The sequence below is a fragment of the Myotis nattereri genome (genome assembly GCF_964212035.1).
Source record: "Myotis nattereri genome assembly, chromosome: 8".
NCBI classification, from domain to species: domain Eukaryota; kingdom Metazoa; phylum Chordata; class Mammalia; order Chiroptera; family Vespertilionidae; genus Myotis; species Myotis nattereri.
The window spans coordinates 9,212,906-9,501,263 of record NC_138083.1 but is presented as its reverse complement, the minus strand read 5'-3'; the positions used below and the strand labels follow the sequence as shown (position 1 = coordinate 9,501,263).

Below are 288,358 nucleotides of genomic sequence, written 5' to 3'. Positions count from 1 at the left end.
TAACAGGGAGGCCGATTTTCCTGAAACAGAGTTTTCATGAAGAAAAGCTCTGGATGTGAAGAACAGAGTTATATCTTGAGGCAAGACCTTGTACTCAAGGCCTTACAGGCAATGGACTTTATTCCTGGAGGGATGGGAAGCCGATAGAAGATTTTGGGTTTTTAGTGGCTCAATCTGATTGATGGTTTAAAATACTGGTTCTGACATATTGTGAAGTGCTGGTAATATCCTACCCCTTGATTGCCATGGCAGTGATTATACGACTGTATGTTTGTCAAAACGCATAGAAATGTATACCTGGAAGGGGTAAATTTTACTGTATGTAAATTATAGCTCAATAAGCCTGACTTTAGAAATGCTCTCTATAAGTGCTGTGTAGTTTATCGAGGGGCCAGCCTGAAAGTAGAAAGACTAATTAGGCATCTGCTGGTTAGTTAGGTATAAACCAGGTGAAATACAATGGTGGTTTGATCTAGGTTGGCAGCAGAGATTTTGGCGAAATAGCTGGATGTTGGGTAAAATTTCAAAATAGAACCATTGTGATTTGTGATAAATGGCATGTAAATTCTCCTCTCATTCCCCACGCTTCCAGGTCTCAGCAAATGCAGCCGCATTCCCGAGTCCAGGATCGGGCAGTGCCTTGGACACTCCCTCTTCCTCATTCCCGTTGTCTAATCCATCCCTCACTTCTGCTGGCGCGTCCAAACCATGGCTTGAATGCTTCCGTTCTTATCCATCCTAACTACAGAGTCCAAATCCCATCATTTCTTGGCCAAACAACTGTGGTGGCCTATTTTCTCTTCTCCAGAATTATATTTCTTCTCCGTTGAAACCCATTCTCCATACAGAAGTCAAAGTAATCATGACGAAACTTTTATTTAACAAATGTTTACTGATTATTACTTGTTGCCTGGCTGATTTAGAGCCTAGAGATCTCTCAGGGAAGAAAGCCAAACAAAGCCTTTACAAGAGCCACTTAAGTGAGTTTAGGAATTAAAATATCTAGTTAAACTATTTTAATTCGTGAAAAAGTGAACCAGTGGCTTAAGGACATTCCTTCCAAGAACCATGGATTGAGGAGACTACCCATGCAAGCACAATAATATTTCAACAAAAATGTATGCACAATTGGTAGATGGGACCGGAAATTAAGCTTCATGATGTATTAAGTGGAGCCCATAATGCCCTTCTTATCTTTGGAATTGTTTCACACACGACAGGCATTAAACCAAGTAGTGAAATAAGTCAAACCTAGGATGAGACTTTGGCGGAATTGTTCTATGAAGTATAAAGCCAAGAGTTTCCAAAAGATTAAAGGCGACTCATTTACATGTGGCTTTCACCAAAGAATATTTACCCTTTATCTCACATTTTTATAATTTGTGCATTTTATAAATTACGTAATATGTTAGTATTATAAAACATGTATATAAATTATAAGTACAAATAGCTTTGTATTGGGGGTGCATGCTCAGATTTTTCTTATTGACGGTATACACAATCAAAAATGCTAATTTCAATCACTGGTGCTGTATCATTGTAATGCCACTTTCCCAAGTGTTTATTCTCCAAAAGAAAGAAGTTTTATTCTCTTTGCATTTTACACCGATAACCCATTCGCTGCCTCTACAGAGAGCTGGGGCGATCCAGCTTGCACGATGGGGCTCGGAACCCAGGAGCACCAGCCAGGCTACCTGTCAGCACCTGCAGGGTCTACATTGTTCCACATGCCAACGGAGTTGAATTCCCTTCATGCAACGCAGCAATTTCCCTCTCAGACACACGCTATAATTAGTGGGTTTCTTAATCACAGAGACATGAAGTATCGCGTGCTCGGGAGAGGCGGTGGCTAACATGCAGCTTCAGCTGCAGACTGTAGGTGAGCATTCAATTTATTTGAACCGCAGGTTCACTCCTAATGCATCACAGACACTTTTCAACAAAGAGGAGGCTCAATGGAAGGTGCCCTATTACTTCTTATTTAGAAACAAAAGAAAGGGCTTCATATCCTCCGGTGCATGATGGCTTAATCTGGCCTTAAAATCAGGTGTGAGGGCAAAGTAAGGGTTTGGTTTCCTTGGCGGGAAAAGTGAGTGCATTCTCCTGTCCCCCTCCCCGATCTGCTTGAGTCAGATATGAGACCATTTATCAAGTGTTTTCAGGAGCCCAGCTCACGCTGAGCCCTCCATGCACCAGTGCCTCTCGGACTGTGAGGCAGGCCTGCTCTCAGCTGCCTCTGCTCCAGGAGGAAGCTGAGATTCTGAGGGATTTTGTTACTTTAGTGACAGCATCAGGGCAAAGCCACCTGGTGGCTCTAGCACTCACGTGCTTAGCGGTGACTCTGAGTTGTCGCTGAGTAGTTTTGTGCCAGACTCCATTTGTGCTCGTGCTCTATATACAAGCTGAGGAACAGGGCTAACTTTTAAGGACAAGAGTAGGCCATTTTCAGAGATTGTGGCAAGGAGAAGGAGAAGATGTGATGTGCCTGGCAGTGGGATTGTAGGGACCTTGGGAGTCAGGATGACAGATAAATTCGATCAAATTTCCAACAAGTGCTGGGTGCAGTAAGTCCTCCTCCTCACCTCCCATGAGAGCTTCAATAAGATACTCCTCTCTAGTTAAACCCCTGTGACTTGACTCCCTTGGTGGAGATGTGTTTGTCTTGAGCAATGCTTCCACCTGGGCACGGGCAGAAATGCAAAGCTCCAGGCACTGCCTTGTGCACCTGCTCACACTGTCCTAGGGCAAGGTCTTTGAAGTTCTGGGACTCATTTGCTGGCTTAGGGTACCAGGGAGCTACTGCTCAGACTGCCTGGGTTTTAGAGGACCCTAAAGGAACCCTTGAGACGGTTTGTTTCTTCCAGAATCAAGATCCAGTCCCCAGGGTGAAGCATGTTCCTGTAACTTGGTCAAGGTTTGCAAAGAGAAACGCCCTGTCTCTCCCTGCATGCATTTCCATTGACCATCTGTGGAATTTATGTGTTTGGGAGGAAGGGTGGAGACGTGCAGTGAGAGGAAACTCATTAGTGGAATCACTCTCAGAGCTGAGCAGTCCCTGACCTTGAGGCACATCAATCTGGAAAATGGTCTCAGCGAGCCTCCAGTGCACTGATAAATAGATATGACATTCCGAGCCGAGATACAGCCCATGGAATCTCCTTCCTTGATGGGAGACCAGGCCATGCCTCTCCCCTATGCTCTCCAGGCTGTAGGAAAAAGCAATCAGTTCATTTGCGCGTCCCACTTGTTTGCAGCTTCCTCACTCAACCTTGCAATCTCAGCTACTGATGTCCTCCAAGCTAATTTTCAGAGTGTGGGCGAAAGAATTGGTATATAATGGATGAGCATCTTGCTCTTGGCCAGTGTGTTTCTAAATAGGAATATAGTGTCCATCCATTTGGAATGTCAAGAGTTTCATCTCCCAAGAACAGCCCTTTTCACCATAGTGTATAGCGTGAGAGTTCTGAATTAGGATGAGTGCTCTGCAGATATCAGAAAAAGAAACAGGAAAGACACACAATTATATTCACTCCTATAACTTTTGCCTGCCTTGAAGAAACCTAGCTCTTCACTCCTAAGATTGGATTTTGATATAGTAGCATTTGTAGGTTAACCAACACTGTTCCCCTGCCCCCTACCCTGACTTTCATTTTCTATAGAAGTCTATCATTTTGTGTCAAGAACTCTAAAAAGTCTGTTTTATTCAGTTTGCAAGATTTTATTCTGTTCACAAGCTAACAACTTAGTCTACCGCATGTTCTTGGATGCTGGCAGAAGACGCGAGACTCCTGGGTCAGAGACTAAGGACTTGATTCCTAACATGAGCCACGTTCACCTCAGTCTCCTTGCCACAAGTTCCATGGGCATGACGGGAAGGAGGCCAAGTGGATGCTGCTCATTTGGGGATTTGCATTTCAGCTGAGGAACCAATCCTGTGCTTGGGAAACCCCGATCTTTTAAAGGGGGCTGCTAGCAAATCTAGCCCACCTTTGCCTGGAGGGAGAAATTATGTTGAGTATACTGGTCAGGAAACACATCAGCCCTCTGCCCCCAGGAGCGACTATCTCTGTCTTCAAAGACCTCTTGCTATACAAGCATCCTTGGGAAGATAGTCTGGAACAAAAGCTGGGCAGAAACTCAGAAAGCTCAGCAGATGCAGGGAAGAATTTGGTGAGACTGGCTTACTCATATTACTCAATACATACCTCCATTTTGAATGGGAAATGCTGACAGTTATTTCTGAATAAAAACAAATGTAAAAACATCTTCAGTTGGTTCAAATATTAAAATAAACAACAAAGAGTAGCATGAAATGTTGCTTGAAGAGTATGATCTGGAATAATATCCTGTCATTATCTTTAGCATTCCTTCCATTAAAATGCCAATTAAAATACGATTTACTTCAAGTAAATGTCCTATTTGCTTTTAATTACAGTATACTCTGTTAGTCACTGTATTTGTATTGGAAACAAGTCTATGAAAAGATTATTTGTCTTGTACATTGTTAAACAAGGCCAGGCCCCCAACTCACAATTCCCTCTAATTTTAGAGGAAGTAGAAGAAAATAAAAGAATGAATACAGGGTATTTTAATCTTCTAAAAAGTGGAGGTTTATCTAAAATATGGCGACTCGAATTGCTCTCTCATTTTTGTGAACTACTGTTTCATTTTTACAAAAGAAAAAGAAGCATTTCATGAAAAGATTACTAAAAGGCCCCACTTCACGATCTTCCCACGTAAGATTTATCTCACGCCTCTTTCTGTATTGGATGTTGTAATTATACGGGCTTTCAGACTGATCAGTGTAGCGTGAAGGGAGCACCAGGTCTCCCAAATATCTCTAGAACTTCATTCATGGGACTGTGATTCTCTTGTTTTCTTTTAAAAATGTCTTTCTTTGCATGGCTGTAAATTAATTTCAGTAACAGTGCTTATTGGTGGGTCCATCGCATATATCGTCATAGTCACCTTTGCAAAAATTTAAGTTTTCAAAAATTTATGCAACTTAACAAACCTCAAGCTTATGTTGCCAGCATTCTGTATCTTTTGGAAGGATTAGTGGATTGCTGCATAGGATCCTTTGAAGCATGGACCAACGAGGGTTTTTTTCTGTCCTGAATATCATCCACAAATAGTTTTCCAGCAGTTTTTTTTTTCCTCCTTGATATTTTATTTTTCTCTATGGGGATTTCAGAGAAAAAAGGTCCTTGGAAAGTACATTGTGGTTTTCTTTTCAATATATATTTGAAAAGATGTTTGGTGCTGATACAATAGCTAAATCCACCTGACAGTATTTGTTCAGGCTAAATCTCCTCTGAATCAAAATACTATGTGGCTCTAGGACCCCTGGAGGGGCCCACCGCCAGCAAGATGTCAGGCAAGATCCCCAGTACTGGGCTCCAAAATGTATCATTCAGGCAGCTGCAAACCTGCCCCGGTTCTGCTTTCTATATAGTTTTTATTCACTGAACAATGCAATTGAGAATTCTGGATGAGCCAAAGCACCAACCCTATCAACTCAAGACTGAGTGATTATTAACATGATTATCACTGTCATTAGGCTCCTATTGTAGAGAAAGTAATTGTCACACATTTCTACTATTTTCCACCAACCTGATTACTTTCTGGAGAATCTCTCTCTCTCTCTCTCTCTCTCTCTCTCTCTCTCTCTCTCTCTCTCTCTCTCCTTCCCTCCCTCCCTCCCTCCCTGAGGAGTGAAGATTTCAGGTTCACTTGCTTCAGGACTTATAAAGAGCAATTACTTTGATGTTTTGTAAAGGTATCACTTCTTGGTTCCTCCCCTCCTATACTTACTGGGCAGAGGACTCTAAAATGGCACTAGCAAAGGTCCCAGGGGACTAGACAAGCTGTCCCCCCTGGCAGTGGTCAGGCCATCTTGCCTAGACTAAGGCGATGAGTTACATTCATGTCTGCTCATTTTGTCTGCTTGTCTGGGAGACGGCCTTCCAGGGAGAAACAACCCTTCCCACCAGGACTGGATCCTCTGTAGTTCATGGTGGCTGGTGGGACCATGGCCTCAGCTTCATGGCCCACAAGCTGGATGGGAAAACAATATCAAAAAAGACAGTCCTGTCCCTGTGAGTCATTTTCCTGATTGATTTAATTTACCTTGAAGGTTAATGTATTCTAAACGAATTCCGAAATTAATAACCACTTAAAGATATATGAAAGACATTTAGCTTTCTGTGGACACTGTGTCATAACCTCGTTTATTGCCTCTTCAATGACTTTGAGAGTTATGGGATGAGATTTAAGGGGAAATTTGATTGTCGGATATGGAGAGTGACAGGTGCAATGCATAAAGGCCTTTGGAACTTCTTGTTAATAATAAAAACGGGCGTGTAATTTGATTTTCAGTAATAGGATCTTAAGAAGCAAATATTTATTTTCAAGGTGGAAATCATTTTTGTCTATTGAGTGAGGTAATTGAATATGCTGTTTTGCTAAAAGGGAAAGATTGCTTTTAGGATAAAAAGTGACACATGGGTTTTCATTTCACCTCATTTAATTTATTTAACCAGTTGCCCAACGATCCCTGCATGTGGGCATCTTAAATAGAGGTTCACAAAGTGTTTTCTCTCCTTGTTTTCAATCAATTGAAATGCATTCACTAGTATTATGTGGTAGAACACTTCGTGCATGCTTAGACGTGAGGTCTCCAACCCAACGAATGGCAAGATCATACCAACAAGCCTCTTTTTCTTTCCTTCTACTATGTTTACCTCAGCTTTTATTTACCTTTTTTTTTATTGTTATTCTCCTTTTTCATTTTTTCTAGTTCTGCTCCCAGTTCCCAAGTTCAAAGTGAACACTGACATGTAGTAAATGAGATTGCACTACTATTCATAAGTTTAGCATGTACTCAGAAAAGTGAACATGGAATTGAATATGAGATTGAGGTTTTACATTGTAATGGACTATATTTTAGTAGCCAAAGTGACCAAGAGTTTTTGAATCTTTGAAAAAGTGTGAAGAGACTCAGAAGGATGGTTTCAGTGATTCAGAGGAAAAGAGCGATTGTGGGAGAAAATAGTTTCCTGTTTATAGCCCCTTTAAAGAGTTGATTCCACCATAAATTGTAAAATGCTGTACATATGTAAAGACTGTTTACCTCTCCACCGTAGGGTGTCATTTATTGGCTGTCAATATGTGCCAGGCAGTCTTCCAAGTGTCTCTTTGATCCAGTACACTGTGGGGAAGCACGGGACTTGGTTGGAAGGTCTGTAAGGAGGAATCTCTGAAAGGTCAGAGGCCTCTGGGGGACCTCACTGAAGGTGGCAGCCCCTGCCTTGACTTTTCCAAACAAGTCTGACCCCCCCCGCCCCGGGTGTTTTACTAGAATCTTTATGTTTAGACTTCAAAACGTCCTTGTTTGAAAGAGACACCACAGACGCAGGTGCTTTCTCAAGGATGCTTACCGTGCTGATTGTATCTAGAGGTTAATTTTAGTTCAACTTGTTGTGACAATAAAAGCCTAAGGAGGCAGGTGAACAGGGCTTTTAGATCCTAAAGTAAAACAGCCCCTTAGCCTCTCTTTCACAGAAACATGTGTCAGAGTAATCTATTCATCCGTCACTCAGGGTCTGCCAGTCAGCCCTCACAATACACAAGATAACATATATGCAAAGTATACTTGAATTATGAAGCATAGTAATAAAATGGACAAGCTTGACCTTGCCATCCCACTTAAGAAGTATAGTACAGCCTGTATCATGAAACTCCTTGTAGGTTTCTCTTTTGGTCTCTTTTCCTTTGCCTACTTTATTTGCCATCCTGATTTTGGGGGCTTGTTATTCTCTTGATTTAAAAAAAGCAGTTTTACTAGCTTAGGTGGCTGAGGACAAGGGACTCCAGTTGATAAATCTGTTCCAGGACTGAAAGGCTCTCTTACTCGTCTATCAGCTTCATTCCACCTGGAACATAAGTTGTTATCTGCCTTGTTCACTGTCCCCACCATCTAGCTTGTTGCCTGGCCCAGGCTTGGTACACAGAGCGATATACTGGTATGATGAGTATCCAAACGTGAGATGCTGATGGTTATGGGACCATGACCATGACTGCCTTCATGGAGCATATTCTATGGTCTGTCTGTCTTTTTCTCTTTTTTCTAATCCTCACAAATAGCCCGTAAGGTAGTTTATATTGATACTGTTTTACATCTAAAGACACCAAATCAAAGAGAACTGTAGTCATTTACTGAAGCTGCTCACAGCTAGTAAATGGCTGGACCGGAATTGAAGCCAGCTCTCTTGGCAACAGGCTTACACCACCCTAATTTAACCGCCCATGTCTCAGTGTCTCACAGGGTCAGGGCAAGGGCTGTGACATCAGTGATGTCCAGAGACATGCGGCTCCTGGCACCGCCTTCCTGGTGCATCCAGGGCTCTCTTGCTGTCTTTGCATGGGCAGGACTTGGATCTTTAATTGGTAACTTCTAAAAAATGATTTAAAGAAAAAGTTGCTTCCTGAGCTTGAAACTGCTCATTTATTTGCAGCCTATGTTGCATCAACATCGAATGTACAATGGGTGTTGTGTTAGGAAAATGATTCATCTCTCAGTGATTGATTCTCTCATGAGTCAGAGATGGTGGAACTGAGCGGAGCTGAGAGGGACTCGTGGAGAGGTATCAGGAAAGACTAGAAATAAGAGGTCTCCACGCTTGCGCCCATTTTATGTGCCTTCTTGCCACATGGAGTCCAGATCAATTTCACAATCAAATCAATTACCTGATGGGGGCACCGTGCCTCAGCCCACTGCTTAGAAAGGCAGGTTTCATCCTCAACAAGAATAATTGACCATTGATAAGATCCTTAGAATTTTACTTGTTGCCCAAAAAGTGTTCTTTAAAAAGGCCACGAGGTTTCCTATCTCTTCTTTCACAATGAATTACGAGATCGATTCCTTTTAGCTTGAGCCTTTTTAATTGGAAATTACTATTGGAGGAGTTTTAACATTTCTAGGGAATTCTAATATCTTGATTCACCTCCTTGAGTTTTTGCTGATTATATATATATGTATATGTATATGTATATGTTTATACATATATACTTATATATTATATTTGTATGAATTGTGGGAATTTTATTTTGCTGCTTGTTTTTATTACAGTTACTAGAAACCTGGTGCACAAATTTCATGCATGGGGAGGGGGTGGTCCCTAAGCCCGGCCTGCACCATCTCCAATCCAGGACCCCTCAAGGGATGTTTGATTGCCTCTCATAATCTGGGACCGCTGGCTCCTTACCGTTCGCCTGCCTGCCTGATTGCTCCTAACCACCTCTGCCTGCCTGCCTGATCGCCCCTAACCACCTCTGCCTGCCTGCCTGATCACTCCCAACTGCTCCCCTACCAGCCTGATCGCTCCTAACTGCTCTCTTGCTGGCCTGACTGCCCCTAATTGCCTCTGCTTCACCCTGCACCCAGGACCCAGGATTCCCTCCCTCTGGCCAGCCACAGGCACCCAGGACCTGGGCCGGCTTCACCTGGGCTGGCCACAGCCACAGGGGACCGTGGGTGGGTAGCTTCGCCTGGGCCTCAGCTGCAGGCAGCTGGGACCATGTGGCGGGTGGCTTGTCCCTCTCCTGAGCCGCAGCCCCAGGTGCTGGCACCTGGAACTGTGGGGCAGGTGGCTTATCCCTCTCCTGGGTCGCAGGTGCAGACGTAGCCGCTGGTGCCCGGGATCATGGGGCAGGCGGCTTGTTCCTCTCCCGGGCCACAGTCTGGCTGGTCCCCATTCCTCTCTCCCCAGTGTTAATGCCTGAGCCATTATGGTGTGACAGCATGAGGGTGTGACAGCCATTTGCATATTAGCTCTTTATTATATAGGATTGGTTGATTAAAGGTTCAGTTGGGGTGAATTATTTAAGGGAAAAGCAGTCTTGTCCCATGGAAACTGGTTACATTCCTTTTAAGGAGGTGTTTTAGAATAGTTTTGGAGTTTCAGTGCCCACATTTATTAGCCATGTGACAAAACTTCACATCTCTCAGTCTCAGTTTGCTCAACAATGAAACGAAATAATTATTCCTCATAGAGGGTTTCTATGACCAAATTCACCAGGGCTAGCGCATGGCATGGCACAGGGTTTGGCCAATAGTGAGCGCTCATCTGCTGACAGCTGCCTGTCCTGGTTTGGCCTGTGAGCCTAGGCTACTTCCTGAGCATCAGTCGACCTTGGGGACATGGGCTCTAGTTCATCAGGGAAGTTCCCCTTCACATTCTGAATCGGTTACTAAGAGGATGGTACGGAAGAGGCTGGAAAATAATCCTGTGGTACAAATTCTCTGGCCACCGGCCTGCAAATAGCCGGGGCCGACCACCCAAACGGTGAGTGGACTTGGGAACAGTTTCTCTGGTCCCGTTTGAGTCTTGAGGTAACCATTTGACAATTTGACAATTTGACAACCACCTTGTGGGAGACCCAAAACCAGAACCCCCAGCTAAGCTGCTTGTGGGTTCTGAATTCTCAAGAACTGTGGGGAGTAATGTGTGCTTATTACATAAGTAGCTGAGTTTGGGGGTAATTTGTTATGAAACACTAGATCAGTGATGGCGAACCTATGACATGCGTGTCAGAGGTGACACGCGAACTCATTTTTTTGGTTGATTTTTCTTTAATAAATAGCATTTAAATATATAAAATAAATATCAAAAATATAAATCTTTGTTTTACTATGGTTGCAAATATAAAAAAATTTCTATATGTGACACGGGACCAGAGTTAAGTTAGGGTTTTTCAAACTGCTGACACGCCGAACTCAAAAGGTTCGCCATCACTGCTCTAGATAGCTTGCTACCCAAACTGCTCCCCTGCCTTTGCCCTCAATGTTCCTTCACTGCCTTCTCTGCCTCTCATTTTATAGCACTCGACACCTTCTACCATTTATTCATTAATAGTGTTTATTGTCTACATTTTTCCTTCTAAAATGTAAGTTTTACAAAGGTAGAGGTTTTGATCTGTGTTGTTACCTGCCGTATCCTTAGTGTCTGGTAAATAGGAACTCAATAAACATCTGTTGAAAGAATCAATAAATGAACTTGAGAGAGTACAATGGTATTGCTCTATTATGGTTTAAAGGGAACTTTTAGGTTCAGCTTTTTGGTTTAGTTTTGTCTGGGTCTCAGCTCAGGTCTACTGTAAACTTGGGACATTTCAGAAGATTGGGTTCAGAGAGCTGAGAGGTAAAATTCCTGCCATTTGAAGAATTTTTTTTTAACATCACTAAAAATCTGACTCTTTTTCTAGCTGATTATAAACTTTAGTAAATTTGCCTGCTGGGAAAAGACGGGAGAAATAAACGGCCTTCTGCTCAGATGACTTTTACCTGAATTTAATTGCAGCCATGCGTAGCTGCAGTATGAAGTTGCTTTAGGATTCCCTCGATAAGAAGCGATGAAGAAAAAAGGGTAGCGATCACAACAGGGCTTGGAGGGGGCCCAGAAAGCCTTGGCCTGCCCTTGGATTTTGTCTTTATTGGTTTCAGGCGGTTGTCCCCTCTGCATGTCCGACGAGAGGCTGAAATGTCCATCCCTCTTGGACACACGGAGTGTGCTCCAGTTGTCCTGTCCGCCTTACCACGAGAAATGTGCAATTCCTGTGATTAAATATGCAGTGAAGACTTGAAGCACAGGGCATTCTGCAATTAGGATGAAGCTGCAACCTTGGTGTCAGATTTAAATGTCAACCCCTCCAATCAGGATCAGAAGTGAGATTTTCCTCTTTCCGTTGGAGTCTGGCAAACCTTCTGTGACATGGCACTAACCAGCATCAGTGGGAACGGGAACTCGGTATCCTGACAGCGCTTCCTTTCAGGCCTATAATGGGCTCACCCGGGGTCGTTGGGGAATAATCTGTAGCCGCCAGTGCACATGTGACGCAGTGCAGATGGTATTATTTTAGCTTCTCTCCTCACTGGGCCCATTGCATGGTAAATTCGATGTCCAAGGGGAACTCGCTGAGCTCCCCCAGGTGCCTGGGGTGCAGTAGGGTTATGTGAATACACACTCCTTCATCACCGTCTCCGCAGAGGATCCAAGGTGGCTGTATTTTTTTTCAATCACGGTCTGTGTACCTAATCATATGGACAATGTTCAGCAAGAAAAAGGTCTCTTCCTCTCTCCCCCATTAGCACCATTCTTTCAGTCTGAAGAAATATAAATATTGGAGCATGCTCATGAAAATGCCAGCCAATGCTGATCTATTCACGCTCAAAAAGTGTGATTAAGGACGCTGTTAATGAACTCTGTTTGCCAGAATAACTGTAAATGCGGCCTCATATTTTAGAGTTATTTGAACTGCCAGGAAAAGGTTAGTAGACGGGCCTGAGAGAGTTAGAGGGCAGACATCATTAGGTTAATGAAATTCTATCAATATAACAAAAACAGAGTTGAGCCTTCAGTTTTGCAGAGGCTCCCAACAGAGAGACTGCAGTAGTTACATAGCAGCCAGGAGCCATGAGAGCCCAGTGTTCTAACCCACAGCCCTCCCGTCTCCAGGGCACTTGCCATCATTACCATCAATGAGCCATGCAGCAGGTGTTACCAGAGCACATTCTAGGTTCTGGAGACCCAGCAATGAGGAACACTTTAAAGGCCCCTCCTCACAGGGCACTTACCTGCTGGTGTGGGGACAGACTATAAAACAATAAACAGGATGACTGTGGGTGGTGATAAATGCTATGAAGGAAAAGAGGCAGGTGCTGAGATAAAGAGAGTGTAGGAGGTGTGGGAATAAACTTTAGATTGGGTGGTTGAATGCCCACTCTCTGAGGAGGTGACATTTAAGCTGAGGTCCAAAGCATGAGCTGAATGAACGGCGTGGCCGGGATGGAGTGAGAAAGGGCCTGGGCTGTGGACAGGATCCAGGTTTGAGGAAGAGAAAGATCAGGCCTGAGACTGGAGCCTGTTGACAAGGGTGGGTGTTGAAAGATGAAGGGGGCTGGTTAGCAGGAGTCTGGGCAGGGAGACGATGGTGAAGAATTTTGATTTTGTTCTAGGGAAATGGGAAGCCCTTCCAGGGGAACAACAAGACTTGGTTTCTATTATTTAAGTTGACTTTGGTGCTGGTGTTTGGGGGATGGATGTAGAGCATCAAGAGGCAAAGTGGGAGGACCATCTAAGAAGCTAATGCATTATCACAATAATAAAAGACTCAGTTCCCCGCTCCCGCCCTCCATATGGGAATGGCTGCCTGCAGGCTGAGTGTGGTTATAGCAGATTCACCTCATTATGGCCTGAGGCCCTTCACGGTAGGACCCCTACCTGCTTGTCCAGACTTGTTTTCTGCTACTTCTTATCATTAGTCAATGAAGGCCACGCAGCACTCCCTGGGCCTCCACGTGCATTTTTATCTCTCACCTTTGCTCAGGTTATTGGTCCTGCCTGAAATAGTCCGCCTACCCATTACCTAGGTCATTCCCGCCCTTCCAGTTGGAGTTGGGCACTGCTTCCCCCATTAAACCCCAAGCAACCAGGCAAACCTCTCACCTCAGATCTGAATCTGGATCAACAATCAAATTTCAAACCCTTTTCAACCAAAGCCCTGGGGTGCTCGCTCAGATTGTCCATTTCTGCGGCTCACTCATCATCTGTCCAGCCAAGTATTGGGCAGGGATTAGGGATTCATCAGTGAGGTACCCCAGGTGATTCAGACAGCCACTCGCTCCAGAATACATGATGTCATACATCTTGTCTGCTGTCTGCAGCACTGGCTGTCACTGATGTCTGCCTGGGACACGTGGCTTCTTAGTGTTTCTATCTCTGGGTTTGTATCTCTGCTCTGTGTGATGTCAGGCAAGTCAGTGTCTCTGAGTAGGGCTAAAACCCTCCTCCCATGGTTAAGATGAAACGAAATGGTGCATGTGAAGTAACTGTCACTGAGTATGTCATAGCAACAACAACAACAACACTAAATAATAAGTACATACTATGTGCGGGCCGACAATATTCTAGGCAACATGTTAATTGCTTTATATGGAGGAAATATTTAGCTCTCTCCATGACCCTACGAGGCCAACTCTATTGCTAGCTATATCCATTTTGCTGAGAAGGAAACTGAGGCACAGTGAAGTCAAGTAACTGGCCCAATGGCACATAGCCAGTCAATAAACTGTGCATACCAATAACTAACAGCCCGTGTGCTCAGCTTCCTACGTTAGCCTGCCTTCTAGGGCAACAGAAGCTTGCTGAGAGATTTGTTTACTTGTTTACTTGCAGCTTTTAATTAAGGTGGAGGAGCTATTATGTTATGTACACAGCACACGGTAACTCTAGTTGTATCTCTTATGAATCCCTTTCCTCTTCTTTCCCCTTCTTATCCTATCCATGAAGTTCCATCTTCCAAAGCCTTTCTTTTCCAAAGCAACTTAGATGGTCATCGTCCTCATGATATGGAGTCAGCAGTACTCATTAAAAAAGAGGGTCTGAATGTACCTAAGGCACAATGCAGAGCCTGAGATGGGAAAGGCCCTCAATAAATCATTCCCAAGTGAGGGAGGGAAATTATCCTCTCTACCTCTCTTTACCCTGTTCTTCTTTAGGGTTGTTTTATCTCTGACCTTGGTACCATTGTCTGTGTAATCAATAGAAATTAACTGGACCTTGCATTGAATTTAACACACACACACACACACACACACACACACACACACGAACATGTTATCTGTCCCCAAGTCTTTCATTTGCTCAACTCAAGCATCCAAATACCAGCATGTGTTTTGGGAAGTGACAGGCCTGTAGGGCAGTAGATTTTTATGAAGGCACAAAGATAGTTTTAATTCTCTCTCACACTGGCTGTATCTCCCAAGAAGAATTAATTTGGGTTGCTATGAAATTCTGAAATCCTGCCTAAAACATACAGCCTCTAGCAGATGGTGTCTGCTCTTTCCCTATAAAGAGAAATGGAATGCCGCTGACATACAGATGTATTTAATAGGAAATAATAGGACTGAGATTTCCAACAGCTTGGGCATCTCTTTGTTTGTAAAGGACAGAAAGCTATTATAAATCAGCTTGAGCAAAATCTATAATAATAAAGATGTAATATGCTAATAAGACTGGACATCCTTCTGGACGTCCTTCCTTCTGGACAAAGCCACAACAGGCGGGGGCCAGGGCCAAGGCCCTTGCACGAATTTCATGCATTGGCCTTTAATAATGAAATAAAAGGAATTTATCATAAGGATTCTGAGGTATCTCACACAAAATCAGGACAGGGATGTGGCCATCCTCTGGGGTAACTGGACCTGGAGACCCACACAGCATGGACATTATTATCTTGCTCTTCTGTCCTGCTTCTCTCTGTAATTCTGGTTCATTTACTTTCGTCTCATCTTCCCTTTCCCAGCTGGCCTCGGGAAGCTCCCCTGGGCTGGGCTGGGCAGCGTCTGTTCTAGAGCAAGTCCCCACTTCTCTTTCTCATTTCTAGTCTCTTTCCCAAGGAGGCGCCTTGCAGGTGCAGTCTGGATCAGGAGCCCTCCCCTGACTGATGGACCGGGGTATGGGATACTGTGGCCCCGTTGTGCCTGCCACCATCATACAGATGGTTGGCAGGAGAAATGGCTTTGGAAAGGGGCAGAGGGTCAGCCTGCAGATGGAGGCCATAGCTGAAGGGTGACATCAGGCACATTAAACAGTTAAGTGTTTACCAAAAATGCACCAGAAAGACCTAATTTGTACTGCCATAGGGTCCAGAGTCATACCAAAATGTTTGCCTCTGGCAGGAGAGGGCTGTTGTTTTTTCTATCAAGAGAAATGAAATGCTACTGTGCTCCAGAGGCATTATATGGGAGCGTCAGGACTGAAGCTTTAGATGGCTAGAATGCCCAGATGCATTCTTTAGCTTGTTTCATGCAATACAGAGCCATCTTGATAATAAATTTTTTCTGGATATAACAAAAAAATGTGAGCAGAGTGCTGATTATTTTATTTAATCCCTTCAACAGTCTGATAGAGTAATTTTTATTATGATTCCTATTCTACAGATGAGGAAACCGAGGCTCAGAGAGGTTAAGTTGCTCAGGGCAGGGAATAGAGGAGTCAGGATTCAAAACTCAAATCTCTATCAGAACTTTCCAGCCAGTGTCCTGTGGAAGAGGGATGCTCTTGTGGCCTTGGAAAGGTCTGGTGTAGCCAGAGCTCGTGGGTTGGTCAGCTTCAGCCACAGTAGCCTCAGGAGGACTCTAAATCCCCTCTGGTTTACCCATGTGCCACACACAGATTATCATCTTCCATGTGTGCCACGTTGTGAGGAGGTTGGGAAAGACTTTCCGTATATTTTTTAATGTAAAAAAATGTCATTAAAACAAAAGAATTTTCAGGTGCTAGGATTTAAATCTTTAAATGTAGCTTTGTTTTGTGCTCGCCCAGTTCAGGGTATGCAGGACTGCAGTTACTCACATCCAACTGTGATGATGAATGCCAAGTGCTGACAATTGCATTTGGTTTTTCACATTCTTGCCTCCTCTAATAAACTCTCTAATGAAAATTAGGAGCATGAGAAAATACACAACCAAAAATGACAGTCAGCGATTCCATGTAATGATAGAACTGACATGTGAGGAAATAGACATAATGGCTTGATTCCATAGGGCTTATTAACATAAGTGTGTTTGAAAACCATCCAAGAAGTTAAGGAGGGAATAACCCATTTAAAATGAGAGAGAAGTGTCAGGCACTTTCCTTTTTTCATTAGTAATGAAATCCCCTTTGATTCTGTGCTTAGCATGGGGAAATAAACCAAGCCTTGGAAATTGGTTCTCTTCTGTCTGTGGTAGGTTGAGATGTCACAGAACACTAGGCTTGGCATGCAAGGTAAAAAGGCTTCTGAAAAACACTCTCCTTCCTGGAACAAGGAAAAAGAAATGTGAGGCGAGTCCAATCCTTGTCCACTCTTACAGGCTACTTTGAACTTGGTCATTTGAGGGTTTGAAGCTTAGAGTTGTAGCAGCCACTTGTATGGATGAATGAAAGCCCAAGGTGAAAATCCCCAATGCTGAGGACAGAAAGGAGGGAGAGAGGCTGGGTGCTTGAAGGTATTTTTAGTCCACCCCCTACCCCCACAAACCCCAGAACCAGCTAGCTGCAAATTGCTTGTCATGTAAATAGATGATAGATGGAGAGGAGGAATGGAAGGTTTCCATTTAAGAAAACTATGCTCTTAGACACAGACAACAGAAGGGTGGGTACCAGACAGGAGGGGGAAGGGAGAGGACAAAGAGGGCAAAGGGCGTCAAACACCTGATGGAAGGCAACTAGTGAGCGCACAGTAGAGTAGACAGATGTATTGTAAAGCTGTGCACCTCAAAATCTTATGAGGTCATTAGCCAGTGTTACCCCAATACATTTAATTTAAAAAAGAAACTAGGAAAGGAGTGAAACAAAATTGCTGCCTTAAAAAAAAGAAAGAAACCATTTGTGGGTATTTGCTATTTGGTGAAAGCATCATAGCTAAAACAAGTGGACTATTAAATAATAAAAGGCTGATATTTTAAAGATTATTGAAAATACAACTATTGAAACAAAAATACATAAGTGTCATATGAAATTCAAATACTGCTAAGATGAATAATGCAAAATGTGTTAGTTCCCTGTAAATCATTTCTGAAGGAAATTATCATTAATAGTTTGGTACATATGCTTTCTCCCCCCCCCCCCCACTATTATTACTATCAACTTTTAAATTTCTTCCAATACTTGTAACATACTATTCATAATGTTTTATGATGCCCTTTTCCACTTAATAGTATGTCTTTGTACAAACTGTGGGTCTCACTCAATCTTTTTAATGGCTATGCAATATTCTGTAGTACATACAACCTTCCGGGATAGCATTTGGCAGGAGTTGTTAAAACTAAAATGCTCAACATTAGTATCTTCGGGAGTTATCTTATAAAATATGCCCCCAAAGCAAAACTGTCTGTAGCCTAGAATATTCATCGTAGCTTTGTGTTGCCTATAACAATGAAAACAAGTTAAGGACATTGAATATGACTCTATTTTAGTTCTTGATCTCATCTTTTAATTATGTGTTAATATTTTCCTGATTGCAATAACATACAAATAGTTACTAACTTGAGTCTGCTTTTAAACTTTCCTTTAAAGCAATTATTCTGCTGCTGTATTTGTGGAATTTTTTGTCACTTTGAAAGCAAAATGCTTTCACCAAGAAAGTGAGATAAAATACTGATTCATCTAGACCTCCCTGGGTTTGTACTCTGTGATTATTGATGGGCTAATGGGCTGTACAGTTTTAATGAGTAGAACATAAATGCAGAGATAGAAAAAGATAGGAGCTTTCTCCTCAGAGTGATATGCCTTAATTTTACCTAACTCCTCAGGTTATTAGCTGCATAACTACCTGTGAAGAATCTATCATCATTCTCATAAAACTAATAAATTTGCTTTTACAGATTGAATATAATTTTATCACTTACTTCAGAGAAAAAAAAATGATTGAATTTGAAAATTATAAATTCATGTCATTTATTCAAGTATTAGAGCCCTTGTCACATTATTCAGTAAGTATTTATTGAATGCTTTGTGCCAGGCACTGTTCTAGGTGCTGGGGTTATAGCAGGAAAGAGAATAGATAAGATCCTTATCCTAAAGCAAATTGCACTCTAGTGACAGGAGTTAAATGAAAATTCTATGTGGATTGCCCTAGCTGAAACTTAGGGGAAAAGGGAAAGTGGCTGCCTGGCACCAACCTGGACATGACTAAATACTTTATATTTTTATTGAAATGAGCATTCTTTCTTAAATAACTGAGAAGAATTAGTTACAAAATAAAAATTCATAACTATTAGTTGAGTGTTCAATTAGATATTTAGTAATAGATGAGTATTTGAAACTTCCAGTGAGATGTGTAGAATTTGTAGTGAGGATATATTGAAATTTACTTAACATCTACTTTTTATCAGTTATCAACTTAGTGGCTTCAAACAGCAATCCATATTCTGTGGGCTAGCGATTACTGCTGGACTCAGCTGGCACGGCTCTTCTCTCTCCCATATGGTGTTGGCTTGGCTCATTCAGGCATCGGCATTGAGTTGGCAGGTCACTTGGGGGCAGCTTGCTCCCAGTTGGCCTCATTCACATTCTGGCTGGGGCTCCTCCATCTCGTCCATGTTCCCTCTCCAACAGGCTGTCTTGGGCTTGTTCAATAGCAACCGTGTTCCAGGAAAATGAGAGAAGAGGCAAGCCATTCATTACATGTCGGCTGTATTTGTTGATTAAAGTAAGTCATGAAGCTAGCCAGCCAGATTCAAGAAGGAAAGAGACTCCATGGCTTGATGAGAGGATTTGCAAAGAATGCGTGGCCATTTTTAATCTACCACATTTTGTTATTCTGTTGTTTGGTTACCAAACAGGTAGGAACTAAATATAAAATAGAACCTACATGTGATGATGTTTTGATCATAATTTGGTATGGTTACATTTGTCCGACAGCCGAATTAGAGTTCTCCCACTTAGACTTCACTGCCATGGCACAGGGAATCAATTCTCCGGTCTCTTCATAGCCAGTTAACCACAACTTATCGTTTCTAATAAACTACACTCTCATTCTTCCTAGGTGAGTTCTGCTAGTCTGTTCTTGTCAGAAAGACACATGAACAGCAGATCACCAGGTGGCTAGGTTAATTTTTAATTGTCATGTTTATTCCAGTGAAAAATAGATTTGCCTGTTGAGCTGAGAAAAATGGAGATAAGGTGAAAAACGGTGGCTTGAATTTGCTGGAATTCAATTTACTCTCATGGAGGTTGGGCAATTGTCATGTCAATGAGGGATTGCAAAGCAGGTGGTCTTATACCGTGGTGGTGGGACTATAAATTGACACCTCATTTTTAGGGCACCTTGGATGTTTCTATGACAGCTAACCATGTATCATATTTTAATAGTCCTAACCTGTTTCCTCTTATTGGGCACAGTGAAGGATCATTTCGCAAAATGTGTTCCAAAGAACACTCATTCCAGTAGAAGAAAGTGAACCAGCAGCTCCAACAGAAGGTTCTCATGTCCAACCTAGTCTGAAAATACTTGATACCTTGGTCCTTCTTTGAGATTTGCACAATATTATCCTTTGAAAGGCCCTGGGGAGTTGAGCAGTAGAACAATCCATGTATCTGTGCGTCACAAAGCTTTCCCAACTTAAGTATAAGGTCTTCTCCTTCGGTCTTCCCAATCCACACACCCCATACATAACACAATTACTCACTTCCCACGCCCAACCTCCTAAAGTGCTGATCTGGGAAACTGTAGAGGAATTTATGCATCAAAATAATGACTGGACTACAAGACCTCTATAGGTCTATGATTCTGTTGCCTTAGCCAGAGTTAGAATTTTGAAATGTTTTCTCCTTAGCGTCTACCTCTTAAGTAACTAATTTTGGTCATATGTTTTAGTGACTAAATTGTTATAGTTTGTAAATTCCAGGACAGTATAAATTGGTATTTGTGTTGGCAAACATTTCTTATTTTCAATGTAAATACTGAGGTTGATTCATTACAGTTGGACCATGCAGATCTCATCTAAAATCTTGTATGAGGACAGTATTTACTAGTAGCTGTCCCCATCTGCTTCAGTTTGTGTCTAAATAGTTAATATGGTTACAAATGTGCTTGAGCTGGGTAATTTGTCACCTAGTTAGGCATTTTAAAATACTAATTACGAAATCTAATGACTGTGTCTAATGATGGGATACTTAATAGGAAACACTACTGAGCAATGTCTGGGAAGGTTGAGAGCCTCCTGAATATTTGTTGTTCTTGTTCTAGTCTTGGGAGATCAATGATCTAGACACACATGACTCCTATGAGCCACAGTTGGTGTGTGCATTCTCTCTCCTTTCTCTTCCCCTCACTTCATATTTCCCAAAATAAGAATTTTTTTTTTCTGGGGTCTCTGCAAGAAGCTGGCTTGATCAGATTTGGGAAGTGGGATAAAAATTCAGAGAATACATGGGTATAGATCCTTTCCTGCACTCCTTCCAATCTACCATTTTTACCTCAATGCCAAGAAAAAATGGAATCAGTATAGATATAGATGTAATCTGTGAGTATGTATGTATCCACTCACATCAATCTTTTTTTTCTTCCATAGGTAGCCAGCAAGAGTGAACACTATAAATGGTTGTCAGGGGCAATGTGCCTTTCCCAGATTTTGTTCTGTGAGTTGAAATCAATCTTGATGCTATAAATACATCACTATGATCAGCCTGATTAGCCTGGTGGTTATGATTCCTACTCGGAGCCAAATACCTCCTAGCCAAGACCTCATAAACTTGCCAATTTTTTTCACCTCATTTATTGTGAGAAGTCATTGGGTCTCCTTCCACTGTTGTGCTTTCCTATGATATTTTAGGTATATTAACCATAAATTGAGTATTGTTAATCTACAAAAAATTGAAGTCAGGAAGTCATGGAACAGTCATTCATCATGGGCTTTGGCTCAGTGACTTGGAAGTATAAGAACAATAAAAGAATGGCTGTGTAGCTAAATGCCTGGAGGTTGAGTGAAACTGAATCAGAGAAAAAAGAACTTTTAGCTAATCTGTGAGGAACTTCAGTATTTGATTTACCAAAAGATGCCTCTTCTCCATCAACATTTCTATTTTGGAAAATAAGTTATAGATGCTTTTTTTGGTCTGATAATCTGCTAAATTATGTTCATTTAACATTCATGAGACAGTGTTTGATGACATTAAGACAATTGCTTTCTCTGTCAGAGTTACTTTGATTTATGAGGATTCAATAAATGTGTTCTAATATTAGTATTTGGAGTTCTGGAGTGGGGTTATTAAAATAGTGGGTAAGATATAAACCTGGAACTTCTGACAAAGTTATTATTTCTAGACAGAAAGAGTCTTCTTGAGAATGAAGCTAATATAGGTGAGACTAGATGATGTAACTTAAGCCTCTGGATATAGCCATGGCTGGAGCTTACTGTTGCTTACTGCATGAGCCAACATATTCCAGTTTTTGCTTGGGTCATTTTGAACCAGATTTCTCTTTCTTGCCCTCAAGTGTTCTTATTGGTACATTTTCCCAGCACATAACCTGCTCCAGTAATTTTAAACACATCAGTTATCTAATTCAGTTTGAAAAGTAAAATTTCCAGGAAAAAAGTGTTGTATATGTGCTGCTGGAATGTATATTTTTACCATTAAAAAAATCCACCTGAGCCTGGCCGGTGTGCTCAGTGGTTGAGTGCTGATCTATGAACCAGGAGGTCATGGTTCACTTCCCAGTCAGGGAACATGCCTGCGTTGTGGGCTCCATCCCCAGTAGGGGGTGTGCAGGAGGCAGCCCATCAATGATTCTCTCGCATTGTCAATGTTTCTATCTCTCCCTTTTCCTTTCTCTCTCTGAAATCAATAAAAAAATATATTTTAAAAAATCCACCTGAAATTTTAATTTAAATAATAGAAAAAATCTTTCATTTATATTTAAAATACTGTAATATTATAGGCTTTGCAGGATTATGTAATGCAAGCAAAATGAAGGTTATTACTTAACCTTGTGAATTTGTCAGTTTAAAAAATATTTTAACTCCCTCCCTCCCTGTTTTCCTTAGACGTTGTCATATTACAGAAAAGATTCAAGGTATAAGGGTGAACAAAAATAGAAGATAGCAAAACCTAAAAGTCTGTGGTGAAGGCTAAGCCAAGAAAAAAAGAAGCAAAAGATCGTAGAACATACTGATCTATACACTTATTCAATTATTATTGATCTGTACATTTATTCAAACTTGTCGCTGAGGTACACATTTGGCTTGGAGCTTCCAGCAGGTAATGAGAAAATGGAAACAAATTACTTACCTTAAAATAAAAATTACCCAATACTCAGGAATTTTTACATCTCTTTTATAGGAAGAGAATACAGAAAATTTCATGTAAATACCAGTAGTTCTTATAAAACAAGAGACTATGACATCATAAATCCAATTCAGTATAGCAATTTGGGGTTGGGGTAGAGGTCAAGGGAGGAAACAATTGAAGGAGGTGACATCACACTACAGGAACCTATGGTGACATGATTCAGGAGAAAGTCTTAAAGATTTTCCTGAGGACCCAGGAGAGCAGATGGACCAACTGTGATTCATGCTTTTTCTGGCTGAATATCTATATATATAAAAGCCAAGTGACTGGAATGACGGAACGACCAGAATGACCAGTCGCTATGGCAAGCACTGTGGTGGCCAACCAACCTGATCGGGGCCCCAACTGGACCCCCCACAACCTCCTGCTTCCCCTCCCCCTGGTCAGCCTCACCCCTGATCAGGGTGGGGGGCAATCGTGGGTGGGATCAGCCAGCTGACCTTCCATGGCACCTCCCCAAGGCCAATCGACCCCCATCAGAGCGGGCTGGCCAGACCCCACCCATGCATGAATTCATGCACCAGGCCTCTAGTTTTTAATAAATAGGTTTATTTTTAATAAATTGGTTTGCAAATGAACTATAAGCTACTTTATTTTTTGTTGTTAATCATCACCTAAGGACATTTTTCTATTGATTTTTAGAGAAAATGGAAGGGAGAGGGGGAGACAGAGAAAAATATCAATGTGAGAGAGACACATCAATTGGTTGCCTCCTGCACATATTCTGGCAGGGCCAGGGAACCTGCAACCAAGGTACGTGCTCTTGACCAGAAACGAACCTGGGACCCTTCAGTCCATGGGCCAACGCTCTATCCACTGAGCCAAACCAGCTAGAGCTAACCTACTATCTTCAGAAATTCTAGCAAAGACACTGTACTTGCAAAACACGTTAAAAAGTTACATGGGAGCCCAGCCATAGTGGCTCAGTGGTTGAGCATTGACGTATGAACCAGGAGGTGATGGTTAGACTCCTGGTCAGAGCATATGCCCAGGTTGTTGGCTCGATCCCCAGTAGGGGCATGCAAGAGACAGCCAATCCATGATTCTCTCTCATCACTGATGTTTCTATCTCTCTCTCTCCCTCTCCCTTCCTTTCTGAAATAAAAAAAAATATTTTAAAAGAAGTTACCATGGGAATTTTAATGTCTCTGGGGGCTAAGCCAACATCTGCTGCATGTCTAGGTGCCTCTGAAGTCATCTCTAAAAAGGTAAGACTTGAAATCATAATCCTTGCTGAGAAGGGTAATTTACATTTTGCAGATGCTGTTCAGGGGTGGCTGCCAAGCAGAGATACAAGGTCAGGTGATGACAAAACTGAGAGGTGGAATCTAATTATCAACATGTACTAAGCATATTTTATTCATCTTTTTTCCTTCTGAAAAGTAAGAAAAGAAAACGAGTGTTTGTAAACAACTTCTACACGACTCTCTCCCACCTACCTTCTGGTAGATGTAGGTATGCGTTTCCCTTAGGAGAGAGAGGGGGGAAAGGAGGGTGCCGTGTGGTCTCCGGTGTAGGTTGTGAGACATGACGAAGTGTGGTACGTAGGCATAAACGTTTTCTGTAAAGAGAACGCTGTAGAACGGTGGTGCCTTAGTTCTGTAATTTATGCTTAACAAATAGCAGATTAGCAATTGCTGTCTGGGTTGTTGGTGTGCTGGGTTATAGGATCAGCTATGTGGCTGTGGTGATTGGTGGAATTAACTCGAAAAGGTGGAAGTTGAAATTGGGTGACAGGCTGAATGTTTGTTTGGTAGCATATGATCCTATCGTGGAGGGTGTTTATGCGGTTAAAGAATAATGTTTTGAAAAGACAAAAATCTTCATTTTCATACAAGGAAAAAATGAAGATGGACAAATGTTTTATTGCTCTTATTAATTAATGATGGAACAAAGACATTACCACTCATTCAAAGGAGAATCCAAAGAATGGACAACTATATATCCCATCAGAAATGCTGAAATGAAATTGCTTGATAGATACAGAAGTGATCAGTATCCACAGGGCAGTTATGATTGCATGCCACCAGACACCATGGACATTTCTGTGGGCAAGAATCATTTACATTACTTTCAATGTTTAGCTCAAAGACAACAAAAGATGGCGATAACCCACATACTGTAGACTGTTCGTTTTGGTTTCTACTTTAAAATCTTGCACTTTTCTTGACAATGCCTCAGCATAACATGCAAGGTTTATGGAAACATTTGGCTTGCTGTCAGACTCAGAATAAATGCTAACGCCTTAGCCTGGCCACCAAATCCTTATGATGTGCATCCTTCCTATCTCCCTGACCTTATTTCTAGCACCTTCCCTCTTCTTACTCTGCCCCAGCCCACCACTCACTTCTTTTTCTTGAATTTGTCAGAAAACTCCCAAAGTAAAGCATTTGTGTTCCCACTGTCATTGAGATATGATTGACGTATAAACTTGTGTAAATATAAGGTATACAACATGATGATTTGACACATGTATTGCTAACTAATTACCACAATAGAAATAGTTAACATCTCCATCACTTCACATAATGATCGTGGTGTGTATGTGTGTGTGTGTGTGTCTGTGTGTATGTGCTGAGAACAGTTAAGATCTGCTCACTTAGCAGCTTTCAAATATATACTACAGCATTGCTAACTATAGTCACCATGCTGTACGTTATATCCCCAGAACTCAGTCATCTTATAAGTGGGAGTTTGACCAACATCTATTCATTTTCCCTACCCCAAGCCCCTGGCAACCGCCATTTTACTCTGTTTCTATGAGTTTGGCTTTTTAAGATTCCTATAAGTGCTATCCTACAGTATTTGTCTTTCTCTGTCTGATTTATTTCACTTAGCATAATGCCCTCAAAGTCCATCCCTACTGTTGCAAATGGCAGGATTTCCCCTTTATACCCCTCATGGCTAAATAATATTTCATTATTTACACATATACATATACATATCCCCACAGCTTTATCCATTTATCTGTTGGCCGGCTTAGATTGTTTCCATATCTTGGCTATTGTGAATAATGCTTCAAAGAATAGAGGAGTGCAGCTATCTCTTCGGAATCCTGATTTGGTTACATTTCCTTTGGATATATACCCAGATATACACTGGTTTTCATAGTGGCTGTAAAATGTGACATTCCCACCGGCAGTGCCCAAGGGTTCCCGTTTCTCCACATCCTCGTCAACACTTGTTATCCCTTGTCCTTTTGATAACAGCCACTTCAACAGACTTGAGGTGACATCTCATTGTGGTTTTAGTTTGCATTTCCCCACTGAGCAGAGATGTTGAGCATCTTTTCATGTGCTTGTTGGCTGTTTGTGTGCATTCTTTGAAAAATGTCTCTCCAGGTGCTCTGCCCATTTTAAAATTGCATTGTTTGCTTTTTTTTTTTTTTTTTTTGCTACTCAGTTGGATAAGCTCCTTATGTATTTAAGATATTAACCCCTTATCCCTGCACATATTTTTTCCCACTCCACAGTTGCTTTTTTCATTTTGTTGATTGTTGCTTGTGCTGTGCAGAAGCTTTTCAGTTTGGTGTTGTCCCACTTGTTTATTTTTGCTTTTGTTGCTTGTGCTTTTGATGTCATATTAAAAAAACGTTGCCAATACCAATGTCAAGGAGCTTATTTTTCCTGTGTTTTCTTCTAGAAGTTCTATGCTTCAGGTCTATGTTTGAGTCTTTATTTCATTTTGAGTATATTTTTGTGAGTGGTGTAAGATATGGGTCCAATTTCATTTTTCTACATGAAATTATACAGTTTTCCCAACACCATCATTTATTAGAGAGATACCCTTGCCCCATTGAATGTTCTTGGTTCCCTTGTCAAATATTAGTTGATTGTATATGTGTGAGTTTATTTCTGAGCCCTTGATTCAATCCTATTGGCCTATGTGTCAGTTTTTATGCCACCACCGTACTGTATTGATTACTATAGTTTTGTAATATAGTTTGAAATCAGAACTTGTGATGCCCCCAGCCTTGTTCTTTTTTCTTAGGATTGTTTTTGGTATTTGGGGTCTTTTGTAGTTCCATAGGAATTTTAGGATTTTTTTTTCTATTTCTGTGGAAATGCTTTGGGACTATTGATAAGAATTTTAATAAATCTACAGATGGCTTTGAGTAGTATGGACACTGAAACAATATTAATTTTTTAAATCCATGAACACAGGATATTTTTCCATTTGTGACTTCTTCAATTTTTTAATTAAACTCTTATAGTTATCAGTGTATAGCTCTTTTACCTTGTTGGTTAAATTTATTTTTAAATATTTTATTTTTTAGGCTATTGGAAATAGAATTGTTTTATTTATTTTTTTAGACATTTCATTGTTTGTATAGAAACACATCTGATTTCTATATTTTGATTTTGTATCTTGCAACTTTACTAAATTTTTCTATTAGCTTTATCAGTTTTTGCTGGAAAGTTTAAAATATTCTGTATATAAGATGTTATCTGCAAACAGACAATTTTATTTATTTATTTATTTATTTATTTATTTATAGATTGGTTGCCTCTTTTTTCCTTCTTTTTCTTGCCTAATTGTGTCAGGCATTATACTGGGCCCAGGGACACAGTTGTGAACAAATACATCTTTTTCAGAATTATAGCTTTTGAGTATTAGGATACATTGTTTTGGACAATAATAGTTATCAAAAGGTTTCTAAAAGGGGTTACACTTTGTTGAAAACTCAAAGGGGATATGGGACAAGGGATAGGAATTTCATATTTGGGAACAATATTTCCAGGCCAACCCTAAACAAAGGATTTGAAAAGAGAGCATAAAAGAAGAGAATTTGAAAGCAGAAATTAATTGCATTAAAACAAGGCTTGGCTCTAAAAGCTGAAATTAAATATAATATTTTTAAAAAGATGTTTTGGGAATGGTAAATTTTTAGATTTAAAATATCTGAATTATATAATTTTCCCTGTTTGTAGACTCTTGACTTCATTATATATTAAATTTGATGGGATGCAAATGCACATTTTAACTTACATGAAGTTGATTTTATAGACACAAGTTTTATTAGATTTTTCTGAGAATGATGACAGTTGAATTTCTGCTTTTGATTTTTAACACCTGTTTAGACAGACATAAATAAAGAATTTGTCAAAAGGAACATATTAACCCAATTAATTTCTAGTTCTGTAGCACATTTTTCCCCCAAGAGAAAATGCATATATCCATCAACACAGATCCACTCTGACAAATTAGCTTTGATCCTTTGTTCACAGCTAAGAAAATGTAATCAGGTATGAACCATGCTTGTTCTTCCAATAGAGTATAATTTTAATGTCTTACAATTTGAAGACTTAAAAAAGGAATCACACCAAAGAAAATTATTCCTTTCAGAATCCAAGAATAGAACTGCCACAAAGGTCAAAGTTATCTAGGAAAAAGAGAGCTAATTCATGTGTGTAAATGAAAGTGGACTCTGGGTTAACATTTAGGCTTAGTGAAACATTGACTTTTGGCTTCTAGGTTTTTATAGATTATTAAATAAACCAGCCCAGAGAATGATTTATTTTATTCAAACTATGCTTGGGAAGCAACACAGCAGCAAAGCCAAGCTCAACTTTCAACTGTTGGTCAAGCCTATAGTTTTTGGTTTGGCTGTCTTGAAATGCTGAAAAAAATCTGCATAAAGACTGTGGGGATTGTAGCTACTTTGTACTTAGCAACAAGAATGTGGCCCATGTCAAATAGGGAGTGACGGCATGTGCCTCTTTTTTAAGATTCTTACTGGGTATTGGTTATCTACTGCTACCTAAAAATTTCTCCAAAGCTGTAGCTGAAAACAGCAACAAACGTTTTTTATCTCACATGGTCTCTTGACTCAGGAATTCAGGAGCGGCTGGACTGGGGGATCTAGCTCAGGGTCTCTGTTGAGGTTGCACTCAAGATATCAGCTGGGGCTGTGTCATCGGAAGGCTCGACTGGGGCTGGGGATCCACTTCCCAGAAGGCTTCTTCACGTATTGCCGGTTGTTGGCAGGAGGCCCCAGTTCCTCAACAAGAGGAGCTCTCTACAGGCTACTTACCTTTTCTTGTGATATTACAGCTGGCTTCCCCCAGAGCAAGTGATCCAAGAAAGTAAAATGGTAGTCATGACATTTCTCATGACTTAGCTTGGGACTTCACTGTTTTTGTTTTTTGTCCACACAATGTTTTTATTTTTATTCAACTATAAGAAAACAGCAGAATTAACACAACATTTAGCAACTCCAGACTGGCTTTTGTTACTCCAATGAGGAGTGATAAATTTAACAGGCACAGACTAACACATTTCAGAGAGCCTCTCACCCAGCCCTGCAGCTCAACAGCAAAGGGACTCTCCAGACCCGGTTGTTATTCTTATATCAACAAGCTGATGACTACATCATAGTACTGAAATAGGCCCCAAAATGGAGTTTAAATTTGATCAACACAAATCCAGGGTGTGTGACCCTGTACAATGATAAAGGACAGGCAGAAGGAAAAGTCACCCTACACCTCTGTCTGCTCAGGTCTCGCCTGTGAGAGTGGGAACAGGGAAGGGGGGAAATCAACATGCATCACTGACCTTGAGAACACTCCTTGGGCCCCCCGGGGCCATGTCTGTCTCCTGGTTTTCCCCTACTTCCCAGCCAGCTGCTCATAGAGTCATTCCGTTCCGCCTGGTAACACGTGCCGGCCACTGGGGACCTGAGGTCGTACTTCTTTGGGGAAAGATGCCATCTTGAGTTTGCCACGGTGGTCTCCAGATGGGCTGCTGAGAATGGGCTTGTCCCATTTGGTGGCTTGGCCTGCCCGAACCAGCCAGACATAGCGGTGAAGGCCCTTAGGAGGCCCCAAGTCCACACAGTCAGAGAGGATGGTGCCACTGCTGATATCGTTGCCCTTCATGTTGACCACCAGGAAATGGTGCCATTCCCTACATTTGGGGTCCTTTCTGCGTGGAGCATCTGGGTCTGTCAAGACCAGGGTGTAGAGTTTACTTGGATCCAGGCCGTCCCATGAAATACCATTGGGCCAGTTCTTAACCTGGGTGGGCGTCAGCACTTTGCCCAGCTCATCGACCTCCGCCCCAGAGTATTTGACCTGCAGCGGGTGCTTTGGCCTCTCGTCCACTTCCTGCAGGCTCAAGGGCCAGGACCACTGGCTGAGGTCCACCAGCATTGTGGGGCTGAGCAGGAGGACAACCGGAGAGATGCGGCGGAACCAGGGGCAGGTCAACAGCCCTGACTGAAGTCCGTCACTGTCTTTTCTGAAGCATCCTACTCAGCCCTATTTAAGGTCAGAGGGTGTGACACACTAGAAAGCGGGGACCACTGAGGACCGTATTGGAGGCTAGCCACCACAAGTTTTCTGGAAAGTGGATGATAAGGCAGATCACAATTTTGAGGAATTTTATATTGGTTATAAAGAAACAAAGAAATGAATGCAACCCAGAAGAAATATAGCATTGAGGTATTTAAGAGTAAACTGGTTATTACCACCAGATAAGTTTTTAATTGACCTTGAGATGCACCAACCTTAGACCTCATAGAAACAGTGACCAGTTCTAAATAATTAATGTGCTGGCTCAGAAAAAACGAATATCTCATTCTGGCAGGAGAGTAAAAGAGAAAACAGTCCCTCAGTCTTCTCTGGAATGCGTTGGCAAATGTGTACTTTTCCCTGTTCTCAAACTGTAAGCATCTAAGAAACTATTCCATTTTCTAGAAAGATGGTAGATTACTCTTGGAGACCAGTACCCTACACTGCTGTACGTGACTGGACTGTCACAAAATGTTCCTACATTTAACGTTTGAAAATATATTTGCTGAAGCATTTACTATGCAGTTTGTTGAATTGTCTGCAGATAATTTGTGCAATCTGTACATGGAACTAAGAGGTGTGGATATGCGCAAAAGGTGCAATTATTTACGGACCATTAATCTTTCCATTTACCTTAGATTAATTAAACCTAGAGTCGTAAGGCTGTTTCAAATTACATGATCTTGGACAAATCATTTAAACCTCTCCGGGTCTGTTTTCCCATAGGTGATATTCATTCACTCATAGGCAGTTCACAATTATTTATCTGTGTCTATGTGCCTCCTACTCTTCTGGAAGGTAGGGACACAGAAAGGATCACGAGAGACATGGCCCTTATGTTCTAGTGGGAGACACATGAGATAAAGACAGACATGCTCCCAAGCAGATGTGAGAGTGCTCTGAGACGACAGATCGGCAGGGTCACAGGAGTTCAATGGAGATCAGAAGTTAGGGAGGGCCGCCCTGGTCTGCAGGAAGAGATCTGCAGGAAGGCAGGGGTGGGGCCAGGCACAGAACGGCAGGAAGAGTGTTTAGGCAAAGGCATCGTAGGTGCCAGCTCCTGAGGCAGGAGTGTCCTCGATGTGTTTGGGGACAAAGTGTGCCTTGAATTGAGTGAGCAATGGGAGGGAGATGGAAAGGGAACTGGGGTGAGCTCATGAGGGCCTGTTGTGTCTCACCATAAGGCTTTTGTGTTTGATTAAGAGTGACGCGAGAAGCCACTGGAGGATTTTGAGCAGAGAAGTGAGAGCAGAGAAGTGACTTAATCTGACATAAGACTTAAAAGGATCCCTGAGGATGCTTAGTGAAAAATGGGTAGTAGGGACTCAAGCAGGGATGGATTCAGCCCACCAGTACATGCAACAATACTCTGGTGTTCATTGGCCCAGGAGAAAGATGATGGTGGGTGGCCGGTGGGGAGGAAGGTTCCCAAGTGGAAACCTTTGAAGATATGCCTGCTTGTCTTCTAGACCCGCCCCGACCATTGAAGAAGGTCAGGTGTGTAAGCCCACCCCTTGCGATGTGCTGCCAAGGAGAGCCATCTCCTGTCCTATTTACTTGACTGCTGCCTCAACCCACATCATGCTCATTTAGTCTTTACAGAACGAGTTTATGAACTATTGATATGTATTCAAGTGAACTTTAACCTGAGTGTGCACCCCTGGTTGACAAGCAAACACTATCATTTCCACCCCTTCCTTATTTGCCCCAGGGATCTTCTAGCTACCCTATAGGTGAAAGAATGCAGACAGCTGCAACAGGCCCTCTTGCTCTTTGAGCCAAAGAATTACTATATGAGGAAGAGTGTGTGTCTTACAGGTGATTTAATGGACAATTTAGGGATATTTTTCTGTGCTTTAGATCAGTACTTTCAAAGTGAATATAATGCAAGACCCCTTCAATTTTATTAGACATACTAAAAAAGTAAAAAGAGTCCAATCTTCTTCCATCACCATATATTTGACCCCCTTTTTTCCTTTACCACCCCTCCAACCCCTTTCCCTCTGGTAACCACAACGCTGTTGTCTGTGTCCATGAGTTTTTGTATACTTGGTTTTCTTGTTTGTTCATTTGTTGCTTTCAGTTTTATATCCCACATGTGAGTGAAATCATATGGTTCTTATTTTTTTCGTCTTATTAACCAATGCACCCTAATATATTTAATTAAAAAGAAAGTCTTTTTTTTTACTAAAAAACAAAAATAAAATAGTAAAAAGAAGTAAGTGTTGTTAATGACCTATTTTATTTAACCCAATATATTCAGAGTATAATTTCAACATGTAACACTATAAATATTATTAATGTGCTAGTGTACATTCCTTTTATGCATATGAAGCATATAGGGTTTGCTTGTATGTATTTTACAGTTACAGCGCTTGCTTCTCAGGTTAGACTAGGCACATGGTGGACTCCAGGTTAGACTAGGCACACCGTGGATAGTGCATTGGAAGACTTTAGCTGTAACCTCAGTTTATGAGAAAGGAAGGTTTTAGGCAAAGGTTCTCCACAATCATGTGAAGCTCATCTGGGAAAAATTTTTTAATCCTCGCCTGAGGATATTTCTTTATTGTTTATTAAGGAGAGAGAAAGAGGGAGGGAGGGAGGGAGAGAGAGAGAGAGAGAGAGAGAGAGAGAGAGAGAGAGAGAGAAACATCAGTTATCTCCTGTACTCACCCCAACTGGGAATCAAACCCAAAACCTGGCCATGTGCCCTGATCAGGAATCAAACCCATGACCCTTTGGTGTATGGGACGATGTTCCAACCAACTGAGCCACACTGGTCAGGTCTCTGGGAAATGTTTTATACCAAAGCGTGGGCCTCGCTCCTCATCTTTGGTGCTAGTGGGGGCCAGACAGCAATGCTTTAATTTCTCCAGGGGTTTGATGGAGGCAGACAGTGTTGAGAAACCTTCCCAAAGAATGAGGTCACTTAAAGGAAAAGGCCCAAGTGGGGGCTCCACAAGCAGTCTGTATGCATGGCTCACTTTCAGAGAATCTTTGTCAAGAACCTCAACTTTCATTTGTTCTTCCTGCAGCTGAGCACGTGCCTTGATTAGAGATCATGCTTCTCTTTTATAAATTGCCTTCTTCCCAGTTACCTGAGAAAGGCCTGCCTCATCCAGCATCGTACTCTTGTGTATTTCCCTGAAGAATAACATTTCCAGATTTTTTTAAAAAAGCAAACAAAAAGGAACAAAGAAGAAATTGAAGAGAAGCAGCCTGTAATTGAGTCAGGGCAAGCCATCCTCGCCCTGCCCTCAGCCATCCGTCTCATTAAGGAGAAGCCTGGTAATGAATTTCCTGCTAACCTTTGCCAGACATGTATGTTGTTTTGCTCAGTCGTGTGCTAATAGTAAGTGTAATTACAAATCAACCGAGTGCAACATCTTTATGCTGAGGGCTTATGGTCATAGGAAATCTAAACAAAAGTTTCACATTTTAGTTTCCCTACATATTTTTGTTGCAAAGGAGGTTGATCAATAGTGCATTTTAAAGCAGCGGTTGCCAGCCTCATGGACCACCAGTGGTCTGAGGACCACCTGCTGGTGACCGCTGTTTTAAAGCACAAAAAATATCTTCTTTTAAAGTAAGATTCTGTGATGGATGTGGAATAGCTGAACAATTTCAGGAAAAGAGGAAACTGTGTGAAATATCTGACTGCCGACAGAGCATTCTTGTTCTTGAGTGGTCTTTGAAATGGGTGATGGTGGATGTCAAATTGGGATGATAGTTATATTCCTTCCAATGAATATAAAAGATTGACATAACTTTCTTAAAAAGTCAATACAGTACTTTCAATAATACAGAAATGACGTTCTTTTTAACTTATGATGAAAAGATGTAGTTGTCAACTTAATGTGTCAAGGTATATAAAGATTTAAAAAAAATTTTTTTAGAGGATTAGGGAACAAAAAGCAATTGCAGACCAAGATTTGGTATACCTGCCAACCAGCATTTGAGTCAAGTTATTTCATTTCCTACTTAAATGCCCTTTGCCAAGTTGTTTATCCTCTTTAAACCTCAGTTTCTTTATCTGTAAAAAGGGAATAACAATACCCACTTTCATTAAGCTGAGATGGGATGAAATGTGATATAGTAAATTGACATATAATTAAGTACTGAAAGTTGGTATCCCTCATTATCAATTGGCAGAAGAAGTGGAAGAAGTGATGCTGATTGTAGCAGTAAAACCCATGAGAAACTCAAGCAAGCTTCCCAGGAGAAGTCCCTGGCCCCTCCAGCCTTAGGCAGGGTGGTGTATAATAAGTGTCTGAAAGAACAAGTTGGATTGACGAGGATGAGAGATAACTTGTCATAACTATTAATTCAACTGAAGAGCAGTCCACCATTGACTGTCCCTATCTCTTCTCCACACTCATAATCTCCTATGTGGTTTGCAAATCTGGATAATTCTGATCACACACACACACACACACACACACACACACTGCAACGGTCAGATCAGAGTTTCTTTTTTTAAATTAAATTTATTGAGATAACATTGGTTATTAGCAGAATACAAATTTCAGGTGTACAACTTTATCATATGAACTCTGTGTACTCTGTTGTGTGCTCACCACCCAAAGTCTAGTCTCCTCCTGTCCCCATAGATTTGACCCCTTTCACCCTCTACGTCCTCTCCCCACCTCCCTTCCCCTCTGGTAACCACCATTCTGTCGTCTGTATCTATGAGTTTGTGTCTTTTGCTTGTTGCTTTCTGTTTTATATCCCGTGTGTGAGTGAAATTATATGATTCTTGCTCTTTTCCATCTGACTTACTGCACTTGGCAATGATACCCTTGAGATCCACCCATGCTGTCGAAAATGGCAGTACTTCCCTTTTTCATGGCGGAGTACTATGCCACTGCCTATATGGACCACATCTTCTTTCTCCAGTCATGTGTTGAAGGGCACTTAGGTTGTTCTCATGTCTTGGCTATTGTAAATGATGCAGCAGTGAGCGTGCGGGTGCACACACCTTTATGGATAAGTGTTCTGACAGATACAGGAGGTGTTGCTCCCGTTGGTCCCGAGGAGAGAGTCACGGAGCCTCCAGGTGTCTGTTTCTGGCTGAGCTGTGGGTTTCTTCCTGGTGATTGAATTTTAGCTGGACTGTGGGTCACTTCTCACTTCTTTGAATGTCTTGTAATTTGTAAAATGATGTTTAGGTTATGGGACCTGGAGGAAGAGTGGAGGGTGGAAGGGAGGGCTCTCTCCTTTTTCAGCCACATAATGTGAGTGTTTATCCATTTGAGCTGATCAGGGTTGGGAAGGGCTCTGGCTTTAAGCATCGAGCAGCTCCTGAGATTCCAGCACCTGAAATCAAAGTACATTTACTTTTTTAAAAAATTGTGGTGAAATATACATAACGTACAATTTACCATCTTAACCTTTTTTTTTAAAATCCTCACTGGAGGATATTTTTTTCCATTGATTTTTAGAGAGTGGAAGGGAGGGAGGGCGAGAGAGAGAGAGAGAGAGAGAGGAGAGAGAGAGAAGTAAGAGAGACATATCGATTGGTTGCCTCCTACATGTGCTCCAACCAGGCCCAGGGATTGAACTTACAACAAAGGTATGTACTCTTGACCAGGAATTGAACCCGTGACCCTTCATTCTGCAGGCCAATGCTGTAACCACTGAACTAAACTGGCCAGAATCATGGTAACCATCTTTAAGTGTGCAGGTCAGTAGTATTAAGAACATTCACCTTGTTGTGCAGCCTATCTCCAGAACTCTTCATCTTGCAAAACTGAAGCTCTGTCCCCATTAAGCAATGACTCCCCAGACCCCAGTAACCATCACTGTACCTTCTGCCTCTATGGATGTGACTGTTCCAGGTTCCTCCTTTAAGTGCAATCGTACGGTATTTGTCTTTCTGTGACTGGATTATTTCACTGAGCATAGCGTCCTGCAGGTTATCCACATTGTTGCAAATGGCAAGATTTCCTTCTTTTTAAGGATGAATAATATTCCATGGTATATATTACACCAAATTTTATCAATTTATAAGTAGATGGATGCTTACATGAATTCATCTTTAGGCTGTTATGAATAATGTTTCTATGGGGAAGTGCAAATATCTTTCCAAGTCCCTGCTTTCAGCTCTTTTGGAGATATAGCCAGAAGAGGAATTGCTGGATTACATAGTCATTTCATTTTGAATTTTTTGAGAAAACGCCATACTGCTTTCCACGGTGGTTGTACCATTTTACATTTCCACCAACGTTGCACAAGATTTCCAATTTCTTCACATCCGTGCTGATATTTATTATTTTCTGGTGTTTTGTTTGTTTGTTTGTTTTTATATTAACCATCCCAGCAGGTGTGGAAGTGTCTCCTTTGCTTTTGAGCCTAAGACTCAACTTCCTGGGCAACTCGAGTGCCAATATCTTTGATCTTGTCAGAAGTTGAGTAAGACTCAGTTTTTATTGGGGTTCAAACACGTTAGCTGAGGCTGGGCACCTCTCTCCGGAGAGCACAGACCAAACGGCGCAGGACTTCTGCACCGCGATCCTGGCAGCTGTCAAAACCACTAGACGTTCTGATGAGACCGCAGACGGTAGGACAGTGGATCCCTGAGTCTGCCACACTGCGAGGCTGTGAGAGTGTGCAGTCTGTGAGACCACAGGGCTGCAAGCTCCTGACGCTAGAGCTATTCCTGTTTCGAGGTGCAAGAGACCCCAGGGCAAGAGCAGGAAGTTTCTTCTTGAGTCCAGCCCTCTGTTGGCCTGTTTACTCAGCAACATTCCCAAGAGAATTACTGGGTGAAAGGGTCATCTGCAGTTGTGCTTCCTCCAGATTCAAATCCAAAGCCCCAGCCCTCAAGTTCATCCAAAGTTTCGCTGCTTTTTGTTGGTTCAAGAAACACGTGTCCACCTCCGGCATGATCGCTCTCCTCCCTGGCTGCCTGCGCCCGCGGCACCTGGCCCCGGTGTGGTGTGGAAACACGCTTGTCCTCTCACAAGGAGCGTATCCTCGGGATTTTTTTCCTTCTGGTTTTCTTTGTAACCACATCTCTTTGATGGCGTTCAATAAAAACCTGAGTTTTTTCCTTTGTGTATTCATCGGCTGCTTTTTGATTGGCATGAAAGTCTTCCTGTCTTTCTCTGTTTTGATTGTCTTGTTTGTTTGAAAATAACAGAAATCCTTGCAAATTTTCTGGGGGCGGGGGTGGGGGGAGGCTGTGAATTTGTTATAAGTGCACCCAGTTGTCTCAGGCTTCAAGGGAAAAGGTAAAACCAGGTCTCCTGAGGAGCAAGACTCAGAAAATTATCAGGAAGCAAAGAGGAGGCTTGTTATTATCTTGTCTCTTATTATTTTTATTGAATGTCCAAGAGAGTTAATTTTTGCTTTATTCCCCATCCCCCCTCCCCTTCCAGTTTCCTCTGCTTCTCTTTGCACAAAGAACAATGGCCTCCCTTGCCTGCGAGTGAAATCATTTCCAGGCTCTTGCCCTGAAATTAACCAACACCCCAGTGCTGCACTTCAGGTCCCCGGCATGGAGAGTGCGGTCAGCGGCTTTGGTGAGGGTGCACTCCTGGACCCAGCGGCTCATGCCAGGAGGTCAGGACCTTTTACTGTAAACATTGCCACAGTGACTCCCTCCAGTGCTCAGATGGCTCTTCTCAGAGAGGAAGGATGAACATGTGCCAAAAGGTGAATTAAAAATAGAGCCCTCTGCTTCCCTTAGCTCCAGCCACTTACCCCCTAGAAAGGGCCTTACAGTCTTATTTGGACATTGTGTTACAGAAAATAATGGCAAGTGCCTATGAAATGTCTGACATTAATTAGCGTTCATATTAAATGTCAATCTTGTTTTCAAAAACGAATTCAGGGCTGTCTAACCAACCTTTTCTTCAAAAACTAATTTGGGGACTAACCACTTATCTCTCCCAATAGCAAAAACACCAAAAGCCCTCTTACTAACTGCATTGAATAATCAAAAAGCAATTCCCATTTACTGCCTAATGGCTAGATAATTAGACACAAGGAGCAGTAGTCTCTTCCTGTGTGTGCTTGTTGAGGTTCATAATCTTTTTCACTGATTGATTTTTAATCAACAGAAATGTGGAAGGTCTATATTAAATGATTATTATGGGCACCTTCTTAGGACCCCAGGGGCAGAGAACAGAGTGGAGTGAGTGGGGTGTGACTGAGTGATGTCCCTTCCAAGTCCCCACTTAAGTTTTAAGTTTGGAAGGACCCATTAAGAATGCCAAGAGATGAAAAGAGACTCTGTCACAGGGAGAGGGCACCTGCATCTACTTGTGCCTGAAGCCACATATAGTTCCATAGGCCGATAAATCCCTTTTGTGGCTTAAAAAAGAACTTATAAATAATTTTGCCTAGATGTGGCTTTCACCCTTAGCTTATTCAATGGCACTGTGCATAGGTATGAGACAGAAGGCCCTGTCTTCTCAGTGTTTTCAACATGAATTACTCACCTGTTTATCTTCTCTCAGATACTTGGCAACATGGAGTCTTTGGGGCAGTCACTAGCTTAATGGCACCCGAATAAACTCCGGCGGGAGGGTAGAGATTTATGCCTACTCATGTTAGCAGCAACATAATGTGTCCATTCAGGGAAATCCTTCTGGAACTGGGCAGTTTCCACCTGGAATCTAGGGGCCCGTAAATCAACACAAGGTCCTAAGTACTGAGGTCACGACAGAATTATTGGAAAACATGGAGATTGACTAAAACGAAACACAGGCCACATGCGTGTCCATGAAAGGAAGCCCCATCGTTCAGCCTTTACAAGCCCTGAATGCAATCTACTCGATGACAATTTTCAAGATGAAGAGCTGTGTAACTCAACGACGCACTAAATGTGTGGAAGATTTAGTGCCATCTGTAGTCCACTGTGGTCCTTTGATTACTCACTTATGTCAGCACCGCGCATGACTTATGTGTCTGTGTGCTCCTCATGAACATAAATCCCAGGCTCCCAGGTTTAGTTATATGTAGTTAGATCATTTACCTGATGACATTCCCCATGCGCCGGAGGGAAAAGAGAGACACTTTACAGTGTTGAAAAAACACGAACAGTATTCTGGCACGGAGAAAAGCATCAAGGGCCCAGAAAAACAGGACGTATCGTCCAACTCCTGCTAACATACAGTGTGTCAACTTAAACCCTAACAGTAATCTTATTTCAGATCACATTTGCCTGCCCTGCTTCTCATCTTCGGCATCATCTCTTGCTAAATGTGGTGAGGGATGAGGCTGGTAGTTAAGATAGTTCACTGAGTCTTTATTTGGAGTACCCTAGCTTATTGGTGTAGATCATTTGGGCTTAAAAATTAATTATTTGGTTTTCCTTTGCTACCTTTTAGAAATGGTATTAGTAAGAATCTGTATCAGTCAGTGTTTGCCAGAGGAACAGGACTAATAGGAGCAGATTATAGATAAATGATAGATAGATAGATAGATAGATAGATACTTATTTCAAGATATGAACTTACATGCTTATGAGGGCTGGCAAGTCTGAAATCTGTAGAGCAGGCCAGCAGGCTGGGAATCCTGGGGCTGATGTCTTGAGGTTTGAGGCAAAATTTCTCCTTCTTCAGGGAAATCTCAGTGTTTCTCATAAGACATTTCAACTAACTGATTGGATGAAGTCAACCCAGATGATCAAAGATAACCTCCTTACTGGAAGTCAACTGATTGGAAATGTTGACCTCATCTACAAAATATTTTCACTGGAACACTTAGGTGAATGTTTTATTGAATAACTGGAAACTATCGCATGCCCAAATTGACACATAAAATGAACCATCCCAGGATCTTTGGTTGTAGCAAGACAACGAATAAAACTGGCTTCAGAATGATGGTTAACAAGCACTGAGGGTTAGCTCTCTGGCTGGCATTGCTCTGACACTTCACCTGTGTCATTTCATCCTAATGTCTCCAGCTAAAAATGGCAAAGGTTGGTCTTTGAACTTCTATGCTTTATTGACTGCAAGTATTTCAAAGAAAACTTGTTGACATGTATTTGGATAGTCAAGGAGTACTCCAGCTTTAGGCCTGTTGGATCCAGAGCTCAGAAGCTATGGTTAGAACTTTTTCTCTTTCTCTATCTGCTTGAGCTTCATCTCAGGAAGGTCCTCTTTAAGGGACCATGTCAGGTTTATATTGTCTCAGCTTAATAACCCAGAGGGAAGAGGGAAAAGAGAGCTTCCCTTTCTGGATGACTGCAACAGAAGTCCTGGATTGACTCTGAGATGCTTGCTCGAGCCACTCACTCATCCCTTAGTCTATCCTCTTGTCAAAACTGATGAACTGGCGGATCTGGCGTGGGTCCCTGCTCTACCTCTGAGGTGAGCAGCAGCGCTCTGACACCCTCTGAATCCCTTAAGTCCTAAGGCTTAGGATGAGTGTGGGAAGAGCTGGTTCCTCAAGAAAAATCATAGCAGCAAGATTGGAAGAGAAAACAGCGTTGAGCAGGCAAGGAAAACAGATGTCCCCTATAGTTTTGGCCACTGCAGATTAAAAATGTCTTACTTTTATGTTTTTACATTTCTTAGCTGGTCTGAAAGGATTCTTCTCAATCTGAGCCCCATCTTGCCTTGGCCTTCTTGCCTCCCCTTCACTGGCGCTGTCAATGTGACTCCCTTCTTGTCCCTCCCTGTGTCTTTTTGCAGCCTCATCTTTGCTCAGACGTCTCCCCTGCCAGGATTGCTTTTCCCAGACACACCGTCTTCTTTCCGCAAACATGGCCTGGCATTTCAGATCTTTTGTGAAGTCTACACCATGCTTACACTTACTAATTGATTCATCCCTTCACTAACTCACTCATGAGCACTATTACATTCCAGGTACTGTGAAGTGTTGAGGAAATTGGCCAGGACAGGTCCTTTCCTCATGAACCTCACCTTCTCTCATGGCCTTGGTCATGCCTGGCCCATCTTTGTATCTCTAGAACATGCTATATAGCCCCAAAGGAAAGGTGAGAGAATGGGGTCATGGGTCAGGCAGACTGGGTTCCAGTCCAGTTGTACTCTCTGAACTTTGGGGAATTTCTGAACTTGTCTGTCCTTCCATGTCTTCATCTCCACAGTGGGGATAATAATTCCTGTCTTGTTAGATGGTTTTGAATATTAAATAAGTAAATGTATCTAGAGTGCCATTGTATCTATCATACCATACACACTCAATAAAATAGTAGACAACTATCTATACTAATAAAAGGGTAATATGCTAATTAGACAGGACATTTCCCAGACATCTTCCAGAGAAAGCCAAGGTGGTGGGGGCTGAGGCAGAGATGGTTAGGGGCGATCAGGCTGACAGGGGAGGGCAGTTAGGGGCAATCAGTCCAGCAGGGGAGGGCAATTAGGGGATGATCACACCACTAGGCAGAGGTGGTTAGGAGCGATCAGGCCAGCAGGGGAGCAGTTAAGAGCATCAGGCTGGCAGGCAGACCTGGTTAGGGGCCATCAGGCAGGCAGGCAGGTGAGCGGTTAGGATCCAGCAGTCCTGGATTGAGAGAGGGATTTCCGACTGCCAGTTTAGGCCCGATGCAGGGATCAGGCCTAAACCAGCAGTTGGACATACCCCAAGGGGTCCTGGATTGGAGAGGGTGCAGGCTGGGCTGAGGGACCCCTTCGCCCCTTCACGAATTTCATGCACCAGGCCTCTAGTTATTATAATAAATGATCAATATACGCTTGAATGAACACCAGATTGAATTAACCATTCAAGTGTCATGGTGCCACTTCTGAGGGGGAGACATGGGGGGAGGGCATGACAATTGAATTTTAACACAAAGATTAAAAAACACCCACAATCCTTGAAATGATGTGCTAACACTATAGTTTAGAAGCATGAACTCTTATCTCCATAAAAAAACTTTTTAAACAGAAGGTGGTTGCTGCTGAGGTGAGTTTGCTGGGGAATCTCACAATTCTTCACAATCCAGACTCTCCTTTGAACAAGTTTTCCTTCCTCGCTGGAGTCAGGATCCGTGACTCCTTTTAAGGCTACGTAAAGAAGCAAAGTTGATATTTTTCTCCCTCAGGCAACGCAATGATTAATGGAATGTTTAACTGCCTTCTCAGATTATCAACCAACTTACCCGAGGACTCAGTACCCGCCTTTTAGTATAATTTCCGGCTAAATGATGCATGCCGCCCAACATCTGGAGACTTGGATTCAAATCTGAGCTGCAGGTAGGAGTAAAAGTGGATTTAATTGTCTCTAGTTGCCCACATCAGCAAATCCATCCCGGAGTCCACACTGTCCCTGGGGAGGGCTGAGGTCCTCCCAGTTAAGGCCAGAGGGAAGGTTGTGAGCTGAGCTGGGGAGTGAGAAGGAGCAAGTTGCTTGTGCACCTGGAGACAAACACAGAGATGTTCATGGCGGCCATTTATCATAGCTGGACAGTGACACAGCCTAATTTTCTGTCAACAGGGAACTGGTGAATAAACTGCAGCTTTTTCATGTGGTGGATTATGCTCCAGCAGGTCTGCGTGGGCTCCACATTTATAACAGAGATACATGTCAACTGCGTAATGCTGAACAAAAGCATGGTTACCATTTATCTGCACTTTCAAAGAACAGACAACCATACTACACATTGCCTAAGGGTATACATACACATGTATCTATGTATCTGTGTATTGGTATGTATGTATCTATGTATCTATATATGTATGTGTGTACTGATATATATATATATATATATATATATATATATATATATATATATATATCAGTCTAAAATTTGTACAGTAATTATCTCTGGGGAAGGAAGGAGGGAAAAGGTTTGAGAAATAAGGCTTAAGTCAAATCTAGAATTTATTTTCTTGAAAAGAGAAAGATAAAAAGAGAGCTAAAGAAAAGATAAAAGTGACTGACTACTTCTAAATCTTGGTGAAGTATATATGGTTGAAAAATTATTTTCTGTATGCTTAACATTTTTATAACTATAACCTGTAAGAGAAACAGAAATTTTGCAAAGAATTTTGCACACACATGAATTTTGTGACTGTTGGAAAACTACCACATGTTATTATTTTAGAACTTCTGGAAAGTAGACAATTTAGTCCCCAACTCAATAATGATTGTAGTCATTGCATTTACATCAGCCATAAAAATAATTCCTGGCCCAGCAGGAATTAGAAATGGGGAGTCACCATGAAGAAAAGCAGCTGGTGGTTCTAAAATCTCTCATCTTTCCCATGTTTCAGTAGAAGGCTTTGTCTGGTGGTGGAAGTCTTTAAGTTACAGAGTTCTGTTGGCCACCTCTCTCCTTTTCACCCTCCTCTCTCTGTCTGACTGTCTGAGTCAGGACATCGGTCTTCTCCTGCCTTTGAAGTCAGAGTGACTGGAATGTGTACCATTGGCTCCTGGGCCCCTGGCTTGTGCCTGCAGAGAGGGGGCCTCTCAGCTTCCATGGTTGTGTGAGCCAACCCCTTATTTTATATATATGTGTGTATATATATATATATATATATATATATATATATATATATATAAAATGTATATGTATTGTATAGGTATACACATATGTATAGACATATCTATATATACATATGTGTGCATATATATTATTCCTTAATACTCAGACTAATACACCTTCCATCCTGCAATGTTACCATGAAAATAATTTCTAAAATATTGTTTTTGCAAATAAGCATATTTATTGTTTAAAATTAGAAAATGTTGAAAAGCAATAGAGAAAATAAAAGTTATATTTTCAACTTCACAAAATAAATGCATTAACATTTTAGAGTGTGCCCGCCTAAATACTTTTTTAATCTGCCCACCCACCCACCCACCTACCCACCTACCTACCTACCTGTAGTGGGTTGAGTAGTGTTCCCCCATACTAGTATTTACGTCACTGGAAACTCAGATTGTGATCTTTTTGGAAATTGTCTTTGCAGATGACTCAGTTACTGTGGATGAGGTGGTACGTGGTTAAGTCATTCCTAAGTTCCATGACTAATGTCTTTATAAGAACAAGAGAAGGCCCACAGAGACACACAGAGGAAAGAATAGCATGTCAAATGGGGGCAGGAGCGCCAAGGATGGCTGGCAGCCACCAAGCGCTGGGACAGGGGTGAGGGGCAGAGTCCTCTTAGAGCCTCCAAGGGAACCAACCCAGCACTTTGCATTTCCGGCCGCCAAGACTGTGAAAGGATACATTTCTATTGTTTAAGCCACCACCTCTGTAGTCATTTGTTAGGGCAGCCCTGGGAAATTATCCATACATACAGATTTAAAAATGAGAATGAGTTTGTATTGTATAGGGCATACCCTTTTGTAGCTAGTTTTTAGTTAAGATGTTTGAACCACTTTTCTATGTCATTTAATATTCTGTAATTTTTAATGTCACAATATTTTGTTTTATGGGTAGAAATTATTATTTTTTGTCACTGTTCTGTTATAGCTTTGGACTTTTAGGTTTTCCCTAGTTTTTTTTATTATAAATATACTGCCATGGTGGATGCTCTCCTAGCTAAACATTTGAGCTGAATATTAACAAAGTTTTCCTTAGGGTAAAGTCTTAGATGGTAGATTTCCATAAGAGCCGACTATGCAGAGATCTTGTCTATCTTGCCTCCTGCTGTAGCTATCAAATAGTGTTGGGCCCATAATAGGAAAATCGTTCATTTGCTTCGGCCTGCTGGGTAAAGTAAAAAGTAAAACTGAAAGTCTATGTACACTTTAATAGCTTTGGGAATATAGTGTCAAACTGTATATCAGATAATTTTTCAGGTGTCAAACTAAGGGAATAATTTTTTTCCTGTGTGAACTCATGCAATCTAACTCTAGCAACTAGATATTTTTTTGGCCCAAAGTCCTCTCCTATTCAATAATTACTTTATCAGTCCGGAAGTAGTTTGATATGCAAGCCTCCTGACTCAGTTGTTTTAGGCTACCCATGACGTCACCGATTTTTGGTGTTGTATCCTCTCTGGTACAAATTGTACCTCATACATTCAATTAGCTCAGATTTAGAGTCTGGGCACAGAAATGAGATATTACTCAACAGCCTGGCCCTTGTTTTGATTTGAGTCATACTTACATTTTAAAAGTAATAAGGATCATGATTCAGTGAATATTTCTGTATGTTATCAGAAGTATTAGTAAAAGAAGAAAGCAAATGGGTAGTTACAAGGATGAATTCATCACCAACTACTGAAAACCATTTTCATCCCTCCTCCACCCAAATAGCAGATGGCTTCATTCTTTCAACCAACTGCTGAGACAAGAAATATATTTGAATGATAAGAGACATAAAATTAAGTTCGCCCTGTAACATGTACACAAGAAAGTCTTAGCAAAAGCCTCAGTCTGGACAAAATTCTTTGTATAATTTTTTCAGTGGTTGTTCTAGAAATTGCAACCTACATATATATATCTTTTAACAATCTACTTGGAATAAATTTTTACCACTTCATATGGAATGTAGAATTTTGACAACCCTATAGGTCCCTGCACTCTCTCCATTTTATGTGTTAGGTGCCTTACATATACCATTTATATACATTGGAAACGCCATCAGACAGTATTATAATTTTACTCTCATCATTCAAACATATTTTAAAGAGTCTTAGAGGAAAAGAATGGTGAGTTATATTTACCATTTCTTTTCCTCTTTCTATAAAAATCCACTTGAACTAAATGTTAGAAAAGAGTTAATAGCATTGCCCCTTAAGTGACCTAGAACAAGTATTAAGAGCTTTTATTACTCAGGATTTTCAATTGCAAGTAACAGAAATGATCACTTACTTGTTTTAACAGAAAAGGAGTTACTAGGAGATACCGGGTAGCTCACAGCCTCCCTGGGAGGGTGTAGCTTATGCAGTTGGAAGCAGTGCCCCAAACCAGTCCTTTGGAGACACAGCTGCCATAGCTGCTTGGGCAGGGACACCACCATTTGTCCCACTAATGCCACCAGCAATGGCCCTGGGATGCTGCTGCTAAAACCACTATTTGCTGCCCATAGAGAATGTATGTAACTACTGCTCTTCAGCTCACTTGTCTCCCAGGTGTTACTAATTTGTTCCTTACCTTCCTATTTCTATTCAAAATCTGGGTGTGCCTGATGGCATGTCTTAGCTGCAACAGAATCTAGCAAAGGAAGTATTCGGCATTTTCCATTTTTATGGTAAAATACAGTTTTTTAAGGACAGTTTTGGAACTCCAAATTAACCATTCATGGAACTGCCCTACATCCAGACTTCTTGTCCAATGAAATAATACATTCCTTGTTGTTTTTGCCCTTTATTTAGTGAGATTTTCTTTTACTTGCAGCCGAATGCATCCCAAGTGATTCCCTAATTTCCCAGCTCTCCTTGCTTCATGGCCTACCTTCCAGGAGAGCATCTACCTACCTGCTATTTTTCTAGCTCTTCAGCATGTTCTGGCTTCTGGGCCTTTTCTCATGTAGCTTCCTCTGCCTGGAATTCTGCCTTCTTTCTTCCCATTGCACATGGCAAGGGTCTCGACAAACTCAACTTAGAAGTCACCTCAGGAGCCTTTCAGGATGCAGGCTAGGGACCCCAATTTTACCCATGCAGTCCTCACCTCTGCTTCACCATATTGGCTGTGGTTTTCTGTTTGGGAACCAATTATTCTCACTGGACTCTGCACCTTGAAGAATGATGTCCCAAGATTCCCATGATATCGTGGACAGAGTCAGTTACTGGAAATATTTAACCAAAATACATCTTCCAAAGACCAGCACTAAGAGCTTGGTATTGGGAGCCTGAGTTCCAATCCTGATTCTGTTGTTTGAGTGATGTTACATGAGGCACTGTAAGTCTTAGTTCATCTGGAAAATGGGTACAATAATCATATTCACCTCTTACCTCTGCAAATGATCTAATGATGCACATAAATGGCCTAGTTCATGATAAATTCTGTCATCATCCCTAATTCATTAGCTTCCCCCCAGGTGTTTAGGTGTGTACCCAGAGATATGACAATTCTATACATTTAAAAATCTTCTATTTATCTCTGCATCTGGGTCTTGGTGAGAGAATTAGAATCCCATAGCCCAATGAAATTGTATTTCAGAACTTGAATCTCAGTTCAGTACATGTCTATATTTGAGAAATATGCTTTACTTGGTTTCTAGGCCACAAATACATATTTGTGTGTTTAAAATGAAGAACAAATGTTTATGATAGTAGATGCATAATTTAGCCTTTTCATCATTTCATATGAAGTCTAAATTAACCTGAGAGCACTATATTAACATGAGGTAAAAGTTTTGACCTTTAATGATGCTTTGGTATCTTGACATTCTTTATTCATTCTGAAACCTTTGCTAATTTTAAGTTACTCTCTTTGATGATATATGTTTGAGTGTTTATTGAAGCAATGTTTGAAAGGGCAAAAAGAAGGAAAAGAAAGAATAGGAAGGAAGGAAAGAAGAAAGGCAGGAAGGAAGGAAGGAAGGAAGGAAGGAAGGAAGGAAGGGGAAAAGAAAGAGGAATGAAGGAAAGAAGGAAAAAAATTAAATCTTTATTAGTAAGTGAAAGGATATTTGACTAAATCATATGTTATCTTTATATCTGGAATATTATGCAAGCATTTAAAAGAATAGATTTGCTTGAAGGTATGTCCATGATGTAGTAAATTATAAATGGCCATTGCAGAGAGGTATGCATAAGATGTGCATATATATTTGTTCTTATTTGTATGAGATAAAAAAAAATTGTATGGACAGAGGGACACTACATCATATAATAACATTGGTTACCCCAAGGAGAAGGACACAAAGACATTTAATGTTTTTACACTATTTGACTTGTTGCAATAAACACAGATATATGTTTTGTTTGTTTGTTTTTTGTTAACCCTCAAAGGAGGATATTTTTTCCATTGAGTTTTAGAGAGAGTGGAAGGGAGGGAGGGGGGAGAGAAAATCTTGGATGTGAGAGAGACACATCGGTTGGTTGCCTCCCATATACAGCCCGACTAGGCCCTGGGATTGAACCTGCAACTTAGGTATGTGCCTTTGACCTGGAATCGGACCTGCAACCCTTCAGTATGTATGCTCACGCTCTAACTATTGAGCAACACCAGCCAGGGCTGAACACAAAAAACACTATTGAGATATTTACCATAAAATTCATCCACAGAAGGGTACAATTAAACAAACACATTTTAGTAAATTTACCAAATTAAACAATCATCACCACAATCCAGTTCATCAACCAATAAAAACTCTCATCTTCAAGTACAATTAATCCCCATTCCCACCCTCAGCCCCTAGCTAATCTACTTTCTGTCTCTCTGCATTTGCCTTTTCTGGACACTTTATATAAATGGGATCAGACAACTATGTGGCCTTGTGTCTGGCTTCTATCACTGAGCAGCATGTGTTTGAGGTCCATCTATATTGCAGCAGCTTGATCAGAACTTCGTTCTTTTTCGTGGCTCAGTAGTATTCCACTGTATTTATATACCACAATTTGTTTACTCATTCACCAGTTAATGGACACTTGGGTAGTCCATTAAGTACAGATTGCCCCACTTAATTTGTCCCAAATAATTTGGGACATACATATGCTAGAAAAGGCTCACTGTGTATCTGAAATTCAAACGTAACCCGATAGCTTGTGTCTTTATTTACTACATTTAGTAACTTTACATTCAGCATTTCCACTTCTTGCCTATGGTGGATAACTCTGCTGTGAGCATCCTATCTAATAGAGAGGGAATATGCTAATTGACTGCCCTGCCCTCAAAGATAGCGGCACCCACATCCACAAGATGGCCGGCAGGGGAGCAGTTAGGCATCGACCAGGCTGGCAGGGGAGTGGTTAGGAGGTGATCAGGCTGGCAGGCAGAAGCAGTTAGGGGCAATCAGGCAGACAGGCAGGCGAGCGGTTGGGAGCCAGCAGTCCCAGATTGTGAGAGGGATGTAGGCTGGGCTGAGGGACACCCCCCTCCAGTGTGTGAATTTTGTGCACCAGGCCTCTAGTTCACATATAAGTGTTTGTGTGGATGTGTACTCATTTTAGTAATTTGGAGAAAGGCCTAACAATTAAAAAACACACCCTCCTTTTCTGTATGGATGCCAATAGCACCAGAAATGTAAAAGTCAGTAAAGTAGCCTAAGATGTTGTTTATGAATCTGTTGCAGAAAAAAAACACATAAATATTGGGTTCTGCTTTAATGATATGCCCACATTTAATACTATGGCGACTTCCTGCTGCTTGTGTTGTTTTATTACTTGCTGGGTTCCTGTGGTTATTTAAGAGGATCATAAACCTCAGATACCAGACCTGCTTGACATCTAAATAATCGAAGTCCAGCTCATTAAAAGCTGAGATCAATAGCTCGGTGAATGCTTTAACACAGATTTCTTGGTTTTAGTTCATGAACAGTTTGGGTTTCAGGAGAGGATGTGCTATTGTGCTGTCAGGATTATTGAATGAAGCCAAATTCAGCCAGCACAGTCCCAGCGCCTGCCTGTGCCCTGTGAGGTCCTGGACGGGGACACGACTGCCTCATGATGGCATGACTCACCCTCTCCTTTCCTTCGATTCATGTTCAGTAGCCCTCATCAGAGAGGCCTCCCCAAACCGCCCTGATTGAAAGAACGTCCTCCTCCCCAGAACTTTGCCCCTGGCCTTACTTCATAACTAGGGTCGATAGATTTAGCAAATAAAATCCAAGAGGCCCAGTTAAATTTGAATGTCAGATAAAGAACAAATACTTTGACTAAAAGATTATTTGTTGCTCATCTGACATTCCAATTTAACTGGTTGTTCTGAATCTTATTTGGCAGTCCTATTCCTAACACTTAATACAACATTATATTATATATTTATCTGCTTGTTTATTTTATCCTGGGCCTCATCCTAAGGGAACGTGGCTGCATTAAATCCACTGGGTTATCCCTACAAATGACTGCGAATTTGTCAGTTTAAAACAGCAGAAATTTGCTCTCTCCCAGTTTGGAGCTCAGACGTCTGCCCTCCAGAAGTCTTCCTTGCCTTTTCCAGCTTCTAGTGGCTCTTGGCATTCCATGGTTTGTGGCCAAATCGCCCAATCTCTGCCTCCATTTCACTGCCTCCTTCCCTTCACTCTGTCTTTGCTCTTTTCTGTCTCTTTTAAGGACGCCTGTCATTGGATATAAGGTCCCCCCTAATCCAGGCTGATGTCATCCTGAGATCTTCATCTTAATTCCACCTGCAAAGACCCTTCTTCCAAATAAGGTCACATTCACAGGTTTGGGGGGACGTATCTTTGCAGGAACCACTATTCACCCCACTATTGTGGAACACAGGACTTTGACAATATATATTGAATGGATGAGTGGGGCTCAATTCTATTCCACAGACACCAACTGAGAACCTGATGTGGACTGAGGAGGAGGGAGCTGGGTAGATATTTCTGATTTAAGCTTCCGGCGGGACATTCAGGTAGGGATGTCTAAGAGCTGAGAAATAGACTTTAAGGCTGTACCTGGACACCAGCAGCGTATGGATGACAGTTGACGCACCTGAGCCAGTACATGAGGAAACTTCTAGAAAGGGGAGCAGAAAGTTCTAGAAAGGGGAGCTGAGGCTGGCACCCCAGTGAGCGGCAACCATGCAGAGTCTGTGCCTCCGACCTCGCACAGGCAGGTCTCAACAGCTGAGCGCTGGCCCTGGAGCCAGACGGCCGCTGTCAGGACGTGCCGCCTTGTGGTGGGGAAACTTGCTATGACACCTGTTCAGACCTGAAGAGCCCATAATCCCACTGTCCTGCTCCCTCATGCAAACTGGAAGCCAAATGGAATTTGCAGGAGCCTCATGACCGAGAGATCGCTGTCCCTAACATCCCCGCTGAGTTGCCAGCGTGGCCCGGGCTGAGCAGGAACACGTGCAGCGTGTTGTTAGAGGGCTGCTTGCTGGATCTTCCACGGACACTCCCAAATGAATGTAAGCACCATCCTTCCGACTTAACCCCTGTGAAGGGGATATTCCTATTCCCAGGGCTGACTTCGCGGGAGTGTGAGGGGCAGTCTCACTGAGCCTGTGCTCAGAAGGGCCTGGGACACATGAAGGCTTCATGTTCAATGCTCTGTTGTCGCTTCTTCAAATATCTAATACTTCATAACCAGGGACACCATATTTTCATTTTGTGCCGGGACTCACAAGTTATATTGTCATTTCTGCTTTCAACAATGTGGGGTTCGTTCAAAATTATTTTGGTTTTCTCTCAGGCACTTGCCTTTTGGGGAGGGAATGAGCTAGGAGGCTTGTCCATCTAAGCACATGGATGTTGGGCCAGTGGATCTGACCATGACCCCAGCATGCCTGCCTCCAGCAGCCTTCCTTCTTAGGCCCGTTTCCTCACCTATGGAATGGAATCGGTAAAATCTACCCCCTGGGGTGGTTGCGAAGATGGAAAACAGGCATACAAACAGGACAAGCCCCGTTCTGTGCCTGACGGAGTTGGGGTTCCATACAGGGGTGTTGCTCTCAGAAAACCTGAGTTAGGGGTGTGAGCATCCAGCCCGTATTGAGCAAGTGCTCATTGCTCGCCTGCCATAGCCCAGATGAACAAACAGACCCAATGCCTGGCCCTCCAGCGCTTTCCTTACAGGGGTGGGGAGAAGGCAACGGAAAGAGGGTGCAAGTAAGTAAGTAACAGCATTGCAGGCAGTAATCAACGTGAGAAAGGAAACGGAATCGCTTAGGGATAAAGTAGACCTGGGGCAGAGCTGGGCGGCGGTGGCTCTTCTGGACGCTGGGTTTAGGGCCAGCCTTTTCATAGAGATGCCTCCTGGTGCGATGGGAAGCCCAGCATGTCTCCGCATGGGCAGCCAGGGTGAAGGGGTGAAAGCGGAAGCAAATTTGGAAAATTGGGGTAGCTCTCACTCATAATCGTAGCCAGAATGACTGCAGCAAAGTATGTTCCTGGGTTGACTTCATAAATGTCGCCTGTGACCCCTTACAATGCACAACAGACCATGCTGAGGGGGTGGGGAGGGGGATATGGAAATGACCCCGGCATAGTCCATTCAAGGAGCTGGCAGAATAATTGAGGAGACAAACCTATGTAAATAATTGCAGTGAATGAAAGAAGGAGTGCTTGGGGAGAGTGAAATAAGGTATCTATTAATGTCAGGGTTTCAGATACAAATGTTGTTCTCATGGGTTGAAAAGGGTCACTTTTAAATTATTTCCTGGGATGACGCTGATGAGTTCCTCAAGGATTTGGGGTTAAAAAACTGGGTAGAGAAAATTCTTTAAAAATGCTGTCTGCTAAAGCGTGGGTGGAAAGAAACAAAAGATGAATGCATTCCAAAAATAGAAATGCAAATATGTATAACCCAGGAGTCAGTGCAACTCACTCTGTTTCTCAAGACACAGCTAAGATGGGCATTACACCCCGTGTGATCTTTCTGTGCCCGCAGTGTCCAGGGTTGCTGCAGTATTTCTGTAAGTGTGTGTGTGTGTGTGTGTGTGTGTGTGTGTGTGTGTTGTGGGGGAGGGGGGGAGGGTCTTATGTTCCACGCTCACATATGCACATGACTTCTTTTTCTCGTAAAGTTCCCAGCAGGACCTCCTGTTTTCAATACCTGTATCAGTCAGCAGTCTCCCAAGAAATAGAACTAATAGGAGCCATTTCTACTCGAACCAGTTTTTATAAGATAGTTCCCAAATCCTGTAAATTCCCCCCCTCTCTCTTTATGCATCTTCCTATTTAGAATTTGTCACTCATTCTTCATAAGAGAATAGCCAGCATTGTTTTTAAAACCAGGGTGTTTGTGTTGATGATTTTTATAAACTTACATAATGTATTTAAAAATACAAACATATTTATATATCTGCACATTTATTCATATATTGATTTATCTTGCATTTTTTATGTTTGGTGATCTGATGGCTTTTAGGTTTTTTTATTTATTGAAAGCTTTGAATCATCTCAAGATTAAATTTTGTATTTTCTTCTTGTTGGTGAAACAAACAATGAAAATGCATTACTTATTGGCCTGCAGATATAAGTCTCAACTCCTGTAAGATCCTGGAATTGAAGATCTATTTCAGAGATGTTTTTGCTCCAATAACCTTTTTCTGGAGTTGCTATATACACATTTCTCCTCACCACTGATTCAAAACAAATACTGCTCCAAGAAATAAATAGGCTATTTTTTAATAAAAATAAGATATAACCCCAGTAGTCAATAAGATTAACAAAGGAGTTTAGTTATTTCCTCAGAAAATTAACCAGAATGACTTGGCATTACTACACAGAACCTTCCAATTTATAGAATTTAGAATCATTTTCAAGTAAATACAATTTAGCATTATTCCTTAGACACACATTTTCTTTTGTTTTAAAGTAGAAGTTGCACCCACTGGTGTGGTTGTGGTTGAGCGTTGACCTGTGCACCAGGAGGTCATGGGTCAATTTCTGGTCAGGGCACATGCCCAGGTTGTGGGCTCAGTCCCTAGTGTGGGGTGTGCAGGAGGCAGCCGATCGATGATCCTCTCTCTTCATTGATGTTTCTATCTCTCTCCCTCTCCCTTTTTCTCAAATAAATAAAAATATATTAAAAAAATAAAGTAGCAGTTGCTCAGTACAATATTTATATATATGTTTACTGCTGAAAAAGCCTTAACACCTTGTCTAATAACCTTTTATTTAAGGAAATTACATCATTATAATTCAAATCCTCCATCTCACTCCAAAATGTACCAGCATGGTAAGATCGATGTGTAGCAAACATTTCTTTGACAACTCCTATATTGACTTTATCATAAAATTATATAGTACATGTTTCTGAATATTTGCTACAATTTGTGATGATAAGGTAGTTGTTAGATGTAGTGAGACAGTTAAGAGTTCTAGTCACCTGAATTTCATGAAGAGGGACCATGTTTATAAGTGAGAAAACTCATTATTCTAAGTATGCTCATTCCCCCAAATTAATCTATAAATGGGCATTTTAGCTGGAATCACCGGGATTTCTCAGTGGACCTAAAGCATGTATTATGAAATTCATTGGGAAGAATAAGAAAAGGTGTAAAACTATTAAAAAAACACAAGATATCAATACTTATTTCAATGTATAGTCATTAAACAGTTTAACCTAATGGCTTAATAAACTTAAAGAGTTCTTGCATCAGAGTTTGCCTTAGATGCTGAAGGAACAGAGAGAGAGAGAGAGAGGAGGAATTGAGGACTGGGGAGAGCAGGAAATATTTGGAGGCAGTGGGCAGGAGGCATGTGCTACCTCTTCTCTTGTCCTGGGCATTAGTTCGGGATGTAGCCTGAGCTTGCCAGGGCCCAGGTGGTGCTGATTCAATGAGATTTGCCAAGAGGCGGAGGGGTGGGCAAAGATGCTTTGTTGCCTCCATTGGTGATGATTCTCGGTTGTGAACAGGTAGGGCTGTCCTTGTGCAAATGCTTAGGCTAGTCCTCCCTAGATCGTTATCAATAGCAAATGAGCCTTAAGAGGCATCAGAGCGGTTTTCTTTTCCGGAGGAGGGAGCCCTCCCCAGAGGCGTGCCCGGAGCTCAGGCCGCTGCGCTCTGTGTCTGGAACAGGCCCAGCCCGCAGCTGCCCAGCCGGGGCAGCCTGTGAGTCGGGCTGCCAGTCCTGATGAGAAGTGTGACGCAGAACGCAATCCAGCCTGCTCCTGCGGGTTTATTGGCTCTGCAGTTTCTACAATAAACTCTTAAAGATGTTTTGTCAGGAAAAGAAGCCGACACGCAGGAAACAGATAATTCTGTAATGAGGCATTATTTCCCATCGTCCAATAAACATGACCTGTTTTAAGTATTACACATTATAATGTCAATAAAGCCTTGGTCCTTTATTATCTATTTCTCAAATCTTCCCCTTTCAGTACCCGTACTGGGAAAGGTCACAGCCGCTGTCAGAGCCCGTGACAGAGAGCAGCAACATGGCAGTTCTCGCAGCGTCAGGGACCGTAAACTCTCTAAATTGAATTGTAAAAGTTTATAACTAATAAAGAAACTCTTTTAGGTGATTTTAATGTTCTTTAGTCCTTTGAGATATTTCACAGATGGAAACAGATGGGAAGGTCATGAGGCGGGTGAGCATTCGCATCGTAAAATGCAAACACGTTTTTCTCTGCCTTAGAGATGCAGAAGGTAGTCACGCTAACGTTATAGGTCACCATCTAATTCCTAAGAAGATCAGACACTTTAGCAAGACAATCTACATAAAGGGGCTGAGGCTTCTGTTCTCAGAGAAGGGGAGGAGAACAGCCAACGCATCTCCTTTTGGTAAAATAAAGGTGTAATTCTCATTTTCTCCTTCACCTGACCTTGACCAGTTCCATTCTTGTGATGGGTCAGGCAGGGTTTACCCAAGAAAAGGATGGAAATTCATTATTAGCAAAGAGTAATTTTAAAAAGAAAATTGAGTTCTAGATGACAAAAATTCTTCTCAATATATTTTTATTAAATTATTGAGGTGACATTGGTTAATTAAATTATAGGTTTCAAGTTTACCAGTTTATAATATGCCATCCGTATATTATAGTGTGTGTTTACCATCCAAAGTCTAATCTTCCGTCACCATATATTTGGCCCCCTTTATCTTTTTCTGCGTTCCTCCCAACCCCATTCCTCTGGTAACCATCACATTGTTGTCTGTATCTATGAGTTTTTGTGTTTTTGTTGTTGCTTTCAGTTTTATACCCCACATATGAGTGAAGTCATATGGTTCTTGGTCTATCCATACCATGGAATACCAATCAGCCATAAGAAAAGATGAATTACTGTCACTTGTGACAACATGGATGGATCTTGAAATATCATGCTAAGTGAAAAAAAATCAGATGGAAGAGTTTAGAGGCAGTGTTTTCTAGAAAGATCTTTCCTATATCAGAATCTCCCAAAGGGCAGAACTGGACTTAGAGTTCTCTGGTATGACATCCAGGATGATAAGAGAGTAGTAGGTGCCTAGAGCTATAAAGCAAAATAAATTTCACTACATTTGGCCTAGAAAGCTTTCTTTGTACTCACATGGGCTCCTTCTTGGGGTTTTGCTTCTTACTGTAAATTTGGTCTCCCTTTCCAATGCGGTGGTCACTGTGCTGGCCAGATCTCACTTTATTCCTCAGGTAATTAAAAAACCTAGCACCCTCATCAGTGGGGGAAAATAGAGACTATTAGAATCTCTCCCTTTCATTTATGTATTTACAAGCCCACTTTATAATGCAAATGTTAGAATCACATTTCGTAAAGTTTAAAACCAAGTTATCTGAAGGTACACATAGTTATGGCCCAAGTACTTGATTTTATTAATTCCAATGGAGTGTTAATCGGTTTGGGCTATGGTTATGAAGTTGCTATTTAATTTTTACTGAATTAAAAAAAGAAGACAAAAACGTGAGGTCTGGGCCTGGATTTTAGTCACATTCCTCTAACGCAGTGGTTCTCAACCTTCTGGCCCTTTAAATACAGTTCCTCATGTTGTGACCCAACCATAAAATTATTTTCATTGCTACTTCATAACTGTAATGTTGCTACTGTTATGAATCGTCATGTAAATATCTGATATGCAGGATGGTCTTAGGCGACCCCTGTGAAAGGGTCGTTTGACCGCCAAAGGGGTCGCGACCCACAGGTTGAGAACCGCTGCAAAGCAACTGGTGGAAGCTTGAGACTGTGAGCTCCTGGAGTCCTGCAGGTGTGGGCATCCTACTCCAACACCACGTGTCTTCCCACGTATGAAGTATGTATTAAAGGAGACCCGATGTGGGCAAGCCTGGCAGAGGACACAGAGTAGCCATTAAACACATGTAAGTTCCCTCTTCGTGCCCCTTTTAGGAGGCTCTGCTAGGCACAAGCAGAAAGCAAGGTATTTGTGAGCTGCCCTAACCGGTTTGGCTCAGTGGATAGAGCGTCGGCCTGCGAACTGAAGGGTCCCAGGTTTGATTCCGGTCAAGGGCATGTACCTGGGTTGCGGGCACATTCCCAGTAGGGAGTGTGCAGGAGGCAGCTGATCGATGTTTCTCTCTCATCGATGTTTCTAACTCTCTATCCCTCTTCCTTCCTCTCTGTAAGAAGTCAATAAAATATATTTTTTAAAAAAAGATATTTGCGAGCTTATGATTTAAACCAAGACCTGAATCCAAATCTGCCACATCCTAGCTAACGTGACGACAGGCAATTTGCTGAAATTCCCAGAGCCCTGGTTTCTCCATCCATAAAACAGGGTTGAACATATCTATTTCTCACTGTTATCATAAGGATCAGATGAGATACTTGATGTGTCTATTTCTGTCACATGGTAAGTACGCAGTAAATTGTTAACTGTTGTGATTTGGCAACTAACATGTTTACATGACTCTGACTTATTTATGTTCATGAGAGCAAATACCCAGCAACATGTTTAAAGCAGCTTAAGAATTCTGTCTGTTTCATCTGTCTACATCTAACTATTTGGTTCATAAGAACACAATAGTTGCAATCTCAAACGAGAGCAAATCACATAGCCCACAAATTCCTAAAATGTCTCAAGAGCACCGCCCCCCCCCCCCGTAAGATGTAGTAACAAAGTGGGTCACCAGGAAAGTGTTTTGTGTCCAGACGGGATTGGGAAAATCTTGATGAACAAAAGTCAAGTTCCTGTGTTTATTTATTGCAGGACTTTTCCTAGACTTGAATATACAAGCATGCACTGTGATTTTCCAGAGGCAAATAGCGGAGGCAGAGTCTTCTAACTCATTTGACCAGTGAACACATTGCCATGGGGTGAGGGTTATTCAGAAAACGTGTGGGAAAAGGGTGGCATAGCTGGTTTGCCACCCACTTGCCAAGTGGCGTAAAGTGTGCTCACAGCAGACAGTCCAGCTTGCCCAGGGCAGCCATTAGGAGCCATCCCCTTGCTCTTGAAAGCTGGATGTCCCATCCCCTTGCTCTTGAAAGCTCCCCCCCGCACGCCCCCAAATTGAATTGCAGCCTGTGAGGGAGAAATAAATCGCCTCCCCACTGTTCACACGTCTGCTCGGTCTGCAAATGCTAGGAAATGCTGTAAAAAGAAATGTGAATTCCTGCAGTAATAAATATGCAAATACACATTTCTCCAAATGTGGCTGGGCATCACTTCCCCCTTTTACCACCTCAGAGTCACCTAACCAGGCTGGAATCTGTTGACAAAGCATGCCCAAGCCTCTAGCTGACTTCTTTGGCACGTGAGCAGTCTGTTAGCATGCATTCCCAGGGGCTCAGATGAGGAACTCTCTATCTCCAGACACATGCTCTTTCTCCCTCCTCTCTCCTCCCCTGCCCCTGCTCCCTCTTTCTCTTTCCTTTCCCCCATTTCTCATTCGCTGGCAGTTTTGCGACTGGATGGGCAAATTGAAACTCACAGAGTCATCTGCTTTCCACACACCAGAACCCTGTCAATCCCATTCTGCGCCATTGGCTGAGCAATGACTTGAAATTTGTTATCCACAATTTAACCCTTTGTCCCCAGCCTACCATTGACATCAGAGGAGGTTCGCCTGCAGCGGAGTGAGGCCCTGTTCTTTATGTAGGAAATGCCCCAGTTTGCTCCAGACTGCGCGCCTGAGTGCGTCCCAGGAGAGAACGGTGCCATGTGGCCATCACCAGGTAGAAGCACCGTGATGTTGCGATCCGAAGCTGAATGGAGGAGAAGTACTTCGGGAGTACAGACAAGCCTATTGCTTACACTTAAGGTCAACGAGGACCGTTTTTCAAGGTTTGCGTGATGCTACCTGGGCAACATTTTCTTCAGCTTCTCGTGCACTCATTATATTTAATAATATGCACACTGTCAGGATCCTAATGCTGGCGGCAATTAAGCAAGATACAGTCGTGTCTTCAAACTGATGGGCACAATTTGAGCTTTGCAGAGCTGAGGCCGAGTTGGGGGCAACGAAGACGGGGAGATGATAGAAAAGCAGGTCCTCGCATGGTGCCAGCTTCCCACTGTGCTGCCCACCCATGCATGCGCAGGGCCTGGGACAGTAGCTGGAACACAGTGGGTGCCTGGTAACTGCTTGTTTAAGGCACAAATAGAGACCTTCAAAGAGGCTGCTTCAGCCTGGACACGTGCCCCTCTGCTGACCCCTGGAGCCGCATGCCACGGCTAAGCGATGCCGTGACTGGGTACCATAGCGGAATAGTTAGCACCGGCCTTGGAATCAAAGAGTCTTGAGGGTTAGGCCAGGGGCAGCCTGTCTCATCTGTGTGGCTTTGTGCAGGGTACTGAGTCTCCATGCCCCGCACTGAAGACAATGATAGCTAAGTCAGACTCTCTATGCAGTGGTTGAGCGAGGCAACATATGTGTAACACCTTTGCATAGGGCCCGGCAATGGTGAGCATTCAGGACTTATGAATACGGCTATAAACTGTGTATTGAATTGGTTTAAGTTGGATGCATTCCAGGAAGAGCAGTACATAATAGGATGCTATGTCATTCAGATGCTGTATAAAGTCTATGAGTGCAGGGGTGAGGCCCAAAATGAAAACGTGGCACTGCTTTATATGTCATCGATAAAGCACTGTCCCCCACCCCACCCCACCCCACCAGCATCAGGGCAGGGGTCGATAGCCTATCTCATGGAACGCCTTATAGATCATTATTTCAGTGTGTGGCTCTCAGCCAGGGACAGCTCCCCTCGTTCCCACGGCCCCTGGACATTCAGCAATCCTGGAGTGGTTTGGTTGTCAATATTGGGTGGTGTTGCGGGGGGTGGGGGTGAGGGGGTGCTACCGGCTTTTACAGGCAGAGGCCAGGGATGCTGCTAAAGACTCCACAGTGCCGGGAGGGCCCACACTGAACGGTTATGGTGCCCACATTGAGAAAACCAGCTCTGGAGTTTTGGTTTTAAACATAACTTTTTAAAGACTGTCAGAGTCAACAATTCTCCCAGATAAGTGATAATGAAATTATTTTCAGAATTTGAATAAGGGTTAAGTCACGTGGCTCAGTTTGGCTGTGAGCACTGGGCACCAAGGTCATTCTGGGGAGCCCCAAACCCGTTTCTCTGCCTGCAGTGCCTCTGCCAGACAGGGCTGCAGGGTCAGGGCGGGGAGTAGCAGTCCCAGGAAAACGCCTCGGGCAAGTGTCCCTCTTTCCAATGCCTTTAATGAGTCCTTTTCAAAAACGCCAATGACTGGCTAGTGACTAAGATCCTAATTAACCCAGATTCCACTAAAAATAGGAAGTGTTCATTGAATTATGCAATTTTTTTTCATTAGCTGGTAAAATACCCCTGCAAGGTAGGCAGAGAAAATGAATTCTGAGTAATGGTAATAACTAGTGTTTAGTGAGCATGAGTACTGTGTTAAGTACCGCTGTCGAGCAAAATGAAGCAGAGTTAGGGTTGATTTTTAGTAGGAACAAAAATGGTGTTTTACCATGAATACATAAAAGTGAACCTGCAACTATTAAGGTATGGTTACTTTGGTCTTTATCAGTTTTAAAAACTCCTATTTTCAATCCAGCTCATACAACATACATATACAGGGTGTCCCCCCAAAAAGATATACACTTTCAATAATTATTAAGTCCTATGGGTTAAATCTGAAAAAAAAAATCAATTAAGCTATCAGTTGTTAACGTGTGTATACATTTTTGGGGACACCCTATATAATATAGGATAGTGTCACATGTATGTAATACACAGTAAATGGTTATACATCTACTGAAACACGTGTTCAAAATGTTTTAACTGAGAGAAGTGCATGGATTTTTTAATGGATTGGGCTAGGTGACCAGTGACATTGTAATTACACCTGGAGAAGGGTCAAGGTGAAAAATAAAAATTCTTGTGGGGCAGAGAAGACAGGATTTAGTATTTCCCAAATGTCCCCTAGGAGGCCTCTTCCTTTGAAGGGTGTACAAGCTCGAGGCATCCCCTTCCCAGGGCCTGGGCCGGCAGAGGATGCCAGCAGTGCCGTTGCTCAGACAGCTGCAGCCCTTGGACTGCCTTCCCCAGGCCTGTCTGTGTTGCCGTATTTCTCAGACCCACCTCCACCCATCCCACCTACAGGGACCCCCCTGACCCCTTCCGGTGGAAGTGATTCTGCTTCTCTGAAGTTCCAGAGCGGGTCTTGGGCTGGGGCAGGTCGAGATGTCTCACGGTGATCCTGTAGCTCCTTACAGATATGGTTTCCTGGTCTTCCCTCAGAGGGTGAGACTCCGTGCGGCTAGGCAAGGGGCGGCGTTGGGCAATGCTTGGGCCTCCTTCCTGGAGCTCTCTGGGGGATTCCTATGAAAAGTCATGCGCAGAAATCAGCACCCAAGACATGTTGTTCATCGGATATTTAGCACATGCCCCTGTGTGGTGCCCTTTCTTTTCAGAAATGATGTCTTTTCTAATTAGCTTGTAAATAACTCAGAGTAGGGATTATGATTGCTGCTGTTTCACCAGAGCAGGTCATCAAGAAATCATTTAGCCATCGTAAGGATTGAAAGATGGGTGGGTCTTCATGCACTGAATTCTTTTGGAGGGACAAGTCCCTGAGCGAAGAAGGCTCTTGGCTTCGCGCAGGAAAGAATTCAAGACATGAGCCTGACAAGATCTTACCATGGAAAAGCAGGTCTTATTGAGCAGAGGACAAGCAGGGAAAGCCACTCCACGGACAGCGTGGCAGACTCCCCTCACGAGAGGAGGAGGAAAGACCTCAGTCATGTCTAGAGATGGAGCTTATGTTTGTAGCCTCTATGGGAAATTGCCCGTATGGGGAACATAGAGAGTGGAAAAGCATTGGGATTCGCTTTAGCCTTTACAAGGTATATTGTGTGGCCTTGTGTTTTCCTTTATTATCTGGGTAAAGGGCAGGTCTGGGTGAGGAGCTGTTAATCAATCTTGGCAAGAATTTGTCCGGAGGCTCCTCCTGGTCCACTTGCCTTTCGGGCCAGCCCAGCTCCTTGTCAGGCAGCAGGCAGCTGACCCTCTACTTAACTTTGTTTGACGTTAGTGAATCTATATAGTTCTCCTGTCCCTCTCCCTCATTATTTCTCCCATATAAAATACTAATAATGGAGTCCTCAGGAAAAAGTAGGTAACAGCAGTAATTGAAATAATTTGCATGCCAATAGGAAGGTTTTTATTTTCATTCCTGAATTTTTATTTTAAAAATGAATGTTCTGAAATGCTTCCACGTGTTTCTTTTAATCAAAGTAAACGATCTTTTAAAAAACTTAAACTATTTCTACAAATTTCTTTCAAGTTATCTCTAGCCAAGTAACGTTCAAAGGGTTTTCTTTTTAATGAGTGGAGCTGTGAATTGGAAAACAAATATGCGGAAACCTATTAACAGGCCAGTAAATGAGAATAAAAAGAAAGACATTTTGTGCTCCTAAAAGAAGGCTCTAATTTACATGCAAATGTGTGGAGGAGAAAAATGTATGCCGGAATTTATTTTTAATGGAGAGCAGATCTGGAGAAGAGACAAGAGGGACAAATGGATGGCCTTTCAAACCCACTGCCGGTTAGAACTGCAGAGAAATGGGCCAGTGTCCTTAAGGATGAACTATTTTAATAATAATCTTGCCACATGAGAAAAATTATTAATTCACCCAATTAACATTAGTATGTAAATTATTCAGGAGCACAACTATCAGAGTAAAATGAGAATTTCTAGGAACTTGTCCATGGTTCTGTCGCTCACAGTGTGAGAGATGCTGTATTTTGGAAGAACAGCAACTACTTTAGTGAAATATAATTACAGATGGCATAGGAAAATGCGGGCATTGAGTGTAATTATAAATTTTCTCTTAGCAAGCAATTATGGTTAGTTATTTTGGCCTTAGTAGAAGGCTAGGCCTATTGACGATCTGTGATTTTGAAAAGCTTCCCTAGTGCATAGAGAGAAGCTGGTGATTTGGATAGTGTACTAATAAATTCGGAAATTTTTTTTGGTCCCATAAATGGAACACCACTTGTCCTCCTTCCCTAAAAACACAAGATCCAGGGTTCATTGTGGCAACCAAGTAAGCCACGTGGGTGGAGTCAAGAGATTTCCCACTCTGCTCTTTCTTAGTTTGGCTCCACCCCTTCCTCTTTATCCACACCTTCATGTTTTGCTGTCAGTCTAGTAAGACGTGCTTTGGCAGGCAGTATTCACAAGCCTGCACCGCTCAAACCAGGAGTAATTATTGTCACTGGAAACCTTTTGCTTCAAAGCAGGTTCAGTTCTTGTGGTGTGGAAAATTATACACCCTCCCCTCCCCCACCATTTTTCATTCTGATTCTCTCAAACTAACAAATCCATTTGTGGTTTTTTTTTTTTTGAAAAGCTAAACAAAACTCTTGTTTGGACAAAAGAAGTTTAATACGTGCACAATATATATGATATACATATGCAGACACATATATAATATCTATACATTATATATGCATTTGATGTGCTTTATATGCCTTAGGTTCTTCAGCTTGGATTCTCAGCTCATGCTGTTCTTCTAGTCAGAACTAGTCACAACATCTTATCCCTTTGAGAATCCAAAGTCTGCACCATGGCCTAAAAGGCCTTAAAAGAGGTTTTCTTCTTTATCTCTCAAATCCAGTGACCCTACTTCAGCCACAGTGGCCTGGTTTCTTTTCCTTGAAGTCATCCAACTTTTCCTGTCAGTATTTTCACTATTTGGCTCCTCTGCCTGGCATGGTCTCCCTCCTGAACTGTTCATGGCCGCCACCACCCCTTGCCTTATTTTAAAATCCAGCTCTCAACTCAAATATTACCTCCTGAGAGATCTTCGCTGGTCTCTCCAAGGAGCGGCCTGGAGCTCTCTATCTCAAAGGTCTCAAACCCCAGACAGGTCACAGTCACCTGGAGGGCTCGGTGGAGACTGCAGGGCCCATGCCCAGAGTTTCTGATTCAGGAGGTCTGCAGGGGGCACAAGAATTAGCATTTCTAAAGGTTCCCCGGGATATTGACTGATCTGGAGACCTCTCTCTCTGAGAACCACAGCTCTAGCCCCTTGTCTGGTTTTAATTCTCGGCAGGACATATCACTCTCTGGTATTTTTTTCTTGCTCATTTAAGTATTTGTCTGTGTTTTTTGTCCTCCCCACTAGAATGTACGCTCTATGAGACCAGGAGACCTATTTCTTTTGTTCATTACTATATCCTCAGTGCCTACAATGATGCCTAACACATAATGGGTCCTCAATAAGCACTCATTGACTCATTCATTCAACAAGCCATCATTTTGCATCTCCATTCTGTGCCAGGTGCGAGGTGAGGAGCCAATGAAGAATGGTAGCAATCACCTCAGGTATAAACTGTAGTTTAACTCTAACCCTGCTGTTTGGCTTAACAATAGAAAAGTTATTTTGATTTTCTGAATTGTATAAATCATCCCATTTGATTGAATGCCTTATTGATTGTAATGTGAATATCCCATTGAATGTGATCTTACTGGTTTTAGAAAGCAAATTCTTCTGTACCTGGGAACCAGGACAGACTCTAAATTGCCTCCATGGCTCTAGATAATGTGTTCCTGTCGACTCAGTGATCTGGAGACCCAAAACTATAATTAACATGCTTAATTCTGCTTCTGTAAACTGCTTTTTTGCGAACCAGGTTCCTCATTCCAAACCCTGGGATGTAATCAATACCTTTGTGATTTTTGCCTATATAAACCTGGTGTTGCGGCCATCTTATCACTTCGAGATTTGGGAGAGCGAAATGCCCCCTCGGAGCCCCGGATTGCAATAAATGTGACTCTTTAATTCGACTTCTTGAGGCATCCTTCTGTGATTCGTGGGGTACATTATAACACCAGGGGGACCAGAGTTCATGAACGTGGAGCTTCCTAGGAAGGGCTCATGAACTGTTGAGGAATGCCGCCCCCAACATACACACCATCTCGGATACAGTGTGATAGTGGCCATAACAGATCCACTGCCACCTGACAACACAGGATTCTGATGAAAGTATGGTTTTCCAGCTTTTGGATGGAAATGAATGAGTTTTCGGAAGCACGACCTGAGTTGGTGGTTTCATAACCTTTCCCACTTACGTGCCTCAGGACACAAACGTGGCCCAGAAACTGGGAAGTGCTAAAGTGTGCCTTGGTGGGCAGTCTCCCAACAGAGATTTTTAGACACAATAAAGATAGACTATCTAGTTGGCTCTGTTTCCTCTATTTCAAGGGAGAAATGTAAATGCTGGGTGAAATCCATTTTGCCCCTTTTCTTAAAGATCAACTGAAACTTGGCCACCGGGCTCATCGTGTAGGACAGGTTCTCAACCTAGAGCAGCGGTTCTCAACCTGTGGGTCGCGACCCCTTTGGCAGTTGAATGACCCTTTCACAGTGGTCGCCTAAGACCATCCTGCATATCAGATATTTACATTACGATTCATAACAGTAGCAACATTACAGTTATGAAGTAGCAATGAAAATAATGTTATGGTTGGGTCACAAGATGAGGAACTGTATTTAAAGGGCCAGAAGGTTGAGAACCACTGTGAGAGGTTACCTGCCTCCCTTCAGCCTGTGAGGAGCATTCATTTGCTGCTGAAGGAAGGAAGACAACAGGTCATTCTGTAAACAAGCCAAAAGAAGTCGGATTCTCCAGTTCCCAAATGAAGACTCTGCTTATCATTCATTTTCATAAAAATAAACAAGTTTTAATGTTTTGAGTGCATTGCAGGTAAATAAGACCAAACCGAATTACAAAATAAATCGGAGGGAGGATGCCTTTGTATTTCACAGCAATTAGCGGCATGATTGGTTATTGCTTTGCCTTGTTCACATTGGAAAATCAAATTTGAAAATTAGGTTGGGAATAATACAAGGCATTTGCTACACTTATGACCAATTACCTTTTTGAAGGCTGTAGTTATGCATAAGACAATTTGATTTTCAATGTCATGAGCAAAATTCTTGATGTGGAAAGTTCCATTTGAAATTCTAACCTGAGAAAGAAATTCCTTCGGTGACTATTACCTTATGACTTTGGGCTGTTGTAATGAGAAACTGACATTAAAAATTATTTGTTGAGCAATTGCTTCTCAAGGCCTTTGGTGTTTACAAAGCGTAAAAGATGCATATGTTTATGCAAGATGGTTGGTTGGAGATCAATTTGGGTACTCATATATTCATAGCCTCTGTGTTTTGGAAATGCTAATTGCCAGCACCAAATTAAAGTCATCACTGTTTTTAAAAATGTCCGTACGTTTCATTATTGCCATGTTCTGCACATTGGGTTATAAATATTTATATACCTAAGTGGAATTACATATCTTAGTGGCTCCAGGAGGTAGATCTATAGAAAAGAAAACTGTTTTATAGCAAAGCAAACAAACATGCAAATCAAAAACTCAACAACAACCAAAAGCATTATCAGGAAAGAGTCCTTTGCACTGTTTTTGCTTATAGCATTTCTTTGTACAGCTCCAGGAAATCTGGTGGGGGGCGGGGGGGGCGGGGGGGGGGGAAGTGGACAAAAGAAATTGTAAGAAAGCAGTGAAGTGCTCTGCCATGGCTTTGCTCGGTGATACCTTGTGGGTGGTGTTCTGGAGATCTCATCTGAAGATCAACTTTCAGAAACATCAAAAGGACTGTGATGCTTTCTCTGTAATTCGTGGCCTAACACGCCCACTTCTATCCTGATTATTGCTTTTGAATATTGCATGTTAATGATATGACTTGATCCACTCCTTTAATCAAATACCTCAGAAAGCTGCAGATTTCCACTTCAGTTTGGGCCAAATCAATCCATTTTGGGCAAACACATGTAGGTGATGTGTTTCTTGGGGGTGAGGGTACGGAATTCAATACTCCACGTGCCCTTCCTCAGCTGTGGTCATTGGGGAACACGTTTTGACATTTCCTGATGCTACCTGGATAGAGTTGCCTTTTTATTTGAAATTTTCTGAGAAGTTATGCTCAGTCCCAGGAAATTGCTGCCTGATCCTAAATTGATTGGGTCAAAGGGAATTCAGTTTTTTGGCTGGATCAGCCCACTTCATTGAGAAAATTTTGTGTGTCTAGAATGTCAGGAGAACACACAGAACCAGCACCTGATGCTACTCTAGTCCATGCTTGAGTGACATGTTGTGGCCAGCACCTATTTCAACCCCTCCTCTTCAGAGGGTAAGGAAGCTAAGTCCCTACATTCACAGCCTCACCTACAGCTGGCTGGCACCCTGGGGTGCTGTCTGGCCTGTACAGCCTACCCTGAAGTCTTTCTGGGTGGATTCTAGAACAGCTGTTACTTTACCAATAACACTGATAGCTTCGTCTGGCTGTTCGCACTGCTTGCTGTGAGTGCGGGTGTAATTGCTGGAGCCGTGGCAGCTGGGCTTTGACTCTGAGGGAAAAGTCTACAGACCTCATGTGGAGTCACTGAAATTATAACAGCAGCTGTCTACTTCCGGACTTCCTGTTACCTGAGAACAATAAACTTCAAATCAGGCTTTCTGTTCCTCATACTGGAATGTAACCTCAATGGACATTTACATATATCCCTCCTCCCTCCCCTGCCCAAAAAAAAGAGAAAAAAACATGTCACAGAAGGCAGGTAATGGCATAGTGAGAATTCTAGAGGTCAGAGAAAGAAAATCCAGATAGGTTAGTTAGCTGTCTTCCTAGCAAGTGTGTACTTCATCATAGTTTATCATAATTGATCACCATTATATTTGGTGATGTATTACAAGATGCTCCCAAAATTGTGTTAGCTGAATTAATAAAAGTAATGCAGAATTAAGGACGAAGCCCAGGTCACTGTGATTCCTTGCTTGGAAACCCATCTTGCCGACATGAATGCCTGGCTTCCTATCAGAGGCCCATTCCTAATTCTCTTTTTGCAGGAAAGGGGGGGCGGTTATTTCTTGGGGGGAGGGGGGAAATACCTCTTAGGAAAACTCTATTCTACAAAGACTCTCTGAAAATTACAGAAGCCACCACCAAACATGAGGCTGTTCTAATTAGCAGCTTCCTCCTGGCGTTGTGCAAACAGCCAAAGGAATGAGAACAGCCAGAGATGTTTAGAAAATTTTCCTCGGGGAAGGGGTTGGGGAGGAGGAGGAATCTCAGGCTGCTAATTAAAAGAATGAACCTGAGCTAAAGAGCTGTGTGGGACTGTTGTCGTAGTAACGCCAGCCAAGTAAGAAAGCATTTCTTGGAGTTGCTATTCAGAAAGAAACCTCTTGGTCGAGAAAATGTGGCTTGTGATGCAAGATGCCAAGTTCTCAAGCCTCAACTTGGAAGATTCTGAAGCACTTATGTCATGTCAGTCACACTAATCTCCTCCAGATACAAGGAAGATTGCTTATTATGTTATGCAAATAGCCAGCAGGGAGAAAAACACCAGATAGTTTCCAAGCATCATGTGTTAATGTTATTAAATGTCATCGAAAAGAAAATAATTGGGAAGATTCATTCTAGCTGTCATACTTCTCTCGTTTCTTTTGAGTAGCTAAGAAAACTTTAGATTTAACTAATTATGTCATATTAAAAATCATTATGCTAGAATGCATGCACTGCTATCAGTTATATTGCATATCTAGCATGTTAGCTATTGCTGTGGACTCCCCTCCCCCAAATGCATTGGCTCAATTGCATTGGTTAGAGTCTGTGGATCAGGTGGGTGGTCCATGCGGGATTGGGCTGATGGTAGCTGAGCTAACTGCTGTGTCAACTCCAGACCAAGTGGGTGGCTTTGCGGATTAAATGGGCTTTGTCAGATGTATAGGAGTTTGTTGGCAGTACATTGGTCCAGAATGGCCTTGTCTGGAACGATTGAGCTCTACCTCGTGTGATCTGACATCTGTCACAGTTTGGTACAGGCTTGTTCATGTGATGGAGGCAGGGCTCTAGGAAGAGTAGAGGGATACAGGGGTCTCTGTAGTCCCTGTCTCAGAATTCACACACCATAAATTATTGTTGGTGCTCTTGTTACAGCATCAAGGAGGTTCAGGAATCTGGAGAAGGCTGTGCGTAGATGTTAAATAGGAATCCAGAGACTAATAAAGAGTCTGGAGATGAGATATAATTTTGAAAGGCATTTGGGGGTCAGAGGAGCTTAGCTAAAGGAGCTAAGATCTGAGGCAGCGGTTCTCAACCTGTGGGTCGCGACCCCTTTGGGGGTCGAACGACCTTTGCACAGGGGTCGCCTAAGACCATCGGAAACCACATATATCATTACATATTGTTTTTGTGATTAATCACTATGCTTTAATTATGTTCAATTTGTAACAATGAAATTGGGGGTCACCACAACATCAGGAACTGTATTAAAGGGTCGTGGCATAAGGAAGGTTGAGAACCACTGATAAGGTCTAAAGTCTAAGGCAGGGGTGGGCAAACTTTTTGCCACAATGGGCTCTTAAACTGGACCGGGAGGGCCAGAACAAAAGCATGGATGGAGGGTTTGTGTGAACTAATATAAATTCAAAGTAAACATCATTACATAAAAGGGTATGGGGGGTTTAGTTTTAGTTTGCCCAGGAGGCCTTAGGTTCTCCTGGTCCCCAGGACCCCATGCTTTTTATTAACACAACTTGTCCTGAGGCGAGGCAGGGATATACACTTCAAAGGGTCAGGGTTTGGTACAGAGTCCATTGTCAGATGGAGGAATTAGCCTAGGGCTGTTCAGGTGTTTAGCCAGTAGGAGGCAATAACATGTAGATTAAGATGCCTCTTAGCTGTCTGGCAGCAAACAATTTAATGTATCCTATTCAGGTTTGGGGAAATGCCTTCAGCCATTCCCAGATGCAGCCCTGCTGTCCTGCTGGAATTGGTCTCCGGCAACAAATACCCTGCATTCTGTTGACCAAAGATGGTTAAGAGTAGGACAGAGTCACAGGCGGAGAAGGAGACACCATGTCTTGTAAGGTGAATTACAAATCATGTGGAAATGAGGAGGGTTGAAGAATTGGGGACTTTAAAAAAAAATCACCCTGCTTCCTAGGATGCTCTATTTCTTTCTCAAATTGAAAATGATTTATTGTTTTTCATCACACACAATAATAAGCTGTTCCTGCACTGGAAACCATAGTACCACATCAGATGAAAAACTAGATTCTTGTTATAAGAACATACCTTGCAGTTGGGGCAAGGTTTAAATTAACTTGAGTCAATATGCAGTTGTAGAGTACTGCTCTGTGCTCAGCACTGAGTTAGGCCCAGAGGCTGCCATGGACAGTGAGTTAGGGGAGCCTGGCTGGTGTGGCTGGGTTGGTGGGGCATCATCCTGTGCACTGTAAGGTTGCCACTTCGATTCTGGTCAGGGCACATGCCCAGGGTGCAGGTTTGATCTCTGGTTGGGGTGAGTGCAGGAGATCGCTGATTGATGTGTCTCTCTCACATCGGTGTTTCTCTCTCTCCCTCTCCCTTCTTCTCTTTCTAAAAATCAATAAAATATTTTTTAAAAAGAAAGTGAAATAGTCCACATATATGGTATTTCTTTGGGGGTAACTGATATATAAAATATCACATATAGATGAAACATATCAGGCAAACCTGATATATTGACAAAAAGATATGCTAAAACAGGGTCATGTAACATGAGATATACTTTAAATATTTATCATCTACAAATTAACTTACATCACAAAAGTACAATGCAATATACTGTGCTTGCTACAAGATACTTATAGGAGACAATTTAAAATTCCAACTCGTGATGCAGTACAATCTGGTCGTAATTCAGGTTCCCTGACTTGTTCCTCCTGTTGTATCTCATTTTCTCTTCATCTCACCCAGTAGTTTATTTATTTCAGAAGTTCCATTTGGGTTTTCTTTCTTATAGCTCATTTGTTTCCACGTTATGTTCATCGTGGTTTTAATATCTTATCAGCAGATTCTCTCTTTTCTATCATTTCTGATTCTGTTCACATTGACCTATTTTTCTCCTGATTATGAGCCACATCTGCCTGCTTCCTGGCCTAGTAATATTCGGTTGAGTTCAGGACATTGTGACTTTCCCATTGTTGAATGCCTGGTTTTGTGGTCTTCTGTTAGAGAGTGTTAAGCTTGGTAGTGACAAGCAATTAAGGACACTGCAGCCCTGGCTGGTGTGGCTGAGTGGTTGAGCATTGTCCACTGCCCTGAGAGGTCACCTGTTCAATTCCCTATCAAGGCACATGCCAGGGTTGCTGGCTTGATCCCCAGAGGGGGTGTTCAGGGGACAGCCAATGGATGTTTCTCCCTCACTGATGTTTGTATCTTTCTATCTCTCTCTCCCTCTCCCTTCCTGTCTCTCTAAAATCAATAAAAACATATTAAAACAAGGAAACGGCTGATCAGCTGATATATTCAAGTCTTTTTAAAAGCTTCAATATTATGGGTGTAGGACAGGTTGACGCATGGCTCTTCTGGGGACTGCTCCATGTTCTGAGGAGTGAACAAAGGCTGCCTGTGGTTGGTGGGTACTTGGATGCGCCCCAGTCTCTCTCAGCTTTTAACATTGTTCATCTTACAGCTTCCAGTCATTCCCTCGGAGGGTGTGGGTCTATACTTTCCCGGCTAATTTTATTATTCAGAAGAGACCCCAGTGCAGATGGCTATCTGGAGTTCTTTTTCTCCATAGCTCTGTTTTCCAGAACTCTACCCTGTTTCTTCCAGCAGCCTCAGCCTCCGTGAACTCCAATCTCGACCTTCTCAGCTCAGGGAGACCACCTGCCCCTCTGCCTTCCCCGGTCTTGACCACAGGCTGCAGGGGTGGGCAAACTTTTTGACTCGAGGGCCACAATGGGTTCTTAAATTGGACCGGAGGGCCGGAACAAAAGCATGGATGGAGTGTTTGTGTGAACTAATACATGTTAACACTGCTGCTGGTGAAGGAGCGGAGGGGAGAGCAAGAGAACCCTCTGCTCTTTCGGCTCCGCGGGCCAGATAGAACAGCCGAACGGGCCGGATCCAGCCCGCGGGCCGTAGTTTGCCCATGGCTGGGCTAGAGCGTGACTGTAAGCGTAGACTTGAGACATCGCGGGCCCACTCTCTTCGTGTTCTTTAGGAATCACAGTCCTTCACTGACTGTCTGTGTCTGAAACAGTTTTCCCTGTATTTTGTCCAGTTTCCAGTTGAGGGTAATCCAGTGTCAGTTACTCCCCATATGACCAGGGTTAGATGCCATATTGAGCCAAAGTCTCACTTAATAAAATATCTACGATGAGTATCTTCTTCCGGGATGTTTTCAACCAGAATGCTCTTTAGCATCCCTTCCAAGCAACTAGTCATATTATAGCAGAAAAAGGATGCCCATTTTAATAGCTTATTAAGCATTTTAAATAACTAAAACTATATTACAAAAAGAAACCTGACTGATATCTTGAACCGAGTCCAGCATGGCCAGTGGTAAACTTGAGGAGGGGTGGTAAAGGATTAAAGAAAACAGACAAGAGAGTATAGTTGTGGCCAGGTGGATCACTGCACCTGGATGAGGACACAGTGACACAGCCTGTAAGCCGAGGCTTTATTTTATAGTCAGCTCATACAAAGCAAAACAAGAACAAGACATTTACAATGTTCTTGCAAGTTTCAAATCTGCTTCTTTCCTGTTGTTGCCATTCTCTGAACTCTATCAAGCTTTGTTTTGGCAGCACTTGCTGCACCTCCCACAGCCCACATCCCTCAGCTACCTAGGACTGCAGAGTCAGACTATAAGGTCAAGCTTACATACAACCATAGCTTTTGGCTCTAAGTGTGCTGGGAGGGCTTTGCCCTCCAAGCTGGGACTTGTATGTGGCTCTACCACAAGAGGACTGTGCCATCTCGTCAGTCCGAGGCTTGATCCTGTCTGAATGCTGTAGCCGCTCTCCACAAAATCTAATGTCTATAAAAATCATGACATTCTATTATGTTTTGAATCACAATATTCTCACTGCTCCTATTGGCAGAGATTATTGAGATGTAATTCTTTTCCGTAAAATCCTGGTTTTGAGTCCCATAATCCCTCATTTCTGCATCACTGACAAGCTGTTCAAATGCACAGCATCTTAAAAAGTCAGAGATTGCCGAAACCGGTTTGGCTCAGTGGTAGAGCATCGGCCTGTGGACTGAAAGGTTCCAGGTTCGATTCCGATCAAGGGCATGTACCTGGGTTGCGGGCACATCCCCAGTAGGAGATGTGCAGGAGGCAGCTGATCGATGTTTCTCTCTCATCGATGTTTCTAGCTCTCTATCTCTCTCCCTTCCTCTCTGTAAAAAATCAATAAAATATATTTTAAAAAAAAAGTCAGAGATCACAATGTAGAAACAAACATGTAACTTACTGTTATTATCATCATTATTTTTATCATATTTCAATAAGGAAACTGGTTTACCTTTCACATTTTTTTCCCGTATGAATCTTTTTGCACTTAGATTAGAAATATAGTTAAGTTTGACATTTCTTCTGGTGCAGACATATCCCTGCAAATTTCTTCTTTGTTGTCATGTCTGTTACGGATTATGCCACTGAGACATTCAATAATAGTGTGGCGATGATCGTTTTTTTGTCTCATAACTCCTAAAAGAACATCACACACACAAATAAAAAAAATGGGAGGGTGAGTAAACAGTGCCTGTGTTTCTTAATTTTATATTTAGGTTAAGTCTTTAATAAAGTCCTTATTAATAAAGTTCTTAATAGAAGTAGCATATTTAATAACATGTTTGATTTTTTTCCCTTCACTTACAGTGGATTTTAAAACAATGTTTATGACCCCAGGCTCAATTTTTATGAGCATTTTTCAATTCTTGGTCCATTGTAACTGAAATATAAATCATTTACCACATCAGTGCACTAATGAAATGTTACATCACTAAATTGCTGGGCAACAGCCCCATGCTGATTCATGGACCATTACACACACACACACACACACACACACACACTCACACTCATAACCTGCACATTGAGGCAGACCGAATCCAGTCATCTTTCCCCATTCTGAAGAAGATATCTTGGTTCCTATGGACAAACAAAGCGAGTGACAGTTGTTGTGAGGGTAGCAATTTCAGATTAATGGCCTACTCGAGTGTGAAGACTAAAAGAAATGATAGCCAGTTAGAAGTATTCATCATTTCTTGACAGCCTGCCCTAATAGCACCATTTTTATGGCTCAGTGGTAAATTCTGTTTTCAGACAAAAATCATCCAGTTATATATCATCCGTGTCTGTAACAGCTCTCCTGGTTTCCCATGCAAAGCCCAGAATCAGGAAGGTGCTCGGGAGATAGGAGGCATGGGTGATGCATTTTCAGAGGACCGGGAGCTTTGTGTCAGCTTTGATTTTGAGTTGAATGCAAACATGACGATATTAATAGCATAACCAAAGAGCACTGCCTTTAAGCCACAGATAAAAAGCACATGCAAAATAAGCGATGAGCGCCCTTTCTTGTCGATAACTCATTCTCAGTGCCATGCAATATAAATACAAATGGGAGTGTTGCCCTGTAGCTTTTGATCTAGTGATTTGTTTCTTGATAGCACGCGGTTATTTTAAACACTGTGATAATGGGTTGAAATCATAAGGGCTCATTGATCACTAGTGGAAATTGCAAATATGTATTTGGGATTACAGATGGTAATTCCAAGCACAACAACCTTAATTAAAAATATAGTAGCCCCGGTCGGGTGGCTCAGTTGGTTGGAGCATCATCCAATACACCAAAAGGTTGTGGGTTTGATTCCTAGATGCATATGGGAGGCAACTAATCGATGTTTCTCTCTTCCTCTCTCTCTAAAAATCAATAAAAACATATCCTGAGATGAGGATAAAGATTTTTTAACACATAGTTAATATTTTTTGTACAAGCCTCTGTGCTTCAGTCCCCTCCTTCAGCCCTTGTCCCCTGGTCCTCACTCTCAACACAAAAGGCAGAGTCGCTCTGCCCACCTCGGTCCGGTCCTGCGGCTCTGCTCACAGCCTCCCCTTCCTCCCTGTGCGGAGTAATTGCCTATGTCAGGGGCTGGCCAGCTGTGACCCGAGAGCCAAATCTGGCCCGCTGTCGGTTTTTTTTTATGGCCAGTGACCTTTAAAAAAAAGGTGGTATTTTTTTACATTTTTAAAGGGTTGAAAAAAATATAAAGAGTAATACTTCGTGGCATGTGAAAATTGTATGAAATTCCAATGTTAATTAATGTTCAGGACTAAAGACTTACTTGAACACAGCCACGCCCATTGGTTTAACATAGTTTCCGTGGCAGCTTTTGTGATACGAGATGGAAATGTGCCGGCCCTGGTCCTACATCCTCCAGGTGCCACTCAGCTGTTGCAGGTCTTGTCCCCAACAACCACGCAGCGTCAGCCACGTTCCCTTGTTGCTGGTCTTTGAACACGTGGCCTTTGCGTTACTCTTTCCTGGGCTTAAAATGTGTTTTTCCCTGCAGACATCGCCATAGCCTCCCTGCTTGCTTGCTTCAGTGCTCTGTTCAGATATTGCTTCTCGCTAAAGCTTTCAGACCATCTGAATCCGTCCCCTTCCTGGCCCTTCGGTCCCCACCTTAACATCACTTCCTCCAGGAAACCTTTCCTGAAACCTGACCCCCCCACTGCTGGTCTGGGTCAGGTTCCATTCCCACAGACCCTGTTTCCTTTCTTTTCTTTTTAAAAATATATTTTTATTGATTTCAGAGAGGAAGGGAGAGGGAGAGAGCGACAGACAGGAACATCAGTGATGAGAGGGAATCATTGATTGGCTGCCTCCTGCACGCCCCACACTGGGGATCGAGTCCACAACCCAGGCATGTGCCCTGATGGGGAATTTAACCGTGACCTCCTGGTTCATAGGTCGACGCTCAACCACTGAGCCAGGTCGGCTGGGCAACCCTGTTCCTTTTCTACATGACATTTTTCTCACTTTAATGCCAAACTTTCCTTCCGGTGGTTATCCGATGACTGCCTCTGTTCTTCCTAAACAGCAAGCTGCCATCATCATCTTGTCATTAACCATCGTTTCCACTTTCCCATCCTGGCAGACGCCCAGCCTCATCCCCGTTTCTCTGCCACAAGTCTCTCAACAGAGCCAACACCACCCCAACCGTCAGCATGTCTCCACACAGATTTTTCAGTGCATTTTAGAGCGCCCGGGGGTGTTCATGCCCAGCCCACGTAAGGTTTGTGGGAAGTTCTTGTTGTTTTTCAGGGAGATATTTCCTCCCTCCGCAGAGCTGAGCTAATGTGCTTGATCACGGCCCCAACTGCACCCGTCAATGACTAAGTGAAGATCTCACAGACTTGCATCTTCCAATTCTCTTTTTAATTCCTACAGGGAGAAGGCATTTAATGAAACAGGCAAATAAAAGTCACTTATCCTTCAAAGAGGAATATGTGTTTGGGGAGGCGTAGTGATTGGATTCACCTTCAGAATTGTACATCATGCATTTAACTTCTCACAGAACAAAATACACATTGAAAAGCAATTCAGCCTTCCTTGCGGGACCTGACACTGTCACAAGGTGAATAGTTTTCATCAAGGCTTTCCATGACTTTATTAAAATAAGAGCTGTATCAGTCAAGATGGGCTGTGTTATGCTGCAATAACAAATACTCCTCATCCCAAATCTCAGGGACTTAGCACAGTACAGGTTGATGTGTTACTCACATCCCAGTCAAATGCCAGTCAGGCAGGCTTCCTCCACGTGACCCTGGAGTATCTGAGGTTTCTGAGGCAGAGAGAGGCACACTGGCTCTGGACCGCACTGGCCTGGAAGCTGTATACCTCCCTTCTACTTTTGTCCCAACTCAAAGACTCATGTCTTAGGTTTTAACAGGATCATGCCTGTTGCTGTGGGGCAAGGAGGGGAGTAGGGCGACTGGCTAGGAAGCATTTGCTATCCTTAAGGGAGATGTGATGGCGGTAGAGACTTGATCTGCAACCAGTGCCCCAGACGTCTCCTTGGTTGGTTGATTTCCTTTACCAGGGACATCAGTCTCCCTTCTGACTGAGATAATACTCGTTGCCCTTCTCTCTTGGCCTCATCCCCAGCCCGACTCCCAACATACAGCTTGGGCTGTGTATTAGAGCCTCCACTCACCATTTCCAGAACAGGCCTTATATTAAATCTGCCGAAAGGACTTTGAGTAGCTGTCCTGTATTTACATTTATTGCCCCAGGATAATCTCTGTGATGAATCCATTGCATAATGGGATGGGTTATACTGAACACGTACACTGTCATTCCCGAGCCTGTGTTCGCACATCATGAGTGAAGTCAAGCTGTTATCGTCATTGTTAGAGCTCACAGTGATCTGCCATTGACTTGGTCACCCGGATGTTTCTGGTAATAAAACTGTTTTGAAACCCTGCAGCATTTCTGTGTCATCCACAAAGTCCTGCCGTGGCCCGCGGGGCCCTGCGAATGAGAGAGGCTTGTTTCTCTGTGTCCGTTCTGCTCCGGGCCGAGAGCACTGCCTTGAGCTGCACGCCTCCAGAGTCCTGCTTTGGTTTGTGCTGAGAGCTCAATCGATAGTTAGAACCAGTGATTTCATATGTGGAGACACCAATCCCGGGTCAGTTCATTCAAGAGGGAGCCCTAGGGAAGGCAGCTTAAGAATCATACAAAGACAGCATTAGTCTGGGAGTAAAGAGGCCGGACGCTAGTTCTTGCTGTGCTGCTCAGGGGCTCTGCAACGATTCTCTGCTCCTTTCCTTTCGCCTCTGTGTTATACGGCATCCATTGGGTGAATCCTGAGGCCTCTCTCATCACTGAAACTCTGCGGTTGTATACTGTTTACAAACACATTGGGAGGCTATGCATTCGAGTCTTTTGAATGCACCCTGAAACAAGTAGAGGGAATCACCTTTGATGAACTATTGTGCAGCCATGGAAATTGGTGTTTTCGTTTTGTTTTGTTTGTTTTGTTTTGTTTTGTTTTGTTGTTAATCTTCATCTGAGGATATTTTTTCCATTGAATTTTTAGAGAGAGTAGAAAGGGGGGTGGAAAGAGAGAAAGTGAGAAAGAGAGAGAAAGAAAGAGAGAGAGACATCAATATGAGAGAGACACATCAATTGGTTGCCTCCTGCACACGTCCTGACTGGGTCTGGGGATCAAACCTGCAAACCAGGTATGTGCCCTTGACCGGGAATTGAACCCATGACCCTTTGGTGTGAGGGCTAAAGCTCTGACCATTGAGCAACACTGGCCAGGGTGAAATGGGTGTTTAAAAAATAGTGATGTGGGTCAACATGTAGGAAAGAATTCCTAAGACAATACAATCCCAACTTTTTATTTTTTATTTTTAAAGAGAATATATGCAGATATGAAAAAAGGGACAAAAAAATCGAATAGTGCTTATTTCTGAATGATTAACTTATGGATGATTCTTGTTTTAATCCTAATATTTTTTCTGTATTTTTCAGAATTTTTCAAATATTCCTTTCATCCCTTCCCATGCCTCTTATATTTGAACCTTTGTCAAATATTCAAAGTTTGATTTCAACCACGAAGATACTAGCCCTGTCCCAGCTTTTTGAAGAAATATTTGTAAAATCCCCATAATTATTATTGCATAAAATTCATAAATAATATAATCTAAATATAATGTAGGACAGATATAATACTATCACTATAATAACAAGGAAATAAAAGCAAGTTATGACAGAATAATATGCATTTAAAAATATGAATGGTTGAACCTAACTACATTAGATGCAACAATGAAATCTCTTGACCTTCCTACCCTAGATGGAAGCATGGATTCAGCAGCTTCCAGTACAGGCTGATGCAGGTGTGTGGACAGAAATTGAAACACCATGATCTGCATGGATGTCAGGGATTTTGTAAAAGAGGAAAAGTTGGTAAAGTTCTGGCAAAACAAAGCACAGGTTCTCTTGATTTACAAAATGGTTTCCTAATTGTGAAAGTCTTCGCCTATTAAGAATCCTACATTGTGTTCCTACTCAATGGGCATTAGGTTTTAATCACTGCTCATTGGAAGCAGGTTTTTTGCTTGTGAATGGCGTCTGAAAGTTAGGCTGAAGGTGAGGCAGTTCTTCGGGCAGGACCATCGGATGCCTTGCAAGATATTTGCATCTTAAGCTATGTCTTAGGACCCCACACTAGGACAACCAAGAAATCCCCCATGCGTTTCCACAGTTCCTCTCCGGGAAGCACCACCACGTGTCAGGATGCCCTGTGTAGCCAGTTCTGCATTTGTGGCCTCCCTCTCACCGGTGCCCACCAATCCCTTCCATCATCCCTGCGCCTGGAGTACATGCCAACTCCTGCCTCTGTGCTTGTGAACACACCGATTCGTCTACCTGGGGTGCCCCACCTTCTTAGCTTCCTGCCTGAATGTCATCACACTTCATCAAATCTGAGACGCCTTTGACGTCTGTTACTTATGTGCCACCAGGAGAGAAAATGTGCTGTCAATAAACCTATGGCATGTCATTGAGTGTAAGATGCACCCCGATTTCTGAGATATAAAATCTCAGCAAAAAGTGTATTTAGAATCAGTGGAATTGGTCTCGGCCCTTCAGCATCAGGCTGCCTTAGGGAGGCTGTGGTCCTAGTAAACCTGGATCCAATCTCTGAGCCAGTGGCCTCGCTCACACACTGGCTCCAGCACTTGGAGCAGAGGTGCCTCCCTTTGCTTTACTCTTCAATTGGGGATAAGGATTAGCTTCTTGGAGATTTAAACAAGGTGATTCATATAAAGCGCCCAGATCTCTGTCTGGCACAATTATAAGCCCTTAGTGATTGTTGTCATTTATTACTAGAGGCCCGGTGCACGAAATTCATGCACAGGTAGGGTCCCTAGGCCTAGCTGGCAATCAGGGTCAACCAGGGCCTTCCAGCTGCCAGCTGGGGCCTTCCTTCCTTCTGCACCACCCACTGGTGGTCAGCACACACCATAGCGAGTGATATAACTCCCGGTCTTCCAGTTGAACTCCCGAGGGGACACTTTGCATATTAGCCTTTTATATATATAGATTATTAATAATGGGCAATTTTAATGTCACCTCCACTGTCAATTTGTCCCTGATTCTCTCAATCAGAAGTCGCCCTTTCCTTTGTGTGATATCTTGGGAGCCTCACACCCACATGCACCATCCCCCCAACCTCGCTCATCATCAAGATGTTCAACAGGGTTCCCAGAGTCTTCTTTGGAAAATAGTATTGACATTTGTGTGCACATGCACGCCCTGAGAGGAGAAGCAACATGCTCACTTTCTGGAAATAGTGGCTAGCATTTTGTTGACTCTCGGCCAGGCTCCGTGCAAGCAAGCACTTCCCCGGCATGGACTTCCTTAATCTTTGTGAAATTCCTGTGAGGTGGGCATGGCGTATTCTAAATCCACAGACAGAGAAGCTACAGTTTAGCTAACACAGCTAATGGGACAGAGCTGGGCTATGACCAAGGGTCTCGGGCCCCAGAGCCCCCAATCTGAACCAATGGCATATCTTCGGTTCACTAACTCATGTCAGAACCACATCTGTAACCAGCCAGCTTGTCTTTCAAGTTCAGGCGTCTTTTCTGCCATTTCCCTACCAAGGAGGTTTATTTAATGACCCCTCACATTTAGGGGTTGGATACAATAATATTTGATCATTTCTAGCAGCTTCTTAGTACTGAGCCAAACTGTTAGAAAGAGAAGACCCTTGAATCTATCATTTCAATCCCAAATAGTGAGCCGGGTAAAGTAGAGAGAGGGGAGCAGGTGGGGTTTTATTAAAGCATCCAGCCCGGCTCTGTATCGGGATGGATTTCTGACGAGAAGAGCGGACCAGCACTCTGATGAAGCGAGCATCATTCCGGTAGACATGTGGCTCCTCAGATAAACAACCTCACTCTGTCTGCTTCCTCTCCGGGGAGTGATACAGTACGGCAGCCTTACCTTTGATGGCTTGAAGTCGGGAAACCAAACGCTAGATTTTTGTTGGGGCTTTGTGGATTCAGCCCCTTTCTTCTCTTCTCTCCCCAGTGATTCATGGGCCTGAAAACAGCAAAGATGATGAAAATTGTAACCAACAGCTTAGTAAATATGCAGGTCATTTTTTCTTCTTATTTTCTTTGAAAAGATGGCATTGCAAATTGCCAACTCTTCCCCCCAAGGCAGTGAAGGCGGAACTGTTAAGAAATGTGTGGAGCTGCCAGAATCCCACTGAGCAGCCCCCAACATCTGGAATTCAAACTGTTGCAGACACTGGGAGTGAGAAATCTAGGCTCCTGCTGTTGCCAGCAGCAGATAGAGTCATGCTCATTAGGGCTCAGAGTGATGTCCAGGGATTCCTCTGACCATTAGAATGCTGATCATCTTGTGGAAGTCTTGCCTCCTGTTGCTGAAATCTCAGAAAAGAGCACGAAGTGCTGTCTACAATAGGGAATGTTTTCCGCTGTACATAATTTCTCAATTAAAGGTACTTTTATTTAAGCACACAGACATCTGCTATACCAGAAAGATCTGCTTACTCAGAACTCAACCAAACCAAATGTTTAGTTGGTCAACAATGGTCATAATGATGAGCCTGTTTGTGTTATAATATCTTTAAGTATCTTTTCAGTCATCAAAGAAAGATTAAATTCTGTTAAGTGAATTTTTAGTCTTTTGAACTTGTATTTGAATTATTAATCATATAAAGTGCCCAGCTCGCTGTCTGGCACAATGGCATAAGTTTTAACTATTTCAGTCCAGGATGGCAAATGCTACCTTCAAGCAGACCTGCCAGGTACCCATGGCGGCCACCCTTGACTGATGAAGGAGCTTTCTTCCAGACCACCTGGCCTTATCCTACAAACCACTAAAATCCAGGTCACACTCATGCGAAAATATGGAAAAAATACCTATTTCCATTAGGTTAACTGATAAGATTTTGTAAAAAGATTATTTAGTTATGAGCTAGATAAATAGGATTTTGTTGATCTTGTGGATTGCAATTCAATATGCTATTAATATGTCTTTTATCTACTTGTAGGTGTTTTCTTCAATTTGGGTAAAACTGAGCAAAACTCTGTACTAGTAGGCGACCGGTGACCTTAGGTAATATCAGTAATAGAAAGTCAAACACATATTTTAAAGGGTTAAAATGGGATTAAATTAACTTGGTATACAGGGTGTCCCCCAAAATGTATATACACTTTGACAGTTGATAGCTCAATTTTGAAAATGAAATGTATTTTAATAAACACTGCCTTTATAATAATTTAAAGTGTGTATATACATTTTTGGGACACCCTACATTATAACGAAATTTATAGTATGCATTATATATATATATACACATTAGCAAGAGACTGCACCATAATTAATAGCAGTAGCTAACACAGAAGAAGTATGTGCTACATTTATAGAACTTCATGTGTTATTTTTTAATGAACTGTACATATTATGAAATGCACACTTTAAATTTCAATACATACATTCATATAACCCACAGGCCTGTCAACTTCTCAAGATATGAACTAGTTCCATCATCTCATGAAGTTCCCGTGTGCCCCCTTCCCTGCCAATCACGGCCCACCCCCCCACCCCCGTCTTCCAAGAGCGTCTGCTGCCTGACTTCTGGCACTGAGATGGGTTTTGCCGGCTCTAGAACTTTGTGTCAATGGGGTCCCACAATGTGAGCTTTTGTATCTGGATTTTACTACTCAACAGAAAAAAAGTATTTTTAGATTCATACATATGATTACATGTAACATTAGTTTGTTTCTTTTTAATTGCTGATTAGTATTCTATTACATGAATTGGTTTACCTATTTTCCTACCAATATATATTTAGATTGTTTTCAATTTAGAATTATTATAAACAAAGTTGTGATGTGAACATTGATACAAGCCTTTATGTGAATATTAGTAGCCCTGTGCACGAATCTGTGTGCCAGTAGCTCGCCAGTAGCTCGCTGCCACCCTCCTGTAGCTCCCCCCACCCCCCCCCACACCCCCCTCATAGCTTGCTGCCCTGCCCCCTCCTGTAGCTCTCCGCTGCCCGCTTGTAGCTCACTGCTCCACCCTCCTGCTGATCCATGACCTGGTCGTTACGTGGTTGGTCATTACACTTCACGGCATGAGGACCATTTACATATTACATCTTTATTATATAGGATATGTTTTCATTTTTTCTTGGGTAAGTACGGAGCAGTAAAATTACTAGGACATTTAAAAATTATATTTTGTTTACCTAATAATCCTGTAAAATAAGATCAGGAATGCTCATTTCTTTAAAAGTCGAAGGTACAGAAAAATGACTGGAGCAAAACAACTTTGCAGATCAGAATTTACTAATTTATTTGCATGTGGCTTAACTTCTAAAAAAAGAACACAGATCACTACCAAAGTCTATAAATTTAGGCTTCAAAGAATGAAAACCGCTAATCATTCGAGAGATGCAAATCAAAATGACAACACTGTACCATCTCACACCTGTCAGAATGGCTATCATCAACAAATCAACAAATGATGAGTGCTGGCGAGGATGTGAAGAAAAAGGAACCCTCGTGCACTGCTGGTGGGAATGCAGACTGGTGCAGCCACTGTGGAGAACAGTATGGAGTTTCCTCAAAAAACTAAATGGAACTCCCATTTGACCCAGTGATCCCACTTCTAGGAATATATCCCAAGAAACTAGAAACACCAATTAGAAAGGATATATGCACCCCTATGTTCATAGCAGCACAATTCACCATAGCTAAGATTTGGAAACAGCCTAAGTGCTCATCAGCAGATGAGTGGATTAAAAAACTGTGGTACATCTATACAATGGAATACTACGCTATGGTAAAAAATAAGGAGTTCTTACCATTTGCAACAGCATGGATGGAACTGGAGAGCATTATGCTAAGTGAAATAAGCCAGTCAGAGAAAGATAACTATCACATGATCTCACTCATTTATGGAATATAATGAACAACATAAACTGATGAACAAAAACAAATCCAGAGACAGAGAAGCATCCATGAGACCATCAAACCTCAGAGGGGCCAAAGCCGGTTTGGCTCAGTGGATGGAGCGTCGGCCTGCGGACTGGAGGGTCCCAGGTTCGATTCCGGTCAAGGGCATGTGCCTGGGTTGCGGGCACATCCCCAGTGGGGGATGTGCGGGAGGCAGTTGATTGATGTTTCTCTCTCGTCGATGTTTCTAGATCTCTATCTCTCTCCCTTCCTCTCTGTGGAAAATCAATAAAATATATATATATATATATAAAATAAAAAAAAAACAAAAAACCTCAGAGGGAAGGTAGGGGAGGGTGGGGCTAAGGGGGAGAGATCAACCAAAGGACTTATATGCAAGCATATAGGCCTAACCAATAGACACAGACAACAGGGAGGTGAGGGCATGAGTGGGGGGAGTGGGGGGTAATGTGGGGATAAGGACACATATGTAATAACTTAATCAATAAAAAATTTTAAAAAATTAAAAATAAAAATAAATAAATAAAAAATAAAATTCATGCCCAAGTCTAAAAAAAACAAATGAAAACCAATTTTAAGGTTATCCACATTTATAATAGGAAAAGGAAAAGAAGTACAGTTTATAAATATTAGAATATAGAAGACAAAATTGTAATTATTTTCAGATTCATTCTTTCTCTTACTAAAAATCCAAGTGAAAAAAGAAAGGAATTTACAATAAGTTCAGAAAGATGGCCAGGTATAAATTTGCAAAAAATCAGTAGCTTTTCCATGTGTTAAAGATAGCCAGTTAAAAAAATATGGTGTAACATAAGATCCTATTCACAGGAATAACATAAAAAAATACACTAATAACTGGCAGTAAAATTTTTAAAAATGCAGGGCCAAATTTAAAGAAAAAAGCAGAATTTCAGAGGTTCACACTAGGAATAAAGGGGAGTCATGGTTATTGAAATAATGCCAATTAAACTGGGAGATACCCTGTGGAAGAGGCAATATAGCAACTCCTAGTCATTAAAACTGTAGCTCCCATTTGCTTAGTTATCAGTGGCCATTCAGTCAGCAGAATCCTAGGTAATGAGACATAGTGCCAGCAAGTCCATTAATAAGAATGAGGAGAGAAGAAATCTGAAGTAGGGAGTACCATAGGGGTGTTACCCATGAGGCATGCTAACCTTTACTGTAAGGCTCTCCAGGTGGACAGCTTTCTTAATGGATTCAGACTTTAGGGATTAAGCATTTTTTTCCCCATGAAAACACATGAAAAAATATGAAAAACTGTAACTCTGTTAGATTATTTTAAAGATATATTTTCATGTTCACCAGTTACAAATACCAATATGGCACCCAGCAGCCTCACTGGTGGTTGTTGCTGTTGCTATAGTGAGTCATTCTCATTATTGTATCAGTTTGTTAAATTTTCCTAATTGCACTATTGGAGGAAACTTCAATAAGCAAAAGTGTGAGTAGTATTCCATTGTATTTATGCACCACATCTTTTTTTTTTTTTTAATTTTCGTCACACTAGGAAGTTGTTAGCAAAGGAGCCAGTTACTTTTCTTTTTTTTTAGTAATTCTACTGGTGTCAGAGAGGAAGGAAGAGGGAAAGAGAGATAGAAACGTCAATAATGAGAGAGAATCACTGATTGGCTCCTGCACACTCCCTACAGGGGATCGAGCCCACAATCCAGGCATGTGCCCTGACTAGGAATTGAACCCTGACCTCCTGGTTTATGGGTGGATGCTCAACCACTGAGCCACAAAGGCGGGCCTATACCACCCCTTCTTTATCCAGTCATCTAACTCAGCCATCAGAGAGGATCCATTTCTGACAACATGGATGGGTCTTGAGACTGTCATGCTAAGTGCGATAAGTCAGACGGAAAAAAGTCCGGATGATTTCACTCAAGTGGAGTATAAAACTGAAAGCGACAAATGAACAAACAAACAAACAAACAAACAAACAGAAACTCATGGACACAGACAACAGCGTGGTGGTTACCGAGGGAAAGGGGTTGGTAGGTAGAAAAGGGTAAAGGGGACTAAATATATGTGATGGAAGGAGACTTGACTTTGGCTGGTGAACACAATACGATACACAGATGATGTGCTATAGAATTATATACTTGTAACCTATATAATTTTATTAACCAATGTCACCCCGAGAAATTTAATAGCGTTTTTTTAGGAAGTGGGAATGGGAACATGCCCTCTACTCACACAGCAGATCTCTGAGAGAGGCAGCCGCCGCACATACTAACAGCCTTACTGTCTAGCTGCCTTTGAATGGGAGCTTGTGATATTTTTAAACCTAAAGTGAGAGCATGGAACTCTAGCTATGATTCAAACAATAGGCACCTATGGCTCTTACAGCCTTTGCTAGTCTAAGAAAGACAAAAGACAGTTTCTTTGATTTAACGATTTCTGACATTATTTTTCACAAAGTTATATCTGCTGTAAACAGCCCACTGACTCTTTGAGGACTAACTGTACCCACAGGGCAAATGAGGGCAGGGTTCGGCACACTCTCTATAAAGAGCCAGAGCTAATATTTTAGGCTTTGCTGGCCACACGGTCTCTACCTCAACTCCTCAAATCTGCCAGGTATCAGAAAAGCAGCCACCCACAATAAGTAAACAGATGAGGATGGCTGTGTTCCAACAAAACTTTATTTAAAGTTAATTGCATGTAATGAAATTAAATTCCAATTGCATGTAATTTACATACTATGTTCTTCTTTTGATTTTCTCCCCAAACAATTTAAAATGTAAAAGCCATGCTTAGCTCCTGAGCTGTGTTAGGTGGTAACCCAGATTTGGACAAGGGCCCATCGTTTGCCAATCCCAAGATGATGACATTCATTGATTATTAAGACCCTTTTGACAAAAACTCTCAAGGAGGCTGGGTGTTACATAGCATCGTGGTCAGGAGTCAGGCACTGGTGTCAGACCAGCATTATTGCTTTGCTGTGCTTCTTAGAGTTCTGTGACCTTAAGTCAATTATTTAACCCACCTAACCTCAATCTCCTCACCTGTAAAATGGGGTGTTAATAGCACCTACTCATGGGATTGTTGTAAAGATTCAGTAAGTGGCTGGCGCATTGGCAATGTTCATGACATGGAAGCACCGGCTGTATGTTGATATTGAACTTGTGTGGGAAGACGGCCTAGTAGAGCTCTTAGGTGGTGGGCACCTCCTACCCTGGTGTCCCTGCTTCATAATCGCACTCCAGTTCAACCCTCGTAAACACGAGGGGCAGACTCTGGACTTGCCTTCCCTATGATCACCACAGCCACACCTACAGATTAACCGACAGGCCAGTAGGACTGCCTGGGAGCTCACCCCCCCACTCCTCTCTGGACACTGCCACTCCCACAGGAGACAGGAGGAGTTCCTCCTGCTCGAGGCTCTGGGTCCAAATAATTGCCATGAAATTGACTAAAATTATTTTTTAACTTTTTCTCCTAGTTTGGAGCAGGCTGCCCATTCAGAAAATTGGATTTTTGGTGAATTAATTTTTAGTGTATTGACGTATCGGTGTCCCCTGTTCTCACTTCGGGCACGTGGCCTTTCCTTTGTCACTCCAGGTGCTGTTCCTCCTGTTAAAACTCTTCTTTCCATGTTGCTAGCCTCAGAGGTCTTTTCCCGCCCACCCAGAAGTCACCACCTGAAAGCAGGGAAGAGTCCCTTTCCACATCATACCCTGGTGATGAGCATCTGAGTAATTCCTCCAGGAGCGGTCTGTGCTTGCAAGTGTTGTGCACTAGCCACAGCTCCTTGAAACATGCACAGCCCGAGGTGAGTTTACTGACTTGCCCGGTCCTTTTGAGACCTGGCTTTTGCCACCCTGGCATGTTGTTTTAGACAGATATAATGACGTTGACCTACATTTCCTCCTAGAGAAGCACCCCAGACCCAAAGGCATTCTCCACTTATTCCTGTTTGCAGATCGACTTATTTTCCTCCCACCATCATGATACAGGTATGTATCTGCGACTAAAGAAGCCGACCTGTACAGGTACACGTGAGTCAGATGACATTAACTAGAGGCAAGAGTGAACACGTGTGGATGCTGTGTGAAGGGCAGAAGGCGGACCCAGGGCAAGGTACTATTTTAAACCAGGGCTTGAAGTATTTCACAGAAATTGAATTTTGTAGCTATTTCCATTTCATTAAATCAATACATCAACAAACTTTTCAGGAAAGAGCCAGACTTCGCAGTCCGCATGGTTTCTGTCCTAATAACTCTACTTTCCCATTGCCACAGGGAAACAACCATACATGGCATGTCAAAGAAGACCCTAGGTGCTGTTCCAATAAAACTTTATTTACAAAAACAGGTGCAAGATCAGATTGATCCAAGGGCCATACTTTGCTGATGCCTGAACTGATCTATTTGATATCATATTAAGCAGATGATACATATTTTTTAATCTCTACCTAGTCTTAAGTTTGATCAGTAGCCGGTGCCATCTTTGTGTCTTTAAATATTATCTTTTGAAGTAACTCAGCAGGTTGTACTGTTTTGAAATGGCCAAGTGTGCTTTGATTTTCCCAGGTATGCAGCCCTTTCATAATACTGAGAACTGCCGACATCTCTAAGATGAATATTTAATGAAGACATCAATCATAAAATAGTTACTAAATTCTCACTTGGAAAAATGCTTCAGTGCACTAAGGAAACTTAGATTAAAACCTTAATTGCAGCAATGATAATGGATAATGGTCTTATTTATTTAGCACTTATGTGATTGGCACTGCTAAACCTTTGTGCCTTAAAGGAGATGGATGTTATGATCCCTATTATAATTTTGAGGGACCTTAATCCCAGTGGTTTTAAATGATGTGTGTAGTCTCCAAATATGTCAGAACTCAACATGGGTTGGTTATGGGGTTGGCTTTGGGCATCTGTAACAAGCAAATCAACAACTCCGAACCTCACTTTCTAAAGGGGTAAGGAAGGGGTTGGTTTCACTGAGCTTTAACATCCCTTCAAATATACTTATTTGAAATAATATTCAGCTCCCAAACAATAGCTTGAGTATGTGTCAGACACTGCTAAATTCTGATGACAGCTATTTTTCCATGGAATTTGCTTTCTAGAAATAAAAGCTGTATTTCTCATAGAACACAGGATATATTTTACAACTCTGAAGAAAAGAGCAATTTCCCTAAGGACAAAGCTGTTCTTATTAAAACATAGTATGGGCCACAAGGTTTAAATATAATACTTACAGCTTGTATGCAGTAGTGTAACTAATGAAGAAAATAAATCCCCTAAAATTTAAGTGGGGGCTTTTATTTAAAAGGAAAAAGCTATGAAGGAACTGAAAATATTTCATTTAAATGTGAGTTGGAAACAAAGTCCCAGCTAATGACAACAAATGAACTTGAGTAGGAAACAATAAAAAAGAGTTATTTGTGCTGGAGCCAATCTGTGCAGAAGTTTTAAGGTTGCAAGCAACAGAAACCATATATGGCAAATATAGACCAAAGCAAATTTATTAGAACAGTATGGGGCCATAGAGTCGGAAGACTAACATAATTAAAGGGAAATTGGTACGCCAGATTTGGGAATACCCAGAACAAAGGATTCATCGAGGTTGGCAATCATCTTCTATCTGGAACAATCTGGTTCAAGATGCCAGAAACATTTTCTTCTCTCCTTTTATCAGTTGTTAAAATTAAAAACCTGGGAAGGAGCACCTGATGTTGGGGGTTTATTCACAACCAACTCCCTTTCCCATGCTAAGAAAAGAAAGTACTTTTCCCACATTAGCTTTCCTAAGAGAAGATAACACCTAGGATTATCCTATTATCAACACTACGCACAAATGGAAAGAGAGGATCCCTATAAGGAGACGGAATAGAATGGGCAAGCAAAGGAAAAAGTGTCCCTATTAAGAATATTATCTCGCCGTAACCGGTTTGGCTCAGTGGATAGAGCGTCGGCTTGCGGACTGAAAGGTCCCAGGTTCGATTCCGGTCAAGGGCATGTACCTGGGTTGCGAGCACCTCCCCAGTGGGAGATGTGCAGGAGGCAGCTGATCAATGTTTCTCTCTCATCGATGTTTCTAACTCTCTATCTCTCTCCCTTCCTCTCTGTAAAAAATCAATAAAATATATTAAAAAAAAAGAATATTATCTCAAAACAATCAATTGATAAATGAGTTCACACCCAAATTTTTGATTTATTCAGATAAATTCCAGAGTTCAGTGTCAAATGATACCAGTTTATTCCATTTGGCCAAATCTGATCTTAGATAATTAGCTTTCATGTTTCCGAATTATTCCTAAAATGCAAATTGGATTCCTAATTTCCTTATCCTGAACAGTAGTAAGATATAATTATGTGCTATTAAACACCTGCTAAATTAAAATGAGGTGGGTGGGGGAACAAGGATTATGGAGTAATTGAATATTGCTGTTGTGGGAAGTGAAATTGATTTTCACCAGAGGAAAATGCCAGCCAGAGGTGCTGTCTATGCCTTTGTTTCAGGACAGCTCGCACTTGGGCGGGTGTGATGTAGCGCCAGGTAATTTTAGCCTCTTCACTGCATGAGCCTCTCTAATTGAGCTCAGGAAGCTCAGTGCGTTGCAAGTGAAGTAACAGTTGACGATGAATGAAGACCTTCCTTGACTTCTCCTACCTCCTGGAAGAAATCTCCTATCCATTCAACATTTTCTGAGTGCCTACTGTGTGCCAGTAAGCTAGGCTAACCTTGGAGTGTTCCAGGAATGAAATACTCATGGTTTCAATACGAGGGAAGAGTTCAGTCTAGTTGGGGAAGCAGGCAAGGATGCTAATATGATGATGGAAACAGAAGCAAAATGCACATTAGGTGCTATGGGAGCATAGACTAGGCTCATATCCAACTTGAGGTTCTAACAAAGAATCCCTGCAAGGTGAGGCATCCTTCTCTCTTACTGGGAATATAGCACAGTGGTTCCCCAAATACTGTCCCCTGACTGGCAACAGAAGCCTCACTTAGGAACTTGCTATAAATGCAAAGTCTGGGGTCTCTCTCCAGATTTCCTGAAGCAGAAACTCTGTCCTAATAAGCCCTTCAGGTGAGTAATTTGGATATGCCTCAAGTGTAGGAGCCACTGACATCAAAATGGTCAAGAGTACAGACTTTCCTATCAGATCAATAGTTCTTGATTCCAACTATGTGTGAATCACATGGGGATTTTTAAAGGTCCTGATGCTCAGACAAAATTATCTAAATAAATTCTCCAGGATTGGGGCATGGGCCCCTCTCTATATCTGTACACACATAAATATGTATTTAATTTTTCCAACTGATTTGAATGCTAGATTAAAGTTGGCTAAATTCAACCTTCAATTGTTGAAGGCCTTCTAGGTGACAAAGCAGTAGGTTGAGGGCAGATGTGAACAAGAAAAAGAAAGAAGAGCAATAACATCTTTTTTGTTTTCAATATTGCAGACCAGATACTGAACAAAGAGCTAGAAATGCAAAGAAAGAATAAAAATAAATGATGAAGGAAAGGAAAGGGAAAGAGGAGGATAAGAGAAAATAGAGCTAGTGAGCTATTAGTCACTCTACAAACATTACCTCATTCGGTTCTCATGACAGTCCTTCCAAGAGGTTGATATTAGACTCATTTTAAAGATGAGAAAACTGAGACTTGAAAATAATAGTAATTTATCAAGACTATGAGACTAGTAAGTAGCAGAGTCAATAATTGAACCAAAGGTTGTCTACCTCTGGATACTAGGCCCTTTCTTTGCTTACTGAAAGGCTGTGTAACACAGTGGAGGGCACGTGGGCTCAACCAGACTCCTCACCATCAAACCCTGGCTCCTTTACCTTTGAACTCTGTAACTGTCAGCAAATTACTTAGCCTCTGCCACTGTAAACTGGAGACATTAATGGCACATAGATCGTTGTAAGGTCAGGCGAGTTGATGGAAATAAAGCTTTAGAACATCTGGGCCGTAGTTAAGTGCTGATGCATTTGCTATCATATTAAACATAATTTTAAAAATCACAGGACTATTACAACAGGCCCCTATTATCATAAAAATCTTATATAATAAAAGCCTAATATGCTAAGTGTCCAGTCGCCCAACCAATCAAAGAATAATATGCTAATGATATGCTAAGGCCACTCAACTGCTCACTATGATGTGCACTGACCAGCAGGGGGCAGACACTCCAACTGGGAGGTTAGCTTGCTGCGGGGGACAGGCTGATTGAGACTGAGTGAGATGGGCTGGAAATGCCCTGGAGCCCTCCTGCAGTCCCCCCGCCCCCTGCTGGTCAACTTCCTGTGTCCTCCCCAGCCCCAATTATGCACCAGTGGGGTCCCTGAGCCTGGCCTGCATCCTATCACAATCTAGGACCCCTCGGGGAATGTCAGAGAGCCAGTTTCAGCCCAATCCCACAGGCCAGGCTGAGGGACCCCACTGGTGCACGAATTTTTGCACCGGGCCTCTAGTCATTCAATGAAAGGAGGCATTCAAATCAGTTGATTACAATGTGACCATTTTAATGAAAGTACAAAAGGCTTCAGATGAAGTTGCAATTGACTACACTAATATTAAAATGGAAAGTATACTCTTGCCCTGGAAATCCCACTTTTGTGAATCTTTTCTATAGTAGTGGGAAAATTTCAGTGGAAATGTAAGTATGAATGCATTTGTTGCACCATCAGAAACAGATGAGGAGGACATGAGAAGGTGATGGAGAAAAGAGGAGAAAAAACACTGGAAGCAAAACACACACACACACAAATGTCTATCAATATAATGTATGGTATATCTGTAAATAGAATATTATACAGTTGTTTGAAAAGTTGTATTTCCCCATATATACTTAAAGGGATAGCTATTTTATTTTTAAACAACAACAACAAAAAGCAAGTTGCAGTGTATATAATGTTGTGTGGTTCCATTTAGAAAATGAACAAAAGGCCTACATAGGTTTGTACAAATTTATGCAAGCATAAAAAAATAGCAGGGATAGTTTCATACCAATTTTGTTCCAATTATTGCTTTAGGCTTTAGAATTAGAGGAATAGATGGGGGTTGCTAGCTTCTTATTCATTTTGTTGTTATTTTTGTTTATTTGATAAGTGAAGAAGAAATAATGTTTGAGACAGTAACAAAACTTTTAGGACACCTTTAGTACACCTTTCACTCTCTGACTCTCCCATAAAATTAAGAGTTTCTGGAGGTCAGGAGTCCCCTTATGTTCATCTCTCAACCTCCAGGGGTAGCACAGATGAAGGCATATGGATACTGAGAAATCCTGTGTGTTGTGCTGAGCTGCACTGTTGAGAAATCTCTGAGCAAAGTGTTGACATGGGGCATGAAGGAAAAGGGGTTGCTTGGGAATGGCCCCTACAACCAATAGGATTAGCTTCATTTTCTACTTCAGGGTCTTTGAGACCCAGTGGTGAGGGAGAAAATCAATATAGTTTTGATAATTTAGATTTGGTGTGTGAGTACCCTGGGGCCAATGAATTCAACTTTATTCCTTCGAGGTCTTCATTTGCAAAGCAGGATGGTTTGGGTCAGGTTTGCCAATGAATCCTGTCTATTCTCCACCCTGAGAAATTACGGAGATAAATGAAGTTTAAAAACATGAATGTTCTTGGCTTCCTTAGAAATAAGCACATGCAAATTACACAGGTTGCAAATAAGGTGCTGTGATTGAATAAATCAAATGTTGTTATTTGACTGAAATCAGAGTTCAGGAACATCCAGCTGTGCATTTCCTTGAATCTTCCTGCTGTGAAAACAGTTTGCAATGCATATGCTTTGGAGAGAAAAATATGTGCTTCTGGTCTCCATCATGGTCACCTGATGATTTGATCGGTAATCAACTAGAGTGCAGATGATGTGAAGAACTTATTACAGGGCAATGAAGCATGCTTAGAATTTATTGTTTCATGTCCTAGCAAGTGTGAAATATAGGCAAGCTCATTCTGTAGCACCTTGAAGTCATTTCAGAGGTAATAGATTAATTAGTCAGCTTCACTTAGCAAGCAAGCAGTGTTGATCATTTGTCATTTGTAGATGGATTTTTTTTTCTTCCCTTTTCCTCTTTGTCCCAAGAATGTGGGTGATTTAAGGAGAGAGGAGCTTCTGGATTTATTTTCACCCTCACAGACTCTGTACCTTGCCCACAATGGAGATCCAGATGATTTTGTGCAAAGCAATCCGATTCCATTTGCCACAGAGTACCTTGGCCTGACCGGCAAAATGTGGGCCCTCCGATCTGTGCGCTAAATCAATAGTCCAACCTCGTCTTCAGGCAAACTCGACTTGAACCTGCAACAGAACTTTGGCCAAAAGATGCAAAGAAAATAAATAGAATTGAATATGGACTGGATCCACTGAAAACTACTACTTCTAGACTTACATTTCTCTTTTGAAAGCCTACTAAGAATGTCAAACAGAAAGAAAATGGACAACATCTTTTTAGATCTTTCTTATAAGATCAGAATTTTCTAAAAGGATTCAGTTCTTAATGAATCTTCCTGGGAAATCCCCTGGCTCTGGATGCACACCATGAAAAACTTTGTTTAGATCAAGCACTTAATGTGAGAATTGCCTGGCCTATTCCAGGATTCTCAAATTTGGGCCAGTGATAATCAGACAAGCATGTTTATTTTTGTCCAGATGCTGGCAGTTCCAAAAATAAAAAATGTGACTCAAACTGTCTTCAGTAATAATTTATTGGCTGTTGTAACAGAAAAGTTCAGAGTAATCTTCAGGCGTGGCTAAATTCAGGTGCTCAGACTTCGTCATTAGGGATCTCTCTGTATCTCTCCTCTTTGCTATCTTCTGTATTGGCTTTAGTCAGGTTCTTGATTTGTTGTAACAAAATGGCCTCCAGCAGTTAGTTCTAAATATACATCCTGGTAGAATAGCAACAGCATTATAAAGAGAATTCATTTTCATAATAATTTCATCAAAATCTGAAGGTTGTGTCTTACCAATCCGGCTTGTGTACATTTCTGAACCAAGGCATTAGGGGTGAGTTAATTAAGTGTTTGACCAGACATAGCAAGCTAATACTTAGGTTGAAAATTTTGTATGGTCCTCAAATGATGTTATAAATACCCAAATGGCCCTTGGCAGAAAAAAGCTCCCCCACCCCTGGTTTAGTCATATGGCTACTGCTGGAGTCAAGTCAGTAGATTCAATCCTACACAACTGTGTGGACTAAATTAAGGAGGGTTTCTTTTCAACAGACAAAAGATAGGCTATTACTGAAGAACAGGGAATGGATGATGTGCAGTAAAAAGGAACCAACCCACACAAAAATGTCCATCACTTGGAGACAGAGAAGGGAAGTCAAAGATGGCTCACATCCCCAGCGTTTGCTTCAGTGGGGTCTCTAGTAGAATAATTAGACTATGATTCTACTAGAACTGTCAGGCTGTGGCAAAGAACATTGTTGAGTAATTGGCTTATCCTCACCATCTCCTATTGATGGTTCCCTCCATGCCCCCAGAAAAGGTTCATACAACTCAACTGAGTGTCTTACATTGAAAATCATTACAAGGTCCTTGCATTTTTATCTTTTAAAAATATATATATATTTATTGATTTCACAGAGGAAGGGAGAGGAGAGAGATAGAAACACCAATGATGAGAGAGAATCACTGATTGGCTGCCTCATACAAGCCCCACACTTGGGACTGAGCCCGCAACCAGGCATGTGCCCTGACTGGGAATCAAACCATAACCTCCTGGTTCATAGGTCGACACTCAACCACTGAGCCACGCCAGCTGGGCTCATTTTTATTCTTGCTGACAAAATTTAAATGCACCAGTGACCTCAATATTCTAAAGGGAAAAAGAAGTTCCAAGGTTCATGTAAAGTACTTTGAGACTGGAAAGGATTGTTTAAGGAGAGTCTGACTGTATGAATGCTTACATTTTTAAACAGCAAATTGAAAAGAGCAGAAATGCTAGTATTAAATTTTAATGTTAGGGAAATGAGCTCTATCGGGAGGCGTAAGGCAGCAGAGCTTGTAAAGTAATGTGCGTGCATTCAGATTTTAAATTCGTCCTAAATGCCATAGGGGCCATCTTTCATGACTCATATCTCAATGAGAGAGGAGACAGTTGAAGTCTCAGGAGGAAAACTGTAGCTAGAAGTCACGCTTCCCCCACCCCCATGTGGACTCTATGTTATGCTGTGAACCTCAGGAACCAAAGGGTTTATTCTAAAGTCCAACGACCTGTGCCCATGCCAGAGCTGGAAGTTTAATCCTCTCTCTTGGAAGATGAATAAAAACGCAAGAGGTTTGAGAGAGATGAAAAGACCAATGTAGTATCAAAGAAGAAGGTGACCCTAAACTTTAATACCATGGCTCATCTTCTAATTAAATAAGGAACCAGATATATGTCTGTTGTCAGACATTTCAGAGAGAGATGCTTCTCCCTTAAAGAGGGTAGATTTAAAAAGATATAGTCTCTATACTCTAGGTTTTGCAGTTTCTTTCATGGTCTTAAAGGAGGACTTACATGAAAATGAGCCCTTCCGTGTTCTCATAGCACTGTGTCCAGGCCCCTATCATAGAACTGCATTCATTTATTCACTCACTCACTTGTTTAAGAGATATTTATTGGGTATCAGCTATGTTTCAGGCACTATGGACTCATCAAGGAACAAAACAGACAAAGCCAGTGGTTCCTGGAGCTGATAGCCCAAGACTCAAATAAAAACTAGCTAACAAGCAAATATCTATAATAATAAAAGCATAATATGCTAATTAGACCAGACGTCCTTCCAGCGGACCTTCTGGATGAAGCCACAGCTGGAGGGAAGCCTGGGTCCGAGGTGCCAGAGGGAAGCCAGTGCGGGCAGCCGGGGGAAGGAAGGCCTACTCTTGCATGAATTTTGTGCATCTGGTCTCTAGTACTAAATAATTATGCAACAACTGACCCAATCTCTTTGATGTTATTTTATAAAGGATAAGGGAGTGGGGTCCTTTCTAGATTTAAAGGGATATAATTAAATGCAAATTGTGGAGCTTGATTTGATTCAGGTTTTAACATATCAATTGAAAAGATGACTTTGAAGCAACTGGGGAATTTTGTACACGAAAGTGGCCATGGATAACACATATGTAAACAAATAAGCATGGCTGCGTTCCAATAAAATTTTATAAGGGTGGACTTTGAAATTATACAGAGGAAGGAACTTCACTTCCCTCTTGAGTATTCAGTATCTAACAAAGAAATAGTTTATTAGGAAGCACCCAGTTATGTTGAGGTTATATATTCCTGCATCTCTAGCTTTTTATTTGAAATGTTACTGGAGTGGTCTGTTCTGAAGTTCATGTCCAAGTACTATGGTCACAGCAATAAGTGGAGGTCATTCTGGTATGTCCAGTAATATTTTCTTTTAGAAAAAGTACAGAAGTATAACATAATTTTTAAGAGCATAGTTTTGAGGGTCATAGCAGCCTAGGTTTGAATCCCTTCCTTTCTACCTACTCTCTGAAACCCAGTTTCATCAACTGTAAAATGGGTTGATTGTTGTAACTGACTCAAAGTTTTTGAGAGAATTAAATAAAATAAGAAATGCTGAGAAAGCGATAAGCATTCAATGAACGTTAATTGTTATTACTCTTAATACCATTCTTGGCAAGGTTCATATTACTGCATTTAATTTTATCAATAATTTCCAAATGTATCACTATTCTCAGAGGTTTTGCTAAATGCAAGGTGCTCTCCAACATACAGTAGAAAGTAGATGCATGAAAAGCAGGCTCTGTCTTCAAGGGCCTAGGTGGAGTGACAAGGAATTCACAGGGATGGGAATATATAAGCATTGTGTGCTAAGTTGGAAATAGGAAATGGGCTGAGATAGTCAAGGCAGGCTGCATGTAGGGGGCGAGCCTTGGTGTACACCTTTGATGTAGAGTTGGGAGTTTGGTACAAAATAGAATTGTGTATTAAGTGTAGGGGAAAGAGAATCTCAAAGAAATGGATTAATGTACATGTTGTACACTTTTCTTAACAACAACTCTGGTGTTGAATACCAACAGAACACCTGATAGGTATGCAGCGTAATTGTGGAATGAGTGACTTCTTGAAGAAAGATGATATCCTTGGACTATACCTTTTCTTTATAAGAGCTCTATAATTTATTTGGCAAAAACACTTTCCTCGATAAATTATTAAATCCAGCTATAGTCAAAAGCTAATATTAAATGCCCATGCTAGAAAAAAATTGAATAATTAAGTTGGTATTTTCAAGATGGATTACAATGAGTCTCAAACCAAAATTCATCTACATAAAGGTCCTCGTTTCATAAGAAGGCTTTGCATATTGGCTCTCTTCACTCTTTTAATTCTAAATCATTTTTGAAATGAACCAGGGCATAAGTAATTAAAATATTCCATGCAACAAAGCTTTCTTGGGTAACTATGTGTCAAATACTCTGTTAAGATCTGGTGATTTAAAAAAAAGATAAGAAATAACTCCCATACAAATTTTCATTATTTTAACACATTTTTAATTTCTGTGGCCACATCTACCAAAACTATCCTTCTACCCACATTGGAGAGCATCAGTGTCTTTCTCTGACAGTGCGTGGCATCAGTCCCTCAGAGGAGCTGTCTACTTTGGGGTTCTTAGTTTTTAGGCTCTGTTGGTTGGGCAGAGAGTCTGTGTGACTCAGCTTCCATTGTCCAGCTATGCGAGATCCCTCCATTAACAAAGTCCAGAGGTTTGTTTATGCCTAGCACTCTACAAGGAGGACTGAGGTCAACCCAAGGAGAGAGGGAGGGAGTCACAGGTCTGCTGTTTCCCTTCTCATTATCTCAGTGACTTTATCTAATGTTCATCTTATGAGTCGAAGTTGAGCTCCTTTGCTTATGTTTAAAGTATATTTGCATGTTCTCCTCTGGACTGTCTGTTCATATTCATTGCTAAAAGGAGTGTGGGACTCTTTTCCTTCAACGCTCTTTATGTTTTAGGATTATTAATCTTTTGGTATGAATGCAAATGTTTGTTTCCCCATTTTGTAATTTACATTTTTACATTGCTTATGGTGCTTATCTTTAAGAGGTCAGATTCACCAGTCTTTTTCTTTTTTGCATCTGGATTTTGAATTATATTTAGAAAAGCTTTCTGCATATTTCAGTTACAGAGGGATTTAGCATTTTTTTCTAATATTTGTATTATTTCATTTTATTATTTGCATCTAAAAATCTTTGACTATTTGGAAATCATTGTGTACAGTGTGAGGATTATACCCAATTTTATCTTTTTCCGTATAGCAGTCCAGTTATTCGAACATTGCTTATTAAAATGTCCATCTTTACCCAATTGATTTTCAATTCAGAATTTATTGCATACTAAATTTATATATACGATTGTATCAATCTCTAGATTTCCTTTTTGATTCATTGTTCTCTATGTCCATTCATGCATCAATAGCACCATTTTAATTTGAGAGGCTTTAAATGTGTATTATTATTTGGTAGGGTTAGTTTTTCGCCACTCCACTTTTATTCTTCCTTTTTAGGGGTTTCCTGACTTTTTTGCCTTTTGTTCTGCCAAATAAACTTTATAATAAATGCTTTTGTATTTTTACTGGGATAATTTTGAATGTATATATTAAGTTGCAGAGGACTGACATTTTTATGGTTATCACATCCTCTTATAATGCTGTGTCTTTCCTTTGGTTGATGTTAGTTTTGTGTCCCTCAGGAGTACTTTATAGTTTTCATTACAGCTCTTGAGCATTGCTCATAATGTTTACACCTAGGTATTTTGTCCATTCATTCATTTGTATAAGAACTTACATGCATGCATGCATAGCTCATGAATACAGACAATAGTGTGCAGAAGGCCTTGGGTGGGGTGGGGGCTGTAAGGATGGAGCAAAAGGGGGGTAATGGGAGCAACCTGTAATACTCTTAACAATAAAAAATATATTCAAAATTAAAATAAGGGTATTTCTGTTTTTAAGCAAAGTTTAACACCTGAGTTCATTTCACGCCCAACATTTGGGAAACACAGATGAGTCTATAGTTTAGGCAGAAGTGCTCTCTTCACCATGTCAGGTCCTCGCCATGGTTATTTGTAAAGACCTCTTGAGTAGATTTCATAATCACTCTTAGTTACAACTTGAATATAAACTCTATAAAGGTGGGACCTTTGGTCTTATCCACTGCTCCAGAAATATGTGTGCAACTAATGGATGAATTCAGCGCTTTGCTCTCTTCCTTCATGCCATGCTCTGGGTGCAGTGGGAATTGTCACACAAGGTTTGCTGCTGTGGTTTATGGTTAGTGTGCATTCTGTGAAAGAAATGGCAGAATTGGGGACTCTGTGTCACTTCTAGAAAATTCACTAAAAAGTAATGAACCCTGTCCCTCGGGTTAGTTGGTTATGATACCAGGCCTTGTCCTCATTCCCATTTCCCCTTGCTTCTGGGAGTTTCCCTGTAGATTGTTTTTGAGTCCTGAGGTTTTAGACTTTCGCTGAGGGTAGTGCTGATGCTGTCACAATATAATTAGAAATGTGGGAATGTGGGATAAAATCCAGCTCACATATGTTTGGTTTTAGTCAGAGCTGGAAGCTCATGTAAGCAGCGATAACACAGTCCCCAATGCTAAGCGTTGCCTGTAATTAGAAAGGCCCACTTTTATACTTGATGGTTAAAATTTCATAACTGGTGCTTAATGGGCTTCCTTTAGGTACTCTTATCATCAGGAATGTGTAGGCAGCCTGTTTATGCCTTTCAAAGGGAGAGTCGCAAAAATTGCCCCTTAAAAAAATAAGGTCACTTTCTAAAGCATGATTGTCTCATGTTCCACTTTGCTAAATGACATAGTTTGTAAGTTTTTGAAGTGCCATCTGCATTCTATAATTAGAGCAGTATATTTTTCTTCCAAACATTTGACAAATTAAGGATCCCAAGGTTTCAAACATAACTTTTCACAGCATGTGCATAATGCTGGAAGCTTCTGTATATATCAATTCAAGACAAGGATGGGCCATTAGCAGGAAAAACAAGATTAAAAGGGAAAAAAAAGAACATGGCTTGGGGTAAAGATATGTGAGTTAAAGCCATGGCTCAGCCATTCGCAAGCTGGGGGAATTCTCTGAACTCCTCTGGGCCTGTCTCTCACCTGAAAAACTGGGATGATAGGGGAGGTAGGAGAGAGGTCTGAACGAGAGGAGCACTCAGTTCAACAAATATTGTCCCAAGTCTCCATCACATGTTAGGTCCTTCCTAAGTGTATGTAAAACTAAAAAATAAGATGAACTGCCTTTAGGGAGTTGGTACTCTTCTGCAAGACAGGAAAAGAGACGATTACATTATCATATATACAGAGAGTGTTAAAATAAGTGTGGGTGAGTGAACAAAATGTCATTCATTCATTCATTCATTCATTCATTCATTCATTCTTCATTCAACAAGTATTGACTCTGGACTTCTTATGTGCCAAAGACTAAAGACAATGGATTTTCACCATCAAAGAAAACAAAAATGTCCCTACTTTCATGGACACATACAATTGCATGCCTGACATAAGTGTGGTATGAGGGCTAGAGGAGGAACAGAGTGGAGGTGGGAAGTAGAGAATGAGATCAGGTAGGAGCCCCATGACTATTTTAGATGTGTTGGTTGGAGATGGTTTCTGTGATAAGGTGATGCTTAATCCAGCACCTGCAGGCAGACGGAAGTGTGACTTATAAGCCCTGAGGTCATAGTGTACTTGGAGACTAGCAAGAAATGAGAATGGAGCACAAATAGTGTAAAGGTTTGTAGGTCATGGGAAGGATTTCAGATTTTAGTCTGTGTGTATTAGGGATGACTAGGTGATTTTAGGCAAAGAATGGCATCTGGCTGCTCTATGAGGCAAGGGTGTCAGCAGAGAGAGAAGGTGAGGAAGTTGGACAGACAGCAAGATACTATGATGCCCAAAGGAGAGGCTATTTTCACACCAGGATGTAATGCAATGGCCAAGGAGAGGCAATAAGAACTCGGAGAATGCTGAGCCATCCCTTCCCGCTGGAAACTGGGGCAGGGAAGACAGTGTGGCTCCCCTTCAGTGGTCCACAGAAAGCAGGGAGCTTAGAGGAGCATGGGAGCGCGGTGGACACCAAGGACTGAGCATGATGAAGAGGAGGTAGGTTGAGGAACTCATTGGACACCCATGTATGTGGTTTCCCAAGGCTGTGGAAGTTGGAGGTGGAGAAACGCAGAGCAGTATGTGGAGGAGAAATGTTTGCAGGAGGAGAGCTGGCCAGGGGGCTTCCACTTTCCAGTACTGACATGTACATTTGGGAAGAAAACAGCCAATGGTTAGAAAGTGAGGGTCAGGTTCCCACACAGCCAATCACATTCTCACAGGATGCTGAGGGAGGGAGCTGGCAAAGGCCACTTCTGAGTGAATGCTAGTGGAAAATGACTTGTTTATAATTGTCCTACTATATATAAAAATCCTTCAATGTGACAATCCCCCTTATAGAAATTTATTACCTCAAATAGCTAAGGATATATGTAAGTAGCTAACTATACACATATATAATGCAGCATTAATAATAATAATTTAAATTTTAGGAGGCTAAGTGTCCAGTAGTATATACTGATAGATATAGTGTGTCCTCACAATAGAGTATTATATGTGCATTTGCAAGGATGTTGCACAAGCATAGTTAATGATATGGGAAGTATTCCTGATACATTATTAATGAACAATGCAAGTTAAAAAGAATAATTTCTTGCCGAAGCCGGTTTGGCTCAGTGGATAGAGCGTCGGCCTGCGGACTGAAGGGTCCTGGGTTCGATTCTGGTCGGGGGCATGTGCCTGGGTTTTGGGCATATCCCCAGTGGGGGATGTGCAGGAGGCAGCTGATCAATGTTTCTCTCTCATCGATGTTTCTAGCTCTCTGTCTCTCTCCCTTCCTCTCTGTAGAGAATCAATAAAATATATTTTAAAAGAAAAAGAATAATTTCTTATTAACCCATGTATGTGTGAGGGTCTTCATTATCTGAACCTTGTGGTTTGGGAAAAAGTAAAAGTTATCTATAATAATAAAAACATAATATGCTAATTAGACTGGGCAGCCGAACACCTTCTGGACGTCCTTCCTGACAAAGCCTGGGCTGTGAGGGCCGAGCCCCTTGCAAGAATTTCGTGCATCAGGCCTCTAGTAATAATATAAAAGTATCGATTAATAAACTATTTCAAAAGTTATAATATCAAAGTGTTGAGTAATAGACTACTTTAAATTAATACAAAGTAGTTCTTGCTTAAATACCCCTCCCTGCTCAACACCAATATCCATCTTGGCAGTTGATTCGGGGATGTTATAAATATCTAAAAATGATCAGAAAAGGGAGCCAATCTGTTTACTAGTCACAGCAGCCATAAAAGAGAATGCTTCTATTCCCCACCTTTAGCCCCAGAACAAGCGTCTCTGTCCACGCTGTGTCTCATGATGTGTGTGGTTTTGACGAAGACATTAATAAAGGTCCCTCCTGGACCTGGCTCGTCCGCAGGCTTCCTATTGTTCCAGAATCAGAGGCTGCAAGGAAGGAGGGACAGGGCTTCTGGTGAGGGCAGACCAAGGTGGACATGATGGTAGCCTTGCATTCTGATGAGGGTGCAGTCTGGGGAGTGGGCTGCCCTTACAGTGAGCTGCAAGCAACCCCGCTTCCTCTCTGGGGGAGGTGTTACTTCATCCCTCAAAGTTCCTGGCTGTGAACAGAGTCCTGAGAAGTGGCCGAAGAGCTGTGGAGGCACTGTGTTTTTGGCACACACAGAAGAGCTATGCAGGAAAGCTCAGGGCCCATGGCAACTGCCTGCCACCCCTTCCCCACCACGCACCCCCGGCCTACAGCTTCCCCCGGGGAAACAGCCACTGCCTCAGGAAAGGTGTCCCAGATGTACCTCTCACACTGTTTCAGAAAAAGGCAAAGTGCCGCCTAAGAAATCAGAGACCTGGCGTAAGAGTTTTGAATGCTTGTGGCTGCAAGGAAGGGAATATTCACTTTCTAGGGCCTTAAAGGAGGGTTTCATTCCCACATAGAATAAAGGGGGGTTTTCTGCCAAGGGCCTGGGCAGCACTCCTGCAGGCCCCCAAACTCCCCACTCATAGTGACCAGAGGGGCCTGCTCTTCTGAGCAGGACGCTCTTATCCCAAATTCCCAAAGCGAGGGGAGCGGTGCAGAGCGTTCCTTCTCCAATGCCTTCCTTTGGGGGGGAGGGGCAACTCACTTTCTCAGGTGCCACCAGGGGATTTTTGTTTAGATCTTTTTGGCCAAAGCTGGGTCACATGGCCAAAGCTGGCTCCTAGATTGGCATCTTCTTCTCTTTGTCCAAAAGGACCTGTGCAAGATATTTAAATAAAGCCGAGGCCCTGTGACTTGAGGAAGGGGGGTGGATGGCTTCTGGGCGCTGCTTCCCTGGCTCCTTTCTGGCATCCAGACCAGGGCACTGGACAAGCAGGATGGGCCGGATCCCATCATCACCCAAGCAAGTAGTGGCTTGGTCGTAGTGTTAGGGGCAGAAATAGAATATTGGGGACCAGCTACAATGATAAGAAATATGAATCGTGCTCTGTTAACCATGATGGTTCTGTTCTGATTAGAGAAAGCACATTCTCACCTGGCTGGGAGTTGTGCGCCCTGGGACATGGGAGCTCACATCGAATGCAGCCCATCCTCCTTCCCAGAACTGCCTGTCATTATGGAAAGATTTACAACCTCGTGGCACCCAGAGGCACCTGATCTTGACAGCCCCCAGCCCCTATTACCTGTAATCTGGTCCCAGGGTGCCCAGAGGCACCTGCCCTCTGTGACTTCCCCTCCGCCCACATGACGTGTAACCTGTCATGCTTATCCCGTGCCCACTTTCCCATGCCGGCAAGTCCTACTTTCCCATGTCATCTTTGTCCTTCTACCCAATATAGGCGGCTGGCTCATGGTGGGGGCCAGAGCAGATTTTCATGGGTGACCTGCTGCTCTCCCATGCTGCCGGCAGCAGTGGAATAAATGCTCAGATATGATTCAACCCTGTCTCTGCTTATTTGGCTGAAGTAGTGACAGGCAGCCCGGACCCCTGGGTTGTCTGGTTAATGTAGGGCCTTTCTCGGGGGTGACAATGAGCCTGGTTTGGTGAAGAATACAGAGCCTGCCAATTAGTTTGGCAAAGAACTCCACTTCCGTGAACTTTAAATAAAGAGCACAAGAGAGGGCGAAGGGGAATTACTCTGTAATCTGAGTCAAGCCTTGTGTGTTCCCAGCCACTGAGCCCAGAGCCAGGAGAAGGTCTTCGTGGCATATGCTGCCAACCGCCGGGCAGAGGGAGCGGGGGAGCTGTTCTCAGGCCTGGAACCTGTCACAAAAATGCCAACGGGGCACAATGAATGCCCCGGTTCTCAGTGGGCAGCACAGCCCAGGACTCAGCACCGTCTGTTTGCTCTCGGGTTTAGTCAGCATTCTTTCCCTCCTTTTAATAATATTCACCACATTGACAGTAATTTGCAGGTTTTTAAGTTCTGCATATGCTCCCACAGAAAAATTTGTTTGTTTTTTTTTTTTTTTTTGCTTCCCTGAGACCTTGTTCAAGAAACACCTGAGGCAAGCAAAAACTTAATTAATTAAAAAAAATGTGACTGTTGTGCATAATCAGAAAGCTTATTTGGAAATTTCTCCCGATGTTTGCCCATCAAGTACACCTATTGGAGTGACAACGGCAACATGAGGACATTTAAGGTATGAATTAGATTCATAATCATAGAATATTTTCCACTGAGAATTATTTTCCACTATTAGGTCTGTAATTTATTTTTTAAAGATTAAAAAAATAATTTCTTTTTTTTTCTTTACTTGACAAACAGCACATTTATCACACACAAATTCTATTGCAATGTATTAGTGGTCTCAAGTGTACCTAGAGCTATGAATGCGTTTTATATGCATAGCTGTGTGTGTATCTATATATAGGAAATCTTAAAGAGCCATCAGGGATGGACCCCAAAGGCAACTGGTTCAAATATTGACCCCAATAATCATCTATTTTCAGCCAGAGACTTACCACTGTAGATCTGGTGGAATCTGGTTGTTCAAAGTGTGGCCCTGAAGCCTCCAGGGTACAAGTCTCACCTTGTCATCTGACCTGGGAAAGTTACCTGATTTCTCTGAGCCTCAGCTTCCTCACTTATTGACCGAGTTAACAAATACAAGAGTAACATTAATAGCAGTGATAATGATAATGATGGCGATGGTAGGTAGTAGTTACTGAGAGAGAAGGACTGCTCTAAGTACTCATGTGTTCACTCACTCGCTGTTATTAATATTGATAGAGGATTTTGTGAAGATAAGATGCAATGTTATGTCCCGAACACAGTGCTTCATATGTTGTAAATATTTTAAAACATGTAGTAGCCAAGATCATATTAATTGAATGCATGAACTGGGAAAGTCAAAATGGAACAGACCAATTGTGTGTCTAGACCCCGCCAAGGAGCCCCAGGCTGCGTTAGTGATTGAATTTCAGAGGCATTGCCAAGGTGATCCGGGCACAGGAGTTTCCAAGTGTGTGCTACCCTGCCAGAATTCACAAAACACATCGACAACAAAGAGCCTTCATCTTTTCAATGAGAGCCTGAAAGATTTCTACACGTTTGCATGAAGATTTGGGTGTCTCTAGCTAGAACCTCAAGAGTTTAATTAAATATTTGCACACAGACTTTTCCCCCGGAATGTTCGCAGAGGACAGTTATGCCACCTGCTACGACTTCAGATCGGCTCGCCACTTGGTTGGCATCTTTCCTTTTCAGGGTCTGGCACACAGTGCCACGGAGCAACAGCCAAGGACATGGCACTCGCCACAGGAAAGGTTCTGACGGGCTTTCTGTGCCTATGCTTCAGCAGAGGCGTTAAGCCCCCCCGCCCCCGCTGACTTTTTAATAATGAACCCAGAAAACTGGAGACTGCCATTCATTCATTCACTCTGTCCATTTCCAAGAGCACCAGGGTGGTCTATGAAGAAAGTGAACCAGATCACAAACACTCTTAAACGTTTAAAATCTTCAGCACTTTCTCATGCGTTCTGGAGAAGAAGCTTGTCCCCTTTAGTCCACAAGACCTGGCATGGTCCCCATCTCGCCTGGCTCTGTCTTCATTTAGCATCACACTCTGGGTCTGGCTGCTTCGGCCACGTTGTCATTGAAGGAGTCAAACTCACCCAGCGTTCCTCTTCACAGCATGCTTTCCTCCACCTTCCCCGTGACGGGCTCAGCTCCAGTACGTGCACCCCACGGAGCCTTTCATAGCAATCCTATTTAAAGTAAGCACTCCTTCTCCAGTGCTTGGAACGGCGCCTGGAACCGTACCGCACACATCATAGGTGCTAGTAGTTGATTCATTTAAATCACATGAATAATGCATCTCCTATGTGCAAATTGTTCTCTTTGAAAGCAAGCATTTAGTTGTGAATGAAACCAGGAGTCCTGAAGGGATTTCAGTGATCCCTTAGAGAGGGAGTGATAGCTAGGGCTCATAGGTAGAATGGTGTACCGAGCAGGTAAACAGTGTTGGAAATCAACCTAATTTTATTTTATTTTATTTTATTTTTTATTTTTTAAATATCTTTTATTGATATTTTACAGAGAGGAAGGAAGAGAGACAGAGAGTCAGAAACATCGATGAGAGAGAAACATCGATCAGCTGCCTCCTGCACATCTCCCACTGGAGATGTGCCCGCAACCCAGGTACATGCCCTTGACCGGAATCGAACCCGGGACCTTTCAGTCCTCAAGTCCTCAAGTCCTCAGTGGCTCTATCCACTGAGCCAAACCGGTTTTGGCGCTAATTTTAAAGAAAGGACCAAGGGTTAGATCCGAGGCCCAACTGGAGAGCGATGCCCCACCTAAAAGAATGCAAATTCAATTAAAAAACAAAAACTGTAGCCTTTGCCACTGAGTCACGGGCTGGTTTCTCATCCTTGCCCGGCCAAGAGCTTTCCTATGCACTTTCCTTTAACACCCGCAGTTGCCCGGTGAAGGAGTTCCTGTTATGGATTCATGTATATGTGAGGTACTTGGGATTCATAGAGCAGGGCAGACTTTTTCCGCAGAGGGCCAGAGGGTAAATGTTGGAGGACTGGTTGGCTCTATCTGGTCTCTGTTGCAGATACAGTGCTCGGTTGACCTTGTAGCTCAAAAGCAGCCACAGCCATGATACATGTAAATGGGTGTGGCTGTGCTCCAATAACGTTGTTTACCAACACAAGCTGCAGGCTGCATTTAGCTGGCTACAGTTTGCCAACCTCTGTTATAGAGGGGAGGTAATTTGCCTGCATTTAAATAGCTGTTAAGTGGCAGCTAGGGTTTGAACTTAGCTTGTCCTGATTGCTGAATGCTAGATTTTAATGTTCATTTCTGTGCCGCCTTGCCTTCCCGCTGGCCCATCCAATAGGCCGGGGCCACCACAGCTTTTAATAACTATAATGAACATTAATTGACTGCTTCCTACACACCAGGCTGTGCCTAAGGGATCTATGTATACGGGGTGGGGCAAAGGTAGGTTTACAGTTGTTCATATGAAAATAATGCAACAATTAATCAGTAATAATATGAGAATAAACTGTATTTTGTGTACTCAGAACCGTAGACCTACTTTTGCCCCACCCTGAGTGCAATGATTTAATCCTCACAGTGTTGAAGGAAGAAGCCACCACTCCACATCTGAAATAAAGAGTGGAATTTCTCGTTTGCTAGGAAGGGAGAACTGTTTTGGTTAAGTCTCTCTGAACAAGCAGAGAGAGAGAGCTGACCTTTTCACAGTTTGGGCAAGTACGGAGTTCAAGGGTTGGTGGCTTCCAGAGCTGAGCGTTGACGGAGGGCTACCTTTAGTTCAGAGGTCTGATTAGTTTCCTGAGGCTGCTGTGGGTGCCCTGCTAGAAGGGTGGTGCTCAGTGAGTTGTCACTGGTAGGTTGGGATGGATTTAAACCAATTCTGGTGATTACTTGTTCTGGGCATGGACTCTTGAATGTTTTATCTTGAATTTGGATCCTATGATCTTTTGTTCCTTACAACATTCCTAGAAGGGACAAACTCTCATGACCCACACTTGAAGTCTGAGGAAATAGAAGCATTTAGAGGTTATGTGGCTTGCCCTAGATCTGAAAGCTGGTAGATGGTAGGGCCAGGATTTTAAAATGGAAAGTGGGATCCATACTCTGAGCTCTTAACAATGACCCACTCTACCTCCCATGTCACATGTTTGCTTTCAGTGAGAATCACAGATTGATCACGTACAGGCATTCAAATGAATTCCTCACTTGAATCCATATATTTTATTAATTTTAAGTCATCATTTGTCCTCATCCCTGCTCCCTCTTTTAGGAAACAAATGACCACTTAGAAAAGAATACCCACAAGGTCAGGTTCCTTGATGTGAAATGCAGTGCCATTTAAGGTAATTGTTCTTAATATTTAGCTTCTAACCAAAAAGTCAGGCTTGCTTTTGCTGAAAGGTTAATAAGCAGAAATCTTGACTTCACAGTACGTCAGTACTGATAAATGACTACATGAAAGATAATGCAAAATTATAGTCTAGTTTAACCCCACTGGGCTTGTTCTTGACTTTTCAGCCAACCTTGCAAAAGGTTAAATGGAAAATTAAGGGAAAGACAAGTTTCTTTCTCTGAAAATTCATGGTTCACCTTCTACAACTTACAGGACTTAGTAGTCACGGCCAACATTAATGGCAGAACTAGGAGAATTCTAACTAAAGAGTTATAACTGTCTCCGACTTGACGACAGATGGACTCAGGGGACAGAAGACTTGGACCTACTTCTATTTTCACCAGTAACTTAGATGCGAAATCCTGGGAAATGGGTTGAATCTATCCATATGTATTAGTATTCTAGGGTTGCTATAACAAAGTACCGTAAAGTGGGTATTGTAACAGAAATATTTGTCTTGTAGTTCTCAAGACCAGAAGTCTGGATTCAAGGTGCTGGCAGGACCATATTCTTTCTGAAGACTCTAGGGGAGAATACCTCCTTGCCTCTACCAGCTTCTGCTGTTTGTCAGCCATCTTTAGCATCTCTTGGCTTATAGATGCATCACTCCAATCTCTATCTCTGTCGTACCATAGCTTTATCTCCTGTATGTCTCTATCTCCAAATCTCTTCTCTTCTTATAAGGATACCAGTTATACTGGGTTAAAAGCCCACTCTTCTTACTTTGACTAATCTCACTAATTACACCTACAATGACCTTATTTCCAAATAAGTTCACATTCTAAGGTCCCAGGGGCTAGGACTTCAACATATATTTTGGGGGGACACAATTCAACCATTACAGCCGGATTTCATGTTCCCATTTGTTTTATGATGATAAGATTGCCTTCTTCATAGGAATGCTGAGGGAAGATAATAAGATTAAAGATATCACTGTCTGAGGAAGCCAAAAGATGAGGGTGTATTCATGGGCAGCCTTCATAAAGAGAATTCTTTTATTATAGACTCAGCCAACTTCCTTTCTACAGGAGCCGAGCTCCCCAATGTGTATTTTTGCCCAAATAATAAGTAACTTCAAAATAAGTGAAATGTACACAAAAGGATGATCATCTCTGCCCTAGAGGTGATTCTGCAATAAGTCTTAGAAATTGCTTCCTTTATATATAGACTGGACATTTCTGAAGAGAAACCCGGTTTCTCCCCAGACATGCGAAGGAGTGTTTCTTCTGTTTGTTCTGGAAGAAGAGGACGTTTTCATCACCGCAGACTGTCCACATTTGGCTTTTTCACTGAACTTGTAGAAAATAATGTCAATACACATAGAATTTCGTGGAGGATGCAGGGTACTCTGGGGCCTCTCAAGAAGCAGGGCTTGAGTGAAATGGAAAAAACAAACAAACAAACAAAAACACTACCTCATCATCTTGTTCTGGGATTTGTTGCTCATTCACTCATTTATTCAACAAATACAGAGCCCACTAGATGTCAGACAGAGCCACCAGAGGCACAAAGATGTATAAGACGCGTACCTTACCCTCACATAACCCACTGGTGAGTGGGGAAAACAGGTAGAGAAATAGCCATAATATGTTACGTTACACTGAAGAGGTGTTTGCAAAATGCTGTGGACACAAGTGATGCCATTGAAAGAAATCAGGGAAGGTTTCCTTGAGGCAGAAACAACAAAGCTAAGGAATGTAATGCTACAAAAGCCGAGGGGCATAGATTCTTTATTGTTTCTCTGTGAGGCTGGAGGGTAGGCAGTAAGGCAAGCATGTCAAACTCGTGGCCCCCGGGCCTCATGTGGCCCACATCAAATATTTTTGTGGCCCAGCCAATATAACGCTATGTAAGAAACATTTAAATAAAAATTTCATAACTTAATTTTTATAATATCCTGTTATACATAATCCTATATAATAAAAGGGTAATATGCAAATAAAAACGGCAGAACAAGCGAACAACCAATCAAAGCATAATATGCACTGACCACCATGGGGCACGTTCAGAACATGGCAGCCCTCGGCAGCAGAGCACAGAACACGGTGGGCATGGGGCACTCTGTGATGGTGGAGCAGGTTGGGGCCGGAGCACCAGTCCAAGGCTGGCTGCTGGTGGCTGTCATCAGGGCGAGCCTCTGGTGGTTACTGCAAATTCTTTGCTACCGTGCACCATGGTTCCGCCCGGCATTCACACCTGTTGCCAGAGCCAGCCCCACACCCGCTGCAGTCACCCCGCGCCTGCCATTTCTAGCTGTAGAATTCATTCAGTCTTGATGCATTTCAACTCATCATGTGATTCACAGAAATAAAACAAATGGCTTTCTTTTTTATGAAGGGGGATGTTAAGTGACAAATGAAAGAAAATGTTGATGAGGAAAAATGGCAGGTTTTAAACAGTGCATTTATTTTCCAAATATAAGTGTTTCTCGTTATTTAAACTTACAGTCTGAGCATGCTGAACATGCAATACGTTAATCCTGAGATTTCCATAAACTGCATCATTGCAAGACACATAAACTTGGTTGTCAGTATTACAGCCATCTCACAGAATCTGTCTGAAGAATACATCTTAGGTAAAAATAACACCATAGGCCACACTAGAGTTTTTAAATTTTATTCTTGAAATTTAAGATCATAAGAATATCATTAGAATGGATCAAAATAGGTCCAATAGGTATGAAATAAAGCAACTGACAGGAATGCGGGCTTGTACAATTCTCTCAGGCTTGGTCTACCTCTGAGATGATTATGTCTTTTAATGTGAAAAATCAGTCGTTTGTTGAAATGTCAACAATATTTAATAACATCCACAAATTCCACTGACCCAGAGTTCACAAACAGTTAAGATGAACACAATGGTTTTTATTTTGCCTTGTCTTAAATTAGAGGTTGTTGACTATACTTCTTAATTCACCATTCATCTATGATGACAGTTTATATCTTCAAGGATGAAGAAAAAGAGCTTAAGTTTTCTAGAGGAAACAATCAAGTTCTCTCTAAGGAAACAAAGTCAAGCTAGTGCCAACCTTCCCTGTGGGAGAGAGGAAATTACGTAGCCCCAGCCACTGGGGAAAGATAATTTCCAGTAAGAGGTGAAATCATGACTCACATCCAGATATCAAAGTGAATATGATTTTATTTTACTCATGTGAGAGGTCCAGGCTGGCGTTATAACTGGTTCAAAGGAAAAGTCAAAACAGCCCACATTTATCTGGAATAAAGAAATGTTGAGAGGAATTGCAAGCGGAGACAAAATGGTTTATGGTGGAGGGCCGGAGTGAGGACAGTTTGAACCTCTACCAGGGAAGACATACTTTGCACATGTCCGTTATCTGTGATTTCCAGAATTGCAACAGAGCTCAAAGTCAAGGACCAGAGCTAGACTCTGGCTGCTCCGAGCGTGTGCCACAGCACATTCTTGCGCGGGAGACACTTGTGTGTGCCCTGATGACAGTTCTCCTCTCTCTGCCCTGCTACCTCCTGTGTCCCATTGTGCCAGTCTGCTGCAAATCCAAAACTCACAATTAAGTAAGATGAAGTCTATAGTTTTAGGAGAAAAAGAAAGATTTAAAAAAAGCAAGAATGTAGGCTCAAATAATCACTGTTACTGTTCAAGCGCGATGGACAGACACTTTCCCACTGCCAGGTCAGTTCCATTAACCAAGGAACTTCAGCTGTTTGGTCCACTTCTAATAACAGATCCTGGTTTTTGAGGTCTGAAACTTTTACAATTATTAGAGCCATCTTTAAAAAAGGAAATGTATGTAAAATTGTGACTACAGGATTAGGTACAGACCAAATATTTACTTAGAATGATAAAATAAGTAATGAAATATACAGTAAATCATTAAAAAACCATAAACCACAAATGACTTTAAAGATAATAAAAACCACATATGTGACGAGTTGCGAAAAATAGCACAGTGCTTATTTTTTGTTAACCAATTCACACCTCGATGGTTCCTTTTTCCCTACACATTTTCTGTGGACACATATTTTGATCATTATTTCGTGTGACAATGATTTCATAATATTGTTTTCTAGAGGGAGAATTGAAAGATAATTCAGTCCTCCTACTGTGGCTGATTATTTCTGTTTTGAGAGCTGTTTTTGTGTGTGTTTTGTCTCAATCCACAAGACTTCGTCAGGACAAGGTGGGCCAGATGAGCTGAGATGTGATATAATGATCTGCTACTCAATTTTTGTCCTGTACATGATAAATTCGAGATTTCTGAAATTCTGTTATTCATAATGCCCATCAAAAGAGGAACAGGCATGCATGGTGTACTTATTGATACTTATGCTATATGACCCAATATATTCTCAGTGATCGAGATCTTTGGTGTCGGGTTTTTCCACAGACTGTCATCTGACTTGGAACATTCCAAGCATTGTTTCTCCTCCCCAGGGCCACACCCTTGCGAGGTCAGGAGAGTGGCTCTGTTGTGATACCACGTCTGTCCTTGCCTCTGGTGTCAGGACACCTAGCGAGTCAACCCTGTAAGCACCAGACAGTCTCTTAGGAAGCAATCCCTGCACCAGATCAGTCAGCAACAATTTAACTGAAACACGTCAAGGCCTATGAATCACATACATACATCCTACTAAACCCAAATCAGTGTACCCTACATTCATTTCTCTTTTAGCCAGATTTTAAAAATGGCCACAACCACTTTAGTACCATTTGATAACAGGGAAATGGAGCAAGCAAGAAGTTAGTGAGAAAGGAAGCAGCATTTTAGTTCAATTGTGCTTGAACCTCTCACTGTTACAAAATTCACAAAAATATAAAAATCTGTGTCTGTGTGAACATATTGTTAGTAAACCTCTTCCGTTTCTCAATATCTCCCCAATGTCTTCAACATTATGTGGATTATAATAGACACATAAAAAAATCTCTGTTTCAGGATTAAATAAATGCTTGATGAAGCAACATGAATAAAAGAATATAGTTATGTGAGGGTTTTTTGTGCCCTCACAAGATGGTTGTCCATAGAGAAAATACTATTCAGAAGGTTTTCAAACAATTAATATTCAATGTATTAAAGTTCCAATTGTAAGAGAAAACAACTACCATTTTCTGAGGCTTTCAGTGTAGTTCACAAGTCTATTATTCTATTTTTAAATTCAGCAAGTATTAGCAGTCACTTTTAAGGGATCTTTGACAAAAAATAAAGAAAAATTTCCTTTAAAAGCTTAAACTCCTCAAATATTTTAAACATCTTTTATAAATTTAATGTATTTTCTTTATATGGTACTCCAAGAGACTAAATTAATAAAAAACAATTTTCCTGACTATTTATCAAGTCTTTTTCATTTACTAATGTTATAAAAATTTGAAGTTTTCATTTTCTTTAAATGTTTCAAATGCATAAAAAGTGCATCCAACTCATGGTTTTGTTACTCTCAAAATTCTTGTACTTATTTTTAAGTTTAAGAAATGTGTTCACATTTAAGGAATATAGTTGTCATTCCAATTCAGTGGATTTATTCATGACCCCAAGTTTCAGCCACAAGATTTTTGGTGACCAGCTGCTGGGACAGATTGAGGTCTATTTTAGTTTCCTTATCATGTCTTCATAATTCAAAGATATGGTCAATTAGCCTATACCCCAAAATTCAAGTTATACACATTCACTAACCTATAGGGCTAGTTATAGATTCTGTAGCTCGCGCCCACGTTGATTACTTGATTTAATTTTGTTTGGCTCTCCCACCCCCATCTTAAAGCACATTGCATTGATCCTTCCTAATCAGACTTACTAATTTGATGGAGTTTTGAAGACATAGAAATATAATTTCTACCCAAGGATAAAGACTTGCCAGTTTTATGACCTCATTTTAAAAAATATGTACAACTGGTAGAGATATTTACAATGTTGAATTTTGTAGACTTCATCTGATTTGCATTTAAATTCAGTCATTCTACTGGAAGGAACAGTTAAGCACTCTTTCTAAAAATAAAATCAAAGATACCTTCCTGCTATTCATAAAAATATATCAAAGAATTTCAGAGAAGGAAAATGACAGTATAAAACATGGGCAGTGATCAAGAGAAGTGGGATTTAATAGTGGGGTTTCATTAATGTGATAGCAATGGAAACACAAATTTCAAAAAGAATTCTTGAACGAGAAGACACAGAAAACAATCCTATATAATAAAGAGCTAATATGCTAATTAGACCGAAAGGCAGATTAATCTTCCTGAACAACATTCTGGAATGACCAGTGGGTGGGGGGCAGGGCCGCAGGGCCTCAAGGCAGCCGGGGCTGTGGGGGCAAAGGCCGCTGGGTCTGCGAGGGCCTACTCTTGTATGCATTTTGTGCATCGGGCCTTTAGTAAATAATAAATTTATGGATTACAAATATCAGATTGTATATACATGTGAGGGTTTTTGTGTGTGTGTGTGTGTGCCTTCACTGGATGTATATAATAGATACTAGAAGAGGGAGAGTGGAGCTCACATAAAACAGTACTCAATTTCCCATCATAGATACTTATCTACACTAATAAAAGAGAAACATGGTAATTGGCGTACGACCACTACCCTTTTCATTGGCTAATCAGCGAGATATGCAAATTAACTGTCAGCAAAGATGGTGGCCGGCAGCCAGGCAGCTTGAAACTAACATGAGGCTTGCTTGCCTCAGTGACGGAGGAAACCAACGTTCCCCGCCTGCGGCTGCAGGCCTCTGAGCCTGCAGTTTCAAACATTGTAACAGATACCTCCAGACTTCAGCCAGCAGATTCGCAACATTGTATGCAAAGGCCAGAAACCTACTTTCAGCCAAGCCTCAAGCTAAAGCTGGCCCAGAATAAAAAAAGAAAAAAAAGAAAAGAAGGAGCGGTTGGGAACTTCAGTCACTCCCAGCCTGAAAACAGCCCTCAGCCCCTCACCCAGACTGGCCAGGCACCCCAGTGGGGACCCCCACCCTGAAGGGTGTGTGACCAGCTGCAAACAGCCATCATCCCCTCACCCAGGCTGGCCAGGCACCCCAGTGGGGACCCTCACCCTGATCCAGGACACCCTTCAGGGCAAACCAGCCGGCCCCACCCATGCACCAGGCCTCTACCCTATATAGTAAAAGGGTAATATGCCTCCCGGCACCAGGATCAGCGTGACAGGGGGCAGCGCCCAAACCCCCTGATCGCCCTGCGGCTCTGTGTGTGACAGGGGGCGGGGCCACAACCTCCCTATCCATCCTGCTCTGTTCGTGACAGGGGAAGGCGCTCCAACCCCCTGAGCAGCCCTGCTCTGTGCCTGATAGGGGGGAATTTCCCCGCCCCCCCACGGGCCCTGCTCTGTGTGTGACAGGTAGAGCCATAACCTCCCCATCGGCCCTGCCCTGAGTGTGAGAGTGGCGGCGCCCCAACCCCCTGATGGGCCCTGCTCTGTGGGTGATAGGGTACAGAGCCCCAATCCCCCTGATGGGCCCTGCTCTGTGGGTGACAGGGTACAGAGCCCCAATCCCCCTGATGGGCCCTGCTCTGTGAGTGACAGGGGGCAGTGCCCCAACCCCCTGATGGGCCCTGCTCTGTGCATGACGGGGCGGTGCCCCAACTCCCCAATCGGCCCTGCTCTGAGCCCGACCAGGGGCTGCACCTAGGGATTGGGCCTGCTCTCTGCCACCCTGGAGCAGGCCTAAGCCAGCAGGTCATTACCTCCTGAGGGGTCCCAGACTGCGAGAGGGCACAGGCCGGGCTGAGGGACCCCCCCTCCCCCCCCGCGAGTGCACAAATTTTTGTGCACCGGGCCTCTAGTATCCTTATAAAACCTAACACAGGTGTCAGAAACCATTATTGAAAGAGCAAGGTGATGTAAAACATCACCATCTGTATCATTATAATCCCCTACCATCATAGCAACAAAAGCTAAGAAAGGGGTAGGGCCACAGGGAACTAAAATTGCTTGTTTGTTTTTTATGTTCTACAAAAAGTTAGACTTTAAAAATATTTGACATAACATTAAAAATAGATTTAAATGTATTCATAAAGTTATGAAATTAACTGCCTGGGGAATATAAATAGAATGGTGCTGTTGGCTGACTCCCCAAAAAGATCATCAAAGGAACCTGCAGATCAAAGCCAAGGTTATTGTTTACTGCAGGACGGGAGGGTGGGGTGTCAGGAGCATCTCCAAAGGGGAGAGCCAACAGGGCCTATCAATGAGGTTTCTGTGTCCTGATTTAAGGTGGGTCTTTCAACGCAGGAGCCTCACTGGGATTTGGCAAAGGTTGCAATAGAGGTTTGATGGATGTGGAGAGGCAAAGATTTTGAAGTGAGTCTTTAAAGAACAAACCATAGTTTGATGAATCCACTGGAGAAACCTCTTGTTTAATAGGAAGAAGGGGCTATTGTTCCATGTACTGAAGAGAGCCAGGTGAATAGTCTATTGTTCAAATAAATGGATTTTCAGCAAGTTCCTGCAACTAGCAATCAAGTTACCGGCAACTTTATTTTTCTGGGCAAGCATTTCCCGGCATAACAGTCATGTTCATGTAGGAGCAGGTTGTGTTGATTAGATGGTAACAGTTGTCAACAATGTTTATTTAAACACTAGAATTGCTAAAAATTAAAAAGAAAACAGCATGTATAGGGAAAAGGGGGAACATCAAGCATAAAATCAGAAAACAAAACTGAAGAGGACAGGAAGACCAAACATACCAATAAATGTTAAAAATGAAAATGGATTAAACTACTCAGTGAAGACATACATTTAATAACATACTAATCAAAGGTTAGCATACTTTACAATGATATCTGGAGATTAAAAGCAAAGAATGTGCAGTGATGTCCCAGACCATCACAAAAACATTAACAGAGAATGTTATACTAATATAAGAAATTAGAATTCAAAGCAAAAATTATTAATGTTGTAAAGAAAATTCATTATCATAGTTTTTTACTATTTGTTCAACATCTCAGGATGCATGTAATAGCAAATAATAGCCTGCAGGCACTGTCTGTGTTGCTTTAATTTCATTCACTCATTCATTCACTCACTCATTCATTCATTCATTCATTCATTCATTCAGCAGTCATCATTCAGCAGTGGTGAGCACTGTGCCAGGCCCTGAGGCTGTGGTGGACAAGTCAGAAAGATCCCTACTGGAGCTTAGGCTAAAGCAGTGGTTCTCAACCTGTGGGTCGCGACCCCTTTGGCGGTCAAATGACCCTTTCACAGGGGTCGCCTAAGACCATCCTGCATATCAGATATTTACATTATGATTCATAACAGTAGCAACATTACAGTTATGAAGTAGCAACGAAAATAATTTTATGGTTGGGTCACAACATGAGGAGCTGTATTTAAAGAGCCAGAAGGTTGAGAACCACTGGTAAAGGGAGGTGGGGAAGAAACAGGAAACATGTTAACACATGATTAAACCACACAATTTCTATTTGTGATAAGTGTTTTGAAGAAAAGAAAAGTTTTATGAGGGCAAGTGACTTGGTTGGAAGGAGGTTACTCTTTGGATTCAGAGGCCAAGACAGGCTTCTCAGAGGAAGTGGCATACGCTGAGACCTAAATGACAAGTAGAAGTCAGTCATGTGAAAATCTGAAGGCAGTGTGTGTGCAAGATAGGAATGAGCAAATGCTAAAACACAGAGGAGGGAGGAGTGTGGTGTTTTTTAGGGCCAGAAAGAAGGTGGGGGGTGCAGGGGCAAGCGATAGATGATGTCAGAGAGGTGGATGGGGATTTCTGGTTATGTCTGACCTTGAGGCCAAAGAAGGGTGTGGATTTTATTCTAAGTGTAAATGAAACACAATCTTGTCCGCATTCCTTCAGAAGACCAAATGCTATCTTTCTTTGAGCTAAAATACTAATGCAATGTCCTATATGATCTTGTTTCTATCATTCATAGTTATATGTTTGCAGTTATTTCAATAGACTGATGTGAGAGTTAATTTTGAAGCTTACAAGGGAAATCTAAGAAATATTTAAAATATATTAGTTTAGTTTTTAGTCTCCCTGCAGAGTTTCCACAAAGCAGACATTTTTATTGCACAGAATCCTTAGAAATTCTCTTGAGTTATTTGATTTTATTTTAAAAAGCCCATGAGCACTTACATTCTTTAAAAATCTGATATTGTCAATGACTGACAGTGATTTTAGATATTTTGTAGAAAGATATTATTACAGTGATGCTCTTATTTCATATTTTAGGCATAACAATTTAATGTCTATTGCTTGTAATAGGATAAAATGGAAATAATTTTAATTTCCACCAGTGGAGGAAGGTGAAATAAAATGTGTTATTGATATACTAGAGGCCTGGATTTTGAAATGCGTGCACTTGCATGGTGGGGGAGTCCCCTCAGCCTGGCCTGCGCCCTCTCGCAGTCCAGGAGCTCTCAGGGGATGTCCCACTGATGGCTTAGGTAGTCAGTGCGCATCATAGCGACCAGTTGTTCTGCTGTTCAGTCAATTTGCATATTAGCCTTTTACTTTATAGGATGATGGAATGATTCAGCAATTTAATGGACTAGATCAACGCGTATCAGCCTGCACAGGCCTCCACAAGACAAGGAGGGCGGAAATAGAAAAAAATACAACTTTCCCCCCAAGATTTAGGGGATACAAGAGCTGATTTGAGACACTGGTATATTGCACAATAGTTGCTGCCACAACCTGGTGGCCTGAGCTTGCAGGGGCATGAGAAAACTTCCAGGGCAATGGGCATGCTCATTACCTGGGTTATGGTGGTGATTTCACGGGTATATCTGTGTCAGAACTTAGGAAGTTTTACATTTTATTTTGTGAAGTTTGTTGGATGTCCGTTTACCTCAAAAAGCTATTTAAGTGACTATGGTTGGCCATTGACTGGAAAAGTGCAGTTGGTAGTAATTTTTCTTCCTTACTAGTGTATAAAATGGTAGTGCCCCCTGAAGTTAATGGCGTCTTAGATGTCAAAAACTACCGCGATAAATGCCTCTGATCTGAGAGTCTGGTGACTGAGCTTTATGCTATTTTCAGCTAAAAGCATTCTTACTGATATGGTAGGAAATGCTAAGGGGGATGATGTGGGGAAGACTATGAATTTCCTTCCAGCCACAGTAAGGTTGGGATGTGGTTGTTAGCGGCTGCTAGCTGTCCCCCAGCAGCTTTCTAACTGGTCACTCCACCCTTCTAGGTCCTCTCTGGCAGGTTCCCCAGCCTTTGCCATAGACTCCTGGCTGCCTACAGGACTCCCCTCCCCATCTCTCTGGGAAGCCAAGGTCCTGTGACTAAGCTCTGGCCAATGAGATGAAAGCGAAGTTGACATGTTCAGCTAATTATAGTCACCAGTCTAAGAAAGGTGTCCCTACAATTGCAGATGGGTCTGCCTGTCGTATTTTATTGTAAATGTGTCTGATTTTTTCCCCACCTTATAATTCATTGACATGGAAACTGTTTTCAACGTGAACACCCTCCAGACGAGATTTAGTTGTGTCAGTGGCGTTTCAGTGCTTCCTCTTTGGATGCCACACCCCATTCTGCAGCAGCTCCTCATCATTGGTCTTTCTGCTGCAGGCCCCTGGGCTGTGAAACGTGGATAAGGATCCAAGGCTTGGGGCCGCTGCGAGAATTAATTAACCTCGGCAGAGCACTTTGAACATAGCATTCGCCCTCTTCACACATTTCACCCAGAGACTTGGACAGACTGTGCCAGTCAGGCTAGAGCTAGACCCACTTATCTGCTTCCCAGATCAACTTATGGGGCAGGAGAATGAATGGCTTGCCCAGAGTCACTCAGTAAACCGGAGACCGGCCCTGAGGAGGCTTCTGGAATATTGACTTCTACTCTTGTTGCAGCAACCGCTGCACATGCTCTGTTTTGAAGCAGGGCTCCGTCCACACCAGCTGCCTTTGTCTGTAGCTGCTCTCCTCGGTCTTTCTCTCGTGCATGGGCTAAGATCTCCCTGGGGTGGTTTCACTGACCTCCAAAGCCCAGAGATTCTTCATCAGAAAAGCAACTCCAATGTCTGGGCGAGACAGTGAGCCCCTGACTCTAAAACCTGCACTCCAGGCAAATTCACTGGAGGCGACGTTTGCTTTTGTGTCTCTGGTTATAAAGCTGAAGACATGAGTGCACCCATGCAGAAAGAAAAGTCTTTCTATTTTTTAAGATTGCGTTGGGAATTTATATATTTTTTTATAAAGCGCACAGGACAAAATTAACATTTCCAATATTCCTGCCAACAGCTAACAACCACTGCTAATATTTTAGCTTTAGACATATTCAATCTGGGTTTTTAAAAAATATGTATAAGAAAACTCCTTTTTTAAAAAACTGGACCACACTGCAGAGATCAGTGATCACATGCTGATCTGTGCTGCAGAAACCCGTTTATTCTCCCTGGCCTCCTCCCCCACTAGCGTCTCCCTGCTCTCCAAATTCCAGTCACCTGACCTTTCTGTTCTCACTGTAACCTATGCTGTCCTGCCTGGGACATTCATGCTGTCTCTCTCCCTTCCCCTACATAATAGCACCTTCACCCTAATTTCTTCATTTGCCCTCTTCCGAAGGGGGCAGGTCCTCTACCCTTGTCCCAACTTCCCAGAACTTTCCTTTATGCATCCTTTCACACTTCGTGGGGTATTTTATTAATGCCTTGCACCTCCAGGGGGGACAGCATGAGGGCAGAGTCTCTCTTTCTATCTGCCCCATTGGCCCCTCACTGCCTAGCAAGCCTGGCTCAAATAATATCTGTTGAATGAACAAATGAGAAGTGACATCTTTTCCATCTGCTTTAATGGTTCTGATATGGATGTGTAACAGAATGGTAAGTGTGACTCTCCCTGTTGATTCCATCCCAGCAGAAGGCTCCAGAGCCCAGGGCGGGAAAACATTTAGAAAACATTGTAAAGCAAGGTGCTGGGCCATCTGTGCAGAAACCGCAGAAAGTCATTCAGAACTATTTTCCTGCATTCCTGGATCATGCAGCTCCAGCCTGAATATGAGACGGTGATTCAAGAGATTAAAGAAGAATGGTTTTTGGCAGAGAATTGTTCTCCCCACGAGGCAGGGAGGGGCAAGTTACCCATTACCTACAGCAAGGGAGTGGTATTTAACAAAATTAGAAAGAAGATATGAGTTCCTGCAAGTGTCAGGGTCACAGGGATTGGTGCCTGACCCACCGCTCTGTGGCCTCAAGGCGGAGGCCTGGGGTTGACCAGTTGCCTTGACTCATCGCAGCTGACCATTCATTGATGGGGGCAACACTGAGTGAGCTTTTCCTCTGGCCAGTTGGGCACTCAGAAGGGAGAGGTAGGGGCTCTCTTAGAGTAGATCCACCAATAGGACCACCTGAAAAGGGAAAGAATGAATATTTATACACCTGCTGTCCAGAGGGCATCCTCTTCCAGGCAAAACATGGAGCAAGCAAACTCTTCTGACCTCCAGCCCTGAGGTTTCAGATCCTGTAGCTAGTATGTGGAAGAGGAGGCAGAGCAGAACACAGCAAAGAAGCCACTCCCAACCCCCACTGTACTCCCACACCTACACCGGGGCCTGGGGTTAAGTGCAAATGAGTGATATTCCATGTTATATGGCGATTGAACTAGAATGAACTCTGTTACCTACTCATTGCCAAAAAGGCCAGGACTTTATGGAGATTTCATTCTGGTTTAGAGAAGACAAAGCTTAATGGGGAACGATTACACCCAATTGATCGCAACTCCTTTGGATATTTGGTTGCATGTATGTACACACTGCCATGTGAAAAAATATGTTTAGAGGTATATATTATGTGAAGAGGCATATGTGATATTAAGGTATAAGTATTATATTAAATATACATATCATCCTAAACACACTGCAGTGAATATTCTTGTCACTGAATAGTTGTGCCTTTAGACACATTCTCAGAGTGGGACTTGTTGATGAGCAATTATCAAAGTTTTTGATGTTTAATAGATTTCATCACTTATGCTTCAAAACAGTTATATCCATCGATATAAACTTACATCCTCATCAGAAGCCTCATTTCTCTTTCCTTAAAGATTTTGAGTGAGGTCTTTAGAAGCAGATTTTTACCTGGTCGCATCGTTTCCAGTCCAGTTCCTTCTAATCTATTTTTAATTCGTCAGACAGAATCATATTTTGAAAATATCCATCAGATGTCCCTGCTTGCTGGACTGCTTTAGAGTAGAATGCAGTCCCCTCGCTGTGGGCGGCTGCTCGGCCATGGGTAACACTGTCCCATTCCACCTCTAGGGTTGCCCTCCATACCTCTCCCTCCGCTGGGCTAAGACACACTGCCCTTTCCTTGAACTTGAACTGGCCAAGCTCTTTCCTGCACCTCAATTTTTTCAAGCGTTCTTGCTCCAGCTGGAATGCACTGGCCCGAGGTTTCACATAGCTTCTCATTTTCCCATCTGAGCTCAGATGTCACCTCTTCAGAGAGGTCTTCCCTGACTTGGCTGCTTGTTACTTCCTACGCCACACATGGCTCACTTCCTTTCCGCCATCTGTAGCTATATAAATTGTTTATGTGCTTGTTTACTTTTCCTGGCTCCATGGGGACAGGTTATGTGGACAGTCTCTACCCAGAGCAGGTGCTCCATCGATATTTGTTGACGGCAGGAAGGAAGGCAGTGAGCCATGAGTAACCAAAGCAGGCCCGTTCCCAGGTCCTGCCCACCTGGCTTCGGGCCGCCTCCCAAGTCATCCTTCTTCAGCTGGGTGAGGTCGGTGGGGGACACCCGCTGCAGAGCACACCGCCCCTCCCCAGCCAGGCCCCATGGTTTTCGCTTTCATTAGCCCCAGCTCACCTCGTGGGAGGAGAGGCTGCGTATGTTTCTGGGACTCTCCCACTGAGAGCAGCGGGCCACGGGGCCAAAGATCAAGTTATTTTTGGTAAAGATACTGGCCAAGTGCCATTGCAGCCTCAGCCTGGTGCTTTGTGCTATTTGGTGAAAATACAACCTCCTTTGGTGAAGTTTGGGAGCCCATCACCTGCTCTAGGAAAGTGCAGAATCTTCTGGATTTCTGCACATAGTTTTCTGTCTCCAAGAGCTGAATAATAACAATAATAACCGTAGTAGTAATAATAACAATAGGCTGAATGAAGTGCATAGGGAAAGGCATGAAGTTTTCATCTCTCAGTTGGAGTGGATTTCTGCTTGGAATACATCAGAGGAGGTGACTGTTGAGTTAATTTCTGTTTCAATGCAGGACATAGTTTTGTTTCATGTCAACAAGAGGCCAAGTAGGAGTATGACTATATGGATTCCTTTGAACTCACACTGATTTCATTTCAACTAGCGCATCTTTAGTGAAGGCAGCATCGTGGGCTGAGTGCTGAAGGCCTGCCCGGAGATGTGATGATAGTTCGAGGCGGGGCCTTTGGGAGGTGATTCGGTGAGGGTGGAGGAGGCCATGAAGGTGGGATCTGAGTGATGGGATTAGTGCTCTTCTAATAAGAGGAAGAGTAACCAGAACCTGCCCCTTCCCTCCCCACCCACCCCCCCCACCCCCCCCCCACCCCTCCCATCCTCGCCATGTGAACACACACCGAGCAGGGGGCTGTCTGCAAGCAGGGAAGAGGGATCTGCTGGCATCTTCATCTTAGACTTCTCAGCTGCCAGAATTGTAAGGCAGAAAGCCATGTGGTATTCGGTTATAGCAGCCCACACTGATAAAGACAGGCGGGATCAGGGTCAGGACCGGGTGAGGCACTTAGGGTGCAGGATGGTGTGAAGAAGCTGAGGAAGCACTCCCGGTCAGGGTTGTGCAGATGGAGGCTCAGCACTCAATTCGCCCTCAGTGTGGGCGCCTCCTACACTGTGCGCCCAAGCGCCTCCCCTGTCTCACACTAGTCCCAGCCGTGGGGAGTGCGCTCTATAACCCAAGTGAAATGGGCTCAAATAGACAAGACAAAAAGCAAACAGATTGTGTCACCGAGAAGGGGATGGTTCTATTTCTAGCTCCCTCTCCAGTCCCACTTTCTCCTTTCTTGGCTTTGTTCTCAGCTAGGTTCTCATTTTGGAAACAAGATGGCCATGGGCAGCTGTGTGTCTCAGTGTTTTCATCTACTTACCCCAGGGAAGATTTTGATTGGGTCTCCTAGATCACATCTTCATTGCTGTGCAATCCCTGCGTCCAAGGGTGGCCTGTGCTGATTGGCCAGACTTGATCAGGTGTCCAGGCCTGTGGTGGGCAAGGTAATGGCCCATCCCCATCCACTCCACCAGAATCACTCAGTTAGAAGAGCAGTAAATCACAAATGACAAGACTGGGCCCACTGGCCAAGGTCACTTTTTCTTTTGTCACTGGTAGTTTCATGGCAAAATGCCATAGAATTTTCTCAAGTAATCTGGGGCTTTTAGGTATATCTATCTAGAATGTAGTTGTAGATGCCTGAGGCTTCAACTCACAGAACAATGGTGCCTTAGACAGGACTCTTTTGGTTGCAATGAACAGAATACCTCAGTCTGAGCTGGTTTAAGCAAAAAAGGAATTTTTTTAGCTTGTGCAATTAAATCACTTAACAATGGCACTGGGGAGGCAGAAAGTGCCAATTGACCTGTCCAACACCAATTCTGATTTGTTCTTTCAGAAATCCATCCATGCCTGAATGGAGACTGCATTCCCCATGCTCCCTTGGAGAGAGGTGTGGCCATGTGACAAAATACTAGTCAGTGGGATTCGAGCGGAAGAGGGATTTGAAACATCTGGGGCCACTTTTACTCGGAGGCTGCTTTCCCTCCGCGCTCTCTCCCGCTCCCTGGGAAGGGCAGTGACTACACCCAGCAGGTGCGGGCTGAGCTTCTATCTCCCCAGGCCAGGCTCCCACCTGGACGTTTCATGGTTTCATGAGAGGTAAGGAAACTCATATTCGACTGAAGTCATTGCATTTTGGAGTCTGATTGTGATACCAGCCTCACATGTGCTTAAATAATGTAATAGGTTCGTGGGGTGCAGGATAAGGGGGTTGGAACGGTGTCATTGGGATTTGGTTTGCTTCTCTTTATCTCTTGTTTCTGCTGCTTCTCTGTGGCCTCCACTCTCACAGCTCCTGGGACCCATCTAGACTGCATCTCAGCCACAGTGAGTCTTTGTCCCAGGATTCAGTAAAAGGAACACAATGAACCCTAATCAGACAGTGTAGGTCACATGCCCAGGTCTGCACCAATCGGTGAGGCCAGAGGAAGGCAGTGTGCTAGGCTACGCACCTGTCGGGGAGCTGTGGGTAGCGAGGAACGCTGACCCTATTGGAAAAGGGGGGCCTGGACGCCGAGGAAGCTAACAGAAATGGATACTAAAATAAGAAGTTCTAAGTGGTGAAAACGGAGTTAAAATGGGCGTTGGCATAATGATGTTTTGTGTCTCACTTATCTCCAGTGAACCCGCAGCGTGCGGGAGGGACTGCGCCCGGTTGGCAGGTGTGGTGGTGGAGCCAGGCAGCTCTGTGAGCTCTGCGTACACTGAGCATCTCTGAGAACCATTCCTTCCCCTCCTGCCACGTGTGCCCTGCACATTCCGGGGAAGTGTCAGTGGCCGTCCAGCCCATGAATAATAGAGCACAGTCTGTGCATCTTGCATGCGTATCAGCCTGACTTCTCCCAAAACAAGTAAAACCATCTACTGAATTCAACTTGGCAATTAAAAAAAAAATCCCTCTGAGCCCTGACCAATCAAGTCAGAGTGAGGGGCAGGGCAGACCCACGTCAGGAAAGAAAACGCAAACAACTTCCCATTTGGTGTGCTTTGCCCATGATTTTCAGCCATTAACTGCGCCCTTCTGCAGAAGTAAATTTGTCTTGCCGATAAAACAAGCAAACCACAAAAAAACAAAACAAAAACCTGCCCTGGCTGGTGTTCTCAGTGGTTAGAGTGTCAACCCTATTTCCATTCTTGGTCAAGGGCATCTGCCTGGGTTGCAGGTTCTATCCCTGGCCCTGGTTGGGGCGTGTGTGTGTGGGAAGCAACCAATCAAAGTGTCTCACATGGATGTTTCTCTTTCTCCCCCCCCCCCCGCCCCCCCCCCCGTCCCCACCCTTTCACTCTAAAAAAAAAAAAAAAAAATCAATGGAAAAAATATCCTCAGATAAGGATTAACAAACAAACAAAAAAATCCCTGTCTCTTCACATCTAATTTGCTGTTTTCTACAATTTCCTCACTTCTAGCTTAATTATTTATGGATGTTGATTATTCTCAACATTAACTACCAAGGGCGAGATTTCTGTCTCAGTGTTTTCAGTAATTATTTCTATCTGGAGCCATTCGCTTCAAGCTCCTCCTGTCTATATCCCTCACTGTTTCTAATATACTGTGGGTTCAGCCTCCAAATGATGTGTTGGACCAATGCCTTCCATGAACAGGTCTTTTTCGTGGCAACCATGGACAGTGTGTTGTGTGTGTGTGTGTGTGTGTGAGTGTGTGTGAGTGTGTGTGTGTGTGCGCGCGCGTGTGTGTGTTTAAATTCTAAGCCTTCAATGAGAATTCTCTAAATGATGTTATCATTTCCTCCTCTTTTAGTGAGAGGTTTAAAGGTAAAACATCATTTCCATCCAATGACGACATGCTGACAGCTGACGGTTGGTTACTCCCGAGCAGAAAGAGTTTCCCTGCCACAGTACTTGCCTTTGGCTTGTCCCAATTTGGTCTCAGTTCCCCTATGACACATTCTTGGGTTTTTCTCTTCTTTAACTGACACCCATGGAACCCGGGTGACTAAAAGCTGGTGCTCCCAGGGAGAAAAGAGAGACTCGTATAGTACATCAGCTGGTCAAAGAGTCACTAAACATGGATTTTTCTTCTCAAGAGGTCTGACCAGAGGTCCCCCAGCCTCGGTTTGTCACCTGCAGTGAACAAGAATTGGCACTTTTCTGATGCCATATTTGCCTGTGTGGATAGTGCAAACGATTAGCAAGGCCTCCTCAGCCACTGACTATGACACCTGCTCTTCAGAAGGGGCACAGGGCAGTGTTTCCCCGCCGAGCCCGTGCGACCCGGGGCAATCCCTTCATTCTTCTGAGCTTCAGTTTCCCCAAAATGTGGGTGCTAGTATCGTCCTCATTATCCCTTTAGCAGGATCAGCACCCCGTGCAGCCCCCGGAGCCCCAAAGATGTTAGCGGCTATCATCAGCTCACGCCACTTCAGGAAGGAAGGCCAGTAGGGTGAGCGCCAAGCCTGGCCCCCCCTTAATGTCATTCTCTAGGCAGGAACCCATGATGGTCATGAGCGGAACTCTATTGCCAGGTTCTGGGGGCCAACTCTGGACCTGCTATTTAATCAAGGGGGGACCCACCTCCCAAAGTCCAGGGTGGGGTTAAAGGGCTTAGGACGGAGCCTGGGACTAAGGATTTATCGAGCACCTGCTCTGGGCCAGCCTTGGGGGGGTACACGTGACACCAAGTCTTAGCCCCTGGGCAGCATATTCCCGTGGGAAAAACGGGCTCACACAATAAAAATGTGGCACCCGATGTCACCAGGGCTGGGTCCAGGACGCCAAGAGACCCGACGGAGCGCGCAGCTTCAGCCCTGGCAGTATCCCTGCCCTCATATGCAAGGTCAAGGCAAACCATAGCAACACCACCTCCCCAGATGCACACACAGCAGAGGTAAGAGTCAGCCCTCCTGGGGAAGAGATGGGGCTGGAGGGAGAGGCGGGGTAGGTGGCGGCTGGGAAGAAGTGAAATTTCCTCTCCTCCTAAAATAAGCCACTGGAGTGAGAAGAGAGGGAGCGATGTCTCCTCGGGCTGACGGCAAGGTGCGGGGTCGGGCGGGGCGTTCTCGGGCCGGGAGGAGGGGCGCAATCGCTTGGGGAAGCGGGACGGCCAGGTGGGCGGGGGCCCGAGAGCGCGCGTTCCAGTGTGTCGGCCAGCGGGTGGCCACGGCGGGGCGCAGGGACTCACGCGGCTCCTCCCCTCCGACCCCCTTCCTTCCTCCGCCTCCTTCCTCCTCCTGCACCTCCTCCTCCTCCTCGGATCCCGAGCCGCCGCCGCTCCTCCTCCTGGCGGGCTGGCTGATGAGTCAGCTGACGCCGGAGCTCCAGCCGCCTCGCCGCCGCGCTCTGCGCTCCCCCAAAGTGGCTGCGAGCCGGCCGCCCACTTTCACGGTCTGGGGGGACAGACTGATGTGCGTCTTCTAGAGCCACGCGGAGCCGCAGCCCAGGCAGCTTCCCCTCTCCAACTTTCTCCCCGCCCCCACGCCCCCTCGGACCCTGCCCTCCACCCTCCCCAAAGCCGCTCCGGGTGCGTGCGCTGGGGTGAGCGGGTCGCCGGCTGGCCGTCCGGGATGGCTTCCAATTTTAATGACATAGTGAAGCAAGGGTACGTGAGGATCCGGAGCAGGCGCCTGGGGGTGAGTACCGGTCCTCCTTGCCCCTGTTCGCTGCTTCAATTGTCTTCCTCCGGAGCCAGCATCTCGGAGGGAGGAAGATCCCGGCCGCGCCGGTGGGTTGCGCGCTGCTCGCCCCGCCGGCACCCACGCCTCTGGGGCGGCCGCTGCAGGGCCAGGTCTGGGCGTGTCGTGGGTCTATCTTTATCCCTCCGATGACTTGGCTTTCGGATGGTGGCCGCGTGTTCGGCTCCAGTAGCCGCTGGAGCCCATCTACTCGAAATAAATATTTCTCGGTAGCCATGGGAGTTAGAGCTGGGAGCGGGCGGGTGCGGAGCCCGCCGGGTGCCCGGTGCCCCTCTTCCCACTCGCCGCCGCCTCAACTTTTCCCGGGGAGGGATCCGCTGGCGGAGAAAGCGGGCAGGCGCCCGCGGTGCGGACCAGGTCGGCGACCCTCTGACCCCAGGGAGAGGTTGCGGCCCCGTGAAAGGTCTCCTTGGACTTGGGGTCCTGGACTGTGACCCACCTCTGTCCCAGGTGTGGGCAGAGGCGGCGTGGGCGGCCTCTGGCCAGCCGTCTAGGGGACGGGGCCGGAGCCTGAATTTTCCCCAGTCCTTAGCCCGGGTGGTGGATTTCTGCTGGGTGGAACCTGTTCCCCGCACAGAGGGAGCGTTCCCTAAATTGGTGCTGAAGGAAAGAATGAATGAATCGGAGAGCACTCACAGCGGACAGAGGAGGCACAGGGATGGCTCCTCTCCTCCCCCCTTTTCTCTGCGTTGATGGGACTTCAGAGAGAACTCATTCTGCTCCCCTTTGGGCTTGAGTGACCACAAGGATGCTGGAGGGAGGGGAAGGAAACTGGAATGATTTTTTTTCATTTCAAACTACCTCATTTCTCTTTGCCTCGCGTCAGGTGCGGTGGCTGTCTTTGTTTATTGTGTGCGTTTGGGGAGAGGTGGGGGAAGGAAAGTTAACTGAATAATGTCTGAAATCATAATTAATGGCAATGGTGATGTGGACTGGCCCCACTGGGAAGAGAGTTATAGTGAAGTCTCTCTACAAATATGTGTCATTGGCACCTTGGCACTTTTCTTTATGTGCCTGATGATTTCACTGTGGTAAATGGCTTGGAAAGAAAACCTGGTGATGAGAAACATTTGTAATAAAAACGCTTGCTTGGTTTGTTTTGGTCCCTCTCTTCCTCCTCCTCCTCCGCCTCCTCCTCCTCTTCCTCCTCTTCCTCCTCCTCCTCCTCCTCCTCCTCCTTCTCCCCCTTCTCCCCCCCTACCCCCATCCCTTCCCATCACCATGTTTTGCTTTAGCATTTATGCCCTGTGCTATTGTGCATAGATAATTAGGGAGAGATGTCACAGAACTGACCAATCCCCACCAGCACTCCCTGGGTTCCCTTGATCCACTTTTGCTCTGCAGATAGTCTCAGCAGCTGGAGCAACTACTGTTGGGCACCTAACTGAGCGACTCTCATGCAAAGGGCAGGAAATGATAGGAATGATATAATATTTTTTATAATCTTATGGGCAAGCCAGAGTGTTACAGTAGTAAAGGCAGCATTAAAAAGACTCCTTTCTAAGTTTAGACTTACTCCATCATGTCAATTGAGGAAATTGCTCAGAGACAGCCATTCTGCGTTAGGGAGCATTCCAATAGGAAGAGGACATGCATTATTAATGCAGAAAATGTGAATTATTCATCAGGATCGGAGTTTATGCCAAATTGTGACACATGGTGATTTATTTGAAAGACTAGTTACCATAACTTTCTAGCTTATGGTAATTGAGATTATTTTTCTATATTACTGTAACTGACACAATATAGTCTTATGTGTGTGCCAATGTTTATGGACAGATATTTGGAGCAGAAGGAAAGGAAATGTAGTTTGCATTCATTTTATATCTTAGAGTATTTTGGATGCCAGCGAGCAGTAGACTTTCTCAGGATTTATTCATTTAGACTGTGTTAACACTCACATCGATTTTAGAATATCTGTTAGATGATGGTTATTGCTCATGGAGAGAAAGGGTAAAAAATATGATCAAAGGAATCTGGTCTTCTTTGTTAACATTGGTTTTGTCACCAGTAAATTTTTAAAAAGTGTTCTCATTATATAACTTATTCACATAGTTGTCAGACGGCAGTGCAAACTAGAGTTTTGAATGAAGACTGCAAGTAATGGTGGAAAATGTTTCGGGGAAACGGTATAGGGAGCCTCTGTCCAAATTGGGCCCTGGTAACGGTGCTCGTCTAGGCTGCAGATCTGGAACCGCAGGCAACAGGTGTAAGTCTGAGGGAGGCAGGCCAGAGTGTCTGGCACAGAGTGGGTGCCCAGCCAGTGCCCCTTGAACTTTACAGAGTGAACACATAACTGCAATTCATGAGCCTCTTTAGGAACTAATATGACAGTGGTTTTATTAATGGAATCCAGACAAGTGTCAGTGGATTAGAACCGTGTTTGGGAGGGTTTATAATTAAACAAGAAAACAGCATTTCATGGAAAGCAGCTGTTGGGCCAAGAGATGCTCCCACGGGTTTGGAAAAAGAGAACAAATTCTGCTTCTATGACTCATTAGCTCTATGACCCTTGACCTTTCTTGGGCTCAGTTTTGAAGTGTATACAATGCACATTAGCTGTGTTGGGAGCATTAAATCAGATAATACTCGTAAAAATGCAGTGAAAGCATACAGCATTGATTCTGACGGTATGATTTCTTTAGTAAAATCAAAGATGAGTTGGAATCAGTGGAAGGATATAGGGATTATTGGTTTCTTTATTTTTATATTTTCAAGTGCCCAGAGGCATAAATGTTTATGCAGCTGGAGGCATTCTCACGGGATGAAGCTTTTACAAATTATATACATGTAAGTGATTTTTTTTTTAATGTGACAGGAAACATTCTAAGACTGTCCCCACAAATGGATAGTGGACAAGTGCTCATCTTTAGTTGAGATCCTAACCAGTTTAAGTGATTAAGTAATCACATACATATTGACTTTTCTTTAAACATAGAAAAGCTTAATGAAATTCAACTCCTATTACTCAAAAGTCCCGGTATCTTCACATCTTCATTCTCCAGCCTGCTCTCCGCGGGCTCATGGAGGCCTCAAGCTGTGCCCTGGGCAGTATTTGTTCAGGAATGTCCATGTTACTATTTGGGGGGCTGTGGGGTCAGCAGGGGAGCAGCTGTCTACAATTCTTTGGCTAACCCCCAAAAGGCCCTAAAAATGTATCCTTGGATGAGTGGTGAATCAGACAGTTTGCATATCATTAACCTGAGTGTGTGGCTTGCATGGAACAGTTTAACGGTTGGAACAGTTTAACGGTCCTCACTTGGTTTCTTCTTTTGCTACCGAGAGGATATCCCAATCAATATTTGCTTTGGCTTGTCCACAATCCAGACCTCAGAGTTTAAACTCACATTTAGTGTTTTCATCTACATCCCTCCCCTCGATTGCTCACTTTTAAATAATGCCTCTGGGCTCTTGTCTACCAAGGCCTATCTTTCCTGTCTAGCCCACATCTCTCCCCGGACCTCTGACAGCTGCCTCAGACTTAAAGCACCCTAACCCTGATGGCTTTATCCACACCAGCCTCTGCTGGAAGCTGCAGCTCAGCCAGGAGAGGGCCCAGCATTTTAGTTGCCCTGGTAAATGTCAAACAAGCAAGCAGCAATCAAACCTCATTCCTCTCTCCTTCTCTTAGCTCTCACTCCCAGACCAACTATCGGGAGATTCTGTGGGTCCTATCTTTGAAATGCACCGAGAATCCGACTGTCCCTCTAACCATTCACAGTTACCACCCTGGGCTGAGCCCTCCCACCCCCAGGTCCTCCCTGTAATATTGCAATGACCTCCTGATCTGGCTCCCTGGCTGCTTGAACCACCCATGTCTTTCCATGCAATTCAGAGTAAAAGCTTTACAATGGGCTCTGAGTTTCTGGCCCTTTTCTACTGCAGTTCCCTCTGCTTGGGATGCTGTTCCCCCGACTGCCTCCCTCACCTCCTTCAGCCTTTCCTCAAATGCCCCCTCCTCATTGAAGCCTTCCAGACACCCTATTTTATTATTTCTTCCCTCCTCTTCCCCCTGTATCCCTTCCCTTTTTTCTCTCTAGGCTTATCACCTGCCTCACATATTGGTCTGTAGAGTTTAGTTATTGATTGCCTGTATCCCCCAGATAGCATGTGAGGCTCAGTGAAGGCTGGGAATTCTCTATCTTTTATTTACATTACTAGAGGTCCGGTGCACAGATTCGTGCACTGGTCGGGGGCATAGCCTGCAGGGATTGGCCTGCTGTGGGAGTGCTGCTCATCCCAGCCAGCTGAGTGGCACTCCCATTGTGGGAGTGCACCGACCACCAGGGGGCAGCTCCTGCATGGAGAGTCTGCCCCCTGGTGGTCAGTGCATGTCATAATGACTGGTCGACCAGTTGTTCTGGTTGTTCCACTGTTCAGTTGCTGGGCTTTTATATATATAAATAAGTGAAGCCACGTGCCTGGAACAGTGCCCAGCATGGAGTGGGCATGTGATGAAGATGTCTTGAATGAATGCATGGAACGATCACTATGGACTATTTTAAAAGCACATTCTCTGACATGAGGCTGTGTTGAAATCCATTCAGCAACCAGTTATGTGACTTTGGATGAGTTGTTTAACATTTGTAAGCCCTAGTCTTCTGTAAAAATAGGGAGACTCATCATACACACCTAGGAGATGATCCTCGTAAAAGGGCTTAACACAGTGGTGGGCAAACTTTTTGACTCGAGGGCCACAATGGGTTCTTAAACTGGACCGGAGGGCCGGAACAAAAGCATGGATGGAGTGTTTGTGTGAACTAATATAAATTCAAAGTAAACATCATTACATAAAAGGGTACGGTCTTTTTGTTTTAGTTTTATTCATTTCAAACGGGCTGGATCCGGCCCGCGGGCCGTAGTTTGCCCACGGCTGGCTTAACACAATGCTTGGTCCAGTGGGAACCCAGCTAATGTTGCTTACTGCTCTCACTCTTCCTCCCCTGCCCTTGGAGGACGAGGACGCTTAGGTGGCTACTATTTCCACTGCTTCTGCGGCAGTAGCTCTCACCCTCAAGGAACTTGCTGGTTAGATAGGAAAACAAACTTCACATGTCTGAAATAATGAACATGTGAGCACAAAGGCTGCCTGGCACCGATGCTGGGCACAGAAGGAACCTCTGCCATTGCAAGACTGTCCATGATGCTTAGAAAAAAGGCAGTGGCATCAACACCAGGACAAAACCATCCCCATTGACTTTGCTTGGAGGGAGCTCATCCGACCAGCAGGTATTTCTGTCTACTTGGGGGTCTTCCTGGGGGGCAGAGAATGGATTTGAAAAATTGGTTTGGTAAATGGCCAGATTTTAGGAAGATCTATTTTCTTCCCCTTGGTTTCTGTTTCACCTGACCCAGTGTGCCAAAGAGGCATTCATAGTTCAGTGAGGGTTTTTGGATTTAGGGATGTTTAGGAATCTGCATTTTTTTTATGATACCATGACAAAGTCACAATCATAATATGAAAATCACAGAAACAGAATAATTTTATCAGATACTGTTGGTACATAAGACACACACAACTGTTCAGTAAAATGTATGAGTGTGGCTTTTCTTCCTTAAAAGAAAGAGACTTTGGGGATAACTTTACCAGTCAGGAAATGTATGGCCCGATAGACGGAAGTCACGGGCCCAAGTCAAGAGCACACAGCATTTTGGCCCCATTGGAATCAGCTTCCCGGGTTCCCATGTCCGCCGTGCTTCCCTGCTGGCGTTTCAGGCATCGGCATTCAGTGGCCCGCGTGGATGACAGGATTAATTATGCATAAAGTCAGCCTTTAATCATCGTCCCCAAAACCGATTTACCCAAGAATGGCCAATTTAGCGACTTTTGTGTGTGGACATTAACAAAATTACTGTTGTGATGCTTTCCTGTCCATCTGCCAGTGTAGAAGATGAGAAAAATTTATTTTTAAGCAGTTTGGTAGTTTTTGTCAGGGAATCATTATCTTTGGTATTTGAAGAGTTTAGTTTTCATTTGGGATATATTTGCTTTCATTTTATCATTCATCAAATATTTATTGAGTGCCTACTAGTGTTAAGCTCAAGATAAACCGCCTTAAATTAGATAGGCACAGTCAACATCCTTGCGGAATTAACAGGCTGCTTTTGGACTTGTATTGTGAACTTGAGATTAGTATATTCGAGATAGTTTAGGGGGAACTAGTCTCAGTACAAGGTCAATGGTCGGGTGGAAGATACCTTCAGATCTCTCCCTGTCCCGGGGTTGGGGCATGAGAAAGGGCGCATGATTTTCCTCTCTCTCCGCATTGCTCCCAGCTGGGTGGCAGTAAACCTTTGGAGATTTAAAGCCAGGACGAATTCTGCTGCCTCCCTCCCTCCAGCCCCCATTTTGGAGAATTTCAAAGTGCAATTGTGAGTTAAGAAATGCCACAGATACTTGTGAATGTCGAAGTTAAAATAGTTTCTTTCTAGAATGCAGACGGCTAAATTTGGGTTGAGTATCTGCACGCAGAACTGTGCGGAGCAGGTGGGGACTGCCTTTATTTCTCTAGTTTTCTAAGCCTCTGTTCATGGCCTGGATCCCAGAGATCGTAACTTGAGCTGTGTGGATTATGTTCTTTTTGTTTTGTTTTTGTTATTGTTATTTATTTTTTAAAATTCTTTATTGTTTAACGTATTACATATCATATTACTTATGTCTCCTTTTCCCCTCATTGACCTCTCCCCGGCCACCCCTCCCCCCCAGCACATGCCCTCACCCCGCCCAGTGTCTGTGTCCATTAGTTTTGCTTATATGCATGCATACAAGTTCTTTGGTTGATCTCTTACCCTGCTCCCCCCCCCCCCCCCACCTTCCCTCTGAGGTTTGACAGTCTGTTCAATGCTTCTGTGTCTCTGGATCTATTTTTGTTCATCAGTATATGTTGTTCATTATATTCCACAAATGAGTGAGATCATGTGATATTTATCTTTCTCTGACTGGCTTATTTCGCTTAGCATAATGCTCTTCAGGTCCATCCATGCTGTTGTGAATGGTAAGAGCTCTCTCTTTTTTACAGCAGCGTAGTATTCCATTGTGTAGATGTACCACAGTTTTTAATCCACTCATCTGCTGATGGGCTCTTCAGCTTTTTCCAAAACCCAAAGTGAAAAGTTTCTGCACAGCAAACGAAACCATCAACAAAACAACAAGAAAGCCCACTGCATGGGAGAACATATTTGCCGACATTATCTCCAATAAGGGTTTAATCTCCAAAATTTATAGGGAATTCATACATCTTTAAAAAAAGGAAGATAAACAATCCCATAAAAAATGGGCAAAGGACTTAGACACTTTTTGAAAGTGGACATACAGAAGGTCAAGAGATATATGAAAACATGCTCAACGTCACTAATCACCCGAGAGATGCAAATCAAAACGACAACACGGTACCATCTCACACCTGTCAGAATGGCTATCATCAACAAATCAACAAATGATAAGTGCTGGTGAGGATGTGGAGAAAAAGGAACCCTCGTGCACTGCTGGTGGAAATGCAGACTGGTGCAGCCACTGTGGAGAACAGTATGGAGTTTCCTCAAAAAATTAAAAATAGAACTCCCATTTGACCCAGTAATCCCACTTGTAGGAATATATCCCAAGAAATCAGAAACACCAATCAGAAAGGATATATGTATACCTATGTTCACAGCAGCACAATTTACAATAGCTAAGATTTGGAAACAGCCAAAGTGGATTATGATCTTGAGCCGAGTCGTCCTCAAACAGGCTCCAGGGAGAGAATGCAGGTGATTTTTCTCAGGTGATGCTTCATAGTTTCTGTCAGATTCTTACAGATCTCCCAGGCCCTCTCACCACACACTCTCTACATCTTCCAAAAAGTTAAGAACCACAGTCTCATTTTAAAAAATTACTTAGATAACGGTAGGGTCACATGCAGTTGTGAAAATAATACAAAGAGATATCCTGTGTCCTTTACCCAGTTTCCCGCAATGGTAACATCTTTCAGATCCATCGCACAACATCACAGCCAGGATGCTGACATTGCTCCCGTCAGATACAGAACATTCCGTCACCATCACCGCAAGGTCCTTCCTCCCGCCCTTTCCCTCTCCCACAGCCCGAAGTCCCTGGCAACCACTAATCTGTTTTTCGTTTCTACAATTTTAAGAATAGTATGTAACCTTTCCAGAATTATCATTGTACCCATGGTCAATTCCTTTTTCATTGCTAAGTAATATTCCACAGTCAGGATGTGCCATAACGTGTTTAGTCATTCATCTGTTGAAGGACATTTGGGGTGGTTTCCAGTTTGGGGCTGTTATGAGTAAAGCTGATGTAAACATTGTGCACTTGTTTCTGAGTGAATGGAAGGGTTCATACCTCTGTAGGAGGCCACCTGCCAGAGAGTGATAGGGGGCCTGGATCCGAGCGCAGAGCCAGAATAGCAGCACACTGTTTCCCCTTCCACAGGCTAAGAATGCTTTCAACCTCAGAAAAGATGCCATCCGTTAAGGGAAAGTCCCTAAAATCGTGCTTGCGCAGTAGCTCTTAAGGCTGTCCTTTTGGTGACCTTTGCTCATTATAATAGTAAAAAACACACCCCTGGGTGGAGATTTAAAATGCTAATGAGACATGCATAGTATGTTGGAGCATGTAGCCCTCCTATACTTGTGCCAGCTGGTACCAGCTCACCAGAAGAGGGACCTGGAAGATGAACCAGGAACCAGGACTCACCAGCACCATATGAATGCAGCCTGGTGAAGGCTCCGGAGCCATAGCCACTCTCCCTGTGCGCTCCCTGATGCATCAAGCTGTGGTCTCTTCCCTCTAAAGCTTAGTAAACCTTTTGTGTTCTAACTATGGCCTCCTCCCACTATTTCTCTCCAGGGAAAGACAAGAACATACCCTGTATTCGGTAACACCTCTAGGTAAATGCCCAGGAGAGCAGTGGGTGGGTTACATTGGTAATTCTTGTTTGTTTTGTTGAGAAACTGCCAAACTGCTTTCCACAGTGGAAACTGTTGTTCACACTCACCCAGCAGAGTGTGGGTGACCCAGCTTCTCTGCACCCTCGCCAGAATTCCCTGTCACCAGCGTTTGATGTGGTTACTATTCTTTATATTTCACATGTTCTGTGTGTGTGTGTGTTGATGAAAATGCCTATTCATGTTTTGTGCCCATTTTCTATTGCCTTGTTTGTTTTTTAACCATTGAGTTTTGAGAGTTTTAAAAAAATGTGTATTCTCTTTATCTACACTAATAAAAGAGAAAAATGGTAATTGGCGTACGGCGATACCGTTTTCATTGGCTAATCAGGGCTATATGCAAATTAACTGCCAACTAAGATTGGCAGTTAACTGCCAACTAAGATTGGCAGTTAACTGCCAACAAGATAGCGGCTAATTTGCATACGTAGGCACAATGCAGGGAGGCAAAAGGGAAAGCAGGAAGAAGCCCCCTGCCACTGACAGTAATCGGAAACCCAGGGGGGAGCTCAGAGCTGGGGGGCAGGGCAAAGGCGGCCCTGGGGCCGCCTTTGCCCTGCCCCCCAGCCATGATGGGAGAATCAGGTGCCTTTGCCGCCCTGGCCAGTGATAGCAGGAAGTAGGGGTGGAGCCTGCGATGGGAGCTGGGCACGGTTGAAGCTGGCAGTCCCAGGAGCTAGGGGTCCCTTGCCTGGGCCCAAAGCGAAGCCCACGATCGCGGCGCCCCCTGCTGCCACTGCAGGTCCCCGCTGCCTGGGCCAGACGCCTAGGCCAGAGGCGTTAGGCCTGGGCAGGGGCAGAGCCTGCAGCCGCGGGGAGCTGGGGGTCCCCCGCCCAGGCCTGACACCTCTGCCGGAGGCCTCAGGCCTGGTCAAGGGGCCGATCCGGTGATTGGTGATCAGAGGGTGATGAGGGTCAACTCCTCTGGCTGAGGCATCAGGCCTGGGTGGGGGGCGGAGCCGGGGATTGGGGGGATATGATGGTCCCCTTGCCCAGGCCTGAAGCCTGGGTCAGAGGCATCAGGCTTGGGCGGGGGGTGGAGCAAGCAATCAGAGGGAGATGGGGGTCCCCTGCCCAGGCATGATTCCTGGGCCAGAGGCCTCAGGCCTGGGCGGGGGCCAGAGCCAGTGATTCGGGGGGAGATGGGGGCCCCCTGTCCAAGCCTGACACCTCTGGCGGAGGCGTCAGGCCTGGACAAGGGGCCGATCAAGCGATTGGAGGGTGATGGGGGTCAACACCTGAGGGCTCCCAGTATGTGAGAGGGGGCAGGCTGGGCTGAGGGACACCCCCCCCACCCACCCAGTGCACGAATTTCATGCACTGGGCCCCTAGTATATTCATAAATGGATATTAATATTTTTCAGACATATGGGTCTTAAAGGAAAAAAAAGCCCATGTATTCAATAGCATCCTCTTAAGGAACTTCCATCTGATATTACGATAGGTGCATATGTCACTTCTCACCCCCCAGAACCCAGGAACTTAACTCACATTTGCCTAAGCCTTCCCCACTCCTTCCCCCACTCTTGCCTCAGCCTTTATTTTTCCTTCATTCGTATATACAATGAATGCTTTAGTGGTTAATAGAGAAATTAGCCAGTCTTATGAATGGACTAATTTAATTTAAATTAAAACACTGCTTTGAATTCAAAGCTTTTACTTAACATAAGTCTCACTGTTTAGGAAAGCAATTAAATTCTTAAAATGCATTTTATCATCTTAACACCACATATTAACTCAATAAAAGAAATCTATTTAAAAAAACCCCTAAGAAATCCTACCTCCGAGAATCCCCTAGCAAAATGGACTCTTCAAATGAACCATTTCTTCAGGTTTCCAGGTTTCTTTCTGCCAACATGCAGTTCTTTGGCTCATTTGCATAGGAACCGCTTTAGAGCCTGGGCTGTAATTCAGCACCAGAGGCCCCAAATCTAGATGTTATGAAGCCAGTCTGGTCTTCGACATCTATTGATTCAGATACAAATGTGGTGGTTAGTGAGGGTGGACAGGAACAGTTCTCTGGAGAGTGTGCTGCTGGGAGCTTAGTCCTTTGAATCCGCCTTCTTTCTGATTTTCTCCTGGCTGGGAGCTTCCTGTTGGTATCCAGGGCTGAGCTTTTACTTCCCGCCTCAAATGCCCGGCCCTGCCCACCACGGCTAAAGACTCCCGCATCCCTCTGGGATTCCGCTCTCACGTGGGTATACATAGGACTTTTAAAGGTGAATTTTCTTATTTTTGTGCTGGATATATTCTTCTTAAATGATTTTGTTGTTTATGGTTTTTTCCCACTAGGATGTAAGTTCTATGAGACAAATGACCCTGGCTGTGTTGTTCAGTGCCACGTCCCCAGCGTTCAGCCCACAGTAAATACTCAGCATTTGCTGATTGAAGGAATGCAGGTCTGAATAATAGAGTGGGATATTCCAGGGTAAGAAGACAAGTAGAAGACTACGGGTCCCAGCTGATTTTGTTGTAGATGCTACTCTTGAGTAGTAGAATGTTCTAGAATTTCTCATTGGCATGTAATTACTGTTGGTATGTAACCTGCAAATTCAGTATCGGGGAATACAGCACTTAATGCTGGAGGTTTGGATTGACCTCCTTCAAATTAAATTTTGTTGGATGTTTTTGGGAATAGGAAATACGTACAGTTGGTATGAACGTTGAAGGTTCAGGGCTTATGCATTGAATGGTAAGATTTCTTTTCATCTTTGTCCACAGGAATCACCTCGTTTCGTTCCCCAAAAACAACCACCATGAAGAGTTTCTTCCAGAATAGTCTATGTACCAGAAGTTTTGTGTATATGTGTCTCATGTGCATGATCTATAATTTCCCTGTTTCATGGTTTTCTTGTTTAGCAACCTACCATGCTTTTGAATGATAAGATAGGATTCCAGTGTATGGGTACATCCAAACTCATGTAGTTATTTGCTTATTTATTCATGCTTCCTCCTTTCCTTCCTTTCTTTGTATTGTTATTAAATATGTGCATGAAGTATTTTAATGAGCATCTGACAGATCCTGAAACGGAGTTACTAAGATTCTCGTCCAAGTCACACAGCTGGTACGTGGCAGAACCTGAATTTGAATTCAAGCTGCGACTGTGTTGTGCAGTATTTGTGTAGTTCTCCCTCTCCCCCGCCCCTTCTGTTACAAATGGGACCGCAGACCACTCAGCGTCTCACCCAGCGGGGGAGCACATTGGTGAATCAATTCCCACAAGTGGGACTTGTTGCCCGAAGTGTATTCGCCTGTCCAGCGGATGCTCCCCAGCCCCTCTGAGCGCGCCGCCTCCTCTCCTCTGGCAGGAGTGTGTCTGCGAGCTCTGGAAAGGGCTTGCTAATCTAAAATGAGAAACAGACCCTCTGTACACAGGCTTCTCAAGCACGACACCGAGTTCTTGGCAATTTTGTAATTAGAATCTTTCCAGTTTGCAGTCCTTTCTCTTTTGAGAATGATATTTACTGAACTTAAAAAGTAGTTATTAAGTAAGGGTTTGGAAACACACAAAAGGTTATTCACTTTCTTAAAAAAAAAAAAAAAACCCACCTTCCTGGGAAATGCTCTGTAGAAATCTTTGGTCTAGGAAATATGCTAAATCATGGTAACTGTGACTGTTTGTTACTTTTATTCTAAAAACAAAGTTATAATATTGAAAATTTGATCAACACATGTTAGGTAAAAAATAAAAAGATTTATGTGTTGACTCAAATAAGTACATATTGCCTAATGTAACCCAAACAATATTTTTATTAGCTTGGCCAGCCTTGTAATATGCTTCAGGTAGGTCTAGCCCTGGCGGGGGTGGAGGGAGGGTATTCATCTTTTCACGGCTGGCTAGATGCAAGTCCTGAATATTCCACTTATGTTCTTCCAACATATTAAGAACCGTGAGGCCTTGCCTCCTTCGGAGTCTCCAGCCTCTTTCCCGTTCCCTCCAAGCTCCAGCCACTCTGGCTCCTTTCTGGTCTTCACAGGACAGTCTTGTTCATTCACGTCCTTTGCACTCAGATTCTTCCCTTTATCTATGACGCTCCCCCATGTCTGGCTCTTAGCTCAGTTATCAGCTCAAAAGCCACCCTTGCAGACAGTGTTTGACCCTCCCATTCCAGGTGGCCTCCCTTGGGGATTCTCTGTCTCACCACCCTTTTTGTTTCCTTCAGTCAGCCCTCGCACCTGCAATGTTACTTTTTAAATCTTCATCTCTTTATTGTTTTTTTTTTTCCTACTTGTCTCTGAGAATTGAGAGGGTGATATCTTTTTCTGTTTGTTTGTTGTTTTTGTTTTTGTTGTTCACAGCTGAGTTCTCAGTGCCTGGCACACAGGAAGTGCTCAATAAACATTTAAGTAGATAAATGAAGCCCCGAGACAGCATTTTGCATATTAAATTATGAAACAGACACTAACCCTAGCATATCATGTGCATATTCAGAAATCCCAAGAAATTCCGAGAGTTCGGGGGAATTCCTTTGTGTGGTTTGTTGTTAGCCCTTCTGCATTATTCCAGCCACAGTCCTCGGAGGAGAGAAACCTGGCTGGAATGACAAGGGCCTGATTGGTACCCGGGCCTGCTGCTGGCCATCTGCTGTGACCAGAGCTGTCCCTGAACTTCTTGCACCTCAGCCTCCTGGTGGCAGGGTGGAGATAGACAGGTCTCACCTCGCTCCCTCCCCACCTGCCGCCTCAAGCAGGATGGCGGATGTGAAAAGCATGCTAAGCACACATCGCCTCTGTAGGCCCCGTGCGTCTCCTCCCTGCCCTCCATTGGCCTCCCGAGTGGAGAATGGCAGAGACAACTTTGGATTCCACTCTGATGCTGTGACTGTGCCAGACCCCAAACAAGGACAGGTAGCTTTCTACATTTATTACTTTAGGTTTCAAAAGGCAGCATTGAATTTCTGGAAAAAAAGAAACAGGGAAAAAAAGGCCAACTCTACCTGTAACGAAACATGGCTACACACACACACACACACACACACACCCCATCCACATCATCCCCTCCCCCACACACCACATTACGCATACCACACGTAGCCCACCATACCACACCCCACACACATACACATGATACCACACACACACACACACACTACCCACACCATACTCACATCATGCGACACACACAAACATACACACATCCCATACCACACACACATGCCACACCACACATACACACACACCACACTACACTCATCACACACACACACACACACACGACACCATCCATATCATACTCACCATACCAACCCACACACACACACCACACCACACACACAAACACACACACACCCCTTACCACACCCATACATGTCACACACACACACACACACACACACCACACCACACACACATACCATCCATATCACACGCCCCCACACATAGCACGCCATACCACACCCCCCACACATACCACACTCACCATACACACACACACCATATACATCACAGCCCCCCACACACATACCACACATAGCATGCCATACCACACCCCACACACATACACACTTTACTAGACACACATATACACACACACACACACCACACTACCCATACCATACCCACACCACACCATACACACAAACACACACACATACTATACCACATACACCCATGCCACACCACACATATACACACACCACACCACCCACACCATACCACACCCACACACACACACCACACACACACATCCCATATCACACACACATGCCACACTGCACACACACACACACCACACCATACCACATACACACACCAATTCTTTTTAATAACTTTTTTGAATTACATGCACAAGGTGAAGAAATTTAAAAATGCCAAAAACCCCCGCAAACAACCCCAAACAACAACAACAACAAAACCCAGGAAGCACTGAGGAGGAGATTTCCCTCCTACCCCAGACCTGTCACACTCCCAGGCACAGCCGTTCGAGCAGGTTCTTGGACATTTGTGTGCAGACGCTATGTGTAAGTACCCGGGAAAGTGCGTGTGTGGAGGGCGCACACGGGGTTCCTTTTATTTGATGTTTTATACTCCGCCCTCTCCTTTTACCTTGTGTTGGAGCACTTTTCAAGCATCTCTGTGTTCACTCATCTCCTGCTCCACAATTTCTAAACTTAGTTCAGGCGACTAATGGACATTTCAAGGTGATTTCTCGTCTTTGCTGACTACACCATGAAGCAGTAGCATCTTGGGAACACAGGATGCCATTTTCTAGGATGAATCCTGAAAAGGAAGCTGCTCTTGCGAAGGGGTGGCCATTCACAGCTGTGTGCACAGAGCCAGGCCGCTTCTCTCTTTCTTCAGAGCGGCTGTCCCAGTCTGCTCCACGCAGAGGGCTTGTCCCTGCCGTCCATCTGGGCATGTTTCACTGTGTGACCTTTCGGGGTGTTCTCCTGCCTCTGCTCCTTGGCTCAATCCCCACCCCCCTCCAGATCTGTTCTGTTTATGGCGAACTGATCACCTGGAAAACTCAACCTAACCCTGTCCTCCCTCTACTTTCAGACACTTCAATGCCTTCCCCTTACACATAGACACCCTGCATGTCCTTGAGATGCTCTGATCTGGACCCTGCCATGTCTCAGACCACATCATTGATCAAACCAATGAAGCGCCAAAGCAGTGCTCCAGTCACGGTACCTGCTGATGAGTGCTCAAGCCAGCATGCTCCCTTCAGTTCCTCTGTGGCCCAGCTCTTTGCTTTCTTATTCCATTCCACATGCTTTTTCATTGATTAGGGAAATTCTTCCTTTTTCTTCTGCTTCCTCCTCATCCAGCAAATTCCAGCTGTGCTGTCATTGTCTTGGAGATGCTTTCTCAACACCATCCCCTCTCTAACTGGTGGGAGAAGCCACTTGCCCCGTGTAGACCTTTATATTTAAAAGAGAGGTCTGGTGCATGAAAATTCATGCACTGGAGGTGGGTCCCTCAGCCCTGCCTGCCCCCTCTCACAGTCCAGGAGCCCTCAGGGGCGGGAGGCAACCCAGCAATTAAGGGAAGGCAATGCCCCCATCACACCTCTGCTGCTGCCACTGCTGGCAGTGCAAGTTTTGGCCAGCCCTGGTTACCTGCACCTCGGGCGGCCCTGGGCGGCTGGGGGTCTTTGGGGACTGGGGGCTCCAGAGGCAGGTGTGTGGCAAGGCTGGTGGGGTTGAGGGGACTGGGCGCTGCCATCTTGTGGCTGTGGGCGCCACCATATTTGAGGGCGTGACAGTCAATTAGCATATTCCCTCATTGGCTGTAGGTGCTGCCATCTTTGAGGGCAGGGCATCAATTAACATATTCCATCCTTATTGGCTGTAGGTGCTGCCATCTTTGCTATGGTGTGAGGGTCAATTAGCATATTCTCTCTTTATTACATAGGGCTAGGGGCCCAGTGCATGAATTTGTGCACCTTGAAAGGAACTGTTGGCTGCAAGGCTGCAGTGGGCACAGGGGTGGGTCTCAGCCTATCCTCTTCACCCCCGCCCACCCCTCCCACCACAGCCCCCATCCCCTCTCTGCTGGCAGCCCTGCTCCTGCTGCCGAAGCTCCCACACACTGACAGCGCCACCCCCACTCGCACCCGCTAATGGTGTGGAGCCATTGGGGCTGGCGCCAGCAGCTGGTGTGAGCAGGGCCAGTACTGTCAGCCAGTGTGAGCGGCGGCTGTTGCCCTGATAACCCCTCAGGAGCAGGGGGAGGTGAAGAAGCCCTCAGGGGCGATTGGGACCTGCAACCGCCACTTGCACCCACTGACAGTGCCGAGCGATTGGGACCAGCGCCGGGTGCCGGCAGCAGGTGGAAATGTCAGCTCCGGTGCCGGCTGTGGATACGAGCAGTGGGTGTGAGCACCAGGTGGGACCGCGGTGCACGGGAGCAAAAATTTTCAGTAACCACCAGAGGCTCGCTCCCGATGACAGCCTTGGTCTGGTGCCCCCACTCACCTGCTCCACCATCCCACCGTGGCCGACGCCCGCCATGTTCTGTGCTCTGCTGCCTGCTGCCGGCACCAGCTATGCTCTATGCGCACCTCTGGTGATCAGCACACATCATAGCGACCTGTTGTTAAGTTGTTCGGGTGTTGGGTTGTTCTGCTGTTTGGTTTATTTGCATATTAGGGTTTTATATGTATAGATTGATTAAAATGAAATAAAATACAAAAAATACCATTCCCCAGTCACACTGGCCATATTTCCAGTGCTCAAGAGCCATACTTGTTAGTAACTCCCGTCTGGGCAGCACAGAGTAGAATATTTCCTCAGTGTAGAGCATTCTGCTGGACAGGGTCTTTATGACACTCATGGCTGTTTCAAATGGTAGGCTTTGAGGGTAAAGTTTTTTTAAAAATATATTTTTTATTGATTTCAGAGAGGAAGGGAGAGGGAGAGGGAGAGAGAGATAGAAACATTAATGATGAGAGAGAATCATTGATCGGCTGCCTCCTGCATGTCCCACACTGGGGCTCAGAATTGAGCCACTGAACCTATATCTCCTGGTTTATAGGTCTATGCTCAACCACTGAGCCACACTGGCCAGGCTGAGGGTAAAGTTTTGATGCTGTTACCCTCCCTAGTCTGTGAGCTCCACAAGGGATCCAGCTGTCCTCACCCTGCTGCTTGCTTTCCCCATATAATGGGGGCTCAATAACTCTGCTGAGTGAATGAATGAATTCCTCCCAGCTCTTAGCTTTATTGTTGTGCCTCATTGATCAGCAGACCTTCTGGGAAAGGAGGGGCTGGACAGTCCATGCTCTCACCCAAGTCCCATCAACATTCCCGTCGGATACCTTAGCAGTTCCCTAAGTCACCACCATCTGGGACTCTTTAACCTTTCCCACTGGGCTTGACCCCTCAGCATCCATTGCCTCCCTGTGGAAAGGTCGACTGGGATTGGACTGGACCTGTGTGGTGGGCTCTGGAGCCTTCCAGGCCTGCACCACCCCTTTCCTCTGGTGGAGTTGGGGGAGGGGGATTGACTTACATCTTGCAGCTGAGCCCCCTGCTGCTGCTGAAGAAAGCGGCCTGGCCTGAAGCCAAGCTTGTCCTGGGGAACCGCTGCACTCAGTGACTCCCCCAGTTTGGGACAACTCTGTGAGCGTCCAAGTTCCTGCCTGGGGTGGGGGCCTTCAGAGAGCATTGCTGAGAGGGTCTCACAGCTGACCTGTCCCCTGGACTCTGCCCTAGGGGTAGCAACCCAGATCTCCCCACTAAACTCACATCGAATGCACATCTCCTTATACAGGGGTGGGCAAACTTTTTGACTCGAGGGCCACAATGGGTGCTTAAACTGGACCGGAGGGCCGGACCAAAAGCATGGATGGAGTGTTTGTGTGAACCAATATAAATTCAAAGTAAACATCATTACATAAAAGGGTATGGTCTTTTTTTTTTTTTTTTAGTTTTATTCATTTCAAACGGGCTGGATCAGGCCCGCAGGGCCGTAGTTTGCCCACGGCTGCCTTAGAACCTACTTCCTGGTAAGCTCAACTCCCAACAGCCGGATTTGTAATTGAAAATCGGCAGCTTTAGTCTTTTGCAGGAAGAGGTTTTTTATTTTGATTTGTTGGTCCAGGGTTTCCCCTGAATTTTACCCCATGTTCTCAAAGCTGAGATGGCTCTTTAGTTTAATTTTCATAAAATGAAAGTTTGGTGACTTATTTCATTCACTATATTGTTCCAATGCTCCATTCTCTCCAATAGATCCATCTCATGAATGAATGAAGAGAATACCTTCACTGGTTCATTATTTTGAACTTGTACTTGGTAAAGTATTAGTTTCAACCACGTTTTTCTCTCGGTAAACAGTAGGCGAGACTTACGTGCTATTACTTTAGCTCGTGCTTTGCTTGAAAGGCCCGATTTCAGCTCTTTTCCCTGTGGTTGTCTGCTTACACAGACCTGGGAAGGCTTCAGCCGGGGGCGAGGAAGATGCTTTCAGCTCTGGGTTTCATCCCCTTGAATGAATCCCAAACAGGGCGCTGGGCCATCAGGTCGCCTACATCACTGAGAGGAAACCATTTTTCCCCCAGAACTGTCAATTTCAGTGGGTGACTGTGAATTTCTGGGGAACATTTGTAAAATAAATGGAGTTTACAGAAGGTACATATACTGACTGGCAGATGTTTCGAGAATGATTAAAGATTTAGAAAGAAGTACATTTCCCCGGGGCTGCTGGACTTCCTTTTAATGAGATTGACAGTTTTACATATGGGACTGAAAAAGTTCTTTGTCATACAGAAATACATTTCTAAAGTTAAATCCATCAGAGAGAGATGGATACAGTATAAAGTAGATAAAGTGTGTGTGGAGATTGGACATTTTACTGGTGTTTAACTGTGAAGCTTATTTTTCGGAGATAGATGAAGTTGAATATCTCAGAGATGAAAAAACTCCTTTTGTTAGACTAATTATTCTAATGCTCATTCACATAATGGGCCAGTTTCTGCAAGTCAAGGTCATTCATCCTGGGGAGTTTGTAATTGTGATTTGAGATGGGCATTAGGTTTATGGAGTTAGAAGTGAGCAATTCTTCATTTTTCTCTTCTCAAGATGAAAACTGAGCAAATGATTGGCATATAAGTTGGGGAAAGGACTAACGGGAGAATATAAGGGTTATTAAAAATATTTCTTGCCCTGGCTGGCATGCTCAGTGGTTAGAACATCAGCCTGTGCACCGGAGGGTCACGGGTTCGATTCCTGGTCAAGGGTGCATACCTGGGTTTCAGGTTCTGTCCCCGCCCCTTTTGGGGGCGCTTATGGGAGGCAACCTATCGATGTGTCTCTCTCACATCAATGTTTCTCACTCTCCCCTCCTCCCCCTCCCTTAAGAAACTATTTCTAACTATCCTTTGACATAGAGAGGCATGCAAGTGAAGGTTACATTAAATTTAAGGAATAACATAAAAAAGAATAATATCTGTTCAAGTTTGAAACCAGAAAAGAGAGACTAGTGCCAGAATAAATAAATACTCAGAGTGCATAGAGATTTGATAATAACTCATCTGATCCCTGTATGTTACTGCTGGGGAAACTGAGGCCATGAGAGATTTCATGACATCTCCAAGGCTTGGCCCCTTAGAAATTCTGTTTTTAAGCTGTGAGGACTGAGCGCATTGAGCTGAGAGGTGGCAGGCAGGTCTCCCATGCCAGTGACCTTCTGCCGTTTGGCCAGGTCACTCCCTCTTCCTGCTCTGTTTGCCCAGGTCAGTGGGTGTCAGTAACCATGGATCTGTCTCAGGGGGAGGCTGGGAAACTGGAATAAAAGAATTGACAGTGCATGTCCTGGTCTGTAGGTGACCCCTGCGGCTGGAGCCCAGGGCTGGTGGTGTTCCCCTGGCTTCTTAAGCCAAGAACGCCACCAGGAGCACAGGGACCTGGACGAGTCAGTGAGCAAACACCACAAACCAAGAGGTGGGGAAACTGCCCCATGGATGACCGAGGCTACACTTGTCAGTTTAAAGTATCAGTTTAGGCCCTGCCTGGGTAGCTCAGTAGGTAGGGTGTCGTCCTCATATGCCAAGGTTGCAGGTTCAATCCCTGGTCAAAACACATACAAGAATCAACCAATGAATACATAAATAAGTGAGACAACAAATCGATGTTTCTCTCTCTCTAAAAATCAATTTAAAAAAATACACAGGAAGGAGTGGAAGGTTGAAAGGTGTTCTAGTCTGTTGTAAGGTGAAAAATCACCCCCAGTGAGGGCGAAGCCTTTAGGTTTGGTTTCCTCTACCTTACTCCTGTGCTGTACCTTCCTGAAACTAGTCCTGATGTATTGTGAAGTGTGAGAAAAGCAAGGGACATAAAGAGGAGGGATTTGGGCATGAATGTGTGCACGTTTATATTTCTGCACAGGTACGAAAAATGAAAAAAATGAAGATTGCTGGTAGTAACTATTGTAAGTAACTACTTTCTTCTAAGAAGTAGGATTGATGGAGGGGTGAGGGGCAAGGTCATTTGCTTTTTTATGTGCTTTTGTATCTATCTATCTGTTTATTTATTTTACCATGATCATTCCTATATTTTGTAAAACAATAAAAAAAGTATAACCCTAATTGGCCAGAGACAAAGAACAGCAATTGAGAGATAAGACTTGCTAATGAATTCATTATATTTAAAAAATACTGAAAATCTATTATCTGTATGATAAAGGTAATACTTGTATATTGTGTTACTCTGAAAAACCTGGTCCAATAATATCACCGATCTTTTCTCTTACGTATCTGTTGGCACTTAGGAGAGCAGCAGGTCACATTCATCCACATGTAAACTCATTCGTCATTTTCATGACATAGTTTCCTTTGCAGGAGAGGTAGCTAGGCATGTGGCTGTGCACCTTAGCGTAATTATTCTCAAAAACATTGTTAAGACATCCTCACAATTAGAATGAAATATATTTCCCTTTAGTGACCATTACTGACGTTTGAGGAAGAGCATCGATAGCTCAGGTTGTCAGCAGCATGTCTCTCCTTGTTGTAAATTAGAAGACAAAGAGGTCACTACGAATCATCATAAGTTTATCAAGGAAGCAGCAGCAGCTGCAGTTTGTCAAGAGAGAAGAATGGAGTTTGGATTCAGAGGCTCAAATGCTTAAACATGGCAATTTCAGCAATGAGAGACAGTGGTCATTTGGGGCCCTCGTGGACACCTAGGGCCGGTCTGCTGGTGCTGCGGGACTGTGGCACTGGGAGCCGGTGCTAGTGGAATGATGGCCAGGTGGCCGTCACCACTGACATGGTCTCTTTGGCCAATTTAAAGGGACCTCTGTCTACATTAGTACAATGAAGACACAGAGAGATTAAGTAATTCACTAAGGGCACACAAACAAGACACCCACATCTGTTTCTGTGGTTAACCGCATCACTTGACTAAGTGGCCATGTAGCATAATGGTAAATCTGGGTTTGAATTCAGTCTTAGCCCCTTATGATGTCCTGTCATTGCCCTTATTTTATAGATGAAGGAGTTGGGGCTTAGAGGAGATGCATGACTTACTCATGGCCCAGCGACAAACAGGAGCAGCTACGGGTGCTGATCACGCCTTTCTCTATTGTAATCATGCAGGCCTCTACATCCAATCCTTGTCATTTTCATGTTAGTAACAGGGCTAACTGGATACCTTGAATTCCTATTGTAGGCTTGCTTTCAGAAAATAGACTAATAGCATAACACTAGGTTCTATAAATAGAATCTTTAGACCAAGATTTAATTTAATTGTAATCTAATAGCCAAGATTACTTCATTGAATACAATCAACTGAATTTGAACAGAGGACACAGAATACGGAAGACCATGCTGATGTCAATAATATTTATTATAGTATATCTCTTTCCACTTTCCCCTACCTATCTGACATTTTGCATGTTTGCAGTTATTACATATTTACAGCTTTGCAGAAGTTACATGGACTTTGCCCGGGTCCAAATCACGATTTCTATGAAATTAATCATGCGCAGCTTACTTAACCTCTATAATCCTGTCTTTGTTTATAAAATAGATACATTAACTCTATTTTTATAATGCATCTAAATGATCAATAAACATAAGCTTAGTATAAAAGGTGCTATAAAAGCAATCATTTGTTTCACAAATATTTGTTGAGTATTGTGATGTGCCAGGATCTTGGATGGCATAGTATGAATAAGACAGATAAATACCCAGCCTTCAATGAGATCCTGAATGCCTGAGGTAGGGAATGAATTTTAAATGAATAAAAATAGTAGGTTGAGCTAAGAATTCTATGGAAAATGAAATATATTCTATAGCTACTCTGTCCAATAGAAATTGAATGTGAGCTGCACTTGTGAGCCATGTACGCAATTTTAAATTTTCTGGCAGGCACATTAAAAAATTAAAATGAAATTAACAATCGTATATTTTATTTAATCCGATCTATCCAAGATGTTATCATTTAAACATATAAAAATTATTAATAAGACATTTTGCATTCTTTTTTCCACCAAGTCTTTAAAATCTGGTGTTTTATTTATTACAGCATATTTCACTTCAGGCTAGCCACCTTTCAAGGGCTCGAAAGCTACTGTGGCTGATGGCCACCATATTGAACATCTCAGGTCTAGAGTTTCTGGAGTCTGCTTGACATTGAGTGGTCAGAAAGAGCTGACACCTTACGTCCAGAAGGCCTCAGCCCTGCAGACTTGTGGGAAGCCCTGTTTGTAGAAGATCCTGTGGCAACTGAGAACAACCCAATCAGGCCAGTTGGTCCAAAGGACAAAGGGGATCGTCGGATGAGGTTGGAGAGCTCCCCGGGCCAGATCCTGTAGGAATTTAGCTCTCATAACCAGGAGGGTGGGTGAATCCTAAGTGTGTTGGGAATCAGTGGGAGGGTTAGTAGGAAGTGGTCTGATTAAGCTGACACAGAGTGATGTGATCATTCTGTGATGAGAGAAGAATGCTAAGAGGCAAGCATGGGAGCAGAAAGCCCTTGGTGATACATTAGTCCAGCTTTGTAGGGTCCAGCTCAGAGGAAGTTGTCATAAAGAGAACTTACCCAGGCACAGGTGGGTTGAGATGGTAAGACACAGAGGGTGTTTAGACCCGTAGTCTTCCAACTTTTCTGATTACATAAGTCATTCAATTAAGAAGCAACTGCTAACATCTTTACATTTAATTATTCATTATACACGTGCTCTACTATTAATCCATATATTACAGTGTCACATTTCACTAAACTTGTTTTCTTATTTATTCCAGATGCACACACAAGTAAATACAAGTTTTATTATATTTTTTTCTGCATGTCACTGCATCCTATTTTGAAAATGACTGCTCTAGGCAGAGGGAATTACACGGGCAGAGATCAGAAGATGTAACAAACCATGACCCACATGGGGAACGGCAGTAGCTCCATGCATCTGGGGACAGGCATGTAAAGAGGCAGATGGGTGGGGTGATGGTTCAGAGCTGTTTCTGGAGCTCAGTCCTAGGAACTGATAGGCTGTGGGAAGGATTCTGATGGATTTCTGTATGTGACGGGAAGCCATTGGTGGGTTTTAATCCAGAGTTTTGGAAAGGGTTTTACCTTCAGTGTCTCATCCTATTTGTCTTCAACACATACAAAGCAAGAGCAGATGACGGGGTTTAAAGCAAGGTGGTGAGGGAGCATTTATTATTGCCTAGAAGGTTCTTCTTGCCTCCTCTCTACTTTCTCTAGTTCAATTCTATAAGTTGAAAATTCCTGCTGGTAAGACCATGGCTTTCATGGAGGAGAGAAATTTCATTCTAACTCACCTTGACCCCTTCCTCCACCTCGGCAGGAGAAAAACTAATTCAATAAAAACCACCCAGTTATATCAAGACAGAACTATCCACTGGGAAGTTTTTTTTTTAATATATTTTTATTGATTTCAGAGAGGAATAGAGAAAGAGAGAGATGGAAACATCAATGATGAGAGTCATTGATTGGCTGCTTTCTGCACGCCCCCCCACTGGGGATGGAGCCCACCACCCCAGCATGTGCCCTGACTGGGAATCCAGTGGTGATCTCCAGGTTCAGAGGTCAATGCTCAATCACTGAGTCACTCCAGCTGGGCCCACTGGGAGCTTTTGGACAAGAGTGTGGACACTTTGTAAAATACCAACTCCCTTTTTCTTTTATTAACATTTTTTGGTTCATTTGCACAAAATTTCCTAGAAACAACGCTGCTATAAGAAACTGAGCTGTTTCTTTTTCTTTGTTGTAGGGTCTTTTCTCCCTTTCTTCATTAATTAGGCTGGCTGGCCGTGGAAGGGGCTGTTTCTCTACCCACAGATGCTCAATAATTAACACTTTATACTGAATCTTAAAATGTATGTACGTGAACTAACATAACATTTTTATAACAGCCTGTTTTAAGCTTTGAACTTGTATAATTTATAGCTTCTTATTGGAACTAAAGAGAAAATAAGCCCTCCCGTGTTCATTTTCTAGTCACAGTTAAGGAGGTGTTGTTTTCACTGCTAATCTTTTTAATCCACAGCCAGAGATGTCTACTGAGAAAATCACTTTATAATAATGGCTAATTGGAAAAACTGACAATATTGTTGGAATATGGAGAGAAATAGCATGTGGGCTTTCGAAATGGATTCGGCACAGGACCCATGGCCTAGTTTGAAAGAGAACATTTCTCCTTCCTCTTCTGCAGAATCCAGGTAGCCCATCCCCCTCTGCTTTCCAGGAGTTCACGTACATGGCCCAGGGTCACAGGGTCACGTTGGATCGGAAAGCTGCCTCAGGCTTTGTGTGCTCACTGGGCCAGCATCGCTGTGCCTGCGAGGCCTCGGGAGCACACCCATCTACAAATTCATCCACGTGATTTCTCTCTGGGGCTTCTGGACTGGAAAAAGCAGCCCGTTAGAAGGGGATGAGCTGGAGGGCTCAGCAAGGCTGGCCTGGTCAACACATCGTGCTCAACTTGACAAGCAGAATAGCTTTGTGTCTGAGGATAGTCAGGGCCACCAGACTCCCCCTCCACCAATAACAACAGCAATCATAGGAAGAGCCACCACTTCTTAGATATTTTCTATGTGCTCAATCCTGAGCGAGGCTTTTTCATGAGGCCTGGCCATGACCTTGGAGCTGGTAGCATCACTTAGGAGGATGGGAGTGCCTTTCCCGGGGCCACATGTTTCCTGGGTGTGAATGCTGCCTCGCCCACCTCCTAGCTACGTGACTGTGGAAGATGGCCTAGCTCCTGAGGGCTTAGTTTCCCCATCTTTACGATGCTAACAACCATGTAGAGCTGCTATATGAAGCAGAGCACTATGGCGCCTGTTACGCAGTAGGGGCTCAGTAAAAGTTGTTGACTTTGCTTGACTAACGAAGACGTTTAGGATTAGGGAAGTAAGCTAACCTAACTTGTCCATGCTCACACAACCAATATTTCCTCTGCCCTTACCAGAGGACGAAGCCAAAGAAGGTAGAGTAGAAAAAGCAGCAGGTGTCTGATAACCTAAAAATGGTTTTTCCAGTGTGTTAGTGGGTTATCCACAGTTCCTTGGGGAATTCAACAGCTGTAGTCTTGGTCTCGATAGCTGTTGACCAACTATAGGGAAAGATTGATAGCTGTCAGTTACCTGTAAATGGCAGAAAATCTAATTTTAAAAAGAAGTATTGGCTCATAAGATTCAAAGGCCCAAAAGTGCATCTCACTTGAGGGATGACTTGTCCCCAGAGGCCGGCTGACATGGGTGGGAACTGACTCTCCCTCGGGCAGCCTCTTCTTCTTGAGGTTGTAGATGATTGTAGCAGTTTCAAAATTCTTACCCTTTCAGATTCTTACCCAGTGGGGCAGAAAAAGAGTCTTTCTTTCTCCTAACAGTTGAAGAAACCTTCTGAGATCTCACTGGCTAGTTTTGGGTCATCTGTCCATCATTGAACCAATCCCGTGGCCCAGAGGCTGGGGTAGGCGAGTTGGCCTGGGGGAGTCAGGCTGCACTCTTGACCCGAGGCTGGGGCACCTCACACACAGCAGGCAGCCAGGGCTCCACTATGGGAGTCTGAGTGCTGCTTCCCGGTGGGAGTGAACAGAGGCCACACAGAAGAAACCCACTGGATCCTGGTAAACAGCCTTCAGAGGAGGTGCTTTTTTACTCCTCTTCCTGTTCCCTTGAACTTTTTTTTTTTTCTTGCAGAATATACTTATTCAGAGAACAAAGGCAAAGCAAACAAATAAACACAAAGATTCATCACCTTCAAGGGGAAACAGCCAATTGTAATGCAGCATTATACATTTTCTGCTGGCCCCTGAATATTGTGTGCACCCCTGGTACTCAGACCATCATGATGGTTCATGGTGACCCCCAGAAACTCAAAAGGAACTGATTGACCTGGACAATTAGAGTTTGTGAAAGATCTGAATTGTGAATTTCCTCATTTTGGGGGTCAATTTGGGAAGTTGATTGTGCCATTTACACTCTATTCAACAATTGTAACAGCAGTCAGTGCTTTAAGTATAGGCTAGCTAATTCTTTTTTTAAAAAAATAAATTTAAAATAATATTTTTATTGATTTCAGAGAGGAAGGGAGAGGGAGAGAGACATAGAAACATCAATGATGCCAGAGCCGGTTTGGCTCAGTGGATGGAGTGTCGGCCTGCGGACTGAGGGGTCCCGGGTTCGATTCCGGTCAAGGGCATGTATCTGGGTTGCGGGCACATCCCCAGTGGGAGATGTGCAGGAGGCAGCTGATCGATGTTTCTCTCTCATCGATGTTTCTAACTCTCTATCTCTCTCCCTTCCTCTCTGTGAAAAACCAATAAAATATATTAAAAAAAAAAAAAGAAACATCAATGATAAGAGAGAATCATTGATTGGCTGCCTCCCGCCCTACCAGGGATCGAGTCCGCAACCCAGGCATGTGCTCTTGGCTGGAATCGAATCTGGGACCCTTCAGTCTGCAGGGTGACGCTCTATCTACTGAGCCAAACCAGCTAGGGCCTAGCTAATTCTTTACTTTTGGGACACGAGGGTGGTAAAAACTGGGTTTGGTAAGAAAGTGTAGCATTTTTAAGAGTATTCTTTTATTTAAAACTCCACTCTTTGCTATTTTAACAAATACACTTTTTTAAAAGAAATTTGCTACAAAGGATGAGTTCCATTTCCGTGATGTACACCAGAGTCTGCCCCATAGCAAAGCTTCTGCTATTAAGAAGGTATAAATTGACATTTTACAATGAGCTTCTGCCCCATTGGTAGGTAAAATGAAAAGAAATTAGAAGTTAAACAACAAGCAGGAAGTCCGCCTCCTGGGACACGTTCATAGCCACACTCGATTTTAGATTCGATTTGACAAAGTAAAGAGCAGAGAAGTTAGTAAAATTCCTTGGTTCCAAATCTTAAAACTGGCTAGCATCTGAAGTCGAGAATGGTCTGCAGGGCTTGGGAAGTCTAACCCCGCTCTTACCACTACTTAACTGGCTGTGGACTAGTACCAGGCCCTGGGAATGGACGAAACTGCTCCTTTTCATTGTTCACTGGCTGACCTTCTGAATCTGTCCTTTCACTTCCGTGTCACTGACAAACACTTCAGTCCCAGAGGTGCCATGGTGTAGATGACATATATGCTTTGGTTTCAGAAACACGTGCTCAGGTCCCATTGCTGCCACTTCTCTTTCTCACTGAGTCACATCACCTGGGACGCTCAGCTCTGTAAAGTGGGAATAGCCGTGGCACCTCACCAGCAGGGCTGCTGTGAGAATTATGGGATTAATGGGCATTTGACAGATGACTGCCACGGAATTGGTGCTCTAAAATGAGCTGTGATTGTGGAAGGCATTATTCAGAAGAGTCAAAACCTCACATGCCCTTGGGACAAGTTGCCACTAAATAGGAGAAGAAGGCTGGTTACGGATTGCGGTGGAATGACCTTTGCCCTGTCTCTTATCCAGTCTAGGGATCCAGCTCTGCTAGCTCTTCCAATTACTAAAGCAAGACTGGACTCTGATTGTATGTGACACTTGATGATGAAGTGTGGGTTCACTTATTTTTTTCAATGCTCTGTGGGCAGCTACCCCTTCCTATCCATTTTGCCAGCATTGATCATTCATGTATTTCACTTATTCATTCAACAAATGATGGAAAGCTTGAAGGTAATTCAGAGGTGAGTCACAAAAAGGACTGGAGAATAAGAAAGGAAGAGAAAAGACACTGAGATTATTAGTGTGGAGAAAGGTGGGCAGTGAGCTAATTAATAGTTTTCAAATACATGAAGGAGATTTAAACAGTTGATGGTGACTGTTCTTTGTCTTATAGAGAATAGTACGCAAAGAAAATGGGTTCATTTTGAAGGAGAACAATTATGAATAAATATGAGGCACATTTTCTGGACACGGACGGGGACTGATGGAATTTTGGGTAGAATTGAGGGTTTAGGAAAGTCGTGGACACTTATTTTGTAAAGGCTTTTAGCATAGGACAACTTTTCAGAGGGATCTCTATATTTTGGATGACCTTGGAATGACCCCCACCCCCATCTGAAATTCTGAGGCTGTGATGACTTCAGTAGCTACACCCCACTTTCCGACTCCCTGCTCTCTGCAGGGTGCAGTCCAGGGAAGGGCTGAGCAGTCCGTGGACTTGGGCTTCTGATTCCTTGAGAGAGCCATTACCCTCACGGGCCACAACCGCCCCCCCCGTTAAGGGACATGCGCTTTGAACGCGGGGCTCCTTTTGGAGACAGAGAAGCTTCCCTCCAGGAAGCCACGTCTCCAGCTTGACAGATGCCAACTCGCATTTTCCTCCTCTATCGTTAGTTGCTCTGAATAATCCTGCGAAGCCTGCTCATTCCGGGCTGTGCTGAGCCAAGGACTCACCTCTGCCGCTGGTCAGAGGAGTCAGGAGTTCGAGTCCAGGTCCGACTCGGACTCTCAGGCCAGGGGAACTCCAGGGACTCTGAAGGACAGCCCGTCTCTTCTCCTGCTCACTTCTCATTTCCTCTCCTGCTCACTCGGTTCCACGTGCTTGAAGAATGTCAAGCCGAACGGGGTCTTAAGCGTTCTCTTTCCTTCTGCTGGAAAACTTCAGGTTATTTTAAAACCCACGGAGGGTTGCCTAGTAACTGCAGCTTCACTAGCTGTGCAAGAGAAGCTCGCTTTCATTTTTATTTTTGCTACAGACAGGCGGTCAGGGAAGCGCAATGGGAGAAATGAATGAAAATAAGGTGTCTGTTTGGGGCTTGAGGTCACCTAAGACTGATGTTGGAGGGCACATGTGGCACCGGGTTCCTGTGTGAGACAGTGAAGATCATTTCAAGGAAACTGTATTCTACGCCAGCTTTGCTTCTCCGAATAGTCGGGGTGAAGGGTATCCCTCCTTTCCTTCCTTCCTTCCTTCCTTCCTTCCTTCCTTCCTTCCTTCCTCCCTCCCTCCCTCCCTCCCTCCCTCCCTCCCTCCCTCCCTCCCTCCCTCCTTTCCTTCCTTCCTTCCTTCCTTCCTTCCTTCCTTCCTTCCTTCCTTCCTTCCTTCCTCCCTCCCTCCCTCCCTCCCTCCCTCCCTCCCTCCCTCCCTCCCTTCCTTGGCTATCAAAACAGAACGCTGCAGACTGGTTTAAACAACAGGAAATTATTCTCTCACGCTTTGGAGGCCGGGAAGTCCAGGTCTTCTCAGTCACCTCCTTAGAGGCTGTCTCCATGCCAGTCACACTGGGGGCTGGGGCTTCAGTGTGTGACTCTCTGTGTGTGTGTGGGGGGGGGGGCGGGGGACACAATTCAGTGCATAACAAACACTTCAGGCTCTGAGCTATGTTTAGTTAGAACTGAATTAATAACTGATTTTACTCCTCTTCTTAATCCTGTTCCTTTTCACCAAGTGGGAAATAATGAACCATTGATCAGGGTGAAACTCTCGTTGAACCATTACCTGTTTGTATGTACTGAGCAGGCCCAGCTTTGCAGCTAACTTGTAGAAGGGCAGCGTGCTGAACTCCGCAGAGTGGGATGGGGGTGGTGGGAGCTGCGTGAACTTACAGGACTCATTGTGCGCTTCCATGTTCAAGGACAGGTTGTGTGTCCCCCCCGCCCCCCGCTGCCCCCGTTCCCTCCCTCCCTGGCTCCCTCCCTCCTTTTCTCCATTTTTTCTCTGTCTTTCCGTTTCTCTCTCTCTCTCTCTCTCAAGAAGAAAACGGAGGGAAAATGCAGTTTAAGGTAATGGAGCGATGAGCACCTGTGACACAGGAAACCTTGACTTGACTCGTTTAAGCAACACGTATTAGTTGCCATCTCTGAGCCAGGCACATGTACTGAGAACAATACGATGAACACGACAAGCTAGGCCCTGCCCCTACACCACGCCTCCCCAGTCATTAAACTGCGTACCTTGACTGTGGGTGGCTGGGAGGCCTTATCACACCTTAGGAATTCAAATGCTTTTTACAATGAAAAGAAAGAGAGTTTCATCTCATTTCTCTCCCAGGGTAGATGTCTGTCAACAGAAGGTGGACATCAATAAAAGGAGGGGCCTGCACAATCAATCCAGAAAGTCAGCAATCTATGAACAATCCAGAACCCAGCATTTATCTCCTCTGCCTCACACCCTCCCTCCCAGCCAGTGAGCAAGATAATTACTCTCAAGTCAAGCTATGTGCCCCCCAGTCACAGTGGCCCAATGCTGACATACAAAGCATACAAATAATTCTCACTCTGGCATAAAAGTGACGCAGCCTTCTAGAAGGAGAAGGGCCCTGAGCCTTGAAGGGAGTGGTTTCAGGGAAGGCACAATGAACGAATGGTTTCCGCCGCTGGGGCTGGCTCCCTTTTCCAGGATGGGGTAGGCACAGCGCATTTCAGGGAAAGCCAGCTACCACTAACCTCTCAGAGATGATGGCCTCGTCCTTTCTCCTAAATGCTCTTGGGAGTCTGTTGGGAACACAGCCCTGGGGGGGATGAGTCATCGGTCCAGCCTTTCTGGGTTTTTTTCATCTGACTTCTGTGCATGTTCCCTTTATGCCTCATGCCCTGATCAAGGGTCTTCCCCTTTTCTATCTCTCTCTGACTCTTCCTGGATTTCTACTAGCTGATACCCGCTGAGTCTGATTTGGGAACGTAGGTTGCTGTGGCATTTGATTAACTTTAATTCCATGAATAATGCACAGCACAATTTCCTGGTAGGAAGTTAACACATTACAAACAGACGCCAAGGTTAGTGTCCCTCGGCCACAGCCTCCTGCCTTTAGCTCCTCCCCAGGGGTAACCATTGCTACCAATTCGCCTAATATAATTTCAGAGGATAACTAGCATTTGCATAAATATACATATCCCAGGAAATAGAGTTATTTGGTATATGTGTTCCAGAGTGTTCTGCAAGAAATTTTATTTACTTACCTAGAGAGAAACACACGCACATATACAGGTACAATCGGATGGCTGTTGCATCACGGTTTCTGGTGGCATCAATTAAAAACAACACGTATGCCCACTCACAGAGAAGTCGGCAAATAACAATTAATTGTGCATACTGTGGGATTCTATACCATTTACAAAGAGTCAAGGAGAGAGCAAATGAAGTACATAGATAGGTGTCCCAAAAATGTATACACACTTTAATAGCTGATAGTTCAATTTTGAAAATGAAGGGCATTTTAATAAACACCGCCTTTATTGTTATTCAAAGTGTGTGTGTACATTTTGAAGGGCGCCTATATTTTGTTGCTATTGGTTACAAAATCTTACTTTGAAATCTTCTAATGAACATTCTACCAAAGTCACTTGAGATGCAAATGTGCAGAGTTTTGAGCTTGTGTTCTCTGTTGCTTAACCCATTCCAGAAAGTTAATTTCTTTACTAAGGACATGGATAATTTCTTACGTTGGCTGCCAATGAGAGGAAGCATGGTTTTGTGCCGCCCGAGATGCCAGCTGCCCAGGGATGTACGTTAGTAACACAGAGACGTCAGATTGCCGGCAGTCATCCCATTTGTCAGGCCATGGCATTCATGCCTAGAGTGTGCTTTTATGTAATTCTTGACGCTGCAGTAATTGGGTAATGCATTAGCTGACAGCAGTCCCTGATGCCATCTATCTCTTTCTGGTTCTATTTATATCAACTCTTAAAGTGGACAGGGGTGCAAAGAGCAAGGTGTAAAGCGTTCATTTGCAGCACCTCATACACCCTTAGGCTAAAGGTGGCAGCATCTCAGAATCCAGCCCTGGGTTCTCATTTCCTGCATGGCATTCTTTAAGTGGGCAGAAGTGTGTTTGGTTATATAACCCCTTACAGTGGGAGGAGGAGCTATATTTAATTACGCATGTGGAGAGCTCATTGTCAGCTGCACATACATATTTAATTACTGTAAGAAAAAAATTTGAATATGATGTGGGGGTTGATTTTATTCAAATTAAGGTTCTAATTCAGCCTAAAAAGAACCGAGCAGTGTTGTTGAAATGATTGCCGCTTAGGAGACAGTATGTGTGTATGCATCTAGAGTCCTGCGTTATTTAAAGAGGCTTTTATAGCAGATGGAAAGACATGGGTGAGAGAAGAAATCATTTAAATTTCACTCTTTGGAGCTACTCTAGCTTTGGGGACATTTCTTTTCTTAGGTCTGGTAGAGTACGCTGTTGTGTCGGAGCTATATCTTCCCTGAAAAACAGCCTATGCTGAGAGCTTTACCTTCACAAAACTCTGGTCCAAGTGATAGAGATGGGCTCACCTGAGATGGTTTAACTCCAGGTGTGTGCCCTTCACTGACCCAACACCTAACCGAGCACTAAAGGATGAAAACATTAATACAGGTTTTCATTCACTCATTCATTCAATTACTGCTAACTATGATCAGTTTCTACCCACAAAATGCTCTGACACCCAGTGTGTGTTGGGTTCTCCAACACTTTGGACACCCACTGGCATCCTGCAGTTCAGTTCAGTTATGATACTGACTACCTAGAGCAGGGGTTTTCAAACTTTTTAAACAGGGAGCCAGTTCACTGTCCCTCAGACCGTTGGAGGGCTGGACCATAGTTTAAAAAAAAAAACTATGAACAAATTCCTATGCACACTGCACATATCTTATTTTGAAGTAAAAAAACAAAACGGGAACTAATGCAATATTTGTATTTGCATGTGGCCCGTGGGCCATAGTTTGAGGGCCCCTGACCTAGAGTTATTGCAACCCCCACAGTTTAAGGCTCACCCACAAGACTGCCCTCCACTTCAGATGTCAATCACAAGTAGTGGGCCCCCAAGGTTTCCCATTGGTTCATCTAGGCTAGAAATCGGGGGTCCCCATGACCCCCTTCTTCTATGTGCTAATTTGCTAAAACAGCTCATAGAATTGCAGGAAATGCTTTACAACTTCTGGTTTGTTAGGAAGGATTTTGTAAAGGATACAAATGAACAGCCCCATGAAGAGGTACGTAGGGCGGGACCTGGACGAGTCTCCAGGAGGGTCTGTCCCTGCGGAGTTGGGGTGTGTCACCCTCCTGTCCCGTGGATGCATTCACAAACCCGGAGGATCTCTGAACCCCACTGTCTAGGATTTTTGTGGTGGTTCCATTAAGTAGGCATGATTGGCTAAATGCGATCTCTAACTCCTCTCACCTCCCTGGAGGTCAGGGAGTGGGGCTGGAAGTTCCAGCTCCCTAATCACTTGGTTGGTTCTCTGGCGACCAGCCCCATCCTGAAGCTCTCTGGGGGCCCACCAGCAGTCACCTCATTCCTGTCAACTCAGGTATGGTTGAAGGGGGCTTATTATGAATAACAAAAGATGCTCCAGCACCCAGGAAATTACTCGGGGTTTAGGAGCTCTGTACCAGGACATAAGGATGGAGATGAATTTATATTTCTTCCTTTACAATATCACAATACGAAAGCTCAAAATTTCTGTTAGGTTGAGAAATATGGAACTTAGATTTGGTTTCTTCCCTGAAAGAATTTACAGGGTGGGGGGGGGGGGGGACCCACTTCTAAAGCAGCAATTAAGTCTTTAGCATCTTTGCTTTTATCCTATAACCCTGAATTTAAAACAGGTTTTTCTCAGAAGCAATTCTGGTTTTATAAACTGTCTCCTGGGCTCAAAATTCCTCATATTATTAAGTTCCTTCATAGCTATGCATTCACTTTTAAGTATAACATATGAGAAATAATGTTTTCTGTTCTATAATAATTTTTCGATGTCTTTTATTTGAGAATTTGAAAATACATGTTGCTGTGTACAAAATCCCTAGAGCAGTGATGGCGAACCTATGACACGCGTGTCAGAGGTGACATGCGAACTCATTTTTTTGGTTGATTTTTCTTTGTTAAATGGCATTTAAATATATAAAATAAATACCAAAAATATAAATCTTTGTTTTACTATGGTTGCAAATATCAAAAAATTTCTATATGTGACATGGCACCAGAGTTAAGTTAGGGTTTCAAAATGCTGACATGCTGAGCTCAAAAGGTTCGCCATCACTGTCTTAGAGAATTAGCAGGCTGATTTACTTGAAATACAACTTCTTACCCTTTGTGCAATGTTAAACCACTGTAGTTTAGAAGATTTAATTTTCTAACCCCTTCTGTGTCCCTTGTCAATGCCTATTAGCATTTGGTTAACACCCAATTTGGGCTAAACTGGCCGCAGTTTCTTCACCTGCATAATGGGTATAAGTGGGAATTCTTGCAAGGACCAAATGTTATTATGTAGGAATTCCAGGAAACAAAGTAATGCCGTAATGTATGTTAAATGTTTAGCATTCATTCCATAGTAAATGCTATATAAATACTAGATATTTAATTAACATTTCATCTATTTTTAACTTATAAATTATAAGCTTTATTTATTTTATTTCTATTGTCCTCTTTAACATTTAAAACCACCCTGGAATGATCACATTATGTATTGTCCTCTACAGAACTGTAAAAGTTATCCGTGTCCATATATCAAATTTGAGGGAATGATAAGATTTCTGTACCATCTACTGAAGCACAATGTTTCAGTTAGGTCAAAGTTTCAAGTATGAATATGACTTGAACTATTTTTTATCCCAAATAACTAGCTTGTATTTTAAACAAATATCATTAAATCTATAACACCATCCCCTTGTGATTCAGTTAAGAGAGGAATGGTTTGTTGAAACATGATGTTTATACCAGCTCATTTGAAAGTGAATGATGCATTCAATAACTGTATTTGTGGATTTGGCTCTGTGCTATGAAATAACCAATTTGTCTGATTTTATCTTTGAATTAATACTTGTTTTGGCTTCAAGGAGAGGTGATGCATTAGAAATTGCATATTATCTGTGGCAAATCTGATTTGTAGGCATTTAGCAACACCTCATTTCCAATTGTCAGGGGAGAGAATACTGTTATCTTAGCATTTTGGTCCTCAGAAACCCAATGTGGTACATGTACTTGTCCACTGATGCTTGACCTAACAGCTTCTGCTGAACCTTGGACTCTTGTTGCAACGTTCATTTCATTTCATTGCTCCCCCTTCCAGTTTATTGGACCAAATACATCTTAGTAGAAACTCCTAATCCAGCTCCCCAAAATGCCCCTCATAAAGTCCTTCCCATCCCTGTGAAAGGCAGCTCCTTGGCCTATCAACCTTCAGTGATCCTTGGCTTGTCCTTCTCTCACGTTTACTTGGTAGTTCCTTAGCAAATTCTGCTGCTCTATGTTCACAATACATCTAGGATTTAGTTCCTTGTTCCCCTTCTTCTATCAAAACAGTTCAGAACTCCATTTATTATCACTTGGATTGTTACAAGAGGCTTCTGGCTTTCTTCCTTGTTTCTATCCTTGTCCATCTTTGGTTGAGATGATTTTTGATACAAGACAGTATGTTAGAGCATGCCGCTATTCTGCTCAAAATTGCACAAGTCTCAAACAGGACGCAGAATAGAATCCGGAGCCCACCCACAGCCTCTGAAACCCCGCGTGACTGTGCCTCTGCCTCACTCTCTGATCTTCCCTAATACTGAACTAGGGCAGTAAGAAGCTCTGAAAACTCCTTGGCAGGTGGAATGGGGAAACTGAGACAGGTGGCTGACTCAAAATGGCCCTGTCCCACCTGCTTCCTTCACCCCTGCATGATCACTCCCTTGAGCATTAGATCTCAGGACAGTGAAGTTCTGATCAGCACCAAATAACCGTGGGAACAAAGCCTTAGGTCTGTCGACTGCAGATAACTAGAGGTAACATCCAGGCCTCAGTTGTGTTTCAGCTCCGTATGCAGAAAAGCAGCCAAACCAGAAGTGAGGCCATGGCTGACATCAGGACCAGATGCAATGACTAATGGCCCCCGACCCTGGTGCTGACCAGCAGTAGAGAACACGACCCGGAAAGGACACACCTAGAGAGCTGATGAGTATTCTATCGAGAGCCTAGCCCAGGGGTGGGCAAACTTTTTGACTCGAGGGCTACAATGGGTTCTTAAACTGGACCGGAGGGCCAGAACAAAAGCATGGATGGAGTGTTTGTGTGAACTAATATAAATTCAAAGTAAACACCATTACATAAAAGGGTACGGTCTTTTTATTTTTTATTTTTATTCATTTCAAGGATCCGGCCCACAGGCCGTAGTTTGCCCATGGCTGGCCTAGCCTGAGACCTCTCTGAAAATTCCGCCTTCAGAAAACAGATGAAAACCCTTAAGGCACAGGACCCAGTGCTGCCCCTGGAGCTCGCCTGCACCTTCCCCCTCTTCTTTCCTCAGGCGTGGATCTTTGCTATCCTTTCTCCCAGGACCCTTCTTCTGCCTCTGAAACTTGCTTCCTGAATCCACACAGCCCATCAGGCCCACTTCCGTGACTTTCTTTTTAAAAGGCCAAGGCAACTAACTCTCTGAGTGGCTGGCTTGATTTTGTGGGGTTTTTTTTGTTTGTTTTTTTTTTAGTGTACTTTCTCTTTACTTGCTAAATAAACCTCCCCTTGTGCTGGAGTTCTTATCTCTGAATTCTTTCTTTGCCAATCTCGAGAACCAAGACCTCCATTGCTGCTAACACTACCACGTGTGCATTCACTCTGTGGGCTGCGTTGCTTTTCCTGAGTCATGGCAGGCACATTCTCTCAGGGCCTTTACACTTTCTGTCTCACATCCTCTGGTCTCTGTTGGATGACACCTGTCAGCAGGACCTTCTGTGAGCCACCTCCGAACTAGCATGTGCCTTCTCCCCTGGGATCTGCCCTTCATTTTCTGGCTTCATGTCCCTGATTACCAGCTGTAGTGTCTTTTATGACACAACTTCTGGCATCAAATGTGTGTATCTTTTCCCACACCAGTTCTGCAATTCTCCAACACCAGCTGGCTGTCCCACAATTCAATTCAATTCCAATGCTGATTCCTGGAGTTAACACAGACCTGGTTGGTTAAGGGCTCAGTCCCACAAGGCTACTCTGATTTCAGATCCCAGCCACAAATGAGGTGCCTGGGCTACCCCACTTCTGCCTGGCTGACGACGAATTTGGGGTTCCCACAACTCCCTCCTCAAGCTCAATAACTTGCTATAGTAACTCACAGAGCTCAGGAAGACACTTCACTTGCATTTACCACATTGTTTAAAAGACAGCTCAGGGACAGCCAAGTGGAAGGAAGAGATGCATGGGACAAAGCACAGAGGGGAGGGTCTTCAAGGAACTTCCAAGCCCTCCCCAGGTCCCAGCACCTGGATGTGTTTCCTACTCCTGAAGCTCCCGAACCCTGTCATTCAGGGGTTCCTGTGGAGATTTTATTTTTTGGCAAGGGTGTCCTTACGAAGACACGCTTGATTAAATCACTGGCCATTGGTGATTTTATTTAATCTCCAGCCCTTCTCCTTTACTGGGAGTTTGGGGGTGAGGGTGAGGCTGGAGCTGTGAGTTTCAAACTCTAATCAAATGATTGGTTCCCCTGGCCTATCCAGAATCACCTCATTAGCATAAACTCATGATTAAGAGGGGCTCGTTAGTGGATAAGGAAAGATGCTCCTACAACTTCTATCCTTCCTATCTCTCAAAACGTTACAAGGATTTCAGGTGCTCTGTGCCAGGAACCAAGGACAAAAAAGAAATACAGATTACTTATTACTTTATTTTTATTCTGCACTAGAGGATTTTTTTCCATCGCTTTTCAGTGAGAGTGGAGGGAGGGAGGAGGATGGGAAATAGGGAGAGAAACATTGATGTGAGAGAGACACATCAGTTGGTTGCCTCCTGCAAGTGCCCTGACCAGGGGCAGCGAGCAAACCTGCAATCCAGGTACATGCCCTTGACTGGTAATCCAAACCACGACCCTTTGCTGCAAGGGCTGACATTCTAACCCAAGCATGTCAAACAAACTCAAAGGCTGCAAAAAAACAAAAGCTTCAATTTTCATAGAGACATAGGTTTATTTCGATAGAGACATGTTGAATACAAAGGGCTGAAATCAATGAGTCATCGTTAACATAAAATAATAGAACATTTTAATAAAATCAATTTTTTTTCTTGAACATTAACTTACCAGACACTGAATAACTGTACAAATTAATAAGCGTAAAGCAAACCTATTTTTCTTGTTCTCTGAAAGCGAAATATTTCCTGTTGCGCACACCAAACAAGTCAGTCCAAGACTAATGCCATGGCCATCGGCTGCTAAAATACTCGCTGCTGGTATTAGTGGAGAGAAGTGGTGCGCCTGCGTGGAAGGCACGTAAGGGAAATGAAGGCAACACGATTATAGTAATCAGTCATTAGCAAACGTTGTAGTTCCTTATTAATCATTATGGATAACAGGATATTGTACAAATTAAGTAACAAAATTTTTATTAAAACATTTCTTACATACCATTATATTGACTGGACCGCAAAAATATTCGTTGTGGGCTGCAAGTTTGACATGCTTGCTCTAACCACTGGCCCACACTGGCTAGGGTCAGAGAACTTATTACTTACTATGCCAGCCTATTTCATGTGGTTCGGTACTTCGGTGCTGATTGTCTGTGTGCACCTGCTGGAATTAACATCCCCAAGCGGCAGCTGCTTTTGCCAGTTTTGTTACTGTGCCTATTCCATTCAGCACCCGGAACAGTGCCTGATGCACCGCAGACACTCCATCAATATTTACCGAATGAGTTACTTAATTGAATTAAATCGAACATTCATTAATTCAGCAGTTAATGGAGGAAGACCACAGAGAGAGGCAGAGAGGAGCCCCTCTGTGAGAGTCAGACCCGAGGGAGAGAACAAAGTGGTTTTCTGAGGCGCTTTCTGCTTTGGGCCTTAGTCCTTTGTGACACTGTTTTACAGAGGAAAGTGCCTGAGCTTCTACTAAAAATAAGCTCCTCTCTTCTTGAGCGAGGCCACATGGGATTTTCATTTGCTGCAAACCAACGTACTCAGTTAATGCAGCCCTGAGAAGCCCAGACAAGTAAAAGAAACGTGCCTGGCACATAATAGGTGCTCAATAAATACTTCCTGTATTTTCCCCAACCATTGCCTCTTTGAGGGCCCTTAACTTCAAAGCCCCAGTAGAAATGTTGTGACTATTAGTTAAGTAACTGTGTTCAAGGCCAGCACCACCGACCACGCTTGTTCTGGCTGCAGAATGGAAGCGTTTAGATGCAGTTGTGTTAATCTTGAAAAATCATGCAGCTAAAGGCTTGTGAAATGGGTTAGCAGTGGTTCGCTCCAGTAGCCTCTCAACTGTGCCCCCTGCTCCTCCGAGGTCCAACTTAACGTCTGTGTCCTCCCGTTTTGAGCTGGTGGAGGGCCGAGGGGAAGGAAGTATTGTGGCGGCTGAGGGGACAAAAGACTGAGGGAAGTCTAGGACCAGAGAGGGGAGTGGTATTCATGCCCAAATGGAAGAAGTGAAGGATGGGGGCAGAGGAGGGGGTGTGTGTCCCTCCCTGTCCGTGGTTCTCATACATCAGTCTGGCCCGCTGGCTAGCATCAGCCGAGACTTGCCGATGTGTTTTCATCAGGATGCAGTGGAGATTCACAGCCCTTGCCTCCTGCCAGCCCACAGCTCCCGGAAACCCCAGCTCTGCTTCCTGACTGCACACCTCCCGAGTGACCTGGTTTTAGGACTGTCTGCTGACACTGAAACAGACCATTGTAACCTGGGCCGCGGCCGTCACTGTGCTGTGGAGTCGCACGGGGAGCGCTGGCTGTGTTTTCTCTGTGACTCAGTGGGAAACAGAGCCAGGAGTTTGGGAATGGATGTGCCCAGCATCACACAGCGGAGGCGCGGGGGCATGTTTACGCAGGGCTGAGTACGCTCAGAGAAAGCCTTCGCCGACATGCTCCGAGAGCAGGTAGCGCATTGTGTTTTTGTTAGTTTCATCGTTTTATTTCTCCTGGGCTCGTACACTTGTGGGGCTCCCTTGTGAGAGGGGAGAGGGGATGTGGTGAAATCTAGACGCAGATCGGTTTCGCGACACCAGACCCTGTTCTTTGACCTTTTGAGAGTTCCTTTGTCTGTCACAGGGAGACAGAGACCACGGTCCCCTTGTTGGGCGAGTTAAATGGGCTCCATTTATGTAGAATGGAGTGGAGGCTCTTTTAGGTCCAGCCATTATTATCCACTTGCAGGTCAACCACTTAAAAGTCGCGCTGCCTATTTTTACAGCTTACAAATTATTATAAAAACATAGGCAATCCTTTCATCTCCCCTGGTCTTCCAACGCTTCCCACTTGATGTTTTGAAGCTGTGGGGCCAAACACCAGGGAACAAAGCCCGTTTTTATGTTAGATGGGTGCGCGGGAGTGGGCGCCTTTTCCATGGCAGTTCCCAGCTGCAGGCTGGTTGTCACCTTCTGCTCTCCCCACATCCCCTCCCTTTAAATTTGGGGGGCTCCTCCAAGTTCAAGTTCAACCTCCTCTGATCCCCAGCCCGGAAGCCTGTGGCAAAGCAAACCAAGAATTTTAAAGATGTTTTTCCGCATTCCTCTCTGTTAGGCTTGATGAGGTCAGATTTCACAGTGGCCAACCTGGGAGCTTTCTTCTCCTTCTGTTGACCATGTGGGTAAAGACAGGCTGTGCAAAGAGCGCTTCCTGTCTGGGGGTGTCCTTTCTCTGCATTGTGGAGGGCGAGGCCCTCCTCAAGCTCCGACAGCCGGGCGCCAGATCCACAGCGATGTGACTGGTGGGCATTCAGGAAAGACGTGCATTTGTTCCCTCGGATCCACCCGGCTGCCAGGGCGGCGGCTGGGAAGTGAAAGAAAATGGAGAGGCCGACAGGTCGGATATTAAGAATATTGGAAGTAACGGCCATCTCCTTAGAATTCAGACACTTCTTGCTGCAGACTCCTGGTTTGATTAGAAACCAAGTGAGTATCTGCTTGGTTTAACACACACACACACACACACACACACACACACATTTGAAGACACAGAGAAGATGTCTAATTGCTGGATGCCTCCTAGAGCCGCGTAATTAAATTAAACTGTGTTTTCCAGAAATACCTGGAGCACCTCCGTCTTCCAAGATTAGCAGGCTCTTTGTGCACGCGGCTACGTGTGAGCCCCCAGAGCAAACGGGAGGCTTTGTTCTCAGGAAGCTGCCTTTGCTTTCTCTCTCTGAGCGCCCTGTGGAAGGCGGGTGCGATTTCTTAGACAGACGTGGAGATGTTTGAAGATTAATTGCTCGCCGCACAATAGCAATGTCTATGAAATAATGGGCTTTTATTTATCGTGGGCAATGTTTATGAAGGTGCTGTTCGCCTGATCTTTTATTTTACTGAGAAGTGATTCAAAATAGCTGAGGTTTCTGTAGAGGTCTGATAAGGATGCTGAAGTGATTGCACTTCCAACAGGAAGGCCAAGCTGGAGACTTTCTGTCGTTAAGCATTTTCTCCCAAATGGAAAGCCTGAGTGACGTGCCTGCAGACAGGGATCTGGTGTTTGAATGAGATGGAAATGATAGCTTTGAATTGATTTTGTAATTTTAGAGAAAAAATATGTCCCCAAATACTGTTTTCAAGCAGCAGTGTCCATGGACAGCTGCTGTAGCGTAACCTCTTTTTTTGAGAATTGTCTCATTTTTTTTCTCCTCTGCTGTTGACTTTGTAGAGCCATGTTTCTGGTGAGGAGTAAATTCATTCCTGAAACAGGAGCTCCAAAGGAAAATGCCAGTATGGCTGGACCACCAGTTCCCCCCAGAAGAGGGCGGTCCTGAAGGTTTGCTTTTGCCAGATACTGGGGATTTGAGCTCAAGGTGGAGACCATGCGCTGGGAAGCAGTCAGGCCCCATGTCCGTGTGGACACCACACTGTGTTAGCTGGTATGCAGGGTGTCCCCGAAATGTATATACACTCTGGTTAATTGTTCATTCCAGTGCGTTAAAGCTAAAAAGAAAGAAACATGCATTGAGCTGTCAGCTGTTACAGAGTGCATACATTTCAGGGGGACACCCTCTATCAATGTGACACCTATATCTGTGTGGCCATGGTCACTTTGCTGAGGGCTCTGGGCCTTCGTTTTTCCATCCCATGAAGGAGACGTCGCTAGGAGGCCCTCGTCACTCAGCCGAGGGACTTTAAATGAGAAAATGCTTGTGAAATACTTAGGCAGGGTCTGCCATGCAGTCAGCGCCCAGTGCCGGCTGGTGAGGACCACAGCGATGGCGATATGTTAGAAGTAGTTAACGTGTTGCTAGTGTTTAATTCTGCTCATCTATCATAATAAAAACGTAATGTGGTAATTAGACCAGACAGCCGAACGACCTTCCGGACGGCCCCCTTGCATGAATTTTGTGTATTGGGCCTCTAGTTCTTCAATAAAACCAAACAAAACCCAAACAACTCCCAAACCAAAATCCAACAACCACCCAGCTTGCAGGTGCCGTCCATTCCACCTCTCTGCACGGCAAGCATGCTTTCTGGAAGCAGGTGTCTTTGTTATAAATCGCCCATGAAAACCTGCTGCCGTGTCCTCCCTGGTCTCCCAGGTCTCGTCTCTTGCATCCTTGGCTTCGTCGTTTTTAACAGCATGACTGTTATTCTTCACCTTTCTGCCCTTTCCTGGCAACACCTGCTCCGCTCCGTGTGTGTGTGTGTGTGTGTGTGTGTGTGTGTGTGTGTGTGAAGTGTGCTTTCTCAACCGTGGAATTCATTTCTCTTCCATTCTTTGAGAGGGACACTCTAATTTTCAACACCAAACCCTCTCCCGGAATGACTCTGTCTCCGCCCCGTTAATACAGAGGCATGGAGGGGAGTGTGGAGGGGAGTGTGGAGGGGAGATGTGGAGGGGAGTGTGGAGGGGAGATGTGGAGGGGAGGTGTGGAGGGGAGGTGTGGAGGGGAGTGTGGAGGGGAGGTGTGGAGGGGAGATGTGGAGGGGAGTGTGGAGGGGAGATGTGGAGGGGAGGAGTGGAGGGGAGGTGTGGAGGGGAGATGTGGAGGGCAGGTGTGGAGGGGAGTGTGGAGGGGAGTGTGGAGGGGAGGTGTGGAGGGGAGATGTGGAGGGGAGGTGTGGAGGGGAGTGTGGAGGGGAGTGTGGAGGGGAGATGTGGAGGGGAGGTGTGGAGGGGAGATGTGGAGGGGAGTGTGGAGGGGAGTGTGGAGGGGAGTGTGGAGGGCAGGTGTGGAGGGGAGATGTGGAGGGGAGATGTGGAGGGGAGTGTGGAGGGGAGTGTGGAGGGGAGTGTGGAGGGGAGTGTGGAGGGCAGGTGTGGAGGGGAGATGTGGAGGGGAGATGTGGAGGGGAGTGTGGAGGGCAGGTGTGGAGGGGAGATGTGGAGGGGAGATGTGGAGGGGAGTGTGGAGGGGAGATGTGGAGGGGAGTGTGGAGGGGAGGTGTGGAGGGGAGTGTGGAGGGGAGTGTGGAGGGGAGTGTGGAGGGCAGGTGTGGAGGGGAGATGTGGAGGGGAGATGTGGAGGGGAGTGTGGAGGGGAGATGTGGAGGGGAGTGTGGAGGGGAGTGTGGAGGGCAGGTGTGGAGGGGAGATGTGGAGGGGAGATGTGGAGGGGAGTGTGGAGGGGAGATGTGGAGGGGAGTGTGGAGGGGAGTGTGGAGGGGAGATGTGGAGGGGAGTGTGGAGGGGAGGTGTGGAGGGGAGTGTGGAGGGGAGATGTGGAGGGGAGATGTGGAGGGGAGATGTGGAGGGGAGTGTGGAGGGGAGTGTGGAGGGGAGTGTGGAGGGGAGTGTGGAGGGGAGGCGTGGAGGGGAGTGTGGAGGGGAGTGTGGAGGGGAGTGTGGAGGGGAGATGTGGAGGGGAGTGTGGAGGGGAGATGTGGAGGGGAGTGTGGAGGGGAGATGTGGAGGGGAGGTGTGGAGGGGAGTGTGGAGGGGAAGCATGGAGGGCTGCCACGCTGAGTGTCCGCTTCTGAAATCCTTCCAGGGACTCAACTTCAGAGTAGACATTTTTCATGAAAACTCTCTAATCTGGGATTTTCTTTTTCTTTTTCTTTTTGGCCAGGGCAGATCGATGTCTTTTCAGTGTGGTTAGAGCCTGTTTCTAATTACAGGGACATATTTATTTTGGACTGTAGGGAATACAGTCTTCTTGAGGTTCTGTGGTTTTAGAACAAAACCCCATTGATGTTGAAAACATTGACGTGACCAGTAGCCACGGGAACCTCCCTCCGTGATGTCGAAAACGGCATTTTGGAGAAAGCGCTTTTTAAGAAAAAGTGAGGTTATGTGATTGTTTCTTCTAAAAGAACGACTCTCAGTATAATTGGAATGTTTGTACTCTATATCTTGGATTTGTTTTTAAAAATCCCGTGTAAAGATGTGAAGGCTTGTTTGGAAATGTCAGGCCCATGCTGAGGTACTTTGATATCCAAGGGCAAAAATGTATGAAATATTTGAAATCTCATGGGTTCCGAGCATGACTTTTTCCCATTTATTTATTTCTCATTTATTTATTCACTCAGTCATTCATGAATAAAGACGAGAGAATCTAATGCTCCCCTAGACCTTGAGGATTCAGGTGATTAAGATAAAATGTGGTTTTTACCACCACCCCCCTCCAAGGGAGGAAGGGAAAACACATATGCAAACCAATCAGTGAGCAAGATAACTTCAGGTATTGGGTTTAAGGGAGTGTGTGGGAGTTGGAGGTGCATTAAGTGTGATGGGGAGGACATGGCGTCACAGTGGATTGGCAGCGCGTCAATGGCCATGACGTCCATGGGCTTCACCCTGGACTTTATTGCCCGCCTGTGCCCTGACCTTGGGCTTGATCATATGAGCTGGGTATCAGCAAACTTGACTGAAGCTGGGGCTTACACAAGCATTGGCACTCTGGGACTAGTGAGCAGACATGTACAATGGAACCCCTGGACATTATATGCTAGTATAACCTATACAGGGCCAGGCACATATATAAATCATACAATTCAAACTCAGGAGACTGTAAAAGGTGGAGGAGCCAAGCTGCCTTGGGACTTCAGGGCTGGAGAGCAACTCAGTGGTGATTTCTCTGGGTTTTCTTTTGGCCTCATATATCCCCGACTTGTAGCTAAAGAAGCCAGCAACTCCGAAACTCCAATGGGTACCAAAAAGTCTGAACAAAACCCCATTTAAAAATATATATATTTTTATTAATTTCAGAGAGGAAAGGAGAGTGGGGGAGAGAGAGAGAAACATCAGTGAGAGAGAATCATTGATTGGCTGCCTCCTGCATGCCCCTTGCTGGAGATGGAGCCTGCAACAGGGGCATGTGCCTTGACCGGGAATCAAATCGTGACCTCTTGGTTCATAGGTTGATGCTCAACCACTGAGTCATGCCGGCTGGGTCAAAACCCCGTTTTTTGACCAACATACCAGAAATGAGGCAGTCTAGCAATACAGAAAATAACCGCTGTACGTCAACCAAACCCCACAGAGTGGACGGTAGCCCCACCTAAGGCAAAGGCTGAGGCAGGAACTTCCACAGTGAGCAAAATACTCCCGAGACTCTGCAGTGAGCAAAATGCTGTCCTCTGCCCTCTCAGGTGCTGCGCCTCAGCACTGTGAATTAAACCGACAAAAGACAGGTTAACAGGAGAACAGGTTTCCAAGTTTCATTGATAATTTTCCCTTCATGGGGGCTTCACAGATAAGATGTGAAAATCCAAACATCGGTTAAGTTCAGGGTCATACATACTGTTTTAACAAAGGGTGTAAAATTGTGGGGAAGGGACTAGACAACGGGAAAGTGGGTTTGAGCGCCTCGGCTGGTAAATTATGGGAAGGTGACGAGGAAATGTAGAGCAGGTCAGGGTTGCTGAGTGTGGCTGGTTATACAGACTCCCCTGGTCTCCCTGGTATGAGAGAAGGAAACCTTTATACGTATGCCTGTGTCACACCCTTAGCGGGAAATGGATGGCTTGCTTTTAGGCAGAAAGGGGAGGGGAGAGCTCTTCCTGTGTCTGCTGTTTGTCAGTTGCCTTCAGCTCAAAATAACCCGTATGCCGAAGTAGCACACTTTGGCATGGTGCATTCTGATCCCTTTCAACCCTACCCTGGGGCCCGCTCCACCCACCGGGTGGTGTCTGTGAAGTCCGAGCAGGGAGCCAGGACTCTCATCCTTGCCAGTGCATAACTAGCCCTCCCCATGTGGTGTCAGAGGAGGCCATGTGGTTGCACTTTGGCCCAGCCATAATGAGATGCCCATCCCTGTCCCAAGGGTCGGGGTGGCGGGGAGGTGTCAGAGGAGGCCCCGTGGAGAGTCAGGATTTCCACCCTCGCCCAGTGGTAATGAGACCACACCCCCTGGGTGTCCATGGAGACAGAACTCCCGCCCCTCCCAGCAGTAATGAAGGGCCCCCCTCCCGGCCCCCCAGATCAACAGTTTTTCTGCTTGCTCCAGAGCAGATGCCCTAGCTGACCTGCTGGGGAATCTGAGATCTTGTAGAGCAGAGCTGAGTTGCCCAGGCAAACTCAAGACAACCCAGACATGGCTGCTCATGCATGAACGGGCCCAGCCATGATCAGTGAAGCCAGATCCTAACAGCAGAACTGCCTCTCACCTGTCATAGCCCTGAGACGTGAGAAGTGGTTGTTGTCTAAAGCCACTAAGCTCCAGAGTGATTTGGTATGCAATGGTAGCTAATTGATGAGAAGTTTCACCTGAGACCTGAAGGATGAAAAGGAGGCAGCCCGGTGAACAGCAAGGGGAAGAGAGTTCTGGCAGATTCTTTTATCCTTCATCAGAGAAAAATATAATATTTTGGAGTCTGGCGTGTCATGAGCGAAGCAGGCAGTGACGGGAGATAGGGCCTGCCAAGTAGGCAGGGATCCGATGACACAGGGCCAGGCTATGAAACTGGAAGGTCGTCCTGGTGATTTTGGTTTGGTGATCACCCAGAGACCGTTTCAGGGTCCTTTTGGAAGTCACCATGAGCTCATTTCTTTTTTAATTGCACCCAAGACTTATTGAGTGCACATGACCAAATGACAGTACTCTGCAATGTCGCCCATCATCATTATCTCCACATGCCAGGCACCGGGCCAGGGGCTGGGAGAGGTACTTGTCTGTCTCTGCACACAGGAAAGCGAATCTGGGGACTTGCACGCTGCCATTTCTTCAGTGCTTGGACCAGGACCCAGCACATAGTAGACGCTCAGTAAATATTTGCAAAATGAATGAGTAAATGAAGGAATCAAGATGTGTATTTCCTGGTTCACATGCAGATCACCACTTAGTTGGATGGTACGAGCCAACAACTGCTCTGGAGCACTTTCCAGGCAATACACATCTTTTAAGTGCACTAATTCATCCAAGTCTTACACCAGCTCTCTAGGGAAGATAGTGTTATTACTTCATTTAATTTTTTTAAAAATTTATCTTTATTGCTGAGAGTATTACCAATGTCCTTTTTTTCTCATTGACCACGCCCCTCAGACCTTCACCACACTATTGCCCATGTCCATGGACTATGCATATGTGCATAAAAGATTGTACAGTTAACTCTTGGACAACACGGGTTTGAACTGTGTGGGTCCACTTATAAGCAGATGTTTTTCAATAAATACTGTAAATGTATTTTCCTTATGATTTTTTAAAATATTTTCTTTTCTCTAGCTTAGTTTATTGTAAAAACACAGTATGTAATACATACACATACAAAATATGTGTTAATCAACTCTTTATGTTATTGGTAAGGCTTTTGGTCAACTGTAGGCTGTTAGTAGTTAAGTTTTGGTGGAATTAAAAGTTATACATAGCCATGGCCAATGTGGTTCAGTTGGTTGAACATTGACTCAGGCACTGGAAGGTTGCTGGTTCGATTCCCAGTTAGGGCACATGCACAGATTGCAGGTTCCATTCCTGTCAGGGCATATGTGAGAGGCAACTAATCAATGTTTCGCTCTCACATCAATGTTCCTCTCTCTCTCTCTCTCTTTCTCCATCCCTCTCCCTTCCTTTTTCTAAAATCAATACAAACATATTTAAAAAAATATATACAAACATATATTAAAAAATATATTTAAAAAGTTTATATACAGATTTTCAACTGTTTCTAATCTCTGGATTGTTCAAGGATCAGCTGTATATACAGGCTCATCTATACATAACTGCATCATCATTATGTTTAATAGAATCCTATCTAATAAAAGAGAAACATGGTAATTAGCCGTACCTCTGCTACCCTTCCCATTGGCTAATCAGGGCGATATGCAAATTAACTGCCAGCCAAGATGGCGGCCGGCAGCCAGGCAGCTTGAAGTTAACATGAGGCTTGCTTGCTTCAGTGACGGAGGACTCCAACGTTCCCCGCCTGCCGCTGCCAGCCTCTGAGCTTGCAGTTTGAAACATTGTTACAAATATAGAAGCTAAACAAAACCCCAGAAACCTGCTTTCAGCCAGCCGGGATCTCAGAGCTGGAGTTGAAACAGTGTTTCGATTATAGAACCCAAACAAACCAGATACCTGCTTTCAGCAGCTGAGGCCTAAGAGCTGGAGCCAAGCCTCAGAGCTAAAGCTGGCCCAGAATAAAAAAAGAAAAAAAAGAAAAAAAGGAGCAGTTGGGAGCTTCAGTCACCCACCAGCCTGAAAACAGCCCTCAGCCCCTCACCCAGACTGGCCAGGCACCCCAGTGGGGACCCCCACCCTGATCTAGGACACCCTTCAGGGCAAACCAGCCGGCCCCCACAAGTGCACCAGGCCTCTATCCTATATAGTAAAAGGGTAATATGCCCCCCAGCACTGGGATTAGTGAAGCCACGAGGCCTTCCGGCACCGGGATCAGCATGACAGGGGGCAGCGCCCAAACCCCCTGATCGCCCTATAGCTCTGTGTGTGACAGGGGGCGGGGCCACAACCTCCCTATCCGCCCTGCTCTGTTCGTGACAGGGGAAGGCACCCCAACCCCCTGATCAGCCCTGCTCTGTGCCTGTTAGGGGGGAGCTCCCCAACCCCCTGATCGCCCTGCGGCTCTGTGTGTGACAGGGTGTGGCGCCCCAACCCCCCCCCACCCCCACGGGCCCTGCTCTGTGTGTGACGGGGTAGAGCCATAACCTCCCCATCGGCCGTGCCCTGAGTGTGACAGGGTGAGGCGCCCCAACCCCCTGATCCGCCCTGCTCTGTGTGTGACAGGGGCAATCCCCCAACTCCCCTATCGGCCCTACTCTGTGAGTGACAGGGGGGAGCTCCTCAACCCCCTGATCAGCCCTGCTCTGTGCGTGACAGGGGGGAGCTCCCCAGCCCCCTGATGGGCCCTGCTCTGTGCTTGACAGGGTATGGAGCCCCAACCTCCCTGATGGGCCCTGCTCTGTGAGTGACAGGGGGCAGCGCCCCAACCCCCTGATTGGCCCTGCTCTGTGGGTGACAGGGGGTGGCGCCTCAACCTCCCCATTGACCCTGCCTTGAGTGTGACAGAGGGCGGTGCCCCAAGCCCCCAATCGGCCCTACCCTGAGCGTGACTGAGGGTGGCATCGCAACCTCCTGATCCGCCCTGCTCTGTGTATGACAGGGGGTGGCGCCCCAACTCCCCAATCGGCCCTGCTCTGAGCCTGACCAGGGGCTGCACCTAGGGATTGGGCCTGCCCTCTGCCACCTGGGACCAGGCCTAAGCCAGCAGGTCGTTATCTCCTGAGGGGTCCCAGACTGCGAGAGGGCACAGGCCGGGCCTCTAGTCCTATATAATAAAAGAGTAATATGCAAATTGCCCCTAACAGTGGAACGACCAGGAACAACTGATAGCTATGACGCACACTGACCACCAGGGGACAGATGTTCAGTGCAGGAGCTGCCCCCTGGTGGTCAGGTGCTCCCACAGCGGGAGCTCTGCTCAACCACAAGCCAGGCTGACGGCTGCGAGCACAGTGGCGGTGGCGGGAGCCTCTCCTGCTTCCTCAGCAGTGCTAAGGATGTCTGACTGACGGCTTAGGCCTGCTCCCCGATGGACCTAAGTCAGTAGTTGGACATCCTCCAAGGGCTCCCAGGCTGCCAGAGGGATGTCTGTCTGTCAGCTTAGGCCCGCTCCCTTGGCAGGTGGACATCTCCCAAGGGGTACTGGACTATGAGAGGGCACAGGCTGGGTTGAGGGACCCCCCTTCCCCAGTGCATGAAATTTCATGAACCGGGCCTCTAGTGTTTATATAAACATAGGTGTTTAACAGGCATGGCAAACTCATTATATTCGACCTCAAACTGTCCTTCCCAAATCCTGGTCCTCCTCCAGTCGTGCTCAGTTCATGGAAACACCTTCCTTTCCTTGAGCTAAAGTCTTGGAATCATGCTTGACTCTTGCGTTATCCCCACACCCAGTCCCATCAATAAAGGTATTGGTTCCATCTTTAAAGTATATGTGATTCTGCCCACATCTCCCCTTCCCTACGTCTCTCCTTCCCCATGTCTACCTGACTCAAGTCACCCCCATCACCCCCACATGGATTATTACAGCATCCCCCTAACCAGACACCCTGATCTGCCTCTAGCTCCTCACGTCTACTTAACAGAAACTGGATTATACAGGGTGGGGCAAAAGTAGGTTTACAGTTATGAGCATGCAAAACACAGTTTATTGTTATATTTTTATGTATTATTGTATTATTTCCCATACAAACAACTGTACTAGTAAGCCTACTTTTGCCCCACCCCAATATTACATCCATTAAAAACTCTTCATCGCCCATCCCGTGTCATTCAGAGAAAAAGCCAAAGTGTTTACAAGAAGACCCAGAAGGGCCAGTCTGACCCACTGTCACCACCACTATTTCTGAATTCTCTGGACTCGCTGCCTCCTGTTCATTCTCATGTGCCAGTCATGTTCCCATCTCAAGGCCCATTTGTTGTTTCTTTTGCCTCTAGCCCTCTTGCCCCACATATTCACCCCACTTGCCCCTGCCTCTCTGCGTCTCTTTCAGGTCTTTGCTCAGACACCATCTTCACTCTGAGGACCTCCCTGATCACCCCATTTAACATCAAAATACCCACCGCTGGAATTTCTACCCACTTACCTTGGTTTATTTTTGTTCATGGTGATTAACAGCATAAGATATAATATCTGTGCACTCTAAGACACACACACACACACACACGCGCGCGCGCGCGCACACACACACATGCACACACAAGCATGTATATCTTTTTATTTTTATTTTTTTAAAAATATATTTTATTGATTTTTTTACAGAGAGGAAGGGAGAGGGATAGAGAGTTAGAAGCATCGATGAGAGAGAAACACCGATCAGCTGCCTCCTGCACACCCCCTGCTAGGGATGTGCCCACAACCCAGGTACATGCCCTTGACCGGAATCGAACCTGGGAACCTTCAGTCCACAGGCCGATGCTCTATCCACTGAGCCAAACCAGTTAGGGCCGCATATATATCTTAATAACTTACTGATTGTCTGTAAGGTGAGGGAAGGTAGTGGATTTTCCCCATTTTTCCACAGCCACAGCCTAGTACAGCCGTGGGCAAGCTATGGCCCGCGGGCCGGATCCGGCCCGTTTGAAATGAATAAAACTAAAAAAAAAAAGACCGTACCCTTTTATGTAATGATGTTTACTTTGAATTTATATTAGTTCACACAAACACTCCATCCATGCTTTTGTTCCGGCCCTCCGGTCCAGTTTAAGAACCCATTGTGGCCCTCGAGTTAAAAAGTTTGCCCACCCCTGGCCTAGTACCTCACAGTGCCTGCACATGTAGGCACCCAGGAAATACATGTTGAGTGAATGAAAGAGCAATATCAGCTCCCAAATTTCTGAGTAAAACGCTCATCCAGTGGTTAAATGTCTCTGGCATTTCTCTAGAGTAGTTGTTTTTTCCATCAAGTTAGTTAGACATGGTAAGTAACTAAATAAATACAGGTGTCTCCCCCAAAAATGTATACACACTTTGAATGATTATGAAGTCAGTGTTTATCAACACACAGTTCATTTTCAAAATTTAAAAGAGTCTATAGGAATGAATACTTTTTTGTCAATGCCTTTTTTCAAACTGATGACCGTTCTGGTCCAGGCACTGCTGATAACGCGAAGCAATGGAATATCGAACATCAGGAATCATTTTGTTCGGTATTTGTGTGCCCTCAATTCATCAACTGTTGCCAGTTTGTACCGTAAGCTTTATCTTTTATGTATCGCCATAAAACATCTACTGAATAGTTTTCTTTGTTCAAAGCGTAGTCTGGTTTCACCTATTATTCCAGATCAGTTAAACCTGAAAAGGAGTGCAAATTGAGTTATCCGCTGTGAAAGTGTGTATACATTTTAGGGGACACTCTATATTACTGCTTTGCGCAGTTCTTTTTTAAAAAATATATTTTTTATTGATTTCAGAGAGGAAGGGAGAGATACAGAGATAGAAACATCAATGATGAGAGAGAATCACTGATTGGCTGCCTCCTGCACGTCCCCTTCCTAGGGGGGATCAAGCCGGAAACCCGGGAATGTGCCCTTGGCCAGAATCAAACCTGGGACCCTTTAGTCGGCTGGCTGACGCTCTATCCACTGAGCCAAATAGGCCAGGGCTGCTTTACACAGTCCTGTCCCTCTCCCCTCCTCCTCCGGCGTGTAGACCTGGCGAACAGAGGGCATTGGAGAGAGAAAGGAAAGGACATGTAACTTCTCTTTAGTGAGGGCCCTCTCCATGCTGGTCAGCTTCGTTCCGACCAGAGAAGGATCTTCTGTGTGTGTTGGTGTGGGCCCAAATCCTCAAGCTGCCTATTGAGATACCGAGCTTACGCTGGTTTCTAAGAAATAAAAAACTCAGAAAGAATCTGTGACCTTCTCCCTTTCTTGCTTAAGAGATTCAGATGGAAAGACCTGCTCCAGGAAAGAAATCTTAGCTTATTCCCTTTAGCCTGACCTGAGTTTAGGATGGCAGACAGGAGGGCGCCAGGCAGGGGCCTGGTGGCTGGATCACCCCTTGAGGGAAGCATTTGCCTGCGTATATGTTCTGCTTTCCTCCAACTACCTGCAAAATGCCCATTTCCTTTGTATCTCATCACCCCCTTCCCTTCCTTTGTCCAAAATGACATATATTCCCAATGTTGCCTCATTGTCTTTGTGATTTTCCTGCTCATGTGCATGCCCCATAGACACATGAAAATGTGGTTTTCTCCTGTTGATCCCTGTCTGTTGGTTGAACTGTTAGCCTGGCTAGAGGAACTTACACGGTGGGAGGAAACGTGCTTGTGTTAAGCCCTCACATAGCAAGAACAGTCCTTGAAAGATACTGATTGCATGAGAATTATGCACAATAGCATATTCCTTGTTTGAGCATTACTAACCAATGCATATTTGTGTATTTATAAATGAAGGAAGCAGCAAAATAAGCCGAAGATGGTGGGGAGGGACAAGTTCTTGCAGGTTCTGGAATGTTTTCTCGTGGCTTTAATTTTACCCTAAAGGCAAAAGGCTGCCGCAAAAATGTTTTAAACGGTGGAGTGATGTGGTCAGATTGTAAACGTCACCCCGCGTGTGCTGACGGACATAGACTGAAGGCAGGACACTCTGAAAGTCAGGAGGTGGCTCCGATTAGGGTGCCAGTCCCCAGCAAAGAAGTAAGGATGCTTCTGGCTTAACTAGAAGGTAAAAAGCACAGACTTTGGGGATAGTTGCATGTGGTAAAAGAGAATTTTCAAAAACAGGTAAAATCATGACATAAAGATATAAAGTGCACACGCCAAAGATTCTGCTTAACTCACTGGTTAAATGAGAGAACAAAGCAGAACACTATCATCAGGTCAAAGGGCAGTCGGAGGGACCCACGCTCATAGATTCTGCCCAAAGGAGGTAGAAGAGCTCCATGGGGAGGGGCGTCAAGGGAACCTCTACTGGAAGGAACAGAATTGCATCTTTATGGACTAGAATCACTTTGTGTTTTTAGGAGTTATCAACAATTTAGACTTGAGAATAGCTCCTACAAGCCAGAGGTAGATCACCTGGCAGTGTGTGCTAGAGAATGCATGGTTTTCCAGTCAAAGCATAGATTTCCCCCGTAAGTGTGTTTGCATGTGTGTGTATGTGTGAATGAGGGCCGGTGTGGAAGGATGGACTAGAGCTCACACTCTTTGTATGAGCAGCTGAGCCAAATCTATTGAATGAGCATCTATATAATAAAAGCCTAAGTGACTGTTACGGCGGAACGACCAGAATGACCAGCTGCTATGATGTGCACTGACCACCAGGGGGCAGATGCTTAATGCAGGAGCTGCTCCCTGGTGGTCAGTGCGCTCCCACAGGGGGAGCGCTGCTCAGCCAGAAACTGGGCTCACGGCTGGGGAGCACAGTGGCCGTGGTGGGAGCCTCTCTGGCCTCCACAGCAGCGCTAAGGATCAGCGAGCAGGCGGGTGGTAAGGAGCAAGGGGTCCTGGTCTGCAAGAGGGATGTCTGTCTGCCGGCTTAGGCCTGATCCCCGGGAGTGGGCCTAAGTTGGTAGGCAGACATCCCCTGAGGGGTCCCAGACTGCGAGAGGGCACAGGCCAGGCTGAGGAACCCCATGCCCCTCCCACACCTCCCCCACCAGTGCACAAATTTCCTGCACCGGGCCTCTAGTTTACATTGAAGTAGAAACTGATTTAAAAGCAGGGACAGCCTACTTTTTATGCTTGATAATTTACCAGTAGTATTTTCTGTGGTATAAATACTATTTTACAATGTCATTTTTAATTATGGCAATTTCCAGTGTACAGGTATGCCAGAATTAATTAAACTAGTTGCCTGGAACATTTAGAGTATTTCCAGTTTTTATGCTGAAAAACCCTATTCCCATATGTTTGCATAGTTCCTTAATTATTTCCTCAGGGGCAAATTTCTAAGAATTAATATTTCCAGGTCAAAGGGTAGACATAATTCTGCCTCAGGAAAGGTTGTCCTAATTTACTTCACCATCAGCAAAAGACTGACATAACCACTTTATTGCCTGTGGGGGCTTTTACGGATTTTTAATCCTCTTTATGAAAATTTTATTTTATGATTAATTATCCTGTTTTTTTTTGTTGTTGTTTTTTTTGTTTTTTGTTTTTTTTTTTTTACCTGCAGTGAGTTTAAAATGCACCTTGCTACCTATCTGTGAACCCTTCCTCAAATTAGCATTTCTTTCCTTGCAAATGAAAGGTACACTATGTAAATGATGGGCCTGGAATCATGTTGTTGGCTCATTAAAACGATTTTTTTTTCCTTCATAAAATATAGATTCTGAACCCGCTCGTTATTTTGGTAAGCGCAGTCGGTAGCAGCCAACAAGTTACGATTCAAGGATGCCCAAGGTCTCCTCCTTTTCTATTCTCCATCTGTCGCCTTCTAAAACCCCACAATGACAGTCACTCTTAGGAACAGAAAGTTATAACCTCTCCGTCTCAGAGATCAACCAGGGCACATTCTGACACTGTGAAGGGAGGCGTGTGCAGACGGTGGCAGACGGAGGGAAACTAGCTTCTGGGCTTATGTTTATCTCCCGTTTCTCTCCTGTTAGAGTCTCCTGCTCTTTACTTCCAGCCATCCTCATGCAGCGCCCTGGATGTGGTGTTGGGTCTCAAAGTAACAGAGGAACCCACGGCTCTGGGAGGCGCTGGAGCTCTGGCCAGGCGCCGGGAGCCAGGTGGGCTGGGGTCTGGAGAAGTGACCGGTCCGCCCCAGCGAGTGGCCCGTCCACACCCGCAGGCAGACAGGTAGCCAGATGTAACTGCAATGTAACAAATAAGCACGAGAGGCTGCAGGGCCGGGGGGCAGGCCAAGCAAAACTCAGTTGCAGGAGACATCTTCCCATGTCGCTAGAAACACTGAGCAGGATTGATTGGGTTTCTGGGCCTGAGGGGAGGATACTGAGTACTTCCTCACTTAAGGACAGAGAGTGTGCAACTATTTTAAACGCAGACACTCCTTGCAGATTGCTAAGGCGCCCTGGAGCCCTGGATGAGGTCTTCAGACGCCACTTTCAGAAATCCTCCGCTAAGCCCTCCCGTGCGGTGGGCGCGCGGTGCCAGGGAACCGAACTCGCAAATGGAAATGTCACGCTGAAGTGGCTCGGCTGTAAGCCGGCGTCCAGATGAAAGAGCATATGGTTACAGCGAAACGTCTCCTTTTAGATTGTGTTAAGCATGAAAATAAAACTCTCACAGACGGCTCTGTCCTCAGCATACCCGTGCGCATCCCTAGGAGTGCAGTTTTCTGGGAAAATCCTGGGGTGATGGGTAAGAGCTTGCTCCCCAGAGCCAGGCAGCCCGAGGTTGGAGTCCTGGCTCATTCCCGGCTTCGTGCCCTTGAGTCATGCTTGGTGAACAACCTCCCTGTGGTGTATTTTCTCATTGGAAAGCGGGGATACTGGCGCCTGCCCCCTAGGGTTGTTGGAAGGGTTAATGGGCTAAGGCACCGCACAGGCTCAGCATTCCTCCTGCCCAGCTGAGGCAGGATACTCACATCCTGGAGGAGTATTAAGGTGTTTAGAGAGTAGGTGAAAGGGGGGGAGGGCCTGAGAAGCGAGGCTCACAGTGTTACTAGTATGTGGCTGAGGATATATCTTTGGAGTCGGGGAGAATGCTCTTACTTTCTGGGTAGAGATAGGGGATGCCGACCAAATGGAAACAGTCCCAAGCTCCCTTTTCTTCCAAGCGCACCGTGACTTTAGAGAATAAGACAGCTCTATAAAGCTAATTATACCCAAGGGCACAGGTGGGACGCTGATGTCGGCAGGTGCAGGAGCTCCTCAGGAAAGCCTGGGCATTGGGGTGGAGCAGTGATTCCCCGCAGTGGGGATGGGGGTGGGGTGGGGGCAGAAATGTGGTGGAGGGGCTACAGGGCCAACATTATTTTAAATCCTCACCCGAGGATATTTTTTCCATTGATCTGAGAGTGGAAGGGAGGGAGGAGGGGGAGAGAGAGAAATATCCATCCATGTGAGAGCGACACAACTGGTTGCCTCCCACACGTACCCTGACTGGGGCAGGGAATGGAACTTGCCCTTGATCTGGAATCGAACCCTTGACCCTACGGTCCTTGGGCTGATGCTCTAACCACTGAGAAAAACTGGCCAGGGCCAACATTTTAATATCATTTTATTGAAGTACAAGTTGTGGGAAGATGTGGGATTTTCACCTGGGGCACATTTCTTCCTCTTTCCCCCCCTCCCCCCCACCCCCTTCTGCGGGACATGTCACACTGATTTTTATGTTCATCAAAAGGTGACCTGCGTTTAAACGTTGAGACTTAAGACTTTGGGCCGCAGGTTGGTAAATTGTGGCCCATGGTCCACCTCTGGCCCGGTGCCAGATTTTTAAATGGTTTGATTCGAAGATAGGACAGCATTCACATGCACATGTATTCTATAGCTACTATCATAAGCTTGGTAGTTGCAACAAAGACCAGTGTCATCAAAGATAAAATATTTAGTATCTGGCTCTTTACAGAAAAGATCGAAAGACCTAAATGGTCACATCTTACCTAGCTCTCCTCTTTTCTTGAGCTGACGTAGAGACAGTATGTCATTTTCTTTCAGCAAGAGTTTTGTGATTGAAACTTGCTTCCTGTGGCCTTCATAACTCATGCACCCTTTGGAAGTTTAATTTGTGACTGTTGTTCATATTGGGGCGCACTGCTCATAAAATTAGCAACTCTGAACAAATTCTCAATGGTTCCAGCTGCTTCTTGGCACTGGAAATCTTGGTGAATTTACCAGAATATTCTTTGTGAGGAAAAGCAGCTAATAAACATGTCAGGCATTTGAAATCAGAGCTAAGCAAGTATTCAGGATATCAAGCTTTAAAGAAAGGAAAGAGTAAAAAAATAGTCGAATCATTTAAGGATTGGTGACAATTTAAGGCTGAAAAAATGAGGTATAATAAAACTACCACCAGCAGCAACAGAATACATTCATAAGGAGCATTTTTTTTTTTTGTTAATCCTCATCTGAGGATATTTTCCATTGATTTTTAGAAAGAGAGGAAGGGAGGGGGAGAGACAGAGAGAAACATCGATCTGAGAGAGACACATTGATTGGTTGCCTCCCACACGCGCCCCTGACCAGAGCCCGGCCACAACCGATACGTGCCCTTGATCTGAATCTCGGAATCAAAGCTGGGACCCTTCAGTCCTCAGGCCGACGTTCTAACCATTGGCTGGCAAAACCAGCCAGAGCCATAGGCACATTTTCACGTAAGCACTAAATCTGGCGTTACCCACCAGGACGTCAGGACTGGGTGATGAGCTTGTCTGTCTCAGCTTCCCCCGTGGCTTGTGTGGATGGGCTTATCCGAATCTGGGCCTTCGAAGATCTTCATAAAAGCCGCATGTTCTTGGATTGCGCAGCCTCATCGGTCCCTAACGGTGCATTCACCTTCAGCAGGGGTTCGCCCGTGGGGGACGTTTGGCAGCGTCTGCAGACAATTTTGGTTGTCAGTGAAGTTGGGGAGCTTGTTCCTGGCATTCAGGGCAGAGGCCATGAGCTAGGAAGCATCCTACACCCCACAGTGCACAGGACAGCCCCCCAGTACATAAAACTATGTTGCCTAAAATGTCAACAGTGCCAAGACTGAGAAATCCTGGTGCATAGGGGGAGGTGGGATTTCTCAACATGAAAACTATCATCATCAAATTCTCTAGCAGCGTATTTATTGTTAGGCTCACCTGCTCTTTGTGGCCAGTGACACTGCTCTTTCCTATTGTCTAGGATTTAAAAATTTTAGTTAAAAACTCTTTTGAAAGGAAATTGTTAATTGAAAATCATATGTTGTTTAAAATAGGAAGGGGATGATTGAATGAATGAATTTTAAGAAAAACTACTGTGCTGAACAATTAAGTGAATGACATTATTCTCAGATTGTCACCCTTTTAATTTTTTAACAATGTCAGCATTAACCGTCTCCTCTCCATGTGTTATGTTCACTGAATCCCGTGTCCTGTTTCATTTTTCTCTAAACAATATTGACATGTTTAGGTTTTTAAAAAAAATTAAACTTAATGGGATGACATTGGTTAATAGGGTCATATAAGTTTCGAGTGTACATTTTGAGTCTACAGACCTGTCTATTGCATTGTGTGCCCACCACCCAGAGTTAAGTCATCTCCATCACCGTCTGTTTGACCCCCTTTATCCTTTACTAACCACTCCCCTTCCCTTTGGTAACCACCACACTGTTGTCTGTCTGTGTCTCTGAGTTTCAGTTTTATAGCCCACATCAGGATACGTTTCTAATCCTTTGGTCCTGCGTGGCTTTTCTCATGTTCTTAGGACAGAAAGTGCATGGCAGGTGAAACTGGGAGTTGACTCTACTGAACAGATTAACGTTTCACTGTCAAGGCCTCCCTCAAACTCAAGCTGCCCCTCACCTGCCCCTGGGGCCACTTATGGGAAAACACACCCAGGGGCCCTCGTTCTGGAGCGTTGTTGGGTTGTGGAGCTCTGTGTGGGCAGCCCCAGAGGGAAGCGTGGTATTGTCTGAAAGTCTTTATGAATATTTATGGATGGGCTTGCAAATTACAAACAGCACACTTGTAGAATGAGTTCAAGAGCCACTGTGTCTGGCTCCACCCCAGGAGGCTGTGATTCAGTAGACTTGGCTCATCTCTAGGACTATGCACATTTTGCAGTTACCTTCAGCGATGTGGGGCCAACTCTGAGAGTCGCTGATGTGTGAGGTCTGACAGAATAGAGGGATGCCTTGACAGCGGTCTTCCCTCTGAACTTTGCAGTGTCGAGTTTTGTACGATGTGTTTGTATGTTTTGAACTGCCTTCTCATAACCCAGATTTTGGTTTGCTTTATCTTCTGATGAACTAATGTTTTCATCTACTCCATCTTGACTTCCTGGCCAGTGGGTACAAGCAATGTTGCATGTGAATGTGTATGATCATACGTTTGCAGTTATTGTATTATAACATGGCAATTTGCCCCCACTACTTAAAAAAACAAAAGAAACACCAACTAAAAAGAGAAACAAAAATCCCCTAAACTTAATACAGAAGTGTGGATGGAAATCATTCGACATACTGAAATTCAGGAATTGTCAGTTGGCACTCAACAGCCTTTGGACATAAGCCAGGAAAATAACTGGTTCAATTGTAGAGAAAATGAACAACAACCAAAAAGGTTAGAAATGCTATCATTTTGGGTGTAAAAATTGAGGCATAATTAGCAATCTTAAGCTACCTAACTCAGTGACAATAATTTTTTTTCAGTAGTGGCATATTTTTCGCATACCTTTAGCATGCTCGATTTCTAACACATTTTCTGGGGCGTGTACAAAAGAAAGTAGTTGCCAATAATAGAATGACAGTGAAAAACCCATTTTCCACACCTTTTATTTGAACAATCAGAGTGACAGTCATTCCCACTGTAATTGCAGTCCTCCTGTGGTTGTCAGATTTTAAGGGAGCCTGTTATTCAGACATAAGCGAGATGTTGGTAGGACTTCTTTTTGCCAACCACAGTACTGAGAATGTTTATTTTCCTGGTTGAGTCTTCATCCTAAAAGGGGTGATTGAACTCTTACCCATGGTTCTTGCAACTTGACTTCTTGAAGTTACTTGGTCTAGAGCAGTGGTTCTCAACCTTCTGGCCCTTTAAATACAGTTCCTCAAGTTGTGACCCAACCATAAAATTATTTTCGTTGCTACTTCATAACTGTAATGTTGCTACTGTTATGAATCTTAATGTAAATACCTGATATGCAGGATAGTCTTAGGCGACCCCTGTAAAAGGGGTCACGACCCACAGGTTGAGAACCGCTGGTCTAGTGGCTAATTGGACTGTGGTCTGACAGCAGGACAAGTAGGACTGGTGAAGAGTGTAGATGGCTGTCATTAGCTTAGGCCAGTGATGGCGAACCTCTGACATGCGAACTCATTTTTTGGGTTGATTTTTCTTTGTTAAATGGCATTTAAATATATAAAATAAATATCAAAAATATAAGTCTTTGTTTTACTATGGTTGCAAATATCAAAAAAATTCTATATGTGCCATGGCACCAGAGTTAAGTTAGGGTTTTTCAAAATGCTGACATGCCAAGCTCAAAAGGTTCGCTATCACTGGCTTAGGCTCTAATTTTAAGATCCTGATTAAATTTCTCCACATTTTTTCACCTAAAATTTTTTGAGTGTTTTTTTTTTTTTTGAGTGTTTTTTGAGTGAGATAATTGTAGTTTCACATTCAGTGGTAATAAATATTACCCAAAGATTCTGAACCTTTACCCAGTTTCCCTGGTGGTAGCATCTTCAACATCACAGTGCATATTATAACCAGGATATTGGCATTATAACAGTCAAGATAGTATAATTGGAGTGGCTCAGTAGTTGAGCATTGACCTATGAACCAGGAGGTCACGGTTTGATTCCCCATCAGGACACATGCCCAGGTTGTGGCCTCGATCCTCTTTGGTGGCCAATCAATGATTCTCTCTCATAATTGATGTTTCTATCTCTCCCTTCCTCTCTGAAACCAATAAAAATATTAAAACAAAAAGAAAAAGAAAAAATCCAAGATACAGGACAATCCCCTCCCCGCAAGGATTCCTCAGTTACCCTTTTATAGACACACCCTTCTGCCCCCAATTCGTAACTCCTAACAACCACTACTCTGTTTTCTACATTTTTGTCATTTTAAGAATTCTAGAAATGCACATATACAGTAAGCAGCCTTCCTTTGGGTTTTTTCCCCTCCCACCCCCCAGCATAAGTCTCTGAAGATTCATTCAAATTGCTGCAGTATTTTTTTTTAATATATTTTTTTGATTTTTTTACAGAGAGGAAGGGAGAGGGATAGAGAGTTAGAAACATCGATGAGACAGAAACATCGATCAGCTGCCTCCTGCACACTCCCTACTGGGGATGTGCCCACAACCAAAGTACATACCCTTGACCGGAATTGAACCTGGGACCCTTGAATCCTCTGGCTGACACTCTATCCACTGAGCCAAACCGGTTAGGGCTGCTGCAGTATTAATAGTTCATTTGGCCCCTAAACTAGGGGCCCAGTGCACGAATTCATGCACCTTGAAAGGAACTCTGGGCCACAAGGCTGCAGTGGACACAGGGGCAGGTCTTGGCCCATCCTCCACGCCCCTGCACACCAAGGCTCCCGGTCCCCTGTCTGCCCGCACGAGCAGCGAGTGGGGCTGGTGCTGTCAGCAGGTACAAGTGGCGGCGGCTGCTGCCTCGATTGCCCCACAGGAGTAGGGGGAGGTGGAGAAGCCCTGAGTGACGATCAGGGCCCACAGTTGCCACTTGCACCTGCTGACGGTGCCGAGTGATTGGGACTGGAGCTGGGCGCCTGCAGCGGGTGCGAGTAGTGGCTCTGGCGCTGGCTGCGGGTGCGAGTGGTGCTGCCAACCCTGATCACTCCTCAGGAGCAAGGGGAGGTGGAGAAGCCCTCAGGGGTGATTGGGGCCAGCAGCCACCACTCGCACCCACTGCCAGTGCCTAGAAATTGGCACTGGGTGACAGCAGCGGGTGCGAGTGGGGTCGGTGCCGGCAACAGGTGTGAATGCCCTGCAGGACCATGGCGCGCAGGAGCAAAGAATTTTTAGTAACCACCAGAGGCTTGCCCTGATGACAGCAACTGGCACCCCACCTTGGTCTGGCACCCCCGCTCACCTGTTCCACCATCCTGCCACAGCCAATGTCTGCAATGTTCCCCGTGCACCCCCCAGTGGTCAGTGCACGTCATAGTGACTGGTTGTTCAGTTGATCCCCAGCTCGGTCTATTTGCATATTAGGGTTTTATATATATAGACTAGAAGCCCAGTCCACAAATTCATGCACAGTTGGCGTCTGGCCAGCCTGGCCCCAATCGGGGCAGATCAGGGCCAGGCCTGTCGGGAGGAGGAGATGGTGGGAGATTGGCCAGCCGGCCCACCCCAGTTGGGGCTCCATCAGGGCCAGGCCGGCTGGGGGGAGGGGCCACAGTGATTGGCCCTGGGCCCAGCCCCTGATTGGGTGGGGGGGGGGGGCAATTGAGGGCAGGGCCAGCTGTGGGGAGGGGCTGTGGGCGGTGGGCCGGCTGGCCCCACCCCTGAATGTGGTGGTGGGGGGGCGATCGGGGGTCAGCGGCTCTGGGGAGGGCCTGTGGGAGGTTGGCCAGCCAGCCCCACCCCTGATTGGGGAGGGGGGGGCTGATTGGAGGCAGAACTGGCTCGGGGGAGGGGCTGTGGGATGATGGGGTGGTTGGAGCCCATTGTGGGTGGGGCTGGCCAGGGGGAGGTGCCTCAGGAGGTTGGCCCGCCAGCCCCACCTCTGATCTGGTGGTTTACTAGCTGCAGTGGGCATCATAGCGACCGGTTGTTCAGGTTTCCAGTTTATATATATATATATATATATATATATATATATATATATATATATATATATATATATAATACTGTATGATATGGATATAAACCATTTACCCATTGAAGGGTATGTGTGTTGCTTCCAGTTTTGCATGGATAGAAATAAAGCATTCAAGAACATTCCTGCTCAGATTTGTGGGGAGTTTGCGTTTCTCTGGGATTGATTCCTAAGAGTGCTACTGCTGGTCGTATATTGCTTTGTTAGCTTTTTAAAGAAACAGCCAAGCTGTGTTTCAGAATGGCTGTCCCAGTTTACATGTCCACCAGCAACATATGAGTGATCCAATTTCTCTGCACCCCTGTCAGCATTTGGTGGTGGTGGTATTATTATTATTACTGTTATTTATTCTAGGTAGTCTGATTGGGGTATATTGCTATGTCATTGTGATTTTAATTAACATGGCTAATGATGTGGAATGTCTTTCATGAGCTACTCAATTAGCTGTGTCTCCTCTTTGGTGAAATGTCTGTTCATGCCTTTTTGGTCCATTTTGTAATTGGAGTGTTTCTTTAAAAAATAGATATATATATGAGAGAGAAAGAGAGATTGATTTCAGAGAGAGAGAGAGAAACATCAGTGATGAGAGAGAACCATCGATCATTTGCCTCCTGCACACCCCCTACTGGGGATTGAGCCTGCAACCAGGGCATGTGCCCTGACTGGGAATCAAACCGTGACCTCCTGATTCATAGATGCTCATCCACTGAGCCACGCTGACTGTGCTGGAGTTTCTTTACTGTGGAGATTTGTGAGCTCCTTCTGTACTGTAGGTTCCAGGCCTTGGTCAGATATGTGGTTTGCAGATGCTTTCTCCCGGTCTGTAGCTTGTCTTTTCATCTGCTTGGCAGGGCTTTCCACAGAGCACAAGTCTTCTGTTTTGATCAGGCTCCACTGGGCAAGTTTTTCTTTTATGGATTGTGCTTTTGATATGAAGTCCAAGAACTCTTTGTTCAGACCATAATCCCAAACATTTTCTTCTTTCTTTCCCTAAAAGTTTTATAGTTTTGGTTCATATTTAAGTCCACTTTGAGTTATTTTTTTGTATAAGATAGGTGTTTTAAATTAATGTATTTGTTTTCCCCTATGGATGGTCAGTTATTCTAATATCATTTGTGTAAGACTACCTTTCTCCATTGAGTTACTTTTCCACTTTTGTCTCCATGTTATAGCCATTGATAGGCCAATGACTGTGAAAGGTAAAAGCCAAAATAATTTATTTTAATTACTATATTGTTTTATGATACCTCTGGATATTTGAGAGGCTCTCTCTTTTTTGACTACCAATGAGGTCTTTAAACTGTATCGGACCCATGATTCCCATTAGAGCATGTGCTGTGAATGCCTGTATTATTTGAAATGATTGAGATTTTTATCTCTGGGACTTTTTTGCTAAATATTTCTACTGATACTGTTATCAAAACATGAATAAATTCGCCTTCGAATACTTCTTTTCTTTTGATTCCAGTAATTGTCAGAATGACATAATGCACCCATTGTGGAAACATTTTTTTTTTTTTAAATTTTATTTTCCAGTGCAACATCGCTTTTATGGATTCTGGTCATTTCACAGGTGAAAAGATCAACAAGGAAACCTTTAAATGCAAATGTCATTACATCATACCTGAGTCTGTGGTGTTGCTGAATCCAGCCTCTGTATTTTCTTCCAGATTTATCAGCGATGCTGGTTAGTATTCAAGAAGGCCTCCAGCAAAGGCCCCAAGAGACTGGAGAAATTTTCTGATGAACGCGCTGCGTATTTTAGGTGTTACCATAAGGTAGGATCGATTGCTCTGGCTTTCCAGTTCATCTGTTCACAAGTAGGTAACTCAAGTTCATTGACTCTGAAAACCTCTCCTGATTATTTGACCAAGGTATAAATAATCATTTTTCCAAGCACAAAGCATCTCTAAAGTAATATCTACTTGCTAATTGTTTAAAAGACTTGTTGCTTTCCAATCCCATGTTTTGTAAATTTTCAATTGCGTAGTAGACCGCACTTCCAACAACAGAGCCTTGGGAGTAAGGATTGGATTGCATGGAATGTAGCCCAGTGCCTGATGCAGAATAGATCCTCATACAAGAACCTCAGTTTCTCCTAATCTGCAGTGTATTCCCTCCAATGTGTTGTTTATTAGTGTTATGTCATTCTTTATTTCCAACTGTTTTTTTTTCATAGCTACTATATCTTTTTTTTCATGCTGTTGATCATCTTTAACATCATACTCTGAACTCTGTTACAGGTAAATTTCTTATCTCTGCTTCATTTATCTTTTTCTGGAGAATTCTCTTGTTCTTTCATTTGGGTGTTTTTTCTTTGTTTCCTCCTTTTGGCTATCTGTTTGGGTTTGTGACTATGTACCAGGTAGATCCTCTATGCCTCTCAAACTCTAGTGCAGGACAGTGTCCAACACTGTTTCTAATTAGATCAGGCAAAGACTCAAAGTCTCCAGAGAACACCTCTACCTACACACTAATAGGATTCAGACTTGAATTGCCCCCTCCCTTCTAGGCAATGGTCCTGAGATTTGGCGAGAGTTTTTTTTTTTTTCCACAGGGTGGGACAGTGGCTTCTGAGTAGCCTTTGGGGCTGGGAGGCTAGAAAACAGGTCATAGGTAGAGGAGGAGGAAGTCCTGTCCATTCATTTATTTCTTTAAGTTTGAGGACTAAATTTAATTCAGACGTCCAGTTTTCCTAGCAGTAGTAGTGAGACTTCCTTACTAAAAATAATAAATAATTGTATGTTAAAATGCTTCATTCAGGAGTAGAAATTTAAGGTAATTCAAGATATATTTACTAATTAGATTCACAAATTAGGCACCTCTTTCCCTCCACATGGTGATATTTTTCATAGTCCCTGTTATCAGGCAGCCTATGTATCTTCCCTTTCCGTGAAAATGTAAAAGCATATGGGATTGCTTCTTTTCCCCAAGGCTCTGATTATTCCCATGCTGGGAAATACTACTCTTCTGACTATGGAGGAACCATGCTTATGTTTATGGTAGAACATTTTAGTTGTGTTGGTTTTCCATATTGAAGACTCTTATTCTTATTTGGTGAGAAATTACCAGGGGGCTGCTTGCCATCTAAAACGTTATGTGAAACCAGTAGATCCATCAGCATGGGAATCTAGCTATGAGGGAAAGTGAATAATCTTTCTTTTCGTGCAAATTCTCCTAAAGTGGCAACTTCATAACATCTGATTAAGGGCCCATGTTGACAATTTGGTCTATATACAGCAAATTACTATGGTAATTTGTCATAGCAGCCTGAGCAGACTAAGATACCAGCAGACTCTTGTTCTGTCTGGTCTCTGATGTCCGTCAGTCCTTCCTTGTTTTCGTTGAGTCCTGCATACATCTGGAAACACCTGAGTCTTCACAGTCCCCTCTACCTGTCTTCCATGATGTAGAAAAATAAATGGTCTCTGCTTTGCTTGCAGACCTACACGTGCCTAAGAGAAGAAAGAGGACAAGCAAGGAATACTGCAGAGAAACCTCCCCACCCCACCCCACCAGCATGTGGGGCTGGCTCTGGTCAATATGCATAGTGACTCCAAACACTCCTCACACTCCCTGTTGTTACTGCAGTGGTCCCAGCCCCTGGGCTGCCTAATTCCCAGCCCCTAGACCAGGGGTGGGCAAACTTTTTGACTCGAGGGCCACAATGGGTTCTTAAACTGGACTCAGAAGAAGGAGCTGCGGCCGTGTTTCCCGACACTGCCAGGTTAACACTGCTGCTGGTGAAGGAGCGGAGGGGAGAGCAAGAGAACCCTCCAGCCGAATGGGCCGGATCCGGCCTGCGGGCCGTAGTTTGCCCACGGCTGCTCTAGAGTCTGTTAGAAACAAACGGCAATCACATCATAATACCCAGCTCCACACCCTCACCGAGTCCTTCTAATGGACTCACAATCACAATCTGCCTCCCTGTGGCCTATTTAACCTCATCGGCTCAGCTTCCCCAATCCCACTTTCCTCGGCTCTGGGCACACTGGGCCCCTTGCTTTCCCTGGGGCGGGCCAACCACAGTCCTGCCTTTGAATTTGTTTTTCCCTTTCCTTGGAATACTGTCCCCACAAATATCCACAGAGCTCATTGCCTTACTTTGCTCAGGTCATTGCTTACATTTTCTCAAAGTGAAGCCATTTCTTGACTCCATGATTTAAAATGGGGTCCTTTGACACCCCCCCCCATCTCACTTTACTTTTCTCTTGAGCACTTATCACTACATATGTACTTAGTACTTGGTTGTTTCTTATTGTCTTCACCACTGGACCATCCTAAAGTAAGGTCCACAAGGGTAGAGTTTTTGGGCATGGGGTTAGGTGTGGTTCTCTATTAGTTAGCAGAGCCTAACACACAGTAGGCACTTTGAACAGCATTGTTTGGGAAGCAGTGAGCATTGTCAACTCATGGAATACAATAGATGCCTTTGTGCTAAACTTTTAGTTCACTTTCCAGAAGACAAAAAAATCTGTACTTAAGACATGTGAAGCCAGGAGCAGGGATTTTGATCTGGAGGAAATGGGATGAGTGATGACAGGGGCGAGGAAGCCAGGATTGGGAAGTTGTCTGGGGACAGACTCAAAGGGAAGACCGAAGTGGACTGGTAGTTCCCCTTTGAATGTGGAGCAAGCAAGGGGAGATTGAGGACAAGCTTGCCCTATTTCAGACTTCTACCTGCTGGCTTTGGACTTTAATATGTAAATCTGCGAGGAATGTGGTAAGCCAATTCCCTTTCATCTCTAATAACCATTAACCAGAGTTCAAAGCATTAGAGGGAAGAATTATCTACATCAAGCCTCCAAGCCCTGGATGAGTTCCTGCCGCCGATTCTTCCTTCCTGTTCTTTCAGATCTGATACATTCAGTATTAATCTCTCAGGGGCATAAAAACGCTGAAGTGACTCCGAGATATGCATTTTTTAAAATCTAAATGCTGTGTAATTTATGAATCTTGATAATAACAGGCTGGGGGTTATACGTAGCACACCGTGACCTGATTTCAGAGTTCATGTGGCTCTAAATGAGGCCATTGCCGAGAGAAATGAGGGCTCGTGCATTCTGCTATTTGGTCAGTGCAGGGGCGGTGGGACCTAGGCAGGCATACCTTTCCTCTAGGAAATCGGTAGCCTTTCTGAGAACACGGTGCTGCTGTCGTGTCCCTTTAAAAGATATTACTAAGGAAAAAATGCCAGTTTTGCACAGGAGCCTTCTTAGAAGTTTTACAACAAGAGATTGGCTGTAGACTTTTAAAAGTTGGTGGCTTCCTCACTGCACATGTAGCTAACGGTGCTCTCGTGCGAAAATGGGAAGGTAAATATATGAATAATGCACATACAGAGCAGTTCATTTTCCATTCCTTTACCTCGTCCCGGAGCGCCCGCCAGCACTCAGCTGTCAGAGCGGCTGTGAGCTTGATGAAGTGTAATTGCAACCGTGGGAAGGCGCCAGTGGCTTTAAATAGAGTTCCTCCCGTTAGACACAAGTCCACTGTTTTTACTCCGGAAATCAGAGCCCTTCACTCTCACCCGAAGGGGCTGAGCGCTTCCCTGCGTAGTTTCCTTTTTTGTGCCGAGGGACTATTGGGAAGGGGTCTGAGTGGAAGGAAGACCAAAGCACATGGTGTGGGGCGCCTGCCGGCCCGGGTTTGGGACCCAGCTTTCTAACCCTGCCTTTGCTCCTTCAAGCGTCTTCGCTTCTGTGTAACGTGACCCCCAAGGCAGGTCATATCACAGCTTCTCCACGTCACTGTGGGATCCAGTTCACCTTGGACCAGAGGATGAAACCCAACAATTTCTCTCGTATAAGCGTTTCCCTAATTTTGCGCCGGAGGGTGCGGCAGAGGCGAGTTCCGGGAGCACCAGGTTCTGTGGCCACGGTTGGGGGACGGCTGCTTTTCCTTCCCATTCCTGAGATGCCCAGCCCACGGGAGTTTATGGAGACTTGGGGGCGGGGGGCCTGTTATGGAGGCTCGGGGAGTCCTGCTGTTAGGAGAGCAGAGCCACGGTAAGGCAGCGCTTCCAAAAGCGGTTGCCTGTGGAGCCATCGTTTTTATGAAGTCACGTATTCCGGGGAACAAGCACATCTCACTCTAAGGAACCCCGTCTTGAGTGCCGCTTTGGGGGTCACCTTGTTTACTAAAGTCCGCTGGGCCCATTGTTATTTCAGCAAATAGGAGGGGTCTTCCCGCTCCACCGAAATCAGAGGGTCCACTTGTACATCGAAGGCTAAATGCGAATGGCTTTGTGAAATGGAACCTCTAACTGCGGGGACGGGGCCATGGTTACCTTCGTCGTTCCGCCTGACCTTTCAGGCTCCTGGTTCCCTTGGTCGGTCCTTCCTTAGTGACCAGGGCACGCCCCCGGGTCCCAGGCTTCACATGTTGCTCTTGTTTCTGCAAAAGTAGGATTCCGGTTCCTCCCAGGGAGCCAACGTCCTGGCATCATTTCTGGAGAAGTCTACCGGCTTATCTTTCCCAGTGACTCGTTCCTTTTTACGCGTTTCTTCCTCCTCTAAAGCATGTCCTCTTCTGATGTAGCTGTCTCCATCTTTTCAAAATCTTGAAATACAGCACCGACTCTTCTCTCAATGACTCCCAGTACTTTGGTTTTTATTATTATGATGGATAAAGCTGCTGTGAACATTCGTGTACATATTGTTGTATGAATATAAATTTTTATTTCTCTGGGATAAAATCCCAAGAGTGAAACTGCTGGGTCATACGGTGGCTCCATGCCTACTTTTACGAGAAGCTGTCAGACTGTTACAAAGCGGCTGCACCATTTTACATTCCCACCAGCAGTGCTTGAGGGACCCAGTTTCTCCACATCTTCGCCAGCTTTGGGTGCTGTCACTTTTTTTAAAAATTTTAGTCTTGCTGATAGTGAGATCTCATTGGGATTTTAATTTGCATCCCCTAATGGCTGGCTGATGATATTGAACATATTCTCATGTACTTATTTGCCCGCTTTATCTCTTTTTCGGTGAAATATGTTCTTTACCTATTTTTAACTGTATTTTTTACTATTAAGTTTGGCAGATTTTTAAAAAAATAAAATTTATATACTAGTCTCTTGGCAGATATGTGGTTGCAAATATTTTCTCCCATTCTATAGCTTATCTTTTCATTATTTTAACAGGGTCTTTTGCAGAACAAAAGTTTTAATTTTGATGTGATCCTGTATTTGAATTGTTACTTTTATGAATCATGCTTTTGGTGCCAACTTAAGCACTCTTTGCTTAGCCTTGGGTCCTGAATAATTTCTCCCAGTTTTTAAAGAGTATGTTTTTATTGATTTTAGAGAGGAAGGGAGAAGGAGAGAGAAATAGGAACATCAGTGATGAGAGAAAACCACTGATTGGCCGCCCTCCTCACGTCCCTGACTGGGGATCGAGCCCACAACCCCGGCATGTGCCCTGACCGGGAATCAAACCATGACCTCCTGGTTCATGGGTCGATGCTGAACCACTGAGCAACATTGGCCAGGCTCTCCCAGTTTTATTATTAAAAAACTTTTAAACATTTATAGTTTTATATTTTACATTTAAGTCCATGATTCATTTTGAGTTTAACTTTTGTACAGAGTATGAGATGTGGAATGAGTGTCACTCTTTTTGCCTATGGATGTCTACTTATTCTAATACCATTTGTTGAAAACCAGTTATTCTTTCCCCATTGAATTGCTTTTGTACCTATCTCAAAAATTATTTGGACATATTAGCTTCGGTCTATCCCTAGATCCTCTATTCTTTTCCATTGAGCTATGTATCTTTCTACTGATATCATAGTTGGTTACTGTAGATATAATCCTTAATATTGGGTAGAATGATTTCTTTAATTTTATTCTCTTTTTAAAGGTTTTTTTAGTTATTCTAGTGCCTCCCTTTCCATAAAATTCTAAAATAAGCTTGTATGTCTACAGAAAACCCATGTTAGGCTTTTGAAAAGAATGACATTCAAACTATAGATCAAAGTGTGGGAGAACTGACATGTTGTCTATGTTGAGTTTTTCAATTCATGAACATGGTATGTCACTCCATTTATTTGAATATTTGATTTCTTTCATCAGCATTTGTAATGTTCAGTCTCCATATCCTGCACATGTTTTAAGCTTATACTTAATTATTTTATTTAGTTTGGATTAAATTTAAAGCCCTTTGGGATTAAGTGCTTACTTTGTATAAGTCACTTTTGGCCTATAATTTGATAAAACAGTCATCTTGTGTAAATTATTTTTTTTTTTCCAATCCCTTCATTATTTGACTAATTATTCGAAGTGGTTAGTTTTCCTTGCATTTTGGAAAGAGCCTCATTTGTTTAAAGGTTTATGAAAATTTCATCTGTTTCCTCTGTCACTGGTCTATACGTGTGTTTGACTTAAGCACACACATACGTGTGGAAAAATAAGAAGGCCAAAACGAAAACAAATTTCACCTACAAAGTTCATTGACTGCAAATTCCTTTTCCTCCATTTACACTTATTTCTTACATGAATTTAAGACCTTGTATCCCCAGGGCTGTTTCTACGCTATCTTATCTTTGTGTGGAAACACTTGGCTATAATCTAAGTGCACACAGAAGCTCTGTGTAAATGATGTCAAAGGCAAGTTAGTGAGAAATTAGTCAGTGGCTTCTGGTTTGAGAGAAATCACAGAGTACTGTGGGCCAGGTGAGTTACTGGTCAAGGACTTGTGTTGACAAAGAATAGAGAGCCACTCACCTCACTTTGAAATATTTTACAGGATTTTTTTCCTCTTCACTCTTCTTAGTCTTTAAATTATAAGCATCACATCTGTTCCTTTTAACCAGTTTAAACAATTCTGAAGTGTACTGAGTACAATGAAAGGAAATGATGGCCCTACCCTTGGTCCTCAGGAAAAAAAAATACTATTAGATCGATGTGCACTTTTCAGACTGTTTTCTCTGTTTATACAAATAGAATCAGTGTCATATGTAGGTGCTATTTTTAGAGCAGGAATGGAGTCATTCATTGCATACTGTCTGCTCTTGTGTCAGAAGACCATAATTACAGATTTCCCCTGGATACTTGGGTGGGTCTGTAGCTCTTACGTAACTTTCAGTAGTCATTTCTTTCACAGTCAGAATATTATGGTTCATGAGATAAATTAAATGGTCACATCAATTATGCCAGTCCCCTTTCCCTCCAAGCCAATAATCAGTGGCTTATTAATGACACCTCATTAATTTCAGTTCTAGAGTACTCTTTAATATTTGATATACCGTGATCTGTTTAACAAATACCCAAATCGATGGATAAAATGGTTTCTAATTTTTTGCTAATATAAATTTAATTATGATGAAGAACTTGTGCCTCTGTCTTTGATGTGCTCATGCTAATCTTTTTGGAAGAAAAAGCTGTGCAATTGCCAGGGAATATCCCACACCTTCCAACTTTTTGTAGCTACTGCCAAATTGTGCCCAGATAGGCAATATAAAAGCACCCCAACCCCCGCAGAGATCCTAGGAGAGCGCCCTTCACCCCAGACTCCATTCTCTGCATACATTTCAGATGCAGGCTTCTCATTTAAGAGCCTTTTAATTTTAAGGGAGACACAGTGAAGGAGTTATTTCGGTTATTTCACATGTGCAAATTAAGGCCCACTCTTCAGGGAGACAGTTCGCATGGATGATTGAGGCCCTGGGCCAGTTTATTTTAGTGACCAGTGGCCTGTAGCTATTTGGGGAAAGAATGGAACCATCTCTCTGGGGGTTAGGCAGCACTGTCTACACTGGTTCTTTCTGAAGAACCCTTTCACAAGATGTTTGCTTAACCTGCTGTGTCCAGGGCCCCCAGGGGAGACCGTGGAGAGAAGTGCTTTGTGGTGACATTTGTGATGGGAACTGAGAGCATCTCTTCTTAGTTGCCTGTCCCTCTTACTGACATTGTGTCTTAAAACCATTGGCGCTTTTTTAAGGAAAGACAATATAGAAACATTTAAAGGCTTGGAACACAATATAAGAAATCTGGAAATTTTTTAAAACAGAAATGCTTAGTGGGGTATTTTGGAGTACTCTGAAATTTCAGCACATAATAATAATATAAAAACAAGTGTTACAACAAAAACAACAATAATAAGAATAGTATAATTGATTACTTTGTTAATACTTGAGAAAGCATTATGGGCCCCAAAATAGATTGCTTTCATATTGCTTTTATTTTCAGAGACAACCTATAAAAGTGAAAGGGCTTATGCCTCTTCATTTTCAGTAGGATAATGGCTTTAATTTTTTTTAAAGAATAAAGCAATTTGAAGCTTCTGCAGAGATTTGCAATTTGCATATACAAAGTGAATTGCTCACTTAATTCATTCAGTCCCAGAAGGAGAAAATAATTAGGATACTGCCTACAAAAAGCAAGGCGGCAAATTGCCTTTTAGGTAGCGGCCTCCTTTTCACTCTGTAATGTAAATAAATCATCAGCCCTACATTCCTATCAGCAAAGGAAGGAGAACAATTGGAAATCAAATCCTTGTTTTCCTAGATGGAGACTGACTTTGCAGCACACCAGAAAACACACTTAAAATTCCCACACAGTGCCTGCCAATGGCATAATTCTCCCAGGAATATGCCAGTTCCTCAAGGGGATGTACGTTTTAAAATCCGATGGTCTAATCTTCCCATGAAGCAGCAGAAGAAATTTCAACAGTCTCTCTATATAGTTACAAAATAATCCATTTGGAAAATTGAATCATGTAACGTGTAAATTGTTTTTGTTAGTGCAAAACTGTATCGGTAGCAAATTAAACTTGGAAAGTATGGCCACTGTGTTAATCGCTGGCTGCTAAGCATTCATGTCAACGAACACAGTCACGTATGATGAATAAGACATCTGGAGTCTGGCTTTAAACAGCCAGAAGAATTTGGCGGTCTTTATTTGGGAAGCCCTAATTGGATGGCATACTTAAAGATCCATCAAAAACTTAGGAGAGCATTGGGTATTTTTTTCCTTTGATGGAGTTATGAGACTCTGTGCTTTGGTAATGAGAAAACTAGAAGCCAGGAACTGCATAGTCATTAAGTAACTCTTAAATCTGTCTTTTCATTCCTCCTGTCCTAACCTAAGCTGAATCCACTTCCTGCCTGCTTGTCTGCTGGCGTCTCCAGGCTCTATCTCCCCCTCAGATCCTGTTCCCATCCTTCCCAAGGTTAAGGCTGCCATGTATGTCCACGCCAGCTGCTCACTGCCGAACTGCAAGGGGCGCCACTATCATCAGTTCCCGTGAAGGTCGCTCTGTAGAGACATGATGCACCTGCCAGCCTTCTCCGCTCTCCACTTCTCTCCCAGGGCTTCTCACCCCAGCGCCATTCACATTTTGGTGGGGAGCTCTCCTGTGCATTCGATGTTTAGCAGCATCTCTGGCCTCCACCCAGTTGATGCCAGTAGCTCCCCCCTTGTGACAGCCTAGCATGTCTGTAGACATTGCTAAATATTTCCCTGTGGGGAGGGGAGGGGTGCAAAAATCTCCCCCCGATCTCAAACCACTGCCCTACAGAATAGTCTTTCTAATACACAGATACGGCCCTTTCATGTATCTGCTTCAAACCTTTAAATCTTTTCCCTTCAGACTTCATGATTCCCGTTAGCGGAGGCAGCACATCAGCTCTTCGGGAGGTGGCCCTGGCCCAAGGGCGCCACGTTTTTATCGCTCCTGACTGCAGTCCCGTGACTGTGCCCTTGTCGTTTCTTCTGCCTGGAAACTGGTCTTTCTCTCTCCGAAATCCTTGCATGGCCTTCATGACCCACCTGAGGAATAACAAGGCCCGACTCAACAACGGCAGCCCCTCCAAGCCTTCTCTGCGTATTCATTTTTTAAAGTTGAAGCCACTATCCTGCTGAAAACGAAGAGGCCCTCTCACTTTTGTAGGTTGTCTCCAGATTCATTCGGCGGTTCGGTGAGGTGTGGTCAGGTTGGCTGTGTGTGAATCCCGGTTCGCCCGTTTGCCAGTTGTGTGAACAAGCCAACCTCTGGAGGCCACCACATTCTCACATGTCCGAGGGGCAGGGAACAGTGCCCGTGGACAGGGATGTGAAAAACTAAATAACACGGTGGGTGTGAAGGCTCAGCACCCAACATCTGGCAGGTGACCAAGAGTCTGCCTGCCCCGCCTGGGGTCGAACCTGCCTCGGCCAGGGTCGGGGATTGGCCAACTCTGGGCACGTTAATGACATCGCGGTGCCTCGGTCTCCCTGTCTGCGGGGGAGGTGATGGCAGTGACGGCAGGACCAGGAGCTTTCATCCCACAGGCGCTCACTGAGGGGCCACGAGGCGTGAGGCACCATCCGTGGCCCTAAAGATGCAGCTGAAACAAAGCCAGTGGCTGCCCGTCTCTCCTTGGCTAGGGAGGAGACAGAGCTCAGGAAACGTGCAGGTCACTGGGTTGTCGTTGGTGTGCCGGGCCTGCTCAGGAGGGAACGACGGCGGGGACGGGGTCAGAAGCACCGTGCGAGAGGGTGGCAGAGTTCAGTGGAGGGATCAGCGCTGGTGTCGCTGATGGCGGGACGTGTGAGTCGCCGAGTGTGGGCGAATCTAGAAGAGTGTTTCTAGCAAAAGAAGAGGAAACACGGAATAAGGCTGCTCGGTGGCCTGTAGACACTTCCCTGAGGCTGGAAGCTGAGGAGACAATGACTCGCCCTGCCTCTGTTTCAGAGACAGGTGTCTCTCCCGTGTAATGACCACAGCATCACCATGGGCTGCGTTTCAGAGGAACACCCCGGATGTTCCAGCGAGCTGTCCGCCAGATGAGCAGCCCGCGTGGAGACTCGGGGCAGCGGTGTGCCTCCCAGCTGCGGAGAGAAGGCCCTGCTCCTAGAGCAGCGGTTCTCAACCTGTGGGTCGCGGCCCCTTTGGCGGTCGAACGACCCTTTCACAGGGGTCGCCTAAGACCATCCTGCATATCAGATATTTACATGACGATTCATAACAGTAGCAACATTACAGTGATGAAGTAGCAACGAAAATAATTTTATGGTTGGGTCACAACATGAGGAACTGTATTTAAAGGGCCAGAAGGTTGAGAACCATTATCCTAGAGGAACCCAGAGGGTGCTGGGGCGCACGGTGGGCACGCATCTTGAGAAAAGCGAATCGCAGTTTGTTCAGACGCGTTTTCAGGCAGCGCCGTCCAGCAGAATCAGCTCGCCGAAGCCAAAGGCACCCTCCAACAAGGCGTCCTTCTACTGTTTCCCACCTTGTCCAGGGAGGGTGGTTGGACCACCTTCGCCATCTGCCTCTCCTCTCTGTGGCAGGAAGATACCTCCATGCCATGGGGGGTGGTTGAAGGCCCGATAACATGCTGTGCAGACACCACCCAGCAGCTTTGGAGGCAAAGAACAGGCTCTGGAAGTGAAGCCCAAATGGAGCCTAGATGCATGGTTTTCTTCAGACCCTCACCAGCTACAGCTGGAGCCTGCAGTTGGGATGACAGCTGGCTGGCTGGCCCTCTGAGATACCCTTGGGGACTGATGCTCTTATCAAGCATTAGTGTCTAGAGCAGCTCAGCGATGAACAGATCTCAGTTAAAACGAAGGATGAGGACGCCCAAATATATGAGTGTACGGTGGGCACTTACTTCAGCTAACATAGTGCATTCTACATAGCCCAACTTGGTAACCTGACTCAACGCAGAAGCTACACATTAAAAACATTGTTTTCTAATCCTCACCTGAGGACATGCTGAGGGGGAAGAAGGGAGAGAGAGAGAGAAACATAGAGAGGTGGCTTTCCGTATGCTTCCCAGCAGGGGATCCAATTCTCAACACAGGTTTGTACCAGGACCGCGAATCGAACCAGCAACCTTTCGCTGCATGGAGTGACACTCAACCAGCAAAGCCACTGGGGCCTGGCTACACATTTTGAAGTAAGAAATGCATAATAATAGTGATTCTAGCAACATTCGTGATCCGTGATTCCAGATCATTTCATACAAAGTAGTCCAGGTGGGAGCAGGAAGAGTACCCTCAGTCAGTATGTACCTTGAGCCGGCAGTCACACATTGCGGGCTTAGGCTGGCAGCCAGCTGGATGAAAAAGAATAGCACTTTGATGCGGGTGCTAAGATGATTCCCTGAAAGATGGTTGGGGAACAAGGTATTCACAGGATACCATAGTATCGTCGAAAAATCAGTAGAACTGCTATTTTGCTCTCGAGAGATATGGCAGCTACCTCCAAGTGATGGACTGAGCCGCACCAGCCCAGGCGTGCTCTGTCCTCTGATACGATGCAGGGCAAGCCCACAAGAGCCCTTCAGAGCATTCCTCTGTGTGTGTGTATTAATCCTCAGTTGAGGATATATTATTTCCATTGCTTTTTCAGAGAGAGTAGAAGGAATGGAGGTGGAGAGAGAGAGAGAGAGAGAGAGAGAGAGAGAGAGAGAGAGAGAGAGAGAGAGAGAGAAATGTCGATGTGAGAGAGACACATTGACTGCTTGCCTCCCGCACTTGCCCTGACTGGGAACAGGGAGCAAACCCTGTTCCCAGGAATCAAATCTGGACCCTTAGGTGGGTGGGCCCGATGCTCTCACCATTGAGCAGCACTGACCAGGCCCTTGCATAGCATTCTTAACAAAAATGTTATCTGAAATATCATCAAGCCTTTCAATGTAACTTCCATTTCAGAAGAAGTACAGGGGATAGAAAAGTTAAGGGCACCGAGGACAGGCAAACACAGCTAGAACATGGAACATTTCACTGACAGGATCTTCTCAAAATGGTGGTACCATTTGCAAAATGCGGGGACTCTTCTAAATTAAGATTGGCTCAATATAAGAAGAGGCACAATGCACTCAGCATCCTTGGACCCGGCATTGGCTGGTGGCGGATGGGTGTGGGCACAGCTCTAAAAGACTTTTGGGGACTTTCAGGGGATTTTGAATATGAGATGGCAATTAGAAGACACAGGAATTCTTGCTTATTTCCTTGTGATAATGACATTGAGATGAGGTGTAAGAACCTTGTTATTTGTGAGAAATATTTGCGAAAGTTGTAGGGATGACGTGTGTCTGTACCAGCAATTTTCTTGCAGATAGTTGGGCCAAAACCAAGTGTGGATGCGTGTGTGCATGGGCACTCACACAGGCACCACATATTTATGTGCATAGAGAGATAAAGCTCATAAAAGAAAGGTGGTAAAATGTTAATAATTGTCCTTTCTGGGTGCTTGGTGTATGTTGTATGGTTGTCCCTCAGGGACTGGTTCCAGGCCCCTCTGGATACCACAATCTACACAAGTCCCCCTGGAAAATGGTGTGGGACAGAATTATTCTTTCAGTTCTTCTGTGTTTGAAACTCTTCAAATAAAATTTTGGAAAAGAAAATAATGAACACAAAATTCCTGGAGCAACAAGCAGAAGGGAGAAAAAACACACACATCCAAGTTTTTGTTTTTTTTTTTAAAAATGAAGCATAAATGAATTAGAAAGAATAAACAGAACTGTCAGTGTCCTGATCCATCTGTCCATACATTCAGAGACCCAGGAAGAAAAGGAGGGGAGTTGGTGAGGTGGAGGGGTGACACTCAGGAGGAGAGGATCTGACCTAGTTCTACATACATTGGCCACATCTACACGGACATGGCATGGCAGCTCCCATTCTGTGGGCCAAAGCAAGTTGCATGACCAGGCCCAAACTCATCAGGAAAGAGTCACAAGGGCTGAGAGGGAATGGATGCCTGTGAACAAGTAATTCAATCTAGAAAAGGAAAGGGAGGTTGCTGTGAGCTGCAGAATTTGCCTTCGGTCTGTCTTGAAATAGCTCCAAGTTTTGGAAAGAATCAGTCTTGCCAAGTCTTATCTTTACCTGATTGTTTCCTGCCTCCATGCTCTGAAACATACCTTTTGCATCACAGAACTTCCTATCTAGTAGTGTTCATTATCTTTTTATCAGCGGATTTTTCAAAGAGCTGCTGTCTTCTATGAATTTTCAATTAGTCCAAGGATTGTATTGGCCCCAGGATGTACAAATTAGATTAAGCCTGAAGCTGATCTGGGTTTTAGAAAGTACACACTCAATTTTTCTAGGAAATCAAGTATTTCAAAGGTCCTAATATTGACATTTTCAGTAAGCCATACAGACGTTTCTGGTCTTGTTTGATCACGTAGCTGGATCCAGTAAGCTTAAATATATCTTGAAAAAGAAAAAGGAAAGTTACACATTGAGGGGTCACAGATGTATTTGAAGAAGTAACCAGATACTAGCAGCTCAGGAAATAACAGAGGTTATTTTGCTTCTCTAACTTGGTCTGCTATTGTCTTAGCATGGAGATCATATGAAAAGGTAGGGTAAATACTGATATTTAAACTCCTATCTACATACCATTTTTAATAACCAAATGACTTTGTTTTCTGCTAAATGTAAGAACTCACCTGCTAGTAGTGAACATTTGTAACCAGATCTCACTTAAGACCTGTCTTGGAACCTTTCTTTTTTCTCTTAAATCATAATTCTCAGACATTTTAGATTTTGGTCATGAGGCTTGAAATTTGTCTTTATTGCCTTTCTTAGAAAATGCATTTGTGAAATGGACAAAGAAGGCAAAAAAAAAATCAAACAAACGCACAAGGAAAGAAACAACAAGCAAACAGCCCTGTGCAGAAGTGACCTTTGGGACATCACGTGGGAACCAAATCATTACCACGTTTCTATTGAAATCTAGTGTCATGCTTGTGCCAAGCAAATGAGAGTTGCTTTGAGGGGGGCCATGACAATTAGGCCCATTGGATTGTTGTTGTTTTTTTTTTTAACCATGGATTTACATTTGTGATGAATGAATGAGTGAATGAATGAATGAATGCAAGGAGATTCTTGAGGGGATGTGGTCCTACAACAGTGATGGTTAGATGCTGTTACGTTTTAGTTGTGAATCTGTATGACAGACATCATCCTACAGGTAGAGCTTATGGTGTGTCTTGCTCTTGTGCTGTGAACGAAAATTAAAACTATAACTACAGCCTTAACCAGTTTGGCTCAGTGGATCGAGTGTCGGCCTGCGGACTGAAGGGTCCCAGATTCGATTCCAGTCAAGGGCATGCACCTTGGTTGCGGGCACATCCCCAGTGGGGAGTGTGCAGGAGGCAGGTGATCGATGCTTCTCTCTCATTGATGTTTCTAACTCTCTATCCCTCTCCCTTCCTCTCTGTAAAAATCAATAAAATATATTTTAAAAAACAACAACATAAAAACCTATAACTGCAGAGGCTCAACGGGGAGTTTTCCTAACAAGTTTTGAATTTGGCAGGAAATAACTTCTGGTTGATCTGAGACATAAGGAAAAGACAAGAACTTCAAATGGCCGGTGAGTTGAGTTACTGTGCATGTCCCTGGTCCTGGGTGCTCCTCCTCTTGGAGGTAGCAATGAGGATCCACTAGTCCAGGGAGGAGCCATATTCGATGAGACCCTGAGACCCTATCAAAATCTGTGTTTGCTTTAAAAGTGATTCTTTAGGAGCAAATTGTTTCTTTGTTAAAGGAATATTAAAAAATATGTCCTGTCTAGGTTTTCTCCTTTACAAAATGGAGTGACAGTGGCATTAAATATATCTTATAAAAGTTTTATGTGAGATAAATATATCTGCAAATGTCATTTCTTGTAATTATCACTTTACCATGTATTTTGAGGAAGATACATGGGTTGCGGTAGATGGTAATTTTTTTTTAAAGCAAGGAGTGTGCATGTGAAGTTGTGTGCATGTATGTGTGTGTGTGTATGTGTGTGTGTGTAGGTGGGGTCGTGGGTTTGTGCATGCACATACTCACTGAGATGTAGCTCTGATTTAGGGACAGAGCTGCTGCTTTAGGACTTGAATAGCCTTCCACAAATGAAATGGAACCCTGTCAGGTCTGCGAACACTCACTCACGTCCCCTGAGCGGGGGTGTTGGGTGGTTATCTAAAACCATGGGTAATTGTGTTTTGACTCATGCAGTTCTCCCTGCATTTCCTGATTCTTTGGGTGACGTATTTCTTCCTCTTTGCCCTTACTGCATGTGTCATGAAACGACACATGTCAGAGTCGTTGCTGTGTTTCAGGTCAGGGTAGACTGCTCTTTTATAATGAGTCAGTGGCGGGTCAGAACACAGCCTGGGGCACTCACATCACACTTATCCCTGCGCCCTGGGAAAAGAAAGAGGCCCTCGAGGAGGAGATGGATTCTGTGCTTCAGCTTTAGAGGTAGTCATTAGCATCCATCCAGGCAGCTGAGGAGCACAGGGTTCAGGGGTGGTTTGCCTCATTCCAAACCTGGGTCCTTAGCTGTGAGCTTGGGCACATGACTTTGACCTTTCTCAACTGCAGTTTCTTGATTTTGAAAATACTGAGAATAATAGCTGCCTCATAGGATTTCGGTGATAATAAAAGGAGACATCCCATGTAAGAATAGTCTAAGCACAGTGCCAGGCTTTATAAATGTTGACTCTCAAGTGACTGTTCTTCATTGATGGAGTCCATCAGGAAGTCATTGATAGGTGACTGGTGTCTAGCTGGGAGCTGGAGTAACAGATACAGCTTCATGCAGTGTGCATGGGAGCAGCAAGAGGGGAGCAATAATTCCCACTAAGGTCAGGGCAGATTTCCCAGGGGAAGCGGAGAAGTAACATTTCCCTGGAGAGAAGAGGCTGGAGAGGGGGCCTCCACTCTGGAGAGGCACCCTGTGGGTGGGCTTGTCCTTTTGTTCAAGTCCATGTGTGCTGACAGAGTTTCCACTGTGTGGCAGGCTCTGAGTTAGATTCAGGGGACATCGTGGTGAGCAGATACATGCTGTCCCGACCCTCCACAGGCAAGCCGGGCACTAAACCATCACCCATGTGGCCATCAGAGGGCGTGAGGGCAAAGATGTCATTGGATGGGAGAGTCCTGTGACTCTGATGGGATGGGAATGGGGTGGGGTTGCCCTTTAGGGCTCTGCAGGTAACAGAGTTAAGGATGAATGGGAGCAAAGTTAGGACAGAGTGGGGAAGGCTCTGCCACGGAATCAGGTCTCTTCTCAGAACTAAAGAGAGCCTAGGGTGGCTGGGACAAGGACACATGGCGAAGGTGTCAGAGGAGGCTGGGAGATAACTATGAGGAAGGTCACAGAGGGTCTCGGTCATTCGGAGGATTTGGGCCTTTGTCCCATGTGCCGTGGGAAGTCATTGAAGTGTTCTATGCACAGAAATGCTTGAATCAGACTTGTATTTTGAAAAGACCATCCAGATGCTGTGTTTACAGTGAATTAATGGGGTTACGATGGGAGTGGAGAGACCGACAAGTAGTTGGGAGGATGGTAGTGGCTTGTAGTGGGCAGCGGTACAAGAAGGAACCAAATATAAGCAGTTCCGTCTGGTAAACTCTAAACGACTTGGTGTCATTGGAAAATAAGACAGGTAGTGTCAAGCCACCGAAGAGACTGGCCTGGCGGACTTCGGGGGACGCTGGTGATCTCCTCGGTTTGGGCTGCTGTGACAGAACGTCATGCACTGGGGGCTTGTCAGCACAGATGTGTCTTTCTCACAGCTCTGGAGGCTGGGAAGTGCAAGGTCCAGGCTCTGCCAGATACACTCTCTGGCGAGAACTCGCTTTCTGGCTCATGGACGACATGTCCTTGCTGTGTCCTCCCTTGGCAGAAGGGACCAGGGAATGCTCTGGGGTCTGGTTTATAAAGACACTAACCCCATTCATGAGGCCTCCACCCTCAAGACCTAAGCACTTCCCAAAGGCCCCACCTCCTAAGACCAGCACCTTGGCAGGGTGGGGTCGGGAGGGGAGGATTTGACTTAAGAATCATGGGGAGGCACAAACATTTGGTCCATAGCAACCTTTATGATATTTTATGCTAAGACATTTGCATTTATACTATAGAGAGAGCCAGTGGAGGCATAGAAGCAGAGGAATGAAATAATCAGATTAGCATGCTCATGGGGGTATTTCTTTCTCTCCTCACCTACTTGTTGAGCCAGACACTTACTGAATTTTGAGTAACAGCTGGGAAAAATGGTGCACAGGACTGAAGGCAAGTCATGAGAGCACATTCTTTTGTGTAACACAAAAGAGGTAAAGGAAGGGGGTTATACCCTTGTCAGTGGGGAAGAGTTGTTTATCTTGTAAATACTCCAATTGAAGCCATGTAAACCTCCTTTCAGGCGAGCCCAGTGCTCACACCCCTGGAAGGCAGCAGGGGGCCTGGACAGATCCCAGCAGGGACAGCCATTTGGAAACACAAGAAGGGGAGGGGCTTACAAATGTGTTAAAGGGAGGAGGAATCATGGGGGAGAGGCAGGAGAGAGAGTGTGCAACTGGAGAGCTTTCCCTGCTGACAGCAGCCAGGGGATACCAGTGCAGTGTTCCCAGCTCTCAGAGTTTCCATCACCACTGAGAAGCTAGGAGGTCAGAGGGAGAAGCTAGGCCAGTGATGGCGAACCTATGACACGCGTGTCAGAGGTGACACGTGAACCCATTTTTTTGGTTGATTTTTCTTTGTTAAATGGCATTTAAATACATAAAATAAATATCAAAAATATAAGTCTTTGTTTTACTATGGTTGCAAATATCAAAAAATTTCTATATTTGACACGGCACCAGAGTTAAATTAGGGTTTTTCAAAATGCTGACACGCCAAGCTCTAAAGGTTCTTCATCACTGAGCTAGGAGGTCAGAGGGAGAAGCTAGGAGGTCAGAGGGAGAAACTAGGAGGTCAGAGGGAGAAGCTAGGAGTTCAGAGGGAGAAGCTAGGAATTCAGAGGGAGAAGCTAGTTCAGAGAGAGAAGCTAGGAGTCCAAACAGAGAAGCTCTGGGGTCAGAGGGACAAGCTAGGTGTTCAGAGAGAGAAGCTAGGAGGTCAGAGAGAGAAGCTAGGAGGTCAGAAGGCGAAGCTAGGAGGTCAGAGGGAGAAGCTAGGAGGTCAGAAGGAGAAGCTAGGAGGTCAGAGAGAGAAGTTAGGAGTTCAGAGGGAAAAGCTAGGAGGTCAGAGAGAGAAGCCAGGAGGTCAGAAAGAGTGGAAACGTTTCACAGACCAGCTTTCTGTGCTGGACAGAGGACTTGAACCTGAGTGGAGGGCAAAGAGTGGGATCATTCAGTATGCCCTGGACCAGCTTTCCTTCTCCTTCCTGGGGTCCCTGGGTTTAAGATGCTTTCACTAGGAGTGGCTGTCCCCAGTGATGGAGATGGACATGAGAACTGTGGAAAAGGTGGAGTCTTTGGCGGGTACTAGTATAAAAAAGACTAAAACTAGCTTCCTCCCTCTAGGAAGGAGAGTCTTGCCACATAACATACCTCAGAACATTTAGAAAATGAAGGTAACATGTTCACCTTCCTTGCTCTGTGTTAAAGATGACACTGGAGTGAGTCTGAGCTTTGATGACACCATCAAGCTGTGCTCATGCTCCTCCCTGTGTCTGCCCTTGGTTGGGGGTTGTTGATGGGAGGCACCGTTTGGGGAGTGTGATCCAACTTGTGATTGTCCATTTTCCAGGTGACAGAACTCAACAATGTGAAGAACGTAGCTCGATTGCCCAAGAGCACCAAGAAGCACGCCATCGGGATTTATTTCAATGACGACACCTCCAAGACCTTTGCTTGTGAATCAGGTTCGTGCGGCAGGGCGGGCTGCTTCCAGCTGGTCAGCGGGCGCTGGGCTCACGGTTCCTCTTGGGCATTCCCGCAGATCTCGAGGCTGATGAGTGGTGCAAGGTGCTCCAGATGGAGTGCGTGGGGACGCGGGTCAACGACATCAGCCTCGGGGAGCCCGACCTGCTGGCGACTGGGGTTGAGAGAGAGCAGAGTGGTACGTACAGAACATTCTCTGCTTTGCTCTTTTGTAAAACTGTTTTGTCCCCACATAATAAAACATAACATATCTTCATTATGTAAACTTGTTAGAATTATAAGAAATGTATATAGAAGCAAAATAACCTTTTATTTCACCTAAAACCTGTGTTAATATGTTAGTGTATTTCTTTTCTTAATGTTTTCTATGCATAGTATGAATATATCTACATTAATAACATCAGCTAGCAACTTGGGGGAGCCTGCTCTGTGCCTGTTTCTGTGGAAGGTGGATTCGATTATTTGGTTTTCCCAGCAGCCCTATGACATAGGTCCTATTAATTTCCCATTTTATAGGTGAGGAAACTGAAGCTTTGAAAAGCTAAAGATCTTGCTCCAGTTCCAATAGCTAGTGTTTGATTCCAGACTATTTTTGGTCCTGTATTTAGAATGTCCAGGCAAACAGTGACATGGATTTGTGCCTTGCCTTTTTCACTTTTATTGAAAGCCTTCCAATGTTTTTTAATAGAACTTGAACTTTACAAATACTTCGTCAAGTTTAAACCCACCTAAATATGTGATTTTTTTTTTCTTTCTACTAAAACACCGAGCCAACTCTTTGAGCTCATCATTCAACTTAGGAATAAATCATTATAAGTAATAATGACCAAAATATTCATGACACTTCAGCAAAAATATTAAAAATAAAAATAAATCAATGTTGGTTTACAGTGTGAGGCTGGAGGTGAGAATCATTTCTTTGTCTCCAAATATCTGAGCCTGTGCCCCTTGCATTGAGCTATGAGGCTGTGTCACGACCCAGAGGTCGTGGGTCATCTGGCTCAACCAGGCACAGGGCAGAGGTGGAATGGGGCTGACCCCTTCTGTGGGCGCACACTCCACTGTCCGTAAAAAACGTCCTCCCTTCGGACGGGGACTATGTCTTCAGGACACAGTCACAGCCTGGAACTCCTTGGGAGGCACCGTATCTGCCATAATCCTCCCCCATGGAAGCGTTATTGACGGGGACCTGGAAGTGCTGGCCAATTGGAAGGCGCCTCTCATAGACTAGGAAGCTGAGCTGCAGAGAGCGGTCACGTGCCAGGGCCATGCAGCAGGCCCAGGCTCCTTCTGTGGTCACTAAGTCAGGATACGCCCAGGCTGCGAGGCCCCACCCGCCGCGCCTCACAGGCAGGTGCACGTGAACCCAAACTCAGAGAGGATGCATGACAGGCTGTGGTTGTGTGAAATTCAGGGCGCTCCGGTCAGCACTTACTTCTCACACACTTATATTTGTGAGGCTGTGTCCTGGTGGCGCTACGGGCCGAGTGCAAGAGGGGGCTGTAGCTGGGAGTGGCCTTCCCTGTACCAGCGGCCCAGGCCTCAGCTTCCTCTTCTATCAGATGGGAATGAGAATACATTCTCTGGTAGATAAGGACCAGGGATGATTATGAAACAGCTAAGTCTTTTAAGGCACTTTACAATATTAATTTGCATGACTGCAAGGAATTGTGATAGAAACGGTCCCTCTCACCAATATTTGCTGTTGTCATTCTCAAGCAAGGTAGTTATAAAAGGACCTTTAAGCAAATACACTGGTGATGGTCTCTCTTACTTTCTAATCAATGATGACAGTCTTGCTTACTTGTTCCAGCAAATATTTGCTTAGAGGGAGTTTGAAATACCTTAGAAAACTTCAATAAAAGATGCATTGATATATTTCACAGTCATGACACTCCTACTTACTAAATTCAACTAAAATATATGAAAATCCTAATGACATCTTTACTATAAAATAATTACCTTAGAATGGCATCAATATTATTAGTGCCACTCTGTTTTGTCAGATGTACGCAATCAACAGTGGTGAGTAGGTGGAAATGTATTTGCTGTAGAGATGTTCAGATTTCACTTAAAGATTTTTGACTCAGTAAATTCTTAAATTAATGAATTTTCTAAAATATAATAGGAATACCATGATTGTGCCTGTAGAGATGAAAATTTGGTTGCAGTAATAAGTCAAGAGCTGTATTTAAAGTAATCTTAAATTTTTATAGTCATCCCAGCAAGCAAATGAATATTTCTTTCCAGTATTCGGCTGAATACAGCTCACTGTTAAAACTAGTTCAGATACAGCCATTGACATCTTCCCAAAACTGCTGGTCTGTGAAGTGCACAGTGTTCGTGTTGAGTTTTATTCAAACAGTTTGGGATACCATTTTATTCTAGTTAGGAAAATGATAAGTCGACAGTTATCTCGCACCTGCATCCTTTGTGAACACAAAAGTGTGGGCGTAATGAATATGTGCTTGGCAGTGAAAAATGTTTTTAATGGTTTCATCACTTTGGTCTTTTATTGGCCTACACATTTTTTTATTATGCAAATTAAAAAATTAAAAAACCGCTCTTTGCTCATTTAAATAGTGTTTAGTGTACGCTGTCAGCCAGATTGTATCATTATTATGTGATTTAACATGGTCTTCATTTTGAAAATCATTTTCTGGGACTGTTAACAGATGAGAAAGATTTATCTCCCTGAGTATTCAGTCAAAAGCTAGACAGTGAGCCTGAATGATGTTGAAATGCCTCTTTGTTCCTACAATGTCTTTGCTGTTTTATTCCTGGGGATTTTAGACTAACCTTTTGTTTTTCTCCCAGAGAGATTCAATGTGTATTTGATGCCATCTCCTAACTTAGATGTACATGGCGAATGTGCCTTGCAGATTACATATGAGCACATCTGCCTTTGGGACGTCCAGAATCCCAGAGTCAAACTCATCTCTTGGCCGCTAAGCGCCCTGCGGCGGTACGGGCGAGATGCTGCTTGGTTCACTTTTGAGGCAGGGAGGTGAGTGTGATCATTGTTTTTCCATGTTTTTCCCCAGGTGCACGTCCTCTGAGGCCTGGGTTTCGTATGAGACCCACCTTGCACCACCCCTTAGGGATTGCATAGACCATACCCGTAGGGGGTGTGCGGCAAAACTCTCATATATTAAACATGGCTTCTTTTCCAGGGACATTTCTATGTTCTATGAATATGCTATGAATTTTCATTGCACAGTTTGACTTCATACCACAGCCTGAAGTTGAACTAGGGCCAAATGTGTCCTTCACTGGTCACGCTCCTTGGATCTGGAAAACCTCCCTGCTGTTATTCTATTTATGTTTCCTCCTCTGGGCTGACCGGCCCCTTAGCCAGGCGAGGGGTGGGCACCTTTGGAAGCTGCAGCTGGTGACTTCCACCTGCTCTGCTCGCAGTGCAGTGCAGGGCACTGGCCCTGGAGGAGGCTGATTCTAAAACGTGCCCCTTGCAATACCCAGGAGCTCTTTCCCGCTTTCCTGTTGCAAGTTCATCAGGGAGAGAGATCATGGCGCCCTAGCGTTTGGGTTGATCGTTAGCTACAAAGAGATCAGTCTCCTCGGTGCTCCTTTCCTTCTCCCCCCCCCTTTCCTCCATCAAATGTAGGCTCTATTTTTGACACACTGCATGCAGTTTTACAAGTTAGAATTGTGAATGACTGAATTTTAAGAAACACAAGTCCTTCTGAATATGGCCTGGCATTGCACTAAAGTTGGAAACAGCTTATGACCTAAAAAAATTGTGTTAACATTTTAAAATAAAATAAAAAGGGAGACAAAATAAAACATACAAATGTAACTAAAAACAAACAACAACATCAAAAATGGTGCATCAGAGTGGACAGAGATATATTTGAGATAAGGAGAGTAAACACAGAATTTCTGACCACCCGAGACCCTGATCCACCCGAGTCTGTGACAGTAATGCTCCGCTCAAGTTGCTCCGTTAATTCATTCCAAACAAAGCCCAAGTATTTAAAAATTGCATTTCAGAAATAGGATCAATTTGGTGCTCTTACAGCCATTCTAGAAAGTTGTAAGATCCCTCTCTCCCATACTGCTCTTCTCGGTCCATTTATTTTCAAATTCTGAAAGGGTCTGTCAGGTGGAGTACAATTTCACCTACGGTATTGAAATGCTATAAATGAGCTAGTGACTCTCCCAGGGATGGCAAAGGTCCTCACGTTAGAAAATAAAACTTTAATCTTCAGAGCAATGTTCTTCCTTTGCCAGAATTACTTATCATCCTTATGGGAAAACCTCTATATAAGAAATTAAGAATTTGTTTGGGATGGTGGGTGTATTTTCCTGTTTGGGTCTCAGATGTTACCTATGTACTCATCCTAACCAGTGAAATCAAGGTGTAACATATTTTATAATAGACGTTTCTATTGGCCATAAACCCATATCCTCCCCGCTGTTACTTACATTGGCGCACGGGAGAATTCTGCATCGATTGGGACATTTGGGGCCCATCTCGGGCAACACTGATTCTAACAGAATATTTCTCAGTTGTTCTTTGATTCACTGTCTGTAGGAAACAGGAATAGGAAAAGTGTATGCCTTTTTATCATAATTTCTGAAGCTTTTGAAACCTTAGCAAACTTTCATAGTATCTCGTGAGTATTTGAAACTTCTTTTTGAAATGATCTTAATGTTCTAGGTTTTACTAATCCTCAATTTATTCAGATTGAAATCTGGTTGAATTTCTAAGGTTCTAAGATTATTCTAAAGACTTAAATTTCTTCTAAGTCATGCAGAAACCAGAGCTGTTTTTAAGCAGGTGTGTGTGTGTGTGTGTGTGTGTGTGTGTGTGTGTGTGTGTGTGTGAAATCATGTTCCTCATTCGTAAATAACAGGATGCAAGGCACAGGTGAAGAAGTGGCGAGATACTAAAATAGTTCAGGTGGAAGAAGTGCTGGGTACAAGTGTGGATGTATTGGAGACATACATTTCACAATTACCCAGTGACCTTTGACGGAAAGCTATGAAGCGCTCTCTTGGAAAATGAAAGAGTTTTACTCCATGTCCTTGGTTTCTTTATGGTCTGACCTTTTGGGTATTTCCTCCAGGAACTCTAGCACTTAGGTGGTTTTAACCTACAACCCCTTCCACGGAGTCTTGAGTCTCATATAGTGAAGGGGTTTCGGATGCCTGTGATCTTGAGCAGCATTCTTATTCATGCCATGCTGGAGAGGCTGTGCAAACTCAAGACAAAGGACAAGTATTGGGATTGTGTTCCTGAGATCTTACTCACTTCTCAGCCAGCGTGGTGTTGTTAAGGGACCCTGGCTCAGGAGTCAGAGAGACCTGGATGCTAATCTCTGGTCTTTATGACCGTTGACCTTGGGCAGAGAGTTCACCTTCCCCTGTAAGTTTATCCAAGGAGTAACTTCCTTGCAAGGTGAAAGCAGAAGTGCATGCAGAAGGCCTAGAAGGTGCTGGGCTTCTCTAAGTAGCAGCTCTGATATTTTATTACGATTCCCCTGGGAGCAGGACTGGCTTTGCAGGGTGCAGACAGTGTTAAGCACAAGGTACTATTGCTGTTTTATATTTTGCCTGAAACTAAAATGAAGATGAATTTTTATAGTCCAAGATGCTCTGGATAATGAGATCATCCCTGGTCCCCCCAAGCGTGAAGGTTTCATATCTGCCTTGCTTTATTAGTGAAGATAATTTTTTCCTTGGCTATTTTTGGATGTGTTCAAAACAAGGCAGTTTCATGTTAAGTAACATAATTTCCTCCCTGTCTCACTGCACTAAATGAAGAGGAGTTAAGTCCCTCGAGGCGAGTCGTTTTCACATGTCCAACATGCTTCCGTGAAGACTTTACACTATGTCTGCTGGGAACACGGGGAATGGCCTTGGGCAGACTTCTGCTCCTCATCAGCCTCTGTGGATGGAGCTGAGTGTTCATCCTGTACAGTGGCCCCATTCCACCCACCAAGACGGACCGTGGGCACGTGTGATAAACTGGACTGGGAGTCAGACAAAACGAATTAAATTATAATTCTACCGCATACTGGCTGTGGGAACTGGAGTGAGTTATCTAACTTCCTGAGCTTCCATCGGCCACCTGGAACATGGGTATAATGTAACACATATTCACAAAATCGCCATGGAAATTGGTAAAGCTACATGGACAAACACATGTCTTAAGGCTGGCACCGAGTAGGCAGTTGTATCAACCCAAACTGACAAGAGCAGGAAAGAAATTCATTGGCTTGCATAGCCCAAAGCCCAAGGAGCAGGGATGACTTCAGGCTTGGCTGCATTCAGGGTCAATGACCACCCTAGGTGTCATCTCTCAGCCCTGTTTCTTCTAGGATGGCTTCCCTCTGGCTCCACCTGCTGGCTGCTAGGAGCTGTGGGCTGGCCGCACCCTATCAGCCTATAGAAGAGATACTGGTATTCCTGCCCTATGCTGACCATTACATTCACAACGTGTCAGGCACTGCCCTGAGCACTGTATGCAAAGCCCACAGGGTGTGAATTGAATGGGGTGGCCCTCCCAGGTCAGGAAGGGGTACTGATGCCATCTGAGGGGAATGGATGTGAGGTTTAAAAAAAACACTGACAATGTGTCCAATACAACTTCTAATAATTGCTCAAAGCAAGTGGGTGAAGTGACCGACTGCAGTTAGCAGCATCACTCAGAGTGGTGCTGAGGTACAGAACCCTGGGTCTCACTGGGGGGATGGCTCCCAGGGACATTCGACAAGGTCTGGAGACATTTGTGCCTGTCACAACTCTGGCAGGGGGCACTTGGTGGGCAGAGGGGCCAGAGATGCTGCTAAACCCTCACTCACTGACAGTCCTCCACACAGAGAGTTATCAGGTCCAGTTATTTGATTGAGAAACTCCACTCTTGTAGGGCTATCCACCACTGACAACAATCACTGGCATTTACTGAGTCCTTACTACATGGAAGTCACTGTACTAAGCATTTTGCAAATACAGGCTCATTTAAGCCACTCAGTGATTATAGAAACTAGGGGCTGTTATAGTTTAAATTTTTATTTATTGATTTAGAGAGAGGAAGAGAGCGAGAGAGGGAGAGAATGATTTGTTGTTTCACTTTTTCACTTATTTATGCATTCATTGGTTGATACTTGTATGTGCCCTGACTGAGGATCCAACTGCCAACCTGATGTATCAGGATGATGCTCTAACCAACTACCTGGGCAGGGCGCTATTCCCATCTTAAAAGGTGGGCATCTGCCTGACTGGTCCAGTAAAAGATTCAGGGGTCACACTCAGATCTTCTTCTAAACCCTGTCGATTTCTAAAAAGGCTAAGTATTACCATTCTATGGGCAGTTAGCCTACTTCTTTTTTTTCTTTCTTTTTAAAATTGAATTTATTGGGGTGACATTGGTTAATAAAATTATATAGGTTTCAGGTGTGCAATTGTATGACACATCACCTGTGTATGTATTGTGTGTTCACCACCCAAGCCAAGCCTCCTTCCACAGAGGAAGCCTTGTTCTTTTTTTCTTTTATATTTTTTTTTGATTTCAGAGAGGAAGGGAGAGGGAGAGGGAGAGATAGAAACATCAATGATGAGAGAGAATCATTGATTGGCTGCCTCCTGCATGCCCCCCACTGGGGATCAAGCCCAAAACCCGGGCATATGCCCTGACCGGGAATCGAACCAGTGACCTCTTGGTTCCTAGGTCAACACTCTACCGCCGAGCCACACCCGGCTGGGGGGAAGCCTCATTCTTAATTGACTTCTCAGGGTTGAGGGAGAGAGGGCATCTGCCCACAGCCAGCCCCTGACACCAGGGGGTAGCTTGTCAAAATGCTGCACTGTTATCTCAGCCGCTCACCAGGAGGAAGGCTGTCCATCAATAATCAAGAGGCTGGCAAGGTATTGCTCATTTGAATAGGCCTCCTGAGATATGCTCTAACATATGCATTTTCTTAATCTACTTCACTTCTGGAAGCTTCTCTTTGTCCGTTTGGTTTGGAGTGCAGGCTCATACAGCGAGGATTGGTCACCTCTCCTGGGCAGCAGTGGCGTGACTACAGGCCAGTAGGGTTTTTCAGATGCTATTTCTCCCCCTGGTCCCCATCCTCCCCCCCAAGCAAAGCTGACCATATCTCAGTTTTTTCCCTTGAAGAAATTCAGAGTTGACACATACACTTTTTAGTAAAGTACAGTTGCAGAATTAGTTGCCCCTGGAGAGCAAGAACATCTAGTATATAATCTGGGAGACTGAGGCACAGCTTGCTTCTGTTCTGAGAGGTTTCTCTTGCCTTTGTTTGTCTCTTTCCACCTGGAAGCCCTGGGACCTCAGGGAAGCCCTGGGGTGGCAGGGGCTCCGATGTTTGCGGGAAGATCCAGCTGACGTGAAGTGCTGACTGCGCGCCATCCCCCGTGGAGCCATTCTGAAGTGTTTATTGCTCAAAGCGAGGTGGCAGGTGCCCGCGGGTGCCCTGTTCATGTAGGAGCTGCTGCCGAGTTAGCGAGCTCCCTCGGCCCGCCTCGCCTCCCCACTGCCGGGAATGATCTCAGGGTTTAACACCCCCAGAGGGAGAGCCGCTCAGGTGACACTTGGCGAAGGCAGCACTGAATAGTTACCACACTTGCTGGAGCACTCTCTGTCCCAGCTGGAGACTCTCGGGAGCTTTCGACATTGTTTTAAGGGAACATCTGGGCGTGCCAACAACATGCGAAGACATCGCACACACAGGTGCTTTTCCTCACATGGCGAGCACACCTTTGTGAAAAAGCTTGTTTTGGATGGAAAGACATCCGAACAACCTCGGAAAAGAAATAATCTAATTCCTGTGTGTATCACTCTAAACACAAGTCCAATTGGTGAAAGGACTTTTCATTGGAAAAGAAAATTGTTTCCCCTTCTTGTCGGTGAATCTGCAGCTGAAAGGACAATTATTCTGGGAGAAATCTTTGAATGTTCTCTATTCATCTTGATTCTAAGCTATTAATTGTCTGTGGTTTCTGAATATTTTATAGAGCATGTCCTCATTCTTGTTAAGAGATTGAAAGCAAATTAACAAGTGGCAAGTGCCCACCCTCCCCACTGTGCTGCCGAGATGGACTTGAATGGAGGTGAACTTGATCTCAAGCACGGGCTTGCTCAGAAGTGAAATCACTTCTGTTGCAGAGAAAGCAGAACCTGCTTTTGCACCAGGTATACCATTTGTTCTAGGATATTACCTATCCCAAAATTATCTATATAAAAGCCTAAGGGACTGTAATGGCAGGTCGACCAAATGACCTACCGACTAGTCACTATGTTGTGCACTGAGCACCAGGGGGCAGAAACAACACAGGAGCTTCCCCCTGCTGGTCAGTGCGCTCCCACAGTGGGAGCACCACCAGGCTCATGGCTGGCAAGCACAGCTGAGGCAGTGCAAGCCTCTCCCGCCTCCAAGTCAGCGGCTCAGCACCCCGCCCAGGCTCGGGCTCCTCTCCGGCTGCCTGACACTTGTGTACTACCACATCCTTGGGGGATGTCAGACTGCCGGTTTTGGCCCAATCCCCGAAGGCTGGCAGTCCGACATCCCCTGAGGGGTCCAGGATTGGGAGAGGGCACAGGTCAGGATGAGGAACCCCACCGGTGCACTAATTCATGCACTGGGCCTCTAGTTTTAATTATAAAGTGGCACAAATGAATAGGAGGAAGAATTCCCTCTACTCACAGAATAATCTTGTTAATGACCGTCATTCATAGGTGTCTCTTAATCGTGTGTCTGCTCTCTGCCAGATGCTGTTGGGTGTGGGGTGTGAAGTCAGACCCCAAGGCCACCATTGTAAGCTTAGCTGGGTCCCCTGAGCTCCTGTTATCACACCACATGAACCCCTAAAGGAAACGGTGACTCTCTTAGGACCTTTGGGGAAAATTAGACACCCATCAGTGCATCGGGTTTGGTGGCCATCTTTCAGAAGTTTATTTTAATGTGTATTATTTATCTACTTTTTCCAGATTTACTGAGATATAAGTGACATATAACATTGTTTAAGTTTAAGATGTACAGTGTAATTTGATTAATTGCATATATTGCAAAATGATAGCTATAATAAGGTTAGTGAATACCTTCACCACCTCATGGAATTACCTTTTTCTGTGGTGAGAACATTTAAGATTTATTCTCAGCAACTTTCAAATATATAATACAGTCTTTTTAAACGATGGTGACCATATTTTCCATTATAGCCCCAGAACTTACTCATCTTCTAACTGGAAATTTGTACCTTTGACCAACATCTCCCCGCGCCCCCCTCCCCCCGCCCCAGCCCCTGGTAACCACATTCTACCCTCTGTTTCTATAAGTGGAGCGTTTTTAGGCCCACGTGTCAGTGAGATCACACAGTGTCCATCTGTCTCTGTCCGCTGTACTTCACCTGCCACAGTGGCCTCGAGTTCCATCCACGCTGTGACAAATGGCCGCCTTTCCTTCCTTCTTTATGGCCGAGTAACATGCCCTGGGCCACATTTTCTTCACCATCCGCCCTCCGGTGGACACAGGGTGTTCCCAGGCCTGGCCATTGTAAAGAATGCTGCCATGAACATGGGGGTTCGAATAGCTCTTTGAGATAGTGTTTTTCTATCTGTTGGACAGATACCCAAAAGTAGGATTTCTGGATCAGGAGGTAGTTCTATTTTTAACTTTTTTGAAGGACCTCCATATGTTTTCCTCAGTGGCTGCACCAATTACTATTCCCACCCACAGTGCACAAGGGTTCCCTTTCCTCCGTCTCTGCCAGCACTGTTCCTTCTGTCTGTTGCTAGTAACCGTCCTCCCCGTAGGAAGTGGTTTGATGTCCCTGCTGATGAGTGATGCTGGGCATCTTTTCATGTACATGTACCTGCTGTGTTATGGTGTGGCCATCTCACAGTAGGCCAGTGATGGCGAACCTATGACACGCGTGTCAGAGGTGACACGCGAACTCATTTTTTTGGTTGACTTTTCTTTGTTAAATGGCATTTAAATATATAAAATAAATATCAAAAATATAAGTCTTTGTTTTACTATGGTTGCAAATATCAAAAAATTTCTATATGTGACATGGCACCAGAGTTTAGTTAGGGTTTTTCAAAACACTGACACGCCGAGCTCAAAAGGTTCGCCATCACTGTAGTAGGCGATGGCTCCCTCCTGTGTGTGGGACCACTTTATCTGTGATGGTACCTCAGAGCTCAGAAACGTCCAGCAAAAGCGAGGCATCCCTTCTTCCTTCAGACATTCACTGAGCTCATCCTGATGGCCGGGTGTGGTTCCAGGCCTGGGGATGAAGCAGTGAGTGAAATGTCCAGGCGTTGTCATTTTGAAACTCACTCTCTAGAGGAGAGGCAGACAACACAAACCATTTAAAAATGTGAAATAGATGTTAGGGTGAGTCACACAGCAAAAAATAAAGTTGTTTGAGAGGAAATGCCAAAGGAGCGTGCAGTTTGCAATAGGACGAGCAGGGCTGGCTTTGCTGAGTCAGGGATGCAAAGACCTAGAAGAGGGGAGAGAGTGAGCCATGGGGGATCGGGGGAAGAGCATCCCAGCCGGAGGAGGGGGCTGGGAAGGTGCTGAGGGGAGTGGGCATGCAGAGTGACTGTGCCCGGGGCAGAATGAGCAGGGGTGGGGTGGGGAGGGCAATGCGTGGTAAAGGGGGAGGTGCTCTGTCAGGCTGTGGGACTTGAGGCCCTTGTAAAGGTTTGTCCGCTTTTAGTCTTAGCCAGATGCTTAGCCATTGGGGCTGCATCGAGTTGGACAACTGCAGCATTTGCAGGAAACTTCCCAAGACCTTCCTCCCCTCTGACGCCCATTGCAAGTCCCGAGATTGAATAATATGCTAAAGTGACTCACGGAAAGCTGTGCAACTCAGGGTTAAAGTTTATTACAGCAAAGGACACAGACAACATCTGTCGAGGGAAGAAGCTTATGTGTGTGTGTGTGTGTGTGTGTGTGGTGTATGTGTGTGTGGAGGGGTGTGTGTGTGTGTGTGTGTAGGGTGTGTGTAGGGTGTGTGTAGGGTGTGTGTGTGTGTGTGTGGAGGGGGGTGTTAAGCCCAGGGAAGCAGCAGGCAGGAACTTCCACCTTCTTCCCCCTGTGAGTCAGGGCAGCGTGGCCCTCCTCCCTCAGGATGACGGCGATCTCAGTATTACCAGCCAGAGGCGCTCTCCCAGGCCACAGAGCTCAGGGTGTTTTGGGGGCTCTATGGCACACATGCATGATTGATTTATTGGTTGCCCACATGGGTGATCTCAGTCCCACTAATACCATGATACCCGAAGCCCCACCCTAAATTATATTGTTCCTATGTGGCTAGAACCCCAGGCAAGCAAAAGGGAGGTGTTCATAACCCCGAGGAGTAGCTAAAGCTTCAGGGAATGGGGTGCCCACCTCTCTCCCAAGCTGTGCCTTTCCTTTCATCACTCATTTGTATGTTTGTTGAATATGTAGCTGTGTATCTAGAATATTTGGACACTGCTAAAAGCAGACTGAATCTTATACTCAATATGTATGTTGAGGATACTCTTCTCTCCACCCCTGCAAAAGCAGTTTACTAACTCCACGTTGAATTTTACATTTGTAATTGCATATTATAATTGAAGGAATCAGTACTTGTCAGGCGAACATACGGCAAATCATAATAGTGGCTGTGATGGGTACAAACAAAGGTAAAGACACAGCTTTCAGAGGTGAAGGGGCTGAGAAGTACAGACTGGCCACTACCAATAGTCACGGGATGCGGAGTACAGCACAGGTAGAGTCAACATATCGTATTATAATATGCAATTACAAATGTAAAATTCAACGTGGAGTTAGTAAACTGCTTTTGCAGGGGTGGAGAGAAGAGTATCCTCAACATACATATTGAGTATAAGATTCAGTCTGCTTTTAGCAGTGTCCAAATATTCTAGATACACAGCTACATATTCAACAAACATACAAATGAGTGATGAATCCATCTATAAAGTAAGGAAACATGGAACTGATTGGCTTACTGATTTCAGGAGTTTTCTTATTAACACTGCCTGGCATGAGATCATTCATTTTGGTTTATATAATTTCAGTCCATTTGTATTTTTCTAGTAAAGGATGTTGAGCCCAGCCAGTGTTGCTCAGTGGGTTGGGCGTTGTCCAGTGCCCGTTCGATTCCCAGTCAGGGCAAATCCTGGGTTGCAGGCTCAATCCCCAGTGGTGGGTTGGGGTGGGGGGAGAGTGCGTGCAAGAGGCAGCTGATCAATGTTTCTCTCTCATCACTGATGTTTCTATCTCTTTCCCTCTTCCTTCTCTCTCTAAAATAAATTTTAAAGAAAACATTTAAAAAAGTAAAAGATGATGCTGTGAAATGTGATTGGCAAAGAGAAGGTGTTTCTTAAGTTGGGCCTTCAGTGCCCTTGGGGACCATTGCGTTCAGGTGGCGACTGCGGAATAGTGAAGACCATGGCCTCCAGTACACCGCGGCCAGGCACCTGGCTGCCCTCCCCACCCTCCCCACCATGTTGGAATCGCTGGACTTCGCCCTCTCAAGGCGTTCAGAGCGCAGTCATTCTGCTGGGACTTTCTCCAGCTTACTCTTCCAAACCATGCCCCTCCTGCGGCATATCAGTGAAGCCTCAGTTTCAGAAGCCTGGCCCATGGGGCTGGGACAAGTCCCCAGTTAGGCGTTCTCTAGCACTGCCTCTCCTTCACAATGCATTTTACGGTTCTTTATTGAGCACCAAATATGGAGGCCACGCCCAGTCTAGGCACCGGCGGGAGAGCTGAAAAGTCGGGACAGAGCTATCTGCATGGCGCTCACACTTCAGTGCAGCGATGGAAGTGCATCTCCTTGAAAATTTGCTGTGCACCCTACAGCCATGGCTGGTACTTTCAGTAAAACTGGGTGACAGTGACTGTCATTATATTTATTTTTCAAAAGAAATGCAGGCTGAGGGATAGATGATGGGCGCCAGGTCACGGAGCAGGTGAGGGCCATCCCAGCAAGGCGACCCGGAGCCCAAGTCCCACCCCTCTTGCTGCGTTGCCGTTGCCGTGGTACTGGTGGTACTTCTGGGCACGGGTGAGTGAACTTCTCACTGTTTTTTGGCGCTCTTGTTTTTCTTCTTGGCCAGTTGCACAAACCATGGTTTAGAGTGACAGGCATATCATTTGGGCAAAGTAATTATTGGGAAATTCAAAACTCGAAGTGCATTGACATGGCTACGCTATTCTTCTGTCTGAATCCCTATCTTCAGAAAGGACACAGGAGATGGCAAACTTAAACGCATCACTTCACCTCCTCTGGGTCTCCATCCCTGCTCTCTGGTAGTGTGAGGCCACAGGAAGGAGCACTGCTGGGCCGGTGTCCGTGGGAGAGTCAGTGGGTAAGAGAGAGGAGGCCGGTCATGGAGAGTGAAGTGTGTTCCCAGTGCTGTCTGGCTGGAGCCATTAGAGCATCTTCGTTCTGGGCTGTTTCTCCGAGATGAGCCGCAGACGTAAGGCCATTAGCCCGCTTGATGCGTGTTCTTTCTACTTCCTTGCCTTTCTTCGTTTCTTTTCCCCCCCACTTCCCTCTTATTTGCCTTGGGGAGTTTGCCCATTGTATTATTTTGACAAAGGTGTGCAGTAATGATTTTAATGGATTTAAAGCTGCTTATGAAACAGCACATGAATCTATCTGGAGGGAAGGAGAGACATAAAAGAACTCGTGGGTCTGTGCCTGTCCCTCCAGAGGGCAGACTCTCTCTGTCCCTGGAGTCAGAGGGCAGACACCACACCCAGCCCAAGCTTTTAATCCATTTTATGTCTATCTTTCATTATTCTTTAAACACAAAAAGAGCCTCCTCACTTGCTTGAACCGGTTCAAGTCTCCCCCTCTGTGCGGGATGCAGAGAAGAGACCACAGCCCCAGCACGCCCACCATACTAATTTATGATTAGCTTATCCTAAAACAAGGGTGGGCAACCTTTTTGTGAGTGCGTGCCAAAACCAGCAAAATCTCTAACTCAAAATTCTTCTGCGTGCCAACCCTAATTTTTTGAGAACATGTTATGCCTACTTGATATCTCTTAAGGTATACGTATGTGAAGAACCTTGAAGAAATAATAAAATTCATTCGAGCAACAAAAACACAGTATATGGTGATGAAAAATACATTTATTTTTTTAATGTATACATGTACACTGATAGTCCGACAGAAAACTTTATGACTCCGTTTGATATTATCAGTGGGACTTTTGCTGCTGCATCACTGATGACAGAGATTTTACATCAGGTTTATATTTCGTGACCTTTAGAGATATGCACGAGCTACTACTTTCATCCACCAGGCTACTCCTATTATGAGACTTAACAAAATTCATCACTGTGATAAGAGAGGGTTTTGCATGCCAGCAAAAGTTACTGGCATGCCATGTTTGGCACGCATGCCAGGGGTTGCCCAACCCTGTCCTAAAAGAAAAATAAATAACAGCCAATAGCTTAGATAGAATACACAATAGACATATTAGTTCTTCTAATGCAACAGGAAACTGTTCCAAGGCCAATGTGAGACACTGAAACGAAATACAAACTGAGCTTCCTTATAAAAACTTTATTGTTCCCAATAATTACAGATGACAAGATAGTTGCTGCTCATTACTTACATATGGCTAAATAAATTCCAGTAACTAGCAAAAAAAAAAAAAAAAAAAAAAAAAGAACTCTTTGGCTGAGGTTAGCAGAGACGGATGGAAGAGCATATGAAGGACCATTTCGTTCCTATCACCTTCCTGGGTCTCACTGTCCCACCTCCCACCAAAGGACTCGTGCCTGTGAACAGGGTGGACGAAAGCCTTGGCAGCTCAAACCCAGGCCTCACTGCTGTTCTGTTCTGTGGAGAGCTCTTCAGAGCAAATTGCTGGCCTCCTGGCAGATCAGGTTAACGGGGGCAGTGCCCCTACTCTCCCCCAGCTTAAAAAAAGGAATAAGTTGCTAACATTAAAAATTCAGGTTATTTCTCATAGAAATCAGGTGCTCTGGCTTCCCGATAATCAGAAGCTGTGGCCCCACTGGGCTCCTATGTCCCCACGTGACTAGGGCTGCTTGGGGCTGCTGTTCGGGAGCCACTCCGCCTGCTGTATATTGAAGTGCGTCTGAGCTCTGCATCCATTTACCTGGTGTAAACCTGATTGAATCTGAGATTGTGAGCCCTGGTCCTTACTGTACGTGGCAGGTGGTGTGTGCATTGTGTGTTTGTGTGAGTGTGCATGTTTGTGAGGTGTGTGTCTTCCAGATCCTCTGGTGGAGGCAGGTGGTCTATTGTTGCTGTACTTTAAAGAATACTTGATGCTCCAATGGTTGTGATTTCACTTGTTTTCGATCACAATAATTATTTAGAGATGCAGATGTCCTTAAAGGAAGGTTGTAGATTCATTATGTTGAGCAAAAGTAGACATTGGATGAAAGAGGGATTGCCAAAGAGGAGGTCTTGCCAACGAGCGGGTCATAATATAGATGGAGCATTTCACCAGCTGTGTCAAGATAAAATAGAGTAGAAAACATCAGCATGTTATAATTGAAGATGCGTAAATAGCGAGGTAAATATACTGGCTCCTAATCTAAGCTACACTTATTACTGTGGTTGCAGTCACAAGAACTTTAAGAGCAACTGGATTGTCAAGTTTGAGAAACAGAATTTGATATTAAGCAATAAACTACCACTGTTTCTAGGTAACAGGTATCTTCATTCTTTTTAGAGCCAAGATTGGCATATACATAAGTAAGTAAACAACAACATTGGTCATAGGGGAAGCCAAAGGCCACTTCTTCCTCTTAAAGAGTTGACTGAGGCTACTTCCTCTTCTTCGGGAATGATAGTTCCTATTTGATGGGAAAAGGAGCTGTGAAAAATGAAGACCTTGCACAATTAGGTGTCACATTTGTCTGACGGCCTCAGTGAGGAGGGAAGGGCAGTGAGCACTGGGCAGTGAGGGAGTCTTCCGGGAAGAGCTGGGACGTGACTGAAATACATCAGTTCTTAGTTTTCATTCCTCATTGGATTGGCGTGACTTAATAATTAAAATCACACAATCAACCCCCTGAGGTAGTTCTTTATATTAGCTTACTGAAAGAGCCACCCGTTTATTCTTTTCCTTCTTCTCACCTAGCCCATATCAGTGAAATCCAAGCGAGGCAGGTTTTGACGGGTTACAAACACTGAGCTATATGTGCTGAAAACTGCCATATGGCCGTGGTATCAGGCCAACTGTGGGAAATTAGATAGGGAGAAATCTTTCTATTTTTATTACATTAATTGCATAGACTGGGCTAGATAAAGTAATTAACAGCCGTTTGGGTGGAAATGTGCTTGAGTTCCATGTTGTTTTCTTCAGATGTGAACGAAACTCGGCCCTCAAGCCAGGATTCAGTTTTTCAGCAGGAGATTCTGAGATGGAGGGAGTGGTATTGTGTCTTTGAATAATTAAGGTCTTTAAAATAAACAAACAAAAGCAACGTCTTTGTTTACTGTCGATAGATGTATAGATCAAAATCAGAACTTTAAAATATCCTTGCATGTAATTTTGCCCATGTCCTTTAGAAATATTTAGAGTAATTAAATATATTGGTAATTCTACATATCATGTATGTACACACACACACACACTAAAGTATACTTAGCAATTAAAACACCTTTATTAACTTCTTGTCTACCTGTGTGTACCAGTCTCCCTTGTGAATGGACTTCATTCTGGTTTAACAGTCTGAGGCGGAGATGACCTTCCTCTGAGTCGTTAACACTAACCATCAGACCACAGAGCTTCCCTGGGGGACCTGCTCTTTTGTTGGCCACGCTAATGCAGCACCGTCATGATCCCCAACAAAACTCTCAGCTGCATTTGGTCACATTGAGCGGAAGCTGGAGTCAGATTGGATCTCTGACTTTGGAAATGAAGGAATCCTTAAGGCATCGTCTGTAAGGGAAGTTAAAAGTGAGCCTGGGAGTCATGAAACCCTTAGCTCACCTCTGAGCTGGACGGTGGGGACGCCTACGGGTCTGATTCCTGGACTGAAGGGGAAAGCAGTCCCGCAGGTCTCCTCTTTGACAGCAGGAAAGCGGAGTACAAGGATTATGCCAAAAATCAAGAAATGGCCTTTTTTACTTTATTAACTTTCTGCTTTGTTTCTTGAGGAAAAAAAAAAAAATCACCATGTTAGCCAAGAGAGATGGGTTCCTGCCTGTAGTAATAGCAGCTCTTTGGAAATGTGGGTTCTCGCTCACTCTATTTAGCAGATGGGCATGAGTGTCCTCGCCTCATGCAACATCCCTGGGTCTGGTCTCCCGGTGCGTCCGAGGCTTTGGTGCCTGGCTCCTGGGGCAGGGCTCTCAGAAACTCTCTTCTTGTTTCCACAGGATGTGTGAGACTGGCGAAGGGCTGTTTATCTTCCAGACGCGAGACGGGGAGGCCATCTACCAGAAGGTGCACTCCGCCGCGCTGGCCATCGCCGAGCAGCACGAGCGCCTGCTGCAGAGTGTGAAAAACTCCATGGTAGGTCGGGGTTCCTTCCTCAGGTCCCAGTGGGCACTGCCGTCGGCTGCCACCAGGGATCCCTGTGCTGGAAACCACAGCCAGCGATTAGGCAGGGGTTTACTCCTGTCCTCACCCAGGTATTCCTCAGATTCGATGTCACCCTGGGACGGCCCGGAGTGGCCCGTGGCTGAGGCAGTCACCTCCTTATCTACTTTGTGCCACAGTTACTATAGGTGTGCCCCTTAATCAGTTTGGGCTCCTATAACCCATACCATTGACTAGATGGCTTATAAACAACAGACATTTATTTATTTCCCTCCCTGGGAGGCTGGGAAGCGCAAGGGCAAGTTGCTCTCAGAGTCACTGTCTGCGGGGAGGGCCCACTCCCTGGCTCATAGCTGGCTGTCTTTTCTCTCTGTCTTACACACGGAGGGGACTTGGAGTGTCTTTATAAAGGCGCTCTGTCCTCAGGACCTAATCATGTCCCGAGAGGCCTGCCTTCTAATACCATCCATTTTGGGGTTAAGATTTCAATGTATGGATTTAGGGGGGACATGATTATTGGGACATAATTGCAGGGAGTATGTACATTAGAGTCAATTTGGGGTGTATGGACACCTGTGGGCACAGCTATGTGGGTTACCTGCCTATAGATACAGGTGATCGCTGTAGCAGATGTTGTAATTTCCAGTGTCCACAGGGTCCAGGGGAAAAACATAAGTGAGAGAAGAGGGCTGAGAGGAAACTGGAATGAAATCTCAAAAGCCGAAGACCTGACAACTATTGACATGAGACTTTGGGCTCCATGGAGGAGATCTCTTGATTTTTTTTTTTTTTCAGAGAAGCCAAGGATTTGAGTCTGTATATGCACCTCCCAGTCTGTAACTGTTGGAAATTCATTCTAATTAAAGCCAACAACAAAACTGTCCCAATTTGTGGGCCAAAGAAGACTTGTCCATAGACTGCCTCTTGCCCATAGCCATGCATTTGCCATCTCTGGTTGATAAACCTTCATAGTCTTCCAGGATAGAGACTCCACAAACACAAACACACACGAGCATCCACAGACGCTCTCTCGGGACACCTACCCTGCTCGTTGCTTTCTATTAGGGACTGCCACTCATACCGAGAACTGTGATTCTTGAGTTCCTTCTCTGAGAAGAATAACATGAAACTGTAGTCGAATGCAGAAGAGTTAAACAATGTAAATCATGCATCGTGGCTGCAAACACATGCAGGGCTGCCCATCTGGAAGGAAATCTGCAAAACCGAAGGCACTGTGTTGGCATGCTAGCACTAGGGTAGTTTGCAAATTGCTGATGTAAACATGTGGGCTGGTTGGATTTAAAGAGGGAGGGAAAGCATATCAGTAATATGATCTGTCCCAGAGCAGTCCTGAGTTATCCCAAGTGGCTTGTGCATGCATTGCTTCAAGATTTCAGAGCAGGAATCAGCAAAGCTTTTTGTGAAGGGCCAGGGAGTAAATGCTGTAGGCTTTGTGGACTAAGATGGTCTCTATTTCAACTCCTTAGGTAAAGCAACCATAGGTAAAACATCACCAAATGGGTGTGGTGTGTTCCCAAAACACTTGAATTCAAGCTTCATGTAATTTTCACATATCATGAAATATTTTCCCCTCATCATTTAAAAATGTTCTTTTTGAATTAATGCAGATTTGATATCCATTTCCCTATATGCTTACCAACTCTGGATATCACTATAGAGCTAGATAAATGGATGGATGGACAGATAGCTGGCTGGCTGGCTGGCTAGATTGGATGGTGGGTGGATGGATAGACATTAGCTAGTCAGCTGTACAGTCGAATTCAAGTCACTTCGAATTTACAGGGCAACATGTGATTGCATTAAAGTTGTATAGCTATCCATTAGACGCCTTCAAACATCTGAGCAGGTTTTTTCAAGATTACCTTGTTTGTGAAGCCGTCAATTAGCATAAATTGTTGTGTGCTTGGAAGGCAAGTTCTGCACACACATGTTTTTCCATTTACAACCTCCTCATTACTTCGCTAAAATTAATCAGGATTATGAGTCATGCCTTCAGATTATCCCCTTGCATATTTAGCTGGAAAATAACATTCGTTCTTAATTCACTGTATGCTGAAGGGGTTCTACAACTGAATGTGATTTTAAAGCAATAGCGTTCTGTTTTAGATGGAAATGAATAAGTGTCAAAATGAGACCTGAATTCCAAGGGAGTTAAACAGGATTGCAGAAGGCTTAAAAACCACGTACTTGAATCAATTTCTGATTAGGAGAGAAAAGAGATGCGGTGCTAACATGAAGCAAGTGATAACAACATGACTGGCCACCCTCCCTGGACTACAATTTTGAGTTTTCTGGTCATTGGAAATGGATCCACACAGAGCTGGCTGTATTCTCAACTAGGAATTGCCTTTATGTCACTGTTGGCTTGCTTCCCTGAGATAGCTAAGGTCATAAATGGAGAAAGATAGCAAAGCTAACCTCTAGGCTTAGCCTCATTATTAGGAAGCCCTGGTCCATTGCAAGCTGACTTCGTCCCCAGACAGAATCCCGCACTGTGGGAATGCTAGTTGGATGTTGCAGCCTGGAGTGAATTAGCTTTGATTAGACTTATGACCTTGTGTCCCAGAGGTCATAAAGAGGAGGCGTGTGGGTTGGATAATAATAGCAAGTATTGCTATTGTGGTCGGCTGAGTAATGGCTCCCCAAAGATGTCCACATCTTAGTTCCTGGAGCCTGTGAATGTTTCCTTATGTGGCAAAAGGGATTTGCCAATGTGATCGAGCTAAGGCTCCTGAGATGGGGAGGGTACCCTGGATTCTCTAGGTGGGCCCAAGCTAACCACAGGGTCCTTGTAGGAAGAAACAGGAGGAGTCAGAGTCAGACAGGAGGCAATGTGATGTTGGAAGCAGAGGGACAGAAAGAGAGAGACAGTGGAAGATTATATGCTGAAGGCTTTGAAGGTAGAAGAAGGAGATGTGCGCTGAAGGATGTAGGTGGCCTCGAGAAGGTCATGGCCTCGAGAAGGTGGAAAAGCCAAGGGACCAAGTCTCCCCTGGAGCCTCCAAAAGGAACCAGCCCTGCCAACATCTTGATCTTAACCCTTAAGAAACTGATTTCAGGCTTCTGGCCTCCGGAATAAATTGCTTTTGTTTAAAGCCACCACGTTGTGGTAATTTGTTACAACAACCATAGGAAATGAATACAATAATAAGATCAATAGTAATGGAAATGTATCATGCCTTTCCCCTGTGGCAGACAACATGTTAAGGACTTTCTGTGTTCTTTCTAACGCTCAAGATGACCCTTGGATTGAAGGCCTAAGACCACCAGCTTGGAATCAGTGGGTTCAAATTTGGAGCAGGAGTGACCTGCTGGGGTAACCCCAAATTACGCTTTATATCTGAATCAAGCCCCTAATACATGTTTTCTTTGCCTGCATGAGATCTTCTCACTGCTGTCTAAAAATTCCAAATTAGTGGCCAACATTCAAAAATGAAGGTTTCACATAAAACTCAGATTTCTGTACTGTCTTAAAAAGTGAAAAGGCCGGGTAACACTGGTCTCGCATCCCCACATGGCAACCATCAGCTCTGCCCAGTAATGTCTGCCCCTTAGATAGAATGGCATCTTCAGTTCTCCCAGTGCCTACCATGCTCGGCGTCCCTCAGCAACCAGTCCTTCTCCGGGCGTTTATGCCATGCTGTGGCGATGGATGTCTCGCCTATGTTACTACATGTATTCATTTTCTATTGCTGCGTAACAGAGTCCCACAAACTGTGCACCATAAAACACACCCACTTATTATCTCCTGGTTGCTGCGGGTCAGAGTTTTCATATGGCTTAGTTGGGGTCCCAGCTTCAGTTTCTCACAAGGCTGTGGCACTGGTGTCCACTGGGCTTCAGTCTCACCTGAAGGTCAGACTGGGGAAGGATCCATTTCCAAGCTGTTATGGTTATTGGCAGGGTTAAATTCCTTGTGGCTGTAGGATAGAGAGCCTCAGTTCTTGTTGACTTGGATGAAAGCCAGCCTTGCCACATGGACCAACACACCTACTTACTTAGTCAAAACCAGCAAGAGAGAAAGCCTCCTTGCTAGGTGGGGGTCACAATCCCAAGTATCATAACCATGGAAACGACGTCTCATCACCCTGTCATAGTCTATTAATTAAAAGCAAGTCACAGGTCCTTAACCCCATCAGAGAAGGGGAGCATGGGGGCATGAAGACCTTAATGAGAAGATCATGGGGCCACCTTACTGTCTGTCCTCACACCATGCAGACGTCTGGGGTCCTGTTCATTTAGTGTTTTGATTTTACTTTTTTGATACTTTTTCTACTTTATGGTGTTTTGCTAATGATGTCATTTATTTATTGAACACCTGCTATAGGCCAGGATCGTTAGTAATAATAGCCACTACAGTTCATCAAGCCTCCTACAATATGCCAGACACTCTACTTGCTTTTCCTCTGATCACCACAATATCTTTGTGAAATAGATGCATTCACGCATTCTCATTCATTTGTTCATTACAAAATGCTCATTGAGGCCATAGATACTGTTATGTGCTGTGGCAGGTAGTGGTGACTGACAGGTGAGGCCTATGCTCCCCTGGGGCTTACAATTCAAGAGAATATTACTCCTGACCCTTGGCCTGGAAGGAATCACTGTCCCTGTCATATAAGTGAGAAGAACTGATTCTCAGAGTGGCTAAGTCACTAACCTGCAGCTGTAGAGCCCATTATTGTTGGAGCCAGGAATGCAGGATCCCTGCATCTGGTCCTGAGCCTCTACCTGCAGCCACAATGCCTCGCCCCCTTGGAGAGTGTGAAAGCCCTTACATCCCTCTTATATCCCCACTCAGCATTCTCAAATTATCGTGAAAACCTTTCAGAAATATCAACTTAGAGTATATCTTTGTAAAAAATCACTGTTTCAGGACACCCTATTTCTTTTGGTAGTTTTGGCACCAGAAAGCAACTTCATAATTCTCCCCTCCCTTATTGCTTTTTAAACCAGTGTATTATTATGACTGCTCTGAAGGGGGTGCTCCTTGAGGCAGGTGGGCCTGGATTAGGGGAGACCCCCCTGTTGAGTGAGATGGCCCAGCTGCCAGCTGCCTTGCTGGAGGAGCCACTGGGAGTCTGGGGCACAGCTCAGGGCTCCCTGAGAAGCCGCTATTTTTGCCACCTTGGAGATCAGTGTCTACGACAGAGTCTAATTTTGGAATAAGGAGTGGAGGAGTGTGGGATGGTCCTCATTCCACGACGGGCCTGTCATTTCTAGAATTTCCTTAAGGCACGAGTGAGCAACAGGGGGGAGAATGACTGCAATTTGGCAGGCTTTCCCGGGCTGTGGGACGGGAGGTGACATGTGGGCCCCAGTGACGGCTCCCTGCACTCTGGAACCTGACGTGTACACAGGTGTGTGAGTGGAATCTGAATGACTCTCACTTGGTTCCCTCTTTTTTTGTTGACGGGTTTAATTGACAGATTTTCTTCCACACTAGGTTCTGCAAATAAAATTTGCTAATGAGTTTGTAGAATTCAAGTGGAATTCTTCCACAATTCTGGAAGCCAAAGTCATTTATAATCAACCTCATTTAAAAAGCAATAGGCTATACATTTAAAATGATATAGAGAGAGAGGGCATCCAATGTGAACCAGCACAGCCAAGGGTCCAAGGGTTCGGTGAGCCTGAGGGGGTGGGTGGGGGGGACTGTGAGGGATTAAAGAAAAGACAGACAAAGAGAATAAGCTGGGTCTATCAGGCGGGCAAACTTTTTGACTCGAGGGCCACAATGGGTTCTTAAACTGGACCAGAGGGCCGGAACAAAAGCATGGATGGAGTGTTTGTGTGAACTAATATAAATTCAAAGTAAACATCATTACATAAAAGGGTACGGTCTTTTGTATTTTAGTTTTATTCATTTCAAACGAGCAGGATCCGGCCCGAGGGCCGTAGTTTGCCCACGGCTGGTCTAGATGGGCCTCCTGTGCCTGGCTGAGGCCATAGAGAGAGATCCAGATGGCAAGCTGAGCCTTTATTTTATAGCCAGAAGTAAACAAGGTGGTGGTCACCATAGTTACAATGTTCTTGTGAGTTTCACTTGTTTTGGCAGCACTTGCTGCACCCCCCTCAGCCCATTAGCTGCCCAGATAGGATCTAGGGGGCATCATAAGGTCAAGCTTAATTATGCTTAGAGGGCTGTGCCCTCTAAGCTGGGACTTGTTTGTGGTTTTGCCAACAGGTCAGTCCAGGTTTAACCCTATAACTGCTCCCTACAATCCAAGAAATTACAGCATCCATTTCATTACTATTCAGACACCGAAACAGAGCCTTGCCTGCTGGGGTTTTATATCTCCTCTCCCCCCTGAAACTCGCCAAAGAGAAAATGTTTCTTACCTTTTCTTCTATTTATGGGCTCTGATTAATTGGAATTTTTGAAAAGTGTATTGCTTAAAGCAGTTATCAGCTTTTCTTTTTCCTGAATTAAACCCATTTTGTATTCTGATATATTAATCATCATTCAAAAACCTTTGACCAAACACCTATCTACTACTTGCAAAGCAATAAAGTAGGCCTTATGGACAATATAAATTAAAGTATGAAAAACATTTTGCATCTTTAAAAGGAGCTTAAAATTTAGATAGGGAGTTACAATTTGTATTCCTCAAATCATGCAACAATATAATCCTGTAAATTCACTTGGTTATTATCACTTTGGAGGGCATCTTGTCCTTATTTATCAAAATTAAATTGGTACATCTCTTTCCCCAGCAATAGTACTTGTAGGAATTTACTCTAAAGATACACTAGCAGAAACCGAGATGCCGTGGACACGTGCCTTTGTCCTTACATTCTGCTGTTTAGCAAGTGTTTGCTGAGCCTTGGTTTCGAGGTGCTGAAATGACTGAGGAAGATGAAGTTCACATTCTTGGGCAGCTTATTTGTAATAAGAGGCTTATGTGCCCATCAGAAGAGGATAGTTAGAGAAACTGTGGCCTATGATGTCACAGGAATTTTACCAGGCCGTTAAAGAGCACAGAGAGAATCACATTGGTAATAGCAAAGGTGTGTGAAGGGCGATAGGCCGAGTGGACATGCTCACACAAGGTCTACAAACACAACTTCTGAAGGACGCAAAGGTAACTGGTAACGTTGGTTACCTTTGTGGGGCAGGACGACGGTGTGAGGTCTGGGGAGGGACTTTTATATTTCACCGTATGTCTTTCTTCTTCATTTGAGTTTTTTTTTAAGTCGTGGCTACATAATTGTATTTATAGGAACAGAGACAGTATTGAGCTTCTGGCACATGGCAAACAGAATTGATACCACCAATGGGGGAGAGAAAGGTCTTAGGAATGTATAAAAATTATGTGATAAGAGGTAATGATTGAAGCTAAGAGCTTAGTAGGTAAATTTTCAGGTGCTAGAAATGGGGTCTCCATTAAGAGGAAGGATCATCTTGTTGGAGAAGGTTATGCCTTAGCTGAGTTTTAGGATGAACTATAGTTCGCTACATGCTGCTACTGATGGTGATGATATCTGACATTTATTGAGAACTTACTATATGTCAAGTGCACTGAGTATGTATTAACACTAGACATGTATTAACTTTTAACCTTCAACCGACATGTCTCTGTTGACATGGACACTGTCCTCCTATTTTTAAGGTTAAGAAGTTTGAAGTGTGGTGGCCCAGCTAAAAAGTGGAAGAAGCCAAGATTTAAATCCAGGTACCAGTGCCCACACTTCACTGAGCAAAAATTAAATTAATTGGCCCAGTCAGCATGGCTCAGTGGTTGAGTATTAACCTATGAACCAGGAGGTCATGGTTCAATTCCCAGTCAGGGACATGCCCGGATTGTGGGCTCGATCCCCAGTAGTAGGCGTGCAGGAGGCAGCCCACCAATGATTCTCTCTCCTCATTGATATTTCTCTCTCTCCCTCTCCCTTCCTTTCTGAAATCAATAAAAAAATATATTTAAAAAAATTAATTGAATTATATCACCAAGCACTCCTGCCGAATCCATTAGATATTGAAAGAGGCTAAGTTGAATGAACCTACGTTTAGTAATAGATGTTGTTTCTTCAGACAGTATAGAATCTAGATACAGATACTACTCTACAACTCAGGCTCCTTTCTAACAGCTGCTGTGACTTTTGTTCCTGTACACTGGGAAAAATGTAATTTCCTGAGCATGCCCTTTTCAATCTTTTATAACAACGTAGCAACATGTGATGCTGGGTTTTAATAATGCTTTCACCTGATTCTGAAGTCCTGTCCTACCCCATCCAATTTCTCCCCAGAGCTGTCCACTCCTATAACTTTGCTGGGGTCATTGTTTAGCCAGAGGCTGTGCCTCTGCAGGAAAAGGAAACACACGGAATGTTGCAAACAGGTTGTAGCTTTGTTCATGACTCTAAAGCTAATAGTGATGTTTAAGATGGTGGCTCCCTAAGTAGAGAGAAAATGGAAAGCCTGATAGTGGCAAAACAGCAGGTCATGACCTGAACCGAAGATGCTCATGTGAGAGCAGAAAGCATCTGGTTGACCAGGTGGACATGATGAGCAATATGGTGTTCCCACTTCCCAGCATCAGTCATGGCAGAGAGGCTAGAGACAGGAATGGTGAAGAGGACTGAGAGATAAATGGAATCAGTTCAATGCCATTTTAATCGATTTTGAGAAGGTAGGAAGTGATTTATCCATCTCCGCCACGGGTTGGCCAATCTTTTCTGGAAACGGCCAGGGTAACTCCTTGAGGCTTTTGGGCCATCTAGAGTTCCTGCTGCTAGTACTTCACTTCCTTCTTCTCCTCTTTTTTTTTTAACTTTAAAAATGTAAAAACTATTCTTGGTTCTGAACCATATAAAACCAGGCCACCAGGACTTGGCCTACAGGCAGACTGTAGTTCACTGACCCTGAATCTACACCCCAGGTTTTAGGCATTAGGTACAAATGAGCTTATTTAACCAGCCTCTCCCCCTCTAAGCCATGTGGCTTACTTTTTCTAGCAGGAGCTTGCCAGAGGCAAAAACAATAATCCCAAGGTCCCTATCAGTGAAATCAGAAGCCACTTGTGGTTTTAACCAGAATCAGTCATTTTTAAAGAAGCCATTGGCATCATTGAACAGGGGGTTCAGCTTTTGGTTGCCCAGCAGACACATGCTTTGCCTTGTATGTCTTTTTTCCCAGGATATTAAAATTTGGGCATGACCAGAATCTGACCACCAGAAGGCAGAACTGGGGAGGGTACCAGAGGTGGTGCCACCATGGATGGTTGTCACCAACTTTGAAAGTTTCAACATTCAGGAGAGATCCAATCAATTGTTTCTGCGGAATTGGAAACTGACCACTTACTAGGTCCCTACCCAAGGGTCCATTGACCTGTCCAAGTGTGGAATGCAAATCCTCCCTTATTTTGTGACTTTGTGAGTAACAAGGGGGAGGGAAGAGCTATCTATTGGCTCACCTCCAGGCAACAAGGAAGCTCTGGGAGACGTCTTCATTGGCCAGGCCAGGGAAAGCGAGGCAGATGACAGAGATTAGAGGGTAGGGGTGGGCAGGCTTATGCAGACCACTTTTTATTTGGTCTGCAAAATATTGGCACAGATGATATCTTTAGAAAATTAAATTAGTTCCCAGTGTTTAACATGGGTTTCACATAGAATGCAGATTTCTACCTCTTGAAAAATAGGAATATCTGTTAACATGCTTGATTTAAGTGGAGTAGCCACTACCATTTTGAGATGGTGAATACTCTTCAGTGTCTCATAGTTCTTGTCTTTTCTTGTTGTCTTAATAACAAGACGGTTTTACTCATTTGTGCTCCCTTCAGGACACCACTGGCCTGGAGGGGCCAGGGGGAAGAGACTCGCCTTGCAGCAATGGGAAGTAAATGGGTAGCACCAGGAATTCAGGTGCCCTGGCTGAGCGCCCTTGTTTGCTGTTTTCCTAAGACACTGGTGGTGTTTATATGGGCACCGGCCATTGAGCTGAGGCCCTGCCTGCTGTGTGGGGCGCCTGCAGGACCTCCAAAACACGCACAGGCAGAGCCAGATGTACCCGCTCGGCAGCCATCTCTGGGGCCAGGGGCACCGTGCCCACCAGCCCCCTCCGCTCTGAGCTTGTGCCTGGAGTGAGCACAGGACAGGTAATAGGATCCCACCCACTGCTCTCAGTTCGGGCACACCTGTGGCATCCTGTCCCCAAAACATCTGCTCTTAGTGAGTGTGAGCCATTGCGTTGAAAGGTTCAATCTGCCCATATGAGATCTTAGCTGCAAAAGCTGACCTCTGAGTGGCTAAGCCTGCAGGGGTGGGGCCAGGCCTCCCTTCCCTCCCCGCTCCGCCCCCCCCCCGCCCCCCCCCCCCCCCCCCCCCGGGTCTGTAAGAAACTCAAGGTCAGACACAGGGCTTTCTTTCTAAAAGTTTGTTGAATGAACAAACTGGGGATCAATGAGATAATTTTGTGAGTGTAGAGAAAAAGAAAAATGAAGCCAGAATACCAACTGCAGTTCCCTTCCAATGCCCAGCAATGCCCAGGTTCCCGGCACATCTGCTTCATGAGGCCGTGGGAAACCGTCCCTGCTGTGTCAGCCTCCACGTGCAGGTGGGGGAGGGGCTCCTGAGCAAGGAGGCATAAAAATTTACCCGAAGCAAAGGGAGCAGTGGTTTTGTTTTATGCGAGGGGCTGGGAATTCAGATGGCTCTGACTAAATAGATGCAAATCACTTTCAATCCCCATGAAAATAACCATTCGAGTGCATCTGGTACTCAGCAAAATGCTGCTCTTGGAAATTTGGCCCCAAATGGCTGATTTCACGAGCAGTCTGCTTCATCGAAGCCACAGCCACAATGGAGGCGTTCTTCCAGCCAGAGTTCTGCTCACCTACTGGCTGCTGTGTTTTCTCCGGGGGAGGAAAGCAGTCTCTCTCTCTCTCTCTCTCTCTCTCTCTCTCTCTCTCTCTCTCTCTCTCTCCTCTCCCCATTCAAGAAGTAAGCCTCGGCTCACTCTAGTTCCTCGACAGTTCAATAATATTCTGTGATATCTGAGTAGCATTTTGATGATAACAATACCCATTGCTTTTCCTGTGAATGTCAGAATGCGGAGAGGAGTTGGAGAAAGGAAAGAGTGCTTTGGGTGTTTCATGGCTCAGAGCTGGAGTCAGGATCAGGCCGCCCACGAGAAAGGTTTCCAGTGGGAAGCCAAGAAAGACCGTGTGGCAGGCAGTCGGTGTCCACGGGAGAGAAGGCCCGGGAGCCGCGGGGTCCAGAAGCCTGTGTCCCAGTCACTGGTCGATTCTGTTCCTCAAGGTGCCCAGGGGTTCCCGTCTCCTTACAGCCCAGGCACTTGGCCAGCTGCCATTTCTCTAAGCTTTGGAGATAAAATTCGGGTGTCTTTATCATTATGACCAGGACACAAGCTCATCCCTTGAGGTCTTCTTAATACACTCAGTACTTCCTCTGAGAAGCACAGTGTCCTTGGGCAAATCTCTTCACCACCCTTGGTATTTGTCTCCCCTCTGTACAGCGGGTTATATCGGCACATGCTATGTCAGGTGGCATAAAACAAGCCATAGCTGGACACAGTTCCTGGCACCTACTGACGACAAGTCACCTGAGCTGTCATCATCATTGACTTGTACTGAAAGAGGTTTCTCAGTCACTTCATGATTCATTTATTCAGTCAAGTCAATCAACCCATCCATCAGGGATTGAGTCATTCAACTGCTTTTTATTTTTTTAAATATATTTTATTGATTTCAGAGAGGAAGGGAGAGGGAGAGAGAGATAGAAACATCAATGCTGAGAGAATCATTGATCAGCTGCCTCCTGCATGCCCCCTACCAGGGATCGGGCCCACAACCCAGGCATGTGCCCTTAACCAGAATCAAACCCGAGGTCCTTCAATACGCAGGCCGACGCTCTATCTCTACCCACTTAGCCAAACCAGCCAGGGCTGTTCAACTGCTTTTTATAAAGGGTCTACTCTGTGCCAGGAATCACACCAGGTCCAGGTCCAAGAGCACGTGCAGTGAGTCTTCTGTGCCCGGGGAAGGAACACTCTGCTTAGAAGAGGGTCTGCCCTTTTGTCGGGAGAGAGCACCAAGGTGGAAGCAGGTAGCAACAGGATCGAAGCTGGGCTGTGGACCAGCTCTCTGCTGTCCACTGTACGTTCTGGAACGAGGGGAGCTGTGTCTGATTCATGTCTACTTTCCAGCCCCAAGCGCAGCGTGTGGCTAGAGATGATGCCCAGAGCACACAAATGGATGGAATCGGTGAACAAATGTGCCGAAGACCCGAGGGCAGAATTCATGGAAAGGGGGAGGGGAAGGCAGGGCTGTTAGGGAGCCTGTGAGCAGAAAACCCGTGCTAGGAGGCTTAGTCTAATTGAGGGATAATTAAAGTTGGAGCTAGCAGCTCCATCTGGCCTGTGCTGAGCGTCTGCACGCTTTATTTCGTTTAATTTTCACAGCTCTCCTTGGAGGTAGGGGTTGGGTTTTGAATCCTGTGTAATTTGTTTTTACATAGATGCATGTATGTAAAATTTCACTGATTGCAAAAATACGACCATATTGGTGTTGATTATACCCGATTTTTCTTTTCATTATTTGTTCCCATGTGTTTCCCCTCATTTTCCCTTTCCAGCGACTCCTGCATCTTATCTAGAAGGTTATACTTATCTTCCCAGGTTTTCCTCTGTACTCATACAATCCTGTGTAGGAAGGTATCTACATGCCATACACATAGCTACAGACAGACACACACGTGGGCACATACACAAGATGGGTATTTGAGGGTCATTGTTGGTTTTACAAAAGTCTGGTCATTTACACACGTTAAAAACTACCCCCCCCCCACCCCCCACCCCCACCCCCGGTTTTCTCACTCGGTAGTAAATATCCAGTGGAAATAGTTAAAGGTCACGTGTGTTTTCTAAGTAAAGTTTTACTGGAACACACTCACCCCCACTCATTGCCATATTGTTATGGCTACTGTCACAGTGGAGCAAAAGAGTTGGTTAGTTGGCCAAAGAGTGTACAGCCTGCAAAGCCACTTCTTACCTTGACAGAAAAGTCTGCCAATCTTGGTCTTATTCATTCTTTTTCATCACTGCGTGATATTCCCGAGTCTCAATGGAAAATTAATTTATTAAGCCTGTCTATGGGAATATCAGAATTTTTTGCCAAGAATAAACAATACTGCAATAGACAAATATATGTGCCTTTATATACTGTTTATTTAACTGAGTTTCTAAAAACTTTATTTAACTGGATTTTCTAAACTCAGGAGTAGGCTTGCTGAATTAAAGTGTGTAAGAATTTTTTTTTTAATTCAAATAAGTATTGCTACATTGCCTTCCAAAATGCGGGAACACTTTGCATTTTATTGGCAGTGTTATTAGGTCCGTTTGATAGAGGGGGAAGCTGAGGCTCCATGGCTTAGCATCAGTAAGTGAAGAGTCAGGACAGGGACATATAGCCCAGGACTTGGACTCAGTGGGAACCAAATTGGAGGGAGAACACAGGGCACCTGGGGCCTGAGTGTAGTGTTTGCAGTCTGGCAGGGGTGATGGGTTCAGCAGGATATGTGTACAGGGTTTCCTGTGGTTAGAGCCAGGGACATGGGAAGCGCTCTCATGGGAGAAAACTAGATCCTTTCAGGATGTCCTTCCTCCCCTAACATGCAGGGCGCGCACTGCCCAGCAGAGGCAGAAGCGGGTGCAGAGCTGCCTGCGGGGCTCCTGCACTTGGGACAGTCTCTTCTCACCCCCAGTGCTGCCCCAGATGATTACAAAGCTCCATCAAGGACAGCAGCATGGCTGTGTGAGGAATTGGTTCCTGCCACTAGCGCAGCAATTAGCATGGGGTGCAGTTTGTACTGACTGAGGGAGCCTGCTTCATCAAGCGGCAAGTCCTCCTAAGTGCAGCGAGCGTGGTTCTGGCATAAATTACTCCCAGCTCCCGACCGGACGAGATCTACTTGCTAGCACTTTACCAGGGTGTTTGATAAACCGCCGAAGCATAGATTCGTCAGATTGTGTGGCCCACAAACACACGCTTAATTTTCTATCTTCTTAGAAACTATTGTCTATGCTATTGTTCTCTTTTAAGGGAGACGTTTGGTCTGGATTTTGTGTAAATAAACCGAATACAGTGGGGCCTTGACTTACGAGTTTAATTTGTTCCGAGACCGAGCTCGTTAAGGAGCTCGTTAATTCAAATTACTCTGTCAACTCAATGCAAAAAATCGGCTGAGAGACAGCTGGTATCTCACAAAACTCGTTAGTCGGGACACTCGTAAGTCAAGGCCCCACTGTATTGTAAGATGCGATTCAAAACACATTTACTACTCATGAGGTATTGGAGTCCTTCTCTGAAACTGAAGAACCACCGACCCGGAGCCCAGAAAGCACAGGGAGAGGATATTTTCAGTATTGTTTTCACAGGAGAATATGTGGGCAGATCATGAGGACATAGCTCAGGAAGCCAAATGGACGCTGTCATGCAACTGGAGGGCGGTGTGAGTGAGACGGCTGAGTTCTGGGTGGAATGAGAGACAGAGACATCGAGAGACTAGTTTCTTTGGAGCTCAATGTGATTTCTTCTCTCGTGGACTGACTTGTCCCTTCTGACTCACCCTCGCGCACCTACCCATAGACCCCACAGCCAGTAGTGTGGCTTGTATATGCTCTCAGAGGCCTCTCAGACTTGGGTAAGCTTTAGAAGTCTCCCAGGTTGAGCAGACATCCAGGCGTGGGCGAGGCTCTGACTCAGCTCCACCCTGAGCCAGCCATCGCCAATCTTTCGGACCTCACGGACCACCAGTGGTCCATGGACCACCGGTTGGCGACCGCTGCATGGGCCATTGCTTGTTCATCAGGTTGAGTGGGTGGGAAATGACGATGTGACTTGCATATGCAAAGTTGCTGTGGCAGAGACCCCCCCTTGAGTCACTTTGAAGGAGCAGCCTGTGGAAGTTGGAGTCGGAGGATGGAATTAGGAATTATTGTGTCGTGATGATGGATGCTTGCTCCCGAATGGATCCAGACCCACATCTCGAACGCGCCATCTGGTGCTCGTGATTGACTGCAGCGGCGAACCATTACTTCCTGTCGTGCTGATCAGCTTCCAAAAACACAATCTCTGCTGCAGAACCAGTCAGATTCCAGAGGATGATGTGGCGTGGTTCTGTGGCTGAGACTCCACACTGCTCCGCAGCCCTTGTCTCCGGCCTATAGCGTCAGCCAGGCCAGACGTGGAGGACAGGGACCAGTGGTGCGTGGCGAGGGGGGGTGGCGCGCGCTTGTTTTCCTTGTCTCGCTCAGAAGCTCTGCACGTGCTCATTAGGATTTTTTCTCCATGGATTGGGACATCTTAAAAAAGCTCTGTCTGCATTGCTTTTTAAAAATATATATATTTTATTGATTTTTTACAGAGAGGGAGAGGGATAGAGAGTTAGAAACATCCATGAGAGAGAAACATCGATCAGCTGCCTCCTGCACACCCCCTACTGGGGATGTGCCACAACCAAGGTACATGTCCTTGACCGAAATCGAACCTGGGACCCTCCAGTCCACAGGCTGACGCTCTATCCACTGAGCCAAGCCAATTAGGGCTCTGTCTGCACTGTTGACAGTGATAATGATGGGGTCCATGCTTTGGTCAGTTGTCACTCAAGTTTAAATGTTACGTCCTGGCTGGTGATTCAGTGGTTAGAGCATTGGCCTATATTCAGAGTGATGAAAGCATCCCCGTAGTCAGTTCCAGAGCATTTCCTCACCCCAAAGGGAAACCCGTGCCCTTTCGCCATCACCCGCCTCAGGCAGCACTGATTTAGCCTCTCTCCCTGGACTTGCCCTGTGGACATTTCTATGCATGGGATCACACATGTGTGGCCTTTTGTGTGTGGCTTCTTCACTCAGCATCATGCTTTGGGTTCACACGTGTTGTCACATGGATCAGGACCGCACTGCTATTGATGCTAATCTGATCACTTTTATTTATTTAGTTTAATTATCTGTCTCCTTAGAAGGGAAGTGCTGTGAGAAAGGAGACTTTCAGGCTCAAAGAAGGGGCGCATGGGTCCCATGCCACAGCTCACGGAGAAAAACCTAAACAGGAACGCGGGTCTCTGACCCTATGGTCACGTTCCCTGCCTGTGAGCACAGCGATCTTTGTGCTTTCAAAGCCCAGTCAGTCAGCTCTCGCCAGGTAGCCCAGTGGGTTAGAGCATCCTCCTGATATGCTGAGGTTGTGGGTTCTATCCCCAGTCAGGCCACAAACAAAAATCAACCAATGAATGCATTAATAAGTGGAACAACAAACTCTATCTTTCTCTGTGTCTCTGTCTCTCTCATCAATCAATCAATAAAAACAACCCAGTCAGTTAGCTCCTTTGATTTAGGCCACTGGGGAGATCAGGAGTCACGTGGCTGGTTAGGAAGAGGCCTGCGTGCCTCGCTGGTTGGGCTGCAGTCTGAGTATTAGACTTTCAGGAAGCCTTGATCTCCTCTCTGGTGGGATCTTGCGCTGACACTGCTAATGGAATGGGTAAATGCAGAGCTGCCCTCCCTGCCAGGGACGGTCCTACCCCACGTGCCTGTGCACAGAGCAGGGCTCCCCAAGGCGCACTGCTGTGCAGCACTCACATGGCAAAATAGAACGAGGCAGAGCCGTATTCCCACGTCCATGAAGCCAGGGCTGGCCACGTGCGCTTTAACCTGGACCCGAGGCTTCAGCCCCGGGCTCACAGGGCTTCTCATGGGTTGGGCTCATTAGGATTTATTTCTGAAAAGTATTCCCTGCTGCGTGGGCAAAGGCTGGGGCCATTTGTCAGTCAGTCCATCCATCCATCCATCCATCCATCCATCCATCCATCCACCCATGCCCCGTTTGCTAAGCCTCTGGAGGCCCTCGGTAGGTGCCGGGGATACAGAGAGTAGAGGTATGGTCCCCGCCTGCCAGGAGCTCATGGCTGTAGTGGGATGCAGGCTGGTGTAGCGCCAACACAAGACAGTCAGTGGTCAGAGTAAGAACAGGCCTCTGTGGGGTCTGCTAGGAGCGCCTGATGCCATTAAAGGAGGAGAGATATCAGGAAAATGTCCAGGGGAGGTGCTCCCTGAGCTGACCCCAAGGGGAGATGGGTGCAGCCAGGTGACCAGTGGGGACGGCTCTCGGGCTTGGGGAGCAGGAAGGTGTGAGAGTGGGTGCCACGGTGCTGGAGCTGGCTGGGCCTGGGTGTGTTTTGGACCATGTGACTGGAGGGATAGCAGGATCAGAGGACCCCATTCTAGGAAGCTTTGGCTGTGAGCCTGAGGGTGCTGCGAGCCACAGAAGGTTGTTAGGGAAGCTGGGGAAGGAGGAGGCTGTCGGCTGAGGGGAGTCGGCCGAGGTTCTGTAGGCAGTGGCTCATGTGTCTGTTTCTATGTTGGCTGCTTGCCCCAAACTAGGGAGTCCTAAAATTTAGGTTCCGATTCTTAAGTCAGCGAATTCGGAATCTTCCCCCTGCTTCCCTTGTCTCTGTCAGTGGGAGAATTGACTTAGAGGAAGAATCGCAGATTCATTGCCTGCAGGGCCAGGCGGACTGCATCATAGTGATGACAGTTTTGGGGTTTGAGACCACAGACCCCGATGGGGACAGAGGAGCCCATGAGACCACGGTCAACATCATGACCTCAGGAGCATAGGCTAGTGAGAGAACTAGGAAGTGAGCTTTGTGTGTATACACACATGAGTATATACATATATTTATTCAACTGTAAGTTTATATAACTTAATATTTAATGATGGCTGTATTGAACAGCCTGCACTCACAAAATTCCTGAAACGTGGCCCAGTGGGCTTTTGCAAGCTGTTTGAGAAGCTCTCCCACACCATTGGCTGGATTCATTCTTTCACGCAACAATATTTATTGAGCATCTACTGTCTACCAGGCTCTGGGAGCTTGAGAACACATCAGTGAACAGAGCATTCAACAACATTGTTTCCTGGGTCTAGAGTTGTGTGTTTGTTGCCCCTCCTCATCCCGCCCCCATTATCCTACCAGTCTTATTCCTACATGTTTACATTGACTGCTCTGACTCACAGCTGACTCCCTTCCACGGACCATCCTCATGGCTCCCCGTGAATGGCTCACTTCCTCTCCCTGGGCTGTGCACATCTGAACTGTCCAATACTTAGAAATGGCAGCTGCGGACAGTGTGGCCGCAAGCACCCGCAGCCTGCTGGGGACTAGAGGTAGCCTGGGGCATCCTTCCTTCACGTGGCTACACGGGCTCCAGCACCCACTGCTGGGGTAGAGTCTCTCCTGTCTCTATAGCCTGGACTTCTCAGCCAGCATTTTCAACCAGATATTCTCCTGCATTTTCTCTAGTTCCTGTGACCTGCCAACCTCCGGCTGCCTCCCAGAGTGACAGTGACTTTGGTGATAAATGGGCATATGTTTTGAATGATCTTCCCATAACCTGATTTCCCCAACAATTTTCAAAACGGGAATTTTTCCCCAGGAATGTTTTATCACATTATAGCAGAAATAACTCTACTTAAGCATATTATGGTCGGGGTAATTTTTATTTTTCCTTTTGAATGTGAAAGCACTGTATTTATTTAAAAGGAAAATCAAACTATATAAAAGCGTATCAGGTTTAAAAAAATGGAAGAGATACCCCAGGTTACCCAATTTTAACTCCTTCCAAATGGAGTGTTAATTTCCACTCCCGCCAGTGGCCTGCGTGGGGCCTGTGCGAGCCCCTGCGATAGCTGTTGGAATCCCGCATCAGAGTTACTTGCAACGATAAAGAAAAATGAGGCTGACACTTTGCTCTTCAACGTGTCACCAAATCACTTCCTCGGGCTTCTCACTCTTGAGAATTCAGACATTTTTGCGTGAAATAAGACTTTTCATCATTTCTTCTCCGAAGACGGAACGCTCCTTTCATCAACTGAGCTGTTTGTTCAAAGGGTTGAGAGAGAAAGAGAGCGCAGGCCTCGTAAGGGTCTCTCTGAAACATGACGTGGTTGCCACTTCCTCCTCAACAAGCTTCTAAAAGCACAGCCAGAGCGCTGGGCTGCAGACTCATCCATGGTCAGGTCGTGAGTAAAGTGGTGGCTCTTTCCCAAGTGTTTTTCCTAGATTACATTCTTATTCTATTAAATATTATCTCTTTACTAGTGGCCCAGTGCATGGATTAGTGCATGTTGAAAGAAAATTAATTAGAATTCCTGGGGTGGTGCCATGGCTCAAAGGGCGTCTGCAGAGTGGCAGTGCAGGGGGTGGGGGGTGGGGGGCGTTGGGGGGGAAGAAAAAGAAAGCTCATACTTGGATCTTCCGGCTCATGGTGCTGGCTCCGGTGCAGGGACTAATGCAGGCAGTCCTGGGTGGTGGCTGGCGGGGCAGGACTGGGCGAGACAGGCCAGACACGCCCTGGAGCCAACCCACAGTTCCTCCTTGGGGTGGTGCACTTGGGGTGATGCTGTGACTCGAAAGGCAAGGTGTCTGTGGAGTGAGTGGGGTCCCTCTGGCAGGTGGGGTCCCTTGGCCTGGCCAGGGGGATCTGGCCGAAATCAGCTCTCTAGCATCCCCTGAGGGGTCCCAAGGGCACTCTGCAATGATGCTGCCGTACAGGGTGTGGAACGCAAACGCAAGGGTGCAGTAAACCAGATTCAGGACCAACAGTGCCCCAGGAACAACATAACCCACCGCTGAAGGTGGAATCACCCAGCCCCCACAAGGAATAGGGCTCCCTCTTCTCTGGTTCTGGGTTTGTCACGTCACCCGAGAACCAGTGCTGCCAAGGCACTGCAGCTCAGCAGCACCTGCATTGAGCGTCTGCCCCCTGGTGGTCAGTGCGCATCATAGGTACTGGCTGGTCTGACGGTCAGATGGTCCTTTAGCTTTTTATATATATACCAGAGGCCCTATGCATGAAATTTGTGCAAGAGTAGGCCTTCCTTCCACCGGCTGCTGGCACTGGCTTCCCTCTGGCACCCAGGACCCAGGCTTCCCTCACAGTACAGATATTATACCTGGAACTTCCATGCTGATGACTCATGATAAGCAGGGGGTTTTCTTTAAAAAATCTTCAAATGGGTATTGCAATTAATAGTAATAATAATAATATCCCCATTTGTTCCTGTACCCGGTCTGTGCTGGACAAATGCTAAGCAGGTCCATCTCCCGGAGCGCTCCCATAGCCCAGGTGGCTTCTCCAGTGAGCACTGATGGATTTCCCTAGAGCAGTGGAGTGCAGGGTCACAACAGGCAGGCCGTCCTTTTCATTGGCTAAATCTGCCTTCCTCTGGTTCGCAGTGGCCACGCATCCAGTGTGTGTGCATGTGCGTACGCGTTGGCCAGGTGCTGAGCGATGGAGACGGGAGTCGCCTCCAGGGGTCTGGAGGTCAGGTCTCTGCGTTCCCGCGGGCGGTCAGGTCCCGCTCAGTCACGTCGCTGACACCCCGTTCTTGCCTTGACAGCTGCAGATGAAGATGAGCGAGCGGGCCGCCTCGCTGAGCACCATGGTGCCCCTGCCCCGCAGCGCCTACTGGCAGCACATCACCCGGCAGCACAGCACAGGCCAGCTCTACCGCCTGCAGGGTGAGTGCGGGCGACTGCCTGGGAACTGTGGTGGGAGCCTGTGTGCGGGAGCCTGTGTGCGGGAGCCTGTGTGCGGGAGCCTGTGTGCGGGAGCCAGCCTGTGTGCGGGAGCCAGCCTGTGTGCGGGAGCCGGTGTGCGGGAGCCGGTGTGCGGGAACCTGTGTGCGGGAGCCTGTGTGCGGGAGCCGGTGTGCGGGAACCTGTGTGCGGGAGCCTGTGTGCGGGAGCCGGTGTGCAGGAGCCTGTGTGCGGGAGCCAGTGTGCGGGAGCCTGTGTGCGGGAGCCTGTGTGTGGGAGCTGGTGTGCGGGAGCCGGTGTGCGGGAGCCTGTGTGTGGGAGCCTGTGTGCGGGAGCCTGTGTGCGGGAGCCTGTGTGTGGGAGCCTGTGTGCGGGAGCCAGCCTGTGTGCGGGAGCCGGTGTGCGGGAGCCGGTGTGCGGGAGCCTGTGTGCGGGAGCCAGCCTGTGTGCGGGAGCCGGTGTGCGGGAGCCGGTGTGCGGGAGCCTGTGTGCGGGAGCCAGCCTGTGTGCGGGAGCCGGTGTGCGGGAGCCGGTGTGCGGGAGCCTGTGTGCGGGAGCCAGCCTGTGTGCGGGAGCCGGTGTGCGGGAGCCGGTGTGCGGGAGCCTGTGTGCGGGAGCCAGCCTGTGTGCGGGAGCCGGTGTGCGGGAGCCTGTGTGCGGGAGCCAGCCTGTGTGCGGGAGCCGGTGTGCGGGAGCCGGTGTGCGGGAGCCTGTGTGCGGGAGCCAGCCTGTGTGCGGGAGCCAGCCTGTGTGCGGGAGCCGGTGTGCGGGAGCCTGTGTGGGAGCCGGTGTGCGGGAGGGAGACTGTGCGGGAGGGAGGACCGCCGTGGGTGAGGGTGCCAGCACGGGCAGCCCTGCGGAGGGCGCTCTGCTCCACTCACTGCTGCTGGGTGCCAGGCTGGTAGCCCCTTCCTCTGGTGCCAGGGCCCATCAGGACCTCACTCCCGAGGCACCACGTCTGCCTCAATGTCCAGGGGAAACTGTTCACAGTGCAGAGACTGAGCCGGAGGCTGTGGCTGAGCAGTGTGCACGTCATCAGGTGCCAGGGGGTCCGGTGGGTTGAGCACAGACAGCGCCCGCGTTCCTGGGGAACCTGCTGGAAGCTTAGATCTCTGGGCCCCTCCCAGACCTGAGGAGTCAGGGACTCTGAGGATGGAGACCATCCCCGCGTTAACAAGCCTCCAGGTGGCTCTCAGCTTAGGAACCTGCTGGAGGGCGGAGTCCTGGGTGCGGACTCTGCTGCACCTCTAAGCAGATCCTGAGATGCCCCTCTTCCAAAGCCCTTCCAAAGCCGGGGTCTCCGAACCAGGTGCGGGAGGGGGTCAGCGTTTTCTCCTTCAGATGCAGCTTTTTATGTTGATGGTCAGTAAGAGCAGCTGTGCACGTACCATTTGTGAATAGAGAGGCTGGGGTACCCTGATGGAGAACTTCTCTGATGGGGGGCAAGAGGCCAGAACCCAGAGGGCACACGCTGGACGGCGCCTCTCTCAGAGGAGGTGCTTGCCGAGCCCCTCAGTTCCACAGTGAGCGGTGACCTTGGGGAACAGTGGGCTCAGGTCAGGTGCCTGCCCCCCGAGCCTGGTCACCGGCCACCCCCAGCCCCTCCCGCTGGCCATTCCTCCCCAGGGGCTCTTCCGGGTCCCTCTCCAGGGCTCCCAGACTTTATCATCACCAGCGCCGGCATCTCTGGTGACGTGACTCACTCGCTCTCCTATTGCCCTTATCAGTTTCCACTTCGTATGCACTGTGGGCCTCTGGCTCGCGGCCAGCTCCTGCAGGAGGCAGTGTGCCCAGGCGGCAGGGGAGCCGGGCCTTCCTTCGCCTTCATCACTTGTTCTCCCGTCACCTGGCACGGAGCAGCCGTGTGTGAGTGAAGAGGGCACCGAGGCGATTGCATTTTAGTCCTTATGCCTTCAGTCTCTGTCACTAGCAGGGAGCACGGTACCTGGTAGGTGCTCAGAAACACCACTGAGTGCTGGGTGCCTGAGCGAGCGGCTGCACTGCTAAACAGCTGACAGATGCGCTCACCTGCTAGGGTCACACGCAGAGTCGGGCGAGGTCAGGTTGGCACAACTGCCATCTGCTCTGTATCATCTTCAGAGATGCTTCAATGTCTGAGTTCCATCATCTCAGCATTGCCCTACATGTGCCACTTACACTATATATTCAATTTTGTTCAGTCTCTTCTACTTAAATGCAGCTATTTTTAAGTGTATTTCATTGTCTTTTAAGCTGTTATAACAATTATATTTTTCCAATATGCAATAAGACAAAGCATATGAACTTATACTCACATAAACCTCTTGAATGGCTGTATAGCCTGACTTTCTACATATACCTACACAATCTTTACACAAAGGAAACATCTTCTTAGATTCCAGGTGTCTGGAATGCAAAAGGAAGTGGAGAACCAAGGTGATGTAGGCGTCATAGAGAGGAAATTGCTTTAAGTCCTGAGATACAGTGTGCATGAATCATTTCCCTAGGACACCGTGTCTGCAAAGATGCCCTGAGAGGGAGGGAGCACTTAAATAAGTTGCAGTTTCTGAATTTATTAGCCAATATCCCAGAGTTCCGAAATCCTCGGGACAATCTGGACAGAAAATGTATAAAGAGCACGCTCACTTTCTGATCTCTGGCTAATCCAACTATCCTTAACCAACATAAGTGCACATTCCTGAGCAATCATTTCAGGCAAAGGGTCTTCTCAGGTTTCTGAATGTATAATAATATAGTAATGTTTTTTAAAATCTTTTTTAAATTGAAGGAGGATGTTTTAGGTACTGTAAGCATATGGCTTATGTGCACCCAGGGTATCTATGACTACCCCCACAGGGTTTACATCTGGATACATCTGTTTGGCAGCACACAGTCACAGTTTTTTTTTAACAACAACAATACAATTTGCAAATGTACCTCCATGCACAGAGCCGCCTTTGGTGGTTGGGAGGCCCATGCATAGCAGACAGGTCCGGGGTGACCCTCAAAGACTCTTAATCCACCAATTCCAAGACGAGAGACGTGGCGGCATCCCCTGTGGCATGGAGCCGAGATGCAAACCATCACGGCCGAGAAAGAAGTGCACCCTCTTCCAGGAGCTCCCGAAGTTGTTTGTATCAAAGATACAGGCCACAAACCAACCAGCGTCGCACGGAAGTCCGGCTTTCATCCCTGTCCGGTTAGGTTTATGTTTTATTATCCTTTCACCCATCACTCAAAAGTAATGAGCTATTCCTGTAAAGTCAGGTTCAAGTTCATGGGTCCAGATGTTTCAAAGGAGCACAGAACAGTCATTTGGAGAGACGGGTAGCTCAGCTTCTGGTGGAGTCAGTGGGGGAGGGAGAGTAAGTGCCTGGGATCCTGCAGAGACGATGCTTGTCCGGCTCTGTGGGCGACAACTGCAGGCTCTGGAGACCGTAATGAAAATTTTTACTGTTGGCTTTTTTGCTGCCGAAGGTGCTCTTCACTGAACATACAGCTTTTTATTAGAATCCTTACCTTTCTCCTGTGTTGCCTGCCCAGCAGCACTCCCTGAAATTGCCTCTGATCTCGGGCTGCTCCTGTGCGTGAGGGCAGGGGGGGCCTTGCTTCACAAGTGTGTGTTTGCTGTAGATGTTGTATTGGTTATTTCACCCAGTGATTCGTTTTCACACACTTCTGCTACTTGTGCAGGAATTTGCCTAAATGTGTTTCATGTTGCTATTTAATTTGTACCCATGTTTGCTGAGGTAGCTCCTCACCTGTGTGTTCTATGTAGATTTGACCCTTTCACTTTACCTTGTGGATTGCGCTTTAGTTGCCGGTATTCCTTGAGACAGTGTCAATGTGTGGTCTGTGTTGTATGGGACACAATTTACCAGTAACTCGTTCCCTTATAAAAATATTGGTCATTGCCCTGGGCACATAACTCAGTTGGTTAGAGTGTTGTCCTGATACCCCCAAAGTTACAGGTTACATCCCTGGTCAGGGCACATACAAGAATCAACCAGTGAATGCATAGATAAGTGGAACAACAAATCTCTCTTCCTCTCTCTCGAAAATTAAAAAAAACAACAACATATATTGTTCACAGACTATCTAAAATTATCTTGGTTATCAGGGATGGCAATTTCCATGGCAAATAAATGGAATTAAGTTTATCTATTTTCCAGCTATACCATTTGCCTTCTTCACCCCTGGAAAAAATTAGTGACATTATGAATTAGAGAAATTAGAAAAAGTTAATGACATTATGGCTCTGTGTGTGCCACATGTTAAAATTGAGTGGTACATAGTTCCTTCTTGTTTTGCTGGTATTTATGAGTTGTAATTTCTCTGGCTGGTGTAATCTTGGAGATTATACTAACCCTTATGGGGGAATTTATCTGATTTGAGAAATTTTTCATTTCCTCCCTAAATCTAGTCCTTTGGCACCACCTTCTGGTTGACCTTGGAATTGCCACTTTATTATTACTGTTTCTGATGCATGCCACACACAGTAAGATGTATTTAACCCACTATCACACCTTCTCTCATCCCATTTTCCAGGGTCCATGTAGAAATTCTCTTCTATGTTCAGGAACATATAGAATCAACATGTCAAGGAGGTTTCTCATGAAACTGCACTCAGGAGGTTCTTTTAGGAATGCACTGCACAACGTAACACAGACTTGTTTTTTACCAGTTGTGTTCTGTGTCGTCTTCACCCTCCCCGCTAGCAGTACTGATGCCCAATAAGTCTGGGGGACATGCTCCGTGTTCATTCTCTTTTCCAAGGTTCAGCATGCAGGTCAGCATTTTCAAGGCTCTGTGATGTCTTGCAGTAACGAATCTGTTTAGCCTTGTTTAAAGCAGACATGTGCAAATTTATTGAGTATGAAGCCCCTCTTTCCTTTTTCACATAAACAAACATTAACATATCCACTCGTGAAAGGCCAGGTTTGCTCTTTACAAGGGAGACAAGACATTCTCCGTGAGTATCTTTATGAAAGCAACCCTTTCTCGAAGACCTACTGTGTTGCATGAGGCATTTAAGACATGTGATCTGATTTCATCCTTAAAACAGCCCCTGAGAGTATGTTATTCCCACCAGTTGGGAAGAACCTGAAAATTAGAAGCGTTCCTAATGTGTCCGAGATCCCCGATCTAGTAAGTAGTTGAGGTTTTCACCTCTCTATTCATTCACTCACTCACTGATCTAGTCAGTAAGTGTTTATTGAGCACCTCCTTTGTGCCAAGCACTGAGCGAGGTGGTGGAGATATGCTGGGGCTACTAGATAGGTATGTTTCCACCCTCCTAGAGCTTATAGTCCAAAAAAGATCATTGCCAATAATTAAATATATTTAATTTCAAATTTGACACATGTCACTTTGAAAAGAAGGTGTTTGTAACAGAGAATAGTGAAGTGTAGCTGTTGATTTGGGGGGAAGGGGCGATGATAAAGGGGCCTCTTTAGACCAGGTGGTCACAGGAGGCTGTGGCATTTCTCCCAAGACCTGATGTCTGAGAAGAGGCAGCCATACTGAGGGTGAGGGAGAATTGGCCTCCCTAGTGACGGCAGCAAGTGCAAAGGCCCTGAGACAGAAGCCAGCTGGGAGGTTCAAAGAGCAGAGAGCAGGCAGCGCGGCTGGTGCATAGGGGCGCTAGCAGGCAGCCGGGTGCTGTTGGCTTCTCCCAGCGACAGTTTGAATTGGCAAGAACAGGACTACCGTCTCTGTTTCAATGAAGGCAGAAACCCAGATGCTTGGAGTTCAAGTAGTTGCTCATGATCACATGACTAGTGAGCAGAGGGGGTGGCATGAACTCCAGGGTTCCGACACTAGTCCAGGCTACTTCTTTTACCAGGGGGCCTTGTCTGTGGTAGACATTCTGCCGCCATGGATGTCTCACAGGCATGTGCCTGCTATGGAAATATCACCGCCATAGGACTGGCTCCTCCACGTGGTTTACATACGTGTTGTAAGGACCACAGATTCTTGGAGTATGTGGCTGCTTTGGAGAAGTTAACGTTGGGTTTCAATCAGTTCTAGCCCAGTCGCTGTCATCGTGCATGCAGCATTTAAGACGGAAGACAGATTAAGACTTGAGCGATCGTGAGCAGATGACAAAGAAACCAGGCTCTGAAACTTGCCTGTCTATAGGCACCCGGGGCCATCCCAAAAGGGTCAGGGCAGAAGGGGGGCAGCGGGCCCTGGTGAACCGCATGCCTCCTTTGCAAGGGGCAGCTGCGTCCCCTCTGGTCCGCCATGCTGTGCGCGGGGGCAGAATCCAGGCCAGCACCACCTTCCGTTCTCCAGCAGAGCAGGGAAATGAGCCCCTTCCTGGGAAGTCCACAGGGATGTAAACAGTGGCAAGCACATCTCAATGTGCCTTGACCTGCCCAGGCCAGAGAGCGGGGCTGCGCCCAGGTGGGGCCCAGGGCAGTGCCAGCCTGTGACCGTTCCACGAACTGTGAAGAATGGAGAGAATCTTTCCATCCAGCTCCTGGCTTTGAGCTAAGCAGTGTTCACAGCAGCTGGAGAGACGCCGGGAGCCCACGGCAGAGGCCGCAGGTGCTTTCAGTCGGCTTGACCCCAGGTGGATGCCATCAGTCGCTGTCCTCGCAGACCCGGAGCCTACGGAGCTGCCGTTGACGGTACAGAGAGAGGCTCTGCATCTGAGGGAGGACATGGCTGTTGCGTTAATTCTGTCGCACGCTGGCTGCTTCCTGCGGGACATGTTACCAGGCCGTTACAAAGCTAGACCTGGATTCTTGTAACCTCATGAACACCATGCACCACCTATTGCATGTGTGTACGTGTGTAGGCAAAGGGAATAGAATCCGCATTCGTGATGGCTGGGAGGCTGGAAGAAGGGATGCAGGGTGTTCTAAAGTTCAAGGGTTCTGTACTAATCCCTGCTGCTGAGTGCCAGGGACCACCTGACCGGCTAGATAACTCTCTCCCGGTGCACACTTGAGGCACGCGGATACCGACTCCGTGATTTGTTTCCTTTTTTGGGGGGGTTGCGACCTCACGGCTCAGCAGACCCATGGGGTTTCCTTTCGTCCTGGACCGTCTCGGGAGGAGGCACAAACGGGCTTGGCATGAGGTCGGCCGGAGGCAGAGCTATTTGTGGGCATGAAATAAATGGGGAATGAGCAAGCCCCCGGGCTCCATCAATGTTCCTGTGTGGCCAGGGCTTGAACACAGCGTGGTTCTGAGTGAGCGGGCGGGCAGCGTGCCCGTGGAGCTGCGGTGCTCTCTCTCTGGGATGGTGCAGGCTTGACCCCTGCCTCTGGCTCCCGGGAGTGCCCTGCTCCAGGCCAGGCTTGTTCTGCTCAGGTTGACCTTTCCCTGCCCACAGTGTGCATTTCTTGGGTCTGGGTAACCTTAACCAGCAGGCGGCAGTAAAATCTCTCGTTTTCTATGAAATCCAGTTATCTCTGCAGATACTGGCAAACTAGGGCTGGCTGGGGGGATTGCAGCTGCTCTCTGATTAGCGGAACAGAGATGTACGGCACATCGACGCCCACTCCTTCGATCCCTGGTAGTTGCGGCTGCCTTCGCACTATAGACAGCAGAGCTGCCATGAGACCAGTGCACAGCCTGTGAAATCTAAGCATGTAGCACCTGGGTCTGCGTGGAAGAAGTTTGCCACGCCCATGTCGCAGAGGGCTGACCGTGGCCTTGCGTGTTTAACTTCCTGATTTCTCATCTTTCTTGGTTGGAACCTCACCCTGAAATCATAAAGATCAAATGGGTTTTAAGAAGTCCTCCTTTGCAGCGAGTTTTCCTGGTTATAAGTATAAACTTGTCTTACTTCTGGTCAGGTTTACAAAGAATGTGCTCATCAAGTTTTCACAGTCCCATGATTCCATCTCATTTTTCCTAAATACCCTGTGAGTTAATGAGAAAGGAAAATAATCAGTTATCTGATTATAGCCCCAGGCAAAGGCCACATGCAAATGATATGTTAATGATGTCATCTCCCATGAGTCTTATTTGCAAATCACTGTGAGTGGGGACCATGATACTTACTTCTCTTCCATAGACACGTGTTGCTAGCTAATCTGGAGGTGGGCTTTCTGGACACGTATGTAACCGCTGTTCTCACATTCTTTTTGGAAAAGATGTCGCCAGTCCTCTGAAGCTTCATCGGACAGAGACCTTCCCCGCCTACCGCCCCGAGCACTGACAGCGACTGCCCAGCACGTGAGTGACACGCGTGGGAGGCGTCTGCACGGATCCACCGGAGGTCATGGGACGGCGGCGAGAAGGATGAAGGAAGCTCCGGGCCCTGCCTGGTCGTGTGGTCACTGGGAAACTGCAATACTATCCTTGTCTTTCTCTCTTTCTCTGCCCTTGGTTCTTTCCTTTTGTAAAAAAAAAAAAAAATCAAGCCCCCTTAGCGTGATTGAAACATGCTCTACAGATTCCGACTTCTTTTACAGCCGGACAGAAAGGAGTCAACCCACACGTGATTTTCTATGGTCGATCCCTGTCCCCTGCACTTCTCAGTCCTTTCGTGGTCCTTGTGATTTCCCCTCTGTGTCTCAGTTGTGTCACAGTTGGCACTGACAATAAAATGCCCTCCGTTATTTGTTACCTGTGTGTCCTCAGTGCCTGGGTTACTCAAACCTGGTCGGTCTGGTTAGCTACCGGCGACTGCATTTCACTATGTCGCCAGTTAGTTTAAACCAGGGCTTCCGCTCACTCTCACTTATTCTGTTAAGGACCCTGGAGTGTTCTTTATGGGGTGAACGTTTCTCACACAACTGTCCCCCTTGCCTTTTTCCAAGCCTTCCTTTTGTTTGAAGTACCTTCATCACCCGTTTCAAAATAAAAGCGCATTCTTCACCCTGAGCACGGTTGGGCATCACTCTCCTTCATTAAACTGGTCAGAGCACCTGCCAGCTCGGGGCTGTGCTGGCTGGAGCCCGGGGACCTGTCTCCGAGGACCTTAACTGCAGAGAGTTCGACAAGGAAGTAAGGTTGCCCTGACCATTCAGGGCGGCTGCTCCATGGGCCCCAGGGGCGACTCTTTCCCCCAGGTTTTCCCACGAGGGGGGGGGGGGGTTGATTCTTGTGGGCGCCTCAGGCTGGAGAGAGAGCAGGCCAGGTATCTGTCTCCTGTTCACGGTGGCCTTGCCAGGTAAAATAGAGGACACAGGACACCCGTTATATTTGAGTTTCAGATGCGCAATGAGTAGTTTTTAGTCTAAGTGTGTTGCATGGGACATTATGTTTTTTAAGAGTGCTCGTGGCATCTCTCAAGGTCAAGTTGGCCTGGGTGGGCTGCACTTTCCCTTCTACAGCTGGCGTTCCTGTTTCCCGGACCTAGGGCGGTGCCTGGCTCAACTCACGCTTGAGAAATACACGTTGAATGAATGGATAGACGAATCAATTTCCATCCTAGGGATAGAGGTCTTTCTAAAGGAGGCAAATTAATAGTGATTATATATTTTCTCAGCACCAAGGCACAGGGCTAGGCCCTTCCAAAATGGTGATTTTTCACCAGAGAATATTATCTTGTGTTTTCTAGAAAAAAAAATACAATTTTGTTAGTTTCAAGAAAGAGCCGTTAAAAAGGTTTATTTTCTATTTTTTAATTGATGAGAGAGAGAGAGAGAGCGAGAGAGAGAGAGAGAGAGGAGACATTGATTTGCTGTTCCACTTATTTATGCATTCATTGGTTGCTTCTCATGTGTACCCTCACTGGGGATTGAATGCACAACCTTGGTGTATCAGGAGGACACTCTAACCAACTGAGCTTCCCAACCAGGGCAAAAAGATTATTTTCAGTTGTGCTTTTTTCAAAAAGTATACAACTTCCCCCAATAGAGATTGACTCACAAAGTCCCAAAGGCCCTGCTAAAATCCGAGCTTGCCCAGCTAACAACCTCCTGGATCAGAGTTACCTGGGACTTCCAAGAACACGCATGGTCAGGATGGGTTTTTCAGGGGGGGAGGGGGGCAGAAATATGGGGGAAAGGAGGGTTGCACTGAGCTAAGAATCCATTTGTAGATTAAGGATATGGAAATGGTTTGGTGCCAATGGCTCGGCTGGAACACATTTGCGTTTTAGCAACTTTCCATATCCACTCCTCCTCCTCCTCCTCCTCCCAGGTGCATACCTATTCATCTTGCAAAGATGTGATTCTGCACACACATTTGATAATTCACTTACTGTTCCTTTTCCTGACTCTGCCTGACTCTTATTTTCTTCTAAAGTTGTCTCTTAAGAGGTCCTCCCTGAGTCCAGGGCCTTGGCAGCCCACGTGGGGGATTAAGTTGAAGAAGTAGATAAAGAAAATGGAATTAAAGAAATAATGATAATTTTAAGGAAAGTCAGACTTGCTGAAGCAAGTCTAAAGCTAATGAAGGTGTAAAGAAATGATGCTGAGTATGGTTAACTACAAGTCGATCCTCTCTTAGGACTTTTAAAAAAAGAAACATTCACACACACACACACACACACACACACACAAGTTGGGGTTCTATTAGATTATCCACATAGCTTCTATGTTCCATTCAGTACTATTCCAGGTGCCTTGCTTGTGTCATCTTATTAGATCCCCACAACAGCTCTAGAAGGTCAGTGTAATTATTGTTCCCATTTTACAGATGAGGAAACTGAGCCTTAAGGAGTTTTAATAATCTGAAGAATGTGCCCAACATTTCTGAGCTCTGTTCAAAGGTAAACCGTGGCACATTAAAAAATTGTAAGAGTTTATTTGAGCCTACATCGTCTTGATATGGGCAGTGCCAAACAAAAGCTGGTTAGGAGCGCTCCAAAGACGGGCTTGGGTAGAGGTCTCAAGACAGAAGATGCGGCTGAAAGCAAAGCACGGATGAGGACTTAAGGTTACCTTACTTGGGAAAGCCTAGCTGGCTGTTTGTGGTCAGTTGTTCTTAAGTTTCCTTTCGGTTAGCTCAGGCGCTAACAATGCATTAGCGCCACCCAGTCTGATAGCCTCCTTGTTTAATCACTTTCCCAGTTACTGCTGAGTAGCCTCACGGTTGAACCCAGGCATTTTGACTCCAGAATATAAATATTTTAGGCTTCGGGTGTCAAGTGGCTCTGTTGCTATTGTATCGCAAAAGCAGCCACGGACAATACATAAACCCATAGGGGTGGCTGGGTTGGCCCAAGCTGCATTCGCCAATCCCTCCTCTCCATGGTAGCAACTCAATGCTGTCTTTTATTAGTTCCAGGTTTTTGGTAGAAGCCAGGAGAAACGTAAACACTTCCATTTTAAACACTTCCATTTCCGGCCTTCCCTGAGGGGAAGCTGTTGGCAAAGATGTCGTCTTTCTTTTGCTAATCCCCAAGCTAAGTGGTGAACACACAAGTGTGAGGAGGAAGGGATTTTTCTAAGCTGTGGTGGATTTGTACATAAATTACATCCTAATGCACTTAGGCCAACATTGCAAACACACTGAAATCTGGGGATCAAACTATGGGATTTTTTTCTTAGACATCGTTGCTGTTTCTGTTTTAATTATACACTGAGAAAAATGACAGTTTTTTGGCGGGGGGCAGGGTGGGGAATAGAGGAGTAAATTTCATATTCCACTTCCATGCTCAAGCCTGAGAAGGCCTTTCACTCCATTGAAGGCAGAAGAACGCAGGCGTGGTTAAGATGCCTCCTCAGTGGGAGAGCCGGGTTCTGAAGTCCATCCGTTCATTTCCCATGTGTTTAGTGGGTGTGGTGGGTGCACTGGCTGTGTGGTGGTTTTCCTGGAAACACGGTGTGAAAAAAGCAGGAGCAACGGCCAACCCAAGGGCTTGAAGCGTTTCAGCCGATTGCTCAGGAAACAGACAGAAGGCAAGAGAACACACATTTGTACAGACATTTTATGATTCCTCTTTGGGACAGTCTTGACTTTGAGAGGCAAATATTGCACCAACAGGTTTTTTAAAAAATATGTTTATTGATTTGAGAGAGAGAGGGAGAGAGAAAAAGAGGGTGAGGGGGAGAGAGAGAGAGAAACATTGATGTGAGATTAACATTGATCAGTTGCTTCCTGCATGCTCCCTACCTGGGATTGAATCTACAGCCTGAGCATATGTTCTGACGTGGAATCAAACCAGTGACCTTTCCATGCATGGGAGGATGCTCAGTCAACTGAGCCACACCGGCCAGGGCTGCACTAACTCTTAACAAAATCTTCTTTCCTGTAGTTCCAGTATAAAATACATCCATTTTCAGATTTCAATGAAGATGACAACATTTTTCACTCATATAGCGGTTTTAAGTTCTTTTGGGTTCAAGATTGGAGGTAAGGCTGCCCATCTTCTGATGAAAGTCAACAGCTGATTAAAAAAAATTATATATATATATATATATATATATATATATATATATATTCATGGATTCATGCACACTGAATGAAAATTAATTAGAAGGTGGCTGGCAGGGCAGGACTGGGTGAAATGGGCCAGACATGCCCTAGAGCCAACCTCCCGTGGTTCCTCCCTGGTTGGCTGCATCTGGGGTGGTGCTGCAGCTCAAAGGGGGCGTCTGCGGAGTGAGCAGGGTCCCTCCAGCAGGTGGGGTCCCTCGGCCTGGCCTGTGGGGATCTAGATGAAATTGACTCTCCAACATCTCCCGAGGGATCCCGGATTGCAAGAGGGCAGTTCTCCACAGCTCGGCAGCTCCTGCGTTGAGCATCTGCCCCCCCCTACCCTCCCCCACCTCCCCACCCGCCCCCACCCCCATGGTCAGTGTGCTGCCAATTGGAGCATCTGCCCCTTGGTGGTCATTGTGCATCAGAGCGGTCGGACGGTTGGTAGGTCAGATGGTCACTTAGCCTTTTATAGCCTATATCAGCGGTTGGCAAACCTCGGCTCGCGAGCCACATGCGGCTCTTTGGCCCCTTCAGTGTGGCTCTTCCACAAAATACCGACTTCTGCGCATGGGCCACAAAGTTTCAATCGCACTGTACATGCGCGCCTGCATGTGGTATTTTGTGGAAGAGTCACACTGAAGGGGCCAAAGAGCCGCATGTGGCTCGCGAGCCGAGGTTTGCTGACCACGGGCCTATATGATAAAGTCCTAATATGCTAAGTGTCTGGTTGTCTGGTCAGCCATTCAACCAATCAAAGCATAATATGCTAATGATATGCTAAGGCCGCTCAACCGCTTGCTATGATGTGCACTGACCACCAGGGGGCAGACACTGACCAGTAGGTTAGCTTGATGCTGGGGTCCAGCTGATGGGGACTGAGCGAAATGGGCTGGACACACTCTGGAGCCCTCCGCGGTCCTTCCCCAGCTGGCCAACCTCCCACGTCCCTTCCGGCCCTGTGCACTGGTGGGGGTACCTCAGCCTGGCCTGCACCCCCTCGAAATCTGAGCTGAGGGAACTCCTACTCGAGTGCACGTATTTCTTGCACTGGGCCACTGGGCCTCTAGTATATAGGTATTTATTGATTTTCAGAGAGGAAGGGAGAGGAAGAGATAGAAACATCAATGATGAGAGAGAATCATTGATCTGCTGCCTCCTGCACACTCACCACTGGGGATCGAACAGGCAACCTTGCCTGTGGCCTGACCGGGAATTGAACCAGTGACCTCTTAGAGCTTTGGTTGATACTCAACTGCTGAGCCACACCAGCCAGGAAGTTAGCTGATTTTAAAGCAGCTTTTCGGTTTAATATCTGGTGATCTGACTCAGCTGCGGCAGGACCTGGTGACATCAATGTGCTTACATCTGTGCTAAGTGAGATCTTGCCACCCATACTCTGGTCTCTGAGCTCTAGGTATCATATGTTGGCAAAAGATGCTCACTCAGTAGGTCTGGGGGGACCCATAAATCTACATTTTTAATCCTTGTTTCTAGGTTTTTCCATGCAGGTGGGTATGCACTCCATTTCAGGAAGCCTCCAGGAGATAGAAATAGAGAGTTCCCATTAGCTGGGCCTTGGCACCCAGAGGCGATCGGTAAGGTGTTCTTAAGCGAGACAGCTTCTGGAGTCAGCAGGGAGAGTGGGATGCCAGGAGGCGCAGGCCTCCGGTCACACAGGTGCAACTGTGACCCCATGCTCTGGTCACACACGGGAAAGGGACAAGTAATTGCAGCTCCAGAAGTGGACTCCCCAGTGGCGTTTTCAATGCCTCTGCAGTATTTTTGTTGTTGCTATAACAACTAATAAAGAGATGCAGTTTGACCTCCTTTGTTTCTCTGAGGTGCTTGCAGTGCAAAAGCCAGCCAGGAGCCCGGAGCCCTGTGGGAAAGCCAGGCACAGAGGCAGGAGAGGCGCCCGCGCCCAGTTAATGAGTCAGCGCCTGCCTGCTCTTGCTGGCCCACCTGTCTCCACCCGGCCCCCTTCCCAAGTGCTCCCATCCTTGTTGAAATTGACCTCACTCCCTTTGGCAATCTCATGCTCCCTCCTCTCCCGAAAAGCAGCTGTTGCTTGGGTGGGTAGTAAGCCTTTGGAGAAGGGTAACGACAAGGACTTTTGCTCTGAGTCATGACCGACCGTGACTGCTCCTCTCAGTGTCTCTGTATTGTGTTTGGTTGCTGGTTTATATGGGAAACCGAGAGGCCAAGGACCAGTGAGGTGGGCGGACACCCTCTGTAGCAGGGTCTGCAGGTTCTGGCTGAAACCCCCCACCCCCCTGCCTTTGTAACTAGCATTTCATTGGAGCACAGTTGTCTGTTTTATATCTATGCCTCTGAGACTACTGGACTGACCACACGAAAGGTTGGCCAGTCCTGCTCTGCGTGAGCCCCACCCAAGGACCAGCCGCTCATCCTGGCTCCCACCACTGCAGCTTCGCTGGCGGCAGCGTCACCTGTGAATCCAATGGAAGGTGACCCTGGAGGGGAAGGTTACGGACCCCACGCAGGGCCTGCTCCCTCTCACCGAGGGGTTTCTGGTTCTGCTGTTTGCTCCAGAAACCTTACCTGCCTCCATGCTTGCAGACCCAGAACTTCCTGCAGGCAGACTCCAACCTAAACATGGGGTCCTTGTCCTCTGTCCTTCCCAATGCCCGCCTGTCCCCAGGACCACGGAGCCACCAGTCAGAGACGTTAAAGTTCTGGGGCTGGTTGTGCACAGCGCTCATTCCGATTCACCGTGACATTTTCATGTGCGGTGGGTTGTCTGCTTTCTCTGTGCTTCTCAAGGTCCTGGGGGGGGGGGGGAGCAGATCGTACCTGTTCGACTAAGCACCCCACAAAATACCTGCTTAACCTTGAGGGTGCTCATTCAATAATCATTTCCTAAGCAAAGACATGGAAAGAGGCGGCAACAAGTGCACCAGCCAATCACCAGGTCAGGGGAGATAGTGAGCCCTAGCGTTTCCCTCTCCACTGACTGGTGGCCAGGGAGAGGGTCCTTAGTCAATGCCACTGGCCCTGGCATCACCAGCCCAGAGTTGCTGCTTTTCTGGGCCTGGAGCTGAAACACAACAGAGGCCCAGATGTGATCTCTAGGGAGGAACAGTCAGAGGGTGCAAACCCCATTGTTAGGTCTGATCACATAATCAAATCGATAGCCCCTCCCCTGGGAACTGACCTTTAGACCACTTCACAGAGGACATTCCCTTTCACTTAGACCACATTCCACTTGCTAAGACCATTATCTTTCTCCTCCGGACTTTCCCAGGATCCAGACCTGCCCAGAGAGTTCCCCACCAAAAAAGCCGGCCTAGAGTCCTTTAAAATCTCTGACTCCCCATCCCTGAGGCTGGTGCCATTCAGGAGCTCAGCCCATCTCGTCTCCAATGACCTAATAGCTTCATAATCCCTCACCACTGTGGCCTCCTGTGTTCCTCCTCCCATGACCCTAACACCCATGACCAGTGATAGTCAGGGAAGAAAGGGCACCCTGGGGGAGAGGTCCTTATTTTCTCAGTTTTGCCTGTTGCTGGGTGCCCGGGCCTTTCTGCCCTTGTGACCTTCTGTACCTGGCCCATTGTCCTTGCTCTGCTCTTGTCTGTCTAACTGCTTCCCACATAATGACTCACTAGCCCATAGGAAACACACTGACAAGGGGAGAGGTAGAGAAAGAGAGGAAGAGGGAGGCAGAGGGGGAGGTAAAATCGGGGAGAGGGAGAGAGAGAGAAGGAAACTCCTTTAGACTTCAGTTCCTCTAACGGCGCTTCTTTGCTGCCTTTTGAACACAGAGCCACATTTTAATTCCATGCTGGGTGTCCCACCCTCTGTGGCCCGTCCTGTGTGGACTGCACAGTGCTCCTGAAAGAGGAGGTGAGGGGAGTGGGCCTAGGATTCCGGTGTAGCTGACTTTCCTTCTGCCTCTTTCCTGCTTTCACACATGGCTCCCACCCAGGGCTATGGCTCATCTTTTAAAGCGCCCAGTCCAGACACTGAATAATTGACCTCTATTGAAGACAAGCCACAAGCTTCCTATTTGAAGCAAATGCCCTGAGCCGCCACAGTGACTGCACAGAGCTAAACAATGTAGAATTATTTTCCTCATCTGGAATTCCTTTCAAAGTTGTACCATCAGAACAAAGAAAGAAAAGCATTTGGGTATCAAAGGAGCCAGCCTCCCAATTTACCTTCCTTTAGCTGCCATGCAAATTCCAGCCAGAGGCCAAACTGGATGGCTTTGAAGATTAAGATCACAGTGCCTCTGGCTTCAATGCAGTCCTGAAGATCCTGCATTGACTTGGGGAAGGAAGAAAGGAGCAGAGAACAATGGGAAGCGCTGAGCTCTGAAGGCAGAAAAGCGCTGTCTGATTCAGGGCCAGGTGCTGGCTGGGGGAAATGTCAGTAACAGAGAAGGGTCATAGGGCTAGACAGCCTTGCCCAGGGGCCTTCCAGGAGATGCCAGTTCAGGTTTTGTTTTGTTTTGTTTGTTTGTTTTAACTCAGTTTTGTTCTTAAGTGAATTTTTGGTCAATGACTTGCTTTACTATGAGGACTTTTTGGAATCTTCCCTTCAATAAACATAATGGAATCGCCAACAATAAACTGTGATGGTTTAGTCAGGGGTGGGCAAACTTTTTGACTCCAGGGCCTCAATGGTTTCTTAAACTGGACCGGAGGGCCGGAACAAAAGCATGGATGGAGTGTTTGTGTGAACTAATATAAATTCAAGGTAAACATCATTACATAAAAGGGTAGGGTCTTTTTTTTTTTTTTAAGTTTTATTCATTTCAAACGGGCCGGATCCAGCCTGCAGGTCATAGTTTGCCCACGGCTGGTTTAGCTGCTGGTGGTTGTGAGGAGAGAGAAGGAAGCGAGGTAGCTAGGGACAGGGACCGGACCGTGGGGTGGGGGAATAGAACCAGGAACCCAACTAGGCGGAGTTACTAAGGCACCCCAACTGGGCAAGCAAGGAAGGGTGAGTGCGGAGACATGAACTTTAAAATGTATGAATGTTGCTAAGACAGGCAGCTTGCAGATAGCCAATCACAAGACAGCGAGGCATGTAACCAATCCCAAGAATGTTATTAAGGCAGAATTCTTTGAAAAGACCAATCAGGAACTAGCAAGACTGTCTTCACTCCCTAAATTAAAAGGCCTGTGCTTCCGCTTGCCCTCATCTCATTATAGGGATTGGAGATGGGAGTGGGGGGTGGGGGAAGCACATCCCTTGTGCCCACGTGGCTTATGGCCATGTGGGCCTCCACACATGGACTATGAGACTTTAATTAGTTTGGATACTAAACTTCTCCAGGCAAAGGCTAACGGCAGGAGACGCGCTCCCCATGGCCCATGCGGCTCATGGCCGTGTGGGCCTCCACACGTGGACTAATAGGCTTCAGTTCGCTTGGATGCGCTCAGTAAACTCTGCTCCCGCTGTTTTTGTCCTCGACTTTATTCTTCAATGTCATGAGACAACGAACTCAGACTCAGCACTCCAGGTTTTGGTTTCAGTTGTTATTGAATAAGTAGCTTCCAGTGATTAAAGGCAGATGAGGGCAGGTCTCCGCGCCCTCAAACAGGCCATCAGACACGCTTGTTGACAATACTGTTGCACCAAATTTCCAGATACCTGTTGACAATGATTAGCCGGCAGGTACAAAACAGTGAGGTGGGCTGAGTGTCAGGCCCCATTCTCACAGGTGCCCTGACTGTGTTATCTGGGAAAGGTTTCCCGGAGGCAGACAGGAGAATGCTCTAGTGGCAAGATGGAGCTAAGGTTCTAGTGGGGGAAGTTGGTGGGGGGGGGGGGGGGGCACAGCCATCAACTGAAGAGAGAAGCAGTTGGTGGGAATCCCAAGCCAATGAGGGGGCCATTTGCCAGGTGAAGGGTGAAGGTTCCTGGGTCTGCAGAAGTCTTACTCCCTAATTTCGAAGGATGTCTTCAGAGTTTCTGGCTATTCCATATATTCTTGGATGCCCTTTATTTACCAAGAAAAATCACTTGTCACATCCATCATGCAGGACACCTCCATGCTTCTCTCAGCATGTCTCCTGCCAGCACCTAAGCATGCCCACCAACCCCTTTCCCAATGCTGCCATTTTGGGGTTTTCCTGGAGGTTTCATTATGTAGGTATGATTGGCTAAATAACTGGCCACTGGCGATTGAACTCAATCTCCAACCCCGCTCCCTTCTAGTCTGCGGTCAGGGGGTGACACTGAGAGCTCCAACTTTCTAATCGTGCCTTAGTATTTCTAGCCACCAACCCCTTCCCGAAGCCATCTAAGCACACAAAAGGCACTCTCATCACTACAGATTGCAAGGATTTCAGTAGCCCTGTTCCAGGAACCTGGATGAAGACCAAGTAGATACTTTTTATTATATCACTGACAACCCTACCACTGCATCTCACCATCTGCCTGTATTAGCTGGGTAAACTTGGACAATGACTGTTAACTGGCCAGATCTCAGTTTCCTCATCTCTACAGTTGTTACACCAACTCCTAACTCAGAGTGTGGTTGTGATCCTGCGGTGAAACCCCCAGGCCCTGGGACAGGACCTCCCAGGAGGAGGTCTCAGGAGTGGTTATCACTTAGGAGGCAATGGTTACCAATTTGGATGGTTGGCCAATAGAGGCACCTGATTCTTGACTTCTTCAATGGTTAGTATGAATCTTCCTATCAAATGTAATTTGAAGTTGGGAACTCCTGAATTGGGTAGAGTAAAACACTGGTATTTTACTAAGGGTCATAATACTCTTCTTTGAAACAATAAGCTACATAAAGTTTTAATTAATACAATATCCAGCCTGGCTAGTGTGACTCAGTGGTTGAGCACTGACCTATGAACCACGAGGTGCTGTTGGAATCCTGGTTGGGGAACATGCCCAGGTTTCAGGCTAGATCCCCAGTAGGGGGGCGTGCAAGAGGCAGCGATCAATGATTCTCTCTCATCATTGATGTTTCTATTCCTCCCTCCCTCTCCTTCTCCCTTCTCTGAAATCAATAAAAATATATTTAAAAAATACAATATCCACCTTTTTTACTTGTGTAGTTTGATGAATTTCAACTGATGGACACTGTCATATTCCCACCACCATCAAGATTTCACTTCATCAACCCCGCTCCCTCGCAAATTACCCTCTTGCCCTTTGCAATTAACTGCCCCTTTGGCCTTGGGAAACCACTTATCTACTCCACCCTGCCTCCCATAGTTTGTCTTTTCTAGAATTTCATATAAATAAAATTGTATATGGTGCTTTTCTAAACTTTGGGTGAAATTAATTTAATGTGTTGCAGCCTGCATTAAAAAAAAAACAAGTAATAAATTAGAAAACCTCAGAGTGAATCACATTAGTAATGGTATTTTATATAAAATTTTTGTGTTAGGGGTGTGTACGAGTGTCCTGGATCATAATCTAAGCTCCACTTTTTTTTTTCGTTATTGATTAAAGTATTACATATGTGTCCTTATCCCACCTATTACCCCCCCCCCCCACACACACACACACATGCCCTCACCCCCTGGTGTCTGTGTCCATTGGTTAGGCTTAGATGAATGCATACAAGTCCTTTGGTTGATCTCTCCCCCTTACTCCCACCCTCCCCTACCTTCCCTCTGAGGTTTGACGGTCTGTTCAATGCTATTCTGTCTCTGAATCTGTTTTTGTTAATCAGTTTATGTTGTTCATTACATTCCACAAATGAGTGAGCTCATGTGATATTTATCTTTCTCTGACTGGCTTATTTCATTTAGCATAATGCTCTCCAGTTCCATTCATGCTGTTGCAAATGATAAGAATTCCTTCTTTTTTACCGCAGCATAGTATTCCATTGTGTAGATGTACCACCATTTTTTAATCCACTCATCTGCTCATGGGCACTTAGGCTGTTACCAAATATTAGCTATGGTGAATTGTGCTGCTATGAACATAGGGATACATATATCCTTTCTGATTGGTGTTTCTAGTTTCTTAGGGTATATTCCTAGAAGTGGGATCACTGGGTCAAATGGGAGTTCCATTTTTAGTTTTTTGAGGAAATTCCATACTGTTCTCCACAGTGGCTGCACCAGTCTGCATTCCCACCAGCAGTGCATGAGGGTTCCAATTTCTACACATCCTCACCAGCACTTGTTGTTTGTTGATTTGTTGATGATAGCCATTCTGACAGGTGTGAGATGGTACCGCACTGTTGTTTTGATTTGCATCTCTCGGATCAGTGACTTTGAGCATGTTTTCATATGTCTCTTGGCCTTCCTTATGTCCTCTTTCAAAAAGTGTGTATTTAGGTCCATTGCCCATTTTTTTTATTGGGTTGTTTATCTTCCTTTTGTTAAGTTGTATGAGTTCCCTGCCCTGTAAATGTTGGAGATGAAACCCTTATCGGTGATAACGTTAGCAAATATGTTCTCCCATGCAGTGGGCTTTCTTGTTGTTTTGTTGATGGTTTCTTTGCTGTGCAGACGCTTTTTATTTTGATGTAGTCTCTTTTGTTTATTTTCTCTTTAGTTTCCATTGCCCTAGGAGCTGTATCTGTGAAGATATTGCTTCGACATATGTCTTAGATTTTGCTGCCTGTGGAGTCCTTTAATATTTTTATAGTTTCCCGTCTTATGTTTAAGTCCTTTATCTATTTTGAGTTTATTTTTGTGTATGTGCCGGGGTTCTTGTTCCGGCATTAAGAAGAGTTCAGCAATCTGGAAAAGGGGCTGTGTGTAACTTAAAGAGTCCAATGAGGAAGTATAATTTTGAAAGGCATTTGGGGGTAAGAGGAGCCTAGTTTAAGGGAAACTAAGATCTCCTTGTCTCAGGACCCCATGCTTTTTATTAACACAATTTGTCCTGAGGCAAGGTAGAGATATACACTTCAAAGGGTCAGGGTTTCGCATACAGAGTCCATTGTCAGACTGGGGAGAATTAGCCTATGGCTGTTCAGGTGTTTGGCCAGTAGGAGGCAATAACATGTAGATTAAGATGCCCTGAACTGTGTGGCAGCAAACAATCAATTTAATGTATCCTATTCAGGTTTGGGGAAATACCATCAGCCATTCCCAGATTCAGCCCTGCTGTCATGCTGGAATTCGCTCCTGGCATGTATGGTGTAAGTTGGTGGTCTAGTTTCATTTTTTTGCATGTATCTGTCCAATTTTCCAGCACCATTTATTGAAGAGACTGTCTTGACTCCATTGTATCTTCTTGCCTCCTTTGTCAAATATTAATTGAGTGTAATGGCTTGGGTCGATTTCTGGGTTCTTTCTTCTATTCCATTGGTCTATATATTTGTTCTTGTGCCAGTACCAGGCAGTTTTGAGAACAGTGGCTTTAATACAGGTTGATATCTGGAATTGAGATCCCTTCTACTTTGTTCTTCTTTCTCAAGATTGCTGCAGCTATTTGGGGGTCTTTATTTTATTCCAGATGAATTTTTGGACAGTTTGTTCCAGGTCTGTGAAATATGCCATTGGTATTTTAATGCAGAGTGCATTGAGTCTATAGATTGCTTTGGGTAGTATGGACATTTTAATGATGTTGATTCTACCAACCATGAACACGGTATGTTCTTCCATCTGTTTATGTATTTCTCTATCTCTTTTTTCAGTGTTCTGTAGTTTTCTGAGTACAGATCTTTTACCTCCTTAGTTCAGTTTATTCCTAGGTATCTTAATTTTTTTTGTGCAATGGTAAATGGGATTGTTTTTTTAATCTCTCTTTCTATAAGTCCAGTATTGGTATATAAAAATGCCATAGATTTTTTTGGCATTAATTTTGTATCCTGCTACATTGCCGAATTAATTTATTAAGTCTAATAATGTTTTAATGGAGTCTTTAGTGTTTTCTACGTACAATATCATGTCATCTGTGAATAATGACAGTTTTACATCTTCTTTTCCAATTTGAATACCTTTTATTTCTTCTTCTTGTCTAATTGCTATGGTTAGCACTTCCAGTTCATGCAACCTTCACAGGAGTGGTGAAAGTGGGCATCCCTATCTCGTTCCTGTTCTTAGGTGAAATGGTTTTAGCTTTGCCCATTGAGTATGATGTTGGCTGTGGGTTTGTCATATATGGCTTTTATTATGTTGAGGAATGATCCTTGTATTCCCATTTTGCTGAGGGTTTTTATCAAGAAAGGGTGGTGGATTTTGTCAAATGCTTTTTCTGCATCAATTGATATGAATATGTGATTTTTTCTCTCAATTTGTTTATGTGATGTGTCATGTTTACTGATTTGTGGATATTGTACCATCCTTGCATCCCTGGGATGAATCCTGCTTGGTCATGGTGTATGATCTTTCTGAAGTAATGCTGGATCTAAATTGCTAGAATTTTGCTGAGGACTTTGGCATCTATGGTCATGGGGGATATTGGCCTGTAATTCTATTTCATTGTGTTGTCTTTATCTGGTTTTGGTATTAGGGTAATGCTGGCTTCATAGAATGAGCTTGGAAGTGCTCCTTCTTCTTGAATTTTTTGGAATAGTCTGAGGAAGATAGGTTTTAGTTCTTCCTTGAATGTTTCGTAAAACTCCCCTGTGAAGTCGTCTGGCCCCAGGCTTTTGTTTGCTGGAAGCTTTCTGATGACTGCTTCAATTTCCTCCATAGTTATTGGCCTATTGATATTTTTAGATCCTTCCTGATTGAGTTTTGGAAGGTTGTATTTTTTTAGGAATATGTCCATTTCCCCTAGGTTAAGGGTGGGCAAACTTTTTGTGAGTGCGTGCCAAAACCAGCAAAATCTCTGACTCAAAATTCTTCTGTGTCCCAACTCTAATCTTTTGAGAACCTGTTATGCCTACTTGATATCTCTTAAGGTGTACGTATGTGAAGGTGTACATATTAACCTTGAAGAAATAATAAAATTCATTTGAGCGACAAAAACACAGTATATGATGATGAAAAATACATTTATTTTTTAATGTATACATGTACAGTGATAGTCTGACAGAAAACTTTATGACTTCGTTTGATATTATCAGTGGGACTTTTGCTGCTGCATCACTGATGACAGAGATTTTACATCAGGTTTATATTTCGTGACCTTCAGAGATATGCATGAGCTACTACTTTCATCCGTCAGGCTACTCCTATTATGAGACTTAACAAAATTCATCACTGAGAACAAAGATTCACAAGCATATGTGGATGAAACCAAAACACTGGTCGGATCTAGGAAGGCAGGGAGAGTTAAGGCAGAGGCATAGAAATTGCTCTTCCCCTCTCTCGCCAATCCATGTCTATGGTCTTTAAGATAACTTGTTATGTAATATTGTTTATTTATCTAAGATGCACCTACACTGAATTTATCTGAAACATAAAAAAGTCAGTATTAAAAAAAAATTGTAAATGGAAGATTATAAGAGAGGGTTTCACGTGCCAGCAAAGGTTACTGGGGTGCCATGTTTGGCATGCAAGCCAGGGGTTGCCCACCCCTGTCCTAGGTTGTTTAGTTTGTTGGAATAGAGTTGTTCATAGTATTTTTTAACAATCCTTTGTATTTCTGTGGGGTCTTGCTATTTCGCCTCTTTCATTTCTGATTTTGCTTATTTGTGTCCTCTCTCTTTGCTTCTTAATGAACCTGGCTAGAGGTTCATCAATCTTGTTTATCATTTCAAAGAACTAGCTCTTGGTTTCATTGATCTTTTTTATTATTCTTTTGTCTCTATGTCATTTATTTCTGCTCTGATCTTTATTATCTCCTTTCTTCTGCTCACTCTGGGCTTTTCTTGTTGCTCTCTTTCTAATTCTTTAAGTTGTAGAGTTAGATGATTTATTACCTTTTTTTTTTTTTTTTTTTTTTGAGGTAGGCCTGCAGTGCTATAAACTTTCCTCTCAGGACTGCTTTCACTGTGTCCCATAGATTTTGGATTGTTGTGTTTTCATTTCCAGGATGTTTTTAATTTCTTCTTTGATCTCTTTAGTAACCCAATCATTGTTTAATAGCATGCTATTCATCTTCCAAGTTTTTGAATTTTTTAAAATATATTTTATTGATTTTTTGCAGAGAGAAAGAGAGAGGGATAGAGAATTAGAAACATTGATCAGCTTCCTCCTGCACACCCCCTATTGGGGATGTGCCTGCAACCAAGGTACATGCCCTTGACCAGAATCGAACCTGGGACCCTCCAGTCCACAGGCTGATGCTCTATCCACTGAGCCAAACTGGTTATGGCTCCAGGAGTTTTTTTTTAATGTATCTGGGTGCTCCTGCATTGGGTGCATATACTAGTATGTTTACCAGGGTTATAGCATCTTGTTGTATTGATCCCTTTAGTATTATGAAGTGGCCTTCCTTATCTCTTATTATGGTCTTCACTTTGAGGTCTATTTTGTTAGATATAAGTATTGCTATCCTAGCTTTTTTTTTTCCTTTACATTTGCCTGAAAGATATTTTTCCATCCCTTCATTTTCAGTTTGTGTGAGTCCCTTGTTCTGAGGTGGGGCTCTTGTAGACAGCATAATATGGGTCATTTTTTTTAATTCATTTAGCCACTCAATGTCTTTTGATTGGAGCATTTAGTTTGTTTACGTTTAAAGTTATTATTGATAGGTACTTGTTTGTAGCCATTTTTAATTTTTGTGCCTGTGTTCTTTCTTTCCTTTTTATTTCTTCTTTTTACACCAGTCCCTTTAACATTTCTTGTATTGCAGGCTTGGTAGTGATAAACTCCCTTAGCCTTTTTTTGGTCTGTGAATCTCCTTATTTCCCCTTCAATTTTGAATGATAGCCTTGCTGGATTGAGTATTCTTGGATTCAGTCCCTTGCTTTGAATCACTTTGTAAATTTTCTTCCATTCTTTTCTGGCCTGATGTGTTTCTGTTGAGAAATCATTTGATAATCTAATGGGAGATCCCTTGTACATAAGTTTCTGTCTCTCTCTCATGCAACCTTTAAGATTCGCTCTTTGTCCTGAATGTTTGCCATTGTAATTATGATGTGTCTTGGTGTGACTCTTTTTGGGTTCATCTTGTTTGGGATTCTGTGTTGTGTGACTTTTTTTCTTCCCCACATCAGGGAAGTTTTCTGACATTATTTCTTCAAATAGGTTTTCTAACCCTTGTTCCTCTTCCTATCGTTCTGGCACCACTATTATTCATATGCTGCTTATTTCATGTTGTCCCAAAACTCCCTTGGGCTCTCCTCCTGTCTTTTAACTTTTTTTCTCCAATTACAGTTCAGTTTGGGTGTGTTTTGCTTCCCTGTCTTCTAATTGGCTAATTCGGTCCACCACTTCTCCTAGTCTACTGTTGAAACGTTCCATGGTGTTTTTTTTTTTTTATTGTAGCTATATCACTCTTTATTTCTTTTTGATTCTTGCATAAGTTGTTGATTTTTTCATCCATCTGGTTTATGAACTCTAAGACCCTTATTCTAAATTCTTTTTCTGACGTATTTCATGCTTCCATTTCACTTAGCTTCTTTTCTGGAGATTTCTCCTTTTCCTTTCCTTTGCAGGTTTCTTTGTCTCCCCATTTTTTCTCTCACTAAAGGATCTACGTATCAAGTAATGCAGGGGCTGTTCCGTGGGTGGCAGCAGCTCCTTGAGTGTTGGCTGTTCCTTAGGTGTTTGCAGCAGAGGCTACTCCTCAGTTGCTGGCGGTTCCTCTGGTGGGTGCTTCTCCCAGCAGTGGTGTCTCCTCTGGCTGGAAGGGGCAGCCTGCTCCTTGGACGGGTGCGGGCTGCTTACAAGGCTGCTGCCCTTTGGATGGGAGCAGGCTTCTTGTGCTTCTGTTCCTTGTACAGGGGCAGTTTGCTTGCAGGGTTGCTGCTCCTCATATGGGGGTGGACTGCTCACAGGGCTGCTGCCTCTCAGATTGGGGCAGGCTGCTTGTGAGGCTGCTCGCGAGGCTGCTGCTCCTTGGATGGATGCAGGCTGCTTGTGGTAAGCTCTACTTCTTACTGCATGCCAGAATCAAGAAAGCTAAACAAAAAAAGAGATAAAAACAACCAAAAAACCCCTACTCTGATAGTCTTAAAGATGTCACTGAGATTGGGAATAACTTCCATTTCACCCCCCTCAGTGCCAGTTTCCCAGCTGGAGGACGAGAGATGGAATGAGAGTCATTGTGTTCTGTGTTCAGCCTGGGCCAGGCCTGGAGTTCACCCATGTTCTCAGCTAATCCTCCCCACAGCCTGGCAGGAGCATATCTCCTTTCACAGATGAGGCTTAGAGAAGCTGAGTTCAAATCCTCACAGCTGGCAAGAGGAGGAATTAAAATCCAAACCAGGGGGGATTCCTGAGTGTGGTTAGACAGCTGATAGAACTAGCCAAAAGAAAGAATGGGAATGAAACTATAAACAAAAAACCCACACAAAACATTTCTTGCTGTCACTGGGGATGGACAAACAGGAAATCCTAAATGCCGAGCCCTAGGCAGGGTGCTGGGAGTAGGAGCAGGTGGAGCGATGCCTTCGGTCCATAGACAGGACATGAAGGTGACTTGGCATATGGGCTTTGGAACCATACCCAGATTTCAGACCCTGCTGTGCCCCTTACCAGTTCCTTGACCCCCAGCAGGACCCTTAGCCTCTCTGAGGTTCCCACCTTATCAAGTGATGTCACGATCCCTGCTTCCCAAGATGGATAAGGATTCCAGGAAAGCAGGCTTTCTCCAACTCAGCCCTTTGAACAATTTAGCTGGATCATTTAGTGGTGGGGCTGTCCTGGGCACTGCAGGGTGTTTGGCATCATCCTGACCTCTATCCACTTGATGCCAGTAGTACCCGCCTCCCAACCAAAAATGTCTCCATCAGTTCCTCAGGGAAAATTGCCTCCTGTGGTGAACCCCTAAAATCAAGCATGGACAAATGTCCCTGCCTACAGACCCTTGTTCCACTCCCAGTTGTAAAACAGAAGTCCTTGGCATATGCACAGAGAGACAGTGGGCCCCCTGCCTGTTCAGAAAATGGGCCTCAGCTCACATGGCCCAGCATCTCAGAGGGAGCCCAGGGGATGGCAGGGGCTGTGGGCAGGAGCAGGGGTTTCTGGGAGCAGGCTCTGCTTCTGACTAGATCCTCAGGTGTCAGTGTCCCCTTTTTCCCATCCATAAAATGCGAATAACCATGGTCCCTCCTTCTGAGGACAAAATGAAATGGCCCAGGTGCGCTTATCACTTATGTGATATTTGTTAGTCGTGATGAAGTTACTTGAGATCGGTTCTCAGCCAACGTTGCATGGGCATTGCACTCCCGTGACCAACTTGTCCTGGCTTGCCTTGCCCTGGACTTCTCTGGTGTTAACATGCAAAATCCCATGTCCTGGGAAGCCCCAGGGTCCCTAGCAAACCCGGGCAGCTGGTTACCTTTGTCACATCCCGTGGGACAGCTGACGGTTTTGTTGTCATGTTCATAGTTTAGTCTATAGACCAGGGGTGGGCAAACTTTTTGACTCGAGGGCCACAATGGGTTCTTAAACTGGACCGGAGGACCGGAACAAAAGCATGGATGGAGTGTTTGTGTGAACTAATATAAATTCAAAGTAAACATCATTACATAAAAGGGTATGGTCTTTTTTTTTTTAGTTTTATTCATTTCAAACGGGCCGGATCCGGTCCGCGGGCTGTAGTTTGCCCATGGCTGCTATAGACACTGTGTACTTCAGTCACCAATAACCGTGCTCAGTAGCAAGGTTTCATGCAGCTCCCGTCGGTAGGAGAGGCACCGAGATGCTGCATTTCAGTGGCTGGGCCAAGGCAGAGCAGAGAGGCTCAGCCAAGCCCTGGGTGCGTGCCCCAGAGTTTCCATCCAGAAACCAGCACCTGAGTTAAAAATCCATGAGCAGCTGAGGCTTAGCCAGGCAGTAGATGCGAAGACACACCTTTTTTGCTGGCCTAGAAAGACAACCCCGGTGTCTCGTACTAAGAAATGTGATTTATAAAAATGCATTCACCTGAGGAAGTGGTTACCGCAGGCGCAGGCATGTTAGCAAACAGCCTGATGCCCAGTCTACTCCTCAGTTTGCGGAGGTGCTAACGGAGGGCAGTGGCTTGGAGGTAATCCCAGGTGACCACCAAGAACTCGCCCAGTGTGCGGGTGGGCTGACATGTCCTCAACTGAGCCATAGTTTCAAAGCTTTGGTCATGCTTAGGACTGGGCCGTCAGTTTGATCTATGGAAATGATGGCTGTTGGAGCAGACAGCACTGATTGCCTACCCCATATCCAGTCTTTTCTTTACATAAAACCTGGTTGTGTCTGGAGGAAGCACTGGCTCTACCTGAAACTGCCCACTTTCCCAGGTGCTCTGCCAGGTCCTGGCATCCAGTCTGGCCAATGAGATGTGGGCAGAAGCCCCTGCAGAAGGCTTTCTTTCCTCAATAAAGCAGGGAAGGCTTTTGTCCTTCCTCCTTGGCACTCTCCCTCCTCCGTGCCTGAATGCAGATGTGATGGCTGGAGATGGAGAAGCCAGATTGCTTCCATGAGGAGCAGACACTGGGTGAGGATGTCGGAGAGGAAGCGCGAAGGAGCCTGGGTCCTTAGGACTCCCCATGAGTAGCCGGACCCACTGCCCATGTCTGGGCCTGTTTCATAAAAAATGTTTCTATTGGGTAAACCACCACAGATGGGTCTCCAGGGTGAGCAGCCAAAGGTAATCCTAATTAAACGGTTAGGTACTTATTTCAATAGTGTTTGGCAAATGCTGTGAGCAGCAGAACCTTGTAGACATGTGACTTGCATAACATATTTTTGGGTGAACATTTCTAGTTGACGGAATTTTTCCATGATACTATCAAGGCTGCAGTCCCCCTTAGGCACAGAAGGCGAGATGCCTGCGACCCAGGATACTTTGAGAGGCTCATAAAAATCTTTTACTTTCTTTTAAAGTCAGAAGAAAAACCCACTTTGAATTGTACTGGTCTGTAAACAAACCTAGTCGTGTGTGCGTGTGTGTGTGTGTGTGTGTGTGTGTGTATGTATGTATAATTCTCAATACCGTTTTACAAAGGAGGGAGCTGTGAAGGCACATTGATGGCCACAAACGTCCTTAGGTGGCCCAGGACACCTCATTTCTTCTTGTCCCTTTTCTGCCGCACGGTTTTCCCTGCATGGACGGAGGAACTCGCGCTCCCATGCAGCCGAGTAAGCAAGGGGCCACAGAACTCTCTGAGTCCCACAGACCTGGGTTTCAACTCCAGTGAGCCTGGGGGCAAGCGTCCTCATTTCTCTGTGCCAGTTTTGCAAAAACAGGTCGATTGATGTGTGTGTTTATCCAACAATGATTCGAATGCCCAGGAGGTAGCAAGTGCTTCTGTAGGGTAGTGATTGTCCGAGGATGGTAGAAATCAATACATATGAAACAAATATATTGGGCATCGACTCCCCCTCGGCTGTGAGCTCCAAGCCTGTCACCCCATTTGGTCTTGCTGGGTGGAGTCTTGGGATCAGGAAAGTGGCTTTTTCTCTAGAGTGGGTGCTTCCATCTTTGGCCAGAGAACCTGACTTCCCACGTGAATTAATGAAGGTTCCGCGTTCCTTCTACAAGCATTCCCATCACAGCCCGGCACTGCTTCTCTAGGCTTTGTAAAACTCACTCTCCAAGCACACACATCGGGCAGCAGCGTGGCCTCGGGTGATTCAAAGACCCATTAACCACTTTTCTTTGGAAGGTGCTCTCAGCATTTCAGACCTGGTTTACCATTATGTCGTGGGATTTTTTTCCCCTCTTCCCCCGCCCCCCACCTTCTTATAACGCCCTTACAGATTTATCTGTGAAAAAAGCAATTGGTTATTAGTAAACCATGTATTTCCCCCTTATACCAGACCCTGCCACATCAAAATGCATTGAAGACTGTATAGTATGTTATAAAAGTGCCAAATATAATTTGTATGCAAATATCCTCTGGGATTATTTTGAGTTTATATTTTCCGACTGTAGAAAAGTACACCAGCTGAATTTGAGACAACACTAGCAAGGCCTGCTGTGATAAGAAAGCGTCCCGCAGAGAGGAAAGGAAATGTCCTCTATCAGCTCACTCAGACTCCCTGTCAGAAATGGCAGCGCATCGCTGCCCCAGGACAAGGGACACCAGATTCCATTTTCTCTGGTGGCAAGTGTGCTCATTTTTGACTCCTTTGCCCTCCACATGCCAGCCTGGTCTAGGAGTTCCAAAGAGGAACAGTGTGCCTGATAGAGTCCACCCTGGGGTCTGGGGTCTGGGGTCTGGGGCCTGGGGCCTGGACCCTGGAGCCTGGTGTCTGAAGCCTGGAGCCTGGAGCCTGGGGCCTGGGGCCTGGAGCCTGGAGCCTGGTGTCTGAAGCCTGGACCCTGGAGCCTGGTGTCTGAAGCCTGGAGCCTGGGGCCTGGGGCCTGGAGCCTGGAGCCTGGGGCCGGTTAACCCGATGACTCCAAACCTCATCCCTCTCCTGTGGTGTGGAGAGGCAGTGGCCCAAGATCCATCCTCAGGGTGCCGCCCTGGTGACAGGAGCGCCTGTGTGACCCGGGATGGGAGGGTGCCTGCAGCGTGCCCAGCAGCGCACAGGCACTGGCACTGAGAAACCGGCTGGTATGAAGTTTCCAACGTATTCAGCGCGTTACTTGACTATGTATACAAGTAATTCAGGGAGGTGGAGGCTGCACAGACCCCTCATAGACGCTCCCTTTTGTCCCTTCTCAACGGACTCTTTTGCTTAAAGCTGACCTTTCCCAGGGGAGCAAGGAGTGATCATTTATTGAGCGATCATGGATATGTTCTCTCCATCAACAAAAGCCCAGAGCAACACCCATGCGTACACTCATTCATTCATGCATTCCTCAACTGTGGGAGCAATCTTGATGTGTGTCCAGGGTCTAGGGAACGTGAGGACCCAGACACTAGGGGACAGGAGGACCAGGACACTAGGGGACATGAGACACTAGGGAACGTGAGACACTAGGGAATGTGAGGACCCAGACACTAGGGGACATGAGACACTAGGGAACGTGAGGACCCGGACACTAAGGAGTGTGAGGACCTGGACATGGAAGTGATTTTTCCCAAGCAGCTTAACACTGGGTGGGAGAGGTTGAGAGGACAGAGATGCAAGTTCAGTGTGATGACAGGGCTGTGATGACAGCTGAGTCCTGAATGTTTGGAAACCCATAGGAGAAGGACCTATTTCTAACTGGAATAATCTTGGAGGGCTCCCAGGAGGAGGTGATGCCTGAAGAATGACTAAGAAGAGTGTAGAAACTTAAGCAGGCATTGCTCTCCAGGCAGGCAGGTACAGTAGAGGAAGAAGGGCCAATCTGTAGGAAGACAGGGGGGCACCCCAAGCCTATGAAAGAGAAGGAAAACATGAGAGGGATGGAAAGAAAAGGAGATGATAAAGACAACCGGTAGACTTAGCTATTTTGCCGTAGGGCGGGAGAGCCCAGCATGGCAGACAATTGGTGTCTGGGAATGTCACCTTTCTGGAGTGGCATACTAGGTGCTGGACTGCTTCTTCTTGCACACAGCCCCCTCCCGCTCCCCATGCCCAGTGACTACTGAGCAGGCCTCTGTGATTTTATTTATTTATTTATTTATTTATTTATTTATTTATTTATTCATTCATTCATTTATTTATTTATTTTGCTAAAGAGCAGGCACTGTGATAGGGCATGAGAGAGACAACTTTGTATAACGCATGGCTCCTGACGGCCAGTCACTCATTTGCCCATTCACCAAATGTCTATTGAGCTCCTATTATGTGCTTTAGACACTGGAGACACAGAAGTAAATACAACAGACAAAGGTCCCTGCCCTCCTGGGAGGAATATTCTGTCGGGGAAGTGAAAACTAGATAACATGTGTGTCATGCCTGCTGTGGACGGTGCTGCTGAGAACACCAGGCAGGCGCGGTGCAGGGAGTGCGGGGTGGGGTGCTGTAATGTTAAGTAGGGCGGTCAAGGAGGTCGCAATGATACAGTGACTTGGAGGAAAAAGCCTGGTGGGTCGGCCTCACAGAGTCTGGGCGGGAAAAGCATTCTACGAAGGGGCACAGTGAGGACGAAAGCTGTGAGACAGTGATGCTGAAGAACAAGTGGGAGGGCACTGTGATGCTGGGGGGAGTGTGTGTGTTGGGCGCCGTCGTGGAGAGCGGGTCAGGGCGCAGAGGACTGCCAGGTCTGGGGAATGGCATGGGCAGAGACCTGGGGGAAAGGGCAGCGGGCGTCTTGTGTGTCTCTGACTCCGTGCAGAGGCGCCGAGCAGGGCAGCTGGGGGCGCTGGTCTCCAGCCCTGACCGCTGAATGATTTCCCTGCGCCCGGAGCACAGCTGTGCCAGTCAGCTCATCTCCAACACTTGCCTCGTATCCAGAGGACCTTCTGCCCCTTGTTCTCAGAAACTCGGGAAATCCAAGTTTTTGTGTGAAATCTGATGTCGAGCCAATGGCGTTTGTTTTGTCTTCACGGGGTTCATGCAAAGCAACCCTTTCTCTGGCCGGACTGTCACTGCGGCTTCCAGCTGGGACCTCAGCACAGACCCCGGTCTGAGGTGCTGGTGGAGGAGAAGGTGAGAAGGTGTGCACAGCTCTGGGCAACGAGCAGAGGTGTGATCAGTGGGTGTGTCCCGTGTCACAGGAGGTGCATTGGGAGGCCCCAGGGGGCAAGAAGCCGAGCTGCCCTGAGAAGCTGGGTCTCCGTTAACTAATTAATAATCAAGTAAACAATGGATACAGTCTGAGCGAGCAGCCGCCAGGAGCGGGGAAACCTGGACCAGGTCAGGGCAGATGTGCTGAAACAAAGGGGGAGGTGTAAGAGTTTGGTCTCCTGGGAGCAAGTCATATGTGAGGGACTCTGGAAGGTCGGCAGGTGATCTGAAGTCTGTGCTCCTTCCATTATCTCAGTCCTTCCTGCGGCCGCCAAGGCCGACCTCCTCTGTGGCCAGGTTTGGGGTTTACCAGGTAAATTCCATCTCTGGGTTATTTCTGAAATTGCTGGTGGCGATTCAGGGATGTCCCACCAGGTGGCGACATACTCATTCGGAAAAGAGGAAAGGGCCAGCAAAAAAACAGCAACTTTTTGTTTCGTGATGGCTGCTGGGTTCTCTGATTCCTGCCCAAGCCTGGGTTTATAACTCACAAAATAAAGGCGTGCACACCTCTCTTTTTTATTTATCTGTGGCACTTGCCATGGCCCCTGCCACACGGATCCCACAACATTTAATTCCGTGGCAATTGCTATGCAAACTGTACACAGGGGTCCCAGCGTCCTCTCTAGAGGCAGAGCCACAGGCGACAGAGAATGGCCGGAAGCACGGGCCATCAGACGCTGGAGGACTGACTGCAGGGGGAGAGCAGATAAACTAAGTGGCGGCTCCCACCCCAGCTTCCCAAGACATGGCACTTAGGCAGAAAGACCTGCTGTAGGGAATGAAATGCAGAGCCTGCCTGCAATCCTTCCTTTAGCCTGGCCCCGGAGGTGGACGGCTGTTTGTGGACAGTCACAGGGACACCCCAGGGCTGAGAGGGTGAGAGGGATTGGGAAGGGGGGCGAGCAGGGGCCACCCATGGGCAGGGTTTACAATTTTCACGTATGTCTTTGACCCCACAGAGGGCGTCTCCATGCAGATTTCCCCAAACCCCAAAGCTGATGTTGAAGGGGACCCAGCATGAGGAGCCCCTTGTCAGCCCCGGCTGGAGTTTCAGG

At 44.9% G+C, this 288,358-nt stretch overlaps 1 protein-coding gene and 1 pseudogene across 5 annotated transcripts; one reads left to right on the top strand and one right to left on the bottom strand.

Moving 5' to 3' along the window:
• Window positions 1-29,442: 29,442 nt before the first annotated feature.
• LOC308523667 (phosphatidylethanolamine-binding protein 1-like) lies at window positions 29,443-30,046 on the bottom strand (annotated as a pseudogene). The gene has a single exon. The product of its transcript is annotated as a phosphatidylethanolamine-binding protein 1-like (transcript).
• Window positions 30,047-128,975: 98,929 nt separating this feature from the next.
• On the top strand, window positions 128,976-263,013 carry DOK5 (docking protein 5). Of its 4 annotated transcripts, none has more exons than XM_081097122.1 (8): window positions 128,976-129,094; window positions 195,418-195,525; window positions 215,209-215,323; window positions 215,401-215,520; window positions 218,160-218,349; window positions 233,706-233,841; window positions 254,310-254,430; window positions 262,539-263,013. In XM_081097122.1, exons 1-8 carry the CDS (start codon window positions 129,071-129,073, stop codon window positions 262,601-262,603), a joined length of 879 nt encoding a protein of 292 aa, XP_080953248.1. In that variant the 5' UTR covers window positions 128,976-129,070; the 3' UTR covers window positions 262,604-263,013. The 4 variants fall into 4 exon arrangements, with proteins under 4 accessions (XP_080953248.1, XP_080953247.1, XP_080953250.1 ...); XM_081097121.1 differs by lacking the exon at window positions 128,976-129,094 and adding an exon at window positions 129,126-129,687; XM_081097124.1 differs by lacking the exon at window positions 128,976-129,094 and adding an exon at window positions 129,676-129,687 and having other exon boundaries at window positions 195,418-195,434.
• Window positions 263,014-288,358: the final 25,345 nt, after the last annotated feature.

Excerpts from the sequence above, each read along its gene's own strand:
- DOK5 (XM_081097121.1), top strand. The coding sequence starts at position 129,622 with ATGGCTTCCAATTTTAATGACATAGTGAAGCAAGGGTACGTGAGGATC. Across the intron at positions 215,324-215,400 it reads GACCTTTGCTTGTGAATCAG|ATCTCGAGGCTGATGAGTGG; the intron begins GTTCGTGCGGCA and ends GCATTCCCGCAG. Across the intron at positions 218,350-233,705 it reads TTCACTTTTGAGGCAGGGAG|GATGTGTGAGACTGGCGAAG; the intron begins GTGAGTGTGATC and ends TTGTTTCCACAG.